The following is a 248,295-nucleotide window of genomic DNA, read 5'->3' on the forward strand; positions in this document are numbered from 1 at the left end:
GGTGCTATTGTTCTCTGGCATACTGACCTCTACCTCGCAGAAGCTGAACACCAACTCTCAGACACTTCTTCCTACCTCCCCTTGGACCATGACCATGACCCCACCACTGAACATCAAGCCATTATTTCCAGGACTATCACTGACCTCATCTCATCTCTGGAGATCTTCCCTCCACAGCTTCCATCCTCATACTCTCCCAACCCTGGACAGTCTGCTTCTACCTCCTTCCCAAAATCCACAAACAGGATTGTCCTGGTAGACTGATTGTATCAGCTTGTTCCTGCCCATGGAACACATTTCTTCTTATCTTGACTTCGTGTTCTCTCCCCTTGTCCAGTCTCTTCCCACCTACATCCGCAATTCCTCTGATGCCCTATGTGATATCAACAGTTTCCACTTCCCTGGCCCTAATCACCACCTCTTCACCATGGACGTCCAATCCCTCTGCACCTCCATCCCCTACCAGGATGGTCTGAGGGTTCTCCGCTTCTTCCTTGAACAGAGGCCCAGATAATCACCATCCAAGACGTCTCTGCTCTGCCTGGCTGAACTTGTTCTCTCACTGAACAATTTCTCCTTCAACTTGTCTCACTTCCTCCAAATAAAAGGTGTGGCTATGGGTACCTGCTTGGGCCCCAGTTATGCCTGTCACTTTAAGGGGTATGTGTAACATTCCTTGTTCCAGTCCTACCTAGGCCCCCCTCCCACAACTTTCTTTTTCGGTACATAGATGACTGTTTCAGTGCCGCTTCATGCTGTCATCTGGACCTGGAAAGATTTATCAATTTTGCTTCCAATTTCCAGCCCTATATCACCTTTACATGGTCCATCTCTGACACTTCCCTTCCATTCCTTTTATTTATTTTATTTATTTATACCCTTGGAGAGGGTGCAGAGGAGGTTTACCAGGATGCTGCCTGGTCTGGAGGTTATTAGCTATGAGGAGAGATTGGAGATACTCTGATTGTTCTCACTAAAGTGACGGAGATGAGGGGCGACTTGATAGAAGTTTACAAAATTATGAGTGGCATGGACAGAGTAGATAGTCAGAAGCTTTTTCCCAGGGTGGAAGAGTCAATTACTAGGGCACATAGATTTAAGGTGAGAGGAGAAAACTATAGAGGAGATGTGCGGGGCAAGTTTTTTACGCAAAGGGTAGTGAGTGTCTGGAATTCGCTGCCAGAGGAGGTGGTGGAAGCAGGTACGATAGTGGTGTTTAAGAGGCAGCTTGACAAGTACATGAATAGGATGGGAATAGAGGGATACGGACCCCGGAAGTGCAAAATGTTTTAGTTGACGGGCAATATGATCGGCGCAGGCTTGGAGGGCTGAAGGGCCTGTTCCTGTGCTGTACTTTTCTTTGTTCTTCCATGACCTCTCTGTCTCCATTTCTGGTGATAGACTGTCCACCAATATTCATTACAAGCCCACCGACTCCCACAGCTACCTTGACTATGGTTCCCCTCACCCTGCCTTCTGTAAGGACTCCACCCCATTCTCTCAGTTTCCTGTTCCAATGATGCCACTTTCCAAAACAGCGCTTCTGACTTGCCTTCCTTCTTCCTTAACTGAGGTTGCCTCTGCCCTCACACATTCCCCTCCTTCCCAGAACCATGATCAGGTCCCTCTTGTCCCCACTTTTCACCCCACCAGCCTCTGCATTCAAAAGATCATCCTCCGCCATTTCCGTCAACTCCAGCATGATGCCGCCACCAAACACATCTTCCCCTGCTCGCCCCTCCCCCAGTCAGCATTCCGTAAGGACTATTCCCTCCTGGGCACCCTGGTCCACTCCATCACCCCCAACACCTCATCCCCTTCCCATGGCACCTTTCTATGCAATCGCAGAAGGTGCAACACCTGCCCCTTTTCCTCCTCCCTCCTCAACATCCAAGGCCCCAGGCATTCCATTCAGGTGAAGCAGCGCTTCACTTGCACCTCCTTAAGTTTGGTCTACTGCATTCGCTGCTCCGAATGCAGTCTCCTCTACGTTGGGGAAACCAAACACAGACTGGGTGACCGCTTTGCAGAACACCTTTGATCTGTCCGCAAACATGACCCAGACCTTCCTGGTGCTTGCCATTTCAACACACCACCCTGCTGTCATGCCCGTCCTTGGCCTGCTGCAATGTTCCAGTGAAGCCCAACGCAAACTGGAGGAACCGCACCTCATCTTCCGATTAGGCACTTTACAGCCTTCCAGACTTAACATTAAGTTCAACAAGTTCAAACCATGAACTCTTTCCTCTATCCTCACCCCTTTTTAAATCTTTTATTTTTATTCATTTATTCATTGTTTCGTCCCCTTTTTTATCCCCCTTTTATCCTATTTTCTATCTTTTACCTTACCCCCACCCCCACAAGGGCCACCTGTTACTTGTTCCATGTTGTTCTTTCACAGAGTGCTTACCCTTATTCTACTATTATCACATTCTGCTTTCTTACCTTAATGCCACTGTCAGTGCCTTTTTTATCCCTTACCACTACCATTATCACACTTTGTTCTTTTGTTCATGACATCTTTGTCAATCTCTCCTTTGTCCCCACCTATCGCTGGCCTCCCATTTAGCTTCACCTGCTCCACCCCTCTTAAACAGTATAAATTTCATCACACTTCTACTTCTCTTTAGCTCTGAAGAAGGATCATACGGATTCAAAACGTTAACTCTGTTTCTCTCCACAGATGCCATTAGACCTGCTGAGTTTTTCCAGCATATTCTGTTTTTGCTTCTACCAATCAGGGGTCTACTTGCCAACCAGACAGCACTCTCTTCTCATACAGTATAAATTTGCTGTTTTCCTTACATTGTATTCTTGCGAATTGCCCTGATGAGTGCAAGCCAAAAAACTTTTACAAAAAATGTCTCTTTTTTTTCCCGCAGTACTCAGGTTCATTGGAAAGTGCATTTAATTCACTTTCTGTCCATTTGTAGATAAATCATAGGTGCAGATGATTTTTCAACAATGACATACATTTTAACAAATGGATGTGTTTTACTTAACAAGCCAAAAAAGAAGAGAAGAAAAGAAAGAAATCTTCATCATCCTCTTCAAGCGAATCTGAGAGCTCTACAGACTCAAACTCTTCCTCGGAGTCAGAAAGTGAAACAGATGAAGATTCTAAGAAAAGAAAAAAGAAGCGGCGTAGGAAAGAGTCCAAAAAGCGAAAGAAAGATAAGAAACGACGAAAGAAATTGGAAAAGAAAAGGTTGGTGGCAACTTGTATTCCTAAGAGAGTTATTTGTCCTTTATAAAAACAAAAAGCTAAAAGCTACTGCGGATGCTGGAAATCCAAAACAAAACAAAAACAGAATTACCTGGAAAAACTCAGCAAGTCTGGCAGCATCGGCGGAGAAGAAATCAGTCAACGTTTCGAGCCTTCATGGCCCTTCGGCAGAACTGCAGCATAGTTTCAACAAGGGAGAAATATAAATTGGTTTAAGGGGGGGGGGGGGGCGGAAGAGACACATTGAGGGTGTGGTGTGAGCAGATAATCAAAAGATGTCACAGACAAAAGGGTCAAAGAGGTGTTGAAGGTGGTGGTCTTTGTCTGAGAAAAGTGCTAATTAAGAATGGAAAACAGGATATTGAAAGTACAGCTCTAGTGGGGGTGGGGTGGGGTCTTTCCACCCCACCCCCACTAGAGCTGTACTTTGAATATCCTGTTTTCCATTCTTAATTAGCACTTTTCTCAGACAAAGACCACCACCTTCAACACCTCTTTGACCCTTTTGTCTCTGACATCTTTTGATTATTATCTGCTCACACCACACCCTCAATGTGTCTCTTCCCCCCCCCACCCACCTTAAACCAATTTATATTTCTCCCTTGTTGAAACTATGCTGCAGTTCTGCCGAAGGGCCATGAAGGCTCGAAACGTTGACTGATTTCTTCTCCGCCGATGCTGCCAGACTTGCTGAGTTTTTCCAGGTAATTCTGTATTTGTCCTTTATGTTGCCCTAGTCCCATAGCATTACTAAATTTGAGAATAAGCTCATGAATCATTTTAATAATTTTAAACTAACTGTTTTCTGTGCAGAAACCGATCTGATAGCAAAAAGATTCCTCAGTCATACATTTTAATTTATTATCTGACCATTTTCCCCTTTCCCACTTGACGATGCCTCATGTCATAAATCTTCCCAAACAAAGTGGATACATTGGAAGCCTGTTCCCACTGTTATTCTGTAACTGGCTGCTAGCTGGTATTTGTCCAAAGCAACTAATTCTCCATCCCACCCTCACTGCACTTTACATTCCTGGAAGAGTGAGCATCCTCAGTTCAATGCCTTCTCATATCTGTACAGCCAAGATTAGTAACTTGTATCCATCTTGGAAGTACAATCCCATGTCGTGCTACTACTCCACTTGGTACCTCCTTGGAAATACATATGTTCTGATGTGTATTTGTTAGTTACTCCATAATTCATTAAGTTGCTTATGCTTTGAAGGTACATAGAATTGGATGTAATTTCTGACTACTGCTCGCCTGAGTAAAATGTCTACATCAGAGGAGGTGGAGTTTGCTTGTCTTGAAGATCTGTGCAAATGTATACCAAAGAGCCTTTGGGATCCTGTACAGAGTTTGAATTCAGGTTCCCATTACTTAGCTCAAGCTGTGAATAGCAACACATGATTTAGGATTCATGTACCAAGGAGGCAACAGTGTTAAATCAGGATAAGCCAGAAAATAAGAAATATACTGGGGCTCTTCTATAACACAGTCCACGGGAACCATATCTTGAGACCATGTTCTCGGTGAGACAGCATTATGTTGTGCCAGTACTTGAATCTTTCTAAACATCCTTTGCTGGCTTCAAACTCTACTGCAACGCTGGTATTTTCATTCACAATCGTGCTGTAGTGGTAATGTCACTAGACTAGTAATCCAGAGACCCAGCTAATGCTCTGGGACGAGGGTTCAAACCCACCATGGCAGGTGGTGGAATTTGAATTCATTGAATAAAAGCTGGAATATAAAGCTAGTCTCAATAATGACCATGAAACTATCATCGGTTGTTTGTAAAAACCCATCTGGTTCACTAATTCACTTTAGGAAATCTGCCATCCTTACCTGGTCTACATGTGACTCCAGACATAGAAATGTGGTTGACTCTTAACTGCCTTCTGAAATGGCCTAGCAAGCCTCTCAGTTCAAGGGCAATTAGAGATGGGCAACAAATGCTGGCCTTGCCAGCAATGCCCACATCCCATGAAAGAATAAAGGAAAAGACAAACGTAGGTCCCTTATGGTCAGAACCGGGAAAATTATAATGGGGAACAAAGAAACGGCAGAAGAATTGAACACACGTTTTGCTTCTGTCTTCACAAAAGAGGACACAAATAATTTCCCAGAAATGTTAGGGAGCCAAGAGTTTAGTGAGAGGGAGGAATTGAAGAAAATCAGTATTAGTAAAAAAAAATGGTGCTAGAGAAATTAATGGGGTTAAAGGCTGAAAAATCTCCAGGGCCTGATAAATCTACACCCCAGAGTACTAAAGGAAGTGGCCCTGGAAATATTGGATGCATTGGTGGTCATCTTCCAAAATTCTATAGACTCTGGAGCAGTTCCTACAGATTGGAGGGTGGCAAATGTAACCCCACTATTTAAAAAAGGAGGGAGAGCAAAAACAGAGAATTACAGACCAGTTAGCCTAACATCAGTAGTGGGGAAAATGCTAGAGCCTATTACAAAAGACATGGTAACAGAACACTTGGAAAGCATTAACGGGATTAGACAAAGTCACCATGGGTTGATGAAAGGGAAATCATGCTAAACTAATCTACTGGAGTTTTTGAGGATGTAACTAGTATAATAGATACGGGAGAACCAGTGGATGTGGTGTATTTGGATTTCAAGAAGGTTTTTGATAAGATCCCACATAAGGGGCTAGTGGGCAAAATTAAAGCACATGGGATTGGGGGTAATATACTGGTGTGGATTGAGAATTGATTGACAGACCAGAAACAGAGTGGGAATAAATGGATCTTTTTCCGGGTGGCAGGCGATGACTAGTGGTGTACCGCAGGGATCAGTGCTTGGGCCCCAGCTATTCACGATATATATAAATATCTTGTATGAGGGAATCAAATGCAATATTTCCAAGTTTGCTGATGACATAAAACTGGGCGGGGTTGTGAGAAGGATGCAAGGAGACTTCAAGTTGTGTGTGTGTGTGGACAAACACATGGCAGATGCAGTATAACGTGGATAAATGTGAAGTTATATGCTTTCGGTGTGAAAAACAGAAAGGCAGAGTATTATTTAAATGGTGATATATTGGGAAATGTGGATGTACAAAGGGATCTGGGTGTCCCTGTACAACAATCAATGAAAGTAAATAGGCAGGTGCAGCAAGCAATTAGGAAGGCAAATGGTATGTTGGCCTTCATTGCAAGAGGATTTGAGTTCAGAAGTAGAGATGTCTTACTGCAGTTATACAGGGCTTGGGTAAGACCACACCTGGAGTATTGCATGCAGTGTTGGTCTCCCCACCTAAGAAAGGATATACTTGCTATAGAGTAGTGCAGCGAAGGTTCACTAGGTTGATACCAGGGATGGCAGGACTGTCGTATGAGGAGAGATTGGTTCGACTGGGCCTGCATTCACTAGAGCTTAAAAGAATGAGGGGGGATCTAATTGAAATGTATAAAATTCTAACAGGGCTAGACAGACTAGATGCAGGGAGGATGTTTCCTCTGGTTAGGGAGTCTAGAACCAGGGGTCAGAGTCTCAGGATATGGGGCAGGCCATTTAGGACTGAGATGAGGAAAAATTTCTTCAGTCAGAGGGTGGTCAACCTGTGGAATTCTCTACCACAGAAGGCTGTGGAGGCCGGGCCACAGAGTATATTCAAGAAAGAAATTGATAAATTTTTGGATATTAGGGGCATCAATGGAGAGAACGTGGGAATACAGCGTTGAGAAAGAGGATCAGCCATGATCATACTGAATGGCGGAGCAGGCTCGTAGGGCCGAATGGCCAACTCCTGCTCCTAGTTTCTATGTCTCTGTGAAAAAATTTGATGGATAAACCTCTTAGCCTGAGCTTGAATAACCGGACTGGATAAGGGTACTACTTCAGTTCTCTGCTGAGTGAACTACATGTATATGACCTTATTGAGAGTTGGCTTGTGAGCATTTCAGGCTTGCTTTCTTGCTTGGCCGCCTTCATCCATCTTGATTGGCATCCTTCTCAACTTCTGTTATTTTTAAGCCACCTACGAAGCATTGATGCAGCAACCACCATTCTTTTCAAAATGGATGCATGCAGAATGCCTTCTTGATCTGGTCGATGATTTTCAGCTGCTCGGTGATGGTATGGAATGTTCTCTTTCATGATTCAGTAGACATGATTTCACGTTGATTGTTGTATATATATCAATACATGTGCCATGGCCCTATCCTAAATTATACAGAGAAAAATGGCATTCAATTCCAATGGGAAAATTTCACTGGCTGAGCTTCTTAATTAGTCACGAGGCTGGCATCTCATTGACTGGTTTTAAATCTAATTAATAAATTTTTGATAAAATGCATATTGAAATAACAATGAAAGCATAATCTGTAATCCAGTTGTTAATAAAGAACACAGTTTTGTGAATATTAAATATGATCATTTAAATTCATATTTCCATTTAAAGTGCGACCTGACACAGTTTATTTTTATTAAATTATTTGTTAGGCACTGATAAATAATATCTGGCGGAGATTTGGCATTATGGAGCATTTACAATTTTAGTGTTCAATTTCTCATGAGAAAGATGTTCTGAAAGGATAAATTTAAAGGAAAATTTTAGGGTCCAAGAAGCACCCACACCATACCAAATTCCACACCATAGTGAGGCCCCAGTGTATTAGTGTAGTTGGATAAAAAATTGGCTTAAGGACAGAAAGCAGCAACTTGTGGTAGATGGTTGTTTTTTGGACTGGAGGGTGGTAGACAGTGATGTTCCCAAAGGGTCAGTGCTAGGATGACTGCTTTTCTTTTGCTATATGTAAATGACTTGGACCTTGGAATACAGAGTAAAATTTCCACATTTGCCAATGATACTAAACTTGGAGGAGTGACAGGATATATACTAGCAGAATGGGCAAATAAATGGCAGATGGAATTTTATATAGAGAAGTGTGAGGTGGTGCATTTTGGCAGAAGGGATGGGGAAAGGTAATATAGACCTAATGGCACAATTCTAAAAAGTGTGCAGGAACAGAGGGACCTGGGGGTGCATACACATTGATCTTTGAAGATGGCAGGATATTGTTGTTAGTAAAGCACATGGGACCTTGGGCTTTGAGGCATTGAGTACAAAAGCAGGGAAGGTAAGCTGAACGTATATAAAGTTCTGGTTAGGCCCCAACTAGAGTATTATGTCCATTCTGTTCACCGCAGTTTAGGAAAGATGTGAAGTTCCTTAAGAGGATGCAGAGGAGATTTACCAGAATGGTTCAATGATTTGGGGTATTAGTTATAACATTAGGTTGGAAAGGCTGGGGTTGTCCTCCTTGGAGCAGAGGAGATTGGGGGAAGATTTGATAGAGGTGTATGAGATTATGACAGGCTTAGATAAGGCAGACAAGGAAAAACTTTCCATTAGCTAATTGTACCAGGACTAGGGGATACAGATTAAAGACTTTGGGCAAGAGATGCAGGAGAAATGTGAGGAAGAACATTTTTATGCAGCGAGTGTTAAAGACCTGGAATTTGCTGGCCACAAGGTTGGTAGATGTAGAAACAATAAATAATTTGAAAAGGAAATTGGATGGGCACTTGAAAGAAATAAACTTGTAGGACTATGGGGACCGATCGAGGGAATGGGACTGACTGGATTGCTCCACAGGGAGCGGGCATGGACTTGATGGGTTGAATGGTGTCCTTCTGTGCCGTAATGACTCTATGATTCAACAGGCAATCTTGTCTTGCCTGGCCTTTGAGAGTCAGATTGCTGATTTAGGCTGCTTCTTCCTAATGCATCAAATTGTCTGTCAGACTGGGAATGAAGTATAAAGTCGAACTTTCTAGAATATGAAAACTTTCCAGCAGTAAAGACAGCTTCTTCACTGATCTGTCTGTAAACTCGTTCAGTGTTTACTTAACATTGGTTAGACTTTGTAACCTGTAAGGAACCATTTGACAAAGTAATACATTGTGTTTTACGTTATGTAATGGTTTCGTCTTCCTTAAACAGATCCCTGACTTACTATAAGCAGTGTCATAGGAAATTCACTATTAATATAATAAAAATCATACGCCTAGTAAAACTTTCCTGTCCATTATGCACAGTGTTATGATCCCCAGCTGAGGTTACCACTGGACAAGCCTGATGGAACCCAGTTTGATAGATCGTAACTTTTATTTGTTTGTTTAGATACGTGGAGAGGGACTACTGAACAGAGTCACCGGAGTCAGCTAATGAACTTCTAACAAAAGCGTAAAACATTTATTAAACAAGCAAAGATGAACAATACTACAATACTCCTTCACCCACAACTATATTTTTACAGATATATACAGATTTGTATGGGTAACACAAGTTACAAAAGCTATTTTATACTCTAATGTTCACAGTAAGTACAGTCCATGTAAACCAATTGGCAACCTGTGGTCAGACACACCACACTCTGAAACCAAGCAACAGATGCCACCCCAGATAGATGCTATGGATCTCCTCAACCATCGCCCCCGCCCCCCTGCCAGACGTTTGTTACACCGTGAGCCAACCAGTCTCACTGAACTCCGTCTTTCACATGAGGGTTTCCAATCTCTGCTTTACAAGACCTCCCCTTGGAATCTTCTCCCAAACCAACACTTTCTCTCAGATGCCTTCCGCAAGTGTTCACCTCCAGGGTTTCAAACTTTCCTTCTGATGTTCCTCTTCCCTGGGTCACAACATGCATTCAAGATGTCTTCCATGCACACTCTCTCACTGACTCTGCTGTCAACAGTACACCACTGCTTCACATGCCCATAGCAAAGAGTTACAGACCTTCAGCCATCTCTTTGGACCTTCTGACTTCTCACAAGCCTTTATCTCTTTATGCTTGAAATTTGGAGCCTTTCTCTGCTCCTTAGCCTTAACTCCACTTAACAGGACCTTTTTTAGGTTCCTGTCCTTTCTTTGACTTGAAGGTCTTCTTGGGTCTTTCTCCTGTTCCACTCCCCTCTATTTGGGTGCTTTCTTATTTAGCTTGGAACCTGCTATCTGTCCCTTTGCTCCATTCTCTTGTTGGCAGCTACTTTCAATTAACTTCAGCTTGGACTGGTTGTCTGCCCCTTCTAGGTTGCTTCTGCCTGACAGCTGTCTTCAAAATCAACTGAACTCAAACAGCTTCCATATGAAACTGCTGTTTCTAGTTTCTTCTGTGTGTGTGTGTGTCTGTGGGAGAGACCTGCCTCTTTGGACCCCTGCTGTTAGGCAACAGCCCAGTTTTCTACACTTGCGTTTGCTGAACTTCTCTTACAGTCGTAAACACTCATTAGAAATGCAGACACCTTTTAAAGTGAAACTAAAATTCAACTTGACCCTTTCTTAACACACATACAGAAATTCAAATCAAACTTAAATATCAAAGCTAAAACTCACCTCTAAAGCTCATCTCTAACACCCACAAATACCAATATATATTAGATAAACTATCTCTATTTCCTAACAACAGTTATTACGTGTAGCCAAAAAGCATACTTCATCCATGTTTGCTTAGCAGCAAGTAGACTGTTCAAGAGCTTGCATCTATATTGCATCGCTTATGTTCCCAAAGCCCTTGATAAGCAACTAATTGCTTTTGAAGTCTACTGTTGTATGGTGTGCATATTAAATGACTACATATCTACAAACACTTCAAATCTAGTTTTCATATTAAATTTCTGTGTCCACATTAGTAATGAAATTGCCTTTGTAAATTTGTCATGCTGTTATTGCACTCTCCCTCTAATGTCGCAACTAGTTGGAAGATATAATTAGAACAAGACTAGTTCACATAGGCAATGTCCCAAATCTATGTGGAAATAGGGATTTATAATGGAATTATAAGAATAAGAACAAAAAGAATGATTTTAAAATGGGATTTTAATTCCTGTTGCACACCCTGGTCAAATTATCTGCTCCTTAACCCCACTTCGCCTGAAGACTGCACTTAGTCCTGACTCCCTATGGACAACACCATAAGCAATTGATGTGTGTGTTGTATTTTTTAATATGTATATTGTGAAATCTTATATCTGATGCACAGCCATCACACCCCACTGTGCTACACTTGAAAGTGCATGCTTACTTGAACTAAATTGACCCAAATATAATTTTCATAAAACCCCGTATATCACGTCTAACATTCAACATGTAACAAGCAGGAACAAAAACTGACAAAGGATAGTTAATCAATTAACTACCAATTTTTAACAAAAGTGAAGCAGAACCAATGAAGTCCCTCAAAAGTTATTTAGCCACTATCTAATGTCACTAACTTGTATTTATAAAGTGCCTTTAACATAAAATGTACAAAAACACTTCACACGATATTATGAAGCAAAGTTTGCCACCAAGTTACATAAGGAGATATTAGGGCAGCTGACCAAAAGCTTGGTCAAAGAAGTAGGTTTTAAGGAGTGTCATAAAGGAGGAAAGATCGGTAGAGACAGAGGGATTTAGGGAGGCCATTCCTGATCTTTAGGGCCTTAGCAGCTGAAGGAACAGGTACTTGAAGGAAGATCACTAATGGTACAGTGATTAAAATTGGGGATGCTCAAGATGCCAGAATTAGAGGAGCGCAGACATCCTGAAGCATTGTAACGCTGGAGATTACAGAGACTATGAAGGATTTGAAAACAAGCATGGCAATTTTAAAATTAAGATGTTGTTTACCAGGAGGTCAGCAAGCAGTGGGGTGATGGGTGCGAGTAAGGACATGGGCAGCAGAGTTTGATCTTAAATTCAAGATTAAGTTTATAGAGGGTAAAATGTGGAAGGCTTGGCCAGGAGTGTGTTGGAAAAGTCAAAGACTAGAGGTAACAAACTCAGATGAGGGTTTCAACAACAGATAAACTGAAGCAGGGACAGAGTTGAGCAATGTTACAGAGGTGGAAATAGGTGGTCTTAGTGATGGCATGGATATATGGTTGGAAGTTCATCCCTGGGTCAAATATGATACCAAGGTTTTGAAACATCTGGTTCAGCCTCGGACAGTTGCCAGAGAGATGGATGGAGTCTGTGGATATGGAATTTGTAGAGGACAGTGGCTTTGGTCTCTAATTGGAGGAACTTTCTGCTCATCCAGCACTGGATGTTGAATAAGCAGTCTGATAATTTAGACACAGTGGAGGAGTTGAGAGGGGTAGTACTCAGTGTCATCAGCATACATGTAAAAGCTGATGTGTTTTTGGATGATGTCACCAGTGGGCATCATGTAGATGAGAACTAGGAGGGAACCAAGGATAGATCCTTGGGGGATACCAGAGGGAGGTGTGGGAGCAGGAAGAGAAACCATTGCAGATGATTCTCTGGCTGCGATTAGATAGATAAGAATGGAACCAGGCAAGTCAGTTCCACCCAGATGGACGACGAGGGAGAGGTGTTGGGCGAGGATGGTGTGGTCAGCCACATCAAAGATGTAAGTAGGTTGAGAAAGACGAGGAGGGATAATTTACCTTTGTCACTGCCACATAGGATACCATTTTTAACTTGGACAGCTGTTTCCATACGGTGACAAGGACGAAAAACTGATTGGAGGGATTCAGACTTTCAGTTCTAGGAAAGGTTTGGGAGGCAACAACATAGTCAAGGAGGTCTGGCAGTATCTGTGGAGAGAGAAACAGAGTTAATGTTTCGAGTCCATATGACTTCTTCAGAGCTCTTAAGAAGAGTCATACGGACTCGAAACGTTAACTCTGTTTCACTCTCCACAGATGCTGGCAGTCCTGCTGAGTTTTTCCAGCATTTTTTGTTTTTATTTCAGATTTCCAGCATCTGTAGTATTTTGCTTTCAACATATTCAAGGACTTAGAAATCGAACAGTAGTTTGGAGAGACAGTGGACTGAAAGGTACATTTTTTTTGAGGAATGGTGGAGGGATGACAGCAGATTTCAAGGAGAGAGGGACTATACCTGAAGAGAGAAAACAATTTACAATATCAGCTAATATGGGATCCAAGAAGGAAGGTTGCTTGGTCAGCAATTTGGTCAAGGGAGTAGGAGGAGAGTCTTGTGGACAAGGTGAGCTTGAAGAGAGAAAGAGGGGAAATCAAAAAAAACTATAGAATGATGTGAATTCAGTGTTCGGGCAGGGGGAGCTTTAGAGGAAGCTTGGCCTGGTGGGCTAGGGAAAGGGAGGGAAAGTGCCAGAGGCAGTTAGTCGGAGGGTCTCCATTTGAATAACAAAGAACTACATGACCTCCTTTTGTTTTATTCTTTTGTGGGATGTGGGCGTTGCTGGTTCGGCCAACATTTATTGCCAAACCCTAATTGCCCTTGAGAAGGTGGGGGTGAAACTCCTTTTTGAACTGAACTGCTGCAGTCCATGTGGTGTGAGTACACTCGCACTGCTGTTATGAAGGGAGTTCCAGGATTCTGATCTAGCGACAGTGAAGGAATGCCAATATAGTTCCAAGTCTGAATGTTGTGTGGCTTGGAGGGGAACTTGCAGATGGTGGTTTTCCCATGTGTCGGCTGCCCTTGTCCTTCTCAGTGGCAGAGATTGCAGGTTTAGAAGGTGCTGCCGGAGAGGCCTTGATGAGTTGCTGTAGTGCATCTTATATATGGTACACGCTGCTACCACTGTGCATTGGTGGCGGAGGGAATAAACGTTTAAGGTGTTGGATGAGGTGCCGATCAAGCTGGTTGCTTTGTCCTGGATGATGTCAAGCTTCTTGTTAGAGCCGCACTCATCCAGGCAAGTGGAGTGTGTTCACTCACACCCCTGATTTGTACCTTCTGAATGGTGGATAGGCTTTAGGGAGTTAGGAGATGAGCTACTTGTCTCAGAATTCCCAGCCTCTGACCTGCTCTGTAGCCACAGTACTTATATAGCTGGTCTAGTTCAGTTTCTGGTCAATGGTAACCCTCCAGGATGTTGATAGTGGGGAATTCAGCGATGGTAATGCCATTGAATGTCAAGGGGTGGTGGTTAGATTCTGTCTTTCGTTCAAGATGGTCATTGCCTGACACTTAAGTGGCAAGTGACGTTAATGCCACACATCAGCCCAAGCCTGAATGTTGCTGCATATGGACTCAGACTGCTTCAGTATTTGAGGTGCTGCGATGGCACTGAAAATGTACAATCATCTGCGAACATCCCCACTTCTGACCTTGTGGTGGAAGGAAGGTCATTGATGAAGCAGCTGAAGATGGTTGGACATAGGACACTACCATGAGAAACTCCTGTAGTGATGTCCTGGGACTGAGATGATTGACGTCCAACAACTGCAACTATGTTCTTGCTAGGTATGACTCCAACCAGGGGAGAGTTTTCCCTGATTCCCATTGACTTCAATTTTGCCAGAGCTCTAGATGCCACAGTCGGTAAAATACTGCCTTGATATCAAGGACAGTCATTCTCATCTCATCTCTGGAATTTGGGTCCTTTGGCCAGCTCCTCACACCCTGCTTCTTGTAAGAACTCCATTCCATTCTCTCAGTTCCTCAGCCTCTATCGCATCTGTTCAGACAATGCCTCCTTCCAAAACGGCGCTTCTGACATATCGTCCTTTTTCCTTAACAAAGGGTTCCCCCCCCTCCACCGCAAACTCTGGTTGACAGGGCCCATTTCCCACACTCCTGCCCTGACCCCTTGCCCTCCCTCCCAGAGGTCCCCCTTGTCCTCACTTTTCACCCCCCCCCCCCTCGCACCTCCAGCCTCCACATTCAAAGGATCATCCTCCGCCATTTCTGCCAACTCTAACATGATGCCAACACCAAACACACCTTCTCCTCACCCCTCCTGTCAGCATTCCATTGGGACTGTTCCCTCCGTGACACCCTGCTCCACTTCTCCATCACCTCTAACTCCACATCCCCTTCCTACAGCACCTTCCCATGCAATCACAGAAGGTGCAACACCTGCCCCTTTACCTCCTCCATCCTTACTGTCCAAGGCCCCAAGCATTCTTTTCGGGTGAAACAGTGCTTCACTTGCACCTCCTTCAATCTGGTATTCGCTGCTCCCAATGTGGTCTCCTCTATATTGGGCAGACTAAACGCAGACTGTGAGACCCGCTTTGCGGAACACCTTCGCTCAGTCTGCTTCCTGTCACTTGCCTTTTCAACATTTCATCTTGCTGTCATGCCCACATGTCCGTCCTTGGCCTCCATTTTTTTTTTGTTCTTTTAATTTTAATTTTTTATTTATTTTTCCTTTTTCCCTAACCACTCCCCACACACCCCGACACAGGGCCATCTGTTACTGGTTTCTATGTTGCACTTTCACAGAGCGCTGACCCTTGTTCTGGTTTTAACACATTCTACTCTTGCCTTTATGTCACAATCAGCACCATCTTTAGCCTTTACCACTAATGTTAACACTCCCTGTGTCCATGACACCTTTGTCAATCTCTCCTTAGCTTCCACCTACCCCTGACCTTCTGCTTGCTCCACCTGCTCCACTCCTACTTAAACAGTATAAAATCCATCACATTTCCACTTCTCTCTAACTCTGAAGAAGAGTCATACGGACTCAAAATGTTAACTCTGTTTCTCTCTCCACAGATGCTGTCAGACCTGCTGAGTTTTTCCAGCGTTTTCTGTTTTTGTTTCAGATGCCAGTGTTGCAGGTGTACTGGAACATCTTGGCTAGGGTCATAGCTAGTTCTGGAGCAGGAGTCTTCAGTACTATTGCAGAGATGTTGTCAGGGCCCTTAGCCTTTGCAGTGCCTTCAACCGTTACACATGGAGTGAATTAAATTGGCTGAAGATAGGCATCTGTAATGCTGGGGAACTCAGGAGGAGGCCGACATGAATCATCCACTCAGCACTTCTGGCTGAAGATGGCTGCAAATGCTTCAGCCTTATCTTTTGAACTGATGTGCTGGGCTCCATCATTATTGAAGATTGAGATATTGGTGGAGCCTCCTCCTCCTGTTAGATGTTTAATTGTCCATCACCATTCAGTACTGGATATGGCAGGATTGCAGAGCTCAGATATCATCCGTTTGTTGTAAATCACTTAGCTCTGTCTATCTCATGCTGCTTCCACTTTTTGCCATGTATTGTAGATTCACTAGAGTTAGCACCTCATTTTTAAATATGCTTAGTGCTGCTCCTGGAATGCTCTCCTGCACTTTTCATTGAACCAGGGTTGAGATCCCTTGGCTTGACGGTAATGGTAGAGTGAGGGATATGCTGAGCCATGAGGTCACAGATTGTGATTGAATACAATTCTGCTGCTGATGGCCCAGATTGCCTCAAGGGTGCCCAGTTTTGCACTGCTCGATCCTTGCACTTGGTGCTGGAGGTAAGGGTGGAGGAGACAGGGAAAGCGGTTTAAGAATACAGTTTGTAGTGGAGATAAGAAGCCGGGACCTATCTTTCCATTCGAAGATTATCTTGAAATAGTGAACGGTTTTGACCAAATGACTTAATACTGGAAGTGAGGTTTCTAACATAGGTCAAAAAAACTACAGAATTGTCAAGTATATTATTAAGCTTAGATCTTACATTTTCAGTCCAAAATTTATTAATACTGGAAGTGAGGTTTCTAACATAGGTCAAAGAAACTACAGAATTGTCAAGTATATTATTAAGCTTAGATCTTACATTTTCAGTCCAAAATTTATTTTCATAAAGGGTATTCATGAATCTCCCCCAAGTCAACATTTTATTAAATAGCTCGTGGAATGCATCATTGTCACTCTTGCAGCAGCCTGTGCATATGTCCCTGAATGTAAATTAAGACAACCTCTCTTCTAATTCTAATGACATGTTTTGTAGCTGAGGGAATGCAATGCATGCCAGGAATTTTTTAATGATTGACATCAGTACTGGCCATTCACATAGTATGCAATCATTGATGAGGACTAAAGGCACTAAAAGGTCAGAAACCATCAATAGGACTGTAAAGGTAACTAATTTTTATGCAAACAAAGTGAATTATAAACTTCACTTTGTCTGAAGTGATCAAAGGATGATTTATTCAACTACACAGCATTACGTGAGCAAATTTGTTTATGTTACTGGTATGTGAAGGACCAGTTTATCTGTTTGCAGTGGATGAATAGAAGCAATTTTAGATCCTTTGTTGACACCTTGGCATTGCATTCTTATCTTCTTGAAATAACTTCAAGTTCCTTCTGTCCATTGTAGCTTTGGATACAAATTCAATCTGTTTCACTAAATTTCTTACATGGTGTGCAGCGGGCTTTTGAGTTTCAAACCTTTTTTTAAAGTACTTTAAGAATTGTTTCTACTGCACAAAGCAAGTTGGAGAGGAATACCAGAGATTCATTTTGCAACTGTTGGTATTCTCTGATGATGAGCATTGGTCAACCTATTGGAACGGTCTACCTGTTGTAAACTTCTGCTACTTTTACAGTTCCTTTTTCAATAGTGTTTCACTTATTTGAAGATATATGTTTTATCCACAACTCAATTATTCTTTAACATTTTTTGTAAAGCCTAATGGTTTACTACTTTCAATCAGTGTTTCTTTAATTATCCTTCAATATTCCATTCAGTTGTGTTAATAGCAAAGTCCAGATCAATATTTCCTATTGATCTTGACAGATCAAACTGTCCTTTAGGGTTGTATGTAGCAACCCAATGCTGTTCATAGCCTGTAACATTAGCTGCCTGGTATTGGATAAAATCAGATTTATTGTAAAACATATCAAAAGTCCACGGCAGATTGATATAGATGGCATGTTGTGTAACATTTATTTTACAAGATGCACTACAACAACTCAAGGAGGCTCCTTTGACAGTACCTTCCAAACCCGTGACCTCGGCTACCTAGTGGAACAAGGGCAACAGGCATATGCCTACAAGTTGCTATCCAAATCATAAACCATCTTGACTTGGAAATATATCACAATTCCTACACTGTCACCTGGTCAAAATCCTAACAGCACTGTGGTTGTACACAGGACTACAGTTGTTCAAGAAGATGGCTCATCACCACCTTCCTGAGCAATTGCGGGTGTTTTTATTAATTTATTCATGGATGTGGGCGTCGTTGGCTGGGCCAGAATTTATTACACATCCCTAATTGCTCTTGAGAAGGTGGTGGTGAGCTGCCTTCTTGAACCGCTCCAATCCATTCTCCTTTCTGCTCCACCTTTTGAGGTACTGTTTTTGTACAATGAATGCTAGCCTTGCTGACAATGCCCATGGCATACAAACAAATAAAAGTAAAGGGGGAAAGGATGGAGGAATTGGGCGCAGAGTGGAAAACTGTGGACACGGAAAGAAGCCATTGAGTAGAAGTAGTGAGTCATGTAGTACCTGAAAAGTGGGCTATAAAGGAGAGTGGAGCAGCTGAGAATGTCTCTTAATTTTTCTGCTGTGCTTGGCAGTGTCCCATGACCATAATAACATTATTTATTACTTATTATCGGGGCAATCCCCATGCTCTGAGTGGATCATAAACCATATCAGAAGGACTTGAAAATTGCCTGTTGCAAAAGGTGGACATGGATTTAACTACTAGTAGTGCATTTGAGGATCTTAGAGATTGAGAGCAGGTTATAGTGCAGTAATTTCAGAAGTTGGATGAGTCAAAGATGATGGCTGAAGTTTTGAAAAGAGTGGGAACAGTATCAAGAGCATGTGAGAAATTGACCAATGCCCAAAAGCATGAAGTAAGAAGGAGTTGATTGGTCAGGACCTGGGTTAAAAGGAGTCAAGCAAACAGTTAATTGACAAGATGGGAAATGAGTTTGGGGGCAGATGGGAAGATGGGTGAGAAATTGTGAGGATTGGTGAGTGGAGCTCAGTTGACACGAGTTGCAGGCATAAAAGCAATAGCAAACAACACGGAAATTACTTATTAGGTCCTCATATTTTGTAGATTGGAAGATAAGGTCTGAGGAGGTGTCTGTGGAAGAGAAAGTGAATCTGGGAACTCTTGGCTTCCAGAATGCTCCTGCATTATTTAGGTTAAGAAAGAGTTGTTGTAGGTAGTCAAATCATCAGTGTTTTGGATACTCATTTTGAATAAATGGTTTTTGTAAATATGATTTTCTGGATACAACATGCCACTGAGGTTGGAAAAACTCAGCAGGTCTAGCAACATCTGTGGAGAGAGAAACAGAGTTAATGTTTCGAGTCCGTATGACCCTTCTTCATACGGACTCGAAACGTTAATTCTGTTTCTCTCTCCACAGATGCTGCTAGACCTGCTGAGTTTTTCCAGCATTTTCTGATTTTGTTTCAGATTTCCAGCATCTGCAATATTTTGCTTTTATGCTAATGAAGCTCCTTTGAGAGAGTATGAGACAGGCTTGTGGATTTGTAGTTCCTTTAAAATGAAGCCCGATTGTGGAATTTGATTTCAGGTTCAACTTTAAACTATTATTAATAATTCATTATTAAGTCGGTTTTATTTGAGAAAATGAAAATATGCTCGATGCTAAAATAATGGTCTTAGCTGGACCATCAAGCAAGTTGGCAGGTGATTATGGAATCATGTGGAGGATTAATATGTGTATTAGGCATTTACTCATATTGGTGATCAGTTGCCACTTTGTAATACTTATCCAAGTGAAATACATATATAAAGATAAGAAATTGCGGAATCAAGAGAAACTCTTCACCCTCCTACCACTGATCACACTGAACAAGTCTCCACCTCACAGACATCATCCCTTCCGCACTGAGCAAGATTTCAACCCCACTCCACCAGTTCCTTTCTCATTTCGACTGCCCTCCCCACTTGTTACAGTCATCCCTGATAGGTTATTCCACTTTTTATATTAAAGCTCCCACACACATGTATGACTGCATTTTCCATCCAGAGTGTGTGTGCATACATGACTGCCTTTTCCATCCAGAGTGTGCATGAACACAGCCTTTTCCATCCAAAGTGTGTACACGCCCATAACTGCATTTTCCATCCAGAGTATGTGCACACACATCCACCGACTGACTGAGGAGGTATATTTCTTCTTCATCAATGGCAGGCTGTTCCATGCCTCAATCTCACTAACCCTACTGATCTGAATTTCCCTTCCTCAGCACTGATTTGTCTCTCCCACTCCTTCCTCCACCCTTTCTCCACCATATCCCTGGTTTTCCCCCATTTTTACCTTTGCTTCCTCACCCGCCTCCTTGTTTCCCCAACTTAATTCTATAATCTGACTAACCCTCTGTCTTCACTACCCTGTGTATAACGCCATGGAGGATTAACTATCTATTTATGTAAGTAATACATATATATTGCCTTTTAGTAATTAGTGTTTTATTTGTTTAACTTTGTTTTGGAAGTTCATCAGATGAAAGTACAGAAAGCACCACACTGCAGACAGTTGCCACAGTCCGTGCTGAGGAAATTCCCCCTGTACCAGAGAACAGATTCTTAATGCGAAAGAGCCCTCACAAGACAGATGAAAAAGAGAAAGAGAAGAAAAAAGAGAGGTTAGTATGACTATTGGCTTTGGAACAATTTTCAGTATATTTTATGTAGGTGAAATTAATTCCCATCCACATTTAGGCCTGTGAGATGCTACATGACACTTGCTCTCATGGGCACACATTCATCATGCAGATCCTATATCCGTACTTTTTATTCTGCAAAAGGCTGATTAGTGCAGTTTTGTGGGTACTGTAGCCTACTGGACCAGAAACTCAAGGTTGTGCATGGAAATCCCACTGGCCGACATGTGACTCCAGTTCCACACTCTGTAATTGATTTTATAACAACTAGAAATGGCAAATAAATACTGTCTTGCCAGTGTTGCTTGCATCTGGAGAACAATTTTGTGTTCAGCAAAACTTCAAGGAGTATTTCCTAACTAGTGATCCCTAATACTTGGTTATGAAAAAAAGTGACAATACAAAAGTGTCAGTATTTAATTGTTTGCTTTTCAAGAAGTAAGTAATGTCTCCTGAAATTTGTACTGATAAAGCACTGTATGAATTTTAACATTTCAAAACAGTTAATAATTCCAGTGTTTTCCTGGCTGACCTCAGATTCTCCACCATTGTGAACTTGAGCTCATCCAGAACTCTACTGCAATATCTGCTCTGGCACAAAGCTCCGCTTGCCCAATATCCCTTTCCTCACTGACCTACTTTGGTTTCCAGTCTCGCAATTTTAAAATTCTCATTTTTGTGTTTAAATAACTCCATGGCCTCAGTGACCCCTATCTCAATAATTCTGCCAGCCCTACTCCAATGATAGTGTTGAAAGTGACCATTTTGAATCCGAGAGGTTAAATTAAGGTGGAGTATTAACTTTTGCCCATGCTTTTAGTTTCAGCCATGAGTAAATATTGTTGTGGAATAATTGTCTTTATTTTGAACAGCAATGTATCAAATTCTCAAATATCTACATATCAAAGACGACTCTTAGTAACCAGGTCAGGCCGAAAAATTAAAGGAAGAGGACCTCGGGTAAGTAACTCTTTTACATAAAGAACCTTTTTCTCCTAAAGCTGTTAATGGAAAGAAATTAGAAATTTAATTCAGAATAAGTATCAGGCTTGACTGAGTGAAAACATTCTCAATTCTCAGTTAAGTTCCAGAAGACACTTCAGAACTGGCTGACATTTCAGCCCAGTACAGAGGGAAGACATCCTTGGGATCAACTGTTAAATCGAGCCTTTGTCTGTCTGTCAAAATGGATGAAAAAAACTCCCATGGTAATGTTTGAATCAAAGAGGGGAGTTCTCCCAGTGTCCTGGTTGACTCTTAACCGTCACCATTACCAAAACAAATTAACCAGTTGTTTGTTTAATTGAGACCTTGCTATATGCAAATAGGCAGCCATGTTTTCCCACACTGCAACAATGATTGCACTTCAAAAGCTAATTCATTGGTTGTAAAGTGCTTTGAGACTTTGACATTGTGAATGGCGCTATGTAATACAAGTTTGCTCTTTTAAGATATAATTGGTAAACACACATTTATGTATTTTTAAAATTATCTTGCATAGCGCTATCGAACACCTTCACGATCAAGGTCTCGGTCAAGAGATCGATTTAGGCGTAGTGAAACTCCGCCACACTGGAGACAGGAGATGCAACGAGCACAAAGAATGAGGGTTTCAAGTGGAGAACGATGGATCAAAGGAGACAAGTAAGTGTTACAAAGCTACTGAAAGTGCTCTGTATTGTCTGCAGATAAGGATGTTTTAAATGTCTCATTTGATGTATAGGCTCACAGTATCTCATGAAAATTGTTAATATAATATATTAGCTGGTTGATGGACACTTTAAAATTCATATTATGTATTTTTATATGAAATGAGATATACTGATGACTTTAAAAAGATGACACAGTAGATGTACTCATTCATGTTCCGTTAATTTTGCGGGGAAAGAGATGATGCCCAAATGTAAGGATATCTATAATCCTCGGGATTAGATAGGATAGATAGTTTCCGAGAGGGAATTCCCTGCATCTGTTGTGTTAATTGCATCAAAAGTTCCTTTTTTGTTTTTCAGTTGTTAATACATGGAAATTATCAGAACCCAGTTGGCTCTTTGGGAAGGGAAAACTTTGATATGTAAGGCAGGTTTCAAAAACAAATGAAATCCAGCAAAAAGCTGGAGTTATGCTTTCATACTCTTATTGATTATAGTATGATTGCTTTCCCAAATGAGAATAAGCTTCTTTGTTCCAGTATTTGGATGTCTGCTTTAATAGTACATGTGCTGGAATTCCCTATTCCCCGTTTTGTGTTCCCTTGCCTGTTTCCAAATTGCAGTGGTAGGAGGAGCATTGTGAGGTTATCTGCATTGACCAGGTCTCAGTATAATGTTCCCCACTGAACTGATGAAATTCTAGATTCATTCATTTGTTTTGAAACCATTCAAGTATTGAACTGTTGGTCACACCTGGTCTTCCTTTGCTTTTGTGCAATTATTTTTCTTGCAAATAAGTTTGCTTTAATAGTTTTAGTTGGACACCACAGTCTGGTTTTGTAGTGTTTCTGCCATTCAGTGTTGACAGATGTACGTGGAGACCAACCCACATGGGACTGTGGGACTGTCCCATTCATGATATATGGAAGATTACAAGTTCTACATTATAGAAGATGCGGGTCTGCTTATGGATACTGCCTTCTATTGTGAATGCAAATTAGAGATTTGAGAGTGTTCTTATTTAGTGTATTATCTGCAAACCAAAAATTAAATTTCACATTAATTCAGACATTCATTGTTCTATAAAATTAATTTGCTTTAAACACAGTTGTGATTCTGAGGATTTCAGTGAAGATGGTATACTCCATTCTGCATTCAAGTAGGGTCGCTGTGAGCAGCTTATACTTACATTAAAGTTGAGCTGTGTTGGTGGTTCATGTTTCTGTACTGGAACCCCATTATTTTTGGCCTCAGGAGTATCTGGTGCAAAAACGTTGATTAACCTCTTTTGTTAAATAACTAGATCTGATAAATGAGTGATGGCACTCCTGGCCTTCTGTCAAAAATGTTTTACTCAAAACAAACTGAAAATAATTTTTCAGAAGTTTTTCTACCCACTTTTTTGTATCTAACTTGATTATTTCAGTTGTTGATTTATTATTTCTGCTTTCCTATTTTTATCACCTCATTTTAATTTCAATAATATTCTGTTCTTCCCCTCTTGTGCTCTTCTTATCACATGCACCACATTGAGCTCAGAGATGAAGTAGGTCTCTGTTAATTCAACTTAATAAGGTGTGCAAGAGTATCCCATAGTAATTTCCTCTTTTAGTGAAAAACACTTGCCTGTGATAGTACAATTTTGATCCATCACTTCAGTCCATTTGAGGCTCAAGAAATAATGCTGCCTGGTACTGCAAGGAGTATTTTTGAATTGCCTATTATTTTAATCTATGAGTCACATAGGCTATTAGTATCAGGAATAATGTCTTTTGAGACTATAGGTTGCACCAGTTGATTACGATTGACTGTTGAAGAGATGCAGGCCTATTATCAAAGAGAAATTGAACAGATCTAACAGGGGACCTGGATGTAATAAAAAAGCAAAATAAAGCTTCAAAGCAAAATGACAGAAGTAAAAATAAGACTTTTTTTAATAAAAATAACTCTTTACAATTTTCCCAGCATATCTTTGTCTTCCATTAACTTTCATTCTTGGTTAGCTATTGATTTTGAAATGCTTCCACTTCAGAAACAAAGTAAATCCTTCACTCTTTTTCACTGTTCTGTGAAATATTTAACATTGATCATTACAGATAAGGGAATCAATCCAGTCTATCTTAATTCATCCCAACAGACCCCACAATTCCACACACCACCTTTCTCAACACCTAATTATTTTTAAAATTATTCCAAGGTTTTCGCCTCAAATATGCCTCCAACTCATTCTGCAATTTCTGAGCTACCATCTCAATTTCACTGCCCCTACTAATTAATTGTTTTTGGCTCCTCATCATTTATGTTAATTAGACACAACCTTAGAAAACTCTCTATTCTGTATTTCACCCCAACAGAAGCACCTGCTGTTTTCTTTTCAGATTGTTTCTTATTTATTTTGAGGATTTAACCTTTGCCCCCACAACTTTGATCATAATTAACCCACAGCCCACTTGGATTGTCAGTTCTTCACAAAGAAGTCCAGGAGATCAGTCAGGCAGGATCTTCCCCTTCTAAAACTATGTTGGCTTTAGTTTACTAAGTTATTGTTGTATATTTAATTAAGTTTACACCTGATAATCAAATGTAGCTTTACACTTGAAGTGCTTCCATTATGAAGTACTTAAAAGGATACTAAGTGCAAGCATTTTGAAGTTGTTTAACAGAACTATTATTCTGATAAAAACAAAAAGCTAAAAGCTACTGCGGATGCTGGAAATCCAAAACAAAATAAAAACAGAATTACCTGGAAAAACTCAGCAAGTCTGGCAGCATCGGCGGAGAAGAAATCAGTCAACGTTTCGAGCCCTCATGGCCCTTCAGCAGAACTGAAGCATAGTTTCAACAAGGGAGAAATATAAATTGGTTTAAGGTGGGTGGGGGGGAAGAGACACATTGAGGGTGTGGTGTGAGCAGATAATCAAAAGATGTCAGAGACAAAAGGGTCAAAGAGGTGTTGAAGGTGGTGGTCTTTGTCTGAGAAAAGTGCTAATTAAGAATGCAAGACAGGATATTCAAAGTACAGCTCTAGTGGGGGTGGGGTGGAAAGACTAAAGGTTTTAGTTTTAGATTTAAAAATAATGGAAATAGGTGGGGAAGGAAGAATCTATATAAATTATTGAAAAAAAAGGCGGGTGGGGGGGGGAAAAGAAACGGGGTGGGGATGGGGGGAGGGGGGTTTAAGATCTAAAGTTGTTGAATTCAATATTCAGCCCAGAAGGCTGTAAAGTGCCTAGTCGGAAGATGAGGTGCTGTTCCTCCAGTTTGCGTTGGGCTTCACTGGAACAATGCAGCAAGCCAAGGACAGACATGTGGGCAAGAGAACAGGGTGGAGTGTTAAAATGGCAAGCGACAGGGAGGTTTGGGTCTTTCTTGCGGACAGACCGCAGGTGTTCCGCAAAACGGTCGCCCAGTTTGCGTTTGGTCTCTCCAATGTAGAGGAGACCGCATTGGGAGCAACGAATGCAGTAGACTAAGTTAGGGGAAATGCAAGTGAAATGCTGCTTCACTTGAAAGGAGTGTTTGGGCCCTTGGACGGTGAGGAGAGAGGAAGTGAAGGGGCAGGTGTTGCATCTTCTGCGTGGGCATGGGGAGGTGCCATAAGTGGGGGTTGAGGAGTAGGGGGTGATGGAGGAGTGGACCAGGGTGTCCCGGAGGGAACGATCCCTACGGAATGCCGTCAAGGGGGGTGAAGGGAAGATGTGTTTGGTGGTGGCATCATGCTGGAGTTGGCGGAAATGGCGGAGGATGATCCTTTGAATGCGGAGGCTGGTGGGGTGATAAGTGAGGACAAGGGGGACCCTATCATGTTTCTGGGAAGGAGGAGAAGGCGTGAGGGAGGATGCGCGGGATATGGGCCGGACACGGTTGAGGGCCCTGTCAACGACCGTGGATGGAAAACCTCGGTTAAGGAAGAAGGAGGACATGTCAGAGGAGCTGTTTTTGAAGGTAGCGTCATCAGAACAGATGCGACGGAGGCGAAGGAACTGAGAGAATGGGATGGAGTCTTTACAGGAAGCGGGGTGTGAGGAGCTGTAGTCGAGGTAGCTGTGGGAGTCGGTAGGCTTGTAATGGATATTGGTGGACAGTCTATCATCAGAAATTGAGACAGAGAGGTCAAGGAAGGGAAGAGAAGTGTCAGAGATGGACCATGTGAAGATGATGGAGGGGTGGAGATTGGAAGCAAAATTAATAAATTTTTCCAGGTCCCGACGAGAGCATGAAGCAGCACCGAAGTAATCATCGATGTACCGGAGAAAGAGTTGTGGGAGGGGGCCGGAGTAGGACTGGAACAAGGAATGTTCCACATACCCCATAAAGAGACAGGCATAGCTGGGGCCCATGCGGGTACCCATAGCCACACCTTTTATTTGGAGGAAGTGAGAGGAGTTAAAGGAGAAATTGTTCAGTGTGAGAACAAGTTCAGCCAAACGGAGGAGAGTAGTGGTGGATGGGGATTGTTGGGGCCTCTGTTCAAGGAAGAAGCTAAGGGCCCTCAGACCATCCTGGTGGGGGATGGAGGTGTAGAGGGATTGGACATCCATGGTGAAGAGGAAGCGGTTGGGGCCAGGGAACTGGAAATTGTTGATGTGACGTAAGGTGTCAGAGGAATCACGGATGTAGGTGGGAAGGGACTGGACAAGGGGAGAGAGAAGGGAGTCAAGATAACGAGAAATGAGTTCCGTGGGGCAGGAACAGGCTGACACGATCGGTCTGCCAGGACAGTTCTGTTTGTGGATTTTGGGTAGGAGGTAGAAGCGGGCCGTCCGAGGTTGGGCGACTATCAAGTTGGAAGCTGTGGGAGGAAGATCTCCAGAGGAGATGAGGTCAGTGACAGTCCTGGAAACAATGGCTTGATGTTCTGTGGTGGGGTCATGGTCCAGGGAGAGGTAGGAGGAAACGTCTGCGAGTTGACGCTCAGCCTCCGCGAGGTAGAGGTCAATGCGCCAGACAACAACAGTACCACCCTTGTCAGCGGGTTTGATGACAATGTTGGGGTTGGACCTGAGAGAACGGAGTGCAGTGAGTTCAGAGAGAGACAGATTAGAATGGGTGAGAGGAGCAGAGAAATTGAGACGGCTAATGTCACGCCGACAGTTCTCAATGAAAAGATCAAGAGAAGGTAAGAATCCAGAGGGAGGGGTCCAAGTGGAGGGAGAATATTGGAGGTGGGTAAAAGGATCCGTTGAACGGGGAGAGGACTCCTGCCCAAAGAAGTGAGCACGGAGACGAAGACGGCGGAAGAAGAGTTCAGCATCATGCCAAGCCCGAAATTCATTGAGATGAGGGCGTAAGGGTATGAAACTAAGTCCTTTGCTGAGCACTGAATGTTCAGCATCGGAGAGGGGAAGGTCAGGGGGTATAGTGAATACGCGGCTGGGGCTGGGATTGGAAGATGGGGTGAGGACGGAGGGACAAGCAGGGGTGGAGGGTCCCCGATGGGTGTTGGAGTCGATGAGTTGTTGGAGCTTGCGTTCCTTAGCACTTGAGAGAAAGAGAAAAAGTTTCTTGTTGAGGCGACGGATGAGGCGAAGAATAAAATGAAACTGGGGGCACGCGCAGCTTTGAAAAAGGGTGCGGCGGTGCTGCTGGAGGGAGAGGTCGAGTGTGTTCATATGGCGGCGCATGGCACTGAGTGTGGATCTCAGAATGCGACGGGAACAGCAGTCCGAGAAACGTTTTATGTCCCGGAGATACCTGTAATCCTGGGTGGGTTCGAAACAAGAGGGATGGAATTTCAGTTGAAATCCACGTGGGGTGAGTCGGAGACGGAGACAGTCACTGAGAAAGGAGATATGGCTGTGAAAGCGGGTTTTAGTAAACACCTTGTCAAACACCAGGAGAGAAATGGAAAGCAATGAAGGTGAGCAGGGCAGAAGAGACAGTCGGAAATCCTGTCGGAGGACAGAACCATACTTCTTCCAAGAGGGCATTATTAAACAAGAATTTGCTATAAGGCTTACGGTGTTTTAAACTAGAATTGAATCAAATAGGTGTTTTAAAGCAAATTATTAGATTTAACTTTCATGGTATTTTCGAGCCCCTTAATTTTTATACAGTATTATTTGAAATTACCCAAATGAAGATGCTATGTAAATTGCTGTGCCTAATGATGAACATGAAAGTATATTTCTGAATTTGTAAACATAAATAATAAACCTTATTTGGTGGTATGATAAAGAGCTCTGAAGCAGTTAACAAAAAGATGGACATCAGTAGGAATAGAAGTTTATCAAAAACTTGCGATTGTTTTATCCCCTTTTGACATGCACTGGTTTCCTTTGATAATTTTTTGTATAAACTTTGTTCATACAAGTTTACTGAATATATGATGTAACTTGGTCCACGCTGTTGTGTCTTCTATTTATTTTCCATCACCTGAACTCTCAGGAATTGCTTGCATTTGTCAAATCTTCAAATCCATTGAGACAATCTGAGCAGTTGATAGTACCCAGCTGTAAGTAATAGGAAATTTTAGTGCTCTCTGTTCCTTTCAAAAATACATTTCGTAGCAATATGTAATAGCAGCATCCATGCAGACTAGCTGTAGCTTGTACCGCCAAAGTCATTATTTTATTCTGGATAGTGTTTCACCCATCTTTACATTCTTAGGTTCTTTTTATTGCCAATTCGGGTAATAAAATTAAGTAAGTGTTCTTCTGTATGCAGTAAATATTAGATTTCAACTCCAGATTCAAAAATATTTTTTGTTTAAGTAAAAGCAGAAAATGCTGGAAATACTGAGGTCTGGCAACATCTGTTCAGAGAGAAAATAATGTTAATGTTTCACCAAAGCTGTTTTGGTGAAACATTAATTCTGTTTCTCTCTGGACAGATGCTACCCGACCTGAGTATTTCTAGCTTTTTTTCATTTTTATTTCAGATTTCTAGCATCCGTAGTATTTTGCTTTAATTTTTTAGTTTGATGGTTGCTAATTCCTTTTTCTCCCCCCTCCCCCCAACTGCTGTTTAAAGGGGTGAAGTGAATGAAAAGAGAGAAAACCACAACAATAGAAGCCCAGGCAGAGGGAGAGAGCGAATGACTTCGGACTACAAATCGGACATATTGGATAGTCCAAAAAGGAGCAGAGAGAGGGATAAGAAAACAGAACGAGAGACTGGAAGGAGCCATCGATCTAGAAGTAAAGAAAGAGAACAAAAGAAAACAAACAAAGATGACAAATCTGATAAAAACAAGTCTAAAAAGAGAAATAAATCAAGGAGTAAAGAAAGAAATCAAAGCCGAAGCAAAGATAGGGAAAAACACGCCAAAACCAGAAGCAAGGACAGAGAGCAGAAACCAAACAAAGAAAAGAGAGCAAATTCAAGAAGCAAGGATAGGGAGCATGCAAAAGACAAAGAGAGGGATAAACCTGCAAAATCAAATAAAGAGCAGGGAAAGCGTGAAAAATCTAAAAGCCGAGAACAGAGTAGAAGCAAAGAGAGAGGAAAACGTGCAACGTCAAAATCTAGCACTCGCGATCAAGAAAAGAGTAACAGTAAAGAGAGAGAGAAACGGTCCAAGTCCAAAAGTAGGGATCGAGAGCAGAGTAATAGTAAAGAATTGGAGAAACAAGTCAAGTCAAAATCCAGGAGTAGGGACCGAGAGCAGAGCAACGGTAAAGAATTAGAGAAACAAGTCAAGTCAAAATCCAGAAGTAGGGACCGAGAACAGAGTAACGGTAAAGAGTTGGAGAAACGAGCCAAGTCAAAATCTAGAAGTAGGGATCGAGATCAGACTAATGGAAAAGAATGGGAAAAACGAGCCGAGTCAAAATCCAGCACACGTGATCCAGAGCAGAGTAATAATAAAGAGTGGGAGAAACGAGCCAAGTCAAAGTCCAGAAGTAGGGATCGAGAACAGAGTAACAGCAAAGGGAGGGGTAAAGAGGCCAAATCAAGAAGTAGGGATCGAGATCAGAGTAACAGCAAAGGAAGGGGTAAAGAGGCTAAATCAAGAAGTAGGGATCGAGAACGGAGTAAAAATAGAGAGAGGAGAAAACGAGCCAGATCAAAATCCAGAAGTAGAGATCATAAACAGAGTAAAAGCAAAGAGAGAGCAAAACGGACCAAATCGAAATCTAAAAGTCGAGAACGAAGTAAAAGCAGAGAGCGAGAAAAAAGGGCCAAATCAAAATCTAGAAGCCGAGATAGAGAACAGAGTAAAGACAAAGATAGAGGGAAAAGGGCCAAATCTAGAAGCAAAGATCGTCAACAGAGTAGAAGTAAAGAAAGAGGAAGGCGAGACAAATCTAGAAGTAAAGATAGGGTAAAAGAAAAAAGTAAAGAAAGAGAAAAACATGCAAACTCAAGAAGCAGAGGCAGGGAACAAAAACACAAAGAAAACTGGGTTAAATCCAGTAGTAATGATGCAGAACCAGGCAAGAGTAAAGATCAAGAAAAAAGAGCAAAATCCAAAAGCAAGGAAAGGGATAGAAGTAGGAGCAAAGAAGGTCAAAGGAGCAGAGATAAAGAACAGAAAAAAACAGGGCGATCAAAGAGCAGAGACAAAAGAACTCCTGAAAAAGATAGGTATGACAATTCAAAGAAGGAACAAAAATCAAAAAGTTCAGGAGATAATCAAAATAAAGAGAAAGAGTTAAAGATTGATGAAAATCAAAGTTCAAATGGGAAAATAGTACATAACAGGGAGAATGAAAAACTGAAAAGCCATACTAGGAGCCAGGGAAGGGATCATAGCAGCAGCTCTGAGAGTCTGAAAGAGGATGAAGGCAGGAATAAGAAGGAACAAAGTAGCAGTCCCAGTTTACAGAGAAAAAGGGAGAGTAGTAAAAGCAAGATGTCTGAAGAAAAGTCTACGTCTAGAAGCAGATTGTGTGAACGTGATGACAAAATTAAGTCAAACAGCAGAATAAAAAATCGGAACCATGACAAAGAGCAGCACTCAAACTGTGATTCAGCCCCTAGTTCAGATGAAGATAGAAGTGAATAAATATGTTTTATGGACAAGCAATCAATTGCCAATAAATGTTTCTGTGATTTATTTTTTTTTCAGAGACATGTTTGGGACATGTCTTTTAAACCTGAATTTCAGTTGAGTTTGTTTTTTTTTGACAATCTGCAGCCTGGATTATTTGTACTACTGGACTTTTAATAAATTTGTAAAGTGGTGCAAAAGATGGTTTCATTTAATGTTTTAATTTTTGGAGCATTATGGTTTTTAACTTTTATTTTTTGACATTTCTGAAACAGACCAATAAATAACTTTTTATTGGAGTTTTATTTTAGTGTTTTCAATAGTGATAATTATCATTGACATTTTTCTGTTAGGATGGGAATAGTATATCTGAATAGACTGAAAGCTTTCTGGTAATTGCCATCCTGCTACTTTTTCACAAAAAAGTGGGTAGCAAAGATCCTGTGCGAAATGAGTTTATGCAGATTTGACCCAGTTCCTTGTGCATTGAATTCACAGCATAGAATAGGACACAATGCAACATTGCACTGAATTGGGAGTGTTACTCAGAGGTCTCTTCATTGAGATTGTTGGTATTGGGAGGTGGTGAATACTATGTTAGGCTCATTGAAACTGATTTTCTGCATTCAGCCTACATTGCACATGGCCTGGAAGTGATTCATGACACAGTAAAGACTTTTTCTCACCTTGATGAGTGCAAAACTTTACTAATATTGTATATTTTTATTTTCAGCTTGACGGTACATATAAATTTGATTTTCCTTTATCAGGCCAGGGTGTTGCTTATTTTAGTTTAGCTATGATGTCGTAAGTAACGACGCACAAGACAGAAATGGTTTCAAGTTTGAATTCTAATACAGTCCTTAAAATTTTCAGTTAATGTAGGGTCTTATTCAAAGATTTGATTTCATGTTTTCCGTTTACTTATGTTCAACTTGCATAAATTTTAGCACTACAAAATATTACCAATTCTTTAAACTGGACTGGACTGAGAATTACACGTGTTTGTGTGACACAATGCAGAGTAGCTATGGATCTTGGTCTTTAACCAAGGGGACTTCACCAAAATACTGCAACTCCTTCCAGAGTAAAAAAAATAGTATTTCTAAGACTCCTATGGAATTTATTCCTCTCTATGATTGTTTGTATACTCTGTACATTGCAACCACAGCATCAAACAAACATGCTTCATAAAGTGAAATGTCGCGCTATGACATGTCCTAAACTTGTATATTTGGGCAAACATTTCTTACCCTGGTAAAGCTCTTAATCTGGAGAAACAGATGCTCTGGTATCCTCTTCCCTTAGTAATTCTAACCTTTTTGGCAAAATGGAATTTCTTAACAGAGCTTCGCTAAATATTTTGTCTAAGACTTAACAAATGTTTCTAGTTGTGTACACCAATTGTGCAACCAGGCTTTGATTCCATAATTCTTTTTCAGGAGTCTTCATATTTGAGGCAGGCAACATTTAATATTTTATTTCATACTTTTTCCTTGAAATTGTTTAAAAATTGTCTGTTTCTCAGATTCTGTCTTGAAGGATCACCTGAATATTTCTGATTTAAATTTATTGGTATGAAAAGATAAAGCTTAAAATCTTTTTTTCTGAACTCATGGAAGCAGGTTTGTTTCTCCACATAATTAAATTCTGTAGTAAATTTACGGAAGAAGTTGTTTCTTCAACAGATGTATGGTTATTAGTGTACGGCCCTTGTGTTTTTTTTTACAAAGTTCTATCATGCAATAAAATCATATTGCAAACATTTTATTTGTAAAACGTATAACAAATTCTACCTTTCAATAAAATTATTAAAATCTTCAAACAGCATTTTATAAATGAGAATCATTTATTGGTACATTTAGTGATTATTTAAAGCAGCAGTACTCCATCCTAACCCTGTAAACTGAAGAGTTATGGAGCTCAAACAATATTGACATATGCTAATTATCAGCTACTAGTTCATCTGTGGCATTGTTCAATATTAGTCTGGAATCTGGACTGCCAAAGTGTTAACTGGTGAAGAAAAGAAACAGACTGCATAACAGGTACTGTCGTTACAGGCTAGAGTTTATACTCCAATTTGTGCTGACTCATAAGTTGTGAGACAGCCTGTTGGAATTGGTGTCTGGCTGCTTGTTTTTAGTGTTGCCGAGTCTGACTCCAAAATTCAATGTTACACTGCTACTTTTCTACCTTTGTGCATCCAGAGGCACTTTGCACATAAACCGTGTCAGAACAGATTTCTATTTTGTGTCCTACTTGTTTCCCTATTCTACATTTTTGGCTCTCTTTTTTATATTCCTGTTCCTATATGCAGCAAAGCTGAGAATTCATACTGTGGTACAGTTTCACAAACCTTATGGTGGGGCATGAGCTTTGAGCCTAACTGTCCTTATTCAGCATCTGTGGGAATCATTCCCAAGCCTGAAGTCAGTGAGATGAAATGTTGTGCTAACTTAGAACAGATCAGGGATCTTTCTGTTCTGCATAGTTCAAAGCCACAACATGGATTACACTTGCCATTAAGCCTGCTGTACAGATTGTAATCATTCTGGTCTTTCTAAAAGTAATGTTCCATATGGCGACATTATTAGAAGACCCAATTTTTAGAGAAATGAAGTATTTTAATTCTACTCAATAATACTAATTTACAACAATGTTGACCAATATATTAGCCACTTGCTACATGTGGCTAATTAATAATCAAGACGTGATTAATTGGATTTTTGACACGTAAATTAAAATATAAGTAATAAACACTGTCATTCAGCATATGATGTGAATGCTATGTTTGTATGGCATATGCATGTACAATTTACTATTTTACCAACAATTTTCTTTGTGTTTAAGACCAAAAACAGTCTATGGCTGGGATTTTCTGGCCCCGTTGCAGGAGGTACCCGCCACGGGTGAAGCCGTGCCCCAGCCTGAAGTCCATTGACTTGCTGGACCAGAAGATCCCTGCGGCGGGAGGGTGTGGAAAATCCCACCCTATGTTTTTTGATTCTTGAAATTGCTTTACTTCTTTGTTACCGTAAGTTGGTTATTTACTAAAATGGCATGTAACAAATGGTTGAAAATACCATGGAAGCACCATCAACATTGTATGGAAAGGAGGCTGTCATTATGGTCAGCTGAACCAATCGAAATAACCATTTCAGGCCAGAAAAAGAAAGTAAACTCAACCAACAACAAGCTGCTCCAACAGGGCATGTCAAGTGAGTCGGTAAGCAGCATCCAACAACGTCCTGGATGGAGAACATGGACAAGTCTGGTGCATCACTTTGACGAGTCAACGTTCTCTGCAAACACTCCAGTTAAGTCAAAAAGACTTCACAACTGCTGAACAAAAAGTTAGGATTTACTAGGTGTGAAAGATTTATACCATAATTTCAAACTTTGGTAAAGATAAACTCCCAACATGTCACACTGAATGGTGATACATGTTTTAAGTGACAGTAGTGGTGAATGGATGGTTTTCTGACTGTAGAGAAGTGCGCAAAGGAGTTTCCCAGGAGTTGATATTAGGACCATTGATTTCTTTGTTTATCTATAAATATATAGGACGTATGTATAAGGAGTACTACTTTCAAGTTTACGGATGGTTTAAAAACTTGGCTATATAGTAAATAGTGCTAGACTTCAGGAGGACAGACTGGTGAAATGGGCAGACACATAGCATATGCAATGTAGTGTGGATAAGTATGAAGTAATGCACTGGAGAGGCAGCATAATGCAAATGAAATAGCATTATTTTGAGGGGTTTGCAGGAGCAGAGGGATCTAGGGCTATGTATTACCAATTCCCTGAAGGTGGAAGGGCAGTTTAATAAGGTGCTTAAGAAAGCATATGGGAGACAAATTCATAAATATGAGAATGTTAAACCATTACAAATTACTGATTAGGTCTCAGCAAGCATATTGTGTACAATTCTGAGCACCACACTGAAGGAGTGATGACAATGCCATGGAGATGGTACAGATAAATTTTACAAGGATGATACTCAGGATGAGGCTTTTTAGTTATGCCAATAGATTGGAGAAGCTGAGATTGTTCTCCTTAGAGCAAAGAATGTTAAGGGGACACTTAAGAGGCATTCAAAATTCTGAAAGATTTTGGTAGAGCAAGTAGAGTTAAACTGTTTCCTCTTGACAGGAGAGTCAATGACCAGAGGTTACAGATTTAAAATGTCAATAGCAGCAGGAGTAGGCCATTCAGCCCTTCGAGCCCACTCCACCATTCAATGAGATCATAGCTGATCTACTTCAACACCGTTTTCCTGCATCATTTTGCTGTTTTTAATATGTAAAAATCTATTGATCTCAGTCTTGAACATATTCAACGACTGAGCCTCCACAGCCCTCTGGGGCAAAGAATTCCACAGATTCACCATCCTATGAGTGAAGAAATTCCTCTTCATCTCAGTCATAAATTTGCTTACCCCTTATTCTGAGACTGTGTCCTCTAGCTCCAGACACCCCAGCCAGGGGAAACATCCTATATATACCCTGTCTAGTCCTGTAAGAATTTTGTATGTTTGAATGAGATCACACCTCATGCTTCTAAAATGCAGAAAATGTATCTTTTTAGTCTTTCCTCATTGGACAATCCCTCCATCCCAAGAATTAGTTTGGTGAACCTTTGTTGCACTCCCTCTATGGCAAGTATATCTTTACGGAGGTAGAGACCAAAACTACTTACAACGCCAGGTGCGATCTCATCAAGGCTCTATATAATTGCAATAAGACATCTTTATTCCTGTACTCAAATGTTTTTGTAATAAAGGCCAACATACCATTGCCACCTTAATTGCTTGCTTGACCTGCATGTTAGCTTTCAGTGACTCATGAACAAGGACACCTGAGTCCCTTTGAAGTTCAATACTTCCCAGCCTCTCACCATTTAAGAAATACTCTGTATTTCAGTTTTTCCTACCAAAGTGGATAACCTCACATTTCTCCACATGGTATTCCAGCAGCCATATTTTTGCTCACTCCTTTAGCCTCTCCAAATCCCTTTTTAAGTGTCTTTGCATTCTCCTCCCAACTCATTTCCACCTAGTTTTGTGGCATCTGCAAACTTGGAAATATTACATTTAACCCCTACATCCAAATCATTTATATAGATTGTGAATAGCTGGGCACCAAGCACTGATCCTTGCAGTATGCCACTAGTCATAGCCTGCCAACCTGAAAATGACCCATTTATTCCTACTCTGTTTTCTGGCTGGTAACCAGTTCTCAACCCCATAAGCTCTAATTTTGTTTACTAACCTTTTGTGTAGGACCTTTGCAAAAGCTTTCTGAAAATCTAAATATACCACATCACCAGTTCCCTTTTATCTATTCTGCTAGTTACATCCTCAAAAAAACTCCAACAGGCTTGTTAAACATGATTTTCCTTTCATAAATCCATGTTGACTCTGCCTAACCCTCCATTATTTTCTATGTGTCCTGTTATCACATCCTCTAATATAGATTCTAGCACTTTTCCTACTACTGATGTCAGGCTAACAGGTCTGTAATTCCCTGTTTTTCTCCCTCCTTTCCTAAATAATGGAGTTACATTTGCCATTTTCCAATCTGCAGGATCTATTCCAGAGCCTATAGAATTTTGAAAGGTGATCACCAATGCATCTATTATCTCTACAACCACCTCTTTCAACACTCTGGGGTGTAGATCAACAGGTCCAGGGGATTCATTTACTTTAAGTCCCAATAATTTCTCTTTTTACTGATAATATCTTACAGTTCCTCATTTACACTAGTCCCTAGATTCTCTATTATTTCTGGGATGTTTTTAGTATTTTCCTCTGTGAAGACAGACACAAAGTATTTAGTTTTTCTGCCATTTCCTTATTCCCCATTATAAATTCTCTTGACTCTGTAATGGACCCACATTTGTTTTTGCTAATCTTATCCTTTTTACGCACCTATAGAAGCTTTTACAGTCCACTTTCGTTTCTCACTTGGTTTGCTCTCATTCTATTTTTCCCTTCTTAATCTTTTTGTTAGTCCTCCTTTGCAGAATTCTAAAATGCTCCCAATCCTCAAGCTTGCCTTTTTTTGGGCAATTTTATACACCCCTTCCCTTTATCTAATAAATCCTTGATTTCTTTTGTTAGACACGGTTGGAACACTTCCCTTGCTATGTTTTTGTGCATTAAAGGAATGTATTTTTGTTGTAACCTGTGTATTGATTCTTTTATATGTTAGCCATCGCCTGTCTACCTTTTAACATAGTTTCCCAGTTCTCCATAGGTAATTTGCCCCTCATACCTTCATAAAACAAAATAATTGGTAAAATGAGGAGAAACTTTTTCACACAGAGGATTATTCCAACCTGGAATGCAATACCTGAAAAGGCAATGGGAACTGATTCCATTGGGACTTTCAAAAAGGCAATTGGACATGTATTTGAGGAAGACTAATTTGCAGGGTAAGGCTGGTGTGTGGAACTAAACTGGACAGATCTTTCACTAATCTGAGCATGATGGGCAAATGGCCTCTTGTGATTTTGTGTATATGAAATATATACCTGAAATGTATTTGCTTGTATTCTGTGCCAGGTGTAGCCTGTGGCCAGTCAATTATTTGTATTGGGCAACACAAATGTATGGGATATTACTTAATATCAAACGTTGCAATAACTGCTAGATAAAACGTTTTAGTGAATGCATTATCACTGAAAACAGAGCTAGAATTTGCTGAAAAATAACTGCATGAATGACGTATGCTGTTATTAATGTGCAAATCAGCCCACTTAGTTCCTATTTACCACTACCCTCCTCCATCTGGCTGAACTTGTTTTTACATTGAGCAACTTTTCCTCTGACTCCATTCACTTCCTCCAAAGAAAAACATATGGGAACCTGTATGGAGTCCTAGTCTTGCCAATGTTTCAAGGGATACGTAAAACATTCTCTGTTCCAGTCCTATTCAGGTTCCCACCCTGCACCCCCAGTCACCTCTCTTCCTGGTACATTGATGAAAGTATCAGTACCGTCTCCTGCTTTCTCTCTCTTCCCAAGCTGGAAATTGTCCTCAACTTTGTTTCCAATTTCCATCCCTCCCTCACCTTCATATGGTCCTTCTCTTTTAGCTTTGCTTCCTCAACTTCTGTATCTGCAACTATCAACTAATAGCCAATGTTAAGTCCACTGACTCTCACAGCTACCTCAATTACACTTCCTCCTATCCTACTTCTGGTAAGGACTCTATTCGATTCTCCCAGTTTCTCAGTCCCAATGAAGCCACCTTGTAAATCATTGCTTCTGACATGCCTTTTTTCCTCAGCCAAGGATTCCTCTCCTCTGTGGTTGACATGGCCTTTGGCTGTGCTCGTTTCAGTTTTCATACTTCTCCTACCCCTTCCTCTATTTCCCAGTTCCCCCCTGTCCTCCTCATCTAGCCCATTAGTGTCCACATTCAATCAATCATCCTTGACTATTCCACCACCTCCAGCATGATGCAACCATCAAATACACCTTCCCCATCCCCTTTCAACACTCTAAAGTTCCCTCCACAATATCCTGATCTTCTCTTCCATCACCCACAATAGCAGCTCCCCTTCCCACAGAATCTTTCCATGGAAATGCAATACCTGCTCTTTCACTTACTCCATTTCTACTGTTCAATTATTCTTTCCAGGTGAAAGAATGATTTATTTGTACTTTCAATTTAGTATACTGCATTTACTACTTATAATCCAGTTCCCTCTATAATGGGGCAATTGGGTGATTACTTTTTTGAACACCTATTCAACCCACCAACATAACCCTGAACTTATGGTTGCTTGCCATTTTAATTCTACTGTTTTAAAAGATTTTCAATTGCTGAGGATAAAAATTGAGAACTTGTAAGAAAGTTGGAGTGATGCAATTTCATTCATCTGACGATTTTTCACCCTCCCTTCTTCTAAACTGCCATGAAGTTAGCCCTTTATGTTGACAGCTTTTTAAAAATTTTGTGTTACTAAATGTATATTTATGTATTGGCTTTTTTCTTAATTGACACATGATTTGACAAATTAACCCCTTGGGCTCCTAAGCAGAGCCACCAATGGTTTCTGATTTTCTTTAGAACAGATGGTTTCCAGGTACTAATGGCATAGCAAAAGATTCAGTAGTTTTAAGAATTTAGGACTTTGTCAGCCGACATCAAATATCACAGCATAGCGATAGTTTGAACTAAAGGCTTTGCCTTTCAAAGATGCGGCCTTCACCCATTCAGGCCATTTGTTGTCTTCTAAGACACTGGCTGGGACTTTCTGGTCCCACCCTTGCCGGGAAAGGTCACAGTTAAGATGGAAAATTTGGAGAGGTAACCAAAGGTCCATTGACTTTGTGAAGGAATTTCCGGTTCCACTGCATGTGGGACTGGAAAATCCCAGCCACTTGTTAGTGAGGGAGAGATATGGAAGTTACCGCCAAACTAATTGCAAGCACTTTTGTCTCAAAATTCCAGGTAAAACCACCAAGTCTGGGAATCATTTGTTTCTGAGATTGAAATTGATAAGTTGATATGAGTTGCTGTTTCGCACACTCAAGAAGAGAAAAGTCTGCCTGAAATTTAAGGGGATAATCAAATTTTCATTAAAAGAAACTGCTTGAAAGCTACCTAGTTGGTTTCTGAGTAAAACTGAACATTGACAAGACCTGTCAGTACAAAAGTGCTGGTATTTGAATTTGGGATGATTTTGAAATGATAAAATGCCAGGCACAATGTAATGGATTATTTTGGAAAATGAAAGGTCATCTAAAATAAACAGACAAACAAAATGTCTTAATAATTGGGACCAAGTGGGAATATTTGAGTTCTGTTTCAATGATATTGTTATGATCTCAGTAGAGACCAGTAACATTTTTATATTTTTAAAATCCAAAAACCAAGGTTTTACTAAAAGACTGAAACCACAAGGTTCATTGTTTAAATTGAAAGAACTTTACTACACAAAAATCAAAGAACACAAATACTAATAAATACACTATCTTAAATAGTAATTTCAGTTAAAGATATTAAAACTACAATGAACTCACTTATAGTCTAAACTGAACCCCTTAAATCACATTTCCTTCTACACCCATTAGACTTGTACACTCAAGCCAGATACTTATCAAAAATTGGAAGATTAACCTTTTGTTCTGAGTACTGTTTCATATGCAGACTGAGATTTCTTGGGCTGCTTTTTATTTCTGGCAAGGTTACCCCTTCAAATTCCCTCCAACTGCCCTACAATTTATTATAATGTTTTATGATAGAGGATTGGCTAACCAACTGAAAGCAGAGAGTCGGGATAAACGGGTCTTTTTCTGGATGGCAAGCTGTAACTAGTGGGGTGCCACAGGGTTCAATCCTTGGGCCCCAACTATTTACAATCCATATCAATGACTTGGATTCAGGGATAGAAGGTACTATAGCTAAATTTGCAGATGACACCAAAATAGGTGAGAAATTAAGTTGCAAGGAAGAAATAAGAAATTTACAAATGGATACGGACAGATTAGGGCCAAATTTGGCAGATGGAATTTAACGTGAATAAGTGTGAGGTTATCCATTTTGGTCGGAAGAATAAAAAGGCGACTTATTATTTAAATGGAGAGAAACTTCAGAATGCTTCAGGGCAGAGGGATTTGGGTGTCCTCCTGCATCAATCGCTGAAAACCAGTATGCAGATACAGCAGGTAATAAGGAAGGCAAATGGAATTTTGGCATTTATTGCTAAAGGAATAGAGTATAAAAATAGGCAAGTGTTGTTGCAACTATACAAGGCATTGGTGAGACCGCACCTGGCATATTGTGCACAATTTTGGTCCCCTTACTTGAGGAAGGATGTAGTTGCATTGGAGGCGGTTCAGAGGAGGTTCACTAGATTGATTCCAGAGATGCGGGGCTTGTCTTATGAGGAGAAATTGAGCAGTTTAGGCCTATACTCGCTAAAGTTTAGAAGGATGAGAAGAGATCTAATTGAGGTATATAAGATGCTAAAGGGGATAGACAAAGTAGACGTGGAGCAGATATTTCCCCTTGTGGGGCATTCTAGAATGAGAGACCATAGTTTTAGGCTAAAGGGTGGTAGATTTAAATCAGAGATGAGGAGGAATTACTTTACTCAAAGGGCCGTGAATCTCTGGAATTCACTACCTCAGAGTGCAGTGGATGCCGGGACACTGAATAAATTTGAGGAGGAGATAGACAGATTTTTAATTAGTAACGAGTTGAAAGGTTATGGGGAGAGGGCGGGAAATTGGAGTTGAGGCCGAAATGAGATCAGCCATGATTGTATTGAATGGCAGGGCAGGCTCGAGGGGTTGAATTGCCTACTCCTGCTCCTAGTTCTTATGTTCTCATATCAAAAATGAAAACCACTGAGTTCTAAAAGACTGAAGCAGCATTCCAGTGACAGCAGTTTCTAAGATGGCTGAATATTTGCATGACTGTACCTCAGAAATTCCAAAGCCATTGCAATGGAGTCAACCCATCCAGAAAACTCCATCAGAAACTATCACCTTGAATGAGTGCGAATGGGCCATCCACTAACCCATTCGCAAAGCATCCAGACAATCACCTGTGTATTCGACCAAAAAAAAAGGTAAGGTGGGGGGGGGTAGGTTAGGGGCAAGCATTATATGCAATTGCCTCAGACGATGAACTCTTGCTGAGAAAAGAATTCATCCAGCCATAATCTACTTATGTAAACAATGGACCTGGAATCCACTGGCCATGACCATGTTTGGATACTGGTCAGTTACTGAGAAAGAATCATGTGACAAGCCAACTAACCCTCTTTTGTGTTTAAGAATTTTTTTTCTCCAAGCCTCATGACAGAAGCGGAAGAGACACCAAACAAGCAGGGCCTCTGAGTGAGCCACTCTCTCTGTCCATCAAGCTTGCAAGGTTGAGCCTGTCTGTTGTTCAACTATCCACATGTCACAGGCAATGTTTTAAGAATCAGCCCAGCAGCTGCTGACTTTGGAAGAAAAGAAATAAATCATTCATCAACAAATTTAAATCATCTCAGTGCCGAATCCAGAGGGACCATTGAGCTCAGCCTGAAACCATCCAAGTCATCAGTCTAGAAGACCCTTTTACCTTTAACTTCTGGAATCTAAAGAGACTACTTAACCTATCATCCTATTCCATACCTTACACATGTGTGTGTGAACCTTGAGTATGTGCTTGCGTGAAAGTTAGAATATTATTATTTTATTTAGACTAGGTCAAGTACAATAAATGCTATCCTCTTTGTGTTTTAAAGGATTACAAGGAAACCTGTCTGTGTGTGTGTGTCTTACAGTCACAGCACGTAAACAGTTAAATACTGAACTGGCAAGCATGTCCTTTTAGAAAAAAACTTGTGGTCAAACGAGGAGTGGGAAAAGAGGGAAGTCATTCTACCCCATCTCACTTGATTGTAACAGGTTTCAGACTCCCCATTCAACACAGTCATCTAGTATTTTAAGCATAGCCATCTTGGGTGAGAACTTTCCTGGTTCTAATATTCTTTAACTCTGGAGTCTTGCATCTAAATCTCACTCTCTCTGTCTGTTTGTCTCTCTCTGTCTCTGGGGGTTAATCCTCATGGCTCGCTGCATCCATGTATGTATGGGCTGCCCAAGACACACAAAAGTGATGTCCCTTTAAGCTCTATCTTATTTATGACTGGTTTTTCACAGCATGAATTGGCCAAATGGTTGGACGAATTGTTACAAACAGCTTTGAGCAAGTTTTCCAGATACAGAGTGAAGGAATCCTGCACATTTGCATACAGGACTTGCGCATCGATAGCAATGCTGTGTCCATGTGCTCATTTGACATTGGTAGCCTATTCACCAATATTTCACTAAAGGAGGCCATATATATTTGCGCTGCAGCACTATATCATGGCGATGTAGACCTGCCACCATTGTGCAAATCAGTGTTCATTGAGCTTATGAACTCGGCAACTCTCACAGTTGAGTCCAGCTTTAACAACACCATGTATGCCCAAATAGATGGTGCTCTCATGGGATCCCCTAGGCCCAGCTCTTGCAAACATCTTTGTTGGGTTCCATGAGAAACGTCGTCAATGGAATGACATCCAACCCCCTGCCCGTTGCATATTTCTGATATGTGGATGATTAAATTTGCTATGTTTAAATCCACAGCTGCATGTAACAATTTCCTTGCATGTCTTAATTGGCTCCATCCTGTGCTCAGATTCACTTTTGAAATGGAGCAGTCACATGAATTCCCTCTTCTTGGTGTACTAGTTGAGAAATCTGCCAGGGGGCTCTCTACCACAGTCTACTGCAAGACTACCTTCACCGGTCAATACACGCATTGCGATTCTGACAGTTCCACGCGATGTAAGATCGGCCTTATCAGCAACCTCATAAATAGGGCCCAAGCCAGTTTCCCACCATGCAAGCTTGATGCTGAAATAGGGCACACCAAAGACATTCTGCAGGACAATGGCTGCCCTGATCAGATCATTTCACTGGAGCAGAATGTGTTAATAGCAGAACAAGAGTCAGAGCTCTGTGAAAGCACAACATAGAAACAAGTGACAGATGGCCCTGTGGTGGGACGGTTGGGCGGGGGAGGGGTTGGGGGCAAAGGATATAAAAGGAGGATTTAAAATAATAAATAGATAAATATAAAATCCAGTCATGAATGGTGGTGGATAATTAAACAATTTACTGGAGATAAGGCCCCACCAGTAACCCATCCTCAATGATGGAGCCCAGCACATCAGTGCAAAAGACAAAGCTGAAGTACTTGCAACCATCCTCAGCCAGAAGTGCCGAGTGGATGATCCATCCAGGCCTCCTCCTGAGGGCCCCAGCATCACAGATGCCAGTCTTCAGCCAATTGTATTCACTCCACGTGATATTGAGAAATGGCTGAATGCATTGAACACAGCAAAGATTATGGGCCCTGACAACATTCCGGCAGTACTGAAGACTTGAGCTTCAGAACTAGCTGTGTTCCTAGCCAAGCTACAGCTACAACATTGGCAACATGGAAAATTGCCCAGGCATATCCTGTCCACAAAAAACAGGGCAAATCCAACCTGGCCAATTATCGCCCTATCAGCCTATTCTCAATCATCAGCAAAATGATGAAAGGGGTTGTCAACGGTGCTAATAAATGGCTCTTACTCAACAATAACCCACTCACTGATGCTCAGTTTGGGTTCGGCCAGGGCCACTCAGCTCCTGACCTCTACAGCCTTGGCCCAAACATGGACAAAAGAGCTGAACCCAAGAGGTGAGCTGAAAGTGACTGTCCTTGACATCAAGGCAGCATTTGACTGAGTGTGGCATCAAGGGCCCTAGCAAAACTGAAGTCAACGAGGATCATGGGGAAAACTCTCCACTGGTTGGAGTCATACCTAGCACAAAGGAAGATGGTTGTGGTGTTGGAGGTCAATCATCTTAATCTCAGGGCATCACCGCAGCAGTTCCTCAGGGTAGTGCCCTCGGTCCAACCATCTTCAGCTGCTTCATCAATGACCTTCCCTCCAACATTAGTTCAGAAGTGGGAATGTTTGCTGATGATTGCACAATGTTCAGCACCTTTTGTGACTCTTCAGATACTGATGTGTGCACATGTATCAAGACCTGGAAAACATTCAGGTTTGGGCTGATGTGGTAAGTAATATTCGTGCCACACAAATGACAGACAATGGGCAGAATTTTCCATGCCCGCTGGCGTCAGGCAGTATGGCAGGCGTGAGTGGACAATATGGCAGAAGGCCAAAAATCGGTTTCACCAATTTGCAATCGTCCACGCCGCCCGTCAATGGCGGGCCACGTTTCCTGCCACTGGACATTGGGAACTTCATTGTAATGCACCTGCTTATCTCTATAAGCCCAGCTCACCAGGACCATCCCCACACGCTGGATCATCCAAGCACATTGGCGTGATTGCACACCGACATGTTTCGCAACAGCATTTATCAGGCGTGCACCTGGCGAGCTGCACTTCGAGGGGAACTCGGAGATGAGTGCACAGCAACATTGTGCAGCGCTCGCGAGGGCCACCTATTGGACCTCAAGATTGAGGCACCGTGCATTCAGGCGAGGGCACAGGCAAGTCGCATTTTCTCATCTGGCTGACAGTGTGGTGCCTGGGCTGCACTGCGGTTGAGTTGAGTTGGCAGGTGGGGGGGGGGCGCGCAATGGCTGCACTGCGGTTGAGGCAAGTTGGGGGCCAAGGGCTGCGCTGCAGTTGATGGTAGTACACAAGTGTGTGCAGGGGGTGGGGGAGGGAAGCGGCCATGCATTAGGGAAACCTGGCATAAAGTTGTCATTCCTCTGCAGCTGAGACAGTTCAGGCACAGCCACATTGACATGCATGGAGTTGGGCCTTTAGCTTCTCTGCCCGCTCAAGCAACGCAGAGGCATGAAAGTGCAACCAAGTGCTCCTGATCTTTTCACCCCTCGGGCACAGACTGCAAACTAATGAGCGTTTTAGTGGACTGCAGAACGATTGCACGGCTGCGCATGTTGTACAATCCCCTTGCGAAACCTGGCCATTGAGCAGTCACTGGTGGAGGCGCTCACAGCCTTTTATAATGTAATCATTCAGATTTGGACCATACTCTTTCATGGTTCATTTTAACAGTGCAGCCTTACAGTGTGGGTTAGGAGAATGCCTGTGCCTGAGCTAAGAGCACAGCATGCAGTCCAGCGGGCAAAGCTGCTGCCAATCAGTCAGGTGGAGTGGGGCAGCACACTAAAATGTGGACCTCCAAGTGGTAGCTAGCACTCTTTGGGATGTGTTAAGGGGCCTTCAGACTTAAACAGGACAGGTTTTTAGAACACCCAAAATAACCCAAACGTCTCTCTCTTTCATCCTGTAGGAGGAGTGCATCAGGACCATGGAGCCTGGTGAACTAACTGTATGCCTCATGGCTTACAGAGAGCGGAGATGAAGGAGAAGAGAGCGACGGAGGTGCCTGGCTGGGGGAAGAGGGAGGAGCAGCACCCTGAGGAAAAACGGGTGGCTGGGGCTCCTGCACACACCACTGAAGAGCCACAGCGAGCCATCGCTGGTCGGCACCTAACTAGACCCAGGGTCTGTAGACGACGCTTGTCATTCCTACAATGACCGAGAACCAGTGTTGCCAAATACTGCACAGGTCCAGGGAACTGGTCGCTCATATCTGCCACCTGCTGCAGGATTTGGCGCCATGGGGAGGGCATCTACTGCCTGTGGCCGTGAAAGTGGCACTCAATTTTTACATCAGTGCCTACTTTCAGAGCTCCACAGGCGAACTTTGTGGAATGTCTCAAGCCTCCACACACAAATGCATCCATGAGGTCAACGGATGCCATCTTCACGAAGGCACACAACTTTGTGCATATCACCCAGGTTCAGGAAAGCCAGGAAGCAAGAACACCGGGATTTGCCCAGATCTCAGGTTTCTCACAGGTACAGAATGCCATCGGCTGCACTCATATGGTGCTCAGATCTCCATGGCACAAACGGTCAAGTACATCAACCGCAAGGTCTTCTACTCACTGAATGTTCAGCTGGAGTGCAACCACCACAAACACACCTTGCAGGCCTGCGCACAGTTCCCAGGGAGTGTCCACAGCTCCTACATTCTCAGCAGGTCTCAGATCCCTGGTGTCTCCCAGGGTCCACAGAAGCTGCAGCGTTGGCACCTTTGGGACAAGGGCTACCCGCAGAGGACATGGCTGATGAAACCCATGCAGCGGCCTCAGGCTGCAGCAAAGAGAAGATACAGTGAGGTTCATGCTGCAACTCGCACCTTGGAGTAGCAAACCGTCGGAATGTTCAAAATGAAGTTCCGGTGCCTGGACTGGTCTGGTGGAGCCCTGCAATTCAGTCTGCAGAGGGCGTCATGCATTGTCGTCGTCTGCTGCGCCCTTTACAACCTGGTGCTGCAATGGGGGGAGGAGCTGGCTGAGGAGGAGATGGAGAAACTGCATGTCTCCAGTGAGGAGGACGTTGACAGGGATGAGGGTGAGGAGGTCCTTGAAGGTGAGCTGATGGCAATGAGGCCATTGCACTGGCCAAACGAGGCAGGCGTGCTCGGGAGGCCCCCATAGTTGCTAGATTTGTGGAGGATGATGACGACAGGCATTGAGGAGATCCTCACATTGCACCTGTGAACGTTTGATTCCTGTCTGGTTGATGGCACCTTGTTTGTGCTCTGTGAACAGGGTCATATCATGGAGATGCAGTGGGGAAACTTTAACTTCTCCTGGTCCTATGGCATCCTTTGTGAGCTGAACCTTCAGGATCACACTGTCACCGGATGATGCGATGGGGGGCCAGCCATACCTCAGAGGCGCTGGTAGCACACAGAGGGAATGATGGAACTCTGTTCCGTCGGCCCAGGACATTCTGGCAGCAATGATATGCCCCATAAAGGCACAGGCATGTCTGAAGGCGCAGTGTGCTGGGAAGGTTGCACAAAGCATCAGGAAGAGGCCCTGGACTGAGACACCTGCTTTTATCGTGTGCAGGGGCCAAGGTTTCACATCTGAGTGACACAAACACTACTCATCAGAATAAGGAGCCACAAGCAAGAAGACATTCTTGAAAGTTTATTAACAAAGTGAACATTATGTACAAGTGATTAACACCTGTGCGTAACTACATCTTCTTAACCTTCCTAACCCTGTCGTTATGTCTTGGTGTTCCCTGACATTCACTGCAGAGGTAGAGGCAGCCTGCTGACTGTTACACCCTATCTGTGATTACCTTTACGGGCGTCTTCTGGAGGGCCAAGACCTGGAGGGCCCCGGCCTGCTTTCGGGGTCCTGCTGTGTGGCAGTGGCACCCTCCTCGGCCTGTGGAGCTGGATTTGCTGGGTTCACAGGAAGAGGGGCTTTGGATGGACTGGACACTCCCGGAGTTACCTGGGTGGATGGCCCAGGAGTGTGCACCTGCTGATCCTCCTCCCTCTGGGTGTCCAAGGGCGCCTGGCTGACTCCTTGAGGAGAAGGGAAAGCTGGAGTGAGAACGAGCTGTCTCGCACCCCTCTCATGTTGACACTGTTGGAGGCCAACTATGGCATCAGCGATGGAGTTGAGCCTGCGCAGCAGTGCAGGACAAGATGTCCTGGACCAAGGTCTCCATGGTGGCTGCCATCCTACCAGAGTTGAGCTCGGTACATTGGCATGCCAGTGCTATCACCTCAGACTGAAGACGGACGGATCCCTCCATAGTGCCTTGCAATCTGAGGAGTGCAGTGGACACCCCTTCCTGATGTTCCTGAGCTGGCCTTTGCAGGTCCAGCAACTGAGGTATGACCAAGTCTAGAGGCTCATCATCTGACTCAGACTCAGCAGATTCCTGGTTACCAGCAGTTCTCCGAGTGCTAGAAACCTGGGAAGTCCCTGCCGCCGCCTGCTGTGGATCAGACAGTGCAATTTGCTCACCAAATTATGACCCCGGGGCTACTCTAAAGCCTGGTCCCACTGAGGTGTGTGCTGGTGAAGGGTGTGGGTGAGCACTGTGACGGGTGTTCAATGAGGGTTTCAGCAGATTCCTTTTCTGAGGTGTCTTCAGGACTTGAGTCGAGGACCTGGGTCGTGGACTCCTTTGGCTGTTTCCCAGATGTGCCTGCGAAAGCAAGGAGAGATAATTAGTGCATGGCAGTGGCCTGTGAAACAGGACATATCACTCACAGCATGGTTGTCTGATGGATGTTGCACTGCTGGATCCTCACTTGGTTGAGCACCGTCAACCTCATTGTCAGCACAGGAATAGTCCAGATCTTCACTAGCCAGCTGGAGGACTCTATTTTCAAAGTCCATGAGGACCTTGATTTCAGGCATTCCTCCACCAGTCTGCGACCTCTCCCTTTTGTTGTGTGCCAGCTTGTCCTGCATGGATACAGATAGAGAGAGTGTGTAAGCAGGATGCCTGCCAGGCCAGATGATAAGTATGCCTGGCATTTGTGGGTAGTGACTGGTGTCATGGACTGGTTGAGGACAATGAAGGTGTGTGTGAGAGAGTGAATGGTGATGCCCCTTGAACTGGCAGTGAGTGAGATCCCTGTGGATGTGTGATGGGTTTGTGAGTGTGTGAGTTGAGAGTGATGAGAAAAGTGACTTACCCTGGCGGAATGGAAGAGATCATTCGTCCTCTTGTGGCACTGGGTGGCTGTTCTCTTTTACAGGGCGTTGCACTGACCACCGCTGCCACCACCACCCAAGCCAGATTGGTGATTTTGCTGCCCCTCCTGCGGCCAGAGCGGGGATAAAGGACATTATGACGGGTCATCACTGCATCCAAAAGGCGTTCCAGGGACACGTCACTGAATTGGGAACTGCAGTCTTCTTGCATTTTGGGTCCATGTATTCTGTGCCGCAGTCCTAGGCTGGAAGCACTGAGAGGTGTGTACGTGGCTGCACTTTAAATATGGCGCCCGGCAGCTCCAACAACACTCAAGAAAGTTGACATCATCCAGGACAAAGCCGCCCATTTGAATGGCACCCCAACCACCACTTAAAATTCTGGAACTCCCTTCCTAACAGCACGGTGGGTGCACCTACATCACATGGACTGCAGCGGTTCAAGAAGGCAGCTCACCACCACCTTCTCAAGGGCAATTAGGGATGGGCAATACTGGCCAGCCACGCCCAGATCCCGTGAATGAATAAATTTTTTAAAACTTCCCAACAAAGGCCCTGGTTAATCGAATACTGAAATCATCCTCCCTTTCAGTTGATTCTGCTTCATCTTGCCTCGCCTTGTGAGCCTGAGACCTCGTTGCTATGCAACCTGGGAACAATCCAGGATGCTCCTCCAAAATCTCAGTTTCTCTCAATTCAAGTGGCTCTCGTGAATCTCTTGGAGATGCTAATACTATATTACCTGTCAAACCATTTCCCAATAAAAATTCTACCCCTTCAATAGGCAAACTAGAAACAACTCCTGTAGTAAGTACTCTGTGAACTAAGTCACTTTGTAACTTTATATAAGGAACAGGTTTATACCTCCCATGAATGCACCTATCAGTACCTTTTCTCACCAGACCATACAACCATACGAATTAGGAGCAGGAATAGGCCACTCGGCCCCTCAAACCTGCTCCGCCATTCAATAAGACCATGACTGATCTGATTCTAACCTCATATTCCTGCATACCTTCAATAACCTTTCACCCCTTGCTTATCAAGAATCCACCTACCTCTGCTTTAAAGATATTCAAGGGCTCTGCTTAAACCACCTTTTGAGGAAGAGAATTCCTAAGTCTCACAACTTTCTGAGAGAAAAAACTTTTCCTCATCTCTGTCCTAAATGGGCGACCCCTTATTTTGAAACATTGACCCCAAGTTTTAGATTCTCCCACAAGAGGAAATATCCTTTCTGCATTCACCCTGTCAAGTCCCCTCAGGATCTTATAGGTTTCAATCAAGTCGCCTCTTACTCTTCTACAGTTCAGTGGATACAAGCCTAGCCTGTATAGCCTTTCCCCATAAGATAACCCGCCCATTCCAGGTATCAATCTAGTAAACCTTCTCTGAACAGCTCCTAATGCATTTACACCTTTCCTTAAATAAGGAGACCAATACTGTACACAGTACTCCAGATGTAGTCTCACCAATGCCCTGTATAACTGAAGCATAACCTCGCTACTCTTGTATTCAATTCCCCTTGCAATAAACAACAACATTCTATTTGCTTTGCTAATTACTTAATGTACCTGCACAGTAACCTTTTGCAATTCATGCACTGGGACACCCAGATCCCTCTGCATCTCAGAGCTCTGCAATCTCTCATCGTTTAGATAATGTGCCTCTTTTTTGTTCGTCCTGCCAAAATGGACAACCTCACATTTTCCCTCATTATACTCCATTTGCCAGATCTCTGCCCACTCACCTAGCTTATCTATATCCTTTTGTAGCCTCCTTATGTCCTCTTCACAACTTACTTTCCTACAGACCTTTGTGTCATTAGCAAATTTAGCAACCATACCATTGGTCCCTTCATCCAAATCGCTTGTATAAACTGTAGAGTTGAGGCCCCAGCACTGATCTCTGTGGGACAGCACTCACCACATCCTACCAACCAGAAAATGAGCCATTTATTTATGCCTACTCTCTGCTTCTTGTTAGGTAGCCAATCTTCTATGCATGCCAATATGTTACCCCCTACAACATGGCCAGAATTTTTACCTCACCAGGCGGGCGCACACCCGACCCGAAAGAGCGTAAAATGATGCGCAATGACATTGAGCGAGTGTCATGAGGTCATCACGCACTTGCGCAACATTTCAGTCAGCGGGCACGCATAGGAGTTGGCAGCGTGCCCGCCGACAATTAACAGATCCCTTAAGGCCGTTAAAGCACCAATTAATTGTAATTTTTCACTGCCCGTCCAACTTTGCGGTTGGCGGGCAGGTGAAAAGGCCAAACGGCCTTTACACTTTTTAGGAAACCTCATCCACGGGCGGGATGAGGTTTCCAACAGTAAATAAAAATAAAATAAAAATTTCAACTTTGCATTAATAACATGTCCCTGCTCATGTGACAGAGTCACATGAGGGGACATGTTTTTTAATATTTTTACATTCTTTATTTTTGATTTTTTATATCTTCAGCTCCCTAAGGCAGCTCTGTGCCTCAGGGAGCTTTTCCTGCGTGCACATGCTGAAACTTGCGTGCTCGCCCTCCTCCCCCACCCACATATGGAGCACTGCGGCACACGTTTCATGCTGAGCGGGCCTTAATTGGCCCGCCAGCGTGAAATTGTGGTTGGGCCCAAATCGTGGCCGGCATTTGGCTTCCCAACTGCTCCCACCCACCCCCATCAAGCCCACCCAACAAGGGCAAAATTCTGCCCCATGAGTTTTTATTTTCCACAATAACCTTTGATGAGGCACCTTATCAAATGCCTTCTGGAAATCTAAGTGCAGCACATCCACTGGTTCCCCTTTGTCCACAGAACCGGTTACTTCTTCAAAGAACACCAATATATTGGTTAAACATGATTTCCTTTTCACAAAGCCATGTTGTCTCTGCCTGATTACCTTGAATTTATCCAAGTGCCCTGCTATAACATCTTGAAAAATAACTTCTAACATCTTTCCTATGATGTTAAGCTAACTGACTTGTAGTTTTCTGCTTTCTGTCTCCCTCCCTTTTTGAATAAAGGAGTTATGTTTCCAATTCCAAAGCTATTTTTCAATCTAATGGAACCTTCCCCAAATCTAGTGAATTTTAGAAAATTAAAACCAACACATCAACTATCTCACCAGCCACTTCTTTTAAGACCCTAGAATGAAATCCATCAGGGTCTGTGGATTTGCCAACCCGCAGTTCCAATAATTTGCTAAGTACCACTTCCTGAGTTCCTCCCTCCCTTCCATTTCCTGATTTACAGCTATTTCAGGGATGTTACTTGGATCCTCTATAATGAAGACCAATGCAAAATACATATTTTCCATTATTCATTCCCCAGACTTACTTTCTATAGGAACAACACTCACTTTAACTATTTTCTTTTAAAAATATCTATAGTAACTCTTATTGTCTGTCTTGATATTTCTAGCTAACTTTCTCTCATACTTTCCCTCCTTATTAATCTTTTGGTCAATGTTGCTGTTTTTCATATTCTGTCCAATCTTCTGACCTGCCACCCAAGTTTGCACAATTATATGCCTTTTGTTTAAGTTTGATATTATCTTTAACTCTTTTAGTTAACCACGGATGGTGGATCCTCCCCTTGGAGTTTTTCTTTCTTGTTGGAATGTACCTATTCAGTGTATTCTGAAATATCTCCTTAAATGTCTGCCACTGGATCTCTATTGACCTATCCCCTAACCTAAATTGCCAGCTCTGTTTCATGCCCTCGTAATTGCCCTTATTTAAGTTTAAAAACATAGTCTTGGACCCACTCCTCTCTCCCTCAAACTGAATGTAAAATTCAATTATATTATGATCACTGCTACCTACCACTGCACCTTCACTATAAGGTCATTAATTAATCCTATCTCATTACATAATACTAGGCCCAGTGTAGCCTGCTCCCTGGTGGGCTCCAGAATGTGCTGATGTAAGAAATTACCCCATAAACATTCTATGAATTCATCATCTTTGCAACCTTTGTCCATCTGGTTATTCCAGTCTATATGTAGATTAAAATCCTCCATAATCGCCATACCTTTCTGACAAGCTCCTATTATTTCTTCTTTGATGCCCCGTCCTACCGTGTGATTATTGTTAGGGGGGCCTGTACACCACTCCCATAAGCAAATTCTTGCCTTTATCATTCCTCATCTCTACCCAAAATGTTTCTATATCCTGATTTCCTGCACTTGGGCTATCCCTCTCTACTGTGTTAATGCCATCTTTAATTAACAGAGCCATACCTCCACCTTTTCCTAACTTCCTGTCCTTCCTAAAAGTCACATACCCTTCATGTCTCTGTAATGACTGTTAGATCGTGCTTATTTATTTCTATTTGCACTATTAGTTCATCTGCTTTGTTTCAAATGCTATGTGCATTCAGATACAGAGCCTTAAGTTTTGTCCTTTTATTATTTTTGTATCCTCTAGCCTTGTCTATTGCTTTACTCTTCAGCCTGTAATTTCCACGGTCCCCAGCATTGGATTTGGGGGGGTACCCCAAAGAGGCACTAGGGAATCCCTCTGGCATGTTCCCAGGTAAGGGTTTGCACAGTGATTGCCCAGAAGTGCAAACTTCCTCAGGACAATTGCGCTCTGCTGGGAACTTTAGGAAAATGCAGTTTAAATTGCAAACTTCGGATGGTTCCGCCGGGGTTATATCAATTGTTGCACAGAAAAAGTTAGAAGAAAAAATTAAAACTTCTTCTAACTTCTGAGTAACTGTTGTAAAGACACAGACCAACCCCACGGGACTCCCCCAGACCCCCGACCCCAATCATGGGACTGTCCCCCCCCTCCCCCCCGATCTCTGAACCCTCCTCGGCCTCAGACCCCCCCGAGCTAGGATCCCCAACTCCCATGACCTTGGACACCCAACATCGGAACCCCAACTCCCCCCCAACCTTGGACCCCCAACTCCACCCCACCCCAACCTCGGATCCCCGTTCTGGAGACAACCAGAGAGCAGGCTACACTAGACCTAGTAATATGCAATGAGATAGGATTAATTAATGACCTCATAGGTCATGTGCTGTACTTAGATTTCCAGAAGGCATTTGGTAAGGTGCCATCAAAGGTTATTGTGGAAAATAAAAACTCATAGGGCAGAATTTTGTCCTCATCAGGCGGGCTTGGTGGAGGTGAGCGGGAATGGTCGGGAAGCTAGCCGCTGCCCGCGATCAGGGCCTGACCGTGATTTCACGCTAGCGGGCCAATTAAGGCCCACCCAGTGTGAAACGCATGCTGCAGTGCTCCCTGTGTGGTTGGGGGAGGAGGGCGAGCACATAAGTTCTTGCATGCTTGTGCAGGTAAAGCTCCCTGAGGCACAGAGCTGCCTCAGGGAGCTGAAGATATAAAAAATCAGAAATAAAGAATGTAAAAATGTCCCCTCATCTGTCACATGAGCAGGGACATGTTATTAATGCAAAGTTACATTTTTTATTCCATTTTTAATTGCTGTTGGAAACCTCATCCCGCCCGTAGATGAGGTTTCCTAAAAAGTGCAAAGGCCGCTTGGTCTTTTCGCCTGCCCGCCCTCCGCAAGGTTGGATGGACAGCGAAAAATTACATTTAATTGGTACTTTAATGGCCTCAAGAGGCCTTTTAATTGTCAGCGGGCGCGCTGCCAACACCTGCACGCGCCCGCTGACCAAGAAATCGCACGGGTGCGCGACCTCGAACCCCCAACTCCGCCCCTGACCTCAAACCCCCAACTCCACTCCTGACCTCAGACCCCCAACTCCGCCCCCGACCTCAGACCCCCAACTCCACCCCCAACCTCAGACCCCCCCAACTCCGCCCCCGACCTCAGACTCCCAACTTCTCCCCACTGACCTCGGACCCCCAACTTCTCCCCACTGACCTCGGACCCCCAACTCTGCCCCCCAACCCCAGACCTCCAACTCCCTCCCACCAGACCTTGGACACCCTCAACCCCCCAACCTCAGACATCCTCAGCCCTCAGACAGTCCCAACTCCCAGACACACCCAACCCCCCAAAACCTATACACTTACCTTAGAAACTTACCTTCCCCTGGCTGGTCAATTTCCCTGGCCCTTTAAACTTATCTGCTTTACGGCAGCTAGTACTGTAAAAACGGGGGCATGGCCTCCTTGAATACACTGCAGCTGTAATTTGCTGGGGTCTGCAAGGAGTCTTTTGATGCAGGCCCCAAGCAGCTCCGGCAATCGGAAGCATCAGCATAATTTTCACGACCAGGAATGTAGGTATTTATTTCTTCTAACCAACACTTTCTGACACTAGTGATCCCTTGTCCCCATGATTTAGTTTGAAACCCTTTCTACTTCCCGAGTTATGTAATTCACAAGAACATTCGTCTCAGCACGGTTCATGTTTGGACCATCCCAATGGTACAGCCCCCACTTTCCCCAGTGCTGATGCCACAAACCGGAACCCACTTCTCCCACATCAGTCTTTGAGCCACACACTCATCTCTCTAATCTTATTTGCCCTATGCCAATTTGCACGTGGCTCAGGTGATAATCCAGAAATTATTACCTATGAGGTTCTGCTTCTTAATTTGGTGCCTAGCTCCTCATACTGACTGTGCAGAACCTCTTTCTTTGTCCTACCAATGTCATCAGTACCTACATGGGCCATGACAACTCGATCCACCCCCTCTCACTGCAAGTTCCCCACCAGCCCTGAGCAGATGCCCTGAACCCTGGCACTGGGCAGGTAACACAGCCTGCTGGACTCTCGCTCTTTGCTGCAGAGAACAGTGTCAATCCCCCTTGCTATACTGTTCCCTACTACTACATTCCTGTTTGCTCTCCCTGCTTGAATGGCTTCCTGAACCATGGTGCCATGGCCAGCCTGCTCAACGATCTTGTAGACCTCGCTTTCATCTACACAGGTTGTGAGCATTTCAAGCCTGTTTGACAATTGCAAAGTCGGAGGCTCCTCCACTACTGTCTGTTCAGTCCCTTTACCTGCCTCACTCACAGTTACATCCTCCTGTCACTCACTGCTGACCAATTCAGACGACTCTATTCTGAGAGGTGTGACCACCTTCTAGAACAAAATGTCCAGGTATTTCTTGCCCTCTCTTATGTTACGCAATGTCTGCAGTTTGGCTTCCAGAATAATAATCCTGATCTGAAATTCCTCCAGCTGCATACACTTTCTGCAGATGTGTTTGTCCCGGATTGCCTTGGCATCTAAAAGTTCCCATTTTCCTTGGTTCAAACATGGGCAAAAGAGCAGAACTCCAGAGATAAGGTGAGAGTGACTGCCCTTGACATCAAGGCCGCATTTGTCCAAGCGTGGCAGCAAGGAGCCCTAGCAAAACTGGAGTCAATTGGAATCAGGGGGAAAACTCTCCACTGGTTGGAGTCATACCTAGCATAAAGGAGGATGGTTGTGGTTGTTGGAGGTCAGTCATCTCAGCTCCAGGACATGCAGGGGTTCCTCAGGGTAGTGCCCTCGCCCCAACCATCTTCAGTTGCTTCATCAATGACCTCCCTTCAATCATACAGGTCCCTGACCATACAGGTCAGAAGTAGGGATGTTTGCTGATGATTGCACAATGTTCAGCACCATTCATGACTCCTCAGATACTGAAGCAGTCCATGTCCAAATGCAGCAAGACCTGGACAATATCCAGACTTGGACTGACAAGTGGAAAGTAACACTCATGCCACACAAGTGTCAGGCAACGACCATCTCCAACAAAAGAGAGTCCAGCCATCACCCCTCGATGTTCAATGGCATTACCATCACTGAATCCCCCACTATCAACATCCTGGAGGTTACCATTGACCAGAAACTGAACTGGACTAGCCATATAAATACTGTGGCTACAAGAGCAAGTCAGAGGCTAGGAATCGCGTGACGAGTAACTCACCTCCTGATTCCCCAAAGCCTGTCCACAATCTAGAAGGCACAAGTCAGGAGTGTGATGGAATACTCCCCACTTGCCTGGATGAGTGCATCTCCCACAACACTGAAGAAGCTTGACACCATCCAGGCCAAAGCAGCCCGCTTGACTGGCACCACATCCACAAACATTCACTCCCTCCACCACCGATGCACAGTCACAACAGTGTGTACCACCTACAAGATGCACTGCAGGAATTCACCAAGGCTCCTTCAACAGCACCTTCCAAACCCATGACCACTACCATCTAGAAGGACAAGGCTGCAGATAGATGGGAACCCCACCACCTGGAAGTTCCCCTTCAAGTCACTCACCATCCTGACTTGGAAATATATCGCCATTCCTTCACTGTTGCTGGGTCAAAATCCTGGAACTCCCTTCCTAACAGCACTGTGGGTGTACCTACACCACATGGACTGCAACGGTTCAAGAAGGCAGCTCACCACCACTACCTTCTCAAGAGCAACGAGGGATGGGCAATAAATGCTGGCCCAGCCAGCGAAGCCCACATCCCGTGAATGAATTTTTAAAAAGCTGCAACATAACACCTGTCCTGCCATTGTTATTTAGTTAATTTAATTTAATTACTTTCCTAATTAACTTAGAGTAATTCCTATGTATGCTAGCATTTAGTGTGCTTATTAAATGCTAGTACCACTGACAACTAAAAGTTACACGTTTCTTAACACAGATGTATGTGTTTTAGGTGTTTAATTTAACTATTTTTATTTAATTTTAAAGTTTTAGTTCTATTTTGTTGATAGATCTACCTTAAGTCCTGTGTCCTAAGATGGATATTAAAACACTGTCTGTAACACTAAGCACTTACCGGTCAATCAACTTACAAAAGTACAGTGCCTATACATTTCAAACCCTAGGAACAGAATAAACCTTAACTACTTACTGGATACTCACCAAACAGCTAGCTTCTTCTCCAACCAATCAAGTTTCTTTGCTGTGTCATGAAGATATTAATGTATGTAATGTTATTGGAAATTATTTTAAATTGGACTTATAGTAGGGTTGGTGTCTATGGGTGTGAGTCTGTGTGTCTTAATTGGATTAAAGCCAGCTAGTCTGGGTGCTTTGATGTATAATAGTTTTGAGATGTTAAATAGTGAGGAAGTTAAGGTAAAGAGTACATTTGCATTTTGTTGAATAAACCATTCAAAGACCTGGGAGTGAAATCTTGCACCTAGCTAGAAGATACCAAGCAATATGTTTATATTACTAATAAAATTGGTACTATGAAAAGGGGTACTTTGTTAGAAGAGGTGGAGTTCAAAGGACCTGGTGATACAATGAGAATTTGCATTCAAAGGGCAGGCTAGGTATATGCAGAAAAGAGTTTTGTGTGTTGGTCAGAGGCATGCTGCCTTTAAGCCTGCAACTGTGTGAAGGACCCAAATTAAAAGGGACCTCATTTTGAATTTGTAACATCTGTGATGTCACGATTTGTTTTCTAGCACTGTTTTAATCCCCCAACTGCCTCTCCACTCTTGCTGTTTTCAGACTACAGACTGGCTCTCCGCTCGCTCTGTTTTCAATCTCCCAACTGCCTCTCCACTCGCTCTGTTTTCAGTCTCCTGACTGCCTCTCCACTCGTGCTGTTTTCAATCTCTCGACTGCCTCTCCACTCGCTCTTTTTTCAATCTCCCGATTGCCTCTCCACTCGCTAGGTTTTCAATCTCCCGACTACCTCTCCACTCGCTCTGTTTTCAATCTCCTGACTACCTCTCCACTCACTCTGTTTTCAATCTCCCTACTGTCTCTCCTCTCGCGCTGTTTTCAATCTCCCCTATCTGGAAGACACATCATATCATCAGCCACCATCAATGACTGAACTGCTCCAGTATCTCTCAAAATATTAACTTCTTTACTTATTTCATTAGAAGAGTAAGGGAATACTTCTCCCTTAGAAACAAAATCTTGATAACCTCCAGTAACCTAACTCACTATGTCAGTATATAAGGCAATATCTCCCTGACTATCCTAAGCAATTATGTCCACAACTGTAGTAGGTTCTGAGGGAACACCTCGCAACTGTACTATTGCTGTGGTTTAATTACTCATTTCTTTTACTGATGTAGCCTTTCCTGAATACTGTTTAGATATTCCTACTACTGCAACTGGCTTTCCTTGAAGCTTCCAACAATTTGCTTTAACTTACCCCAGCTTACTACAACGAAAACAAATGGATTTCTTTGCATCACTTTAATCTACGATATTACATCCTAATTAATGGTAACAGCCTCAGCTTTCCCCTTAAAGCCAGAATCTTGTCCAAATTTCCAAATCCTCCGGCTTCCTTATGGATTCATAAATGGAGATTAAATGCTCCCCACCTGTTTGTGTGAGATAACATATCCATTAGCTAAAACTGCAGCTTCTATGAACTTAGTCACTCTCCAAATGAGACGTAATGGCCACTGGAATGTTGTTTCTAAATTCTTCTAGGATTATGACTTCCCTCATAATTTCAAAAGTTTCAGCTAATCCCATTAAATGGCACCACCATTACCACAACATCTCTTTCTCTCTAGCATATTCCACAAATGTCTGGTTGGGATTTTTCCTGACTGTCCAAAATCTTAACTGATTTGCCTTGGGAATCAGATCATACACATCAAATAGCGCATTTTTAACTGTTTCATAATTTGAAGATTGTTCTTCCAAAAGACTTGAATAAACATCCATTGCCTTACCCACCAAAATACTTTGCAAAATATTTTCGCCCCTTAATTTAAGCTTTCTTTAGCCAGTTCATATTGTCTGACTTCTTTCTCTCTTTGAAACTCTCTGCCCCTGTGTCTTTTTCCCCTTGTTGAGCCTCTATCTCAAGTTTTTTAAAGTTCCATTGTTGCGCTCTTTCTTTTTATTCACTTTCTGGTTCAAGCTTTTTCAGTTCTCTTTTTTCATTTCAAGCTGCTTCATCTGCAACTGAATCCTAGCCAAACCAGTCTGTACTGGATTAGTACAACCTTTTCTTCTTCCGAATGCATCAAACATCTCTGCTTTTTTAGCACTTGCTTTTATCTCTAACCTGAACTTTCCAGCTAATTCTATTAACCTCACCTTGGTTAATTGTTGCCAATCACTCAGGAATAAATATTCCTTCTCCAGAAAAGTCTTAGCAACTGACATAGCTATCCTGCTGTTCACTCCAAATAGCAAAATTCACCGTGAACTCTGATTTGTCTAAACCTCAGCCAAATTCCCAGGTCATCCGTCACAATCTGTGAATTCACAATCCCACAAGAGCCCCCAATTGTTATGATCTCATATTTTATAGAATCCAAAAGCCTAGGTATCTACTAAAAGAATTAAGCCACAAAGTTCTTGGTTTAAATCAAAAGATTTTTGCTACACAAAATTCAGAGAATGTGAATATTAATAAATATGCTGTATTTAAATAGTTACCTATGTCAAAGATATTAAAAGTACAATCAACTCACTTGCTTATAATCTAAACTGAACTCTTTAAATCACATTTCCTTCTGCAATCATTAGACCTACACCCCAGCAAATTCAAGTCAGATAGTTATCAAAAATTGGAAGATTAGCTGCTTGGCCTGAGTACTGCTTCAAAGATTTTTATATGGACTGAGATTTCTTGAGCATTCTGTTTACTTCCAGCAAGGTTGTCCCTTCAAATCTCCTCCACAGTATTTATATGGCTAGTCCAGTTCAGTTTCTGGTCAATGGTAACCCCCAGGATGTTGATAGTGGGGGATTCAGTGATGGTAATGCCACTGAACATCAAGGGGCGATGGTTAGATTCTCTCTTGTTGGAGATGGTCATTGCCTGACATTTGTGTGGTGCGAATGTTACTTTCCACTTGTCAGCCAAAGCCTGGATATTGTCGAGGTCTAGCTGCATTTGGAAATAGACTGCTTCAGTACCTGAGGAGTTGCGAATGGTGCTGAGCATTGCGCAATCATCAGCAAACATCCCCACTTCTGACCTTATGATGGAAGGCAGGTCATTGATGAAGCAGCTGAAGATGCTTGGGCCAAGGACACTGCACGGAGGAACTCCTGCAGCAATGTCCTGGAGCTGAGATGACAGACCTCCAACAACCACAACCATCTTCCTTGATGCCACACTCATACCCCAGTTGCCAATTGTGGTCTTGATGTCAAAGGCAGTAACTCTCACCTCACCTCGGGAGTTCAGCACTTTTGTCCATGTTTGAACCAAGGCTGTAGTGAGGTCAGGAGCTGAGTGGCCCTGGCAGAACCCAAACTGGGCATCAGTGAGCAGGTTAGTGCTAAGCAAGTGCCGTTTGATAGCACTGTTGATGAGCACTTTCTGATGATGGAGAGTAAACTGATGGAGCGGTAATTGGCCGAGTTGGATTTGTCCTGCTTTTTGTGTACAGGACATATCTGTGCAATTTTCCACATAGCCGGGTAGATGCCAATGTTGTACCTGCACTGAAGCAGCTTGGCCAGGGGTGCAGCAAGTTCTGGAGCACAAGTCTTCAGTACTATTGTTGGAATATTGTCAGGGCCCATAGCCTTTGCACTATCCAGAGCATTCAGTCGTTTCTTTATCTCACGTGAGGTGAATGGAATTGGCTGAAAACTGGAGACCTCTGGAGGAGGCCAATATGGATCATGCACTCGGCACTTGTGGCTGAAGATTGTGCGAATGCTTCAGCCTTATCTTTTGCACTGATATGCTGGGCTCCCCATTATTGAGGTTGGGGATATTTGTGGACTCTTGTCACGCAAGTAATCCTGCGTTATGGCTTCACCAGGTTGACACCTAATTTTTAGATATGCCTGGTGCTGCTCCTGGCATGCCCTCCTGCACTCTTCATTGAACCAGGGTTGATCCCCTGACTTGATAGTAATGGTAGAGTAGGAGATATGCCAGGCCATGAGGTTACAGATTGTGTTCAAGTACAATTCTGCTGCTGCTGATGGCCCACAGAGCCTCATGCATGCCCAGTCTGGAGCTGCTAGATCTGTTCAAAATCTATCCCATTTAGCACGGTGGTAGTGCCACACAACATGATGGAGGGTATCCTCAATGTGTAGCCGGTACTTTGTCTCCACAAGGACTGTAAGATGGTCACTCCTACCAATACTGTCATGGACAGATGCATCTGCGGTAGGCAGGTTGGTGAAGATGAGGTCAAGTATGTTTTTCCCTCTTGTTGGTTCCCTCAGCACCTGCCACAGACCCAGTCTAGCAGCTATGTCATTTAGGTTTCGGCCAACTCGGTCAGTAGTGGTGCTACTGAGCCACTCTTGGTGACAGACATTGAAATTCCCCACCCAGAGTACGTTCTGCACCCTTGCCAACTCAGCGCTTCCTCCAAGTGGTGTTCAACATGGAGTACTGATTCATCAGCTGAGGGAGGGCAATACGTGGTAATCAGCAGAAGCTTTCCTTCCCAATTTTGAGCTGATGCCATGAGACTTCATGGGGTCTGCAGTTGATGTTGAGGACTCCCAGGGCAACCCCTTCCCGACCATATACACTGTGCCGCCACCTCTGTTGGGTCTGTTCTGCCAGTGAGACAGGATATACCCAGGGATGGTGATGGTGGTGTCTGGGACATTATCTGTAAGGTATGATTCTGTGAGGATGACTATGTCAGGCTATTGCTTGAATAGTCTGTGAGACAGCTCTTCCAATTTTGGTACTAACCCACAGATGTTAGTAAGGAGAACTTTGCAGGGTCGACAGGGCTGAGATTGCCGTTGTCGTGTCCAGTGCCTAGGTTGATGCTGGGTGGTCCATCTGATTTCATTCCTTTTTTGTAACTTTACAGCAGTTTGATATAGTTGAGTGGCTTGCTAGGCCATTTCAGAGGGCATTTCAGAGACATTGCTGTGGGTCTGGAGTCACATGTAGGCCAGACCAGGTAAGGATGATAGATTTCCTTCCCTAAAGGACATTAGTGAACCAGATGGGTTTTTACAACAATCGACAATGGTTTCATGGCCATCATTAGACTCTTATTTCCAAATTTTTATTGAATTCAAATTCCGCTAGCTGACATGGTGTCAAGAAGATATAATAATGTTGATAATGTTATTGGAAATGATTTTAAAATAGAGTTTAATGGTGTCTGTGTCTATGTATATATAATGTGTGTGTGTGTCTTAATTGGATTAAAGCCAACTGGTCTAGAGGTTTTGATGTGTAGAAAAGAAGTACATTTGAAATGTTAATTAGGTAAACATGGAGGCAATTTGCAATTTTGTTTGAACAAACTAGTGTAGCTTGGATTCAAAGAGAGGGAGTGAAATATTACACCTAACCAGGTGAAGCTCAGAAACAGTGTGTTTGTTTGTTTTTCCCAAGGATTACTAATAAAGTGAGTATTATGCAAGGGTCTTATTATTAGAAGAGGTAAATTTCAAAAGACATAGTAATCCAATGAAAATCTGCACTCAAATAGGAAAATATGTATAAAGGAAGAGAAGGCTGTTGGTAAAAAAGAGAGGGATTCTAAGATCTAAAGTCTCCAGCCTGTAAGCCTCAAGTCACTTGTCTGCAAGGACCCAGAGCTAAAAGAGCCTAATTTTGAATGTGAATATCCAGAGTGTGCTTTGCCAGGGGCCTGTTTAAATCCATGGGCAGAATCTTGCCCTTGTTGGGCGGGCTTGGTGGGGGCTGGCAGGGGCGGTCGGGAAGCCGACTGCCACCCGTGATAAAGGCCGGAAGGCGATTTCATGTTGGCGGGCCAATTAAGGCCTGCCCAGCATGAAACGCGAGCGGCAGCACTCAGCACTGCATGTGTGGGGGGTGGAGGGGGGGGGGGTGGGTAAGGAGTGCAAGTGGGGCGAGCATGAACTTGGTGCGTGCACGCGATTGCGTGCTTCAGAATCTCCATGAGGCACAGAGCTGCCTCAGTGAGGTGAAGCATTTACAAAAAAAAAGAAATAATTTAATAAAACATGCCCCCACATGTGATTCTGTCACATGAGCAGGGACTTGTTATTAATTAAGGTTTCAAATTTTTATCATATTTTTATTTGCTTTAGGAAACGTCATCCCGCCTGTGGATGAAGTTACCTAAAAAATGCAAAGGCCACTTTGCCTTCACCCCTGCCTGACAACTGTTAGATTGGACGGGCAGTGAAAAATTTAAGTTAATTGATTATTTAATGGCCTTAACAGGCCTTTACATTAATGGCGGGCGTCCTGCCGACTCTGGCATGCAGCTGCCTACCGAACTATCACGTGACTGCGAATTGATGTCGGCACGCTTGGTCGACATCAACATTCGTCATTTCACGCTCGAGCAGATCGGGCACAGGCCCGCCCACCAAGCAAAAAATTCTGCGCTATGTGTTTTACTGTTGCCTTAACAGAGGTGTAACTAGGAGTCAGATTAATTAGGGGATTTTTGTAGTTATTATAGTAGTAATTTTATAGACATATTTATGTGCTTACGATCTTTCTTGTACTAATAAATGTTTAATTTTGTTTTATAAAAACCTCTTGAGACTCAGTGGTCCTTTTATAACTGAATTCAAAACCTGCATCTCAAAACACACAAATTGCAAAAATTGGTTATGACAGTTGTTTCAAGTTTCCCTCTAAGATTTGAAGAACTCAGCATTTACCATTGGCTATGCCATAATAATTGGGGGCTCATCCGGGATATATTTGAAATTCCTTGACTGGTTTGGAATTGGTGAATCTTAAGGTTATGAGTACGTGAAGCACTTTGAATTCAGGAGTTGGTGTGAGGTATTGTTGAAGTGGTGTGACTGCAAAAATGGCTGTATCTATGGCTAAATCTTTTTTGGAAATAAAAGATATAACTCTGATTGGGTTACAGAAAGTATCCAAGAATAAGTTAACAGAGTTGGCAAATAAGTGACAATTAGGATGTATCTGCAGGGGTGAGGAAATCAGATGTAGTTGAAGTGATAGCACAGCATTTGAAATTGGAAGGAATGCCTGAGAGACAGGGTTCTCCAAAGGGTGGTTCATTGGAATAGGCTCAAATTCAATTGCAAATGAAAATGATTGAATTGGAGGAAAAGGAAAGAAAAAAGGGCATTCCAAAGGGAACTGGCAGAAAGGCAAGAGAGAGAAATAAAACAGGAAAGGGAATTAGAAGTTGTGAAGATAGAAAAGGAGGAAAGAGAAAAAGAGAGAGAATTACAACTAAAATGCTGGCAGTTAAAAAAGAGACACGAGGAGGAGTTTGAGGAAAAAGATGTTGAAGCATTCCTTATTTCATTTGAGAAGATAGATAAACAGATAAAATGGCCACAGGAGAACTGGACATTGTTGTTACAATCCAGGTTGGTGGGTAGAGTACATGAGGTACATGTTTTGCTGTCTGAAGAGGTATTGATGAATTATAATGTGGTAGAAAAAAGGCTATTTTGAGCGCATATGAATTGGTTCCAGAGGCATACAGTCAGAAATTTAGGAATATGAGAAAACAGCCTGGGCAAACTTATGTTCAGTTTGAAAGAGTAAAACAAGGTAATTTTGACAGGTGGATATGGGCATTAAAGATAGAGATAACACATGCAGCTTTTAGAGAAGTTATTTTTTTCGAAGAATTTAAAGACTCAATTCTTTTGGTAGTGAGAACTCATGTGGAGGAACAGAGGGTAGAATCTGTAAGACAAGCAGCAGAGATACCTGATGACTATGAGCTAGTTCATAGAGATAAACCTTTTTTTGTCACCCTTTGAAATCAGAAAAGGATAGAAAGTGGGAAGGTGAAAGGAAGGTGGGTAGTCAGAGAAAGAGTAGGTGGAAATTCCCAGGAAATTTTTTATTCAGAATGAAAAGAAAGGTGCTGAGGGTAGAAGTGACTTTCGGAAGGTGAGGTGTTTTCATTGTAATAAAGTAGGACACATGAAGTCAGTGTGCTGGAAATTGCAGTGAAAATCTGTTGGAATTATAGTGGGGGGGAGAAAAGTTTTGGCTGTAAAAGTATTGTGGGTTCTGAGGTTCAGGTACATGAAAAACCAGTGGTTTGTGTACAAGTAAAACGAGGAGAATCAGTGATAGGTAAAGAAGTGGGAATGTGTTCACAGTTCACCCAAGGGAGTTCTGAGGAGCAGGTTGCAGAAATGTTTAAAGATTTTGTGTGTGAAGGAAAAGTTTTTCCATGTATACAGGGTGGAGTAGATAAAGATGTTAAAATTTTAAGTGACACAGGGGCTAGTCAATCCTTAATGTTGTGGGATAGTGACATTTGTTGTTTAGAAGGAGTATTGCAGGAGCAGGTGATAATAAGTGAGGTTCATGGAGATGCTAAACATATTCCCTTGTGGAAGATAAATTTAAAGAGTAAGTAGAAGACAGGTGAAGTGACTGTCAGAGTGGTGGAAACATTGCCCATTGCAGAGGTTCAATTTTTTCTGGGTCACAGATTTGGGTGATGCCTATGGTAATTGAGCAGCCTGTAGAAGTGTTTTCAACAGAGGTGTTGCAAAAGGAGCATCTTGGATTGTTTCCAGATTGTGTGATAATGAGGTCATGGGCTAATAGGTTGAAGCAAGAAAAACAAGGAGGACAGGCAATTCAAAGGTAGGAAGAAGGTATTGAAATCCAATTAGAAGGCACTGTGTTTGATAACATTGTTCAGAAAGACTCAGCAGAGGAAAAGGCAGTTGAGGTGTTTAGTTCAAGGCAGTTAATTGAGTTGCAGCAAAAGGACTTGCAATTAAAACAATTATATCAGACAGCTTACTCAGAAACAGAGGCAAAATGTATTCCATAATGATACTACCTTAAGGGTGATATTTTAATAAAAAAGTGGGGGCCAGCTCATGTCTCAGCAAATGCAAATTGGAGGGAGGTATATCATATTGTTATCCCAGTTGGGTATAGAAGTGAGATTCTGAGGATTGCTCATGAAATCCCAGTGAGGGACATTTGGGAATTAGAAAGACACAGTCAAAGGTACAAAGATATTTTTTTTGGTAAAGATTGCATAAGGATATAGTCAAATTCTGTTGAACATGTCAGCTGATAGGGAAACCACAAGCAGTGATTAAGCCGTCTCCTTTAATCACAATACCAGTATTTGAAGAGCCTTTCACTAGGGTCATCATTGATTGTGTAGGATCCCTACCTATGACTAAAAGTGGAAATCAGTACTTACTGACAATAATGGATGTGTCTACCAGGTTTCCTGAAGCAGTACCTTTAAGAAACATTACAACAAAGAAGATTGTGGAAGAGTTAACTAAATTTTTTACAAGATATGGTTTACCTAAAGAAATATAATCAGATATGGGGTCAAATTTCATGTCACAGCTGATTAAGGAAGTAATGAACAGTTTGGGTATAAAACAGTTTAAGTCAACAGCTTATCATCCAGACTCACAAGGGTCTTTGAAAAGATGGCATCAAACTTTAAAAACTATGATGAGCGCGTACTGTCAGGATTATCCACAGGATTGGGGTAGGGGAATTCCATTCTTGTTATTTGCTATTAGAGACGCTCCTAATGCATCGACTGGCTTTAGCCCTTTTGAACTAGTTTACGGTTATGAGGTAAGAGGACCACTGAAATTGATTTATGAGAAATTATTAGGTCAAAATTCAGAAACTACTCCCCTGGATTACGTATCAAACTTCAAAGAGAGATTAGACAGAGCATGTGAGTTGGCTAGGGAACATTTAAAGATATCACAGCAAGTGATGAAAGTGAAAGCAGACAGGAAGGCTACATCTCAGAATTTTGTTGCTGGAGAGAGAGTGCTAGTTCTGTTTTATGTACTTCACAGGAACAAGATAAAACAAAGTATGACACCGAGCCACATATGGATATATTAGGTCAGATGACCAAAAGCTCAGGAGTGCCCTAAAGGAGCAAAGTGAGCCACAGAGACAGAGAGTAATAGGGAGGGATTTTCAGACCTTTGGGGCCTAGGCAACTGAGGACACAACCACCATTGATAAAGCAGTTATAATTGGGAATGCACAAGAGGCCAGAATTAGAGGAATGCAGATATCTCAGAGGGTTGTGGGGCTGGAGAAGAATACGGAGATAGAGTGGGTCAAGGTGATGAAGGGATTTTGAGAATTTTGAAGTCAAGATGTTGCTTGATGAGGAAACAATGTAGTCAGCGAGCATAGGAGTGATAGGAGAACGGGACTTACTGTGAGTTAAGACACAGGCAGCAGAGCTTTGGATGACCTCAGGTTATGAAGAGGGTACAATTTGGGAGACCCGCCTGCAGTGTGTTAGAGTAGTCGAGTCTAAAGGTAACAAAAGCATGAATGAGGGCGGTAGCAGCAAATAAGCTGAGGCAGGTGAAGTCAGGCGATGTTACAGAGGTGGAAATAGGTGGTCTAAGATTTAAGATTATAAGGAGTAAGATTGAGTGAGGGGTTGGAGAGAAAGAGTTCCTCCCCTTCAGGAGGACTGGTTTCCTGATTCAAGACTATAGTTGGAACATCAGACCATCAAGGCCAGTATAAAAGATGTCCTTTTGGATTGCCACAACTGCTCTGATAACTTCAGCAGTCAGAAAACAAGTGATTCATGGGATTGGACTGAAATCTGAGCAAAGCCACGGCTTGTGTATGTAATATCCCTATAATGGGACAATAAGTTGTTAGCTATTAGTCAATGAGTGGCCTAGTGTAATTTAGCAATATTGTTTTATAAAGGGGCATAAAATTACATCTGAACAGAGAGAAGGTCTGGAAGATGTCAGGAGACACTTAAAGGACAGGCTAGTGGGTGCTGCCAAGATACTTAGAGGATGAGCCAGAAGTTCAAATCAGGGTTGGAGGCAATTCTTACCACAACTTTCATTCGAGGCACTAATAGGGTAATATATCATTCAATTATACATTGTAAACTACTGTTTAGATACTGTAACGTATAAAGTCTTGCTTGCACTGAATAAAATGTAATTACTGCCACTTATATGGGTTAATGACAAGCCATTGGCAAGGTTTATCAAAAGGAAACCCTAACTGTGTTCCTCTCCGCAGATGCTGCCAGACCTGCTGAGTTTTTCCAGGTATTTTTATTTTTGTTTTGGATTTCCAGCATCCGAAGTTTTTTGCTTTTATCCTAACAAAGACCATCTGCATTCCAGGTAAAATGCTACCTGCAGTGAAAATTAAGTGTCATGCAACATTGCCATCTATTGCCATAGTAGCATATGACACACAAAGATCACATGACAATTATCACAGAATTGGTTCAGAGCAAGTCTTTTGGCATTGTTGAGAAACTGTTTTCACAGTGTATTTGTAAGATAGTTCGTAGTTATTTGATATTTTGCACTGAGAACTCGCCCAGATTAGTTGTTTGAAGTTATCTTCGGATATCCTACTTGTAAGTATATAGCTGTATAGACTTACTTGTAATTTGTTATTACTAATAAAATCAACAAGTTGATATATCCTGGTCTCTAAACTTATATAATTTGAATTAATCAACTTAATTAAACTAACAATTCCATTTTAAACTCCTTAGCCAGGCTACTTACTGTGCACTTACATCAAAATAGCTCTGGCATCCTTGTTATGCACCATAGAGCCAGAATCTTCCACCTCCTTCTCTCTCTTCCCCATTTGCAAATAGTTGCCCATTCCTGTTCCTGAGGAGCCCTAATGGGGGCTAGGGGTGAGGAGACCAAAAATTTACCTTTTGAGGAGCAATCCAACGCAAGTGTAGGTCTCTGTTAGATGAATCATTTCCTACTCTCAGAAACCTGAATTTTAAGATCTCTAGCCTCTTCTGTTTCAGGAACTGCTCACTTTTGTCTTCAGCATCTGATCCTGACAGCTGCTGCACTTTACCCACCATAACTTTGGCCACAGCAGGATTCCTTCACCATTGGCTCTCACTTTAAGATAGCGAAAACTGCAGAAATGTGAGAAAACTGAAGAAAATTCATTTAAATGTGAAAATCAGATGGAAAAGACTTCTAAATGATTTTTCTTGCAGAAAGGTTTCCTTTACAACTTGAGCACAGTGAGTGTACTGGAGCGGTGAGGAAATTCATCCTAACTGTGTTTCGCTATGATTTTATGATTTTCTATTTTAGAGCATTGACATCTGAGGAAAGAAGTTGGAGGCAGAGCCAAGAGGTAAAAATGCTGGTGCCAGCTGATGAGATATTTCAAAGTGTTGGAGGTGAAACACAGCTGAAACTCCCACTTGATACACAAAAATATTGGTAGTCTGGCACTGCACAACATGAGAGTTAATAGGCTGGATCAGTATTTATACAAGATCTGATTTCCTCAACATGGAATAGAATATATTAGGCATGTTTTAAAAACATATAATACTGAGCAGTATTTTCAAGTAGGGCAGGAAAAACTATGGACCCTTACAGTCTCCAAATGTGTCATCTTCTGAGCTTCGTTTTCTTCCCCCTTGAATCATTAATGTCTTCAATGTTTCCTTTCACAGAGAAGGCAAAAGCAGATATGGATCCAGGGCTCAATGCTGCCTTTGTCAGGGTCCAAATGCAATGGAGGAGGCAAAGGAGGGAGAGGCCACTCCTCACGCAGCTCCAGCAGGTGGGACATAGTCAAGCGGAGCCAAAGCATGAAGAGGGGGGTCAGGAGAAGAGACCCAGACAACGGGGGCAACTCGCCAGCCCTAGGGTTTATCGTCCAAGAGTCTCCTATTTACAAATGAGTGAGAGGCAATGCCATGCATGTCTGCGCTTGTCCCGAGATCTGGTACATCACCTATGCCACATTCTTTGTGAAGACCTAACGTCATGTGGAGCTGCGGGGTATCCCCTGCCAATAGCTTTGAAGGTGACCTCAATTTCTTGGCCTCTGGTTCTTTCCAAGGATCAACAGGCAACCTGTGTGGCATCTCTCAGTCCGCAACATATCGACGCATAAAAGAGGTCACAGATGCCCTTTACAGGAAGACCCATCACTATGTCAGGTTTGCTCTGGACAAAGATAGCCGGGCTGCAAGATTTACCGGCTCCACTGCCACCTCAGGCTTCCCAAGTGTGCAGGATGCAATAGATTGCACTTGTGGCTATACGGGCTCCATAGCAGCAGGCCCTAATGTTTATAAACCACAAGGCATTCATTCCATCAATGCACAACTGGTGTGTGATCGCCAGAAGCACATACTGCACATTTGTGTACAGTACCCTGGGAGTTGCCATGACTTCTACATCCTGAGTCACTCCCAGGTGCCTGAGTTTTTTGGGGGGCCATTACGTCTGCAAGGATGGCTGCCTGGGAATAAGGGGAACCCACTGAAAAGCTGGCTGATGACAGTGGTGCATCACGCTCAGAGTCGTTCCGAGGCGAGGTACAACGCTGCTCACAGCTCCACATGCTCCCTTATAGAGCAGACCATAAGGCTTCTGAAGGTGTGTTTCAGGTGCTTAGACCGCTCAGGTGGTTCATTCCAGTTCACTCCCGACAGGATTTCCCACATCATCGCAGTGTGTTGCGCCCTTCACAATCTGGCTATGCAAAGAGGTGACCCCTTGCCAGAGAATGACCTGGAGGAGGATGAGAGCTCATCAGAGGATGAAGATCCGGACACCCAAGAACCTCTGGAGGCTGCTGAGGGTCAGTATGAGCGCGATCACACTATAGCAGAAGGAAGTCATGGGAGACGTGTCCGTGATATGTTAATCACCGACAGGTTCCGGGAACAATAAAGTCGTGAGGGAAATGGCCACATCTTTCCAAGCCGTCAATGCCATTTTCTTTCAACTCAGGGGATGTCTACCCTCTTGCAGTGAGAACGAGTCCTGCGCTCACACTTGCCTCATGAATCGCCAGACCATGATCTTTGCTTTGGTCCGTGGGCCCTGTGAGTGAACTGACTCTGGGAACTGAGAACTCACTTTGGAATAAGAGTAATGCAAGAGAAGACTTGAAGCCTTCGCTGCCAACCACTGATCCAAACACTGCTGTGGCTGCGATGTGGAAATACTTAGGGATCTCCTCCTCCCGTGCATGTCTTTTCTTCTACCACTACCACTGAGGAGACACAAATGCCACTAGATTATTAATGTTAATGAGCTTTTTTTTAATTCATTCACCGGATGAGGGCTTCGTTGGCTGGGCCAGAATTTATTGCCCATCCCTAGTTGCCCTTGAGAAGGTGGTGGTGAACTGCCTTCTTGAACCACTGCATTCCATGTGGTGTAGGTACACCCATAGTGCTGTTAGGAAGGAAGTTCCAGGATTTTGACACAGCGGCAGTGAAGGAACGGCAGTATATTTCCAAGTCAGGATGCTGAGTGACTTGGAGGGGAACTTCCAGGTGTTGGTGTTCCCATTTGTCTGCTGCCCGTGTCCTTTTAGATGGTAGTGGTCGTGGGTTTGGAAGGTGCTGTCAAAGGACCCTTGGTGAATTCTTGAAGTGCATCTTGTAGATGGTACACACTGCTGCTGCTGTGCATCGGTGGTGGAGGAAGTGAATGTTTGTGGATGTGGTGCCAATCAAGTGGGCTGCTTTGTCCTGGATGGTGTCAAGCTTCTTGAGTGTTGTCGGAGCTGCACTCATCCAGGAAAGCGGGGAGTATTCCATCACACTCCTGACGTGCCCTGTAGATGATGGACAGGCTTTGGGGAGTCAAAAGGTGAGTTACTCATCGCACAATTCCTAGCCTCTAACTTGCTCTTGTAGTCACAGTATTTGTATGGCTAGTCCAGTTCAGTTCCTGGTCAATGGTAACCCCCAGGATGTTGATAGTGGGGGATTCAGTGATGGCAAAACCATTGAACATCAAGGGGCAATGGTTGGATTCTCTCTCGTTGGAGATGGTCATTGCCTGACACTTGTGTGGCGCGAATGTTACTTGCCACTTGTCAGCCCAAGCCTGGATATTGTCCAGGTCTTCCTGCATTTGGACATGAACTGCTTCAGTATCTGAGGAGTTGCGAATGGTTCTGCACATTGTGCAATCATCAGCGAACATCCCCACTTTTGAACGTAAGATGGAACAAAAATCATTGATGAAGCAGCTAAAGGTGGTTAGGTTTGGGACACTACTCTGAGGAACCTCTGCAGCGATGTACTGAGACTGAGATGACTGACTTCCAACAACCACAACCATCATCCTTTGTGCTTGGTATGACTCCAACTAGTTTAGAGGTTTCCCACCGATTACCATTGACTCCAATTTTGCCAGGGTCCCTTGAGGCTACACTCATTCAAATGCTGCCTTGAAATCAAGGGCAGTCACTCTCACTTCACCTCTTGAGTTCAGCTCTTCTGTCCATGTTTAGACTGAGCTGTAATGAGGTCAGAAGCTGAGTGAATCTGGCGGAACCCAAACTGTGTGTCAGTGAGCAGGTTATTGCTGTGTAAGTGCTGCTTGATAGCACTGTCGACAACCCCTTCCATCGCTTTGCTGATGGTTGAGAGTAGACTAATGGAGCAGTAATTGGCCGTGTTGGATTTGTCCTGCTTTTTGTGGACATGACATGCCTGGGCAATTTTGCACATTGCTGGGTAGATGCCAGTGTTTTAATTGCACTGGAACAGCTTGGCTGGGGGCAAAGCTAGTTCTGGGATAAAAGTCTTCAGTACTATCGCTGAAATGTTGTCAGGGCCCATAGCCTTTGCAGTACCCGGTACCTCCAGCCATTTCTTGATGTCACATGGAGTGAACTGAATTGGCTGAAGACTGGCATCTGTGATGCTGAGGACCTCAGGAAGGAGGCCAAGGTGGGTCATCCACCTGGCTGTTCTGGCTGAAAATGGTTGCAAATGCTTCAGCCTTGCCATTTGTACTAATGTGCTGGGCTCCCCTATCATTAAGGATGGGAGTATTTGTGGAGCTTCTTCTTTGGTTAGTTGTTTAATTCACAACTGGATGTGGCAGGACTGCAGAGCTTTGAGCCCAAAAAGCAGTGCAAGGTTCAAAGAGAGAGAGAGAGAGGCCATAAAGCAGTGCAGAGTTCAGAGAACGAGAGCGCATAAAGCAGTGTGGAGTTTGGAGAGAGTCCATAAAGCAGCCTGGAGTTCAGAGAGAGAGAGAGAGAGAGAGACCATAAAGCAGCGTGGAATTCTTAGAGAGAGAGCCCATAAAGCAGCACAGAGTTCAGAGAGAGAGAGAGCCCATAAAGCAGCACAGAGTTCAGAGAGAGAGCCCATAAAGCAGCACAGAGTTCAGAGAGAGAGACACCATAAAGCAGCACAGAGTTCAGAGAGAGAGAGAGACACCATAAAGCAGCACAGAGTTCAGAGAGAGAGACACCATAAAGCAGCACAGAGTTCAGAGAGAGAGAGAGACACCATAAAGCAGCACAGAGTTCAGAGAGAGAGACACCATAAAGCAGCACAGAGTTCAGAGAGAGAGAGAGACACCATAAAGCAGCACAGAGTTCAGAGAGAGAGAGACCATAAAGCAGCACAGAGTTCAGAGAGAGAGGGAGACCATAAGGCAGCACAGAGTTCAGAGAGAGAGAGAGACACCATAAAGCAGCAGAGTTCAGAGAGAGAGAGAGACCATAAAACAGCACAGAATTCAGAGAGAGAGAGACACCATAAAGCAGCAGAATTCAGAGAGAGAGAGAGACCATAAAGCAGCGTGTACTCAGCTTGAAGAAACGGAGTGAAAAAACATCACGGAAAACTAGTAAGTTGATTGGCCAGTAAGTACTTGGTGTAAGGGATAGTGTATTGGCCAGACAATAGGACACCAGAGTTAAGGTACATCTATAAGTAAAAAGAATTAAAACATTAAAATAAAATAAATAAAAAATAATTAAAATAATTACCTAAAACACACACCTGTGTAATTAAGAAACGTATAACTTTTAGTTGTAGGTGATACTAGCATTTAATAAGCAAAGTAAATTGTAATGTACATAGGAATTATTCTAAGTTAATTCAGAAAGTAATTAAATTAAATTAACTAAATAATTGCCATAGCCTTCCCCAGATTCTGATTTCTAGCATTTGCTGTATTTTGCTGTTATATTATACAGATGAGTTGCTTTGGAATAAATCTGAGGTCATTCCAAACTTCTTTTATACACGTCTTGTTTAATTTTGATTCTAGAGGACTAGCATCAGTGAGCCAGCCCCATGCACTTACATAATAAATTTGGCTTCCTTAAAAGACAGCAGAATATAGGCCCATAAACAAAAAGCTCAGTCTATGTTTCTGCCATTAGGATAAAAGAGCTGGAATTAGTTGCCTAAATGAGAAAAACTGGCTCACAGACAACACATTCCTGGAATCCACACTGATTGAGGGTTAGTAAAAAAAGGCTTAATTTCTCACAGTAAAAACAACCATTTTTGCTCTGTACTCTTATCCAACCTATATTTTTGGAATTTAAAATGATAATCAAAATTATGTTTACAATCATATTGATTATTAAAGTTGGGTGTGTCATGTAAATAAGCATAAAATCTGTAAAAAAAACAAATGTCAAGTTTAACTTCTAACTATGCTCTAGAATTTAAGGATGTGCAAAATTGAAGTTGATGCATCCACTTTTTAAGATTGTCCTGAAGATATTCTATCACTGTATCTTTAATGTAAATTTGTTTTAAATGTCAGTGATAACATCCTCACCCCTTGTCAGAATATTGTAGGTTCAAACTCCATTTAGAGCTGACATGTTAATGCATTAAGGAGGATGTTCTATATAATCCGAGACATCAGCTTTCAGATGAGGCAATAAACTGAGGCCCCATCTCACTGTGCCTACTGAGGTAAAAACAAACAATCTTATACCACTAGTTGAAGGAGTTGAAGCTTTTCTGATATATTGGCCAATTTCATTTCTAAATTAATACTATCTTGTTTGCTGTTTGTGGGAAATTGATTTATCTGAATTTGCTTGAGTTTACTTTAGATAAATTTACCCAATCAAAACGATTGTTGAAAATCAGCTGTACACTGAAATTTTTCAGAGAATGACCCTCATTTGTGTGTTGTAGTGTAACTGGTCTCTCTGTACCCTGTCTGTCTCTTGTATGCAAAGGTGTCAGATATGAAAAAGCAAAAAATAATTAGTACAGATATTGAATATGTGCGTCTTTCAATCTGTTTTTACTTATAAGGACTGGTATGATAATGATGTCAATGTTAAAAATGTTTAAAAAATTAATAATACTATTGGCCCTATAACTATATGTATAGTGTAAGAACAATACCTGATGAACTGCATCAAAATTTAATCTCTTTTGACTTATTATTTCATTCAGTTACCATACATTCTTTGTTAATACTTTTGTATTATAGTCCAGAATTTATTTGTACTGAAGCAGAGAATTAAACGTTGTTTCAGATGGAGTTTATTAATCTTTTCCAACTTGCTATTATACTTCAATCATTGTTTGATATTTTACTTAATTCTCTCTGTGAAACACACTACTGGAATGGGTACTCAAACATTTTGTTAGTTTCAAATGCATGCAATAGAATAATTATATTAAATCTGTGCAGATGATCATACAGAAAGATTAATTATAGTTTTCATTAATATTTGTAAAAATGAAAATCAATTTGTAATTAGTAATTTTCAAAGCTTTTACCATATAAAACCTAGCGATTTCTTGGATCTCTCAATGTCACATTTATCATGTATGTTCTTAACTGCCTCAGTTGTACTACGTTTATAATTTGGAAGTTGAATTCCAGAGGTGTCCTTGACTTGGTAACTAGGTCTAATTCCACCTTTTTCAGTAAGCACAGGACCATGTCCACCACCAATGCCTTGGTAAGCAGCTTTAAGAAGTGGATAGATATTTCGGCCTTTTTTTCCAGCTGCATCAATAATTTGCTGTGCATACTCTTCAAATTGCTTCTTTTCGATTTCAAGTAAAGCCATGTGTTTTTGTTCATGTTCCAACTCAGCAGCACGATTACGTAAAGTCTTAGCTTTTTTTTCAGCCTGGAAATCGGTAAAGGAAAATCAAACCTTTAAAGATTTTACCGATGCCTCTTGATCATATTATAGTTTATTAAATAGAGAGTATATCGTTGTCAGTTACACAAATAAGAGAAAAATAAAAATTAAACAACAAGAATTATCAATTTCAAGCAGCTATGGAGCAATCATGTTAACCCTGATCATTTCAGTTGCTCTAAAATATCTTCAAATAATGTGTTTATTCTATCATATCTTTCCTGCAATGTTTGGCACTCCCAACAGAATTTCAAGGACTGAAGATTGACCACAGTCAGAATGTGTTTTGTGCAATGAAGATATATCATATTCCTAACTTTCAAAATATAGACTTTATTCAATGTGGACTCAATGAAATTGACTTTTCCTTTAAAAAGTGGACAATGTGCTGCAAAGATGGCCGTTGGAGGTCAAATGGCTTTATGCGATTTCTAAACGGACAAAGATTAACTCGTGTCCAAATACGCTTCTGGAAAGTGATTAAAATATAAAGGGCTGTGGGTGGAGTGCCCTCCAACGAATAGGCATGATGGTGCCGGTGCAGACATGATGGGCCAAATGGCTGTTAAAATTCTGTGATTCTGTGTAACATTCATCAAAGAGACATTCATGATACAAAATCCCGTGAATTTATACCTCTTATTGTCTGGGCATTTACCAAAACTCAAATTCAATGGAACCGCCCCCCCACCCCCTCCCACCACCAGACTCAGTATCTACGAGCTCGAAACTTAACAAAGAGAGGTGTGGGGAAACCAGTTTATCATAAGCAGGTGTGAACAGCCACCATTTATCCCTTATTGTGTAGCAGTGGCTTATAGCTTTGAATCATTTGTGTGGACAATAGAAGTATTGATCATGTGGTCACATGATCAAAACTGATTTCAGATAACAAATCTTAATACTCCAAGAACCAGCCAGAGATGGGTCAGTCTGGAGACCAACAGGACACAAGAGGGACCATTCCTCCAGCAAGAATAAAGAAACGCTGCCTAATACAACTAGTCAATCCAGGCAGTGAGAGAGGGGCTAATTTGCCTTCACCTGCAAGGATTCGTCTCTACAGAAATTCAGCCACAACTTCGCCTGGAAACTCAGAGACATTCAACTTCCATTTGTAGCTAAAGAACCATGAGAGAGAATCCATCCTGGCCTACAATGCTGCATCTCGAAAAAGGACTGATTCAAACATGTGATTTTTTTTGCTTCATGTTATTTCATTAATAACCTAAGTGAATGATTTGTCTTCTAATCTTCAGAGAATATGGGCCCAATTTACTCAGCCTTTCTTCAAAGGACAACCCCCTCATCCCAGGGACCAATTTAGTGAACTTTGGCTGTACTGAACTTTGCCTCCAATGCAAGTGTAACCTTCCAAGAATATATACAAGAAAACAAGAAATAAGAGCAGGAGTAGACCATATGGTCTGTTGTGCCTGCTCCATTACTCAATATGATCATGGCTGAACTTGGGCTTTAATTCCACTTTCCTGCCCTCTCCCCATATCCCTTGATTCCCCAATAAACCAAAAATCTGTCTATCCCAGCTATTCAGCGATGGAGCATCAACAAACCTCTGGGATAGAGAATTCAAAAAGATTCACAAATCTTTGAGGGAAGAAATTTCTCCTCATTTCAGTCCTAAATGATTGGCCCCTTATTCTGAGACTTCGCCCCCTTGTTTTAGATACCCTGATAAACTAAAACAATGGGGAGAATTTTCTCCCCGTCAGGTGGGCTGGTCAGGAACGGGCGCAGAGCCGATCGCCGCCCATGATCGGCTGTACGCCGCCATTTTACATGAGCGGTCTAATTAGGGCCCAGCCAGCATGGCATGCACCCAGACGCACTCAGTGCTACCTGTGCGGCGGGGGGAGGAGGGAGAGTCGGGGCCTGTGCTCTTTCGCACATGTGCACGAAAGAGCGCAGAAATCTCCCTGAGGCACCGAGCTGCCTCAGGGGCATTAATTTCATTATGAAAAATTGAAAAGAAAATTTAAAAAATTATTCAGACATGTTCCCTCATGTAACAGTGTCACATGAGCTGGAACATGTTTATGAATTTTGATTAAAAAATTTTATTTCATTAATAAATCCTTCATGAAACCTCATCCCACCCATGGATGAGGTTCCATGAAAAATGCGAAGGCCGCCTGGGCTCTTTGCCTGGCCGCCAACCTTAAGGCTGGACGGGCAGCCCTGACAATTACTTAAATTAGTTCATCAATGGCCTTAACAGGCCTTTGACAGTTCGGTGGGCGTGCAGCCCACTCTGGTGCGCGTCCGCCAAACTGAAGATCGGAATGACGCCAGGACGCACGCCTGACGTCACCGCGCGCCAAACAGAAGATTCTGCTCAACCTCTCAGTATCTACCCTATCAAACCCCTTCAGAATTTTGTATGTTTCAATAAGATTGCCTCCCATTCTTCTAAACTCCAGAGAATATGGGGACCAATTTATTAAACCTCTCAGCATAAGACAACCCCCTCATCTCAGGGACCAATTTAGTGAACTTTGGCTATACTGCCTCCAATGCAAGAATAGCCTTCCTTAATTATGGAGAACAAAACTGCACGCAGTATTCCAGATGTGGTATCACCAAAACCCTGTACAAGTGTAGCAAGACTTTACTCCAATCCATTTCCGTAATAGGCCGAAATGCCATTTGCCTTCTTAAGTGCGAATTCCTAATTATGATAGATATAACTGAGATAACATTGTGCACATCGAGGCAATATTCACTTTGTGATGATTCAATTACACTCTCATTTTCATGAAAGATAAAAACCAATTTGTGACATGTGACATTTAAAAATGAGCTTCAGTGTAATTAAGATAATTCATTAAAAGGCAGTTGAAACAAGCAAACTGGTAGAAAAACAACGTGATCAGGGAGTAGCCAATAACACTGAAAAAAGATATGGATGTGTCACAAGATACAATCCTAGCAAAGCCATGGTAACAGTTGTTGCTGCTGGTATCCTAGCACATAACGATCATTATCAGGATCGAATAGAAGTGAAAATGAATTCCCAAGGGTTCCTTTTTATCTCCATTTTTAAGTAGAGTGGCTGGTCATCCATTCGATAGCATTTTCATTCAGATGATTACAATGGGATATCATTAAAGTTTAGTTCATTTCGTATTTTTTGCATGGTGTCCTGAATGTCTCTTTGATGAATGCTACACAGAATCACAGAATTTTAACGGCACAGAAGGAGGCCATTCAGCCCATTGTGTCTGCACCGGCCCTCCAAATGAACATTATGACCTAGTGCCATTCCCTGCCTTTTCCTCATACCCCTTATCATTGTTTCTATTCAAATAATCATCTAATGCCCTCTTCAATGCTGTCATGAAGCTATTAATGTATATATTACCGGAAAATATTTTTCTTTTAAAATAGATGCTTAGTCTGTGGGTGTGTCTTAATTGGATTAAAGCCAGCTAATCTGGGTGCTTTGATGTGTACTAGTTTTGAGATGTAAGAGAGAAAGAGTGCATTTACATTTTTTGAATAGCGCATTCAAGAAGGCGAGTGAAATCTGGCACCTAGCTGGCAGAGACCAAGAAATATGTTTATATTACTAATAAAATTGGTACTACGAAAGGGGTTTTAATGTTAGAAGAGATGAGTCCAAAGAGACTGGTGATACAATGAGAGTTTACATTCAATGAGCTGCGCTAGGTATAACTTAAGCAGTTTTGTGTGTGCGGGGCAGAGGCAATGTAAGATCAAAGTAGCTGTAAGCCTACACCTATATCCACAGGAACCAAAGTGAAAGCAACATCATTTTGAATTTGGAAGGTGAAAATGCTTTGCCTGGTGTCTGCTGAAAGTTTATGGGTTGCTGTTGCCTTAATGGAGATTAGTCTGGGAATTTGTTAAAAGTTATGATGGTAGTAATTTGTAGCCATGGGGAGAATTTTCTCTCCATCAGGGAGGTTGTACGGGGGCGGGCACGGGCAGGCGCGCAGCCTATTAGCACATCCAATCAGCTGGGCGCTGCCATTTTACGTGGGTGGGCCAATTAAAGCCCGCCCAGTATGATGCGCGCCCGGGAGTGCTGAGCGCTCCCTGGGCAGGGGGGTGGGGGGGTGCAGGGGGAAAGAGCTCAGAAATCTCCCTGAGACACAGAGGTGCCACAGCGAGATTAGTTTTAAGTTTAATAAAGTGTTGAAAAAATGTTATGACATGTCCCCTCATGTGAAACTGTCACATGAGCTGGGACATGTGCATTAATTTTAATTAAAGATTTTCTGAAAATTTTAGCTCATTCATAAAACCTCATCCTGCCCGTGGATGAGGTTCCATGAAAAATGCGAAGGCTGCCTGGGCTCTTCGCCTGCCCACCAGCCTTAAGGCTGGACGGGCAGCTCAGCTGATTGCCTTAATTGCTTTTTATTAGGCCTTTGACAGCACAGCTGACTTGGTTGTGCGCCCGCCAAACTGAAAATCTAAATGACGCGCAGTGATATTGGGACGCACGGCCGACGTCACCCCACGTCATTTTATGCCTCGGCGAGCGGGCCCCGCCCCTACTCACCAAGCCAAAGATTCTGCCCCATGTGTATGTGTTTAATGTGTTGTAGCTTAATAAAATGTTTCATTTAGTTTAATATTAAAAACCTCTCGAGAATTGATGGTCTGATTCCTGAATTTAGACTTGCATCTCAAACATACCACTTAAAATATAGGTTATGACAGCTGTTTAAAGTTTCTTTCTGGGATTTTTAAATACCTCAGCTTTACCGAAAGGTTGTCTCAAACCTGTAACAAATACCTCGAAGGAACCTGTCTCCAACACACTTCCAGGCAGTGAATTCCAAACCTGAACCACTCTTTGTGTGAAAAAGTATTTTCCCTCGTCACATCGTCACATGCTTCTTTTGCAAATCACTTTAAACCTGTGCCATCTTGTTCTTGATCCTTTTACAAACGGGAATAGCTTCTCCCTATCTACTCTGTCCAGCTCCCTCATGATTTTGAACATCTCTATCAAATCTCCTCTTAGCCTTCTTTTCTCCAAGGAGAACAGTCCTAACCTCTCCAATCTATCTTCGTAACTGAAGTTTCTCATCCCTGGATCCATTCTTGTAAACCTCTTCTGCACTCTCTTCAGGATGTGTTTACATCCTTCCTATAAAGTGGCACCCAGAACTGCACACAATACGCCAGCTGCAGTCTAACGAGTGTCTTATGTAAATTCAGCATAGCCTCCTTGCTCTTGTACACTATGCACCTACTAATAAAGCCCAGGATACTATATGCTTTATTAACTGCTCTCTCCACCTGTCCTGCCACCTTCAAGATCTATGTACATATAGACCCAGGTCTTTCTGCTCCTGTACCCCCTTTAAAATTTCACTCCTTATTTTATATTGTCTATCCATGTTCTTCCTACCGAAATGCATCACCTCACGCTCCTCCGCATTGAACATCATCTGCCACCTACCTGTCCACTCCACGAACTTGTCTATGTCCTTTTTAAGTTTTACACTGTCCTCTTCGCATCACTCCCAAGCTTTGTATCATCTGCAAACTTTGAAATTGTCCCCTGCACAACAAGATCTAGGTCACTAATATATATCAGGAAAAGCAAGGGCCCCAATACTGACTCCTGGGAAACTCCACTACAAACCTTCCTCCAGCCCAAAAAATATCCATTGACTATTACTCTCTGCTTCCTATTTTTCAGCTAATTTTGTATCCACGTTGCTACTGTTCATTTTATTCCATGAGCAATAACTTTTCTCACAAGTCTGGTGTGTGGCACTGTATCAAATGCCTTTTGATGTTTAAATTTGGTGGTATTTTATCAGATAATGATGCCAACCCTTCTAAAACCTGAGACAAAGAAAGCTGTTTGAAAGGTGAAGCATAATGATTCCCAACTAATGACCACAAAGTAGGTATATACTTGATGTCTCCATCACTGGAGTAATGAGTGCCACAGTGTCCATATTTAGATGTTCACTTAACATGACAAAATTATATGAAGGAAAGTTTGATTATGCAACTCACTCTATGGTTCCAAAGGGCAATATCAGCCTACAGGGCTATTAGAAAAATGATTATTTGTAAGATCTTTGGAGGACACCAAGTAATGGATGTTACATAATGCAGAGTGTAACAATACAGTTTTTGTAAACTTGCCATTGAAAAAATATCTTTTTGCAGTTCTCTGTTATTATGAGGCTGTTGAAGAATTTTAACTGAATTTTGATTTTTTATGTCATATTACTGCATACCAATATTGTGAAAGTGCTCATATGTAAAGGTTTCAGATGTGATAGATTTTTAAAAAAAAATTCCTTATTATAACATTGCAGAGCGTCTGGGCCAATTATCTTCAAATATGAATTTGCAATTAACCTAATCTCAATCTTTAACAGCAGAAGCATTAGGTTATATGATCAATGTAAAGTGCCCCTCATCTCTCAAGATGTTCATTATTTCAATAACATAACATCCATCCCCATTAAAATCCCAGGGCAGAATTTCACCCATTGCAGGCGGGCTTGGCGGGGGCGGCAGGGGCAGTCAGGAAGCCGCCTACTGCCTGCGATCAAGGCCGGAAGGCGATTTCACGCTGGTGGGCCAATTAAGGCTCAGCGCTGCCTGTGCAGGCAGTGGGGCGGCGGGGGGGGGCGGGCGGCTAGTGCGAGTGGGGAGAGCACGAACTTCATGCATGCACAAAATGCATGCTTCATAATCTCCCTGAGGCGCAGAGCTGCCTCAGGGAGATGAAGAGTTATATAAGAATATAATAAAGAAAATAAAAAATGTAATTAAACATGTCTCCTCATGTGACTCTGTCACATGAGCAGGCACATGTTATTAATTAAGTTTTAAATTTTTTATTTTATTTTCATTTGCTTTAGGAAACCTCATCCCACCCATCGATGAGGTTTCCTATAACATGCAAAGACCGCTTAGCCTTTTCGCCTGCCCGCTAACCATAAGGTTGGACAGGCAGTGAAAAATTCAACTTAATTGGTAATTTAATGGCCTTAACAGGCCTTTTAATTGTCAGCGGGCACACTGTTGACTCTGACGCGCGCCCGCCAAATGAAATATCGCACAACTGCGGGTTGACATCTGGATGCTCGCCCGATGTCAACACGTGTCATTTAATGCTTGAGTGGATCGAACTAAAACTTTTGCCCCCAGTATTTGTACTTTTAAAATAGCTTATAATTACTAAAATCTATCACGTTTGTTTAGTTGTCAATTAAGCATTTCGATTGATAGTTATTTAAATTTGGTAGTCAACTATTCAAATGATTGTAATTTAAAATTAGACTGAAAAACCAAAACAAGTAGTAATTGATATTATTTAATTTCCTACAGTTTGCAGCAAATTAATAATTATTTGTTTACAGTTATGATAAATACATATTTGTCATAAGTATCAAGCAGCTGCTATTTAACAATAAAACAAATCAGGAAAGTGGAGCTTTTTAAAAAATATCAACCTTCCATTTTTACATACCCAATCTGAGGTCTTTCCAACTCTATTTTCTTCATTGCTGCTATTAATGTCACTCCATATTAATCACTACAAGTAAGACAGGTTTCCCATTTCCTGCCAATTTCTTCACCTTCAAAATGGGGTATTCTACCACCATGTGTTGCATAATCTAGTATACTGGTTGAGAACTAACAAAGCTTAACTACAGATAACTAATTCAAAGGTCCTGGTTTAGTTAACTGATTGTGGAGTGGTGGGGGGTGGAATGTGGTGAGAAAGGTGCAGGATATCAAAAGAGGTTCCCCACCTAAAATCCAACCTGACTGACAGATTGGCTTCCAGTCAGACAAGGAACAGGTTAGTGGAGGACAAGATAGGTCCATGCCTGGGGGGTGGGAGGGGTGATCTTGGAGGGAGGGGATCAATCTCAGGGGGGCAGTAAGGGGAATCAATTTGTGAGGAAGGAGGGGAGTTGGTCCAGGGTAGGAGGGGTAGGGGGAAATGGGGGAATCTGATCAATCTCAAGGGTTGGGTTGCGGGGGGGGGGAGGGGGGTGATGTGGGTGGACCTCGGGGAGACTGGTGGGACGGTTGAGTGGAGTACAATCTTGGTGGGATTGGCTGCTGCCAGTAACAGGGTCCCAGTTGGGGAGATTGATGCTGATGCCTTAGGGTGGGATGGGGTGATGCAATGTGGAGATCTGTGCCTGTGGAGGAGAATCAGAGGCCCAGGAAGGAGATTGGAATCATCGGGCATGATGAGGAATCAGAGGCCTGGAGGGGTGGATTGGCAAGCTGGGACAGGGATTGGGAGCCTGGGCAAGGGAGGGAGTTGGCCTTGTGGACAAGCTGGCTAATCACAGGGCCTGCCCAGGCAAGCAGTAATGTACTGTACTCATGTATCTAATGTACTCATCTCCTGAATCCGACAGCTCTTGCCTGGATGCAGTTGCCGGATCCCAACAGGATCCCACAATTAAACTGAAAAGCTGAATAATAATGAGGATCACAGCTTCAGATTTAAAGTGTGAACCTGCCTCCGAGGGGGTGAGCTAGTTACCCAACTGTCTCCAGTTAAAGCCTGAAGTGGATGAGTTGGAGGTGGGTTGGGTAGGGATTCTGATTTTCAAAGTTTTAACTCCCCAGATGGCCCAGGCCGCCCATTTTGTTTGTTTAAAAATCCCCCTAAGCAGCAGTGGGAAACAGCATGCAAACCTGTGTATGCTGTCAATAGATTAAAAAATTTGATTTACACTGCCAATTATTAGTAGGTATAATTTTAGTTCTTCTTTGTTGTGCTGTCTGGCTATCTAAATTAATATTTATAATTAATGTTTTAATCAGTAGAGAACCACATTGCTCCATGTGTTTCTATCAAATGGAAGCAATGCCTTAAGCATACTTTTACTCAATATTTTGCTGCTTGCTGATCTTAGTCAGGACACTGATGGAAGCACTACAAAAAGGAAAGGGAAAAATCTTAGCCAGGGATCCTTCTGTTTACTATCCAAGCTCACAGGTGCAGAATGGTCACTTGATAAAGAAGTGGAGGGCTACCAGCTCTGATCAAGCTGTACCCGATAATGAACTCTACTTTCAGGAGGGGAAGAAAAGCAAATAGGAAGTTTCATAGAAGAGTAAAATTTACCATTTGTTCAATGAGGAAGGATTGCACTCTCCCACTCTCTCCTAGGGCTTTTAGCTTTTTTTTCCTTTCTTGCTCCAGGTGTAAATAATCTGCTTCTATCTTGGCACGAAGAATTTCCTTTGCTTGTATTTTTTCTTCCTTTTCCTTCTCCTCGTGTCCTTTCATCTGAATGCACATTATTTAATTCAGATACTTTACACAAAGTAGGTTCATAAAAGATCACAAATTTGATTAACTGTTGTTTTTGATGAGTTATATTTTAATATCATCACCATACTCTCCAATGTAACTCAAAACATTTTTAAATTGCCCTCATTTCTATTTTTTCCATATTCACATGTAATGTTCAAATTTCTGAAGATATTTTGCAACATTTGTGAATCAATAAAGACCTAAAATAGTTATGTGGTTAATTTAATAGTTCATGGCAAACATATCAAGGTACATTTTGATAAATTAATAATGAATAGGCATGGAATGAAGTTCAGATGAGGAAAGGTCAACAAATGGTTCAGAGTGGTGAACATTTGAAATGAACTGCTCAAGAAGGCGATGGACGCTAATAACTTCAGTAATTTTAAGACGGAGCTGGACAGGCATTTGGTTAGAAAGTCAGTATAGCTAATCAAACGTGTACTCTTTTCTTGAACTCTACAGCCAGGAAAAACCATTTTTTTTTCTGGTCCTGTACATCCCAATATTCCTTCTAGAGAATGAATGGTCTTGGTGTGCAGAATAGTCTTCTGTTCTATGTTTCTTTATAACCTTAAGGTACACAATGCCTCGTCCTCTCTGGCCATATTATCTGTTCCATAAAACTGCCACATAAAATCCTTTGAGTTTTATTAAGGCTATTGGGGTGAACTTCAGCTTCAGTAGGGGCTGTATAACAGAAACATGTTGGATGTCCATTATACAACATCCATAATCTTACTTATATTGTAACTCCTGCCACCATCAAACAGAAAAAGGAAATGAGGAAGTTGCATTGCATTCTGGCCAACGGCACATGCATGGTTTCTCCAACTGCTTACATCACTATTGTGCGTCCGCCGACAGCTATCTGTTTCCCACCACTGCCTGCTCCCTTCGCTGCCACCCCGCTGCTCCCTCCCCCCTCCTCACACCACATCACTCCCCCACCAAGGTCCCTCACAGCTCCTTTCACAGCACCCTCGATCCTCCCGCTCCCTCTCGCTTCACCCACCACCCCACCTGACCCGCTACAAATCTCTCACATTCCCCACTCCCTCCTGCTTGCCACCCATGATTACTCGCAGTTTCCTTCACCGCTGTCTCATTTACCCTGTTACCTCACGCTTCCCCTTGTTCCCTCCCACTTCCCTTCACTGCTCCCAAATGGATGGTGCGAAGGGGAAGGGACAAACAAAGGCAGCGGAAAGAGATGCAGGAGGGAGCATAGGGAGAAACAGTGAAGGGAACAAGTGTGAAATGGGAGGGGGTAGAAGCAAGTGAGCCAGCTGTGAAGGGCCACGGACGAAATGGAGGGGAGTGGTGAGGGAAGCTGGAGGGGGAAACAACGGAAAATGGGAGGGGGCAAGCGAGCCAGCAAGATAGGGAGCATTGAGAGGGCATGAGGGAAGCGGGTGGGAGTGGGGGGGAGGCAGAAAAGGGTGCAGGACGGAAGCAGCAAAGGAAACAGAGGTAAGTGAACTAGCGGCGAAGGGAGAGGCAAGGGGCGCAAGGAAATAGCAGGAGGGAACAGGTTGATGCAAAGAAATGACAAAGGAAGTGGGGAATGGTCGTGGGTGGGAGGTGGCAAGGGAAATGAAGGGAAGAAGGAAGTGATGGGACCACTGAGGAAAGTGCCAAAAGGAGCAAGGGAAAGCGGCAAAGAGAGTGGGGGTGAGAGTAGGAAATGGGTGGAAGTGGGAAGGGAACTGCTGTAAAAACTACACCATCTGTAACATCAAATCATACAAGCAGGTTACCATCATAATTCTGTGTTCTTTAATTGCCTTCAAATCTGCCATTCTTTTTTCTTCCTTTTCCTTTATTTCCATTTCTCTTTTAGCTTCCATCTCTTCTGCAGCCTTGGTAATGCGGTGCATTTCATCCTGTACTTCCTCTTTCATCTGTTCACTTATTTTCTTTATCATCAGTTTTCTATGATCCTCTTTCTCCCTCGAGTGATCAGATAAGTACAAAAAAGCCACATTATTCCATTATAGCAGATCTTTTATAGTTTTGCCATATAACGAAAAGCTTTAAATAAATAAATAAATATGTATAAAGTATGGAGTACCTAATGGTTATGAAAAAGCCATAATTTTTATAATGGCAATAAAAGTTTGTATGTACTCATTTATTTTTATTGAACAAAACTTGTGAATATGAAGGCAAGGCAGGTGGATGGAGTTAATGATCTCACTGATTGGTGGGATAGGCTCAAGGCATTGAATGTCCTATTCATGTAGGATGACATTATATCAAACAAAAACAGATAGTGTTATATCTCAGATTTCACATAAATTCCCTACTGTTGAAATGAATCAGTCAAGAGAATAGTTAGTTCCTTGGATAGGGCTTTGTTAACTCAAAAGCCTCTGAAATGATTGTTTTCCACAGTCCATACTTTTGAAGATATTTCCTTGTCTCTGATTTTGATTGGATTGATTGGATCATGGCACTTCTGTGTGACTTCTAGTAGCTGATTTCAGATAACTTTTTGGTTAATATGTTGTTTAACAATTTCATGTTATCCCCAAAGGCATACCACTCAATTTCACTCTTCACAAAGAGAAGAATACTAAGATTTGATGCTGAAAACATATTAAAACTTTCCATTATTGTTCAAAGCCTTTATCCTCACAATGAAGGAAAAAACCTATCCCACTCATGGAATCTTGCACAGGTCCCAGTTAAAAATATAAAAAGCAGAAACAGAATGGATTCAATGAACTTCCTGTGCATTTTTACTCTCGACAAACTTTCGAGGTCCATTTCACTTGTTCACAACATTTCCAATCCCACTAAGCTGCAGCAACCCAGAAGATCCAGTCCAGACATTGGAGAGAGTGCCGAAAAGATTCACGAGAATGGATCTAGAGATTAGGAACTTCAGTTATGAAGATTGATTGGAGAAGCTGGGACTGTTTGCCTCGGAGGAAAGAAGGCTAAGAGGAGATTTGATAGAGGTATTCAAAATCATAAAGAGTCGAGGCAGAGTAGATAGGAGAATCTGTTCCCACTCATGCAAGGATCGAGAACAAGAAGGCACAAATTTAAATGAATTTGCAAAAGAAGGAAAAGAGACATGAGGAAAAACTTCTTTCACACAGCAAGTGATTGGGTCTGGAATGCACTGCCTGGGAGTACTCAGGTGCAGGCAGGTTCAATCGAGTCATTCAATAGGGAATTAGACTGTTATCTGTAAATTAATGTGCAGGGCTACGGGGAGAAGTTTGGGGAATGGCACTAGGTGAATTGCTCATTTGGAGAGCTGGTGCAGGCACGATGGGCCAAATGGACTCCTTCTGCACTGTAACAATTTTGTGATTCAGACCGTGTACAAGTTAGTCTTACTAAATTACTGCACCTGCACAAGCGCACAGAAAGATTTAAAGGACCTGCACACTTCAGCAAATCACCCAAGCACTACAAGAAAATAGAGGGCACATTGCTTACTTGTCAATTTCTGCTTGTTTTTTTTTCCTAAGCTTTAAGATTTTTTGTTTTGCTGAAACAAATAACCTGATATCTTCATCCTGCAATTCTTCCTTTTGCTTTTCCAGTGCTTTAATGATGTTCATATTCGCAACATGTGCCTGAAATGGAGTACATTTACAGTAATATATTAAAATCAACATTTCTCCAGAGTTCCAGCGATTCATTTAGTTGAGCTTAGTTGTTCAGAGAAGGTCAAAAGTGCAAGTCAATATAAATCAAAGGACATAATTTTGACACGACATAGGTTGCTGGTCAGACAGCATCTAGAGTACTGTGTCCAGTTTTGATCCACACATATGGTGGTATAATGACCTTGGAAAAGGTCCAGAGGAGAGCTATAGAAATGATCCCTAGTTTAAAGAGCCTCAGCTACAAAGGCTGGTTCAATAGAGCAGTATAGGCTTGCAGGTAACCTACTAGAGATCTATAACACAATAAAAACGTTGGGTAGAGTTCCTACTAATTGATTGTTCCAATCTAATATGAGGGGAGGACTAAGGGACATTACTTTAAACGTTGTAAGAGTAGGAATAGACTAGATGTTAGGTGGTTATTCTTTTCCCAAGGAATTGTGAGCCTCTGGAATATGTTACCAGCTGGTCTTGTGGGTAATGGCTGTCTGCAAGCCCACAAGAGGAAGCTGGACTGGATCTTAACTGGGGCAGAATCATCATAAAGAAGGTAAGAGACTTTATAGGTAACACTTGGTTCATTTGATCTTCTGGGTCGTTTTGAATGTCTGAAAGAGAGAGGTGGGCAAGAATCTTAAAGTTTTTTTTTTCTCTTATTGGTCCTGGGCGTTTTTTTGCCTCTCTCAGGAGATTATGTAGCTGCAAGGGTGGGTGGGAGCTGGGAGGAGGGAAGATGTGTTTAGTCATGATGGACTGGTCATCATAATGTGGGACAGGCTTGGTGGATAGCTAGACTTCATATGCCAGTCAATTTTGTACGTTTTTAACAATCTAATTGTTTGTAGCAATATTTTTTATAGGGAGGTGAATTTCATCTCCATTTTTGGAATGTTAATTACACTAGAATGGTGATGGAGTGATTTTTAGCACAAAAACTCAGGTTTAAGTAATTCACACTACTTGTACGCCTTTAAATCACATCATCCAAATGTCCTTTTTTAAGCCCTTCCTGTAATCCATTTGCTGAAACACAAGAACATAAGAAATAAGAGCAGGAGTAGGCCATACAACCTCTCAAGCCAGCTCCTCATTTATTAAGATCATAGCTAACCTTCTGCCTCAATTCCATTTTCCCACCATTTCCCCATATCCCTTGATACCCTTAGCATCCAAAAATCTATTAATCTCCTTAAATAGACTCAATGACTGAGCATCCACAGGTCTCTGGGGTAGAGACTTGTGAAGATTTCCAACCCTCTGAGTGAAGAAATTTCTCCTCATCTCAGTCCTAAATGACTGACCTTTATCCTGAGACTATGACCCCTGGTTCTAGTTTCTTCAGCCATGTGGAACAGCCTCTCAGCATCTACCACATCGAGCCCTCTAAGAATTTCATGAAAATTTTCAATGAAATTACTTCTCGTTCTCCTAAATTCCGGATAATACAGGACCATTCGATTCCTTATAAGTCTACCCTCTCAACCCAGGAATCAGTCCATTGACCCTTCATTGCAGCCCATCTAAGGCAGAACCATACACAGAACTCCAGATGTAGCCTCGCCTAAGCAATAATTCCAGAAAGAGTTCCCCACCTTGCACTCTTGCAAAAAAGGTTAACTACCATTGGTCTTCCTAATTGCTTGCTATTAACTTTCTATGATTTATGTAAAGGACCCCAAGTCCTTCTTAAAAAAAGAAATCTACTAGTCTCTCAGCTTCTAAAAGATATTCTGCTTTTCTATTCTTCCTACTAAAGTGCATGGTTTCACATTTCACCACATTATACTCCATCTGCCAACTTCTTGCTCACTCACTTAACCTATCTATATCCCTTTGCAGCCTCTTTGCATCTTCCTCACAGCGTACATTCCCACCTAACTTCAGCAAACATGGATATATTACACTCACTCCTCTCATTTCAATCACTGATATAGCTTATAAAAAACTACAGCCCAAGCACTGATCCTTACGACACCCTATTCATTGTAACCTGTCAACCCAAAACTGACCTGTTTATTCCAATTCTGTTTTTTGTCCATCAACCATCCTCAATCCATGCTAATATATTTCTCCCAATTCCACGAGCCCGAATCTTGTATAACAACTTCCTGTGTGAACCCGCTGGGCTCATTTGTATTTAGCCGCCTGTCAGTCAGCGGCAACAGTGTAGACGTGAGTTACTTTGATTTACCCCTCTATTGGACTCTGGATAAGTTAAATCCAACAATATATGAGATGCAGTAGCTGCCTGTATCATCTAATTAAGGAAGAAAGGAGTACATGAGCTTTAAACAGTCCACAAACATTGCTTACTAACTTTTTGGAAATGTTTTTCAACCCATTTTTTTGCTTTTTCTTCCTACTGAGACCTGCACTTGCTTTTCACTGCTTGCTGTCAAATCTCGCAAATACTTGTAGACCACCAGCCTCTTACCGCAACTACTAGGATCAAATATTGCTTCCTTCTGGATATTTCACTGTATACCACTGTTGTAGAAGAGCAAGTAGAGATACAGAGGTTGGAGGGAATGACAGTTTTGCAGCATGGCAGAAAATACAGCCTGCCAGGGTGAGTGGGGTAGGTGAGAAGCCAAGTGTTGAGGTGAAGCCTGTTGCAGGGCGACTCATGTCGCCTGGACTGTCACTGTTATCAGAGGAGAGCTGTAACTCCTTTACTCTCTTCCTCCTCTCACTGAGTGAAATAATGTGCCCTCATTTGTTACAAAATTATTATATTTTCATTACAAATCTTAACTAAATATGATAGGGAGAAGGAGGTGCATATTCTGGAATCAACTATTACTATGATGTAGGCGCCCTTTCACTGGATATGCTTGGGACTCCATGCAATTGCATGGATTGCACATCTTAAAGCTGCACTGTTCCCATCCTCTCTGAACAAGCTCTCTCACTATTCACCTGCTCCACCAGCTTTTAGAATATCCACTCCCTTACAACTAAGGTTCTCAATGTCCATGACCGCTTCCCAACTAAGGTTATTGACTCACAGATAGTGACCCCTTCCCCCTCATTGAGGTGAGGCCAGCCCTCCTAAATAGACATTTCACATATTCCTACTCTTAACAGAAACTCCCTCTCAAACGCACTCTCCAGCCCCCAACTTTCTCTCTGCTGGCCCTTTACTTGCCATCACATTGCTGTTGCTATTGACCTGCTCAACAGTTACTTTGTCTCTCACTTCAATGTGTTTAACCCCTACAAGTCCCTTACTGTCTTTCACCACCAGTACAATTCTCACTACTGCATCCTTAAATCTAATTTGGCTCTAGAAGTCCACCCTGAAGAATTCTGTGTCCAAATCCTTCTACTATCCTAGGATTATCTTGAAGGATAGGACAACTCTAGGTTTTGAATGTGTCCAAGATTCCATCTTGTATACATGCTGCCACTCAATGGCATCATTGATAGACATGGGGTCAGATTTCATATCCATGACAACGACATCCAACTCGATTCTCACCACCACTGGGTCCATAATCACCACTGTGCTGTATGACTGCTTAGCCAACATCAAGTCATTGATGAGCAACAATTTCAACTTTGTCTTATTGCCTTATTCTATCCTTTCCCTTGACTACATGCTCAGGTTACACCAAAGGGGTTCAGTTCTACCCTTCATCAATTGCAATTCACCCAAAATTCTACTGCTTGCATTCCATAATAAGTCCCGGGCCTCTTATCATCACATCCTCACCAACCTCAATGAGCTTCAATACATTAAATCTAAAATCCTGCAATTATCCAGAAGATTCACAATCGCTTTTCATATCCAAGGCTCTGCAACATCCTGAAGCCCTATGCACTCCATTCTTCCCAATGTGACCGCCTTTGCCCCTGCATTTTCCCTACTCCACTTTCAACTTGTGTACAGGTGTACAGGTACATTCACAATGAACTTCCAACGACCTTGAACCTGCACCCTACTAGAAATTATAGGCCAGTCAAGGCACAAGGGAATTTAGCAAGGTTGAATGGTATTTATTTTAATGCAAGGAGTCTGACAATTAAGGCAGATGAGTTGAAGGCACAAATTAACGGAAGTATGATGTCATTGCTGTCACAGAGACATGGTTGAAAAAGGGGCAGGATTGGCAGCTCAATATTCCAGGATATAGGGTCTTCAGGCAAAACAGGGAAGCAGGTAAAAGAGGAGGGGGTATCACAATATTGATCAAGGATCAATTACAGCAGTAAGGAGGGATGACATCTTAGAAGGCTCCTCAAATGAAGCCATAAGGGTAGAACTTAAAAACAAAAAAGGAGCAATCACATTGCTGGGAGTGTACTATAGGCCCCAAAACAGTCAGAGAGAAATAGAAGAGCAGATATGTAGGCAAATTTCAGAGAAGTGTGAAAATAATAAAGTAGTAATAGTGGAGGATTTCAACTTCCCCAGCACTAACTGGGTTAGTCATAGTGTAATAGGTTTAGAGGGAGTGGAATTCTTAAAATGCATCCAGGAGAGCTTTCTAAGCCAGTACGTAGAAGGTCCTACAAGAGAGGGGGCGGTCCTGGACTTAATTTTAGGGAATGAAACCGGGCAAGTGGTAGAGGTATCACTGGGGGAGCACTTTGCAGATAGTGATCATAACTCCGTTAGATTCAAGGTTGTTATGGAAAAGGACAAGGATGGGCCAGAAATCAGAGTTCTAAATTGGGGGAAGGCCGATTTTAATAAGATCAGATATGATTTGGCCAGAATGGACTGGGAGCAGCTACTTTTAGGTAAATCTGCGTCAGAGCAGTGGGACTCATTCAAGAAGGAAATAGGGAGACTACAGGGCCAACATATTTCAGTAAAGATAAAGTGTGGGACCAACAAATCCAGGGAATCCTGGATGTTGAGGGATAGACAGGATTGGATAAAGAGAAAAAGGCTTATGGCAGATACCGAGGGCTCAAAACAGTAGAAGCCCTAGAGGAGTATAGAATGTGTAGGGAGGAACTTAAAAAGGAAATTAGGAGAGCAAAAAGGGGGCATGAAAAAACATTGGCAGGTAAAATAAAGGAAAATCCAAAGTTATTTTACAAGTACATTAAGACTAGGGAAAGAGTAGGGCCCATTAAGGACCATTGTGGTAATTTATGTGTGGAGCCAGAAGACGTAAGTAGGGTTCTAAATGAATACTTTGTGTCGGTGTTCACAAGTGAGAGGGACAATGTGGGTCTGGAAGTCAGGCAGAAGGATTGTGATATAATTAAAGAAATTAGCATAGACAGGGACGTCTGGCATGCTTAAAAGTAGATAAATCTCCAGGCCCGGATGAAATGTATCCCAGGCTGTTGAGTGAGGCAAGGGAGGAGATAGCAGGGGTGCTGGCAATAATTTTCAATACCTCTCTGGCCAGGAGAGGTGCCAGAGGACTGGAGGACAGCCAATGTGGTACCGTTATTCAAGAAGGAAGGAAGGGATAAACCAGAGAACTACAGACCAGTCAGTCCATCCTCAGTGGTGGGGAAACTATTAGAAGCAATTCTGAGGGACAGAATTAATCTACACTTGGAGAGGCAGGGATTAATCGAGGACAGTCAGCATGATTTTGTTAAAGGGAGGTCATGTCTGACCAATTTGATTGAATTTTTTGAAGAGGTGACCAGGTGTATAGATGAGGGCAATGCATTTGACATTGTCTACTTGGGCTTCAGCAAGGCTTTTGATAAGGTCCCGCATGGGAGACTGATAACGAAGATAAGAGCCCATGGGATCCAAGGCAATTTGGCAAATTGGATCCAGAATTGGCTGAGTGGCAGGAAGCAGAGGGTGATGGTCGAGGGGTGTTTTTGTGACTCGATGCCTGTCTCCAGTGGGGTTCCATAGGGATCGGTATTGGGTCCATTGCTGTTTGTGATATATATAAATGATTTAGACTTGAATGTAGGAGGGTTGATCAGTAAGTTCACAGATGACATGAAAATTGGTGGTGTGGTAAATAGTGAGGAGGATAGTCTTAGATTACAGAAGGATATAGACAGGCTGGTCAGATGGGCTGATCAGTGGCAAATGGAATTTCATCCGGATAAGTGTGAGGTGATGCACTTGGGCAGGACTTAAACAAGGCACGGGAATACATGATGAATGGTAGGACCCTGGGGAGTACCAAGGATCAGAGGGAGCTTAGTGTGCATGTCCACCGGTCTCTGAAGGAAGCGGGACAGGTAGATAAGTTGGTTAAGAAGCCATATGGGATACTTGCCTTTATTAGCCAAGGCATAGAATATAAGAACAGGGAGGTTATGCTGGAACTGTATAAAACGCTGGTTAGGCCACAGCTAGAGTATAGCGTGCAGTTCTGGAATCCGCATTATAGGAAGGATGTGATTGCACTAGAGAGAGTGCAGAGGAGATTTACCAGGATGCTGCCTGGGTTGGAGAGTTTTAGTTATGAGGAGAGATTGGATAGACTGGGGTTATTTTCCCTGGAGCAGAGGAGATTGAGGGAGGACATGATTGAGGTGTATAAAATGATGATGAGCATAGAAAGGGTAGACAGGAAGGAATTTTTCCCCTTGGTGGAGGGATCAATAACCAGGGGGCATAGATTTAAGGTAAGAGGCAGGAGGTTTAGAGGGGATGTGAGGAAGAATTTTTTCACCCAGAGAGTGGTGGGAATCTGGAACTCACTGCCTGAAAGGGTGGTAGAGGCAGAAACCCTCATAACATTTAAGAAGTATTTTGATGTGCATTTGCGATGCCATGGCAAACAAGGCTATGGGCCTAGCGCTGGAAAATGAGATTAGAATAGTTAGGTACTTGTTTGACTGGAGCAGACTCAATGGGCAGAAGGGCCTTTTTCTGTTGACCTCTATGACTCTCTGACTTTCCTAAAGCTTTGCCACCTCTCTCACCTCTTTCAAAAGCTTCAACAAAATTCAATTTGGGCATTGCTTCAGTCACCTCCTCTAACATTTCCCCCATTGGTGTTGGATTGTCATCTTTGTAAAGCACTTTGGGATGTTTTATTATATTGAAGTGCTATAGAAATTGAAGTTGTTGATTTATCTATTCTCCCTCTCTGAATCTCTGTTCTCTAAGTAATTCACCATCACTTATCACAGAGTTATGGAAGATATACTGCACTGTGGAAAAAGAAACATCCTACAAAAACAGCATCACCATATTCTGAGCACCAATCATTACAGATATCAACAGCCTGCTCATAATTGAATGCTGGTGATGTTGGGATGCAGTGTCATCTGCAGAGTATGCATTACAAAGGTACTGCATAATGAAGGAAGATAGAATTATTTGGAAGTTTCATGGAAGCCCCAGTCACACTGATGGACAAGCAACTTACATATAACACACAAATAAGACCTCAGCCTACACTCTCAGACTTACCTTTCAGGATCAAATAATAAAAAGAGGCACAGTTGCCTGGGAAATGAACATTGATTTATGTGATACAGTGCTGATGATTGCAAAGAAGCTATACTATGGGTGTGGGAACTTTTCCTATTCACATCAGTATTAGCCTTGTGCAAGGAACATGTAGGGTCCAATGGATGCCATCTACAACCCCTAATGCAACCATGCTGCTGTAAGCTGCACAGAGAAAGATGAAGTTGTTTGCTTAGGTCACATTGGTTATTATTGGTTACACAACCAGGGGCAGATGTTTGTCTTATGCCACTAATATCTATGATGATACCCTGAAATGTTAAAGCATCTTGTGCATGTGAGCAGAGTGTTTGGTTTCATTGTTCTCTCCTTTGCTGAGTGAGTGATGAATAGGTTTTTAAACAAAACCCTGTACCTCTTCTGGATGCCATCTCAGTGGCAGGAATATGTGAATTTTCTGGCTGCTGCAAACCTCTTACGATTGAGTGTGGCCCTCTGCTCCCATGAGCTGAGTCCAGAGACAGATCTGCCAAAGACCACACTGCTCCAACCAGTGCAAGGCAGCCTAGTCCTGCTGCTTCCTGACACAAGCAGACAACTTTGGGTGGTGGTAGGGAGATCCAGACATGTTAAAATCCTGAGAGACAACACCATGGTGTGCACTCATTTTAGCCATGCTGCTGCTGCTTGGTCTTGCTTTGGTATGGATATTAATGGCATCAACGAATTCCGTAAGGCCTTGCCTCTGACTAATCTTCCAGCCTGTCAAATAAAAGAAATAGACCCTTCAAATCTGGAACCCCAACCGTTATGGCAGTAGTCAAGAAACCTTAGGAGAAGCAGCAATTTCTCTTAGGATGTATGATGTGAAAAAGTATGTTGCTGCAGATAACCCTGTCACAAACTGAATCATGGGGCTGAATTTTCTGTTTGGTTGGCCGGGGGGTGTGGGTGTGTGTGTGTGTGTGTGTGTGGTGGTGGTGGTGGTGGTGGTGGCGGCAGCGGCGGAGTGGGAGCGGGTACAGGCGGGTGCAGACCCGATCGCCGCCCGCATAATGCCCGACTCCTGAGGATAGCGGGATGCAGGGTAATTTGATAAAGTGGATTCAAAATTGGCTTAGTTGTAGGAGACAGATGATGATGACAGAAGGCTGCTTTAGTGACTGGAAGCCAGTGTCCAGTGGCGTACCACAGGGATCTGTGCTGGGTCCCCTATTATTCGTCATTTATATAAACGACATAGATGACTATGTGAGGGGTAGGATTAGTAAGTTTGTGGATGACACAAAGATTGGCCAGGTGGTTAACAGTGAGGTTGAGTGTCTTGGGCTACAGGAAGATATAGATGGGATGGTCAAATGGGCAGATAAGTGGCAGATGGAATTTAACCTTGAAAAGTGTGAAGTGATACACTTTGGAAGGAGTAATTTGACAAGGAAGTATTCAATGAACGGCATGACACTAGGAAGTTCTGAGGAACAAAGGGACCTTGGCGTGTGTGTCCATAGATCTCTGAAGGCAGAGGGGCAAAACAGTGGGATGGTGAAAAAGGCATATGGGACACTTGCCTTTATCAATCGAGGCATAGATTACAAAAGTAGGGAGGTCATGTTGGAGTTGTATAGAACCTTGATGAGGCCTCAGCTGGAGGACTGTGTGCAGTTCTGGTCGCCACATTATAGGAAGGATGTGATTGCACTGGAGGGGTTGCAGAGGAGATTCACCAGGATGTTGCCTGGGATGAAACATCTAAGTTATGAAGAGAGGTTGGATAGACTTGGGTTGTTTTCATTGGAGCAGAGAAGACTGAGGGGCGACCTGATTGAGGTGGACAAGATTATGAGGGGCATGGACAGGGTGGATAGGGAGCAGCTGTTCCCCTTAGTTGAAGGGTCAGTCACGAGGGGACACAAGTTCAAGGTGAGGGGCAGGAGGTTTAGTGGGGATGTGAGGAAAAACGTTTTTACCCAGAGGGTGGTGACGGTCTGCTACCTTCAAAAACAGTTCCTCTGACATGTCCTCCTTCTTCCTTAACCGAGGTTTTCCACCCACGGTAGTTGACAGGGCCCTCAACCGTGTCCGGCCCATCTCCCGTGCATCCGCCCTCACGCCTTCTCCTCCCTCCCAGAAACATGATAGGGTCCCCCTTGTCCTCACTTAGCACCCCACCAGCCTCCGCATTCAAAGGATCATCCTCCGCCATTCCGCCAACTCCAGCATGATGCCACCACCAAACACATCTTCCCTTCACCCCCCCCCCGGCGGTATTCCGTAGGGATCGTTCCCTCCGTGACAACCTGGTCCACTCCTCCATCACCCACTACTCCTCAACCCCCACCTACGGCACCTCCCCATGCAAACGCAAAATATGCAACACCTGCCCCTTCACTTCCTCTCTCCTCACCGTCCAAGGGCCCAAACACTCCTTTCAAGTGAAGCAGCATTTCACTTGCATTTCCCCCAACTTAGTCTACTGCATTCGTTGCTCCCAATGCAGTTTCCTCTACATTGGAGAGACCAAACGCAGACTGGGTGACCGCTTTGCAGAACACCTTCGGTCTGTCCGCAAGCATTACCCAGACCTCCCTGTCGCTTGCCATTTTAACACTCCACCCTGCTCTCTTGCCCACATGTCTGTCCTTGGCTTGCTGCATTGTTCCAGTGAAGCTCAACGCAAACTGGAGGAACAGCACCTCATTTTCCGACTAGGCACTCTACAGCCTTCCGGACTGAATATTGAGTTCAACAACTTTAGATCTTAAACTCCCTCCTCCATCCCCATGCCCTTTCCGTTTCTTCCTCCTCCCTTTTGTTTTTTCCAATAATTTATATAGATTTTTCTTTTCCCACCTATTTCCATTATTTTTAAATGTATTCCACCCATCGTTTATTTCACCCCACCCCCACTAGAGCTACCTTGCTTGTCCTGATCTCCACTCTTAATTAGCACATTCTTTTATATAATATCACCACCTTCAACACCTCTTTGTTATTTTGTCTGTGACATCTTTTGGTTATCTCCTCCTATCACCGCTTGCTTGTCCCAACAACCCCCTCCCTCCTCCCCCACCCCCCCAACCCCGCCCTTAAATCAGCTTATATTTCACCCCTTTCCCATTTCTACTTAGTTCTGTTGAAGGGTCATAAGGACTCGAAACGTCAACTTTGCTCTTCTCCGCCGATGCTGCCAGACCTGCTGAGTTTTTCCAGGTATTTCTATTTTTGTTTTGGATTTCCAGCATCCGCAGTTTTTTGTTTTTATTTTTTTTTTCACCACTAGTGAATCAGTACAATTCTTGCACCACCTCATTTCCCTTGGACTTACACCTGATCAGAAAATCCAGGCCTATATTTGGTGAAAATATTCGACTAAGTGTGATATGCAGGAATTTTCTTCTCAAGTTGAACCATTGTTTTCAAGTACAATTAAAATAGCTACAATAACCAAGGTGTTTATAATCTTACCCCATACAAGAACAGTTTCATCAAACAAAACTTGAGGCAAAGGCAGAAAGGAGAAAATTCATATCATAAATCAAGGATAAAGTGTACCACAATAACAAGCCACCCAGATGTTGTTCAACTCCTTTGGTTAAAGTATATTATACCTACCTTATGATTCATCATATTGTTATTTTTCTCTTGCCTCTTTAGTTGTTCAATTTTATTGAGCTCCCATTGATACAGGTTTGCTAATTTCTTGATTTCTTCTCCTTCCTTTATATATTGTTGTTTCTCCTGTTCTTTTAGATGCTCATTTTCCTTTATCCTAGCATCAAAAAAATTTTCTGGGCACCATCATTTTTAAATTAAATTACAAGTGTGAACAGCTTTTACAGACATCTCTTCACAAAAGGTACTGCTCAGAAAAATTATGAATGGTTGGTATCAAATGTGTTCACATATTTCAATGGAAACATCCATGAAGATATTTTTAATGACCCAGATTCTCAAATCTGTGGCAAGGTGGCAGGTCGGAATTATAACTGCTGCCAGTTTGTGGTGCCAGAAGACAGATCATTTAACTGTGATACCACTCTTGGACACCTGCACCATCATTCCCATGGCGCCCATGGCATTTTATGGCCCCCCACCCCCTATCTTGTAAACCCATCACCAGTGGGGGCATAAAATCCAGCCCCCTGCCTCACCATTCTTAAATAGTGGGGTGAAATCCATGGTTTTCCAATCTAAAGGAATGGTTCCTGAATCGAGAGAACTTTAATGATTATAGTTAGGGTGCCTGCAATGTTCTCACCTACTTTCTTTAAAACCATGGGATGGAAACCATCTGGTGCTGGGGACTTGTCATTCCTTAGTGTCACTACTTTCTTCATGGCAGATATTCTGCTTACGTTAATTTTGGTGAGCCCGTCACAGATTCAATATTAGTTTCCTTGGGATGTTTGACATGCTAACCTCTTCCTCTACTGTAAATACTAAGAGAATATAGTTATTCATATAGAATCATAGAATGGTTAGAGCACAGAAGGAGGTTGTTTGTCCCACTGTGTCCATGCCAGCTCTCTACAAGAGCAAATCGATTAGTTCCACTTCCCTGCCCTTACCCCATAGCCTTGCAAGCTTTTTCTCTTCAGTTACTTATCCACATCCCTTTTGAATTCACGGTTGAATCTACCTTCCATTGCATTCCAGATCCTAACCTCTTGCCATGTAAAAAGGTTTTTGTTCATGTCACTCCTGGTTCTTTTGCCAATCACTTTAAATCGATGTCCTCTGGTTTTCGACCCTTCAGCCAATGGGAATAGATTCTATCCAGATCCGTCATGATTTTGAATACCTCTATCAAATCTCCTCTCAACCTTCTTTTCCCTAAGGAGAACAACACCAGCTTCTCCAATCTATCCATGTAACTAAAGTGGCTCATCCCTGGTACATTCTCATAAATCTTTTCTGCACCCTCTCTAAGGCCTTCACAGCCTTCCTAAAGTGCGGTGCTTAGAATTGGACACAACACTCCAGTTGAGGTTGAACCAGTGTTTCATAAAGGTTCATTTTAACCTCCGTGCTTTTATAATCTCTGCCTCTGTTTATAAAGCCTCGGATCCCAAATGTTTTTTTTAACCACTTTCTCAATCTACCCTGAATATCTTCAATGGTATGTGCACAGATACCCCACCCCCCCGCCCCACCAACCGACCCCCGCCACGGTCTCTCTGTTCTTGCACTCTTTTAGGAGTATACCTTTTATTTTACATTGCATTTCCTCATTCTTCCTACCAAATCATATCATTTTTCACTCCTCTACAGTAAATTTCATCTGATATATGTCTGCCCATTCCATCTGCCTGTCTATATCATCTTCATGTCCATCTCCTCACAGTTCATAACCATTTACCACCACCTCCTGTTTCCTGTCATTCAGCTAACTTGGTATCCATGCTACCACAATCCTTTTTATTCTTAGGGCTCCAATTTTTCTGACAAGCCTATTATAGGACACTTTATTGAACATCTTTTGGACATCATATCAACTGCATTACCTTCATCAAGTCTCTCTGTTACACCAAAAAAACTCAATCAAGTTGGTCAAATGTTATTTTATTTTAACAGCTCAGTGCTGGCTTTCCTTAATTAATCATCACTTGTCCAAGCGACTGTCACCTTTGTCCCAGACTATCTTCTCTGAAAGCTTTCCTACCACCGAGATTATACTGACTGGTCTGTAATTGCTGGATTTATCCTTACAACCTTCTTTGAATAAGGGTGTTACGTTTGCAATTTTCCAGTCTTCTGGCACCAACCTGGTATCTAAGGAAGATTGGAAGATTATATCCAGTGCCTCTGTGATTTCAACCTTACTTACCTCAGCATCATTGGATGAATCCCATCCGATCCTGGTAACTTATCAACTTTAAGTACAAACAGCCTTTCTAATATCTCCTCTTTAACAATTTTTAACCCATCCTGTATCTCAACTACCTTTTCTTTCACTATGACTTTGGTAGCATCTTCTTCTTTGGTAAAGACAGATGCAAAGTACTTATTTAGTCCCTTAGACATGTTCTCTGTACTTTTTGATCTCTAATCAGCCCCACTCCTCCTCTTTCTACCCTTTTACCATTTATAATGCCTATAGAAAACTTTTGGATTGTCTTTTATGTTAACTGCCTGTCTCTTCTCATACTCTCTCTCTTTGCCTCTTATTTTCTTTTTCATTTCCCGCCTGAGCTTTCTATTTTCAGCCTGGTACTCATTTGAATGATCAAAGTGACATTTGTCATACATACCCTTTTTCTGCTTCATCTTATTCTCTATCTATTTTGTCTTCCAGGAAGCTCTGTCTTTGGTTGCTCATTCTTTCCCCCTCCTGGGAATGTAGCTCGGGTGTACCTGAACCATCTCCTCTTTAAAGGCAGTTCACTATTCCTTTAAAGTTTTGTATGTTAATCTTTCATTCCACTCACCTGGGACAAATTTGTTCTCATCCCACAAAAATGGGCCCTTCTTCAATTAAGTATTTTTACACCAGATTGCTCATTGTTTTTTTCCATAGCTAACCTAAACCTTATGGCACTATGATCACTGTTTCCTAAATGTTCTCCCACTGGGACTTGATCCAGTTGACCTACCTCAGTCCCCAGAACCAGACCTAGCAATGCCTCCTTTCTCATTGAGCCAGAAACATACTGAACGTTTGAGGACTCTGGGTCTATACTTGATGGAGTTTAGAAGGATAAGGGAGGATCTGATTGAAACTTACAGAATACTGAAAGGCCTGGATAGAGTGGACGTGGGGAAGATGTTTCCATTAGTAGGAGAGACTAGGACCTGAGGGCACAGCCTCAGAGTAAAGGGAAGACCTTTTAGAACAGAGATGAGGAGAAACTTCTTTAGCCAGAGAGAATTCATTGCCACAGAAGGCTGTGGAGGCCAGGTCATTGAGTGTATTTAAGAGCGAGATAGATAACTTCTTTACTGGTAAGGGGAGCAAAGATTATGGGGAGAAGGCGGGAGAATGGGGTTGAGAAACTTATCAGCCATGATTGAATGGTGGAGCAGACTCGATGGGCCAAATGGCCTAATTTCTGCTCCTATGTCTTATGGTCTATCAAGAAAATTCCAAACATACTTCAGAAACTCTTCCCCCTCTTTGTTCTTTACAATATTACTGCCTCAATCTATATTAGGGTAATTGAAGTCCTTCATTATCCCTACTCTATCAATGTTGCGCCGCAATGGAATTGCCCTGCAAACATGTATATCTGTATTTTTCCTGCTTTTTGGTGGTCTATTGAATACAACCAGTAGTGCAATGGTACGCATTGTTTCTTATATCTAATCAAATAGATTCTATCATTGACATCCAGTTTTTCCAGCACTAAAATATTCCCCTTTACAATACTGCCATCCTTCCTCCTTTCTTTCCTGAATACATTTACCATTTCCTTACTTTCATTGACAATATCACCATTATCAGTTTTCAAGGGGTGCACATTGCTCTTCATCATTCTTTTTTCCCTAATATAACTGTAAAATTTTTGTATTGATTTTGATATCCCTTGCAAGTTTCTTTTCATACTTCCTTTTTGCATACAACTTTTCCTGAATGAGGCTTCATTTTGTTTGAGGAAAGAGATTTATTTCAATAATGTAACAGAAATTTATGTTATACTCACTGTTGTTGCTGAAAGTCAGCAAGGGCCTTTCTCTTTTCTTTTTGTTTTATTATTTTTTGATACTCTTCATCCTCACCCAAGTTAATTCGACGTTGCAATTCCTCCATTTGGGTTTTTTCTTCTCTTTTGAGAAGATTTGTTCTTTTTCTCTTTAGTTCAATCTGTGCTTCTTGTTCTTTCAGGGCTTCTGTGAGCATTAGTGCAGCCTACATAAAAATATGTGTATACAATATGTAGAGTAATGGATGCTTAGAGTGGATTGGTGTTATAAATTGCAAACACAAATAGGGTTCTAATCAATAGGCAAAAATTCAAGGAATTTATTCACATCTGCTGAATCCCAACACTGAATTACAGCTTTCAAATCCCACTTCATAATTTCTAATAAATTATGAGCAGATCGCCCATGTTTTTAGTGCATGGCAATATGGATATTCAGTGGTTCTAGCTCAGTAGTGTTATATTTCACAACATGTAGTATATTATTCTGCTCCTGAGATGGAGTTGTGATAAAGATAACCCGTCCCTTTTAGATCACCAAATCCAATTCCTGTAAATATGCACAAGCCTGCAGCCAATTAAGCTTGCAGACAGCCAGGTACTTGTAAATTTTCAGTTCTGGGCTTAGTTGTATATTTCTCTTAAAAATATCACAATTAATCATGCTATTATGAAATGTATCAGTTGAATCTTATAACATTAACATTTTTACTCAAACACTTCAGCCTTCCCAAAAGCTTGGGTTCAGAGTGGATATTTATACTCAGAGTTTTGACAAATACTGGATTTGGATTGTGTAGGTTGATCGTGTACAATGTACCTAATTTCAAACAATGGATCGGCTTTTTTCCAGTAGTTTTTATTCAGCTTAAATTATTTTTTAAATTAATATTAGAAACATAGGGCAAAATGCCCAGGGCAATGCTCTTGTTAGCCGGGTTCAAATCTCACCACGGCAGATGGTGAAATTTGAATTCAATAAAAAATCTGGAATTAAAAGTCTAATGATGGCCATGAAACCATTGTCGATTGTCGTAAAAACCCATCTGGTTCACTAATGCCTTTTAGGGAAGGGAATCTGCCATCCTTACCTGGTCTGGCCTACATGTGACTCCAGACCCATGGCAATGTGGTTGACTCTTAAATGCCCTCTGAAATGGCCTAGCAAGCCATCTAGTTCTCAAGGGCAATTAGGGATGGGCAATAAATGCTGGCCGAGTCAGCAACACCCACATCCCATGAATGAATTTTTAAAAATTTCTGCTTTTGAAACTAAGTGCAGTGGCGGGCGGGTTCCATAGTGCCTTTCCCGCTGGTTGGAATTCCGTGTTCGGAAGCTTATTAATTATGCACAGGCGAGTATCTCACAGGATCACCTGGCGGTTTGAGAACTGACTCGCCCGCCCTGCCGTTACCTAACAGGCTCGAAGGTCCGGGTGCCATATTTAAACACCTGAGCGCACATATTTCACTCTCACCAGCCCAGCTGTCTCTAGCAGACCTTTGGAGATGTCTGTGCAGCAGAAGAAGGTGGCTGGAAACCAGAAGAAGGAGGCTGCACCCGGCTACTGCCACGACACCCTCCAGGCCTTGATCAGAGGAGTAGGGCAACATAGGGATGCCCTTTATCCCAGGGATGGCTCCAAAAAGCACACTAGCCTCACCTCTCGGCCTGAAAGGCCATAGCAGAGCAGGTCAGCGTGGCTGGCCACTGCTGCCACAACGCAATTCAGTGCAGGAAGAGGGTGAATGATCTCATCCGCTCCGTCAAGTTAACCTTCAGTTCCTTTCAATATCAAACTCTCATCATGGCATCATGTACTCAAAGGGCTACTCTCTTCTGGGATCTCACACAACCATTAGCAGGGGACACATATCACCACTGATTGTCTCACGGATACTTTCACATCACCACCATCTCATCTATCATGGTACTCACACTCCATCCTCAGCCCCTTCTGGGGAGGGCTCACCACACACACGGGATAGGCATGTTTCCCAATCTCTGCTCAATTTCTTCTCACTACATTCCTTTATTTTGTCTTCACAGAGTCCAAGTTGGCCCAAAACAGAAGGGAAAAATCTCAAACCAGACAAGGGATGGCCAACATCATACCCCTCACCAAATCAGAGGAGGATGCCGCCGAGCTGGCTGGGGAGGGCAGGGATCGCACCTGTGGGGAAGGAAAAATTGGCTTACCCCAACAACCTAGTTTGGATGAAACCTCCATGAGTTCATCACGTCCTGACATTCACAGTGAGTGACAGGCAATTTTGTAATCTGCCTGCTCATGAACTAAAATTATCTTCTCTCTTATAGGTACCAGCAGATCTCGGCACACGAGGAGGGCCAACCTAAGCCCTAGCTCCCAAACCACCTTGGAGGCGGAAACCTGAGGAAGCCACTGAAGAACCATCATTGCGCTCACCCGCACCCTCCACCAGCACAGAGACACACATCTCGGTGGCTCATAGTTCTAGATTAGGCTCGGGGTCACCTACTGGAGAACATCTCGCTGACAGGTCCTTGCAGCAGTTGGAAGCAGGGACAGCCAAGGTCTCTGGCACTCGGAGGGCTGCTGGAGATCAGCCACCTGATGAGTTCGAGTCAGAAGATGTGCTTCTGTGAGCGGCTGCCAGTACAATGCTGGAGATGCAATGACAGGCGTGGCGGAACATCAGGCAAAGATGCAACAGTCACTCAGCAGACTGGAGCGAAGGATGGAACAGTCCGTCTGTGTTCTGTCTGATTCATGGCTCCAAAATGCGAGCACCTCAAGGTCACCATGGGAAGGTTGCCAATCCCCATGGGGACCTTGGTCCAGCATTTTTTGCCGGATTTGTGCTCGGTCCCGGACTCCATGGCCACACACATTGGTGGAAACCATCAGTGTCTAGGCGAGGGGGGAGAGGGGCACCTTGACTCCCCTTCCAGGTGCCCCTTCTCCTCAAGGAGGGGCCCTCAGGCACCCACAGGGAGGATGAGCATCAGCCGGACATCCCGGGGCCTCCACTCAGGACACTCCAAAGGTGTCAAAATGCTCAGAATCCCCTCTGCCTATGAACCCATCCACTCCAGCTGTTCAGGATGAGGAGGGTGCATCTGCCCCTAAGCAGGTGACCCTTATCATGCTGGGGCCCTCCAGGCCTCGGGCCATCAGAGGATGTTCACCAAGGTCATCATAGACAACAGGACGTAGCAGTCAGCAGGCTACCTCCACCTCTGCTGCGGATGTTGGGGCTGCACTCAGGCGTAGTAGTAGGGTTAGGAAAATTAGGAAATATTGAAATCATTTTTGGGTCACAAGTGTGCAACCACTGTATAAATATTGCACTTCTGTTAATACATTTGATGTTTATGTGAATGGCTTGGTCAACTGAAGGCATTGTATTATTTACATATGTATCCTCTTATTGCGAGGTTTAGCCATCCTCCCACTCAGTGACAGTCTCCCTTTGTGAGCTTCACATTCATATGATGTGAACCTCACCGAAAATAATTTCCGGACCCTTGTGTGATGTCATGGAGATGTGTTAAAAGCTTTATTGGCAGTGTATGCTTAATGCTTTTGTAATTCTTTTTCCTCACAAACATCATTGTGTTAGGGCAACTCAACAGTCTTGAAGGATTAGCGACAGTTGTGTTTCCTCAGTAGTAGTGCCAAAGGACAAGACCTAGATGGGAGGAGGATATCCCTAACCACGTCCTCATCTCACTGGCCGCTGTGGTTTCTCAATAATGTGGCGACAGGTAAGTTGACACAGTGTTCTCACTGTTGTGTTGACTTTCACTTCACAGAACGAGTGCATACTTTGAACTTCTTAGAGATGATGACCTGGTGAATCATGAGGCTAGAAGGTGCAAATCTGAATGCTGAGCTTGCTCTCAATGTGACTGGTTGGGCATCACTTTCAATGCAGTGGAATGGCATTAAAGGACAGGAGAAATGTGGTCATCTCCCATTGCCTTCACTTTACTCCTCCTGGCATCTGGTGATAATTAAAGTGACATAGGCATGTCTTCCACATCATGTTTCCTCAATGGCATCTTTCTGTAGAAGCTGACGCTCATTTCCCTCTTCAGGTTCCTGGCTCTCCTGCTCTTCGAGGAGCTCTCATCTTCTTCCATTTCTCCCTCTGGCAAGAGATCACCCCTTTGTGGCACCAGGTTGCAAAGGACAAAACACACAACGATGATGCGGGAGACCCTATCTGGAGTATACTGCAGTGCCCCACCTGGGCGATCTAAACATCGGAGGCGCATCTTCAGGATGTCAATGGTCAGCTCGATTATAGACTATGAGGAGCTGTGAGCTGCGTTGTACCTCTCCTCCGAGGCTCTCTGAGGCCGACACACGAGTGTCATGAGCCTGCATTCCAGTGGGTACCCCTTATCCCCAAGCAGCCATCCCTGTAGATGCTCAGGCCCTTCAAATATCTGAGACACCTGGGAGTGACTCAGGATGTATGAGTCATGGGTACTCCCAGGGTACCTGGCACAAACCTGCACTATGTGCTTCGTGATGATTGCACTCCAATTGAACATTGATGGAATGAAACCCTTTACAGTTGATAAACATTAAGCGCTGATGACATGGAGCTTTCAAAGCCACATGGGTGCAGTCGATTCACCCTGCACTCTAGGGAAGCCTGAGATAGCTGCAAACTCAATGAATCTCGCAGCCTGACTGTCTTCATCAGATGTAAACCTCACATATTGATATGCTTTGTTGTAGAGGGCCTCTGTGGCTTCTTTAATGCAGCTATGTGTGGTGGACTTCGAGATGCTGCACAGGTCCCCTGTAGATCCCTGGAACAATCCGCAGGCAAAGAAATTGAACGCAACAGTGACTTTCAAGGCCACTGGCAGGTGATAGCCTCCCACTCCACGGGATGTTAGATCCTCCCGAAGAATGGCAAATGTGATCCACCAGAGTTCTGGACAAGCGCAGATGTGTGCGGCATTGTCTCTCACTAATATGCAGATAGGAATCTTCTTCGGTAGGCCCTTGGTTTAGCGAGTGGCCTCCATGGTCTGGGTCTATCCTCCTGATCCTCATGCTCTTGTTGTGGCTCCCTTGCACCCTGGACCTTAGGTGGGGCCTTCTCCTGAAGCTGTGCTCAGCGTCACTTGACCTGCCCCCTCCTCATTCTATTACAACTCTCAAGAAAACAGCATTTAGCCCAGGATCCATTATTGTTTTGTCCTTCTCTCTGAAATGATAGATTCAAGGCATTAATGAATAATGCGTAAAAACAGTGATGCTCAGAATCTTGAACCAAAAGCAACTGTAATGGTCTAGCGCATCTAACTCTAATGCTTCTGCCCTACTAGCCTTGTTGCTGATGCAGCTTTGTATCTGAGGTGCAAACAGATGCATCGAGGTGACCAAAAAGTCATTCCTGAGACTTAACACCTCAATCTCTGTGTGTTTGGAGAAGGTTTAAATGCACAACCTGACCTATATCTGTGCTCCAATCTCAGATCTGTCATACTGATTAACATGATTAATGACTGGATGCCCTTTGGCCCATTATGCATGCCAATTGTGGAAAGCAGATGAAAGTCTTCCATTGATGAGATGCCACATATGCAGCACCTGCGCCTCCTTAACAGTTGCCTGCATTCCCAAATTTCACATTTATTTGTGTTAATGTTGAAATGGAACAATTGTGATTTTTAAGTCATTGACTCCTACATTTCCCTGTTACTGCGTGGCAATAAACAAGGATTCCAATGGCTAGCTTTTCAAGGAAGTCTTCTTACTTTCTCTTAGCTTTGACTCAATTTTAATCTTGTGGCACTAACAAGTAAGAGGCTGCCCCCAGAGAGGGCCTCTTAGTCCAGCAGTGCACTCCTCCCAGACTGCCTCAGACCCCTCCTGTGCAGATTCGTGTCTACTTTTGATTTTAAACTGCGCCATTACTTCGTGTATGCAACTTGATGATTCTACACTATTATTTCTAGACCAACTTTGATGCTTCTCCTCTCACTGTCCACAAATTGACCTGGAACCTCACAATGTGCAGGTAGAGCTCCCTCCTGTTATCCTACAGCCTCACCCAGCAATACTGGATCCCATTGTTGTCGTGGTCAACATTTCTACCCTCACCCCTGAGCCCATCATCGTTGACATGCACATGCCCATGTAGACCTCATTCCTCCCCATCTCGAGGCTGTGTGCATGGTCACCTTCAGAGGAGACCCCCTGCAAGAGTTCTTCACATACCCCGCCACCCCTTGATTATGTTTTTCCCAAATACAGGCTGCAGATGCCTCCCATAACCATTACCATCCCACCTGCAGACCAGTACAAATCCAGAAAAGTCAATGGACATGGACTGTGAAAACGGCCTGCATCCCAAGCTGTGTATTATCCCAAGTGAGCACAAAGCCCTTGCCCCACTCTGGAGCGGGAGTACAATGTGCATGCTATGCATAGATTTGAGGCATGGCCTGCTGCACTCCTACTCTCTCACTACTGACTGTGAAGTACACAGAGCCCAAGGACTGTTTCTTCTTTTTCACTCCTGACTGCGTTCCCCAGGACCTTCTCTACTCTCTCCCTCTGTGAGCCCAAGGACTGTCTCTACTCTCTCACTCCTGACTGTGAGCCTAAGGAATGACTCTACTCTCTGACTCCGACCTGCTGGCCCCAGACCAAGGACTTTGGCTTTCAATGAGTTCCCCATTGCTCTCATGACTGATCACTATACTGTCTCCCTTTCCACCCCCTCCCACTTCATGATTCTCTGTGCGATCCATCCCTCTTGTGCCACACTAACACTCCAATTCCGGAGTCTGTGTGCATCCCCTCCCATTCATACATGTGGTATCCCATCCACCCTTTGCGTCTCAGTGTTTCAGTTTCCCTTGTCCAGCTCCAGCTTCCCACACCTTGATCTCCCCTCTGCCTGCCATCATTCCCCCTCCCCCACCTTGCAACGCATTCCTGCCCCTTTGCATATCTTGTGTTCCCCCTCCTCCCCACTCCCTTGCAATGCCATCCTGCTCCTTTGCTTCCCATGTGTTTGTTATGCTTTCCAACCCCCCCATCCCAGTTGCAATGCTGGTCTCTGTTTATGTGTTCAGCCCTGCCTGAGTACTGCTGCACAGTGGTGTCCTTCAGGGCTACAGAGGCACCCTCTGTGAGCAGACCAACCTATACGCCTAGCAGCGTGGTGTTCCACTGGCATCGCAACAAGATTGGCGCAGGACTATGGCAGATAAGCTATGAATGTTGCACTCACCTCGAAGTCACGAGCGAAGTGAGGTCTCACCGCTGCACATCACTCTTTTTCAAACATGATTCAGACTGGCGTGATTTCCCACTGGCATGACGCAAGATTGGAAGGTGCCATGTAATTTCAGCGAGAAGCATATTTAATGAGCGTTCATGAGATGGTAATGAATGCAAGCGGTGTTCATCTCACTAGTCAGCAGGATACACAACCCACCACTGGGAGAATTGCAAACTGTTTTTACGCCGGCAGGAATCTGATTATTTGCCTCTCTCCAGATACTCTGCTCCCGCCAGCCATGAAACCCGCCGTGGGCAGGATGGGAAAATTCCACCCATAGGAACAGGAGAAAGCCATTATTCCCTCATGCCTGTTCTGCCATTCAATAAGATCATGGTTGATCTGTGACCTCATAATTCCTTGCCCCATGTCCCTTAATACCTGTGGTTAATAAGAATCTATCAATCTCAGATTTAAAATTAACAATTGATCAAGCATCCTTTGCCATCTGTGGAAGAGAGTTCCAAACTTCGCCACCCCTGGCATGTAGAAGTGTTTCATAAATTGTAATTTTTGGATTATGCCCCCTAGTCCTAGACTCCAACCAACAGAGCTAGTTTCTCTCTATATACCCCAACTATTTCCCTTAATATTTTGAAAATTTCAATCAAATCATCCTTTACATTCTAAATTGCATTGAATACAAATCTAGTTTAGAGTTTATATAGTTTATGGTAAAATCACTCTCAGCTGCAGGAGCTGAGTAGTTAATTAACTAACTGATTGAATCTGGTTACTGTTGCCCCAGTTCAGTTTACTATAAATTCAGGGTTCTTTAGTGCAGCCTTGGCAAATGGAGTGCAGCTAACTGAGAGAAGACTTGGGGCAGAATTTTGCTCTTGATGGGCAGGCGGGCCCGACCGACGCCATCGCCGAAACGGGCCCCGCCGCCATTTTACGTGGGCGGGCCAATTAAGGCCCGCCCAGTGTGTCGCCCGATGGAAAGCGCTATGCGCTTCCTGTGCAGGCGGCGGCGGCGGCCGGGGGGGGGGGGATTCCCCAACTGCCAGAGTGCGCTCTTTCGCACATGCACGCGAAAGAGCACACATCTCCCTGAGGCAACGTGCTGCCTCAGGGAAATCGCTGAAAGGCAGTGAAACATGAAAAATAGAAAAATTTAAAAACCATTAACATGCCCCCCCTCATGTGAAAATGTCACACGAGATGGGACATGTTAATGAAATACACAAAAACTTTATAACAATTTTTTAATTCCGATATCAAACCTCATCCCGCCACTGGATGAGGTTTGTAAAAAAATCATTTACCCGCCCGCCCGTTGGGCCCGTGCGCCAACCCAAAGTTCGCACGGGCCCCTCAAAATCCTGGTCGATTGGAGAGTTAATGGCCTTAACAAGGCCTTTAATTAATGGCGGGCACGCCCGCTGACCGAAATATCGCGATGCCACGCACATTTTAAGCACTGGCGTGCAGACTCCGCCACCCGCACGCCAGCCAGAAGATTCAGCCCTTGGAGTTTGGTGAGAGAGGAGTTGGGGGGGGATGTTTGTTTCCTCTTTCTATCTTTCTCACCCCATAGAAATTGGTTCTTGCTCTACGACAGGGAAATGAGCTAGGTGTTTGGTGAGTATCTGGTAAGTGGGTAAGTTCTATTCTATCCCTAAGGTTTAAAATAGTACACAATTTGGTGGTAAAGTTAATAAAATATATAAGAAAGCAACATAAATAAATTATTAATATAATTAAATAATTATTTAAAACACAGGACAGGTGATGTGTCAAGTCTACAACATGTGGGAGCTCCTGAATAACATTGTGATCCAGGCAAACACATTTGTAGTAAGTGTTTGTGGCCTGAGTCATTGAGCTGGAAGCTGAGCTTCAGATTCTGCGACATATCAGGGAGAGGGAAAGTTACCTGGATGCTTTATACCAGGAAGCAGTCCCACCACTTAGGATAGGGACTTCTGATTTGGTCAATGGCCAGGGACAGGAGGGTGTGACTGTGAGTGAGGCAAGTAAGAAGACCCAGAGGAGTACAGGAGTGTGAGCCTCTGCAATTGTCCAACAGGTTTGTGGTTCTCTCCACTTGTTTGGATGAGAGTGGGGGTTGCGAGGTGGATAAACATGGCACTGTGGTATAGGATGCCATCTAAGTGGGAGGAGCAAAAAGGAATGTAGTGGTAGTAGGGGTCAGTATAGTAAGGGGGATTGACACTGTCTCTGTAGCAAAGAGAGAGACTCCAGATGGTATTCTTGCCTGTCCAGTGCCAGGGTTCAGGATATCTACTCAGGGCTGGAGAGGAACTTGCAGTGGGAGGGGGAAGATCCAGTGGTTGTGGTCCATTCAGATACCAACAACATAGGCAGGATGAGGAAGGAGGCTTTGCATCGTCAGTGTGACGAGCTAGGCACCAAATTAAGAAGCAGAACCTCAAAGGTAATAATTTCTGGATTATTACCTGAGCCATGTGCAAATTGGCAGAGGACAAATAAGATGAGGGAAATTAATGCATGGCTCAAAGACTAGTGTGGGAGAAGTGGGTTCCGGTTTGTGAGGCACTGGTATTGGGGAAAGTGGAATCTACACTGTTGGGACAGTCTACACCTAAACCATGCTGGGACTGGTGTCCTTGCGAGCCGCCTAACTAGGGAAGTAGAGAGGGTTTTAAACTGAATAGTGGGGGCAAGGGATCAAATTTGGGAAGATGTGGTTTACCAAAGAGTAGAGACAAGGCAAGACAGACAGGTATTAATAGGGGAAATGATAAACAGACTGTGACAGGAAGGGGTACAAATCTAAGCATAAATCAGCAGATAAGGCTAGAAACTACAAAAATAATAAAAGGACAAAACGAAAGGCTCTGTATCTAAATGCACATAGCTTTTGAAATAAAAAGAAGAACTGATAGTGTAAATAGAAACAAATAAGTATGATCTGATAGACATTACAGAGACACGGCTACAGGATGACATAGATTGGGGCCTGAATATTGAAGGGTATGTGACATTTAGGAAGAGGTGGAGGGGTGGCTCTGTTAATTAATGATGGTATGAGCACATTAGAGAGGGATGACCTAAGTTCAGAAAACCAGGATGTAGAAGCGATTTGGGTTGAGATAAGGAATGATAAAGGCAAGAAGTCACATGTGGGAGTGCTGTACAGGCCCCCTAATTGTAACTATACAGTAGGACAGAGTATAAAAGAAGAGATAATGGAAGCTTGCCAGAAAGGTATAGCAATAATCATGGTGGGGTGTTAAACTACATATGGACGGGAAAAATCAGATGGGCAAAGGTAGCATAGATGAGGAGTTCATAGAATGTTTTTGGGATAGTTTCTTAGAACAGCACATTCTGGAGCCAACCAGACAGCAGGCTATACTAGACCCGGTATTGAGCAACGAGATAGGATTAATTGATAACCTCCTAGTGAATGCACCCCTAGGTACCAGCAATCATAATATGATTGAATTTTATATTAATTTTGAGGGAGAAGCGAGTGTGTCCAAGACTAGTATTTTAAACTTAAATAAGGGCAATTATGAGGGCATGAAAGCAGAGCTAGCTATAACGAACTGGCAAATGAGGTTAAGGGATAGGTCAATAGAAGTTCGGTGGCAGATATTTAAAGGGATATATCAGAATACATAGAATATATACATTCCAATAGAAAGAAAAATTCCATCCGTGGTTAACTAAAGAAAGTTAAAGATAGTATCAAACTTAAAGAAAAAGCATATACTTACGCAAAGATGGCTGGCAGGTCAGAAGATTGGAAAGAATATAAAGAGCAGCAAAGAATGACAAAAAGATTAATAAGGAGGGAAAAATTAGAGTATGAGAGAAAGCTAGCTAGTAAAGATGGATAGTAAGAGTTTCTATAGATATTTAAATAAGAAAAGAGTTAACAAAGTGAGCGTTGGTCCGATAGAAAATGTGTTTGGGGAATTGATAATGTAAAGTAGGGAGATGACGGATGAATTGAACAGGTATTTTGCTTTGGTCTTCACTATAAAGGGCATACACAGGTGTCTGCCACACAGGAGGTTAGTAAATAAAATTAGAGCGCATGGAATTGGGGGAAATATACTAGTATGAATTGTGAATTGGTTAACAGACAGAAAGCAGAGAGTAGGAATAAACGGATCATTCTCAGAATGACAGGCTGTTACTAGCAGGGTATCGCAAGGATCAGTACTAGGTCCACAGCTGTTAACAATCTATCTAAATGATTTGGATGTGGGCACCTAATGTAATATTTACAAATTTGCTGATGACACCAAAGAGTATCCAGGGATAAGGACTAAAGGTGGGTAAATGAAGTTGAGGTAGAAATTAGCCATAGGAACAGGAGTACACTATTCAGCCCATTAAGCCTGCTCCGCCATTCAATTAGATCATGGCGGATCATCTACCTCAATGCCACTGGGAAAGTAAATTGTGAGAAGGATGCAAGGAGGCTTCAAGAGGACGTTGACAGGCTAAGTGAATGGGCTAGAACATGGCAGATGAAATATAATGTGAATAAGTGTGAAGTTATTTACTTTGGTAGAAAAAAACAGAAGGACAGAATATTTCTTAAATCAGAGATTGGGAAGTGCAGGTGTCTAAAAGGACTAAGTGTCATTGTTCATGAGTCACTAAAAGTTAGCATGTCGGTACAGCATGCAATTAGAAAGGCAAATGTTATGGCCTTCATCGCAAGGGGATTTGAGTACAGGAGTAAAGATGTCTAGCTGCAGTTGTATAGAGCCTTTGTGAGACCACACCTGGAGTATTGTGTACAGTTTTGGTTCCCTTATCTAAGGAGGGATAAACTTGCCATAGAGGAAGTGCAACAGAGGTTCACTAGATTAATCCCTGGGATAGTGGGATTGTCTTATGAGGAGGGATTGAGGAGACTGGGTTTGAATTCCCTAGAGTTTCGAAGAACGAGGGGTGGCCTCATTGAAACACAAAATTCTTACAGGGAGTGACAGAGTGGATGTAGATAATATGTTTGCCCTAGCTGGTGAGTCCAAAACCAGGGGACGTAATCTCAGGATAAGGAGTATGCCATTTAAGACTGAGATAAGGAGGAATTTCTTCACTCATAGGGTGATGAATCTTTGGAATTCTCTACCCCACAGGGCTGTGGAAGCTCAATCATTAAGCATATTCAAGACAGAAATCAATAGATTTCTGGAGACTCATGACATCAAGGGATATGGAAATAGTGCAGGAATGTGGCATTGAGGTAGATGATCCACCACAATCTAATTGAATGGCGGAGCAGGCTCGACAGGCTGAAAGGCCTACTCCTGTTCCTATGGCTGATCTGTACCTCAACTCCATTTACCTTTCTTTAGTCCTTATCCCTGGATACCCTTACTAACAAAAATATATCAATCACAGTCTTGGAAATTTCAGTTGACCCAGCATCCACAGCTTTTAGTGAGTGAGAAAAAGAAGTACTTCCTGACATCACCTATGGGCAGTCCAACTCTAATTTTAAGGTCATGCACCCTTGTTCTGGACCTCCCTAGAGAAAAGTTGTTTCTCTATATTTACCTTATTGTCTCCCTTAATCATATTAAAAGCCTCGATTAGATCATCCTTTATCCTTATAAATGCGGGAATTCAGCTAAGTTTATGCAGCCTGTCCTCATAATTTAACCCTTTAAGGTCTTCTGGTGAATCGCTGCTGTATTCTTTCCAGAGGTTTTATGCCCAACAAACATCTGTACCACACAAACATCTCCTGTGGTGTTATTCATAACGATTCAGAAGTTACACCCCAGCACCTCCCTTTGCAACTGTGTAGAAGTTGGGAAAGCTTTAAGACACTGAGGATGAAATTAAACATGGCCAGGGATGTGAAACAGGTAGAATTGCTCTGTACACCAGTTATACAACCATGCCTGATATTCAGTTCTACTGAAATCATGTCCTTAATTGAATGGCAGGCTCATAGACGGCCAATTAGGAAGTCACCTATAGTAAGATTGCCAAGCAGGTCTCCCTGCCAGCAAGCGTGGCCTCAAAACCCGCATTTGGTTCCAACGTCAGGGTCCTCACTCAGCTGATAAAATGCAGCCTAAAGTATGTGGCATAGATTGTGACATAGGAAGAATTACATACACAGCCCAGCAGCTTTGACTGTGTGGGCTGCTGTTGGGCAGGAAGTGGGTGGTACCTCCTTTTGGGGGTCCCCTCAGCCCATCTGAGACACACCCCAGAGCTTCCTCCCTCTCTATCCCTCGCCCCGCTGGCCTCTCTAATCTGACACTCCTACCCCCGCCCCCCACCCCCCTGGATTCTCTCAGCCGGGCCTGCCTAAAATTCCCAGATCTTACCTCAAGTCTGGGAGACATCTTCTCTTCTTCTTTGGGACTGCTTGTGGTCCCAGCAGTGGCTGCTTCTCTCTTCTGGCATTGTTGGGACTAAGAGCTGCAAGCCAATAAGATTGGCTGGCAGCTCTCTAGGGTGGGACTTCCTCCCTGCTGGGGGCAGAAGTCCCACTCCAAACCAATTACACCGGCATCTAGTGCAATATTGTGATCATGGTTGATGAGAAGAAAGCGCAGGTTTCCAAGAAGGGTGCCAAGAAAGCGCAGAAAAAGTTGCCCGCGAAGGGCGGCAAGAAGAGGAAAAGATCCAGGAAAGAAAGTTACTCCATCTACATCTATAAAGTGATGAAGCAGGTTTACCCCGACACCAGCATCTCCTCCAAGGCCATGAGCATCATGAACTCGTTCGTGAACGATATTTTCGAGCGTATCGCGGGTGAGGCTTCCCGCCTGGCCCATTACAACAAGCGCAGCACCATCAGCTCCCGGGAGATCCAGACCGCCGTGCGCCTGCTGCTGCCCGGGGAACTGGCCAAGCACGCCGTGTCGGAAGGGACAAAGGCGGTCACCAAGTACACCAGCTCCAAGTAAACGGACTGAAAAACATTCAAAATCACCGCAGGGCAGCTGGATTTCTGGTTGGCAAGGTACCAACTGACTTTTAGGTCAGGGGGGCGCAGGTAATATGTACCCCCCATAAAATCCATCCATGATTTTTGGGGCCAAAAAATGGTCTTGGGGTCTTAGGGTCGACTTATATGTCACAATCTACAGTATGAACTTTTGAAAGGCATTTGACAAGTGTCACACAAGAGGCTTATTAAGAAGATGGAATCCCATGCAAGTAAGGGGAAGTGGAGATGTGGATATGAAATTAATTCGGAGACAGAAGGAAAAGGGTAGTGGTGGATGGATGTTTTTCAGAGTAGAATGTGGTTTGCAGTCATATTCCTTGAAGACTATAGTTTTGACTCAATTAGTATCTTCAGTTTTTATAAACAACCTAGACTTGAATGCAGGGAGCCGCATTATAAAGTTTGCAGGTGACATGAAAGTGTTGCACTTTGGGATGACTAATATGGAAAGATAGCATACTATAAATAGTAATATAAAAGCAAAATACTGCGGATGCTGGAAGTCTGAAATAAAAACAGGAAATGCTAGAAATGCTCAGTAGGTCTGGCAGCTTCTGTGGAGAGAGAAAGAGAGCTAATGAAAGGCCATGACCTGAAATTTTAAGAAGGAAATGCCAAGCCAGGAGTGCTCAAGGTTTCCTTGTGGAGCCAGAAGAGCACCCTGCACCTCATGGCTCATAAGGAAACCTGAAATAATTACCATGTGACTCTGCTAGTCCTCAAAGCAGTTCCCAACAGATTCAATCTGGCAGGCGAGGCACCACTGTTCCTCAATGCTAAGGCCTCAGTCTGAATTTACAGTCAGACTCAAGGACATCACGGGGGGCCCAACCTGCAATTAAAGCAGGACGCTGCTGCCATCTCATAGGTGTCCCAGCCAGATGCTGAAAATGGAAGGTTAACATTCTATTCTGCATTTAGGCAGTAGAATCCCAGGGGGCAGTAAGCTGTTACCCTCATTTTAAATTTCCCCCAATTAATCAACCAAGAATTACACCTTTGTATGTCACAAGAAGGAAATATCATGGCCCGTAACTTCGGTAGAGTGGCAAGTGACTTGGATTGCCACTCTGCTCGTAGTTACTTACCCCAAAATGCAGCCATTCCTATCTTGCCCAAGCTTCCAACTCAAGCCGGGTGAGATCTGCGTAATGCAGCACGCTCCCAAGGCCTACAGTCGAGGGCAGCTCAGTCGCAGGTAAGCCACGCCCCCTTTTTTACAGCAGCTAAGTTTAAAGGACTCTGACAAGCCAAGGAAAAGGTAAGTAGGTCAGAGTTGGGTGAGTCGGGTCAGGCCTGGGGGTGGGGAGTTGGCTGAAGGGTATTGGTGGGGTGGGGGTTGGGAACCCCATGGGGGTTCGGATCGGAGGGGAGCTGGCGGGGGTGTAGTCCCATGGGAGGCCAAGGAATTGGGGGGGGAGGGGGTGTAGTGAGGTGGCCTGGGGGTGGTAGTGGGGGAAGTCCCGTCAGGGTGGGAAGGATGTGGGGAGTACTGTGGGACAGGGAGAGTCCTGCGGGTTGGGGTGAGTCAGTGCTATAGTTACCCAGAAGCTAGAAGTAGTTGTAATTTTTCTAACTGTCTCTGGGTAAGTATTGCTGTAACACAGTCAGAACCATCTGAAGTTTGCGATTTAAATTGCATTTTCAGAGGGTTCCCAGTGCAGGGTAATTGCCTCTCAGAAGTTTGAACTTCCCGGGCAATTGCCATGTAATCGTTACCTGAGAACTTCCGGGGATGGTTCCCCTGCGTATCTTTGGGGTACCCTCCAGACACACTGCCCTGGAGCTCAGAAGTTACGGCCCATGTCCCAGCTTCATGACATCTAAAAACACCTAAGGGATCAAACCATGTTTGTGCTCATCCTTGACAGCTTGTGCGTTACATGGGGGATACCCGATATCAAGTTGAGAAATACTGCACAAGGTATGTAACTTATTGCTTCCCTAAATAAATGAAAATGATACATATGACAGTTAAGTGATGTTGAAATCAAATCAATTGAAGACTGCGAGCAGTTACTACAGATTAATACTGTTGTGACAGACTATTAGAAGAGGATCATATTACAATTGTGAAGCAAAATTTCAAGAACATAAAATAAATCCATTATATTTATATTATCTTTAGTGATAACATTTCTATTAATTAAAAAAAAATTTTAATTAAAAAGAATTAAATAAAATTTAAACAAAAAAATTCATACTGTACATTAAATCCTTTCACTCTATCAGTCTGATAGAAAAGCAGGGTTCTAGCTTGTTCCAGGCTCTCTTTTCTCTTCTGTGCCATATACTTTGCTTCCTCTATATCAATTTGTTGCCTCGCTGCTTCTTCCCTTTCTTTACGTAGTTTTCCTGCATCAAGCCTTTTTTGTCTTTGACCCTAGGGTACAGATTTTTTACTTAGTATGTGGTACAGATTGTAACATTGCTAACATAACATATTATTAACCTTTGAAATACAGTACACTCCATCTACCTTCTATGTAATGCGGTCCTGAGCAGCCAATTCTGTGCTACAATATTCTAGGATGATGGTCTAGTAATTTTGCATAAAATGTAAAATGACTTCTATAGCAATTCCAAGAGTCCAATATTGAGCATGAGTATTCTACAATTGAGTAAAACAGAATTTCAAGCAACATTTTAATTGAAGATTAAGTTCCATCTCATGACTGATCAATAATATTCACGAATTGAAAATATTTGGTAGACTTGTTTTTGTCTGGGGAGAAAGAACAGCCAGTGTGTATGTATCGTTTTTATCACAATGATGCTGGTTACTTAAAAAAACAATTTATATAAAAATGCTCATTTTGTTGTCTTTGCCATTGAGATAAAAAAATACAAATAGTGGTCCATTCAACTTATCCAGAACCTGTAACAGTGAAATAATCTGATAAATTGCAAATCAATTTACTATAAAATTTTGTGGAAAATATGATCAAAATACTAAAAACCAATATCATCAATGTGGGCTATATTCAAGATATAACCTGTTATCAAATATGTGCAAATATAGATTATTAAATAGAATAAACTAGTTGGCATTATATTGAATTATACAATATTGAGCTAGAGTAGTGTAGAGTTGTTCAATTAAACACACTTCAGATAGACGTACAAATGTACCAAACAGGCTTTTTCAGCACAACAGCAGCTAGTGCAAGAATGAAATGTTAAGTTTCTGCATGGACTCTATATTATGGATATAGAGAATAATTTCCTTCTGCAATAGTGATTTGGAAGAGATAAGGAACTAAAAGCTACAGAGAATCATGCATGTGAAACATCCAGAATGCAGTAAACATTTAGGAAATTGACGTGTGGACTGAATGATAGCAGCTGATTTAACCATTAAACAAGGTGACCACTGAGCAGCTAACCAATCAATACAAGGTAATGATATTTTGATTCCAATAGTTAATTATATAACTGCATTGGTGTACTTTAGGAACTCTATACTATCTGACCAGGATGACTGTGGCCGGCGAAAGTAGGCAGCTCACTAGCTGAATTCTATGCTTCTGGGATCTTGATGTCGATCTCATAGACACTGCATGTAATGGATTGTATTAGTTTGGTTATTAATAAAAGCTCTTAATCACACTTTTCACAATTTCCTAATCCACGAACCCACCTTGAGGTGAAGGTTAACATAAGAACATAAGAAATAGGGGCAGGAGTAGGCCACTTAACCACTCCAGCCTGCTCTGCCATTAAATAAGATCATGGCTGATCTGATTGTGACCTTATCTGTCTGCCCCATAATCCATGACTCCCTTGTTGATCAAAAATCTGTCTAAACCAGCCTTGAATATACTCAATGATCCAGCCTCCACTCCTCTCTGTGGAAGAGAATTCCAAACACTCAGAGAAGAAATTTCTCTTCATCTCAGTCTTAAATGGGAGACCCCTGAGTTTTAAACTGTGTCCCCTAGTTCCAGATTCCCCCACAAGGGGAAACATCCTCTCAGCATCTACCCTGTCAAGTCCCTTAAAGTTATATTTTAACAAGATCACCTCTCATTCTTCTACACTCCAATAGGTATAGGCCCAACCTGCTCAACCTTTCCTCAACCCCTTCATCCCAGGAATAAACCTAGTGAAACTTCTCTGAACCACTTCCAATGCAAGTTTATCCCTCCGTAAGTAAGGGGATCCAAACTGCACATAATATTGCAGGGGCAGAATATTGCACTCGTCGGGCGGGTACGTGCCTGACCTGAACGAGCATGCGATGATGTTGGGCGAGCGTCCCGACGTCATGGCACACTCGCCCAATATGTTAGCGGGCATGTGCCAACAATTAACAGGCCTATTAAGGCCATTAAAGTAATAATTAAATTAATTTTTTTGCTGCCCATCCAACCTTATGGTTGGCAGGCAGACAAAAAGGCCAAGCAGCCTTTGGATTTTTTAGGAATCCTCATCCACAGGCGGGATGAAGTTTCCAACAGCAAATAAAAAGCTTTTAAATTTCATTCATGACATGTCCCTGCTTATGTGACAGAGTTACATGAGGGGACATGTTTTTAACATTGCTTAAGTTTTTAATTTTAAAAATCTTCAGATGCACAGAGCTGCCTCAGGGAGCTTTAACTGCGTGCACCCGTGCGCATGCACGAATTTCAGCGCTCGCACTCCTCCCGCTCCCACCCCGGCAGCGCTGAGCACTGCACTGCGTGTTTCATGCTGGCTGGCCGTTAATTGGCTAGCCAGCATGAAATCGCGGTCGGTGCCCAATAGTGGGTGGCGGTTGGGTTCCCAACTGCTCCCAGGGCTGTCCGCCGAGCCCACCTGACCACCGGAAAATCCTGGCCTAGGTGTGGTCTCACCAATGCCCTGTACAGACTTCCCTACTATGATACTCCATTCCCCCTTGCAATAAAGGCCAACAATTCATTTTCCTTCTGTTACGGAAGGAGAGAGGCAAACTGAACTTCTTCATCCTTTCACCATCGGTCCATAAGCAGAGGTGTTTTAAAATTATTTTAAAGTAGGCTGTGGCGTGTTTTCCCAAACCCTCAGTTTCTGTGATCCAATTTCATAACTAATACACAGCAAACGCTCTTTATGATTAACTCATGAGGTTAGTTTATTTCACATTCAAACCCTGAGAGGGATGATGTTCGCAATATTGCACACACACACATACTACAGTAAGGGAAGATAGAAAAGAGGGGTCTTTTACAACTATGGACAACAACAGTAAGAGAACTACAGAAATGAATATTAGTTCACTTGGTTTCCGGTGTCCAGAAAGTTAAAGTCCAGAGGGCAGAATTTAGTTCAGATGAGTCCCTGGTTGGAAAGAACAGCATGAAAGTCCTTGAAATGATGTATACAATGGGATTCCTGTGCTTAGACCAGTTGGCAAGCAATGACCAGAGACTTTTAAAATCAAATAGGCTTCGAGAAGTTGTAACATGGTGGCCAGCTGCTTGGTCAGCTGGGAGATCTTTTCGGTTATTGTTAATTTAGCAGACTGAGCTGTGAGGTTAGAAATGTAACAGTAAAATGGTCCAAAAGGCTAGAAACATTGGGGGGGGGGGGTCATGTGATGTGGCACATTAATGAGTTAATTGTAGCCTCACAAGCAGTTTCTGTGCTTCTGGCCAAAATCCATTGTTTCCCTTAGGAGTGAAATGGTGGCGTTAACACCTCTTCAGGAATAATGAGTTTTGGCGTATCTGTCTTTATTATCATTCCAAATGGGGAGCCAATTAGTCTGTTAGCCTTCTAGTTTCATGACTATAATATGATCTTGCAATGGGGTGTGAGATTCCACAAGGATGAAAGTGGAATTGTTTTGTTCTTGTAATCTGTTTTAGAAGCTTCCAGAACAGATGGCCAATCTTGAGTCATGTAGCTCGTAGCAGCCATCTTTGCCTCAGCAAAAGTTCATTTTAAAATAGCAAAAAATGAATAAAGCTTTGATGTACACAGTTTTGATTTCTTTTCAAGTCTTATTGACAGAATACATCCTAAGTATTTGCTGTACCTGAATAGTGTATATCTGAAAAACCTGACAATATGGAGCTCAATTTTATCTTTACCTTTGGTATACAAACAAATACTATGATATTTCACAGTGTGGTGCATAATGGCTAAAAAAATTAGAATGAACTCAACAATGTGAAGGTAACATTTTACTGTCTTGTGTTTAGGGATCAACTACAAAGAACCACGATACAGTGCTTCACAGAGCTGCTGTGACAATACCAATGAGCGAGTGCCTCTTGAGCAACCTCAGCTCTCTAGGATCCTTGGATTGGGTTTTCTTCTCCTTCCTGCCACTTCTCCACTTCCACTGGCTTAAAAACTCTTACATTTCTTTCTTCAGTTCTGATGAAAGGTCATCTTGTCCTGAAATGTTAACTCTGTTTCTCTCCATAAATGTTGCCAGATCTACTGAGTATTTCCAGCATTTTTTGTTTTTATTTTATACTAGGTTATATTATCAGGATGATTAAATGCTAAGCAACTAGCCTAGTTCAACGCTTACATAGCTTGTATGTATCCCCACTTGCCATCCTAACTTACCGAATTGAAATAGCCTGCCCACTTCCTCTCCCCCACCCTCCCCACTGCTGCTGCTGATGGCCCACAGTGCCTCATGGATGCCCAGTCTTGAGTTGCTAGATCTATTCGAAATCCATCCAATTTAGCACGGTGGTAGTACCACACAACATGATGAAGGGTATCCTCAATGTGCAGCCAGGGCTTCATCTCCACAACGACTGTGTGCAGTGGTCACTCCTACCGATACTGACATGGACAGATGCATCTGCGGCAGGCAGGTTGGTGAGGATGAGATCAAGTATGGTTTTCCCTCTTGTTGGTTCCTTCACCATCTGCCGCAGACCCAGTCTAGCAGTTATGTCCTTTAGGGCTTGGTCAGTTGTGGTGCTACCGAGCCACTCTTTGTGGTGGACACTGAAGTCCCCCGCAGAGTACATTCTGCACCCTTGCCACCCTCAGTGCTTCCTCCAAGTGATGTTCAACATGGAGGAGCACTGATTCATCAGCTGAGGGAGGGCAGTACGTGCTAATCAGCAAGAGGTTTCCTTGCCCATGTTTGACCTGATACCATGGGACTTCATGGGGTCCAGAGTCGATGTTGAGGACTCCCAGGGCAACTCCCTCCTGACTGTATACCACTGTTCCACCACTGCTGCTGAGTCTGTCCTGCCGGTGGGACAGGACATACCCAGGGATAGTGATGGTGGTGTCTGGGACATTATCTGTAAGGTATGATTCCGTGAGGATGACTATGTCAGGCTCCGACTAGTCTGTGAGACAACTCTCCCAATTTTAGCACTGGTCCCCAGATGTTAGTAAGGAGGACTTTGCAGGGGGTCGACAGGGCTGAGATTGCCGTTGTCGTTTCCGGTGCCTAGGTCGATGCTGGGTGGTCAGACCACTTTCATTCCTTTTTTGTGACTTTGTAGTGGTTTGTTGCAACTGAGTGGCTTGCCAGACCATTTAAGAGGGCATTTAAGAGTCAACCACATTGCTGTGGGTCTGGAGTCACTCGTAGGCCAGGCCAGGTAAGGATGACAGGTTTCCTTCCCTAAAGGACATGAGTGAACCAAATGAGTTTTTACAACAATCAACAATGGTTTCATGGTCATTGGTCAGATTTTTTATTGAATTCAAATTCCACTATTTGAATCTGGGTCCCGAGAGCATTACCCCTCAGCCTCTAGTCACTAGTCCAGCGACAATACCACTGTGCCATTGCCTCCCCAATAACACTATCCTTCCTCTATATAAAGTTACATCCATCTGCCAAATACAGATGTATTTCCCATCACATCTAGCCTGTAATCTACTTTTCTTCTAATATTCTCATCTAATCACAGATCTTTCTTTGCATGATCTACTGAAAAGTACTCCAACACTCTTGCACCCAAACTCCCACCACCCCACCTCCTCACCCCAGCTATGTTTTCATCAAGGTCATTAATAAAGCTGGTGAAGCACAATGATCTTAATATCAATTCCTGCAGAACTCCATTAGTAACTGATTTCTACACAGAACTACTGCAGTTAAGAACAATCTTTCACCTATAATTTGCAACTAACTTCTTATCCAGCCCAAAATCTGCCTTCTAATACCACTAGTCTGTATCTTATTAAGTAATTTATTATGCGCTACTTTGGCAAAAGGTTTTAGAAATTGCAAATATACCGTCTCAACCAGGCTAATCACATCCACCAACATGGTAACTTCCTCAAAAATGGGGTTAAATGTTGAAAGTCTCCAATAATCTCTTCTTTGTCAAGGTGGCATATAGTGGGTTTGACTTCAACTTTCTGGTCTGCCAGAAACCAAGTGGAGGGCATTTAAAATGGAATGGGTTCCACTCCTTTCTGACCAATTAGATAAATGCTTGAAAATTGCGTGCACAGCTCAGTGATGTCATATGGATTGCTTGGCATAGGTCCAGCATCAAATTAGAAGGCGATACTCAAGGTTGTCACTAGGAAATTAGATGTAGTCTTAGACTTCCCACCCTCCCCTCTGCACTTCAGATTAGTCATAACGGACTGGATAAACAATCCAACTATACTTTGGAACACAGTAAAAATGCAGTGCTGCAGTACTGTAAGCACAGTAACATTCTGAGAATATAAGTACTTGTTTTTTTTTCTACTTTAACTGATGGATAAATACAAGCAAACAATAAAGTGATATAATGTTGTATAATAATAGAAAAAAGGTGGAGGATATTTGAAATGTGCTTACTGCAATGGTGTTCGTCCAGTGTTTAGTCACTTCTTTAGATTTTAAGTGTAAGGCTACTCTTTCTTCATTTTGGGCATGTAAAAATTCTGCCTCTCTATTTATGCCATTCAGATCATCCTGGATTCGTTGCCATTCCGCTTTTGGAAGTACTGTAACTTGTCGAAGGTCCACCAAATTTGGAAAATGTAATTCACCAGAGTCACTGGGTTTGTCATAAGTCAGTGCTGAAATTCCCAAAATATCAATTATGTCATAAAAATATTCATAAAAGCTAAGTACCTGCTATAAGTGATGGATGGTAAAACCAATCTCCAATTTATTCTATAAGAACTGATCATCAGTGTCTTATACGTGAGGCCAGGAGCAGAATATATACAGTTTAAACCAAGTAAGCTTAAAACTCAAATGTATGTTCATTCAACTTCACACATCTTATTGCCAGTTCAAGTAATTTCAGGATATGTGCTCCCAGCAACAAATACATTTTGTAATGCATAAGATTCCAATGATTTTTTTTAAAAGTTATTTTAATCCCCATATCTTTGTTTCTGCAACTGTACATCTTTAACGCAAAATAATTTGCCACAGAAATCTCCAGTGCATAAAAAATGAACATTGTGCAGATAAGAGAGTATTGTGAGGCACTATATAGGTAGAATTAAGGAATAAAAAAGGATTTAGTACTTTAGTGGGAGTTGTGTATAGGCCACCTGTTAACAGCCGTGAAGTGGTATAAATACAGAGATTAGAGAAGCACACAGCAAAGGCAGAGTGGTTCTAGAGAGTGATTTTAACTTTCATACAGATTGGAATAAGCAGGCTAGCATAAGAACATAAGAAATAGGGACAGGAGTAGTTAAAAAGGTAGTGAATTTTTGAGTGTGTCTTGGATAATTTTCTGTAACACTATATCCTAGAACCAACAAGGAGGGGGGCCATATTAGATACAGTAATGAGTAACGAGCCAGATTTAGTTAACAGCCTAATGATGCATTATTTAGCGATCATAATATGATCAAGTTCAATGTAGTGTAGTGTTAGGAAGAGAGAAACACAAAATCTACTAAAATTCTAGATTTAAGTAAGGCTGACTTCAATGAAATGGGATAGAGACTGTCTACAGTAAACTAGGCAAATTTGTTAATGGATAAAACAACAGGAGATTAGTGGGAGATGTTAAAAACATAATATAATGGGATACAGACCAATTTATACCCATAAGGGACAAGAGCTCTATTTGCCATGGACAACTAAAGAGGTAAGAGAAAACATAAAGCTAAAATAAAAAGCATATAAAAATACCAAAGGAACACAGATCCTGGCGACAGGGGAAAAGATATAAAGAACAGCAACGGTTGACAAAAGAGATAGCAATAGCTACAAAAAGAGAATATTAAAAGAAACAAGGATTTCAAAATCAACAAAATCAATTATATAGGAAAAAGGGGTGGTGAGGAGCGACGTGGACCTCTTGGAAACTGATAATAGTGATATTGTCAATGAAAATGAGGAAATGTTGGACATGCTGAATAATTACATTGCCTCCTCTACTGTAAATACTATTGCAATCAGCATTTCCAAGGAAACTAATATTGAATTAGGGACAGAAACTCAACTAAATGAACCTAAGCAAAATAACAGTAAGGAAGAGAATAAGGCATAAAAGAGTGTCAAATCCCCAGGACAAGACAGTTTACATCCCAGGGTTTTAAAGGAAATAGAGCAACTGCAATGTTTACACCTAACTGGACTCTTCCAAAGTTCTCTTGATTCAGGAACCCTTCCTTTAGATTGGAAAACTAGGCATCACACTCTGCTATTTAAGAAAGGTGATAAAGGAACACCAGACAATCATAGACCAACTTGTCTAACATCTGTTGCTGGGAAATTGCTAGAGTCTATTATTAGCAACTGAACACCTTGAAAATTTTCAGCTAATCAGAGAGAACCAGTATGGATTTCTATGAAATAGGTCATGCCTGGGATGACCATATACCCTGTTTTTAAAAGAACAGTCCCATATTTAAGTCCTATTGCAGGTGTCCCAACTTTTACTTAAAAAGTAGCAAATTGTCCCATATTTTCTGCCTCCTGATGTCAATTGTATTTCATAACACCCAATGGCTACTGTTCCTGAAAATGAAGGGTACACATAGGGTAGATATTGTTATATTATTCGAAAATAAAGAAAAACCCTATGAGAAGGATGCACCCATCAGTCGCTAACTAAGGAAATTAAGGACGGCATCTAATTGAAGAAAAGGTGTATAATGCTGCAAAGATTAGTGGTAGGCCAGAAGATTAGGAAAATTTTAGAAACCTACAAAGGATGACTAAAAAATTAATAAAGAGGGAAAATTTAGAATATGAAAGAAAACTAGCAAGAAACACGAAAATAGGCAGTAAGAACTTCTACAAGTATATAAAAAGGAAGACAGTAAGTAAATGAAATGTTGGTCCTTTAGAGGATGAGACAGGGGAATTAATAATGGGAAACAAGGAAATGGTAGAGGCTTTGAACAAGTATTTTGTATCTGTCTACATGGTAAAAGACATCTCAAGAATAGAAGAAAATCAGGGGGAAAAGGGAGGGATGAACTTAAAACAAATACTATCACATGATCTTAATTTGTTTGTGGAGCATATTCTGATTGATTGCCATTGAACTCGCATGAATACAAGTAATTTTACCAGGCGGCCCTTATTCAACACAGGGAAATATGAGTCATATTTCTTAGTCATACCTTATTTCCTGAACAAATTTGTTTGACAAGTGACTAAAGTAGTGGACAGAGGATATAGATGCCTATGTTCCTCAACAGTGTGTAAGTTGTTAAGTACAGGAAATTAACAATGTGCAAAAAACTTATTGAACTGCCCAAAATAGCTGGATCGTTTAATATGTTTTAAGTTACACCTACGTTATTAGCTCTGAGGTCAAATGGTGACCCTATTCTAGTAATGGGTCCTGTTCAAATATTTATACACTGAAAAACAGCACCGAAACAGATTAGTTGGTCATTAAGGCATCGCTGCTTGTGCTGTGCACAAATTGGCTGCAGTATCTTCTACATCACGACAGTGATCACACTTCACAAAATGCTTCATTGGCTGTAAAGCACTTGGAGCCATCCTGCGGTTGTAAAAGGCGCCATATATATGCATGACTTCCTTTTATTTGCTTATTATAGATGGCTGCCCGTGAGTAGTGTGGATGGTATAAGTGGCGAAGACTATACTTTTAACGCCTCCTAGTCTACTAAATCTGGAATTTACCTATTTTTGAAAATTCAGACATGATCCAAAATCAGTGAATTACATTGTACTGGGTAGCTTGAATTGACAATTCAACGTGTTACTCATTAATTGGCACTTAACTTGTGTTTTCTAATTTTATGATCACCTAAAATCAGTTTTAGTGTTACATCTTGTTTAACAATTTAGAACTTATTCTGTAATTTAGCAGATATGCATTACCATATACTTCTCAGTATTAAGTGCAACTTACCATCCACTTTCCCAAGATCGCTCTCCTCATGACACCTTGGCACACACTCATTGATGTTCTGAACTGAAGATATTCTACCTACAATGCATATGTAGTAGATATAAACAGCAGGACAACACTATTCAAAATTGCATAATTATAATAACTACCATTGATTAACACCTTCGGGCTCCCATCAGTGATCCAAATACTAATTTAATCCTGCAAGCTATCATTTTAGTCATGCCTCTTGTGAGAAATTTTATCAAACACTTTACGGTTTTAGTGGAAAAGACCACGCTATACTTTTTATATCTGTGGTTTTGTATATGATATCTTTGAGGTCTTGAATTGTCCAATATTATAGACCATCTCAGGAGATGAAGGTCTGCACCCAGATTATATGGTATTTCTACATTGAACATTGTCTGTTATGGCTTTAGAGGCTGATTCATGAGTGGCAGTCCCTTCTGCAGCTGGCACAGATGAAAAGCATTGGCCCAAGGTTGCCTGATGTTTTTTCCTTCCAGCAGGCTCTCTTTTTCACCATCTGGTCATTTCTTCTGTCCTCTATTTTTCCAAGCCCTTCCTGACCTTGTCCCCAGGTACTCCAGTCAGTAGTGAGGACTTCCTAGACCTTGACTCTGATCCCAGCCAACTTGAAATCTCACTTGCAGACACCTTTGTATCGCAGACTTGAGTGACCTGTTGGTCTCATGCCAATAGCAAGTTCACCATAGAGCATGTCTTTGGGTAGGCAACTGTCATCCATTGGACTCTCACAACCCAGCCAACAGAGTCGCTCCTGACTCAAGAGGGCAAACATGCTGGGGATCCCTGCGCACTGGTGTACTTACATATTCAGCACTTTTGTCTTATCAGAATGTGCCCAATATTGATCTGAGGCAGCGGAAGCAGAAGCTGTTCAGCCACTTTTCTTGGCTTGCATAAGTTGTCCTTGCCTCGCTACTGTAAAGGAGTTTGTTGAGGACACAAGCCTGGTAGACATAGAGCTTTGTATTTTCAGTTAGTTTGCAATTGGCCCATACTCAACTTCTCAACTTTGACATTACAGCTGTGGCATTGGCAATGCTGTTGCTGATTTCAGCATCAAGGGACAGTTTGCTGGTAATTGTTTATCCAAGATATGTGAAGCTATCGAGATCTCCAGAGCGAGGTTGTCAATGTTGATGGAAGATGGGACTCTCTATGGCCTAGTCCGTAACTTTGGTCTTCCAGATGCTGATTGTCAGTCCAAGCTGGGAGAACCGATCTACAAGCCGTTGCAAGTGAATTTCAGTGTGGGATGCCAGTGCAGCATCACCAGCAAGCAACAGCTCACAAACTAGGGCATTCTGCACTTTGGTCTTGGCGCACAGTCTTGCCAAGTTGAACATCTTGTGACCGGCTCTGGCATACAGATAAACACCCTGATTTGAGTTGCCAAAAGCGTGCAATAGCAGCATGGAGAGAAGAGAGTTGTCACCAGGACACAGCCCTGCTTTACCCCTGCTGATCTTGAAAGCCTCTGGTGATGCTCCATTGTAACTGATGAAACTGCAGGTTCTCACGGAAAGGAGAAATAACGGCCAGGAGTCCAGGCGAGCAGCCTATTTTCCACAACAGTTTAAAAAGTATGCCTCTGCTGACAAGGTTGAACGCTTTGGTGAGGATTATGGAAGCAATGTAGAATCGTCTGTGCTGTTTGCAGTACTTCTCCTATAACTGTCAAAGTGAGAAAATCATGTTAACTGTTGATCGGCCAGCTCTGAAACTGCACTGAGTCTCGGTGGCGGCGGTTCCTCTGAATCGAGGATTACGTCCATCAGGCTTGGTGAGACTTCAGATGACTGAGGAGCTCAATTCTGTTCTTCTGCAGTGGCGACACACTGTTGCGCAGGGGAGTGGATATCACAGCCCTGGGCTGACTTCCTTCTCCTTTCTCTGCTGGCGCTGTTCCACCTCGCTGTCGAGTCACTGAGCCTCGAAGTGGCTTAGACCTTGATGGACGAGGTGGTGCCATCCTGAGTGATCAGCAGCATTCTCTTCCCAGTCAGTGGTGTTAATACCTCTGTGCTTTAGGGTGACCTTGAGTGTATCCTTATACCTTTTCCTTTGGCTGCCCTTTGAGCTTTGGCCAATGGAGAGCTGGGAGAAGAGAACCTGCTGAGGGAGGTGGTTTTCAGGCATCCGGACGCAATGTTAAACGTGGGATGCCAGGATCTGCAGTCTGGTCAGAGCAACGCGAGCAAAGACCTTCCCCACAATACTTAACAAGGAGATGCCTACGGAATTGTTGCAGTCACTGTGATCCCCTTTGTCTTTGCACAGGGTGTCTATTTTGCATCACACATATCTTGAGGCACTAATCTCCTTCCAGCAGAAACACAAAAGTTCATGGAGATGCTGTAGCAGTGCTGGTTTTCCACTTTTGATGATTCCAGGTGAAATGTCATAGTTTCCTGGAGCTTTACTGGCAAGATAGTCAATGGCCTTGTTGAGCTCTACTATGGTAGGCTCACTGTCCAGTTCCTCAATAACAGGAAAGTTTGGAATGGCACTGAGAACTTCTTCAGGGACAATGTTCTCTGGTGCGTAGAGTTCAAGATAGCACTCCACCCACCTTTTGCATCTGTTTACTAGGTTCAGTGATGATTATCCCTGTCTTTATCTTCAAGGAAGTTGATTTGGTTGCTGCCAAGTCTGTTGCTTTCTGGATTTTTTCATACGTTCCTCTAGCATCCCTGCAATCAGCAGCAGATTGTATGATGTTGCAGAGTTTCAACCAGTATTATTTGGCACAGTGCCAAGCAGTCTGCTGAGATTTGATTCCGGCAGCTCTGAGAAGATTTTGTTTGCTAGGGACCTGCTTGTAGTTCATGGGGGCTCTCCTCTTGGCTGTAATAACTGGCTCCATTTCAATCCAATGAGCCTCATCTTCCCTCTGATCTTTTTACATGTACGCATTGAGTGCAGAGTTATAGGTGGTGCTGTGCAGATGATCCCACTTTGACACTACACTCTGGCCTTGGGTGTTCTTGTCCAAAAGAGCCTGATCGAGGATGTTGAGGAACTCCTGGGTCCTTTCTGGGTAAGTGGTACAGCAAGAGTTAATCCAAGGAAGACCTTTCTTGGAGTGGTATAGTTTTCTTGGCTGAAGCCAGGCCTTGCTAAACACCAGGAAGTGGTCAGTGTCACAGTCAGTGCTGTGATAGCTTTGAGTGATGAGGACTCTGAGGATGGTACATATGGTGATGACGAGATCCAGCTGGTGTCAGTGGCATGATCTCGGATGTCTCCAGGACACCTTGTGGCATGGCTTAGTTTGGAAGTAGCTGTTCATCACAGAGTCCATGGTAACATAGCATAGCTCCAGCAGCCTCTGTCCATTCTTGTTCATTTTGTCGATTCCCCGGTGCCCCATGCATATTGGCCAAGCTGTGTAGTCGGGTACCCACCCTTGCACTGAAGACCCTCGAAGGTACAGTCCTCAATGCTCTCAATTCTGCTGATGGCAGTGTCATGTGCCTTAAAGAATTGCTCCTTAACACCTGGGGTGGAGGTAAGTGTCGGGGTAGGTGCACATGAGGTTAACTGGCCCCTCGCTTGTTGACAAGCGAAGTGTAATAAGTCTCTCTGCACCATCTGAGCGGGGAAGGGGGAGGGGTTCAATCATTGTGAGTAGTGTTTTTTTTAACTGGGAAACCCACTCCATACACACGTGTTACCTCTTGTGTATTCCCCTGCCAGAAGAGCGTGTAGTGTTTCTCTTTAAGGGATCCACTTTGAACCAGCCCAACTTCTTGAAGGGCAGCAATGTCTACATTGAGCCTTGTAAGTTCTTTGTCGATCACAGCTGTCCTGCATGCATCAACAACCTGCAGAAGGTCGTCAGTAAGGCCAGGAAAAATGGTCCTAATGTACCAGCTTGTGTTGCAAAATACAGGTGTCTTCTTTGTTGAGTTTGTCTTGTCTGGGGCATAGGTTAGCAACCTGCCTGTTGAGAGATGACTCTTTACATTCCAAGCACCCATTGAAGCAAGCAGGCCGTGGCGGGACAGCACCTAACTGACTGGGGACTGCCCAGCTTGAGGCAGGTAGTAGCTATCCAATGAGGGCGATGATCACTCCCACCAAAGGAATTAAGCCCTAGCGCTCATGCTCTATGCCAATCGAGTGAGAGCTTATAACCAGTAACTGTTTTTTCCCATTTCCCCAGCTGAGGTTACCACTGGACAAGCCTGATCGCATGTTGAAACCCAGCTTGATAGATCTTAACTTTTATTTGTTTGTTTAGATATGTGGAGAGGGGCTACTGAACAGAGTTACCGGGGTCAGCTAATGATTTTTTAACAAAAACATAAAACATTTACTAAATAAGAAAAGATGAACAATATTACAATACTTCTCCACCCACAACTATACCTTAATAGATATATACAGATTTGTAAGGATAACACAAGTTACAAAAGCTATCTTATACTTTAATGTCCACTGTAAGTACACAGTCCATGTAACCCAATTGGCAACCAAGTGACAGATGCCACCTCAACCAGATGCTATGGATCTCCCCCCAGACGCTTGTCACACCGTGAGCCAACCAGTCTCACTGAACGCTGTCTTTCACACAAGGGTTCCCAATCTCCTCTTTCTAAGAACTTGCCTCGGAATCTTTACCCAAACCAATGCTTTCTCTCAGACACCTTCCGCAGGGGTTCACCTCCAGGGTTTCAAACTCTCCTTCAAATATTCCTCTCCCCTGGGTCACAACATGCATTCAAGCTGTCTTCCATGCACTCTCTCTCTCACTGACTCAGCCATCAACAGTACACCACTGCTTCACATGCCCATAGCAAAGTGTTACAGATCTTCAGCCGTCTCTATGGACCTTCTGGCCTCTTGCAAGCTGTTTTCACTTTAAATAAATCTGCTTTCTGCAGCTTATGTCTCTTTAAATCTGAAGCTTGGAGCCTTTCTCTCTGCCCCTCACTCTTACCTTCACTTAACAGGACCTTTTCCAGGTTCCTGTCCTTCCCTTTTGACTAGAAGGTCTTCTTGGGACTTTCCCCTGTTCCACTCCCCTGAATTTTAGGGTCTTTTCTTTAGATTGGGACTGGCTATCTGTCCCCTCTGCTCCAGTCTCTCCTGGCAGCTGTCGTCAAAATAACTGAACTCAAACAGCTTCCATATCAAGCTGCTGTTTCTAGCTTCTTGTGTGTGTGTCTATGGGGGGACCTGCCTCTCCGGACCCCTGTTGCTAAGGAACAGCCCAGTTTCTCTACTCTTGTTTGTTTAACTTAGCTACAACAGTTGTAAAACTCTCATTAGAAATGCAGGCACCTTTTAAAGTGAAACTAAAACTCAATTTGACCCTTTCTAAACACACAAATACAGAAATACAAACAAACTTAAACTTTAGAGCTAAAACTAATTCCTAACATCCACAAATACAAATAAACCTACTTAAACTATCTATATTTTCTAACTGTTTTGTGCCAATGTAAATCACAAAGCTGGAGTGTTCTCTCCAGGACTTGCCTAAGCATCAGGTCCGCCATCTCAGCATTACTAGTATTGTTGAAAGGAAAGGATGAAACCAGTACTGTTTGGTACCAGCTCCACTGAAGGAGTTGTCGGAAAGCTGCCTGATAGATGTCAGATGACCACGTATGGGACTCCATTCCAACATAGATCAACTTAAAATAAAAGACCAAGCCAAATTTTGATCATCAGCTGGAAAGCCATGTGATATGAGCTGAAATAGCATTTAAATTGAGCTCACCTTCAAAAACATAAAAATCTGACAAGGTTTAAAGGTTTTAAATCCCAGTAAAAAGCTTCTTCCTGCATCTTCAGAAGTGAGCTTTCCATGGTGATTCCTGTGCAGTTCACTGCTATACAGGGAGAACGGGAAAACTGCATCTGAATGTAAGCCCCAAGATTGCGGACACTCTCAGAGGAGGTTATTTCCATGATGAATATAGAGTGCTCCTGCCAATTGGAGGACAGGTTCTGCAGGGTCTCAGTAGCCACACCTTCATCAATATCCCCCACTGCCACTGATAACTGTTTTATTTAACAATGTAAATTACAATAAACTTTGGTATCAGCATTTACAGTTAATAAAGATAAAAAAGGTGATTAAGCATGAATTAATAAAATCTAACTAATTAGAAGAACAAAAATATACTTGATTTTTCAATATCGCCATCCCTTTGCAGCATAGCATAATTACATTCAACTTCCAATTGATACCAATATGAGGTTTATAAGATGGATATGTTTTGGGACTGTTTCTTTAATTTAGGGTAAAATGCAGTAGTAAAAAGGATCATGTGACCTGTTCCAAATCCTGCTTGACAACAAGCCTAGATAGCTTGGTTGGGAAATCGTATTTGGCAAATTTATTAGAATTCTTTGAGGATACAACAAGCAGGGTGGATAAAGGGGGATCAGTAGATGTATTTTGATTTCCAAAAAGCATTTGGTAAGATGCCACATAAAAGGTTGCAGAAGATAAGAGTGCATGGTGTTGGGGGCGATATATTAGCATGTTTAGAGGGTTAACTAACTAACAGGAAACAGAAAGTTGGGATAAATGGGTTATTTTCAGGTTGGCAAACTGTAACTAGTGGAGTGCCACAGGAATCAGTAGTGGTGCCTCAACTATTTACAATCTATATCAATGACTTGGATGAAGAGACAGACTGTTTTGCAGCCAAATTTGCTGATGATACAAAAAAATGTAGGAAAACAAGTCGTGAAGAGGATACAAAGAGTCTGCAAAATGCTATGGATAGACTAAGTGAGTGGGAAAAACTTTGACAGATAGAGCATAATATGAGAAATTGTGAAGTTGTCCACTTTGGCATGAAGAATGGAAAAGTAGAATGTTATTTAAATGGAAAGAGACTGCAGAATGCTACTGTGCTGAGGGATCTGGGTGTACTTATACATGAATCTCAAAAGGTCAGCATGCATGCACAGCAAGTAATTAGGAAAGCAAATGGAATGTTGGCCTTTATTGCAATTGGGATGGAGTATCAAAGTAGGGAAGTCTTGCTACAGTTGTACAGGGCATTAGGAGTACTGTGTACAGTTTTGGTCTCATTACTTAAAGAAGGATATACTAGCATTGGAAGCAGTACAGAGAAGGTTCATTAGGGTGATTCCGGGAATGAAAGGGTTGTCTTTAAGTATATTTAAGTATATTCAAGGCTGAGATAGACAAATTTTTAATCAGTAAGGGAATCAAGGGTTATGGGGAAAAGGCAGGAAAGTGGGGTTAAGGATTATCAAATCAGCCATGATCTTATTGAATGGCAGGGCAGACTTGGTGGGCCGAATAGCCTACTTCTGCTCCTACGTCTTATGGTCTTATGAAGAAAGGTTGAGCAAGTTGGGCCAATACTCATTGGAGTTTAGAAGAATGAAAGGTGATATTATTGAAACATACAAAGATCCTGAGAGGGCTTGACAGGGTAGATGTTTAGAGGATGTTTCTTCCTGTGGGGGAATCTAGAACTAGGGGGCACAGTTTAAAAATAAAGGGTCCCCATTTAAGGCAGAGATGAGGAGGAATTTCTTCTTTCAGAGGGTCATTAGTCATTCTCTTCCACAGAGAGCAGTGGAGACTGGGTCATTGAATATATTCAAGGCTAAATTAGAAAGATTTTTGATTGACAAGGGAGTTGAGAGTTATGGAGGGCAGGCAGGAAAGTGGAGTTAAGGCCACATTCTGAACTACCTTGATCTTATTGAATGGCGCAGCAGGCTCGATAAGCCGATAGGTCTACTCCTGCTCCTATTTCTTATGATTTATATGGACAGTGAGGCCCATATTGATTGACTGGGAAGAAGGTGCAAGATACTCACATCTATAAACAATGACTAGAGCAGCTGTGCTGACCATGGATATACTGTTAGTCTTCAAGTCTCTTAGGGAGGTGTTATGGATGTCAGGTTTATAAATGGTTATATTTTAAATTGTCTATTTAATTTCAAAGGTAACATGGAGTTGGGGTTCTAAAGAATAGCTAATTAGCATTTCTACCTGGATACAAGACCCATATGATTTGCATGAGATGAGCTTTGAGAGGGGAAGAGTCCATAGCAAGCCATTGCAGTATCAGCTCACAGGGTTTATTAAGATATCTGAACCTCAAAGACAAAAAGTCAGTCTGCAAGAATCTGACAGAGAGCAAGGGAAAGAGCAAGAGAGAGCGCATGAGAGTGAGAGAGCATGAAAGTGAGAGAGAGTAAGAGCAGAGAAATAAAGGCAGCCTCTCTCTGTTATTCCACATGCAGAATGTGAGTGGGAGCAAATGCTCGGATTGAAGAAATGAAATTTCTGAGGATTTAAATGAGGCTGGAATATTTGCCTAGCTTAGGCTAGAGGGAGAAATCCCCAGGGTAACCCTCACTGCGAAAGTTAGTTCAAGGATTAGACATTACCTGGCTGGAAAAAGAAAAAGGAAGTAAGCCATCGGGAACTAAGAATAGCTTTGGACTGGTCACTGGAGAATGAAGTGTCCACTTAAGGGACAGAGCAAAGTATAACCATGGAGGGGATTTTTAGTAATTTTAAGAGTTAAATGGAGAAACTTTTCTGTAGTTTAGAGTATAAGTTGCCTACTGAAATAGTGTTTAGTCAATGTTGATTTTAGTTTGTTTGTTACAGTAATAGTCTTAAAATTTGAAATCTTCTTGTGTGATCCTTCCAGTCAGTCATTGAATATTCAAATATCTTTTTAAAGGTCATCAGTCTCTATGAGGATCATAAACTAATATATAGTATGCAATTGCAAAGGTTAACTTCTGGCATAAGGTAAAACAGGTAGACTTTCAGGGTTAAGTCTGTAACTACTGTTCATAAAATCTCTATCATTTCTTCATTTAGGTAAGTGGTTTAACTGCTGCAATGAAATAGTTCAAACTTCTTTGCTGATTACAGTCTCCAGAATCTTTGGCAAGTTGTCTGCAGTCATCTTTTTTCCCAGATTAGAGCAATTTCTTATTTTATAAACATACACCTAACACTGTATACTGTTATACTGAGGCCTAAATCTTGATGGGAGAAATTGGTGTGTTCACAATGCACACTGTTATTAATATGTAAATTATCCAGCATGTTCAGCTAAAGACAAGATACACCATGAGTTGCAGATCGCCATAACTTTGAGGTCCATTTGTGCCTTGCAAAAGTGAGAGCTGGCCCTTAACTTCTGTGTTATTTGAAAAAATCTGTTGCATTTACACATTTATTGTTCATTAAACCTACCGGAGAAAGTTAGGGCTCATACTTAACAGCATATGTACACTTTTAACAACGTGATAATTGTTAATTATCCCAGGAGTGTTTGATGGAGTGGGATATGGCCTTAGACAGAGACATTGTCCAGATCTGCCACTATGATCAGTCTGTGACCCTCTTTATCTGTGGGTAGTACAATTTAAAATAAAAATAACAATCATTAACCAACCCTCTGGTCACACACGAGGCGCTTCCAGAGCCGCCTTGCTGTTAGAACCTGGTCCAAGACACCCTTTATGATGAAAAAGGTTGTGTGGAATGTTGTTGATTTTATAGAAGACTGATGTCCTGCCATTAAAGTTAATGTGTAAAGATATGCCCCTACACTTCTCGTCCGAATCTCACTGGCATAGCCAAAGGTAAAAGTTGCTCAGAGGTAATGTTACAAGGCTGAAAAAGACCTTGGAACTGATTGCATTTTGTAAGTCATGAGCTATTTTTAAAAAATTAAATTGGACCAGATATAACTATTTCATAAAATTCTACAGTACAGAAGGAGTTATCCAATTAGTTCTAGTCCCCTGTTCTTTTCTATACATCTTTTCTGTAAATGTTTTCTCCTTCAAAAATATTTATCCCATACCCTTTTGACGGTTTCTATTGAATCTGCTTCCAAGTGCATGAGGAATGAATGATTTAATTACAATAATATTGTATAATACAAACTATACATACACATATATACACAGTCTTTGGTATTTGTGCTATCCTATTTATCTAAAGAAAAATATCCTAAAAAAAAATCAACACAAATTCAGGAGGTAATCTTACGACATGACTGCATCACCTAATAGAGGAGTTAGTCTGAATGGAAAAAGTGAATGGAAAAACTGAAAATCAAAAAGTAGCCCTTGATAAAATCCCAAAAAGAGACCTCGAAGAAAAATTATTTTGACCCTGGTACATCTTCTGAAATCATCTAAATGGCCACAAACTATGTCTAATACCAGCAAAATATCTCTCAAACCTTTGCAGCGTTTTATCCGAGAGCAAGTATCCATTTAAGTAGTGCTGAAAATGGCCATCTCCTGAACTGTACTTTAATTATTTCAAGTAAGTTACCTGTTAATCTTCTATATTCAAAGGAATCAAAGCCTAACCTATGCAAACTCTCCTCATAATTTAACCCACTGTTGGCCCTGGTATCATTCTGGTAAACCTACGCTTCACCCACTCTAACGCCAATAAAGCCTTTCTCCGGTCCTGTACCCAGAACTGAATGCAATACTTCAGATAGCTTCATAATTCCCTTGTAATGTTGTTATATTATTCGAAGAGTTAGGAACTATATCACTCACTACTGCACTATTTACAACTTATATCAATGACTTGGATGGAGGGACCGATTGTATGGTAGCTAAGTTTGCTGATGACAGAAAAATAGGTAGGAAATTAAGTTGTGAAGAGGACATAAATAACCTAAAAAGGGATATAAATAGGTTAAGTGAGTGGGCAAAAAATTGGCAGATTGAGTATAATGTGGGAAAATATGAACTTGTCCATTTTGGGAGAAAGAATAGAAAAGCAGTATAATTTTCAAATGGAGAGAGATTACAGAGGGATCTGGGTGTCCTGGTACGTGAATCACAAAAAGTTTGTATGCAGGTACAGCAAATGATCAAGAAGGCAAATAGATGTTGACGTTTATTGCAAGGGGAACCAAGTATATAAAAGTAGGGAAATGTTGCTACAGCTGTATAAGGCCTTAGATCACATTTGGAGTACTGTGTACAGTTTTGGTCTCCTTACTTAAGAAAGGATATAATTGCATTAGAAGCAATTCAGAGAATGTTCACTCAACTGATTCCTGATGAAGGGGTCATCTTATGAGGAGAGGTTGAGCAGGTTGGAGTTTAGAAGAATGAGACATGATCTTATTGAAACACATAAGATCCTAAGGGGACTTGACAGGGTGGATGCTGAGAGGATGTTCCCCCTTGTGGGGAAGTCTAGAACTAGGGGACACAGTTTAAAAATAAGGGGTTTCCCATTTAATACTGCGATGAGGAGAAATTTTTATTTCAGAGGATTGTTGGTCTATGGAATTTACTTCCCCAGAGAGCAGTGGAGGCTGGATCATTGAATATATTCAAGGATGAGTTAGATAGATTTTTGCTTGACAAGGGAGTCAAATATTATGGGGGCAGTCAGGAAAGTGAAGCTGTGGCCACAATCAGATCAGCCATGAGTTTAACAAATGGCAGAGCATGCTTGAGGGCCAAATGGCCTACTCCTGCTCCTAATTCTTGTGTTCACTATAGCCTATATAGTACCCAACCAACAATGTATCATTCCACAGCACATGGTGAGATCTGAGAAATACATTCAATGTCAGTTCCTTTATCTCTGTAAAACAGTTGTGATTATTTCAAACTTCTGGGAACCACAGGACATAATACACCTGTGACATAACTTCCACTCTTTTATATTTCTGTCCTCCTGAGATAAAGGTCAATATTCTATTAGTCTTTTAACTATGAGGAGATTGAAGAAGTAGCAGTTGTAAATTGGGTTAAGATGAAAATAGTGTAAGAATGGTATCCTTTCCACCCTCTACAAGGCACAAATAAGATTAAATACTTACCACTTAAATGAATGCAGTTCCATCAATACTCAACAAGTTCAACACCATTGGTGTAGTATAATGGGTTAATAGAATAGTAATGTAAATCATAATGTAACCTTGACATCAGCAGTCATGTGCTAGACACTCGGGAGAGAGGATGGAACAGCGTGTACTCATGAGACAAACCTACTCTATAACCTATCTTGTACATAGTGTTAATAAATCAGTTTGAAGTAACTACTTGGGTCAGACTACAGTCTCTCCAGATAAGATAGGCCATGCAACCAGTATACAAAACACGGAAACAGTGATGGTGACACCAATCTAATGAAGGGTTGGTGCCATTGATGAGACACCATGGCGAGAAAGTGCAAGAAAACCTGGCAGAAGTGAGAATCTACAAACGTTCTTAAGAAGGAGGCAAACTGGAAAGCAGTCACGATGTCCGTACCCAGTGAGCAATCATTGCCCCTACCCCGCCCGTTCAAAAGTCTAGAGCACCCACACAGAGGCCAAAAGCAGGAGTTATAGAAGAAACATTTCCTCCGGTATCGTGTAGCATTGGGCCTCCAAGCTAAAGAGCAGATGCACCAGGTCAGTTCATTTGTTTACGCAGTTGGACCGGTTGCCGACGATGTTCTCTTGAGACAGGGTGTGAAAGAGACCTCTGCAGATTTTGAGGCTGTCCTAAAGCCTTCAACACATATTTTAGCCCGAAACAAAACATCATGATTGAGTGAGTGCAGTTTAATCAAAGATCCCAAAAACCAAGGGAATCTGTTGAATTATTACTTACTGACCTATATCACCCAGCTAGGTCTTACGGATACGGTGCATTGAGAATTGAACTTATTCGCGACCGCATTGTCATTGGAGTCTGTGATGAAAGGCTCTCGGATTTTTTACAGACCAAAGATGACCTCACTCTTGATCAAGCAGTTAAGTACGCGAGGCAGGCTGAACTCAGAGAGATAAATCAGGCTAAATTTGTCATGGCTTTAGATGACTCTGTTAGCTGAGTGGCCCAAGGGCAGGGCCCCCACCCATTCAAAGGTCTGCCAAAACAGGCGAAAGGGCAGGAAACCCCACAACAGCCTTCTTGAGATGCTTACGCTGAGGTATAAAGAAACAGCACAGATGCCAAAATTGCCCAACAGGGGGCGCAGAGCATTTCCAGTGTGGGAAGCACTTCTGTAAGTCCAACAACTTGAATAAAGGAAGAAGACAGGAAAATATTTATGAAATGCACACCATCCAAGAAATTGGAAATAATGACAGAGACAAAATTATGGAGTTTCTAGGGGAAGTAAATAGTCTTGATCAAGACCATTGGTCAGTTGGAAGTTAAAGATTTTGACACTGATTTCAAAATTGACACTGGAGCTGGTGTTACAATCCTAACTAATCATCTGGACTGTCTCCAGTCAACAACCCTCTATCCATCAGATATTAAATTGCAAGGTCAGGTGGCACAAACCTTCCAACAAAAGGTCGGCTAATTACCACTCTTCGCTACAAGAAGCAACAGATCATTGGCTCCCTCTATGTTGTTTACAATCATCACATATCCTTAATGATTGGAGATGTCAGTACACTACTGGTACATTCTGGAGAAAGCAGATGACAACCTGCAACTGGACAACTGGGTGTCTTTCATGGAAGAATTTCTGAAGTCATTTGTAGAGCCAGTGTATTATCATCCTACGGCATGAGTGAGGTGAGGTTTATTCATTGAGCAGTAGTTCACTCTCCATCACACCTTCGTTCTGTCCGCAAGCATTACCCAGACCTCCCTGTCGCTTGCCATTTCAACACTCCACCCTGCTCTCATGCCCACATATCCATCCTTGGCTTGCTGCATTGTTCCAGTGAAACTCAACGCAAACTGGAGGAACAGCACCTCATCTTCCGACTCGGCACTTAACAGCCTTTCGGACTGAATATTGAGTTCAACAATTTTAGATCATGAACTCTCTCCTCCATCCCCATCCCCTTTCTGATTTTTCCCCCTCCTTTTTGGTTTTTCCAATAATTTATATAGATTTTTCTTTTCCCACCTATTTCCATTATTTTTACATGTATTTCCATCCATTGTTTTATCTCTACCTTTTAGCCTTTTTCGATTCTTTCACCCCACCCCACCCACACTAGGGCTATCTGTACCTTGCTTGTCCTGCTTTCTACCCTTAATTAGCACATTCCTTTAGATAATATCACCACCTTCAACACCTCTTTGTCCTTTTGTCTGTGACATCTTTCGGTTATCTCCACCTATCACTGGCCCTCTATCCAGCTCTCTTGTCCCAAACACGCACCACCCCACCACCCCCCGCCCCCCCCCACCTTTAAACCAGCTTATATTTCACCCCTTTTCTATTTTTCCTTAGTTCTGTTGAAGAGTCATGCGGACTCGAAACGTTAACTATGCTCCCTTCCACAGATGCTGCCAGACCTGCTGAGTTTTTCCAGGTATTTTTGTTTTTGTTTTCGATTTCCAGCATCCGCAGTTGTTTGCTTTTTGTTTTTATGTTGGTAGAGCCTATTGGCTTGGGTGAAAGTAGATTGCTCCCCACCCTTCATCCTCATCTGAAAAACCTCTTCCCACTAAAGCTGCCATTCAGCACAGAAGCTGAAGCCAAATCTTCAGAGCTTCTACAACCGAGGAGTCCTGCACAGGAATTTCATCTTCATATTGTTTTATAAATTCGTCCCATTGTTGAAAATAGTGTTGTCTTATCTACTTATCCTCAAAATCTTTCCATTGCCCACAGTGGAGCAGCCTCGCACTGAGGAAAGTGTGTCTATGTTACCACTGCCTACAGAAAGTGAATATAATTTCCAAAATATCATTGGGAAATCATTTCTTCTTCGTTTCCTGCAATGCCCACAAGAATTTTGTTGTTCTTCTTCTCGTTGTCTAGATTCATTTGGATCTCAGATCTTCAATCCATTTCATTCTCAATGCAGCAGTGAATAATATGGCTGTGAACATCTTCATTGGAATTGAAGATCTTTTGTCTTTTCAGGTCTTTCCCCAGTTGTTATGAGGGAGCAGAAGATTCCTGAGCGTGTCTCAATTTCTCTTCTTATGTTCAAGAGAGTTTAGGTGTCAATGCCCTTCAGTCTTCTCTTTTGGATCAATCTTTCCTTGAAAAGGTTCCACAGTCCTTCCAGTTCTGCAGTCCTGGCATTTACATTCTGATTACCCGCAGTCCTGGAAAGCTGCTGTTCCATTTTGCTGATCATAATGTCCTCTACGGGCCAGAGGAACACCCGCATGTCTCCAAGATGTCTTGAAGAAGTTGATAGTATACTTGGGGGGAGGTATAGTATAATTGAATATATTTCAATTTATTAATTTAATTGAATAGTTATGATAATGTGATGTTGATCATGATGTAATTGTGACATCACTAGTTATGTGCTAGACACTCGGGAGAGAGGATGGAACATGACAGACATTCTCACTCTGTAACCTATCCTATGTATAGTGTTAATAAACCAATTTGAAGTAATTACCTGGGTCAGACTACAATCCCTCCAGAGAAGATAGGCCACGCAACCAGTATACAAAACAGTCGATACCCCAATCACCATGTTGAACAGTCACTACCTTCACAATGACATACCGTGCCAGCAGTAACTCACCAAGACTTCCATGACAGCCCCTCCCAAACCCACAACATCAACCACCTAGAAGGGCAAGTGCAGAGGGTACATGGAAAAACCACCACCTTCAAGTTCCCCTCCTACTCACACACTATCCTAACATATATTCATCATTGTTGAGCCAAAACCCTGGAACTCCCTACCTAACAGCACTGTAGGAGTTCCTTCATCATACAGATAGCAGCTGTTCAAAAAGGCTTCTCAAGGACAACTAAGTAATAAATGTTGGCCTTGCCAGTGCTGCTCACATCTCATGATTGAATGAATAATGTCCTAATAGTGATAGCTGATTCCTTTTTGTCCCTCTTCCCTCTGTTTCCAGCAGGAATGCTGGTCGCCCAAATTGAGTTCTGCCTGGAAATCACAACAGGTAAGTCTTTAGTGGTAGGTTTTTTTTTTAGTTGTTTTTGCAATTTTCATTCCACTAATGCCTTGTTTATAGGCTACAAATTCAGCACAAGAAATCTACAAATACAAATTCCATCTGGTTTGCAGTTCCTCAAATGCTCATTCAGGCTCTGTTCACTGACCATAAAATTATTCATTTAAAGTACAATTCCTGTTTCACTCATATCATCAACTAACATGGTGAAGTCTACTGAACATTGTTGGATTGATAACATTCACTCAAAAGAAGTTACTTTCGTTACTGGTTGAAAGCATTTTGTAAAAATTGCATCATCCTTTACCCTTGGATGACTGTATGCAAACAAAAATATTGTCTGCCGTCTTTAACCATTAAAACATGATGCAATTAAGATAAATAATTTGCAGGGCCTTAAGGAGGCCCCTGGAACGATGGAGACACAGTGAGCAAAGCCTCAGATCTCAGCGCCCCACGCCCAATGCCTCAGACACTGACTCCTGGATTTATAGGATCGGTGCCGAGTGAAACTGCCTGGCAACAACGAGTATAAATGCACCATGGCAGTGCGCGTCCTTGGATCCTTTCCATAAAAACTCACTGGAACTGCCGCTACTGTTACTCATCGGTCTTCTGTTTGGAGGCGTGAGGTTTGTAGCTGTCGCCATTTGCTTAAGGAACGGAAAACATGCATCAGAAGTTAATGTCCAAGCGCGGACACGGATCACTTATTTCATTCAACTCACAACAACCCTTGGGTGTGTTCCCTTTCGCCAGTTGCTCAGCAACAGCGCCGGAAGTGTGAAGAAGACGCTCCACCCCCTGCCTCAGGAGTATGTTCCCGGCTACCAGGCAACCAGCCGGTGGGTGGAGCTACACTCCGTCAATGGCGGCGGCGGCGGCGGGGGCAGCAGGAGCCCAGTGGGCCAGGCCGCTCGTGAGCGCCACCGCTGGGCGGTGTGTGGGAGTGAAGCGAAGCGGGGACTTCCGACAGCCCGGCAACTTAGGTGCTGTGACTTTGAGTGAAGGATTCCTGTTCATGAAGGTCTTCAAGACATTACAAAGGTATTTCATGCTTGAACTGTCGTTCCTTTAAGCAGTGATGATCCCTCCCAGGTACAACAATTAAAATAGTTCGGAAAACTGAAGCTTGCTGCAGACGGTAGGGTATCGGTCGGGTTATTAATAATTTACCCTCCGTACTGCAGGTTTATTTTTACACTTAGTCCCTTCAGTAAATCTGTACGAGGAAAACTGAGACTTCTTGTTGCGGCCTACCCAGAGTCAGCAGCTCGAAGAGAGCTGTGCATGACCAAATCTAAAGTCAAATCTTTGTGGAAATTATTAGGGTGTTATACATTATTCATAACAACTAGGAACTAATTTTAATGTGAATGTATCCCGGAGTGCCATATTATTGCTGCACTGCAGTCATGTATGGGGTAACAATGTATCAGTCTACCAGCCACATGGAGAGATTCAAAATCCAACATAAGAAATAGGAGTGGGAATAAGCCATTCAATCTATTCAGACTGCTCCGCCATTCAACAAGATCATGGTTGATCTAATTATGGCCTCTAGTCCACTTTTCCCCCCACCCCAACCCTTGACCGTTGACTCCCTTGCCAATCAAAAATCTGTCTAACTCAGCCTTGAATATATCAATGACCCAGCCTCCACTGCTCAAGGAACTCCTCCTCATCTCCTTAAATGAGAGACCCCTTATTTTTAAACTGTGCCTTCTAGTTCGAGATTCCGCCTCTCAGCATAGGAACAGGAGAAGGCCATTCAGCCCATCAAGCTTGCTCTGCCAACAAGAGGGAAAAACATGCTTGACCTCATCCTCACCAATCTGCCTGCCACAGATGCATCTGTCCATGACAGTATCAGTAGGAGTGACCACCACACGATCCTTGTGGAAACGAAGCCCCGCCTTCAACATTGAGGATACCCTCCATCGCATTGTGTGGCACTACCACCGTGCTAAATGGGATAGATTTCGAACAGATCTTGCAACTCAAGACTGGGCGTCCATGAGGCACTGTGGGCCATCAGCCACAGCAGAATTGTACTCAAAGACAATCTGTAACCTCATGGCCCGGCATATCCCCCACTCTACCATTACCATCAGGCAGGGGATCAACCCTGGTTCAATGAAGAGTGCAGGAGGGCATGCCAGGAGCAGCACCAGGCATACCTAAAAATGAGGTGTCAACCTGGTAAAGCTATAACACAGGTATATTTGCATGTCAAACAGCATAAGCAGCAAGTAATAGACAGGGCTAAGCCATCCCACAACCAATGGATCAGATCTAAGCTTTGCAGTCCTGCCACATCCAGTCATGAATGGTGGTGGACAATTAAACAACTCACTGGATGAGGAGCAAATATCCCCATCCTCAATGATGGAGGAGCCCAGCACATCAGTGCAAAAGATAAGGCTGAAGCATTTGCAACAATCTTCAGTAGAAGTGCCGAGTGGATGATCCATCTCGGCCTCCTCCAGAGATCCCCAGCATCATAGATTCTAGTCTTCAGCCAATTTGATTCACTCCACTTGATATCAAGAAATGGTTAAAGGCACTGGATACTGCAAAGGCTATGGGCCCTGACAATATTTCGGCAATAGTACTGAAGACTTGTGCTCCAGAACTTGCCGCGTCCCTAGCAAAGCTTTTCCAGTACAGCTACAACATTGGTATCTACCCGGCTATATGGAAAATTGTCCTGTACACAAAAAGCAGAACAGATCCAACCCAGCCAATTCCTGCCCCATCAGTCTACTCTCGATCATCAGCAAAGTATTGCAAAGTCATCAACAGTGCTATCAAACGGCACTTGCTTAGTAATTAACTGCTTGCTGATGCTCAATTTGGGTTCTGCCAGGGCCACTCAGCTCCTGACCTCGTTGTAGCCTTGGTTCAAACATGGACAAAAGAGCTGACCTCCAGAATTGAGGTGAGAGTGACTGCCCTTGACATCAAGGACGCATTTGACAGAGTGTGGCATCAAGGAGCCCTAGCAAAACTGGAGTCAATAGAAATCAGGGGGAAAACTCTCCACTGGTTGGAGTCATACCTAGCACAAAGGAAGATGGTTGTGGTTGTTGGAGTTCAATCATCTCAGCTCCAGGATATCACCGCAGGAGTTCCTCAGGGTAGTGTCCTCAGCTCAACCATCTTCAGCTGCTTCATCGATGACCTTCCTTCCATCATAAGGTCAGAAGTGGGGATGTTCAGCACCATTCATGACTCCTCAGATACTGAAGCAGTCCATGTCCAAATGCAACAAGACCTGGACAATATCCAGGCTTGGGCTGACAAATGGCAAGTAACATTCATGCCACATAAGTGTCAGGCAATGACCATCTCCACAAAGAGAGAATCCTACCATCACCCCTCGATGTTCAATGGCATTACTATCACTGAATCCCCCTCTATCAACATCCTGGGGTTACCATTGACCAGAAACTGAACTGAACTAACCATATAAATACTGAGGCTACAAGAGCAGGTCAGACGCCAGGATTCATGCGATGAGTAACCCACCTCCTGACTCCCCAAAGCCTGTCCACCATCTACAAGGCACATGTCAGGAGTATGATGGTATATTCCCCACTTGCCTGAATGAGTGCAGCTCGAACAACACTCAAGAAGCTTGACACTGTCCAGGACAAAGCAGCTCGCTTGATTGGCACCATACCCACAAATATTCACTCCTTCCACCACCAACGCACTGTGGCAGCAGTGTGTACCATCTACAAGATGCACTGCAGGAATTCACCAAAGCTCCTTCGACAGCACCTTCCAAACCCACAACCACTACCATCTAGAAGGACAAGGGCAGCAGATGGATGGGAACACCACCACCTCCAAGAAATTCCCCTCCAAGTCACTCACCATCCTGACCTGGAAATGTATCGCCATTTCTTCACCGTCGCTGGGTCAAAATCTTGGAACTCCCTTCCTAACAGCACTGTGGGTCTACCTACACCACATGGACTGCAGTGGTTCAAGGAGGCAGTTCGCCACCACCTTCTCAAGGGCAACTAGGGATGGGCAATAAATGCTGGCCCAGTCAGCGAAGCCCATATCCCATGAATGAATTTTTTAAAAATCCAATACGATCATGGCTGATCGAACACTTCAATGCCTTTTACCCACACTATCCCCATAACCCTTTATTTTATTGCTAATTAGAGATCTATCAATCTCTACCTTAGAGACACGCAATGACTGAGCTTCCACCGCCCTCTGGGGTAGAGATTTCCAAAGATTCACAACCCTCTGAGTAAAGAAATTTCTCCTCACCTTGGCCCTAAGTTGCTTCCCCCTTATTTTGAAATTGTGTCCCCTGGTTCTAGACTCCCCAACCAGGGGAAACACCTTATCTGCATCTCCCCTGTCTATTCCTTTAAGTATTTTGTAGGTTTCAATGAGATCACCTCTCATTCTTCGAAACTCTAGAGAATAAAGGCCCAGTTTCTCCAATCTCTCTTCAGACAGTCCCGCCATCACCGGAAGAAGTCTGGTGAACCCGTCAAACCGCATCAGAATCTTATATGTTTCAATAAGATCACCTCTCATCCTTCTAAACTCCAACCTGCTCAATCTTTTGTCGTAAAACAACCCCTAATCCAAGGAATCAGCCTAATGAACCTTCTCTGAACATCTTCCAATGGAAGTATATCCCACCTTAAGTAAGGAGACCAAAACTGTATACAGTAGTTGGGTGCGGTCTCATCGATGTCCTGTACAGTTACAGCAAGACTTCTCTACTATAATACTCCACCCCTCTTGCAACAAAGGCCAACATTCAATATTATTTGCTGTACCTGAATGCTAACTTTTTTTGATTCGTATACAAAGACACCCAGATCCCTCTGTACCGCAGCATTCTGCAGTCTCTCTCCATTTAAATAATATTCTGCTTTTCTGTTCTTCCTGCCAAAGTGGACAACCTCATATTTTCCAACATTATACTGCATCTACTAAATTTTTACACCATCACTTAACTTATCTATATCCCTTTAAAAACTCTTTGTGTCCTTATCACAGCTTGCTTTCTCACCAATCTTTGTATCATCATCAATTTTGGCTACAATAAACTCGGTCCCTTCATACAAATCATTAATATAAGGCATGAATAGTCAAGGTCGGAGCACTGATTCCAGTGTCATCCCACTTGTTACTGTCTGCCGACCTGAAAATGACTAATTTATCTCGACTCCCTGTTTCCTGTTAGTTCCCCAGTCCTCTATCCATGCTAATAAATCACCCCCAACACCATAAGCTATTATCTTGTGTAGTAACCTTATATGTGGCACCTTATCAAATGCTTTGTGTAAATCCAAATACACTACATCTAATGGTTCCCCTCTATCCATCCTGCTTGTTACATCTCCAAAGAACTCTAACAAATTTGTCAAACATTATTTCCCTTTCACAAAACAAGTTGACACTGTCTGAATTACTATTTTCTATTACTGATTTTCTAAATGTCCTGCTACTACCTGCTTAACAATGGATTTTAGCATTTTCCCAATGACAGACATTGGGCTAACTGGCCTAGAGTTTCCTGGAATACAGTTGATGAAGCTCCAGAATTTTGAGTCCAAAGTGCAATTATTTCTAACTTATAGGAACCAGAAGACATAACATGGTGGCAGTGGGGTGTCTCTCAGTAAAAACCAAAACATTTTAAACAAATTTAATGCTTAATTTGGTTGAAAGATCATTCCGAAATAGAGAAAGAGAAAAACTGAGTGAATCCTTCAAAAATGGAATGGCTACCGCTGCAGCAATAGACACACAGCTCCAGCTATGATATGAATTAGGAGGCTGATGGTGTCATAGAGGCACCTGAGAAGTTTAAACATAAGTGCCGACTGACATTTGATAGCTTTCTAAAAGGCACTAGTGAAGAAGGAAAGGATCAGCTACATCCTTTTGTGGGCAGGAGAGAAAGGGTCAAATTTGTTTAATACCTGGGAGCTGAGTGAAGACAACTGCAAAAATCCAAATAAAATTTTGAAAAATTTAGCACACAGCTCCAGCCAAAGTCAAATCATATCAACCGATATGAATTTCAAAGCCTGGGGTAGAAATCAGGTGTACTGGTTGAAAATTTCATAACAAGATTGAAAAATGCAGCCTAAAAATGTAAATTTAGTGATACATATGAAAGGCTGCTAAATCAGCGCATTTGGGGCTCTGCACATCCTGAAGTACAAAAATAATTGATTGAAAAAGACAAGCTCACAATATTGCAGGCTGTAGGCACTGCCAGAGCACATGAAGCCACAGGTAAACATAAATACACTGACTACCCAAACGGCTAGCTTTCAGTTAATTCAAGAGAAAGGCAACAGGGTTTACGCAATGTAACAGCAACAAAAGAATGCACACCAGACAGAGAGAAAGATGTGCAAGAACATAGGATGACCACTCGAGTTCACAGACAGAGGTAAAGCTGGATTTCGTCAGCATATATATGAAAGTTAACAAATTGCTTTTCGATGATGTCACCAGGGGCAGCATGTAGATGAGAAATAGTGGGGGCCCTTGAAGCTGCTCCACCATTCAACAAGATCATGGCTGATCTAACTGTGGCCTCAACGCCACTATACTGCCTATCCCCAATACCCTTTGATTCCCTTGTTAGTCAAGAATCTATATACATATGCCTTAAAATATTCAATAACCCTGCCCCTATCACACTCTTGGGAATAAAGTTCCACAGATTAATGATGCTCTGAGAGAAAAAAAATTTTCCTCATCTCTATTTTAAATGGGAGACCTCTTTATTTTTAAGCTCTGCCCCCTAGTTCTGATCTCTCCCACAAGGGGAAACACCCTTTCAGCATCCATCCTGTCAAGCCCCCTCAGGACCTTATATGTTTCAATAAGATCACCTCTCATTCTTCTAAACTCCAGTGGATTCAGGCCCAGGCTGTCCTCATAAGATAACCCCCTCATCTCAGGTATCAGTCGAGTGAATCTTTTCTGGACTGCTTCTAATGCAATTATATCCTTCCTTAAATAAGGAGACCAAAACTATATGCAGTACTCCAGATGTGGTCTCACCGATGCCCTGTAAAACTGTAGCAAAACACCCCTACTTTTATATTCCATTCCCCTTGCAATAAATGTCAACATTCAATTTGTCTTCCTAATCACTTGTACCTACATACTAACTTTTCGTGATTCATGCACCAGGATACTCAGATCCCTCTGTACTGCAGAGTTCTGCAATCTCTCCCCATTTAAACAATTTGCTGCTTTTCTATTCTTCCTGCCAAACTGGACAAGTTCACATTTTCCCACATCCTTCGCTATTGCCAATTTTTTGCCCAAATATTTGTTCTTTGGATATTTAGTGATCTTAAGACATTTTTTTAAGTAGTGTGATTTGGTTGTAGTCAAAGTGTGTCATAATTTTATTTTGGAAAGTTAGCTTTGTTTAAAAATTTTCTTTTAATTTTTGATTTATTAGTCCTGATAGGAAATACTAATGAATTAAAAATATAAATATACTCTAGCTTGTTACAATTTGGGCCCTATTAAACAAACCATCTTGACCTGATTGAGGCCTGATAGCAAGTAATATAAACGAACACCATCTATTTCCCTTGAAACTGGCACCTGCACTCCCGTATCTGTATTTTTGAATTATTGGCAGGCCCTCAGGCCTAAAAAACAAAGAAAAACCTAACCAAAATGCATGATCCCATCTTAAAAATTGCAATTTCCCAGTTTCACTATAATTACACACATAGGTATAATGGAGATTTCTTAATTTGAAGCACAACAGACCTATGATTCTATCATACACAATAATTTATTAGTTTACTTGTGGAGTACTCAAAAGAAAAGTAGGATATGGGTTTGCCCTCAGCTTTATATTTCTAGTGTGAGCTTGTTCACAGAATAAAAATACTGGGGCTGCATCAAGTTACTTATCTTCTCTATTATGGAATTTCCCAGCATCATAACTAACGATGTAGGGGACCAACTAATCGTAACTAACGATGTAGGGAATGTAGTAGGGGACTTGCCCATAATTTTCTATTATAGTCAACATGAGAGTTTCAGCCATGCCAAACCATTCACTTCTTCTTGTTTTTTTTAAACAGAATAAAGTATCCAGAGAATGAAGAGTTTACTTGTTTTTGATTTTGATCACACAATTGTAGATGGGAACAGTGACACTTGGGTTGTGAAATGTATACCTGAAAAGAAGCTTCCAGACTGGCTCCGCAAAACATATGATGGAAAACACTGGAATGAATACATGCAAAAGGTCTTTGCCTACATTGGAGACCAAGGAATCAAGGAATCTGTAATGAAACAGGTTATGCAATCCATGCCATATACTCCAGGGATGGATGATCTCCTGAAGTTCATTTGCCAAAACAAAGATCAAGTTGACTGCATAATAATTTCTGATTCAAATACATTTTTCATCAATTGGATCTTAGAAGTAACAAATAGCAGTTTAGCATTTAATAGCATTCTTACAAATCCAGCAAATTTTGATGAACAAAATCATCTTACAATTGAGAAATTTCATTCTCACAACTGTCTGCAATGCCCTGATAATCTTTGCAAAAAAAAAGCATTGGATGACTTTGTTGCTAATCAACTTAAAGCAGGGATACAATATAAAAAAACTATTTATACTGGTGATGGAGGGAATGACTTGTGCCCCATTAGAGGTTTGAAAGAGTGTGATGTTGCTATGGTCAGAAAAGGGTACAAGTTAGAAAAACTGATTCATGAATTGGTTGATAGATGCTCTGGTTCTATGCAGCCATCAATTGTGATATGGTCATCAGGTGAAGAAATCTTGTCTTATCTGAAAACATGTTTGAAGACTTAAGGAAATCTCTTTTGTAGATTTGTTTGTAAACAAAAACAAAATTTATTTTCATTTTATTATAATTCAAAAATGTTTAATTAATTATCAGCAAAATTGTAGAATTAAAAACACTTTTCTTGGGCACTCTAATTTCAGCAAGTTATCAGCAGCTAATAATGAAGCTGTGGATTGACAGTTTGTTCCACACTGTGGCTATTGAACCCTTTGGTCTGACCTTAAAACTATTAAAGAGTTAACAAAGGAATTTGAATTGGTCAAGTTTGCTATTTAAATTTTACCTCATGACATTTCCCCTGAATATCCTGGAATGGTGTTTAAATTGAATACATATCAATGTGTAATGAGATTGTACTTTATAATAAAATTACTTGTTGCTTACATTAGGAATGATCTTGCAGGTAGAGAATGGTGCATTACTCCAGACTCAATATAAATGTACATTAAGCTTGTTTCATAATTCTACTAAATTTCAACTACTTCAATCAACATTGTCGAACAAAGCACAGTTTGCTATCATTGTGAAACAAATAGTTACATATTTCAATGGGCTGTTTGTCTACTGCACTGTTGTTTTTCATATTAAGAATAGTCACTCACAGCTGTTCATATATGTATACTTAATAATACCAAAATATTCTGTTATTAGTTAGTTAAGCATGGGAGGCTATTGCATAATGGCTGAGGAATTGCAGCAGAATTTCTAATTGACAAAGCAATTTGTAGGAACTTTTTACATTGAGTCTTCTGTTAGTTTGTTTTATGTTGTGTTTCTACGACAAGCAGAAATTTGCAAACTGTATACTTAAGAGAAGAACCTCTTAATCCCCAAATGAATTTGCGTATTAGTGATTTTTTTTAAACACCTTCCTACTCCTGAATTACTATATCCATTGAATTCAAAGAGGAACTACAGCTATAATCAGCCGATGCAGAAATAAAACATTCATTCTTTTTGTGGGTGTTCAACACCTTTGTCCTTGAAACTTCAAATTTGAACCTACAAATGTTTTATTTCAAAAATTGGGTAGCACAGTTTAATGAAATATTTCAGTAATGTTTACTATTTAAATATGATGCACTGGATTTTAGAAAATGGTCCATAGCGTGAGAAACCATTAATACATTTTTAAATTATACCAATGGATTTTTAGTTTTTGCTTCTGAAATAACAGATTTTGACTGTGTTGCAGTTTCAAGTTACATGCTAATTCTATCGTGTACATTGTAACAAGACATTATAACATTTTGGTTCTTTGTTTTTAAGTGAAATCACACACCTTTGTAACTAGATGGCTTGACAACATTCTTGGAAGCAGACTATATCTTCTATGATGGAAACCACACTGAACATAGCCCAGATCTGACAATTAGCTGCAAGATTGGTAAATTCCTCACTGGAGAATATGCGTTTCCTATTATTTCAAGCTAATAAAAAAAAGCAGAACACTAGACCAAATTTTGCAGGCTAAACTAATCAAATATATTTACAATTCCCACTTGCGCCCCACATGTGGAACAGTGATTTTTGTGAGTAGGCTTAAACTGTGCCTTCCAACCTCTGTACCAGATGTGGGCTGCCCAAGGAAAACAGCAATTGAGAAACCATAGATGGCAAGTCATGTATCATGGCGTGTCATGCGCATGGCAAGATCCGTAAAATAGCAATTGGATCAATGACAGATACTCTATTTTACTGAACATACGAACAAGGAACAGGAGTAGGCCATTCAGCCCCTCAAGCCTGCTCTGTCATTTAATAAGATCATGACTGATCTGACAGTAACCTGAAATCTCCATCCCACCTACCCCCAATAACCTATCACCCCCTTGCTTACCAATCTATCCACCTCTGTCTTAAAAATATTCAAAGACTCTGCTTCCACCACCTTTTCAGGAAGTTCCAAAGACTCACGATCCTCTGAGTGAAAAAATTTCACCTCATCTCTGTTTTAAATGGCGACGCCTTATTTTTAAACAGTGACCCCTAGTTCTAGATTATTCCACAAGAGGAAACATCCTCTCCACATGCACCCTGTCAAGACTCCTCAGGATCTTATATGTTTCAATCAAGTCACTTCTAACTCTTCTAAACTCCAGTGGACACAAGCCTAGTCTGCCCAACCTTTTCTCATAAGACAACCCACCCATTCCAGGTATTAGTCCGGTAAACCTTCTCTGAACTGCTTCCAACGTGTTTACATGCCGATGCTGGGTGAGAGAAAAATGTTCGCCAAGACATCAGGGGAACCTCCCTTGCCTTCTTTGAATACTGCCATGTGTTTTTATATATTCATGGAGGAAGTAGGTAGGGTCTCAGGTTAATATGTTATTTAAAGGAGAGCACCTCCAGCAGCGCAGCACTCGTGCAGTAATGTACTGACATCTTAGATTGTGTGATTGGGTCATCAGTGGTCATGATTAGGGCTTGAATCCACACCTACTAATTCTCAGAGACATGAATTCTACTCACTAGGCCAAGCTAGACCCTCAGCTATAACTATATTTCCTCTAAGTAATCACAACTCCCCCAAGTGAAGAGCTGCCAAAAAAGGTACATGAGCTGGAATTTTATGTCCACCCCAGGGTGCAGGTTGGCAGATGGGCATAAAATTGGGCACCATGGTGGCAGCACTGTGCCTATTGTCTACTTTCCTCTGATGGGATTCTACCCGTAACAGGGGAGGTGCCAGGCCTGGGTCTGGCCTCCATATGCCAATTAATGGCCACTTACAGGCCTCCTCCTGACACTGCTGGGATTTTACCTCTTGCCCTGACGAACCTGGCACACCACATTTCCTCAGTGGGGCCTGCCAGCCTGGCCTCGGTGAAACCTCATACTTTAAGTCCGGGTTCCATGGCGTCTCTTCTTGGGGGAGTTGGCTGCAGTCTCAGCAATAGCCACCACCCCTGGTGATGCTGCTGGAACTAGAGAGCTGCCAACCATTTGATTGGCAGGCAGCTCTTGAAAACAACTTGCTCCCAGATGGAGTTGGAAGTACTGCCCTGAGCCAATTTATGGCCCAATGGCTGCTGAGTGACCCGCCCAAAAGGAAGTGGGCTCATGACCTACTTTTCAGTATGGGCCAGGGCATAGAATTCCAACAAAAGGACCATAGGATACTTGCCCTCCATCTCGCCCTCACAAACCAACCACTGCACTTTTAATATTGGCAACTGAACCCCACACTCTTAGAAAGCAATGTCCTGTAATTACAACTCACCTACGTAATGCCTAAGAAAAGGAAATCCTATATCTCCCAACTTATCTGGGAACTAACACAGCAACCTTATTGCCTTTTCATGTGCCAAGAGGTTCAGAATGCTGCAAGCCCAGAAAGACTTGGAGTGAAAGATAGTGAAACTAGAGGTCGACAAGTGAGCCCTGATACAATAGAGGTGAATTGAACAGCCTCCTTTCAGCAGAAGCTGAAAAGTTATTTTGCATTCCAGTGCTAAATACTTTGAATAGAGCAATACGGTGCAGAAATTCCTTATGTACTCATTGCAAAACAAGTACAGAACAATTGCATCAATTAGGAAAGTAGAGGCCAAGCCACATTTTGTCCCAACATGATCAATAGGAAATTTGTAGAATTTGATGCCTCATGAGTACACTTTAGAGACCCAGGCTACACTGCAAGAGGAAGCATCCCACATTCCTCTTCACTTCAACCAAAAAGAAAGTCAGGTACTGGACTCACTGAGCCCAACCAAGGATCTTGTTTATTCTTTCATGGGATGTCAGAGTTGCTGGCAAGGTCAGCATTTGTTGTTTATCCTTAACTGCCTTTAAGGAGGCGGTGGTGAGCTGCCTTCATGAACAGCTGCAGTCCATCGTCGTAGGTAAAGAGCTCCACCAGGTTTTATTCAGAGACCTAAAGTGGGGCTTGAGATATCCTACTCTCTTATCAATTAGATACCTTGGTCTGGATTTTCACCAAATCTGAATGACGGGCAGGTCCTGATTCCAGGATTGCCGACCCCATTCCCGGGCTGTCCAATTTTCAGCAGTGCCTTTAAAGGATTTGAACTCAAAAGCCCGTACCCAGCACTCCTGATCTGGCTGGCTCCATTGCGGCGATAGGCATGTCCTATTCCTCCGCAATTGTGATGGAGTCAGGCCAGGTTTTTAAACAGTCGTGGTTCACAGCCCCTCAGAAGAGCGTGAATCCTAGTCCGCATGAGACAACCTTTTAAAAGGTGAGTTCAAATGGTCCTTCACATGCCTCCCATGCTAGCTAAGGGCCCTAAACCAGCCCCTATGACCCCTCATGACCACCCCCCCTCCCCCCCAGGCCAAGCTATGGCATTTCCATGCCAATTTACCCACAAAGTCCTTACTAACATCTGGGGGCTAGTGCCAAAATTGGGAGAGCTGTCTCACAGACTAGTCCAGAAACAGCCTGACATAGTCATCCTCATGGAATCATGCCTCACAGACAATGTCCCAGACACCACCATCACCATCCCTGGGTATGTCCTGTCCCACCGGCAGGACAGACCCAGCAGAGGTGGCAGCACAGTGGTGTACAGTTGGGAGGGAGTTGCCCTGGGAGTCCTCAACATCGACTCCAGACCCCATGAAGTCTCATGGCATCAGGTCAAACATGGGCAAGGAAACCTTCTGCTGATTACCACGTACCACCCTCCCTCAGCTGATGAATCAGTGCTCCTCCATGTTGAACAACACTTGGAGGAAGTACTGAGGGTGGCAAGGGTGCAGAATGTACTCTGGGTGGGGGACTTCAATGTCTATCACCAAGAGTGGCTCAATAGCACCACAACTGACCGAGCTGGCAGAGTCCTAAATGACATAGCTGCTAGATTGGGTCTGCAGCAGGTGGTGAGGGAACCAACACGAAGGAAATACATACTTGACCTCGCCCTCACCAACCTGCCTGCCGCAGATGCATCTGTCCATGACAGTATCGGTAGGAGTGACCACCGCACAGTCCTTGTGGAGACGAAGTCCCACCTTCACATTGAGGATACCCTCCATCGTGTTGTGTGGCACTATCAACGTGCTAAATGGGATAGATTTCAAACAGACCTAGCAACTCAAGACTGGAAATCCATGAGGCGCTGTGGGCCATCAGCAGCAGCAGAATTGTAATTGAACACAATCTGTAACCTCATGGCCTGGCATATCTCCCACTCTACCACTACCATCAAGCCAGGGGATTAACCCTGGTTCAATGAAGAGTGCAGGAGGGCACGCCAGAAGCAGCAGCAGGCATACCTAAAAATGAGGTGTCAACCTGGTGAAGCTATAACACAGGACTACTTGCATGCCAAAAAGCATAAGCAGCAAGTGATAGACAGAGCTAAGCAATTCCACAACCAATGGATCAGATCTAAGCTCTTCAGTCCTGCCACATCCAGTCGTGAATGGTGGTGGACGATTAAACAACTCACTGGAGGAGGAGGCCCCACAAATATCCCCATCCTCAATGATGGAGGAACCCAGCACAGCAGTGCAAAAGATAAGGCTGAAGCATTTGCAGCAATCTTCAGCCAGAAGTGCCGAATGAATGATCCATCCGGAGGTCCCCAGCATCACAGATGCCAGTCTTCAGCCTATTCGATTCACTCCACGTGATATCAAGAAATGGCTGAAGGCAAGGAATACTGCAAAGGCTATGGGGCCTGACAATATTCCGGCAATAGTACTGAAGACTTGTGCTCCAGAACTTGCCGCGCCCCTAGCCAAGCTGCTCCGGTGCAGCTACAAGACTGGCATCTACCCGGCTATGTGGAAAATTGCCCAGGTATATCCTGTACACAAGAAGAGGACAAGTACAACCTGGCCAATTACCGTCCCATCAGTCTACTCTCCATCATCAGTAAAGAAATGGAAGGGGTCATCAACAGTGCTATCAAGTGGCACTTGCTTAGCATTAAACTGCTCACTGAGCCCTGTTTGGGTTCCGCCAGGGCCACTCAGCTCCTGACCTCATTACAGCCTTGGTTCAGACATGGACAAAATAGCTGAACTCCAGAGGTGAGGTGAGAGTGACTGCCCTTGACATCAAGGCAGCATTTGACCAAGTGTGGCATTAAGGAGCCCTAGCAAAACTGGAGTCAATGGGAATCAGGGGGAACACTGTCCACTGGTTGGAGTCATACCTAGCACAAAGGAAGATGGTTTTGGTTGTTGGAGGTCAGTCATCTCAGCTCCAGGACATCAACACCGGACAGACCAGCCGTGTTGAGGATTGTAAGTGTTTTCAGCCATATCGTGGTGATACTGGCCTGAAGGTTTTGGGCTGCAGTTGGAAGAAGGGTCGAGTTTGGTCAGCTTGACTCAGGCCCACAGTGAACACCAGACAGACCAGACGTGTTTCAGCCACATTGTAGTGATATTGATCTGTGGGTTTTGTGAAGGTTTGGGGTGAAAACTTGGTGTTTTTTGCCTGTACCTTATAACTTGTTTCAGCCATATTTTGGTGATATTGGTCTGAGGGGTTTTTTTTTCTTAAGGTTTCAGGACAGGACGTGGTATTTTGCCTGTGTTTTTGTAAGTTTTAGCTGAGTCATGATGACTGTGTGTCAGGTACTGGGAATAGGTTGATTTAAATTTTGGGTTTTGTACTGTGGGGTTGTGCGTGATTCAATAAAGCAATTGTGAATTATCAGAAGAAACTTTTCTCGCTGGTCATTCTGTTTAAGCCATACACTTGCAAATCTGGTGTCATGAACTTGAGCATGGGGAGGGTCTCTGAGGGAAAAAGGGAACCCCTACACTGGCAAGAAGTTTCACAGGAATCTGAAACATTCACAGAATTAAGTTTCGGCACTTGGTAGTAGAGAACTTGAATATTGCTGAGAAAAGAGACATGCTGTCAAAGCTTTTTGTTTTGCACTCATCAGGACAGACACAAGAATTCTACATTTCAAAGAAATAAATAATTTATACTGCTTGAGAAAAAGAATGCTGATTGGTTGGCAAGTCAGCTATGATTGGTTGAGACATTGCCATGGCGAATTCAGTTTGGGGGGACTCAGTACAAAATATTGTTGATGTGATGAAATCTTACTTCATATCATTTAATTCACCCAATTTCCAAGTATTTTTCAGAAGATCAAGGAGTTGGCTGACTATCATGATATACATTGAAATATTGCAAAACATAGGGCAGAATTTTCTGCCTGTCAGACAGGCGGTGCGGGAGCGGGCAGGCGCGAACCCAATCACCGCCTGTGATCAGGTCAGCACTGCCGTGTTATGTGGGCGGGCCAATTAAGGCCCACCCAGCGTGAATCGTGGCTCCTGAGGACAGCGGGAGTGGGCGGGCGGCAACGGGACTGCAATGACTGCCGGGTCCAATGGTGCCCGGCAGCCTGTTTTATAAGGCTGCTGCAGCCTTTCAAAGGCTGTGAATCATGGCCAGTGGGAGGGCTCCCCAGAGCGCTGCTGCTGAACAGGTCAGGCAGGAGGGTAGGACAGGGGGGGCACTGTGCCCCTCGTTTTTCTGACAATTGCTTTGCTGCCCTCCTCCAGTAGGTGGCAGCACGGCGGGAGGTGCTCGTACTCCAGGACGGGAGGAGGAAGACCCCACCCACATGACCAAACGTGCCTGGGAGGAGGTGGCAGAGATAGTGAGCTCCCACGACATGGTGCATCTGGATCCAGTGTCACAAGCGCTTCAACGACCTGTTGCACACGGGAAGGGTGAGTACCATGTTGGCATTGGTCATTTAACCCAGCAATTAGGCTTTCCCCCCTGGCGCACCCCCCCCCGCCCCCAAGTCTGAGTGCAGTGACTGCATTGAATCATTGACGGCATGTGTCCTTTGCTGGGTGGGCCAGCAGATATTGCCCATGCCGAGGTCACCATGAGAGGGTGGTGAGAGATGGGTTCTGCACCCGCAACATGTGGTACACTGAGACCCACATTACTGTTTTGGGGGCAACCTGGAGGAGCTTCACCTAGGCACAGTGTTGGAACTCCAGGACATGTCAAATTCAGGGTGATGACATGCTGGGAGGGGAGCTTCAAGGTGGCTTGTCCTCTGTGCTCCATGTGCTTGGGCCTCTTTGCTATGGAAGGTTAGATCGTGTGGTGCCTAATGTGATGTAGGCAGCATTTGGCCAAGGGGGTTAGTGGGGGGGGACAGGCCTAACATCTTTGTGTGAGAGTTCGGCAGCAGCGGGGTGAGGAGGCACAGGAGCCCTGCAATGTCCCATTCTGGTTGGGGTGGGCCATCCATGAAGAGAATCCAGGTACAAGTAGCACTAATCAGTTCTCTTCTCTCCTTTTCAGGAGAAGAATGCACATAATGCCGCTGAGCGGGTGAGGACCAGTTGGCGATTCTCAGCCGCTTCGAGCATGAGGCCCTAGATTTGGAGAGGCGCCATGCGCCCAGGTCCACCGGTGTCAGTAAGGCTGGGGTGCCACAGGCAGGGATGTGTGCCCAGCAGTGAGGTCTCCCAATAGCCATGGCAGTGCTGAATGTTCAGTGATTGAAGTTTGCAACATGGCTTGACCATTGCTTATGGAAGGATGAGCGCATAATGATCCGGGGGACAGGGATGCAGATTGACATTGTCTCCACGGTAACTGATCCAATGCCATTGTTCTTCCTTTCAGCATCAGCGGGGTAGGGCCAGAAGGAGGAGCAGCAGGGGCTCCTTTCACACCTGAGGGCCCTGAAGTCACAGACTCACCAGTGTCACACCATCTCTTCCAGGCAGGCACCAGCGCAGACACTAGCACCTCGGTGGGAATTAGAACATTGGCTAGTGTCCCAGGGGCACAGTGGAGAGGGCACTTCACAGTCACTGGAGGAGCTGGCAGAGGCAGAGAGTGCCCTTGGTACCAGCAGTCGGAGGACTGCAGGGGACCAGGCACATGCTCATTTGGTGGCTGATGTTGTGCCTCTGGAGTTGTCCACAATGCAGCAAACACCGGAAATGCGGCAGGGTGTGCAGGAGCATCTGGTAGAGATACAAGAGGCTATGCTTGGCTTGGTGTCCATGGTGGAGGAGTCTATGCGAACTATCGCTGATGCAATGAGCCTCATGGCCAAGCGCCATCCATCCTCCATGGAAAGAGTGGCGACTCTCGTGGAGAGGCTCCTCCAGGAGACCAATCAGGGCTTCCTGGGGATGCGCTCGGACCTGCAAGCCCTCACATCAGCATTTACCTCAGCTGGTCATTGCCAGTGTGGGAGATGATCTGGGCACCAAGTTTCCCAGCTCGGTGCCCATCCATCCATGGTGAGCAGGGAGTTCCAAAGCGGCCTGTCGTCTCTGTGGGCGCCTCTCAGGGCGCTCTGGATGAGGGTGGCAGCTCCTCCGCACCTCTGCCAGTGACCGTTGCATCCGATTAGGCTGCGACGACTGGGGAGATGCCAGCTGTGGAACTGGCAGCTCCCTCCCAGGCGGGGCCAGCACAGGCTCCATGGGCCAGAGGACGGCCGCCTAGGTTATCGTGGCCAACAGGACAGCAGAGTGAGCAGGCTGTCTCAGATGCCACTCCGAGCAAGGGGGCAGCACCAAGGCGTAGCATCCAAAAACGTAAACATAAGGCACCTTAGGCACACCATGGGTTTATCACTGGTGCTTTTGTGTTGGCCTGCAATGAGGTCTTTATAGTTGGTGTGATTTTTAACACCTTTGTCATTTTGTTTTCTTAAGTTCCTTTGGTTGTAATATTAAATTCAGACATGTCACCATGGCTGAGTATGCCTCTTTTCTTCTGCAGGTGGATGGTTACCAATAATGTTATGAGTGATTTGTGGGACATTCAGCTTTATTAACAAGGCCCTTAGTTAATGCTCCTATCCAGGTAGATTTTGCACCTAGGTATCAAGTCTGGAGCCTGCAGCCCAGGCTTATCCTGGTGATCCATATGTGTTGTGCTAGCTGAAGGTTCATTGGATTAAAGCCTCTCAGGTGTCCCTGCCTCCCTGGATTATGCCCAGGTCAGCGTCTACCCCCTCAGCATTTCCCTGTGCATGCTCATCCTCGAACTCAATGCTGGACTCATTGTATGCAGCCACAGCAACTGCGTCCACTGCGTCACCCCTTTCCAGCGCAAAATTGTGGAGAGTGCAGCATGCAACTACTATCACCGAGACATGATCTGGGGGGTACTGGAGTGCGCCCCCTGAGCGGTCCAGGCATCGGAAGCGCATCTTGAGAAGATTGATGGCTCTCTCCACCACAGCCCTTGTGAAGCCATGGCTCCAATTATACTGCTGCTCAGCTTCTGTTCTTGGATGGCAAAGAGGTGTCATGAACCACCTTCTGAGGGGATAACCCTTGTCACCCAGCAGCCATCCATCCAGCCGAGCCGGAGCACTGAAGAGCCCCGTCACCTGGGAGTGTCTGAGGATGTAGGCGAGGGAGCTGCCTGGGTACCTTGCACAGACTTGTAGAATCAGCATCCTGTGATCACACACTATCTGCACGTTCATGGAGTGGAAGCCCTTCCTGTTGACGAAGGCACCGGGTTCACCTGCTGGCGCCTTGATGGCCATATGTGTACAGTCTATTGCACCCTGGACATGGGGGAAGCCAGCAATAGCTGCGAAGCCTTTGGCTCGCTGTGTCTGGCTTGCCTGGTCCGAACAGTAGTGGATGAAGGTCAATGCACTCCTGAACAGAGCATCTGTAACCTGCTTGACACAAGTGTGGACAGCTGATTGGGAGATACTGCAAAGATCACCCACCAGCATCTGGAAGGACCCAGGAGCATAGAAATTGAGGGCAGCTGTGAGCTTTCGAGCCACTGGCATGGAGTGTCCACCCACACAGTTAGTGGAGATCTTAGGCCCAATCATCTGACAGATATAGTTGACTGTCTCCCTTGAGAGACGGAGCTTCCTTTGGCACTGCACCTCAAACATATTGACCTGGCAGCAGGATAGTGGGTCTTCTGCGGCCCCTTCCGCCTTGGACTACCTTTTGGCCCTGCACCCCTTGTGCCTGCACCTGTCCTCCCAAAGGTGGCGCCCCGGAGGCTGAATGTACAGTCCTGGCCTACCCCACCTTCTAGCCCTCCCTTCCTCCTCAGTGGAGGTGCCTCCAGTGGAGAGTTCAGCTCCCATTCCCAGGCTAAGGGAAGGCTTCCTGATACCTGCAGGCCTAAAAAAGATTCCTCACTGCAGAGTGCTGACGTGAAGGTTGTGAGTCCAGACCAAGCTGCTGGTATGCGTTTTGAAGTATTGCAGATCGCACAGGCAAGTATCAGTAACTTTGAAAAATCAATATGTGACAGAGCACACTCGCGACCCCACTGAGCTCTCTTATCCCGCTCATGGATGAGGTTTATACAAATGTGTCCTACCTCCCTGCCCGTTGCGCCCATACGCCAACCCAAAGATCACATGGGTGCCGAAAAATCACCATTGATTGGCGCCTCAAGAGTCTTAAGTGGCCCATTAATTAATGGCTGGTGCGTATCGGATATCATCACGCGCCCGCCCAATGAAATATCACGATGGCACGTGGTGACATCTGGACCCTTGCCTGACATCACTGCTTGTCATTTTACATGTCGGCGCGCAGATCCCGCCCCCGCATGCCAACGGGAAAATTCTGCCCAAAGGGCACGTCCCTTACACAGAAATCCCTCATGCACTACTGTACTTTGAAAGAAAGAAAAACTTATATTTTACAGTGCCTTTCACAGCCTCAGGACGTCCCAAGGCACTGCCAATGAAGAACATTTTGAAGTGTAGTCACTGTTGTAATGCAAGAAATCCAGTTGCCAATTTACACCTGGATCAAGACAACAGCAGTAACTTGCATTTATATTACATATCTAATGCTACAAATAGGCATGTGAAAGCCATAGGACCATAAGACGTAGGAGCAGAAGTAGGCCATTCAGCCCATCGAGTCTCCTCCACCATTCAATGAGATCATGGTTGATCGGATAATCCTTACCTCCACTTTCCTGCCTTTTCCCCTTAACCCTTGATTCTCTTACTGATTAAAAATCTGTCTATCTCAGCCTTGAATATTTTTATACTCCATTCCCTTTGAAATAAAGGCCAACATTCCATTTGCCTTCCCTATTACCTGCTGAACCTGTATGTTAAGTTTTTGTGGTTCATGCGCGAGGACTCCCAAATCCCTCTGTGCTGCTGCTTTCTGCAGTCTTTCTCTATTTAAATAATATTCAGCTCCTTTATTCTTCCTGCCAAAGTGCATAACCTCACATTTTCCCACATTATATTCCATCTGCCACTCACTTAACCTATCTATATCTCTCTGTAGACTCTGTGTCACCCTCTCTACTTGCCTTCTCACCTATTTTTGTGTGATTTTGTGAACTTGGCAATTGTACATTCACTTCCCTCATCTAAGTCATTAATATATATTGTAAATAATTGTGGCCTCAGCACTGATCCCTATCCCAGTTGTTACAGGTTGCCATCTTGAAAATGTCCCCTTTATCCCAACTCTCTGCCTTCTATTAATTAGCCAATCACCTATCCATGCTAATATACTACAACCAAGACCATCTTATTAAGTAGCCTTATGTGCGGCACCTTATCGAATGCCTTTTGGAAAGCCAAATATATTACATCTATTGGTTCCCCTTTATCTATCCTACTTGTTACCTCCTCAAAGGATTCTAATAAATTTGTCAGGCATGGTTTCCCCTTCATGAAGCCATTGCTAACTCTGCTTGATTATAATAAGCATTTCTAAATGCTCTGCTACTACATCCTTTATAATAGACTCTAACATTCTCCCAATGATGGATGTTAAGCTAACTGACCCATACTTGTTTTTTGTTTCCCTCTCTTTTTGAATAAGGGCATTACGTTGGCAGTTTTCCTATCTTCTGGGACTTTTCCAGAATCTAAGGATTTTTGGAAGATTACTACCAGTGCATCCACTATTTGTGCAGCTACTTCCTTTAATATCCTAGAATGCAACCCGTCAGGTCCAGGGGATTTAACGGCCTTTAGCTCCCATTAGTTTCCCTAGTACTTTTTAGTATTTTTGGAATGCTATTAGTGTCTTCCACCGTGAAGCCTGATGCCAAGTATTTATTCAACTCCTCTATCATTTCCTGGTTCCCCATTATTATTTCCCCAGCCTCATTCTCTAAGGGTCCAATGTTCACTTTGGTCTCTCTCTTTCTTTTTGTATATTTACAGAAGCTCTGACTGACCGTTTTTATATTATTTGCTAGTTTACTTGCTACTTTATTTTCTCCCTCTTTATTACTTTTTTGGTCATCTTTTGTTGGCTTTTAAAACTTTCCCAATCCTCTGGCCCAATCTTTGCCACATTGTATGTTTTTTCTTTCAATTTGATACTATCCTTAAATTCCTTGATTAACCATGATTGGTTTATCCCCTTCCTAGAATCCTTCCTGCTCACTGGGATATATCTTTGTTGTGAGTTTTGAAACATTTTTTTAAACGTCTGCCATTGTTCATCAACCATCTTTTCTGATAAACTCCTTTCTCAGTCTACTCTAGCCAACTCTGCCCTCATTCCTTTGTAATTACCCTTATTTAAGTTTAGTACAGTAAGTGTTGTGGTCACTTTGACAAACTGACCACAGGAGTCTCAGGTACAGGTCACAATTGTTTATTTGAGCAATTGCAAGGGGAGAACCATCTCAATGCAGCTTGAGATAGCACTCTACTAAATTACAAGTATTCAATATATTTATACATTACTGGTCACGTACAAGAACAGTTTCCAGATTCTGATCTCGTCAACATATAGGTTTACATTAAACAAACATCTCTGGTAACAAGTACATGCACCGTATGTCCCTATTTGTTTTCACCCAGGCAGAGCCCTCCTACCTAAACTAGGACCATCTGTTCTTCCCCTATCTGTTGAAGAGCACATTTAATCTATGTTATTGCCATCCTCTGACTCCAGTCTAACTCCCAGGGCCTTACTGGTAATTGCAAACCCTGAGAGTGTACAAAGTTTGAGAGTGTATAAGGTTCATCTGGTTGAACTGTTTAATTGTTGATTTACTGATTTGCGCTGGCCTGCCTATAGATTCTAATTTAAGTAATTCATTCCCTTATAATGAATTCTCCCTTACCATAAATTCTCATTTACTTTCTTCCTCCTAACAGTCCTCCCTTTTGGCCCTTGGCCTAGCCCAAGGTAGCCAACTATAGTGGTACTGTCCATCCCTTTACGCACCATCGCCCATTGATGCTGGCCAGTCATCCAGCTTTGGGTTGTAAAGGGTACCGTCAGACCATCTGTATCATCTGGCCATTCAATTCAGGCCTCAGACTTACTAAATTCCTCCTCCTCCTACTAAAACTCCCCCAGCGCCACTTTTTTGTGACTTCCGGGTGCGATGAATCAAGTATGTTAGATATATAATCAATAACAATTGAAGTATAACTAGGGAATGGGAGATAATCCGAATCCAGGAGTTTTTCTGTACATTTGAGCCCCAATTCCACCACCACCTTGTGGAGGACCCTATTTGCTCGATATCCTCTTTAAGGCTCTAACCAATTAATGCTCGGGTAATAAGGGAATTTCATAGGACAACTGATTCAAATACTGTGTCAGGTTATCCTCTCTTGTATATTTTGACCAGTTCCACTTTCCCTGCCCTTGCTGGCGCCTGTGGGTGTAGGCACACTGAATGATTGTGGATGGGGCATATCCGGTTGTTCCTGTATTGGATCTTCTGCTGCCATGTGGTAATACAATATCTCCCATTCCCTGTATATGCAACATGGGTCGGTTCTTTTGCAGCCCATATAGTTTCCATTGTACAGTTTGCTGCTGTTTTAAATCCACACGTCGCTTCCCCCGTCTCATATACCGGATGTGCACATACTACTGCGGTGGCTTCTATGCTACACCCTTCTAATGTGGTGCTAACTGTGTTTCCTTCTATGTCTACTGTGTATGATGGAATATCGTGGTATTTAATATAATAATCCCCCCCGTATAACCCCAATATTTTCTACTCTATATAATGTCCTGCTGGGTGTTGACATGGGTATCACAGGTATTACTAATACAATGCCTATTAGCATATTACTATTCACTATACATTCAACATTCATTCTATATATGCGTGTTAAACCTCTGAACTGGCAACCGGTCAAGTCATGATCCTTGTGTCATGAAAGATTAAATAAATGCTCATTAGTTACCCATAAAGGAACTACCCCTTCATTAATCTGTCTTAAATTCTCTCAGACTTGTTCCAGTTCCCAAGATCCATAGGTGCTGCAAACATTATTTCTGCTTGCTTCATCTGAAATATTTTTTTAATCCCAATCAGTTTATTGATAGTCCCCGCATGACTTTCGAGCTTGGTAGCCAGGCTTTGGATTAACCGTGTCATGTCCTGGTCTGTATTTAATTGGGTGTTATGAATTCCCACTCCTACGATGATTCCCTCAGGTAACTGCATTGCTCTCCTTGTCAGTATTTCAAATGGGGTGAACACGGCGGTCCTGCTTGGGGTAGCCCTAAGGCGCATTGGAATATTGGGATATTCCCTGTCTCTTGAATTGCTTTTGTTATTGATTTTTTTTTGAGTTCTGTTCATCCTTTCCACCATCCCTGAGCTCTGTGGCTGGTAGGGAATGTGGAATTTCTGTTTATATTTAAATCTATACATTTCTTTAATGACCCTTCCTGTGAAATGAGTTCCTTGGTCTGAATCCATCTGGATAGGCACCCTCCACTCCTTCCAATCTACTGTCTCCTGCTGCTGTCCCACGACGGACCTCAATTCCTTAAAACTGCCAACACAACTCTAGAGTGCACCTTCTTATCCTATCTTTCAATGGCTCAGTGTCTTCACTTCCAGTGATGGTTCTCTCTGCGAGCTGCTTAACTCTGTCTGTCATCATAGTGTTAATCCTGTGGCCTTACTTTTTGTAGCTCGCAGGCACATTAATACAATCAGTAATACATCTATTTAGCCTTTTGCCAGCTTTCCCTTTATCTGTATCCATCTTGTGGTAAATTGTTAAGTATTATTTCTCCTTACATTTCAATTTCTGAACTACAGATTCCACATAGTTTTACCTCTAAGTTTTTTTCCCCTGACCATGATCATCCTAAGATTCTCTTGATTTCAGTTTCTCTATTGTCTTGATCGTTTATAATGTTTCCTTGCTCTTTAGGCCATATTAACTATTCCGTGTCAATGAGGATCTCTGTCTCTAGATCTTTGCTTATCTCCCGCTGTGCGTTTCCAATGTCTCAGTTGATGGCCAGATTATCAAATTCACTTCCCTTAAAAAAGTTTGTATATTGTGTCCTCTTTCTCTAACTCTTTCTCCTACTTGCCTCATACCATTTTACACATGCAACAGCTACCATCTTATCTTGTTCAGGTTGCCTGGAGAGACTTTAAAATAAATAAAATATTATCATAACAGTTTTAAAAACAGAAATCAGGCATTGACATGTTCCTTATCTTCTTCTCAAACAACATTTTATTGTCTCAAAAGTAACCCACTAAATTGTGTCTGACCCATTTCTTAGAATTCATTAGATTCAGATTCATTAACTCGGCAAAAATTGGATTTCTGCCAAACTTTGTCAAGGTCTTGAGCTTAGCTTCATATTTTGGGAACAGACTTACAAATACAAAAGCTTGCAGCATTTGAATTAGTGCCAATTGTTGTCAAACCTTTTAAAATGAAAATTCCCTTTTGAGAACTTTATCACGAACTAAACCTCAAAATTTTAAACTTTGTAAGAAATGTAATTTACACAATCAAAATTAAAACTACCTCTTTCTTATGTGCATTGATTTGTATCCAAGTTATAATTCCCATATGTTTAACAACACATTCTTTATCTTAGATAGCATCCTAGTTATTTGAAAGTAATCTTCTAATCTACACTGCACTTTACACCTCAAGCCTTGTCCCAACTTCAAATAACAGTGCTGTTGGGATGCAGATTTCCTTTCATATTTAATTCATCTCTTCAAAAGAAACCCCTTTTATCCATTGGAACCACCTAGACCTTGTGTTTATGCCTTTTGGTTTTCCTACAATCCCTTGAACTTCAGGTAATTTTTTCCCTCAGAATTTTAGAAAACTAACTCGTATGAGTTAATGCAACTCGAATGTATCAATCCCAATCAGCTTGGAAACTGGTGATACTATGCTGCACGGGGGTGGCACAAAGGTCGGTTCATCTAACCCTATTTAACGACTTAAAACTCTCATATTCCAAACGAAACTTCAAATAGCAGTGGGGGAAATAAAGGGATCTTGAAGGCTCCACCTATAGGGACAATCAAACTGACGAAAGCTCACATTTCCCCTGCTACTGCCTGTCAGTGCTTAATAACGCCCCTAGGGGTACCCCCCTTCTCTGTCTCTCTCTCTCTCTCTCAGCACAAGCAGCTCCTGTAGCGGACCTTTCGGGTCCCAGTCAATCCTCCCACATTGTCAGGAAAATCTCGTCATCCCGCATGGGACATTATACACCCCCAATTCATCTCTCCCTCCCTCAAGGCTTCCTTAACTGCCTCCTCAAAGTCTCTGTGCAGGGTTGTCGCCTTCTCTCAATCAGGTAGGTCCCTAGGTTTTGCCCAGTCACCACTTCTAGACTGCAGGGGTAATCTTCCCCAGATATCCCCTGGGCATCTAGCCTTCACCAGTATGCGGGTATCAAGGGGGTGCATTGCATGGAAATCTTGCATTTCCCGCAGTTGGGTCCAAAAGTCTGGGTTGTTATGCTGAGTTTTAAGTCTCAGCAGTTCTTTAAGCAAAACCTGCTTCTCCCCCCGGGCTGAATGGTACATGCTTAACTTTCTCCGTAACCCTCTCAATCTCCTCATCCTCCCCCAATTCCTCAGCCCCCCTTCTCCCTTCGGTTTTTAATTCGCCTTTCCTGACTTTACTTTTCCTAACAGCTACTGCCATAGGGGCCATGGGATTCAACGGGCACAGTGGGGCGGTTGGTTCGTATGAGGGCGGTTTTGCCCCAACTCCATCATAGGTTTCTCCTTCAGAGCACTCCTCCTCGATCAGTATCACTGCAAGCTGCTGCCACTGTTCTGATCTGTCCTGAATCTGACTTTGTTTTTCTCTCTCTAATTGACTGGAATTTAGTATTAATCCGTCTGCACAACTGTAGGTACAGTGTGATAATAACCATCATCCCCTTCTTTTCCTTATCTTTTTCTGCTCTATCCACCACTGTTTTCGTTCTCCGGGGGTTCCCTGTGGGTTCCACCCATCCTTCTGCATTTTTAGTGATTAGTTTTGACTGCTGTTCCGCTCTGAACCTCATAATGGAGTCCGCGGTTCCCCTGTCGAGATCCATAGCACTATTCTGTTTCCCTGATGGCATTCTGTTCCTATTTTCCGTCTATCTCTGCGTGGCACGTTCACACGGTCCTAACAACTTAATTATCTGAGGTATGTGCAGTTTCACTGGGGCCTGTCCTGCGCGGCTTCGGCTAAGGTTATATTTCAAACCGTAACCCGCCAGCACGGCTCCGTCCTCCTCTTCCTGGGTCCTGGCCTCCCTGCGCAGCTTTGGCTAAGGTTATATCACAAACTGTAGCCTGCCATCACGGCTCCACCCTCCTCTTAACTGGGGTCTGACCTGCGCGGCTTCGGCTAAGGTTATATTTCAAACCATAACCCGCCAGCACGGCTCTGCCTCTTATCTCTGGTAATGGTCCGGCCCTCCCTGCGCGGCTTTGGCACCACTAGCCCACCTGCATGGCTCCGCCTCTTACCCCTGGCGCCTCCTATCTCCTGTCCTGAGTCCTCCTCCTGATTCTTTGATATCTGACCTGTTCTCGGGTAGGCTTACTGCACTAACTATGGGTGGTAAATAAATATACTCACCCATTTTGCAGAGCCGTCCCGAGGATCCAATCCGAGTATCCTGCCGACTACGCCAAACTGTTGTGGTCACTTTGACAAACGGACCACAGGAGTCTCAGGGACAGGTCACAATCGTTTATTCGAGCAATTGCAAGGGGAGAACCATCTCAATGCAGCTTGAGATAGCACTCTGCTAAATTACAAGTATTCAACATATTTATACATTATTGGTCATGTACAAGAACAGTTTCCAGATTCTGATCTCGTCAATGTATAGGTTTACATTAAACAGACATCTCTGGTAACAAGTACATGCACCGTATGTCCCTATTTGCTTTCGCCCAGGCAGAGATCTCCTAGCTAAACTAGGACCATCTGTTCTTCCCCTATCTGTTGGAGAGCACACTTAATCTATGTTATTGCCATCCTCTGACTCCAGTCTAACTCCCAGGACCTTGCTGGTGATTGCAAACCCTGAGGGTGTACAAAGTTTGAGAGTGTATAAGGTTCATCTGGTTGAACTGTTTAATTGTTGATTTATTGATTTGCGCTGGCCTGCCTATAGATTCTAATTTAAGTAATTCATTCCCTTAGAATGAGTTCTCCCTTACCATAAATTCTCATTTACTTTCTTCCCCATAACAGTTTCCAACCCAAGTTTCTCACTCTCAAACTGAATGCTAAATTCTACCATGTTAGGGTCACTAGAGGCTTTTTTATTCTGAGATCATTTATTAAACCTGCCTCATTACACATTACCATATCAAAAATAGGCTGACCCCTGGTTGGGTCCACAACATATTGTTCTAGGAAACTGTCCCAAATACACTCTATGAATTCTTCCTCGTGGCTACCTCTGCCAATTTTATTTTCCCAATCTACATGAAGATTAAAGTCACAGATGATTAATGTACTGTATTTTTTACATGCCCTTATTATCTCCTGATTAATTCTCTGTCCTGCAGTATAGCTACTGTTAGGGGGCCTATAGATTACTCCCACCAGTGTCTTCTTCCCCTTGCTATTTCTTACCTCAACCCATATGGATTCTACATTTTCCGATCCAAGATCATTTCTTACTATCGTACTTATTCCATCTTGTACTAACAAAGCTACCCCACCACCCTTTATTTCCTTCCTGTCCTTTCAAAAAGTTAAATATCCCAGAACATTTAGTTTCCAACTTAGATCTCCTTGTAACCATGTCTCCATAATGGCTATAAGATAAAATCCATTAACCTCTAGTTGTGCTGTTAATTCATTTATTTTGTTCCGAATACTACGTGCATTCACGTAAAGAACCATTAATTTTGTCTTTTACCATTTTTTCCCTCTTTGACCCTATTTGCTGCTGCTTTTTTATGTTTGTACACTCTGTCCCTTCCTGTCATACCTTGGGTATCATTGCCTAAATAGCTGCCTTGCACTGCTGCCATATCCTTTTGCTTTGCAAGCCTACGTATCCCCTCCCCCACTCTATTTAGCTTAGAGCCCTCTCTACAGCCCAATTATTCAATTCGCCAGGACACTGGTCCCAGCACAATTCAGATGAAGCCCGTCCCCCCGGAACAGGTCCCCTCTACCCTAGTACTAGTGCCGGTGGCCCATGAACTGAAAACCATTCTTCCCACACCAATCTTTGAGCTTTACATTTAACTCCTTGACTTTATTTACCCTATGCCAGTTTGCCCATGGCTCAGGTAATAATGCCAAGATTATTACCTTTGAGGTTCTGTTTTTAATTTAGCTCCTAACTGTTCAAATTCTTTCAGCAGAACCTCCTTCCTAGTCCTATAAATCTCATTGGTACCAACATGGATGATGACAACTGGATCCCCCCTCCCAATCCAAGTTGCTCTCCAACCCTGAGGAGATGTCCTTAATCCTGGCACCGGGCAGGCAACACAGCCTTCAGGACTCACGCTTATGGCTGCAGAGAACACTATCTAGCTCCCTAATTATACTGACCCCTACTGCTACTACATTCCTAATTCCTCTCCCACTTGAATGGCTCCATGTACCGCGGTGCCGTGGTCAGTTCACTCATCCTCCCTGCAGTCCCCGCTCTTGTCCACACAGCTTGCAAGAACCTCATAGCTGTTGGACAGTTGCAGGGGCCAAGGCTCCTCGCACGCTACCCCCTGGTCCTCATATCTGCTTCACCTGCAGTCACACCCTCTTACCCCTGATCACAGACCAAATTTGAATTACCTAATCTGAGGGGTGTGACTGCCTCCTGGAGCAAAGTGTCCAGGTAACTTTCCCCCTCCCTGATGTGGCACAATGTCTGCAGCTCAGACTCCAGCTCCTTAACTCAGATCCAAAGTTCCTCGAGCTACAAACACTTACTACAGATGTGTTCGCTCTGGATCACCTTGATGTCCAGCAGTTCCCACATGCTGCAGCAGCAACACACCACCCGTCCTGCCATCGCTATCATATTTTGTTTAATTAATTAATTAATTATTCTACTATACCTGTTCTTTACACTTGAAGAATCCCCCACTCTTTACACTTTATTGGAATTTTTTTTACACATCAGTATTGATCTTATACTTAACAAGCTACTTTTAAGAAAAAAAACTAGACACCTAAACACAAACTAAAGACGTTACTTTTAGCTTAAAGACTAGAAATACTCACCAATCCTACTATCAATCAGCTGCTTTCCCTGCACTTACCCCTGTCTCTCTCCACACTCTTTAATAGCCTCTTGTCTCTCTCTCTCTCCGTGCTTTTTAATAGTCTCTCATCTCTTGTTACGCTCTTTAATGGTCTCTTGCCTCTCTCTCCGCACTCTTTAATGGACTCTCGTCTCTCTCAGCGCTTTTTAATGAACTCTCGTCTCTCTCTCCATGCTCTTTAATGAACTATCGTCTCTCTCTCTCCATGCTCTTTAATGGTCTCTCACCTCTAAAATTGACATCAAGCCAGGAAGAGAAAATTAAAAGAGATGTTGGAAAGCTTGGTCAAAGATGGGCTTTGAAAAGGTTTTTAAATACTTAATGAGTGGTTTGTATCGGTATTTACCAAGAAGGGGGATGTTGGCAAAATATTGGTAGAAGTGGAGGTGGTAAAGATAATGGAAGGGGTGAAACTAATAGGCAGGATGTACTGGAAATGCTTAGAATAGATAAGTTGCCTCATCTAGATAGCTTGCATCCCAGCTTGCTAAAGAAAGTGGGGGTGGGGTAAGAGCAACGGCTTGCTATAAATTTCCCTAGATATGAGGGAGATACCTAAGAATTGAGAGTAGTAAATGAGGCACTGTTGTTAATGAAAGGGTGTAAGAACATTCCCAGTAGCTACAGGCTGGTCAGTTTAACAACAGTGGTAGGTAAGGTTTAGGAAACAATTATCAGGGGAAAAAATCAAAAGGCACTTGGAGAGGTTTGAGTTAATTAGGAAAGCCAAGATCGATTTGACTAATTTGATTAATGTGACTCATCTAATTGAACTTTTTGATGAAGTAACAGAGAAGATTGATGAATGGAATGCAGTGGATGTTGTCTATGTGAATTTTAAGGAAGTATTTGACAAGATATCACATAAAAAGCTGGTTCACACAATTGAGACTCATGAAATAGGAAGGTCAGTGTCAGCTTGACAGAAAACAGCAAGTATTGGTAATTATTTTTCAGACTGGAGTGGTCCTATGCTGACGGTGAGGTCAGTGGTGCTCTACCAAGTGAGGGTCCAGCAGTGCAACATCCATCAGACAACCATGCTGTGAGTGATGTGTCCTGTTTCACAAGCCATTGCCATGCACTAATTATTTCCCCTTGCTACCACAGGTACCTCTGGGAAACAGCTGACAGGGTCCACGACCCAGGGCCTCCAATAAAGCCCTGAAGAAACCTCTGAAGAGGAATCTGGAAGCACCCTCATTGAAGTCCCGTCACTGTGCTCATTCACGCCCTCCACCAGCGCAGAGACACACACCTCGGTGGCACCTAGATTTAGAATAGCCTCGGGATCACAATTTGGTAAGCACATCGCACTGTCTGATCGACAGCAGGTGGCAGCAGGGACTTCCCAAGTCTCCGGCACTTGGAGAACTGCTGGAGGCCAGAAATTTGCTGAGTCCGAGTCAGATGACGAGCCTCTGGACTCGGTCATGTCACAGTTGCTGCAGTTGCAAAGGCAAGCTCGGGAACATCAGGAAGAGATGTCTGCTGCACTGCTCAGATTGCAAGACATGATGGAGGAGTCCATCCACCTTCAGGCTGAGGTGATAGCGCTGGCAGGCCAATGCACTGAGGACAACACTGGTAGGATAGCAGCCGCCATGGGGACCTTAGTCCAAGATGTTGCTCTTGCACTGCTGCGCGGGCTCGACTTCATCACTGATGCCATAGTTGGCCTCCAACAGTGTGTATGCGAGAGGGGTGCGGGACAGCTCGATCTCATTCCAGCTACCCCTTCTCCCCAGGGAGTCAGCCAGGGGCCCATAGGGAGGAGGATCAGCAGGTGTACCCCTCGGGGTTATCCATCCAGGTGATTCCGGGAATGTCCGGCCCATCCAAATCCCTCTTCCTGTGACCTCAGCAGCTCCAGCTCCACAGGCCGAGGAGAGTGCCACTGCCACATAGCAGGACCCCAAAAGCAGGCCGGGGCCCTCCAAGTCTCAGCCCTCCAGGGGACGCCCACCAAAGTCATCGTAGACAGAGCATTGCAGTCAGCGGGCTGCCTCCACCTCCGCTGTGGATGTCCGGAGAGCACCAAGAAGTAGCGGCAAGATTAGGAAGGTTAAGAAGATGGAGTTTTACAGTCTGGGCACGGGTGTTGATCACGTGTACACACTGTTCACTATTGTCAATAATCTCCCAAGAATGTGTTCCTGCCTATGGCTTCTTGTTCTGATGAGCAGTGTCTGTGTCATTCACATGAGACCTTTCAGCACAAGATAAAGGCAAGTGCCTCAGTCCAGGGCTTCTTCCCTGTGCTTTGTGCAGCCTTCAGACCAAAGTGATGGTCCAGCCTCACACTCCCTAAACACATTACTAATGTCTGCACCTCGACGGGCAGGTGTCACAGAGTTCCGTCATTCTCTGTGTGCTCTCAACACCTTGAATGTGGGGCTGGCCCCCATCTCTTCAGCATCTGTGACCAGTGACACTGTGCTCCTGAAGGGGTCAGGTGTTGAAGGCTGTGTCTCCATGATATGACCCTGATCACAGAGCACAAGTGAGCTGCCCTCAGTCAGACAGGAGTCAGACATTCTCAGAGGCTATGTGAAGATCTATGGAGTGTTCTCACTGCATGACATCATCATCCTTCTGCAATCAAGTGACTACTGCACCTCCATGACAGGAGCATTTTCACAGACAGTGTGCGCGCTGCCATAAGCCAGACTGGAGTCAAGCAGTCATAGATGCAATGTGAGGATCTATGGGGTCTCCTCACTGCATGTCGTCATCATCCTCTATAAACCTAGCAGCCATGGGGGCCTCCCAAGCACGTCTGCCTCATCTGGCCAGTGCGAGGGCCTCATCCCCATCATCGCCGCCTTCGAGGACCTCCTCACCCTCCTCCCCGTCAGTATCTTCCTCATCGGAGGAGACCTCCGTCTCCTCCTCAGCCAGCTCCTCTCCCAATTGCAGCGCCAGGTTGTAAAGGCTGCAGCAGATGATGACGATGCGTGACATCCTCTCTGGACTATATTGCAGGGCTCCACCAGACCGGTCCAGGCACCAGAACCTCATTTTCAGCAACCTGATGGTTTGCTCCACCAAGTTGCGAATTGCAGCATGAGCCTCATTATACCTTCATTCTGCTGCAGTCTGAGGCCGCCGCATGGGTGTCACCAGCTACATCCTCTGCGGGTAACCCTTGTCCCCGATGAGCTATCCCTGCAGCTTCTGTTGACCCTGGAAAGGTCAGGGATCTGTGACTGACTAAGAATGTAGGAGTCATATACACTCCCTGGAAATGTGTGTAGACCTGCAGGATGCATTTGTGGTGGTCGCACACAAGCTGCACATTGAACTGAAAGGAGCCACTTGCATAGAAATTGAGCTAGTTGACTGTGTGCTGTGATGGAGATCTGAGCACCATGTGAGTGCAGTCAATGGCACCCTGCACCTGTGGGAAACCTGAGATCTGGGCAAATCCAATCGCTCTTGCATCCTGGCTGTCCTGGTCCTGGGCAAAATGCACAAAGTTGTGTGCCGTTGCGAAGATGGCATCTGATGAATTTGTGGGTGGAGGCCTGTGTTATCCCACAGAGGTCCCCTGTGGAGCCCTGAAAGGAACCACCAGTGTAGAACTTGAGCGCCAACCGGTCACTTTCATGGCCACTGGCAGTGGAAGCCCTCTATGTCCCCATGGCACCAAATCCTGCAGTAGTTGACAGATGTGACCGACCAGTTCCCTAGACTTGTGCAGTCTTCGGCGACACTGGTTCTAGGTCAACTGCAGGAATGAAAGGCAGCATCTATAGATCCTGGGACACATTGAGCGCTGACCGGCGATGGCTCGCAGTGGCTCTTCAGCGGCGTGTGCGGGAGCCTCAGCTGCCCCTTCTTCGTGAGGGTACTGCTCCTCCCTTTGTGCAGCCAGGTGCCTCAGTTGCTCTCTTCTCTGTCATCTTTGCTCTCTGTGCTTCACAAGGAATTCAGCTGGTTCACCAGGCTCTATGCTGGTGATCTACTCCTCCTGCAGGATGAAAGAGAGAGACATTGCAGGATGAAAGAGAGAGACATATGGGTTAACATGGGTATAATAAGAACCAGATCCAGCATGATGCCACCACCAAACACATCTTCCCTTCACCCCCCTTGACGGCATTCCGTAGGGATCGTTCCCTCCGGGACACCCTGGTCCACTCCTCCATCACCCCCTACTCCTCAACCCCCACTTATGGCACCTCCCCATGCCCACGCAGAAGATGCAACACCTGCCCCTTCACTTCCTCTCTCCTCACCGTCCAAGGGCCCAAACACTCCTTTCAAGTGAAGCAGCATTTCACTTGCATTTCCCCTAACTTAGTCTACTGCATTCGTTGCTCCCAATGCGGTCTCCTCTACATTGGAGAGACCAAACGCAAACTGGGCGACCGTTTTGCGGAACATCTGCGGTCTGTCCGCAAGAAAGACCCAAACCTCCCTGTCGCTTGCCATTTTAACACTCCACCCTGTTCTCTTGCCAACATGTCTGTCCTTGGCTTGCTGCATTGTTCCAGTGAAGCCCAACGCAAACTGGAGGAACAGCACCTCATCTTCCGACTAGGCACTTTACAGCCCTCTGGGCTGAATATTGAATTCAACAACTTTAGATCTTAAACTCCCCCTCCCCCCATCCCCACCTCGTTTCTTTTCCCCCCCACCCGCTTTTTTTTTTCAATAATTTATATAGATTCTTCTTTCCCCACCTATTTCCATTATTTTTAAATCTAAAACTAAAACCTTTAGTCTTTCCACCCCACCCCCACTAGAGCTGTACTTTGAATATCCTGTTTTCCATTCTTAATTAGCACTTTTCTCAGACAAAGACCACCACCTTCAACACCTCTTTGACCCTTTTGTCTGTGACATCTTTTGATTATTATCTGCTCACACCACACCCTCAATGTCTCTCTCCCACCTCCCCCCCCCCACCCACCTTAAACCAATTTATATTTATCCCTTGTTGAAACTATGCTGCAGTTCTGCCGAAGGGCCATGAAGGCTCGAAACGTTGACTGATTTCTTCTCCGCCGATGCTGCCAGACTTGCTGAGTTTTTCCAGGTAATTCTGTTTTTGTTTTGTTTTATAATAAGAACCCTTCCTGGTTAAGTGTGAAGGCACCTTAATTCATCCCGGGGAGTGCTGGCCACCGCTTGGATGGCCAGAGATTAGTGTGCTGCATGGCTGCCCGAAACCCCACTCACCTCCACCCCACTCCACCTGACCGATTAGCAGTAGCTCTGCCCATTGGACTGCATGCTGTGCTCTCAGCTCAGGTGCAGGCATTCTCCTAACCTGCACTGCAAAGCTGCACTGTTAGCTTGAACCATGGGACACTGGTCCAAACCAGAATGCAGACATTGAAAGGGGCTGTGAGCACCTCCATTAGTGACTGGTCCATGGCCAGCTTTAGCAAGGAGATTATACAACGTGTGCAGTTATCCAATTGTTCTGCAGTCCACTAAAACACTCATTACTTTACAGTCTGTGCTCGACGGTTGAAAAGCTCTGGAGCACTTGGTGGCACTTTGATGCCCTTTGCATTGCTTGAGTGGGCAGATAAGCTAGAAGCCCAACTCCAATCATATCAATGGCTGTGCCTGAACTCTCTCAGTTACAGAGGAATGGTCACTTTATATAAGGTGCACCTAATGCGTGACCGCTTCCCTCACCCACCCTACTCCACCCCACCCCCCAACCCCGAAGGCTGGTGCGCTACATTCAACTGCAAGGCAGCCCTTGAACCCCCAAGTCACCTCAACCGCAAGACAGCCCATGCCCCCCACAAGTCACTCAATTGCAAGGTGGCCATTGACCCCACCCACCCGCCCGGTCACCTCAACCACAAGGCAGCCCTTGACCACCCACCCCAAATGCGAATCAAGCTTGAATTCCAACAGGTGACCCTGGCAAGCGCTGCACATCATTGCTGTGTACTCACCTCCCAGTTCCCCTCAAAGTGCAGCCCGCCAAGTGCACACCTTTTATGTGCTGTTGCAAAACATGTCAGCGTGCTTTCTCACCGTCGTGAGACTGATCGCACCATATTATCCACTCACGCCACTGAATACGCCGGACACCGGCAGGCACAGAAAATCCCAACCTTTGTTTTCCGTTCTCCAGTTCAAACATCCAACTTGTAGGCCAAGCAGTTCCACTGAAATAAAGTCACGCAGTTTACACAGCTAAGGCACACCCTGTTGGTCATTAGTCTCAAAACATGTCTCTGTTCACATGAGTTCTTTGTCAATACAGAAATGATGCACTATTCTTGAGTTGAGGAGTGCAGCCCCTTTACCACAATTTTAGTTTTTGGTACTATTTTAAAGACTTTAAATTAAGTATTCGTTGTAGGTGAAATGAAACAGTACTCCAGAAAAATACGTTTGCATCACCACCTAAAGTTTATGTGAGGATTCCGCAGCCAGCCACTATAATTTTAGCGAAAGATCCGGATAAATGGCCTGCAGGAATTTCCAGGTCATTTAGGGTTTTTGTGTAAAACTGCTTCACACCGATGGAACTGTTGCAGTGTAAATGTAGCCTATCCCGGCACAAACATTTAAACGAAGCAGAGTAAGATTCCCTGTGAGGTTATTCTGCATTTATACGTTTGGTATTCCTTCGTGGATCTGCTTTATTCCGACAGAGCCTGCAGTGCAAATACATCCCAAACACAAGGTTTTTTCGAACAATAAAGCACAGAAACACCAATTATTTTAGCACCACTTTCCCAAAATGTTGGTGGGTGGAAATATTGTAACCGGAGAAGTATTTAACTTTCGTTACCCAATAGTTGGATATTTATTCTGGAATTTGCCAACTCTGTTTACAGTCAAAACAGTTTGCAGTTGACAACAATCAACCCATTGTCAAGTTCAAGATCGGCATATTCGGTTACGATTTGCTGATTTACATGTATGTGCTTGTTTTTTAAGGGGAAGATATGTTGCATAAATTGCCATAGGGCGGGGTTAGGCAGTTTTTAAAAGCCAGGAACGGTGACCACGTGCTCAGTTTTGCTCCGGCGAACTCGAAGTTAGGAGGAAAAAAAGTCGCTAAGGAAGATGGCTTTCTCCGTCCGGAATCTCCTCATCAGCGAGCGCGTAGACGCCAGCTGCAAGAAGATTCTCGAAGAAAATGGCATTAAAGTGGTCCAGAGGGAAAGCATGACCAAGGGCGAACTCCTGGCTGAAATTAAGGTATTATTCAAAGACCTAAAATCTTATAGTTGAAGTAATCCCTGCGGGTCTTTATGATGAAGTTTCTCCAAGGTGTTTGTGTGTGTAAGCGATGCGATTTTATTTGCGGTGGCCGGGGGGAGGAGAGGATAGACTTCACTTTGTGTTGCTAAATTAATCCAAAGACAGAACAGTTCAGAAAAAACATTTTCTTCATCCTCCATTTGTGGGCGCAACCGTCAGACCTGGGGTCGGATGTGGGAGCAGCCAGCATGTCGAATCATTGGCACCGCGTACCAAGACTTGGTTTTGAGATACATTTATTGTGTTTATCTGTATCTTGTGGCTGTACCTGATGGCGCGGCTCCGTCTCCACCATCACACTCTTTTCTGATGCAACAGCGCCCAGAGGTTTCTGAGCACAAGCCGACAGAGTGCAGTCGGATGGCGTCCGTCCAACCATATCGATCGATCGATGTATACATAAACTTACTACAATGTGCATTACTTTAAAATAAATCATTGCGAATTAAAGCTAAATTCAACCTCCTCCCCAAGATTGCTGCCGGTAATTTTGACAGGGCTTTATCGCTGAGGGCTCTAACATGAACAGTCGAGGTTTTGAAAGTCTTTGAGCTTAATCATTCTTGTCTATGAGTGGAATCCAAATCAAAGCGCAGTGAACCGAAACATTTGTAGCCTATGTTTCAAACTTCTAGAATTATAATTGCAAGTTGATTTAGTATAGAATTTCTAACCCCCTCCCCCCCCCTATCTTTTTGCAGTGAAGATTACATCTCTGAAGTCTGTTTGCATGCATTTCTCATTTTGAATTTCCAAGAAAATGGAGACCGATCGCAACGCCCTATAATTTACAGTACTGTCAATCTCGCGAAGAAATATGCCTTCCTTCTTTCATGTTTCATTCCTTGATCTTTATATACACTCTCATTCGCTATTCATTTTTCTAATGCGATTTTATCATTGCCTACGCTATTCCTCGGTAAGGTGAGTTGATGAATTATGCCCAGAATATTGCTCATGTTTTCATGACTGTTAGATTCGAAAAACGTCGACTTGCTTTTCCCTTCCGCCGGAAAGTACACAAGTTCTCCCCTCCCTGGCAGAAGCAGTTGAAAAATCAACCTCCTGTGTCTCATTTTTCTTCCCTGTTTTTCTTTTTTTATTTCCTTTTAGTTTCCACGTGTTTTTTCTTTCCAATCTCATTTGACTTCTGGTTTTCCCTGCCAATGAATAAGCATGGTGTTGCAAGGTCATAAGCACTTCATAAATAAAAGCAAAAAACTGTGGATGCTGGAAATCCAAAACAATAACAGAAATACCTGGAAAAACTCAGCAGGTCTGGCAGCATCGGCGGAGAAGAGCACAGTTGACGTTTCGAGTCCTCATGACCCTTCAACAGAACTAAGTAAAAATAGGAAAGGGGTGAAATATAGAGGGGGGGTTTGTTAGGATAAGCAGCCAGTAATAAGTGGAGATAACCAAAAGATGTCACAGACAAAAGGACAAAGAGGTGTTGAAGGTGGTGATATTATCTAAAGGAATGTGCTAATCAGAAAGGAGGACAGACAAGGTACAGATAGCTCTAGTGGGGGTGGGGTGAAATAATACTAAAAGGGCATAAAAAGTAGAGATAAACAATGGGTGGAAATATATTTAAAAATAATGGAAATAGGTGGGAAAAGAAAAATCTATATAAATTATTGGAAAAAACAAAAAGGAGGGGGGAAGAAACGGAAAGGGGGTGGGGATGGAGGAGAGAGTTCAAGATCTAAAATTGTTGAACTCAATATTCAGTCCGGAAGGCTGTAAAGTGCCTAGTCGGAAGTTGAGGCGCTGTTCCTCCGGTTTGCGTTGAGCTTCACTGGAACAATGCAGCAAGCCAAGGACAGACATGTGGGCAAGAGAGCAGGGTGAAGTGTTGAAATGGCAAGCAACAGGGAGGTCTGGGTAATGCTTGCGGACAGACTGAAGGTGTTCTGCAAAGCGGTCACCCAGTCTGCGTTTGGTGTCTCCAATGTAGAGGAAACCGCATTGGGAGCAATGAATGCAGTAGACTAAGTTGAGGGAAGTGCAATTGAAATGCTGCTTCACTTGAAAGGAGTGTTTGGGCCCTTGGACGGTGAGGAGAGAGGAAGTGAAGGGGCAGGTGTTGCATCTTCTGCGGTTGCATGGGAAGGTGCCATGGGAGGGGGTTGAGGTGTAGGGGGTGACGGAGGAGTGGACCAGGGTGTCATGGAGGGAACGATCCCTACGGAATGCTGCCGGGGGGGTGAAGGGAAGATGTGTTTGGTGGTGGCATCATGCTGGAGTTGGCGGAAATGGCGGAGGTTGGTGGGGTGATAAGTGAAGACAAGGGGGACCCTATCATGTTTCTGGGAGGGAGGAGAAGGCGTGAAGGCGGATGCGCGGGAGATGGGCCTTACACAGTTGAGGGCCCTGTCAACTACTGTGGATGGAAAACCTTGGTTAAGGAAGAAGGAGGACCTGTCAGAGGAACTGTTTTTGAAAGTGGCATCATCAGAACAGATGCGACGGAGGCGAAGGAACTGAGAGAATGGGTTGGAGTCCTTACAGGAAGCGGGGTGTGAGGAGCTGTAGTCGAGGTAGCTGTGGGAGTCGGTAGGCTTGTAATGGATATTGGTGGACAGTCTATCACCAGAAATTGAGACAGAGAGGTCAAGGAAGGGAAGGGAAGTGTCAGAGATGGACCATGTGAAAATGATGGAGGGGTGGAGATTGGAAGCAAAAGTAATAAATTTTTCCAGGTCCCGACGAGAGCATGAAGCAGCGCTGAAGTAATCATCGATGTACTGGAGAAAAAATTGTGGGAGGGGGCCGGAGTAGGACTGGAACAAGGAATGTTCCACATACCCCATAAAGAGACAGGCATAGCTGGGGCCCATGCGGGTACCCATAGCCACACATTTTATTTGGAGGAAGTGAGAGGAGTTAAAGGAGAAATTGTTCAGTGTGAGAACAAGTTCAGCCAGACGGAGGAGAGTAGTGGTGGATGGGGATTGTTCGGGCCTCTGTTCGAGGAAGAAGCGGAGAGCCCTCAGACCATCCCAGTGGGGGATTGAGGTGTAGAGGGATTGGACGTTCATGGTGAAGAGGAGGCGGTTGGGGCCAGGGAACTGGAAATTGTTGATGTGACGTAAGGTGTCAGAGGAATCACGGATGTAGGTGGGAAGGGACTGGACAAAGGGAGAGAGAAGAGAGTCAAGATAGCGAGAAATGAGTTCCGTGGGGCAAGAACAGGCTGACACGATTGGTCTGCCGGGACAGTCCTGTTTGTGGATTTTGGGTAGGAGGTAGAAGCGGGCCGTCCGAGGTTGGGCGACTATCAGGTTGGAAGCTGTGGAAGGAAGATCTCCAGAGGAGATGAGGTCACTGACAGTCCTGGAAACAATGGCTTGATGTTCAGTGGTGGGGTCATGGTCCAGGGGGAGGTAGGAGGAAGTGTCTGCGAGTTGATGCTCAGCCTCCACGAGGTAGAGGTCAGTGTGCCAGACAACAACAGCACCACCCTTGTCACCGGGTTTGATTACAATGTTAGGGTTGGGCCTGAGAGAACGGAATGCAGTAAGTTCAGAGAGAGACAGGTTAGAATGGGTGAGAGGAGCAGAGAAATTGAGACGACTAATGTCACGCCGACAGTTCTCAATGAAAAGATCAAGAGAAGGTAAGAATCCAGAGGGAGGGGTCCAGGTGGAGGGAGAATATTGGAGGTGGGTAAAGGGATCCGTTGAATAGGGAGAGGACTCCTGCCCAAAGAAATGAACACGGAGACGAAGGCGGTGGAAGAAGAGTTCAGCATCATGCCGAGCCCGAAATTCATTGAGATGAGGGCGTAAGGGTATGAAACTAAGTCCTTTGCTGAGCATTGAACGTTCAGCGTCGGAGAGGGGAAGGTCAGGGGGTATAGTGAATACGCGGCCGGGGCTGGGATTGGAAGACGGGATGGGGACAGAGGGACAGGCAGGGGTGGAGGGTCCTGGATGGGTGTTGGTGTCGATGAGTTGTTGGAGCTTGCATTCCTTAGCACATGAGAGAAAGAGAAAAAGTTTCTTGTTGAGGCGTCGGATGAGACGAAGAATAAAATGAAACTGGGGGCACGCGCAGCTTTGAAAAAGGGTGCGGCGGTGCTGCTGGAGGGAGAGGTCGAGTGTGTTCATATGGCGGTGCATGGCACTGAGTGTGGATCTCAGAATGCGACGGGAACAGCAGTCCGAGGAACGTTGTATGTCCCGGAGATACTTGTAATCCTGGGTGGGATCAAAACATGAGGGATGGAATTTCAGTTGAAATCCACGTTGGGTAAGTAGGAGACGGAGACAGTCACTGAGAAAGGAAATATGGCTGTGAAAGCGGGTTTTAGTAAACACCTTGTCAAACACCAGGAGAGAAATGGAAAGCAATGAAGGTGAACGAGGCAAAAGAGAGATACGAAAATCCTGACGGAGAGTAGAACAAAACTTCTTCAAGGTAGGCATTTCTTGAAGAGAAGTGGCAGTCAATAAGCACTTCATGGTGCCTCAACATTTAATTATCACTTGAATATATGAACAATGACTGGGAACAGCTGCTTAACATCACCAAACTTTAATCTTGCATTTGCTGTTTTGAAGTGAGTCCAACTGTTTAAATGATAGTCTAATTTATTATAGAATATCTGGAAAAGTAAAACTGCATTAGAAGCAGTTCGGAGAAGATTTGCTCGACTGATACCTGGGGTGGGGGTGGGGGGTGGTGCTGAATTATCTTATAAAGAAAGGTTGAACAGGTTGCGCCTGTATCCTTTGGAGTTTAGAAGATTGAGAGGTGATCTTATTGAAACATGTAAGATCCTGAGGGGACTTGACAGGGTAGATGCTGAAAGGATGTTTCCCCTTGTGGGAGAGACTGGAACTAGGGGACACATTTTAAAAGGGGTCTCCCATTCAAGACAGAGATGAGAAGAAATGTTTTCTCTCTGAGGGTGGAGGCAGGATCAATAAATATTGTTAATTCTTTTGAGTCAACCAAGTAAACTAAATTAACAAAATTAGGGATAAAGTAAAAAAAACAGCCCCTTAAAGGGAAAATAAATATTTTTGAGGCAGAGATAGATAGATTCTTGACTAGCAAGGGAGTCAAAGGTTATCAGGGTAGGTGGAATGTGGAGTGAGGCCACAATCAGATCAGTCATGATCTTATTGAATGTTGGAGCAGGTTTGAGGGGCCAAATGGCCTACTCCTAATTTGTATGTTCATATGTAATAGTTTAAAATATTATAGAAATGTGAAAATTTTGCTCAGCGATGCTCTTTGGTAAATTTGCAGTAAAAATACAGATGCTGATAAGTGTTCAAATGAACTTCTGTTATTATTAGGACTATGATGGACTTATTATCCGTTCTGGAACAAAGGTTACTGCTGATGTTATAGATGCTGCAAAGAATCTGAAGATAATAGGTAGAGCTGGAACTGGAGTGGATAATGTGGACGTGGAAGCATCAACAAGGAACGGAATCATTGTGATGAAGTAGGAATAATTAAATCGAGTCTAATACTGAAAATATGCTGAGGAAGTTACAAATTTGCATAACATCTGTCTGAAAAATAACTAGTTTTGCTATAATAGATTTTTTAAAAATCATTTTGTTTATAGCATCTAATCACATCCTTATTTATGGAATATTTGAAGAATTGCTTGCATATTTATTTTACTGCTTTGCCATGTCATAACTAAAACAATTAGTTACATTTTATTGTAATTCTGCTAAACAAGATTTCTATGAATAGGAACTCACTGAAGCATATTAAATCTATCAGTCTTGTATTCTAGGTGCTACATATGAATTAGAATGGTGTTATTCTATATAACAAAGACTGATTAAAACTTTTACTGAAAAGTCACTAGGAGATTAAATTAAACAGGAGTTCCTTTTTAAAAAAAATTGCTTGTAGATCCACATGTAAGTCCTAGGAGTATTGAAAAACATTGCAACTTACTAAATACACACTAGTATTCCAGCACACATGTACTGTTGATATGTTGTAGAAAACCTCTTTTAAAATTTTTTTTTGACTTAGCTGTCACTTCGGGACCAGATGTCCAAGAACGCAGGGTTCTGTTTTCAGGTCCAAATGAACAAATTCTGGAGCCTGTTTTTCCATCATAGTATTTGATTTTGTTGTATTTTGAAATTAAATAAATACAACTGATGAAGGATTATTTGTAACAAATTGCCATTATAGAGCAATATTTCACAATACTAAAGTACTAAAACTAATGATGTAGAAACAGAGGAATGCATTTTTAATTTGTATTATTTTCTGAACAAGCTAATCCACGCTTTTCTTACATGAAAGCCTACTGCTGCAATCCTCAAAAGATTAACAACTGAATTAATATTAATCCTATTTTTTTCTTCAAAGCACACCAAATGGAAACACTATCAGTGCTGCAGAAATGACTTGTGCGATGATCATGTGCCTGGCGAGGTAAGGTTTTGTGACTAGTTGTATATTCTAACAAAATTAAATTATTGAACCAAGGCATTGATAAGTTACAAAAAATACAAATTAGAAAAATAAAATGTGTTCTTACGATTTATGTATTGAAGACCATAGACTACAAATCAGTTTATAATGTGTATGTGTGGTCTAATGATAGTATCTTTAATATTCATCTGAGTTCAGTTATCTGGAATGGTAACAGTAGTAAAGCTAGAATGGGAATGTAAAGTGTTATTTAGTTTGATTGGAATGCTAAACACAATTATACTTTTGAAATGTTAATTATATTAGTTAAAAAGTTAGTCATCGTTTCTTACTTTCATCTGATTATTTTTCTAGAAAAATGATCTCCAACTGAGGATGCAATGTTTAGATTTATATATTTTTAAAATTTGTTCATGTGATGTGGGCATTGCTGGCTAGGCTGGCATTTGTTGCCCACCCCTAATTCAGAGGGCAGTCAAGAGTCAATCACATTGCTGTGGGTCTGGAGTCACATATAGGCCAGACCAGGTAAGGATGGCAGATTTCCTTCTCTAAAGAGCATTAGTGAACCAGATGGATTTTTATGACAATTGGCAATGGTGTCATGGTCATCATCAGACTTTTTAAATTCTGGATTTTTATTGAATTCAAATTTCACTATCTGCTGTAGCGGGATTCGAACCTGGGTCCCCAGAGCATTACCCTGGGTCTCTGGAATACTAGTCCAGTGAAAATACCACTGCCACCTACCTTCTTGGAAAAAAAATGAAAATAATATTGTTTCCTTAATGGATCTCCAATGGCAACATAGGAGTAGGCCATCCGGCCCCTCGAGCCTGCTCCACCATTCAATTAGATCATGGCTGATCATCTACCTCCAGTGCCATTTTCCTGCACTGTACCCATAGCCTTTGACATCTTTTAATATCTAGAAATCTATCAATCCCTGTCTTGAACATACTGAATGAGTCAGCCTTCACAGCCCTCTGGGGTAGAGAATTCCAGAGATTCACCGCCCTCTGAATGAAGAAATTCCTCCTCGTCTCAGTCCTAAATGGCCAACTCCAGGGGATTTATGAACTTTCAGTCCCATTAATTTCTCCAGTACCAGTTTTTGACCAATACTAATTTCTTTCAGGTCCTTAATCTCACTAGTCCCTTTGTTCTCTAGTATTTCAGAGAGGTTTTTTGTCTCTTCTTTCGTGAAGATAGACACAAGATATTTGTTTAGATTTTCCTTATTTCTTTATTCCCCATTATAAATTCTCCTGTCTCTGCTTATAGTGGGCCCACATTTGTCTTTGCTAATCTTTTCCTTTCCTTGCTAGTTTACTTTCATATTCTATTCTCTCTTTCTTTATCAGTGTCTTTGTCTTCCTTTGAATTCTAAAATGCTCCTAATCTTCAGCCTTACTACTTTTTTGGCAACTTTATATGCCTCTTCCTTTGATCTAATACATTCCTTAACGTCTCTTGTTAGACATGGTTGGACCACTTTTCCTGCTAGGTTTTTGTGCCTCAAAGGAATGTAAATTGGTTGTAAACCATATATTAATTCTTTAAATGCTAGCCATTTGCTGTCTACTGTCATATCTTTCGATATAGTTTCCTAATCTACCACAGCCAACTTGACCCTCGTACCCTTGTAGTTTCCTTTGTTTAGATTTAAGACCCTCGTTTTTTCCTTTGTTTAGATTTAAGACCGTCGTTTTGGATTGAACTTCATTACTTTGAAATGTTATGTAAAATTCTACCATATTATGGCCACTCTACCCTAAAAGCTCCTTATGGGGAGACAGTTGTGTAGTAGTAATGTCACTGAACTAGTAATCCAGGAGCCCAGGCTAATGATCCACGACAGCTGGCGGAATTTTAATTCAATTAATAAATCTGGAATTAAAAAGCTAGCCTCAGTACTGGTGCCCATGAAACGATCATTGGTTGTTGTAAAAACCCATCTGGTTCATTAATGTCCTTTAGGGAAGAAAATTTGCCATCCTTACCTGGTCTGGCCTACATATGACTTTAGACCCACAGAAATGTGGTTCACTCTTAATTGTCCTCTGAATGGCCTAGCAATTGCCATTCAGTTCAAAGGTAATTGGGGATGGGCAAAAATATTTCCAATGACGCACTAATCCCCTGAAAGAATAAATTTTTAAAAACGAGATTATTAATTAGCCCCTTTCTCATTGCACAATACTAAATCTAAAATAGCCCATTCTCTTGTTGGTTCCTCAACACACTGTTGTAGAAAACTATCTCGTACACATTCTAGGAATTCATCCTCCACAGCATTAGTGCTAATTAGGTTTACCCAGTCTCTCTATAAATGGAAGTCCCCCATGATTACTATGTTACCCTTGTTACATGCACCTCTAATTTCCTGATTTACACTGTGCTCCACATTACTGTTTGGTGGCCAATAAACAACTATCATTGTTTGCTGCCCCTTGCTGTTTCTTAGCTCCACCTAAACTGATTCAACACCTTGACCTTCTGATCTAAGATCCTCGCTCAATAATGTACTGATCTCATCCTTTTGTTAACAGCACCGCACCACTTCCTTTTCCATTTTGTCTGTCCTTCCTAAATGTCAAATACCCTTAAACATAAGTCCCTAGCCTTGGACACCATGCAGCCACGACTCCATAATGGCAATTGGGTCATAATCAGTTTACTTCTATTTGTGCTGTCAATTCATCGACCTTGTCGCAAATGCCTTGTGCATTTGGAGAATCACTTTAATTCTGTCTTTTTATTATTTTCCCAACCTCTAGTCTTATCTACTGGCGCGCTCTTGTATGCTCTGTCCCTTCCTGCCACACACTGATTACCATTTCCCTTATGGCTACCTTGCTCTCTTGCCCTCTCCTGTCCCTTTCGTTTATCACCTCTTCCTCACATGATCCCTCACCCTCACTATTTAGTTTAAAGCCCCCTCTACCACCCTAGTTATGACTTGTCAGGACACTAGTCCCAGGACGGTTCAGGTGAAGACTGTCCCAACGGTACAGCTCCCACTTTCCCCAGTACTGGTGCCAGTGCCCCAGGTATCAATACCCATTTCTCCTGTCTTTGAGACACCTGTCTTTGAGCTACACATTTAACTCTGATCTTATTTAACTTACACCAATTTGCTCGTGGCTCAGGTAATAATCCTTATTACCTTCGAAGTTCTGCTTTTTAATTTAGCCCCTAACTGCTCGATCTCCCTATGCAGAACCTCTTTCCCAGTCCTACCAATGTCGTCATTACCCACGTAGACCACAATAAGTGGATCCTCCCCGCTCCCACTGTAAGTTCCTCTCCAGCCCAGAGCAGATGTCCTGAACCCAGGCACTAGGCAGGCAACACAAGTCTTTTGGACTCTCGTTATCAGCTGCAGAAAACTATGTCTATACCCTGACTATACTCTCCTCTACTACCACGGCATTCCTATTAAACCCCCCATTCAAATGACCTCCTGTACCACAGTGCCATGGTCAGTTCACACATCCATCCTGCAGCCCCTGCTTTTATCTGTACAGGCTGGATGAATCTCGAACTTGTTGGACAATTGCAAAGGCTGAGGCTCTTCCAATTCTACCTTCTCAATCCACTTACCTGCCTTGCTCGCAGCCACATCCACTTGTCCCTGACCGTGGTCCAAATCAGGTGGCCCTATCCTAAGGGGTGTGACCACCTCCTTGAACAAAGTGTCCAAGAAATGTTCTCCTTCCCTGATGCATCACAGTGTCTGTAGCTTGGCCTCCAGCTCAATGACTCTGAGCCAAAGTTCCTCGAGCTGCAGACATTTACTGCAGATGTTTGCCTTGGATCACACAGATGTTCACGAGCTCCCACATTCTGCAGCCGCCATACATCACCTGCCCTGCCATTTTTATAGTGTTTAATAATTAAATAATTATTTTTACTGATTAAATTTACTTAATGTCTTAAGTCCTGCCTGTGCTTATATTATTATTTCAGTAAATATTCTATTTACTCAGATTGAAATTCCCCAGTTAAGGTAAATAAGAAATACTCACCAGCCAATCTAATAAACTTTACTACTAATAGTAGACCTTCTACTGCTAATAAAACCTTACAATTACTAAAATTACCTGAGTTTTGAAAGGTAAATGAGAAAAGTGCCCAACCAATGAACTACCAGTTTTCCTCTGACATCCTATTTGATTTTCCCAAACATGACCGGTCCTTTCTGGAGTCATGGACTGAGCCAGCTCTTTTATGAAGTCTCCTGGCTCCTTATACTTAAGTAAACCGTACCTCCTCCCTCATTGTACTGAATTCCCTCACTCACCAAATGTTCAAGCTCACACTCAATGTCCACCTGCACTCAGTAACGAGCTGCTGTCTTTGTGTTTGCTTAGTTTGTGCTTTTAGAAGGTCATCTGTACTTATACTAGCTGAAATTCTACAGAGATGAGTCAGCACTGCTGGCTAGAGAAATCATTTCAAACTGGCTACCTAATTAACTGACTGTAGCTCTCTCTCCAATAGGGAGCTTGTTTATCCCTGACTAAGACTGAAAGAAACTTAACTGCAATTTACTGTTACAGTTAAGTGCTAAATGCAAACCTGCCTAGATTTTGATATTTTAAACTTCAAACTTATTGTTTTAAACTTATTGTCCCCCTAAAATTCCCTCATTCACCCAATTGGGCAGAATTTTATGTTCCCCCACCAGTGGTTTTGTAGGCAGGGGGTGGCTGTCAAATTCTTAAGATGGCCTTCCCACTGACTCTCGCCTGCCCCAACCTCTCTGCAATTTTGTGGTGGTACAGGTAAGGCCAGGGCTACCCTCCTGCGCCCTGTCCTTGCCCTGATTGAGGTCCTTAACTGACCAATTAATGACCACTTTAGGACCATTTCCCACCCAACCTAATTTTTTAGGGGCAGGTGGGGATTCCTGGAAAGTGACCCTGCTCAGGCCACAGTCAGGAAGGGTACGGGGGGTGCCTGCATCAACTGCTTCCCCTTTTAACATCACCCCCCCCCCAACCAAAAAAAAAGGTCGGCCCACTGCACGTACTTTCTCCTCCCCTCCAGCCACTCCACTAACACCCCTACTCCACTCTGGCGTCGTCCCCCTCCCCCCCCCCCAGCCACTGCACCCCCAGGCCTTATCTCCCATCCCTGCTCTGAGACCCCTAAACCTGTCTGCTCTGGACTGCCGGGACTTGGACTTTGGGGACTATTTGCAGGTTGGCTGCAGTAGCTCTCTGAGGCAAGACTTCTTCCTGAGTTTGGGGTGGAAATTGTGCCTCCAGTCAATGTTCCTTGGAGCATGAAATGGCTGCAGGGCAGCCAGTATCGGCGGTGATTTGTTTGTCACCATCTCCTTGACAGTAAGGGAGACTCCAACATCTGAAAAATCCTGGCCTCTGTCTGGCTGCACTCATTGATGAGCTGCTGTCTTTGTGCTTGCTTACCTTGCATCAAACTGTTGGCTGCTGAAGAAGGCATCTACTCCACAGTCTCTGTCTTTGCTGCAAAGCAGCCAGCTATAGTGAATCATATAGGCTGACATGAGTCAAGCACGAATTGTTTTCCTTTTTTCTGAACAATGAAAGATCTGTCGCTTGGTGATATAGGACTTGAATATTGCTTGAAAAGAGAGACATCATGTCGAAGCTTTTCATCTTGCACTTATCAGGACAAATGCAGAAATGCCAAATTTCAAACAATCACAACAATTTATACCACGGGAAATGGGGTGCTGATTGGTTGGCAAGTCAACTCTGAGACATTAACACGAAGAAAGCAATGGGGAATTATAGGCTCCCCATGCTTCCGGATAATTCAAAAAAGGTACAAGGTTTGAACATATTCCTTTTGTTTGCAGAGAATGGGTTCCTGCAGATGAACGTATGTCACTTCTAGCAAGCGTATATGAGCCACATCATGAGCTTCACTGATTATCTTAAGTTGGTTGTTAGTGTAGCTATTAGCACACTTAGGATTGTTCAGCAAGTGCTGCCCAATGGCAGAATCACATCTAACATGTTTTGTCTGGGTTTTATAAGTGTGGGCTGGTTGTGTACAGTCAGTACTCTGCCTATTAGAACAGCCAAGGGAACACCTTGTTTGATTCGATCAGTCAATGGGGACGTACAGCCTATGTAACTGGCATCAATCAGTCACTTGCCAAAGTTTGTGAAGCCTGTAGTTCCCATTTGCTTTGGGCAAGGCATTGCCATGGAGATTCAGAGTTGACTTGCCAGCAAACCAACATCTGGTTTCTCCTGTTGTATAAGTTATGAGTATTTGAAATTTGGCATCCCTGCATTTGTCCTGATGAGTGCAAGATGAAAAGCTTCAGCAACATGTCTCTCTTTTCAGGAATGAAAGATCTATTCCTGTAGTTATCTGAGCTCAAAATCTCCCATGATAAGGTAGTTGAAATTAAAACTTTTAATTGTTGGTTCAAATTTTATATCAGGAACTTAGTATGCAAGTGGTAAAATGCATTCTGCACCACCCCTCCCCTGCTGTGCTGTTATGCTTTCAAAAATTTAGAAATAATTTTTAATTGAACTTTGAAAGATATACATATATGGTTTGTACTTTGGTCACATTTGTCTAGTTTTAGTTGACCCTATTGAGCTGGATACCCAAATATTCTTGGCAGGCAGACTGAGGTAATTACTATGGTAATGATGTTGGATAGGTTTTATATGGACTGTTTTTCTTTGTAGAATTTGGGTTAGGGTATGAAGTGTCATGCTATTTCTCAGTCCACCGTCAGAACAGTCCAACCTCTTTGTTATTTGGGGGTGGGGAGAGGAAAGGATGAGGGTAAGGTCCAATTCTCCTGCAGTTCCAAATGAATTCAAATATTAGCTTTTCAAATCAATATTTATTCCACAGTTTTATCCATGTTTATTGAGAGCGATAATAGATGTGCTACAGAAGGGAATATATCTTCTCTTTGACAGTTGTGAGAATTGTTCTAATGAGAGCTGCTAGAACCTGATAGATGGTAGTTCACACAGACACAAGAGGGGGACTAAAAGTTCACTTTTCATGTTCTTAACATCAGTTTTTAGTAGGGTCAATGCAGAACATATGAACAGGAGTGGGGCCTGAAGCCCAATTTGTGATTTAATGAGATCATGTCTGATCTTTATCCCTGCTCAATCTAGCCACCTTGGCTCCATATTTCTTAATACCTTTAGCTAATTAGGTTCCTTGAAATGCAAGTTATATTCACCTTTTCCTCTATTATGAAGACAGACGCACAGTAATTATTCAACAAGTCTGTCATTTCTTTATTTTCATTTGCAATATTACCTGCATGTGTTTTTAAAAGACTGCCCTTTTCCTTCTAAGATAATTAGAAAAACTGTGTTAATCTTTATAAGTTCTTACAAGTTTAATTTTCTATTTGCTTTTGCAGTTAGTATATTTTTTGTCTCTGTTCTTTATATCTTTCCCAATCCTCTGTATCTATACTATTCTTTGCACGTTTGTTTGCTCTTTTCTTTAGTTTTATCTCTCACCATTCTTGTTAACCAAGGCTGCTTTATTTCGTTTAAGGTATTGTCCCTGAATGGATATATTATGGTCCTGTATTAAGCTAAATTCTTTTTTGAACACTTCCCACTGTCACCTGCAGTTGTCAGTCTCTTTCATCCTGTCAAAAGTAAGTCTTAATCTGGAAACTTGGGCCAGGATTTTACATGGGTCGGGCGGGCTTGGCGGGAGCGGGCGGGGGTGGTCGCAGAACCGACTGCCGCCCACGACCTGCTCCGCACCGCGATTTCATGGGGGTGGGAAAATTGAGGCCCGCCCAGCGTGGATCGCAAGCGGTAGCGCTCAGTGCTGCCTGTGCGGATGGGAGGAGGAGGGAGAGCCGCACTCGTGGGAAAGAGCGCCTTAATCTCCCTGAGGCACGGAGCTGCCTCAGGGAGATTGAAGCGCTTTTTAAAAAAATTAAAGACATTAAAAATTTAATGAAACAAGTCCCCTCATGTGACTGTGTCACATGAAATGGGACATGTTTTTAATGTCAAAAGAAAGTTTTTATTTAATTTGTAATAGCTTTAGGAAACCTCATCCCACTTGTGGATAATATTTCCTAAAAAATCTAACGGCCGTTTGGCCTTTTCGCCTGCCCACCAACCGTTGGGTTGGATGGGCAGTGTAAATTTGAAGCTGATTAGTTTGTTAATGGCTTTAATAGGCTTTTAAATTATTGGCGTGCGTGCAGCTGGCTCTGGTGCACACCCACCAAACGAAATATCGTGAGATAGCACGATGACGTCGGGATGCATGCCCGACGTCATTGCGCGTCATATTACGTTCTGGCGTGTCGGGTGCACGCCAAATATAAAATTCTGCCCTTGATAAATGTTGTATTTTCTCCTTTTCAAACCTAACATTGAATCTGATCATATTATTATCATTGTTGAATAAATTTTTCCCTCATTGCTGAAAAAAGAGAAATACTTTCGAAGCTTTTTTACCTTGCACTCATCAGGACAGATGCAAGAATGCCAAATTTCAAAGGCAGAAACAATTTGCATCAGAAAAGGTGCTGATTGGTGTTCAAGTCAACTCTGATGGAATATATCAAGGCATTGCGCCTTTTTTTTGAATGAAACAAAAGCATGGGGTCATTTCCCTGTGCATTCTCCATGACAATGCCTCGCCCAATCAGAGTTAACTTGCCCACCAACCAGCTTCCTTTTCTCATGCAATTTAAATTGTTGCTCCCTTTGAAATGTTGCAGTCTTACGTCTGTCCTGATGAATGCAAGACAAAAAGCTTCGACAGCGTGTCTTTTTTTTTCAGCAATACTCATTACTAATTATTAAATCCAGTATGACTTGCCCTCTTGTTGGTTCTAGAGCACGCTGGTCCAGCAAACTCTTGAACACACTCAATAAATTCATTGACTTGAATTACTGTTCCAATCTACATGAAAATTAAAGCCTCACATCTTATGTTCATGGCAGTATCTTTGTCCTTCTGGCATAGCAACTTTCACAAGGAGTGTGAAATTTGTAGTGATTGTTCTATCTTTACTGTATGATTTTGCAAAGGGTTTTCATGCTGATTTTATGAGGACAACTTCCAAATCTCACTTCTGTCTTGATCTCTAATGTCTCTTAAGTTTCGTGTTTTTTGCTGGATAACTGTGTTCAGTTTTGTTTGCCTCAAATGCTGGGAACAAAAAAAGGTTCTGGAAGAAGGTCAGAAAAGGGCTCTTACTTTCAGGACAAGTTTAGAGAGCTGGGAGTTTTAATTCTGAGGAACAAAGATTTCAATTATATTAGATTCTATCCATGTGGAAACTACTTTATTTAAATAGGCAGTGGAGAATTAGGAACACCAGTACTAGTTATGAAAGAAAAGAGATTAGATATTAAATATTAGGAAATATTAATTTTCAGAGTGATCAACCGCGAGTGTGGATTCACTGCACCTTGCAAAGGGAACCAGACAAATGTCTGAGAGTGGAAGATATCATCATGAGTTATAGGAGATAGGTTGGTTTATAGCGTTGGCTCCAGTCACCTTGATCTCTTAGAGCTTGGTTGGTTGCCTGGGGAATTGAGGGGCATTTACCAGCATTTTTGCCTATATTAACCTAAAGATTTTCTATCCTTTTGCCTTTCCCAGAAGATTCCAGAACTGTAGGCATGGGGGTGGGATGTGTTGAATGATGTGTGTGGGTTGCATCATGCAGGGTGGCACAGGCTTGGTAAACATGTTGGTCTTATCCTGTCTGCCATTTTTGTATGTTCATACTATTTTTAAGCCTTTTTTCAACAGTGGATATCAATCCCATGCATCTTGATCCAATTCCGTTGTCATATCCTGATTTGCTGCAGACTGCAGTTTGATTTCTGTAAAGATTAACAGCAGAGTGTTTGGTTTTGCAGCTGTGATTAATTGAAATAAGATTTAAATTGTTATTGCAGGCAAATTCCACAGGGTGTTGCTTCCATGAGAGGAGGAAACTGGGAGAGAAAGAAGGTAAGGTGGAGGTATGGATAGTGCAAACACACAAGGAAATGAAGGAAAAATTTACAAAGTATACAACAACAACATAAAACATTCCAGGGTACTTAACAGGGGCATGATAAAGCAAGTTTTGAAACCACGTCTCAAAGGGCAACATTAGGGCAGATGGTCAGGAGCTTGGTCAAAGCAGCAGGTTTTAAGGAGTTTCTTCAAGGAGGAAAGAAAGGCAGAGAGGTTTAGGGTGGGAATTCCAGATATTACAGCTTAGGCAGCTGAAAACATAGCCACCAATAGTGGAGAAATTAAAACCAGGGATGCTCACGAGGCCAGAATTGGAGGAATGCAGATATCTTGGAGGTTATGGGGCTGGAGGAGATGACAGAGATAGGGAGGGGAGCGAGGCCATGGAGGGACTTGAAATCAAGAATGAGAATTTTAAGATTTTACCTGGAGGCCGGCAAGCACAGGGATGAAAGGTAAATGGAACATTATGAATGGTCTGAAGTTTAGGGAAGGTAGAATGTGGAGGACAGCAAGGAGTGTGTTGCAATAGCCAAGTCTAGAGGTAACAGAGTCATGGATGAGCGTTTCGGCAGCTGATGAGCAGGAGCGAAATCGGGCAATTTTTAAATTCTTTTATAGGTGTCGCTGGCAAGACCAGGATTCGTTGTCCATCCCTACTTTCCCTTGAGAAGGTAGTGCTGAGCTACCTCCTTGAACTGCTGCAGTCCATGGGCAGGATATTGAGTGCGGGGGGCGGGGCCCATTCGCCAATGTGTAAAATGACTGGGATGACGTTGGGCGGAACTCCCGATGTCACCCCACGTCATTTAAATTTTCAGGCCGGCGGGGGCGCAACCGAATCAGCTGTGCACCTGCCGACCTGTCAATGGCCAATTGAGGCCATTTAAAAACTAATTGAAATAGTTAAAGGACCTGCCCGTCCAACCTTAAGGTTGGCAGGCAGGCCGGGAACCCTGGTGGGCTTCAGAAAAAGCATGAAACCTCATCCAGGGGCGGGATGAGGTTTCATGTAGGTTTTTAAAAATTTTATATAAGTTGAATTAAAAGTGATGGACATGTCCCAACTCATGTGACAATGTCACATGAGGAGACATGTCAGGGAAATTTTATTTGTCTATGTTTCACATTTTTGGATTTGGCGCCGATCTCCCTGAGGCAGCACTTAACCTCAAGGAGATGAGTGCGCTCTTTTGTGCGCATGCATGAAAGAGTGCACTCTCAGCTTAGTGAATCCCCCCTCCGCCCACACAGGGAGCGCATAGCGCTTCCTGGCGGACGTCACGCTGGGCGGGCCTTAATTGGCCTACCCATTTAAAATGGCGGCGCACCCTTGATTGGGGGCGCCGATCAGAGATGCGCTTGCACACGCCTGCTCCTGAACTCCGCCGCCCCCCCCCCCCCCCACCACCACCACCACCACCACCACCACCCAAATGGGGAAATTTCTTCCCCATGTGTAGATACTCACTCACTCAGTGCTGTTAGGAAGGAAGTTGCACAAGTAGTCATAGTGATTGTGCTGATATATGGTCAGAAGTTCATCTTGAGGTCAAACATGGAGCCACTGCCCATATATTTGATGTAATTTTATCAAATATAATTGTTGTAATTTTGCCACTTTGCTAATAGTCGCCTGGAAATCTCTTGTGATGTACAGAATGTGTTCCGTTGATGTTTTTGTTGTTAAATCTATAATTTTAACTATTTTCATCTGGACTGGCAAAAGGGCTGGTATAATGAAAAAATGGGTGGTCAATAAATTCGTATGGCTGAATTTTTATCTCATCAGGCGGGCACGTGACCAAGCGTAAAATGACACATGATAATGTCAGGCGAGCGTCCTGATGTCATCGTGCACTCGCATGATATTTCGGTTGGCGGGTGCGCTGCTGACCCCGGCGTGCCCGCCGACAGTTAAAAGGCCTATTAAGGTCTAAAAAGGCCTTATGGTTGGCGGGCAGGCGAAAAGGCCAAGTGGCCTTTGCATTTTTTGGAAACCTCATCCATGAGTGGGATGGGGTTTCCAACAGCAAATGAAAATTAAAATTTTTTAAAATTTAAAAATTTAATTAATAACATGTCCCTGCTCATGTGACAGAATTACATGAGGGGCCATATTTTATAACATTTTTAACATCTTTATTTTTTATTTTGAAGACTGTTCATCACCCTGAGGCAGCTCTGTGCCTCAGGGAGATTTTCAAGCATGCACCGGTGTGCAGATGCGAAGTTCGTGCTCAACCTCCTTCACCCCCGCCCACCCCCAACACAGGCAGCACTGAGCAGTGCCACTCGCGTTTCGTGCTGGATGGGCCTTAATTGGCCCACTAGTGTGAAATCGCAGTCTGGCCCTGATCATGGGCAGTGGGTGGCTTCCTGACCGCCCCCACCGAGCCTGCCGGACTAAGGCAAAATTCTGCCCCATGTCTGCTTTGTGCTATATGGACTAGGTATGTCTAAGTTTGATAGTCAATCTGTGCTGTTAGTTGTTCTCAGCTGTGCTGTACTGGGGCATTGCAGTTTGTCACGGTCGTTTGGGTGGAGCTGGGAATAAAGCCACATTCACTATTCAGCCATCTTGCTGAAATGTGCACACACATTGGTGTCAGATGAGAATTGTACCAGGCTCAGCTGTAATGTCCCCTGCACCGCACAGTCTAATAGCATGCTGTGACCCATTGCAATGTATGTAGAATTCCCCATTGGCTGCTGGTGAAGCATTTCCCATGTGATTCATTTTCTTAGGAAAGAAAGATAGAACATGGTTAGGAAAGAAAGATAGAACATAGGAGAAAACACAAATGGCAGGAGATGTATTCGTCATTTTACCCCTGTTCTAAAGTTTAATCTAAAATTTAAAGTTTGTGACTTAAACAGATTATCTTGATCTTCATTTTTTTATAGTTCATGGGCATGGAGCTGTTTGGGAAAACCCTTGGAATTGTGGGACTTGGAAGAATTGGCAAGGAAGTAGCAACTAGAATGCAATCATTTGGAATGAAGGTAATGCCACTGTGTGGTAAGTCACAAGTTTAATTAACTTTCAAATCCTCATTCATAAATGACTAGCACATAAAGATTGCAGGGTGAAAATATATACTGTGAAATGGAAAGCATAATAAAATTACCTGTTGCTAAGAGACGGTTTGCTTTCCTGTGCCACAAGATACTTCGAGGTGAGGGGTTTTGTGATAGAAGATTAAATATTCAAATTGATATGACCTGATTGATCTTCCAATGCTTTACTACTCTATATGAAATATGAGGAAGTTAAAATTTATTTGAAATGAGCAACTGATGTCACAAGATGTCACAAAAATTGGTGGGGTGGTAAATATTGAGTAGGATAGCCTTCGATTACAGGTGTATATAGACGGGCTGGTCAGATGGGCTGATCAGTGGCAAATGGAATTTAATCCAGATAAATGTGATGTGATGCACTTGGGCAGGACAAACAAGGCACAGGAATACATGATGAATGGTAGGACTCTGGGAAGTACTGAGAATCAGCAGGACCTTGGTGTGCATATCCACCGGTCCCTTAAGGTAGCGGGACAGGTAGATAAGGTGGTTAAGAAGGCACATGGGATACTTGCCTTTATTAGCCAAGACATAGAATATACGAGCAGGGAGGCTATGCTGGAACTGTATAAAATGCTGGTTAGGCCACAGCTAGAGTATTGCGTGCAGTTCTGGAATCCAGCTTATAGGAAGGATGTGATTGCACTAGAGAGAGTGCAGAGGAGATTTACCAGGACGTTGCCTGGGCTAGAGAGTTTTAGTTATGAGGAGAGATTGGATAGACTGGGGTTATTTTCCCTGAAGCAGAGGAGATTGAGGTGTATAAAATTATGAAAGGGTAGACAGGAAGGAATTTTTCCCCTTGGTGGAGGGATCAATAACCAGGGGGCATGGATTTAAGTTAAGGGGCAGGAGGTTTAGCCCTTGAGGAAGAATTTTTTCACTCAGAGGGTGGTGGGAATCTGGAACTCTCTGCCTGAAAGGGTGGTAGAGGCAGAAACCCTCATAACATTTAAGAAGTATTTGGATGTGCACTTGCGATGCCATGGCAAACAAGGATATGGGCCTAGTGCTGGAAAATGGGATTAGAATAGTTTGGTACTTGTTTAACTGGCGCAGACTCGATGGGTCGAAGGACCTTTTTCTGTGCTGTGGACCCCTACGACTCTGATTCTATGATAGAATATCAAACATTGCCGGCCATTAAAACTGAATTTACGTAGACCAATGTATTGAATTTTAATCCCTGCTCTGCAAATAAAAATATTCCTTTTCAGTCATGCTGTAGTAAGAGTGTAACCAGTATCAATAAGGGAGCATTGCTAAATCAAGGGCTGAAATTCATTGGGGGGGCGGCGTATTACCCAATCAGATTGACTAGCAGCTCTAACAGTCCCAGCAGCGCTAGAACTCAGTAGTGAGTGCTGTTGAGACTGCAAGGAGGCACCAGAATAAAGAAGATATGGCCACCAGACTCTTGTAAGTCTGTGGTTTTGAATGGGGAGGGATTGAGGAGCCTAGGAAGAGGGTTAGTGAGTGGGACTTGGAGACCAGGCGGGGAAGAACAAAGTGGGTGGAACATTTTGAGGGTGGGAGTGTGTCTGATGTGTGCAGGGCATCACCCGCTTCCGCCCCAAATGATGTGTCCCCTTCCCACCTTTTCCACAAAGTTGTTTTAAAGGCGGCCTTCTCTCTCCCACCTGCCTACCCACGCCAACTGCATTATGGTGCCGGCAGCATAATATTTGGGTCAGTTTGCTTGTTAACAAACTCAATTGCCCATCAATTAATTTTGAAAAATATGGCGGGCGGGCTGCCAATTTCAGCACCTGCCTGCCAACTGCTTCATGGGGACTGGGTTGGGAGTGGGCAGGAAGGTGATGGGCTCGCCCCCTGTCATATATTATGTGCCCCCATGCCGCAAACACAGCTGGTGGGGCGGGGGGCGTAAAATCCAGCTCCCTGTTAAATTAGGTGATCAATCTGACTCAAATGCACTGATCATAACTATTAACTTTCACAATTATCATAAGCGTCTGGAATACTTCCAAGATATCTGGAGAAAAGCTGGAAATAAAGTTGTTGTTCTGAGGATCTTGTTGACTGTTTGATTTGTGTAAATAGCATACAATGATTGACTAATGCAATACAGGACTTATGACATCTTCCCAAAGTTACGTGGAGGGTGTAATAACTTGGTAAGATCTATACGATGCAGATCATTTAAACATACATGGAGGCTGAATTTTGTTTCTCTTTCATTGCAAAACAGAATGCATCTTCCATGATGTTGTACTAAAATTTCCTGTGTCACCAATGCCCTGCTATCACATAGTACTACAGTTAAAAGACAAATAAGAAGTACTTTATGTGTAATTAATCACATTTCGTGGAAATCTTGATTTGAAATATGTGGCTTTTAGAATGTCAATTGAGTCCTGAGCTTAGCAGAAATATTGGCCTACCATAGATTCTCAGCTTTCTTCAAAGACGAACCCAAATTTGGTTTATAAATAGAGCGTTAAGTTTGAAAAGACCAGTACCTGAATTTTTACACATACAAATTTTATATGTCTGAAGGTTTTAGGAGTTTGATTTAATCACTCAAGCTGTGCTATTATTCAAACTGCAGCTGGAATTTTCTGAAGTCTGATTTCTATAATGCTGTGATCAGTCTTTGTTTTCCCAGTGAAGTGTGAACAATACTACCATTGAAACGTTATGAAAGTAAGCATCCAGTAATGCTTTTAATCAGTGGGGTGATAAAAAGTAGGACTGAATGATATCAAAACAATTATTCTATTATTTTGGATGAATACTGCAATGAGCTAAGAGTTCTCCAAAACAGTGAAATATAATTCAGTAACCTTTTTCTACATCCCTCTATCTTCTATATAGTTGTTGATACATGAAGATTCCCAGTTATTGAACTTAACAAAAAACTGAAGTTCTATTTGCACCACCAAATACCTACTCAGTAATCTAGCATTCAAAAACTAGTGAAAGGAAAAAAACAGACTTGCATTAATATAGCATCTTTCACCACTTCAGAGCATTCCAAAATGCCAGAGTCACATTCAGAGCAAGGAGGTGAATAGGCAAGATTGATGATTCTAGCTACACAAAAATTAAGGTGGATAAAAGCCAGAGGTAGTTGGAACAATTGTCTCAGCCATGGCTCAATTGTTAGTGTTCTCCCCTCTGAGTCAGGCAGAGTTGTGAGTTCTAGTCCCACTCCAGAGACTTGATCGCATAATCCAGGCCAGCACCCACTGAGTGCCTTACTGAATCCTGCACTGTCAGAGGTGCGATGATTTGGATGAATTGTTAAACTGAGGCCCGTAGGTGGATGTAAAAGGACTAAATGAACCACAGAGTAATGTGAGTGCAGGGAAAGCAGCTGATTGGTGCATATTTCTGGTCTTAAAAGTAAGGTCATTGGTTTGTGTTTAGGTCTCTAGTATTTTTTCTCTCTTTCTTAAAAATACCTTGTTACGTATAAGATCGATACTGGTGTGTTTTTAAAAAAAAAACTTCCAATGAAGTGTAAAGAGCAGAGATACTAGGGTATTTAAGTAATAAATAAAATACAATAGTGATGGCAGGATGGGTGATATGTTGCTGCTGCAGCATGTGGGAGCTGCTGGACACCAAGATGATCCAGAGCGAACACATCTGTAGTAAGTGTTTGCAGCTCGAGGAACTTCGGATCTGAGTTGAGTAACTGAAGTCCGAGCTGCAGACAATGTGCCACAACGGGAGGGTAAAGTTACCTGGATTCTTTGCTCCAGGAGATGGTCACACCCCTCAGATTAGGAAATTCAAATTTGGTCTGTGATCAGGGACAGAAGGGTGTGACTGCAGATGAGGCAGGTATGGGGACCCGGGGATAGCGTTCGAGGAGCTTCAGCCCCTGCAGTTGTCCAACAGTTACTGAGGTTTTTGCAAGCTGCATGGACAAGAGCAAGGACTGCAGGGAGGATGAACGAACTGACCATGGCACCATGGTACAGGGAGCCATTCAAGTAAGGGGAGGAAATAGGAATGTAGTAGTGGTAGGAGACAGTATAATCAGGGGGATAGATACTGTTCTCTGCAGCCGTGATCATGAATCCCAAAGGCTGTGGTGCTAGGGTTAAGGACATCTCCTCAGGGCTGGAGAGGAACTTGGAGTGAGAGGGAAGGGATCCAGTTGTCGTTGTGCATGTTGGTGCCAATGACATTGATCGGACTAGAAAGGAAGTTCTGCTGAAAGAATTTGAACAGTTAGAAGCTAAATTAAAAAGCAGAATCTCCCACAGAATCTCGGGATTACAACCTGAGCCACGGGCAAACTGGCATAGGGTAAGTAAAGTTAAGGAGTTAAATGCATGGCTCAGAGATTGATGTGGGAGGAATAGGTTTCAGTTCATGGGGCACTGGCACCAGTACTGGGATAGAAGGGAGCTTTTCCGGTGGGATGGGCTTCACTTGAACCGTGCTGGGGCCAGTGCCTGGTGAATTGAATAACTAGGCTGTAGAGAGGGCTTTAAAGTAAATAGAGGGTGGGGTTCTGGAGAGGGGATATGTAGGCTTTCAAAGCAAAAGGATATAGCAGCATTGCAGGGCAGCTATTTTGGTGATGATACCAATGTGTGACAGGAAGGGACAGAGTGTACAAACATTAAAAAAAACCGCAGCAAATAAGGTTAAAGGGGTGGCAGAAATGATAAAAAGGTAAAAGTAATGGCTCTTTATTTAAATGCAAATGGTATTTGGAACAAAATAAATTAATTTATGGCACGAATAGAGGTTAATGGGTATGATCTTATAGCCATTACAAGGAGATCAAAGCTGGGAACTAAATATTCAAGTGTATGTGATTTTTCAAAAGGACAGGCAGGAAGAAAAGGGTGGTAGGGTAGCTTTGTTAGTACAATATGGAATAAGTACAATAGCAAGAAATGATTTTGAATCGAAAGATATAGAATCCATATGGGTGGAGGTAAGAAATAACAAGGGGAAGAAGACACTGGTGTGAGTAGTCTATAGAGCCCCCTAACAGTAGCTATACTCTAGGGGACCGAGAATAAATCAGGAGATAATGAGGGCATGTTTAAAAAAAAAGGCAGTACATTAATCATGGTCGACTTTAATCTTCATGTAGACTGGGAAAATCACATTGGCAGAGGTAGCCATGAGCAAGAATTCATAGAGTGTATTGGGAAGAGTTTCCTAGAACAGAAAGGCAGAGTATTATTTAAATGGTGATATATTGGGAAATGTGGATGTACACGGGGATCTGGGTGTCCTTGTACAGTAGCCAATGAAAGTAAATAAGGAGGTGCAGCAAGCAATTAATAAGGCAAGTGGTATGTTGGCCTTCATTGCAAGAAGATTTGAGTTCAGAAGTAGGGATGTCTTACTGCAGTTATACAGGGTCTTGGTGAGACCACACCTGGAGTACTGCATGCAGTTTTGGTCTCCCTTCCCAAGAAAGGATATACTTGCCATAAAGGGAGTGCATTGAAGGTTCACTAGGCTGATACCGGGGATGGCAGGACTGTCGTATGAGGAGAGATTGCTTTGACTGGGCCTGCATTCACTGGAGTTTAGAAGAATGAGAGGGGATCTGATTGAAACGTATAAAATTCTAACAGGGCTAGACAGACTAGATGCAGGGAGGATGTTTCCCCTGGTTGGGGATCTAGAACCAGGGGCCACAGTCTCAGGATCTGGGGTAGGCCATTTAAGACTGAAATGAGGAAACATTTCTTCATTGAGGGTGGTCAACCTGTGGAATTCTCTACCACAGAAGACTTTGGAGGCCGGGTCACTGAGTATTTTCAAGAAAGAAATTGATACATTTTTGGGTATTAGGGGCAACAAGGTGTATGGAGAGAAAGCAGGAATATGACGTTGAGATAAAGGATCAGCCATGGTCATATTGAATGGTGGAACAGGCTTGAAGGACTGAATGGCCTACTTCTGCTTCTAGTTTCTATATAACAATATGTTGTGGATCCAACCAGGGATCAGGCTATTTTGGATCTGGTAATGTGTAATGAGGCAGGTTTAATAAATGACCTCAGAGTAAAAGATCCCCTAGGAAACAGTGACCATAACATGATAGAATTTAGCATTAAGCTGAGAGTGAGAAACTTGGGTCTGAAACAACTGTGCTAAACTTAAATAAGGATAATTACAAAGGAATATGAGGGCAGAGTTGGCTGGAGTGGACTGGGAAAGGAGTTCAGCAGAAAAGATGGATGTTGAACAATGACATGTTAAAATAGTTCATGACTCACAACAAAGATATATCCCAGTGAGGAAGAAGGATTCTAGGAAGGGGATAAACCAACCATGGTTAACCAAGGATGTTAAGGATAGTATCAAATTGAAAGAAAAACATACAATGTGGCAAAGATTAGTGGTAAGCCAGAGGATTGGGAAAGTTGCATCCTGGGATATTAAAGTAAGTAGCTACAGAGATAGTGGACGCAGTAGTAGTAATCTTCCAAGAGTCCTTAGATTCTCTCACTGCAGAAAGCTGTGTGTTACCACCTCAACGAATTCGAATAAGTCAGGCATGATTTCCCCTTCATGAAGCCATGCAGACTCTGCTTGATTAGATTATGTAATTCTAAATGTTCTGCTATTACTTCATTTATAATAGACTGCAACATTTTCTCAATGACAGATGTTAAGCTAACTGGCCTATGGTTACCTGTTTTTTGTCTCCCTCCCTTTTTAAATAAAGACATTACATTGGCAGTTTTCCAATCCTCTGGGACTTTTCCAAAATCTAAGGATTCTTGGAAGATTACTACCAGTGCATCCACTACTCTGTAGCTACTTCTTTTAATATCCTAGGATGCAACCCATCAGGTCCAGGGACTTATCGGCCTTTAGCTACATTAGTTTCCCTAGTTCTTTTCTCTAGTGATTGTTATTGTATTTATTTCCTTTCCCTGTTTTGCCCCTTGATTGTTTAACATGGGAATGCTATTAGTGTCTTCTACCGTGAAGAACGAAGCAAATTGTTTATTCAACTCCTCTGCCATTTCCTGGATCCCCATTATTAGAACAAAGAACAAAGAAAAGTACAGCACAGGAACAGGCCCTTCGGCCCTCCAAGCCTGCGCCAATCATATTGCCCGTCAACTAAAACATTTTGCACTTCCAGGGTTCATATCCCTCTATTCCCATCCTATTCGTATTTGTCAAGATGCCTCTTAAACATCACTATTGTACCTGCTTCCACCACCTCCTCTGGCAGCGAATTCCAGACACTCAATACCCTCTGCGTAAAAAACTTGCCCCACACATAACCTTTATAGTTTTCTCCTCTCACCTTAAATCTATGTCCCCTAGTAATTGACTCTTCCACCCTGGGAAAAAGCTTCTGACTATCTACTCTGTCCATGCCACTCATAATTTTGTAAACTTCTATCAAGTCGCCCCTCAATCTCCGTCGCTCTAGTGAGAACAATCCGAGTTTCTCCAACCTCTCCTCATAGCTAATAACCTCCAGACCAGGCAGCATCCTGGTAAACCTCCTCTGCACCCTCTCCAACGCCTCCATATCCTTCTGGTAATGTGGTGACCAGAATTGCACGCAATATTCCAAGTGTGGCCTAACCAAGGTTCTATACAGCTGTAGCATGACTTCCCAGCTTTTATACTCAATACCCCTGCTAATGAAGGCAAGCATGCCATATGCCTTCCTGACTACCTTATCCACCTGCATTGCCACTTTCAGTGACCTGTGGACCTGTACACCCAGATCCCTCTGCCTGTTGATGCACTTAAGGGTTCTGCCACTTACTGTGTAATTCCTGCCTGTATTAGACCTTCCAAAATGCATTACCTCGCGTTTGTCCGGATTAAACTCCATCTGCCATTTCTCCGTCCAAGTCTCCAACCGATCTATATCCCATTGTATCCTTTGACAATCCTCTTCACTATCTGCAACTCCTCCAACCTTGGTGTCGTCTGCAAACTTACTAATTAGCCCAGTTACATTTTCCTCCAAATCATTTATGTATACCACAAACAGTAAAGGTCTCAGCACTGATCCCCGAGGAACTCCACTAGTCACAGCTCTCCATTCAGAAAAGCACCCTTCCACTTCTACCCACTGTCTTCTATGACCAAGCCAATTCTGTATCCATCCTGCCAGCTCACCTCTGATCCCGTGCGATTTTACCTCCTGTACCAGTCTGCCATGAGGGACCTTGTCAAAGGCCTTACTGAAATCCATGCATATAACATCCACTGCCCTTCCATCGTCGATCATCTTTGTCACTTCCTCGAAAAACTCGATCAAGTTAGTGAGACACGACCTCCCCTTCACAAAACCATGCTGCCTCTCACTAATACGCCCATTTGCTTCCAAATGGTAGTAAATCCTGTCACGAAGGATCTTCTCCAATAATTTCCCTACCACTGACGTAAGGCTCACCGGCCTGTAATTTCCTGGATTATCCCTGCTATCCTTCTTAAACAATGGAACAACATTGGCCATTCTCCAGTCCTCTGGGACCTCACTCGTAGCCAGTGAGGATACAAAGATTTCTGTCAAGGCCCAGCAAACTCCTCCCTTGCCTCCCTCAGTACTCTGGAGTAGATCCCATCTGGCCCTGGGGACTTATCCACCTTAATATTCTTCAAGACGCCTAACACCTCTTTTTTGATCTCAACATGATCCAGGCTATCTACACACTCTTCCCTAGACAAATCGACCGCTAGGTCCTTCTCTTTGGTGAATACTGATGAGAAGTATTCATTCAGTATCTCTCCCATTTCTTCTGGCTCCACACACAGATTTCCACCTCTGTCCCTGAGTGGACCCACCCTTTCCCTGGCTACCCTCTTGCCCTTTACATATGTATAAAAAGCCTAGGGATTTTCCTTAATCCTGGTTGCCAGTGACTTTTCATAACCCCTTTTAGCCCTCCTGACTCCTTGCTTAATTTTCTTCCTACTTTCTTTGTATTCTCCACGGGCTTCATCTGTTCCCAGCCTTCTAGCCCTTACGAATGCTTCCCTTTTCTTTTTGACTATTATTTCCCCGGCCTCATTCTGTAAGGGGCCTATGTTCACTTTGGTCTCTCTCTTCCTTTCTATATATTTAAAGAAGCTCTTACTGTCCGTTTTTATATTACTAGTTTACCCTTGAATTTTATTTTCTCCCTCATTTTCTGTTCATCTTTTGTTGGTTTTTAAAACTTACCCAATCCTATAGCTTACCACTATTCTTTGCCGCAACAGTATGTCTTTTCTTTTAATTTGATATTATCTTTAACTTCCTTGGTTGGTTTATCCCCTTTCTTGAATCCTTCTTCCTCACTGGGATATATCTTTGTTGTGAGCCATGAACTATTTTCTTAAATGTCTGCCATTGTTCATCAACCGTCTTTTCTGCTAAACTCCTTTCCCAGACCACTCGAGCCAACTTTGCTCTCATTCCTTTGTAATTACCCTTATTTAGGTTTAGTACAGTTGTTTCAGACCCAAGTTTCTCACTCTCAAACTTAATGTTAATTTCCTGGGTTTGAAGGGATTTTCTTACGAGGAGAGGTTGAGTAGGTTGGGCCTGTACTCATTGGAGTTTAGTGGAATGAGAGGTGACCTTGTTGAAACGTATAAGATCCTTCAGGGGCTTGACAGGGTAGATGCTAAGAGGTTGTTTCCCTTTGTGGGAGAGTCTAGGACCAGAGGGCGTAATCTTGGAGTAAGGGGTCGTCCATTTAAAGCAGAGATGAGGGGGAAATTTCTTCTCTGATGGTAGTTAATCTGTCTAATTCTTTACTTCAGAAGGCTGTAGAGGCTGGGTCCTTAAGTATATTCAAGGCTGAGATAGACAGATTTTTAATCAGTAAGGGAATAGAGGGTTATGGGGAAAAGGCAGGAAAGTGGAGTTGAGGATCATCAGATCAACTATGATCTCATTGAATGGTGGAGCAGACTTGATGGGCCGAATGGCCTACTCCTGCTCCTATGTCTTATGATCTTATTCCATGGCACCATCTTGAATAAGATCATGGGAGATCATCCTGTTATTTGGCCAATATTTATACCCCAACCAACATCATTAAAGCAGATTATCTGGTTGTTATCACATTGCTGTTTGTGGAACCTTGGTCATCTATACAACAGTATGGCTGTTGTATTTGCTGCATTGCAACAGTGATTGCATTTCAAAGGTACATCACTGGCTGTAAAGCACCTTAGGGTGTCCTGAGGTCATGAAAGGCGCTATATAAATGCAAGTCTCTCTGCGTATATTCCTGTTCTTCCCTTTCTCGCTCTTGATTTTCCACTCCGTATCATGCTCCCTTTCTTTCTGTCTTGCCCTCTCACTCTCTCTGTCCCCCTCTCCCCCTTTCTCTGTCTTGCCCCTTCCCTCTGTCTTGGTTTCATTACATCCCACCCTCTGTCATGGCCTCTCTCCCTCCCTCTCTGTCATGGCCTCCCTCCCTCTCTGTCATGGCCTCCCTCCCTCCCTCCCTCTCTGTCATGGCCTCCCTCCCTCCCTCTCTCATGGCCTCCCCCACCTCTCTGTCAATCATGGCCACCCTCCCCCCTCACTGTCTGTCATGGCCTGCTCCCCTCTTCCCCCCCCTCCTCTGTCAGTCATGGCCTCCCTCTCCCCCGTTCTCTGTCTGTCATGGCCTCCCTCCCTCCCCCTCTCTCTCTCTTTGTCACGGCCTCTCTCTCTCTCTCTGTCTGTCATGGCCTCCCTCCCTCTCTGTCTGTCATGGCCACCCTCCCTCTCTGTCTGTCGTGCCCTCCCTCCCCCCGTCTGTCTGTCATGGCCTCTCTCTCTCCCTCTCTTTCCGTCTCACTCTCTGAGTAGAAGTTTACATCCTGCGGCGGGTGTGCGCCCGACCTGTTCGCCAGCGAAAGTCACCTTGCGCAAGTGTCCCAATATCATCGCACACTTATGCGATATCTCGCTTGGCAGGTGCACTTCAGACTGTCATGCATCCCGCCCGGGCGCCCCGGCCTCGGGCGCCCCGCCTCCGCCCCGGCCTCGGGCGCCCCGCCTCTGCCCAGGCCTCGGGCGCCCCACCCCTTTCAGTCTGTCTCGCGCTTGCGCTCCATCCTATGCGTCTGTTCTGCCTGTCTCACTCAGTATCTCTCTGTCTTTCGCTCCTTCTCTCTGATGGTTTTTGAGTGCTATGTTATTGAATAGTGCAGTGTTCATATTAAAAGCATTTCTCTAATCCAGTTTACTGTAAAGCATTCTTGCATTCCTAATGTAAATAACAGACAAGCAGACTATGTTTATAACAGTGCTTTCTTTGTATTTCTGCATGCCAGAGTCACATTCGGGACTATTAATTAATTAGTCAGACAGCTAGTATTTTTAACATATGGTTTCAAATTTAGTTTATTGAGCATTTCATAAATGGAGTATTCATGAAGCTGATTCATGAATCTCGTGAATTGTTATGTCTTGTCAATTGAGACCATCTAGTCATTTCCTTCTCCCTCCCTCACATATCTCTGTCCTGACTCTGACTGGAATTTCACCCCTTTTGTTGGGGGTAGCGGTAAAAAATTGGGTGCCATGGCAGCAACACCCTAGCCTGCCTCTAATGGAAATTACCTGCGGTGGGAAGGGTGTTGGCCTGCAAACCTGACCATGTGCTGCCTCCTGCCACTGTTGGCGTTTTCCCATGGCAATGGGTGCCAGGGCCAAGTGTCCAGGCTGTCGGGTAAAACCTGGTGGTCTCGTTGCTGGTTGGGGGGGTAGTGTGCCTCCTGTCACCCCACAACTCCCTAACCTTCGTGGGGATTTGCCAACCTGGACACCTTGAAATCTGAGTGCATGCACTGTTACTGGTGGCACTGCAGGGACAAGAGAGCTGCCATCATATGCTTGGCCAACAGCTCTCTGTCTTCCGATAGTCATTAAATGTCTGTGGGCGACTCGGTCAAGCGGTGGTGGGCTTGCCCCTGACTTTCTAGCTAGGGTGTGGGGCTACTGCATCCACGTAAAATTCCAGCATATCTCTCTCATTTTACCCAATAGGGCCTTAACAAGCTCATCTCCTGCATGAGGCCAACTCCTGTGTCCTTGCCCTTCTCACCACACAACAATCACTTTTGGCCCAATATTTAATGACCTGGCAATGCTTCACTCTGCCTGAGTTCTGACACCCATCATTCCTCCTCACTATTCTACCCTATCTTCGGTCACAAAACCTTCAGCTTTCTCAGTCATGCACTTTGGATTGCTCTCCCTAAACTCCTCTGCATTTCTGTCTCTAGACTCACCTCAAAAATTCAAGCAATTTGATCTTGCCTTTGGTCACTATCCATAACCCTTCAACACTCCATGGTATCTGATTATTTTCATCTTTATGAAGCACATTTGGAATGTTTTATTACCTTAAATATATCATGTTAAGCTGTTGTCAGTTAGCCGTCAAAAGACATTTATCTGCTGAACCCAATACAAATTTTGAATCTGAGAGAAATCAAAAAGCTTCTTATGAAGTAAAAGCAAACACATTTTGAAATTATTATTTCAGACCATAGGATATGATCCAATCATTCCTGCTGAAGTGGCAGCTACCTTTGGAGTAGAATTCCTGGCTCTGGAACACCTCTGGCCGCAATGTGACTTCATCACTGTCCACACTCCATTAACACCATCTACCAGAGGTAAGTCTGTGTTTGTTGTCTGTTGCATGTGATTTTAAAGGAACATGTTCATTTTTGTGTGGCCTTGAAGTATAATAGTTGATGCAGGTGATATATAATTTATTTCAAATGTTGAACTACTCACCTCAGTGGAGACCTACCTTTTCAGCCACTGCAGTAACACCCCTGGCACTAGGGAGATCTCTGAGTAACTATTTTTTAATGCAATTAAAGTTGTGAACAGTAAATTATCTGGTTGGATATATTACTACCTTTTTAAACACCATCAAATTCTAAGTGATCTGGAAACATAAGTTCTAAAACTGAAGTAAGATTAGAAAATTCTGGATGTGCGCAGTAAGTTAGTCAGCATCTGCAAAAGGTAAAAAGCAGATTAATGGTTTGGCGAAGGCTGTACTGTCAAATCATTAACTCATCTTTTTATAAGTTGTTGACCAACAAGATATGTATTGTTAGTACTTTTCACCTGAATAACCTGCTTGTAGCATGTTGACTCTAATTTCCCTTTATAATTGGGTAAGTAAAGGTTAGGGGCCAATACACATGGTGCAGTTACACCAAGTTTGGAAACAATAAAGAAAAAGGACAAGACAAATCAAGAAACAGTGACAAAATTTGACAAAAATCTATGATTTTAAGAGATTGAAGATAGTCATGAAGGCAAGACTGAGTGAAGTAGAGAGAAGTCCAAAACAATCAAATAGAAATTAAATGGTGGTAAGTCTTGCTTCTAACATTGTGAGGATATAGGGTGAAAGAAGATTGTTTAAAATGGTGCATCTGGAATTTAGAAAAGAAGTAAGCTCAAAGGCATATTGTTCATATTAGCATCATTAAATACAGATGAAGCATAATGGTTGTGACAGAGGAAATGAGAGCAAGAAGTTGAAGACTAGAAAGAGATTGAAATTGCTTATCAGACTAGAAGCTTTTCCTCGTATCTTGGCCATGAGTGCAAGTGAACCATAAAAAAAAGATTCTCCAAATATGAGGGCAGTATTTACATCTTGGAAAGGCTTCCATTTTATAAAAATTGAAGAGTTGTTGAAGGGAAAGAAGTATTTTCAGGAAACAGAACGTGAGGCAATTTAGAGTAAAATACAGCAACAGAGAAGTTCTATTTGAATTAGAGGAAATAGTGAGATCAAGGCTGAGAGTAGCAAAAAGTTGAATTTGTATAGCACCTTTAAGATAGAGCAATATTCCAAAGCACCTCAAAAGCAGAAGGAAAAATGAATCTGGAGCCAAAGGAAATACTAGTGGAAGTGACCCAAATTCTGTTGAGAGATTCTTCCTTAAAAAAACATTTTGTAAGAGGAGAGAAAGTTGAAAGGGTTTTGGAATGGAGAGGTGGTGGGCAGTTTAGGGGGTGGTATTGGACAAATTGAGGGGAGGATGAACAGAGAAATTGGGTTCTGGGATCTTGTAGATCTAGGAGAGATTAAAGATGTAAGGACAGGATTTAAACATAAGAATGACAATTTTAAATTTGAGGCTTTGGGTGAACCAAGAACGATTGTCACAAGGATAGGAGTGATAGGTGAGTGGGACTTGGTGCAATAAAGATTTAGTTCTATTAGTCTTGCAAGGGCACTTTGGGGCACAACTTTCGAGTTTTGTTATTGTCAAATGTTTTATTTAAACAATACCAATTTAATCTTCCAGTTGTACTCATCATATGTAATTTTCTGCTCCTTTCTGAATTCATTAAAGTTAAAGATGGTTGCATGCATTATTTCTTGAAATCTTACACGAACTTTAATAATCTCCACACAAACCACTTTATATGCTAATTTGCTATGGAATATGCACTTCTAATCATGCTGACCCTGAATACATTTGTCCACTAAGATAAAACACTACTACTACAAGCTGTTCATTTGCCCAAGAACTGGTGCTATTTGTTCAATCAGGGTAATTGCATTTGAACGTTCAGCAGAGGAGAAGAATGATTAGCAGAGAAGAAAGAATCCAACTTATACCAGCAGAATTGCCCAGTTAATGTGTATGAAAACATTTTAAATAATTTAAAACTTCATGAAATTGAAAACAATGGTAGCTGAAAGACTTACGATGTAGAACTGTTAATTGTTTCCTATATTCCTCCCATTTAACTGCAAGGTCTGGGTAATTTCTTGGGGTAATTGTCAATTTTGCAAATGTTTTTCTAAATTGGATAATTAAAAGAAATTATGTAATGTTTTCATATTTATCTGTATACTTGGATCATTTAATAACGTAAGAAATTGTCTCAGTTTAAATAATACAATATACCTTTTCTATTTCGTATTGCATTTTGGCAATGTCTGAATGACTTGTGTAATTAAGTTGTATTTTTTTCTCTCTGCCTTGTCAATTTGCTCTCTTGAAGGCATTAACATCTTGTCTGACGTATTGTCCATGGATATGCTCTAATACCTCATCCAAGGGGCAGCTTTGACAGTAAATGTCAGGAGAGTATTAGGCTGTGGAGATCCAGATTCTGTCCTCACCTCACATCCATTCATGTACCACCAACATGGGTCACTGGATAATAATCCTTTTCAGGAGCCCAGGCTGAATTTTCCCTCCCTAAAATGGAGACTTTAGGCCAATTAGTGTCAGACCCTATTAGTGAAAGTCCCTAGGAGAAGAATGCACCATCCATGGCTAACGAAGGAAGTTCAGGATAGCAGCAAATTGAAAGAAATAGTGTTCAACTGTGCAAAGATTAGTGGTAGGGCAGAAAATTGGACAGAATTTAAAACTAAGCAAAGAATTACTTAACATAAAAAAGAGGGAGAAATTAGAGCTTGAGAGAAAGCTAGCTAGAAAGATAAAAACAGTAAGAGTTTTTACAAGTATTTAAAAAGAAGAGTATTTAAAAGAAGCGTTGGTCTTCTAGAGAGCGAGTCTGGGGAATTAATAATGGGAAATAAGGAAATGTCAGAAGCATTGATCAGATACTTTGTGTCGCGTCTGCTGTAGAAGACACAAATAACATCCCTGAAATATTTGTAAATCAAGAAGTGTAACGGAGGGAGGAACCTAAAACAATTACAATTACCAGGGAAAGGGTACTGAGAAAACTTAGAACTAAAAGCTATCAAGTCCCCAGGAGATGATGGCCTGTATCCGAGGGTCTTAAAAAAAGTGGCTGCTGAGATAGTGGATGCAAAACTCCCTGGATTCTGGAAAGGTCCCTTCAGATTGGAAAATAGCAGACGTAACTCCTCTCTATTTAAGAAAGGAGGGAGACAGAAAGCAGGAAGCTACAGGCCAGTTAGCCTAACATTGTCATAGGGAAAATGCTAGAAGCTACTAAGGAGGTTATAGCAGGATGCTTAGAAAATCTTATTGCAATCAGGCAAATCAACATGGTTTTGTGAAAGGGAGATCATGTTTGACTAATTTATTAGTTCTTTGAGGGAGTAACAAGCAACATGGAGAATGGGGAACTTGTAAATGTGGTATACTTGGATTTCCAAAAGGCATCTGATAAGGTGCCACATCAGAGGTTACTACACAAAATAAGAACTTATGGCGTAGGGAGTAACATATTAGCATGAATAGGGGATTGGTTAGCTATCAGGAAGCCAAGAGTAGTGATAAATGGGTTATTCTCAGGTTGGCAAGCTGTAACGACTGGAGTGCCACAGGAATTAGTGCTGGGCCTCAACCATTTACAATTTATATTAGTGACAGGGTTGAATGGACCAAATATGATTGCTAAATTTGATGATGACACACAGGCAGGAGAGTAAGTTGTAAAGAGCTCATAGGGAGGCTGCAGAGGGATCGGTTAAGTGAGTCGGCAAAAAACTGACAGATGGAGTATAATGTGGAAAAATGTGAGGTTGTCAACATGGGCAAGAAGAATAGAAAAGCAGTATGTTATTTAAATGTAGAGAGATTGCAGAACACAGTGGTACAGAGGGATCTGGATGTCCTCGTAAATGAATCACATTAAGTTAGTATCCAGCAAGTGATTAGGAAGGCAAATGGAATATTGGTGTTCATTGCAAGGGGACTAGAATATAAGAGTTTGGAAATTTTGCAACAGTTGTACGGGGCATTGGTGAGACCACATGTACAGTTTTGGTCTCCTTTCTTAAAAGATATAATTGCATTAGAAGCAGTTCAGAATAGGATCTCTTGACTGATTGCTGGAATGAAGGAGTTATCTTATGAGGAAAGGTTGGACCTGGTATATGAGAGGTTATCTTATTTAAACATGTAAATTCCTGAGGGGACGTGACGGTGAATGCTGAGAGGATGTTTCCCCTATGGAAGAGACTAGAACTAAGGGACAGAGTTTAAAAATACGGGGTCTCCCATTTAAGACAGAGCTGAGGATTTTTTTTCCTTGGAGGGTTATTAGTCTATGGAATTCTCTTCCCCAGAGAGTAGTGGAGGCAGGGTCATTTTTAAAAATTCATTCATGGGATGAGGGCGTCGCTGGCTAGGCCAGCATTTATTGCCCTCGAGAAGGTGGTGGTGAGCTGCTGCCTTGAGCCGCTGCAGTCCATGAGGTGTAGGTACACCCACAGTGCTGTTAGGGAGGGATTCCAGGATTTTGACCCAGCGACAGTGAAGGAATGGTGATATATTCCCAAGTCAGGATGGTGAGTGGTTTGGAGAGGAACTTCCAGGTGGTGGTGGTCCCAACTGTCTGTTGTTCTTGTCCTTCTCAATGGTAACAGTTGTGGGTTTGGAAGGTGTTGTCTAAGAGCCTTGGTGAGTTCCAATGGAAGAGACTAGAACTTTGGTACACCGTTTAAAAATAAGGGGTCTCCCATTTAAGACGAAGATCAGGAGAATTTTTTTCCTTAGAGAATCATTAAGCTGAATTAGATTCTTGATTAGCAAGAGAGTCAAAGGGTATAGGGGATAGACAGGAAAGGAGAGTTGAGGTCACAAGCAGATCAGCCATGATCTAATCAAATGTGGAGCAGGCTCAAGGGGCCGAATGACCTACTCCTAATTCATTTGTATGTTCCTATGTCCCTGCTTCTGCTTCAGCTGATATCAGCTTATTCAGCTTAGCCCTGGGATGATCTTGGCCTGTATGGCTTGGTGACATATTGGATAAACTTATTGAGTCTTTGGTGGAATTAAGTTGTATTGTGCTAAAATAAATAAAATAAAGCTTTTCAATGAATCTAAATGATCTAATAATTCGGTTTAATTCAATAGTTTGGAAGCACGTTCTTCAAGTCTGACAAAATTATCTTATCTTTCTTTGTACCTTTTTTAATATTTAGGATTGTTGAATGATGAAACCTTTGCCAAATGTAAAAAAGGAGTCAAGGTTATTAATTGTGCTCGAGGAGGTATTATTGATGAGGAAGCATTGCTTCAGGCAATTGAATCTGGACAATGTGGTGGTGCAGGACTTGATGTATTTGAAGAGGTATGAAGAAATTGTATATTGCATTGCCTTTCATTAGAGTTGCTGGTTTTTCTCCCCTACAATCTGCAATTTGTAACAGTTTTCTAACGTATAATAATTTATGGTAATTACATTCATATTGCACTATATCAAGCTGAAACAACTCAAAATGCTTCAGTGAATTTCTGTTGGAGAGCAGTGACACTTATGTGGGTCTACTTAATGTATTAGTATGCTTTTCTTACAGGTAAATTTTTGGATACTAAGGACGGAATTTTCCATTCTGTGACGAATGTCTCGTGGAGTGGGTGGGAAATGGGGATGTTTCCTGCCGCAGAGGCTGGTCGGAATTTGCGCGATGCTGGCCTAATTAATTATGCAGTCGGAGATTTCCTAATGTTTTGTGCAGTGGGGCGGGCTGGATGGCATGTACCCTGCCGTCATATCCAGGCAGCATATTTAAAAGGCGCCTGGAAATTAACTTGCCCACCATTGAAGGAGGAGATGGCCCGCCGATCACAGGGAGCTCTGGCCTCCAAATTCAGTGACGCATCCCTGGAAGTCTTGCTCAATGCAGTGGAGGCCAGGAGGGGCATTCTCTACCTAGAGGATGGAAAGAAGAGGCTGAGCTGTCAGACCAACTCTGCATGGGAGGAAGTCTCCAGGGTGGTCAGTACCTCCACCAGGGGACTGCGCTACAGCGCAGGAAACAGATGAATGACCTCATCCGCTCCACCAGGGTAACTGAACCTTCACCTGCTCTCACTCACCTCGCTGAATGGTAGAGGTGACATGAGCCTCAGTGGCAAGGGCACCATCCATGCAGCTCGTGCATAAAAGAGCTACGCAACATGATAAGGTGATGCCTCATAGCTCCCATACTGAAGTCCATCTAGTCTGCAGGTGGAGAGGCCACTGCGGGTCCTTGACTCTTCCACACAGTGAGCTCAGATGCTGACTGGGAGGTTGGGGGAAGAAGCGGGTTAGGTGTTGAGGGCACCAGCAAGCACTGCTAATAACATGACTCCGTGAGCCTTATCTTTCTATCTGCATGGGCTCTCTGCTCTGGAAGGTGTTACCCCAGAACCCTTGTGGACAATCTGCAGTGCATCAATCACATGGCACACAATTCAGTGGGTTATTTGTGAGACTGGAAGCATGAGAAAGATACCTGAAACCCAGTTGCTGTCAACCCCATCTTCTCCCTTTGCACAGGAAAAGATGAGGCACGAAATAGAGAGAAAAGACTGAAGGGGGGCCGCCCTGACCTCAGAACCTCCCTGACTGAGGAACGGGCAGCCCAGCTGGCAGGGGGGAAACCTGACCGAGCCTACGGAGATGGAGAGGTCGGCGTGTGGCCTCCATCTAGTAAGGGTCCATGCATGTCACATAGAAACCTAAGAGTCATACATTCCTCCATGTTGGGGGCAGCTCATGCAGTCACTTGCTGTCTCCTCTCTCACTTACAGGTGCCAGCAGGAAGGGGGCAAGGAAAGAAGAGGAAGCCCTGTCCAGCAGTACCTCCAGGCCACAGAGGACTGGAGGACATTGGGGAGGAGGAAGAAAGTGCACCTGTAGAGACGTCACTGCAGTCACCTGCACCCTCCACCAGTGCAGAGACACACACCTCGGTGGGTACTAGATGTAGTTCATACAGGGGGTCTCATTCTAGTGGTAACTGCATGAACACATGTCTGCAGCAGGAGGAGGCAGGATCAGCCAAGTTGACTGGCACTCAAAGTACCACTGGGGAACAGGCATCTGCAACGTCCAAGTTGGATGACGAGCCTCTGGGATGGACCCTGCATGAGATGCTGGGGAAGCTGCAAGAGGTGGGGGAACATGAGGCAGAGGAGTCTGTCCGCCTGCTCTCTGATGAAGTGGTGCTGACATGTTCTGCAATTGAGGTCTCCATGGAGAGGTTGGCAGATGCCATGGAGAACCTGATCGAGCTGAAAGCCCAATTTCTGCCAGAGATGTACACAGACCTGCACTCCATCGCTGTAGCCATGGGTGAGCTTTTGCAGTGGCTACGCGAGAGGGGGATGGGGCATCTCGATTTCCCTCCAGGTGCCCCTTCCCCTTGAGAAGTCAGGCAGGGGCACTCGGGCACCCAAAGGGAGGAGGAGCGGCTGTTGGATACCCCTGGAGCCTCCACTTGGGACTCTGAGGGTGTCTGGCCCTTCGGAATCCCCCTTGCATGTGACCCCTTCAGCTTCATCCTCTGTGACCTCAGAGGGAGCAGCTGCCCCACAGCAGGACAGCCAAAGTAAGCCAGGACCCTCCAGGCCTCAGGTTTTCAAAGGACAGTCACCAAGGTCACCCAAGGCAACAGGGAAAACTGGTCAGCAGGCTGCCTCCACCCCTGCTGCGGATGTCGGGGAAGCACCTAGAAGAAGTGGTAGGGAACGGAAAATTAAGAAGTTTTGATTTCACAATTGGTTGTACGAGTGCACTGTGATTGTTTGTGTTATGACACTTGTACATAGGGTACACTTGCAAGTACTACATGCTGGAAAGTTCTCCTTCAGTTGTCCAGCTGAGATGACCTGCATCTCCATCCTTCCCTGATGACCCAACTCCCATGCAGCACCTTGAAACCTGCACCACGAGGATGTGCATTGTTGTGAGCAGCCATGGTTGTTGTTACCTTCGACGTGTAGTGCAATACCTACCCCTAGGTGTAACGTTTGGCCTTCCCATGGTTACCCTTCAACCCTCCCCCACCACCCTTCACCCTATGCAGGAGAATGTCCAGGCCCCTACTTTCCTGAGAAGCCCGCCCCAGGGACAGTAGATATGTGCCCCCCCGCATTCTGCAGACCCCCAGAATCCGCTTCTCCTTCCATATCCCCTCCTACATCCCTCAGTGCCCCTTCACCTGCCATCGCCGAACCCTCACCATCCCATCCTACTGTCTCCCATTGCCCCCTTAATCCTCACCATCCCTCCTTATCACCAATTCCCTCAATATGCCCCCCCAGGACTCATCAATTGACATCACAGACCCCTCCCTCTGAACCTCTTTCCCCTCTTCCCATTCACAGCTGTACATTCTCCCCATGCCTGTTCACAACTGCAGCCCCCCACAGCACTTCCCACCCTCCCGCTCCATACCACCTCACACATTCAATGATCCCCACAGCATATCTCTCTTTTCACGACCACCCCTGACCTCCCCCTGCCCTTCTCTAGGCCTCCACACCCGCCCCACACCTTCATTCCTCTCCTCCCTGTCTAAACCCTCCCAGTGCATCGCCACCCAACAGTACCCCTACAGCCGTCCACCTGCAGCTTGAAGATCCACCTCCCAGAAGCACCTGCAGCTTGAAGATCCACCTCCCTGAAGCTCCAACAGTGAGAGGATCCACGTGGTTGACACTGCACCCACCCACTGCTGCACATGGTGTTCCAGGGTCCATGGTCACGGGAGGCCTCCATCTTCTGATCTCCGCAAGCTGTCCTAAGTCTCCTTGCAGGTAAGTCCGATATGTGCATGCCACAATAGTCCGGACATGTTCTGGACTCACCATATCCTGCTGGCAGTGCAGAAAATTGGATGGGGGGGGGACGAATCCAATCGGGCTTTCATTGCACCTCATTAATGGGTTGCAAAACGGTTTTACGCCGGACTCTGGCGGGACTGGCAACCCACCATGATGGGCAAAAGTGCACATTCCCACCAGCATTTCACGCCAGTGGGAAACCAATTTTTCAGCTGCCGCCCCATTGTGTGTCCTCCCCACCTACCATCCTGCCTCAGGGTAGACTGGAAAATTCCACCCTGAGGGAATTGAGGGATATGGGGATAATGCAGAAAGTAAGTGGTGGTAAAGGATCAGCTATGATCTTACTGAATGGCAGAGCAGACTCAAATGGCCTACTCAAGCTCCTTTTTCCTTATGTTATTACATAAGGTTTTACCATGACAGACTTGGGGCTGGATTTTCCTCCTCTGACCATCAGCCTGTCTGCTTGCATCCACGATGACCTTGACCCATTTTTCTGAGTAAGTGCTGATTACATATGCAGAGAATCCTGTAACAAGGAGGATGCCACTGCTGGGGTTTGGGAAATGCAAGAGGTGCCTCAGCAGGACCACTGCTGCAGCACTTAGAAGATGATGAAAGTGAATTCAAGGAGTGGCAGGGGTCAAAGTGCCCAATGACTTGACAGCAGCCTTAATGTTAGGCCTCAGTCAACTGAGGCACAAAAAGTCAATATTAAGGGCTTAAGGAGAATTGTTCACCTTTGGGGCCTTTCTCTCCAAATGGGACACCAGCCACTAACCACTGAAAACAACCAAAACAAAAACAGAATTAACTGGACAAACTCAGCAGGTCTGGCAGCATCAGCGGAGAAGAAAAGAGTTGACGTTTCAAGAACTGTTGAAGGGTCATGAGGACTCGAAACGTCAACTCTTTTCTTCTCCGCCGATGCTGCCAGACCTGCTGAGTTTTTCCAGGTAATTCTGTTTTTGTTTTGGATTTCCAGTTTTTTGTTTTTAGCACTGAAAACAACCTGGTCAGTGCAGATCAATAATTATACCTGGAACTCTTAACTGTGTGGTTCAGCTCTTCACTAGGCAAACCTGCCAGCAAGTACTCTTTAAAAATTGATACATTTTTATTTTAAAAAATTGTACATAGGATAGGCAGCAATCTGTGAATATAGTAGGAAATGATTTGGTAAACATAGTCAAAATTAATGAAATCTTGCTACATGAACATCATTAAGTGTTTGCTTTATCTCACATTATGTTTGAGATTTCAAATGTAAGATGTGAACTTTTAGCCTTTGTCAGAATTACAGTGAAATGGACAATATAACCAAGCTATTATAACTTGTGGGAATCTGGAGCCTAACCAAACAGATTTGATCTGTTGTACCCAGTGTAGAAGGGGCTTCTATGACATTTACAGGCTTGTCACAAGGTAATTGGTAAACCATTGTAACTACTGATCTGGAGACCACCTTCCCACGATGAAGTTATTCTCAGAGTCCAGGATATGTATCCTTTGGAAAACTGAAATTTATTTATAGAATCATGAAAAGGTGGGGTTAAATGTTTTGTCAAAACTGGTGCATTTTCAGGTCTATTTTTGAAAATCTAAGGCTGCAAAATTTGGTTCATTAAGGGTTTTTTGGCATGACAAGTGCTTTTTTGCCTCCAAAAGGGTCACTGTAGCATGCACACATACTTCTGGTGTGAGCTGCTTCGGATGCTATTATGGTGAGGGCATCAGTGCATGCTCTGTGAGCATCTGCTGAAAGCATACAGGGTTGACAGATTATGATACCAATCTGCATGTAATACTGATTTGATACTAGTGCTGCCACTTTGGAGCTCAGCGCACCAGCTGATGCCCTCCCTCAACCTTGCATAGCTGAACAGGCACTCAGCAGCAGGATGGAACACCCAGCAGTGCTAATTAAAGGGATCATCAGGTTTGTTCCTGTTTGATTTCTGGATTCCCAGCGATAGCCAATATAAGTATCTGGAAGTTTCCAGAGTTGTGGTAAGGAACGCAATTAGGAAGGCAATGGTATGTTATTGCAAGGGGATTTGAATACTGAGGTAAGGAGGTCTTGCTGCAGTTGAGCCTTGGTGAGAACATACCTGGAGTTTCGTATGCAGTTTTGGTCTCCTTACCTAAGGAAGGATATACTGGTCATAGAGGGAGTACAACGAAGGTTCACTAGACTAACACCAGGGATGGCGGGATTGTCCAATAAGGAAAGATTGAGGAGATTGGGCCTGTATTCTCTAGAGTTTAGAAGACAATTAGCGGTGATTTCACTAAAGTTTATAAAATTCCAACAGGTTCAACAGGGTAGATGATGGAAGGATGTTTCCTTGGTTTGGGGGGCATCTAAAATCAGGGGGGGACAGTCTCTGGACAAGAGGTAGGCCACTTAGGACCGAGATGAGGAGGAATTTCTTCAGAGGGTGGTGAATTCTCAGAGGTTGTCATTGAGTATGTTCAAAGCGGAGGTCAATAGATTTCTAGATACATATGACATCAATGGATATGGGGATAGTGTGAGAAATGGCATTGAGGTAGAAGATCAGCCATGATCTAGTTAAATGGCGGAGCAGGCTTGAGGGGCCAAATGGCCTACTCTTCATATGTTCCCATGAAAGGTTAGAGGACCAGCTGCCTGAAGTCCCTGGAGGATCCTCTTAAGGCACTTATGTCCTGGACGGTGGGTCTTTAACCCTTCTGATCCTGACACTCGAGATTCATGGGGCTGCAAAGACAGAGGTGGCTCCTGTACAGTTTTCAGAGGCCCACTTCTAGATCTCGGGCAACCAGAGGACGACCGCCACAGTAATTTAAAGCAATGGGGTAGAAATGTAAGCAACCTCCCTCCACATTAGCTGCATGCGCAGGGGGAGCACAATGTGGGACTACCCACAAGCACATACTTAAATTCACCGAGTTACACTTGGGTATCATTGGATGATATTTTATTGCATATGTCACATTGTTTCCTATATTTGTGAAATGAAATGTAATCTGTTGCATCACAGAATGATTGATTCCTGTATTCATTTCTGCACTGTTGGGCCCTTAACAAATGGAGTGCTTTAGAGAAGAATGTGATGGAAAAACCCAAACTGCCTGAAGTCACGACGAACCCAATGAGATCTTAAGGGCATTCAAGGAAAAGGCAACAGGGCGATAGGAGGGAGAAGGCTTTATTTTTTTACATGGCCAGCTAGGGAACACTTATGTAAAACCCCTTGGTATTAGTGACTTGTGAGCCTGCCTGGTGTGTATGTCAAAGTAACTTGTCTGTCGTCCCTTGATATATTGTCGTTGCCTGTCTGGTCTGGGGCGCCTCAAATCATCTTTTTTGGAGGGGAAGCCATCACACAATGGAACGTCCTCACTTTCCAAAGGATTACCCCTTTGTTGCACCAAGTTGTCCAGAGCACAGCACAACAATATGTGAAGTCCTTAATGGGACATATTAAAGGACTCCACCAGATCTATCTAGACATCCGAATCTCATTTTCCGAAGTCATGTAGCCTGCTCAACGGTATCCCTTGTTGTCACATGGTAGCTGTTGTATGTTTCCTCTGCATCTGTTGGGGAACACCACTGTCTACCATTCTCTAGTATGAAAAACAACCATTTACCATGACTCGAAGTTTCCTGTCCTTAATTCAATTTTTAAAATTAAAGCTGATACTGATCTTCCTATTCCACAAGCCTCAGATTTTTTTACCAGCTTTTTAGGTGATTCTTTGTCACTTTCTTAAAATCCATATAGACAACATCCACTGCATTCCCTTCATCAACCTTCTCTGTTACTTCATCAAAAATTTCAATTAGATTAGTCAAACATGATCTGACTCTCTTTAATTAACTTGAATCTCTCCAGGTGCCTGTTAAATTTTTTCCCTGATTATTTTTTTGAGAATCTAACCTACCACTGATGCTAAACTGACTGGCTTGTAGTTACTAGTAATGTAATTACACCCTTCCTTGAACAAGGGTATCACAATTGCTACTTTCCAATTCTCTGTCATCTCCCCCATATCTAGGGAAGATTGGAAGATTATGGCATTATCTCTACCCCAATTTTCCTTAGCAACCTGAAATGCAACTTATCCACTCTAAGCATAGCCAGCTTTTCCAGTGCATTCTTCATATCAATTTTCACCCTGTCCATTACCTCTATTATCTTCGCTTCTACAGGTACTTTGTCGGTATCCTCCTTCTTAGTAAACACTGATGCAAAGCACTCATTTAATATTCTAGCCTTGCCCTACGACTGTAAGCATATATCACATTTGTTCCTAATAGACCCACCTTAGCTCTTAATATACATTTACTATTGGCATGCCTATGGAAGGTTTTTAGGTTATCTTTTATGTTAACTGCTATTCTATTTTCTTTCTCTCTTTTGTCAGTCTTATTTTCCTCTTCACTTTCCCTCTTAACTTATTGTATTTGGCCTGATTCTCGCTTGAAATATTATACACCCTTTTTTTCTCATTTCATCATTTCCTTATCTCTCTCATCATCCAAGGAGCTCTGACTTTGGTTCCCCTACCTTTCAGCATGTACCTGGCCTGTACCTGAAACAACAACTCCTAAAAGATCGCCCATCTGTTACAGTTTTTCCTGCCAAACCTTGCTTCCATCTTACCCTGGCTAGGTCCCCTCTCATCCCAGTCAGGATAGCTCTCTTCCAATTTAAAAGTCCCACTTTAGATTGTTCCTTGCTCTTCTCAATTACTCATCTAAACGTTATATGATAAATGTTTCCCCACAGACACTTGGCCCATCTCACTCCCCAGCTCCAGGTCCAGCAATGCCTCCTTCCTAATTGGACTGAGAAATACTGGTCAAGGAAGTTCTCCTGCATACATTTCCAAATTCCTCCCCCTCTCTCTTTACTCTAGTTACCCAAATACTGATTAAGGTAATGTTAAAGTCCCTCAATATCACCATTCTATAGTTCTTGCAAATCAATGTGATTTCCCTGCAAGTTTGCTCCTCTCTCTCTCAGTATTTTGATGGATATAGAATTACCCCAATTGTCAGATCATACTCTTTTTTGCTTCCCAACTCCAAGCAAATGCATTCTGTCCTTGCCCCCTCAAGGACATTTTCTCTTTCCCACACTACAATGTCTTACCTCATCACTACTGGCAGCCCACCTCCATTTATTCCTCCCCTTTATGGATATTCTGAGAATAGAATTATCCAGACTTCTTTGTATCCATAAATGTTAAGTGCAAAGTCCTCACCATTTTAAGCCATGTTTCTTAACAGCCATTGCACCATTTTCTTACACAGCTATTTGTGCTTTTAACTCACCAACCTTACTCGCCACACATAGTGCATTTACTTACATACATGCATTCTAAGCAAGTAGAGGATTGATGTCTGATTATAATCACTTAGTCATGAACTGCTCCACAATGTTACAAAAGTGGTCTGTCAAGGCGATAGAGCCTAGTTTGTTCAGTTTTGCTAGATGTTGCTTCGGCGCTGGGGCAGCAATTGCTTAACATGAAACTACTCTCTTGGCAAAGAAGCTTTCAAGACATTGTGTAATGGAACACTAAACTCAAAGGCCAACGGTTGGATAAGCTTGACTGGAACTCCGGATCAGCTGACTTTCCAGGTTTAACTCTCAAGATCTCTTGGAAGGCTTCTCATGGTTAAATCACAGGAGGTTTTCTTGCCGGTAGAAATGTCAGTAAAGTGTAATTGGGAAAAGTACAATATCACCTAACTCAATTACTCACATTTCCTACATTGATAACTTCCATCTTGCTCATTACCCTTTCACCTTCCAATTATCTCCTCCCTTTCCTACCACCTTTTCACTTCTATTACTATCTCTACTTGTACTTTGAACTACCTACCAATCCCCTGTCATCTCCATTTTCCATGACTCTACTGTTATTCATCTACCATCTTCCAATTAATCATGCCATACCTTCACAGCCATTTTCTCACAGAAGCTTTCTTTGCATTTAAAATTCAATTTGTTGTTCTAATTAAATGATACATTTGCCATTGGGTGTTTTGATTTATGTCATGTATTTGTGTTCTTGCGTATTCATGAGTTGGTTGTTCCAATTTGTTTGTCATACATTATTGTCACTGGGAAAGAGTGCACATAATAGACAGAATCCTGTGCCCTCCCCTGTGATGGGTTTGGCTGCTGGGAGGCGAGTGCATTTAATCGGGTGGGAGGGTGGCAGTTGGGGACTCACGCCACCTTCCTACCTCGACCCCAATTAAGTCTGGGACAAGAAGGCTCACAGACGGCCTTCCATCCCACCGCCAATTTGAGGCCCTTAGGTGGGAAATTAATGCAGCTGGCAGCAATGCAGCCAGCAGAGGCTCAGGTTCATTGTGAGACCTCAGGCCAAAGGTGAGTGAGGGCAGGGTGGGGAAGGGGATTGGAGGCAAGGGCAGAAGGGTACAATCGGGCACAGAGTATCTGACTATAAAGAACTGCCCCGCCCCTAAGGAAGACCACTGGCAAGCTCATTAGGGTTTGCTGGGTGGCCTTCCAAGGGTGTGGAAAACCATGCAGTCCCTATTTAATCCCTGAGCCACCACTAAATTGTGGGGGGCTTGGGGATAATAGTGTCATTTGGCTCATTATGAATCTAATTGACATGCCACTGCTAGTGGCTGGGATCCCACGTTAGCCCCTTCCATCCTCGCACTTAATTGGGAAAGGTTTTGCCGCTGCCGGGAGACTGGGAAGCAGGAGGTCTCCCACAATTAAGTAGGCCCAACCACCATGTTTCCGTCATGACAGGCTGCATTAAATCCAGCGCAACATTTCAGGTCGATGACCTTTCATGAGAATAGTAATGCCATATGCTGAAGCTGTGAGACATACTGACAATACTCACTGAATCTTGATCTATGCTATGCATTTCCGTTGTTAGATTAAGCTTGTAAGCATTGATGTTTTCTAATAGAGTGCACAGTGCCTTTTTATCTACACTACAGAGTGCAACTTTCATTGTACTTCATCAAAAATGGAAACAAATTATTCTGCAGTTCTGTTTTAAATGACTTGTATTTTATATTACTGTTCTCAGGAACCACCCAAGAATGTTCCTCTAGTGAAGCATCCAAATGTAGTCAGTTGTCCACATCTAGGTGCCAGCACCCATGAAGCCCAGGGACGTTGTGGAAAGGACATTGCAACTCAAATTGTGGACATGGTGAAGGGCAGGTCACTAGTTGGAGTGGTATGTACTACTGTTGTGGTGTTAAAGCACTTTAAACAGGAACTCTATCATCGAGTAAAAATTAGAGCAAAACAGAAAAAAACCTCATATAACATGAAATGGCCATGCAAGAAAATTTGTTCAGTATGAAAGTCAAGAGTAGAATAAAAGCTAAGAGGCCTAGTTTATCTGTAATCAAAGCAACTACTTAAGGAGAATGTTGTGTCAGACTTTTGCAATGTTATAAAATATTTGAGAGAACATTACTGTAAAACTTATTGCATTTAGCCCCAGACTTTGTAAAGGTTGGAGGGTAGGGGATTCATTGTGTGATTTGATATTACTTTTTATTTATTTTTAATGGTGAAGTTGACTAACTGATATTTTTTCTTGTCCTTTGTTAGATTAATGCCCAAGCTCTTAGCCATGCCATGGCCCCTGAAACCAAACCCTGGATCCAGCTTGGAGAAGCACTGGGTTCAGTGGCAAAAGCATGTGCTGGACAAGAAAATGGTGAAATCAAAGCACAAGTTACAACACTAGGTAAGTGACATAATTTGGACAAGCATTGACGGCACCCCTTTTTTTTTCTGGATGAGTTCCGCACAATTTTGGAGGAGCAGGCCACTCATTGTTGAGATGGGTGCAGTGGTGTGGTGAGGGGAATGGCTATCGGGGAATGTGGCGTGGTCTAGTAGTCTAAGGTAGTTAATCTCAAGTCTTAGCTTGTATTTTCTGGGTCCTGATCTGAAACCAGATTTTAAGCACAATGTCCGTTCTTAGTACTTTTTTGCTAACGGTGTGCATGTCATAGTGTTAGCTTGTTTTAAGATGCCAGAATTTGTGTTACTCTACACTATTGCACTGGTTATAGCTGGCCATGGATTTCACTATATTTGAGGTAGTCAGTTATAATTAAATTTGTCCAATAAAAAGTTTTCAGCTATGAAATAGAGCAAATTCGTGGATGATTGGTTTTCCAATCTGAATTGTGTGGAATAATCCAGTACATTTTCCATAACTTTTTGCTGTACTTTTGATTGATTGAGCTTCTAGGACTTAGAAAATAAAGCAGTTTAATGTCTTGAAAAAATATCTAAATCTAAAACACAGATCCTAAAACTAATCATGTTGGAATATAAGAAGAATTGGCTGTACTGACATTGTGATTCACAGCTGAAGGTATGAAAACAAAGGGATAAAGATCTGTAAAGGAGTATGATTATGACTTAAAGTATGAAGGTTTTTTTTGTAATCTTTAAGGTACATCCTTGAAAAATGCTGGGAATTGTATTGCCACAGCTGTGGTGGTGGGGCTGCTTAAAGGAGACTTGGAGAATCATGTCAATCTCATCAATGCACCCCTGTTTGCAAAAGAAGCAGGACTCATTGTAAGTTAGTTATTTTGTCATTTTTCATGAAAATTAGGCACATTGTTTTTACCTTCCATATTAGCCGTCCACCTGGTGATGAATTGTGTGTTCATGATCAAGAAAGCTGTTCTCCAAACAGAATAAATGTGTTAATACATCTATTGTTAAATACATTTTTGGAGTGCATTTTCAGCGATAGAAGAACACTTATTAAGTAGTAGATGCTGCATGGAGATTCAGTTCATGCACATAATGCAAGGTCAGCCTATTTGCTTGAATTCACAGTTATCCAGCCCATGATGCAGAGTAAAAGAGCAGACTATCCTATACCAGTAACTTTTCAAGACTAGCTGGTTGTCCTTATTGTTGCCTGCTTCTGATGAGGGGGAGAAATGACTGCAATTAGCATATGAAACAGAACAGCTTCATTTAATGAGGCAGCTCAAAGGTGGAAGACTGTGGTCATTTTTGGAGTTGATGCTTCCCTCCAGTAATGGAAATTGCCCAAGCGGTTTGAATGGAGGAGGTTGGAAGAGTGAATGATGTCTCTCCTGCGCACTGAATTTGGGGGAAGGTGAAGAGGAAATTTCCTGGTAGCTGCTAAGGTAAATTTTTGTGTACATTTAGCTTCATTTTCTAATATTGTTGTAGAAGGCATGTTAACAGCAGTTCAATTTGTATTTGAGTTAGAACCACAAAAGGAAAATATGCAGCGCTCTGACAGCTAGCCAAATACACAGGCTCCACATGTTTTACCAGAGCGCTATGTATTGCTGCTACAGTAATGGAGCTGCTGCATGTGGCAAAAAACATTGAACACACTGCAAACAGAAATGTCTGCATACTATATGTACACAGACTAACCTGCCGCCTATTGGCTTGGATATTTGGCTTGACAGATTCCTCTTTCCAATATGTGTCCCTTTCTACCTGCTTGCAGGAGAAGCAGCAAGATTTGCAGCTCAGGGAGGAGGTGGGTCACCTAATATTAAGCATCTCTCCATACAAGCTCTTATTCAAAGTGTGTTATCATATGATTTATTCTAAACCTGTTCTTTTGTTGCTATAGGTTCCCAGGAGAGGTAAATGGCAGAGACCAACCTGTAGATTCAATTGAGCACCTTGCAGCTTTCTGCATCACCCACTCATACAGTAGAAAGCACATGCACCAAAACATCCACTGCAATGTCAGTTAGTGAAGCAGAGAGGATAACTTAAAAGAACCACATGCTGGTGAATTGGAGGAGGTGCAATCCATTGGCTAGAGGGTCAATTTGAGAGCTCCATCAACTCATTCATCAAAAATTAGACCCCTCAGGGCCAGGCTGCAAATGTGATTTAATATCTCAGCATCAGCAGATCCCTCAGCCATTTTGGAGCGTGTTTGCAACATACACAGTTTGGGGGCATCTATAGAGGAGTCCAGAACCCACAAGCGTGCGTTACTGCATTATTACCTGTCTACTTTGCAAACCACCATGGAGTGTTTGTCCATTCTAGAGCCTTATGCAGCAGAGCTCTCCTTTGCTCGTTCCTACATTTAGCCATAACGTATGTAATCAATGCTGTTTTGGGGGCTTTAGAGACCTTGAGCAGTCTATCTTTGCATTTACCATGACAGACAATAAATTATGTAGCAGGCTTCAGCGCCTCATCAATACCTATTGATTTGATGACATTCCGATCCCTGTACATATTGAGGGAGTACCCGGCAGCATCTGCTTGGCAGGAGATGATTGAGATGATGTTTTCTGCCAGAACAAAGCTACATCTGTACCCTATAACTGCCCCGATTTCAAATGGTTGCAGATGTGTTGCATAGCACATAGGTCCATATAGGCACTACATAATTGTCTGTGGCAAAGCTATTTAGTGACCAGATCCAAGGAGCTCACCTTTGTTCCTTGGTGCTGATTGACTGGCAGCAGCCATCCACCTCACTTCCTCCTACTGGAAGAAAACAGATGGGAAATACACTTAGAAAGCAGGAGACACATACCGTACACACAAAGGGAAGGAGCAGTGTAAAACACACTGAACACAATTGTACAACTATGTAAATATGAAAAGAAATTGGGATGATGCAGTAATATACCCCAATAGGTCTCTGATAAGAGGCAGTTTAAGAGAAAGAAATGCTGTTGTATTAATGATGAAGGTATTAGGTATATCTGCAGATAATGGTTGTGTTTAAGGTAAAGAAATGCATTGTTCATTGTAGTCTGCCTTACAACTCTGGCTGAGTGATTATTTCTTTGAGCAAAAATAACATATTTATGTAGCACCTTTAACATAATAAAATGCCCCAAGTTTCTTCACAGGAGCGTTATGGAGCAAAATTGGACACCAAGCCACATCATGAGATATTAGGACAGGTGGCCAAAAAACTTGGTCAAAGAGGTAGGTTTTAAGGAGTGTCTTATGGAGGAAAGAGAGGTAGAGAAGCAGAGGGGTTTAGAATGGGAATTCCAGAGCTTGGAACCCAGGCAGCTGAAGGCATGGCCACCAATGGTGGAGCAAACAAGACTTTGGTTTCTTGGTCCAAGTTGTCCTCTGCCTCTCATTTGATCTGCTTGCCTTCTCTTGCATGTTTCATGGCAATGTTCCTTACAGGATAAAGTAAAGTCTACAATGCAATAAATAATATTGGATATTTTAACAAAGCTTCACTGTATTACTTCTGATTGGGTAGATGAGCACCTGAAGGAGGGTAGTGGGAAACGATGGAAAAAATAAGGATGAACTGAACCTTGGATTAGCCAACAGCATCCACAACCTGCAAGCCGTGACACGGTTATAGTGCATTATAAGTTAATGAAAGAGCCACCACATCTTCAATTATGATGATTTTGAAAAGTATAACTTATAACACTTAATTACCACAATGGGTTGGTCAGGTGATTTGTTGCATTGTAACTTATCACTAGAGCCAGTTCACAAACCAACATTTTCACTGCCTTTGCAAAATTTGTAGCAGTCAGGCATCAAATTTCGCCATCTGCGTTAAATATCAAAATTTGTGGTACTTGTTATGGGTGTTTCACTGCATAAAAATTGTTTGCTCCACACATGGAGATGTTTATAATTCTACTATTGTTTTAAAATCCATCAAATCAGAAGCATTCTGAAGAGAAAATAATTTGAAATTTTTAAATCTTTCTCTAGTTCTTTGCTTATTTGAAGTTTCTGCACATCTTACATTATGCCAAACTTATCTGCATTAGGTTCAAATCCTGAACTGGATGCTAATTCTAGGGTGACATTAAAGAGCTGCTGCATTGTTTGAGGTGTCATCTTTTGAATGCGATACTGAAAGGAGGGCTCCATTTGTCTGCAGCATGTAAAAGATAGTGTGGCACAATTTGAGTGAGAACATTGTGTTCTGGTGCCCTGGCCAACCTTTCTCCCTTAGCCAGCAGCACCAAAAAGACTTTATCTGGTAATTTATACATTTGCTGCTTGAGGGGCCTTGCTAATTGGCTCCTACATTTGCCTACATAATACCAGTAATCATTAGTCATGGTATTAAGATGCTATATAAGTGTACATTCTCTTCCTTGTAGATAACTGTCAAACACAGCGACTCAACTCCAGGATCTCCCACAAACATGTGCGCACTGGAGATCTCGACTTCTGGTGTCTCCCATAAACTTATGGGTTCTGTGCAAGCAGGTATTCCTGTACTACTGGAACTTGATGGGGCAACGTTTGGACAGGTAGTTCCTCTCAAGGGAAACCTTTTGATTTACAAGGCTGTGCAAAATCCTCAAATGTTACCATCTGTTATAGGTAAGTAATGCGGCTATATCTTCTCATCATTTGGAATCTATCTTGCCTTTTTTAACTTTTTAGTGTTAGTGTTTATCTGTAATTGTTTTCATTTTTTCCTCTTGATGTGGTTAAATTTAAACCAATTAATAAGAGATGCATCTTTGCACAGTATATGTGCCTTGTCTAATCTTAAACCTTAATTTTACTATTTAAGGTTTTTGTCAATTTGTTTAAGGCCTATTATTTTATATTGGTACTGAAGTTAAATCCAGAAACTTTTCTAAATTATAGGCTTCAAACTACCTATCTATAATATAAAACATCAGTCAACAAGTCAGATGGACTTAGTGTGTAAACGCATCAGGTAGTACATTACTGAACCAAAAGTCGATAGGTTTGGTCCCTGTTCTGCATTAATTTGGCCCATCACAACAAGAACTGCAATTAGACTCATTCCTACATATTTGGATTGTGGAATTCTCATTCCTAATCACTATCCTTTAAGCCCTGAAGGAATTGCACATGAATGTACAGGTTTGATCCCAGCTGTTACATTTCCTATAGCTTAATAGCATGGCCTTGTATGTATGTTTTATAAAATGTATTTTGTTTGTAACAGTTATGAAATGATGTGATTATAACACGTACATTATTGTAATAAGAGCATTTGCTCCATTAAAGTTCTATCCAAAGTCTATTATCCTCCTTAAATAGAAACAAAGAATACTGGAAATATTTGGCAGATCTGGCAGCATCTGTGCAGAGAAAAACGGGTTAATATTTTAGCCTAATAACATTTTGTCCTTTCATCCATTCTGACCTGAAACATGAACCCAGTTTTTCTCTTGTTGGGTGCTGCCTGACCTTCTGAGTGTTACCAGTATTATTTCAGAATCCTGAAGATGCTAGAAATTTGCTTTTCCTTTATCCTCCTCGGAATTGCAAGAGGATTATGTTAGGGGTTGAATTGGTGTCAAGATGTCATGCTTAGTGGTTGGAGATTTGAACAGACACTGGCATGTTGTGTTGGTTATGGAATTCTTTTGCATAAACAATTTAACATTTTTTTAGCATATGTTGATTCAGGGCTGCTTTCAGATTCATAATTGGTCTGCTGAGTGTGGTACTATATAATATCCCTCTTGAAAGCCAGAAAGCTTTTCCCTATTTCAGTGCCTGAACTGCCCTTCTAACCAAAATAACAACCCTTGTTGCCCTTCTAACCAGTCCGGTCAACAGATATACATCTTGCAAATTTCCAGCAGTTCCAATTGAAGCTATTAGGACTTGATTAAGTTCAATTTCTGCTCTCTCAGGTAGAAAGTCTAATGATGCCTTGACAGGGCTTCAGTTGGTATCACATTGTCATTCTCCATTCCATGGATTATAGAATTTTATTTTGTTAAAACTCAATTTTGGTAAGCAAAACCATTAAGACTGACATTTCCCCTAAAGAGAGGTGCCTGCTATGTGCTGCTACCCCTCCCCTCCAAATAAATGAATTTATTGGTAATTGAACTATGAATGGTTCACTGGTAGCATCTATGCTTCTAAGTCAGAAGGTCATGAATTTAGGCTTTGCTCCAGGACTTGAGCACGTTATCTAGGCTACCAATTCAATGCATTACTGTATTTTTGGAAATGCCATAGCTCAGTTGAGATGTTAAACTGAGCCTCTATCGTCTCTATTCAGAGGGATATAAAATATAAAATCGACATATTTCAAAGGACAGATTTCTCTGTCCTGGTCAACACACATCTCTCAATTAACACTACCAAAATAGATCAACTGATCATTCATTACTGTGCTACACTGCCTTTTAGGTGAGATGTTAAAGTGATGCAATGTCTGCACTCTCAGCTGGACATAAAAGATTGCATGACATTGTGTTGAAGAAAAGCAGAAAAGTTGTCTTGGTGTCCTGGCCATTATTTTTCCATCAGCCAACACCACTAAATAGTTTAATTGAACATTTAGTTCATTGTTGTTTGTGGGACCTTGCTGTGAGCAAATTGGCTGATGCATTTCCTGCATTAGAATAGTGACTGCAATGTACAGTGGCCATGCACTGCATTATTCGTTACAATGTCCAAATGCAGCAAGACCTGGACAATATCCAGGCTTGGGCTGACAAGTGACAAATAACATTCGCACCACACAAGTGTCAGGCAATGACCATCTCCAACAAGTGAGAATTGAACCATCGCCCCTTGATGTTCAATGGTATTACCATCACTGAATCCCCGACTATCAACATCCTGGTTCTTACCATTGACCAGAAACTGAACTGGACTAGCTATATAGATACTGTGGCTAAAAGAGCAGGTCAGAGGCTAGGAATCTTGCGACGAATAACTCGCCTCCTGACTCCCCAAAGCCTGTTCAGCATCTACAAGGCACAAGTCAAGAGTGTGATGGACTACTCCCCACTTGCCTGGATGAGTGCAGTTCCTACAACACTGAAGAAACTGGACACCATCCAGGACAAAGCAGCCTGCTTGATTTGCAGCACATCCACAAATATTCACTCCCTCCACCACCGATACACAGTAGCAGCAGTGTGTACCATCTACAAGGTGCACTGTAGGAATTCACCAAGGCTCCTTAGCACATTCCAAACCCACAACCACTACCACCTAGAAGGACAAGGGCAACAGATAGATGGGAAGTTCCCCTCCAAGTCACTAACCATCCTGACTTGGAAATATATCGCTGTTCCTTCACTGTCGCTGGGTCAAAATCCTGGAACTCCCTTCCTAACAGCACTGGGTGTACCTACACCACATGGACTGCAGTGGTTCAAGAAGGCAGTTCACCACCACCTTCTCAAGGGCAACTAGGGATGGGCAATAAATACTGGCCCGGCCAGCGAAGCCCACATCCCATGAATGAATTATAAAAAAATAATCCTGTAATTGCTTCATAAAGATATGACTGCAACTGTCTCGAGTGGGAAATCTGAAATAGTTGCCTTCAAAACCCAGACCTGTGTTAAGCAAGGCTGTATGATAGACCCCATGCTATTTTACAATCTACCTGACAGTGGCTATTCACCTTATCAAAGATTAACTGCCCTCTGGGTACTAAATACCACCTCAACAGAAAACTCTTTAACCTCAGCCGCCTCCTTGTGTAACTAAACTGACCACCATAGACGTACATGATCTACAGTCTGCAGCTGACTGAAGTGTTATTGCCCACTCTGCACCAGATTTGCAAGCCACTCTTGATCTCTTCAATTCTGCATACTAGAAACTCAGGCTGTCCTTGAATGTCACCAAAACAAAACTCAAGTATCACCTGAATAGCCTTATGTGTTGAAGGAGAAAATTGGGAATTTGTTGTACGCTTCCATACCTTGGCAGCTACCTTTCTCAAAAGGCCACCATTGACAAGGAGATCCAACATTGGATCAGCTGTGCCAGCTCAGCCTTCTACAAACTGCAACAGTGAATGTTTTTGACAATGAAGATTCCCGCAAGTCAACAAAAGTCCCAGTTTTTAATAGAGCAGTTGTCATCACCAGACTCTGTCCTGCAATGAGACCTAAACTATGTATCAGCGACACGTAAGAGCACTAGAGAAGTGCCTCTGCTGCAGCCTCTGGATTCATTGAGAGAACCAATGAACAAACGCTAGTGTCCCTCTTGAAGCCAGCTCCACAGGCATCCAGGCAAAACTCCTGCAAAATCAACTTCCATCGATTGGACACTATGGATGATATGAAGCAGCCCCCCTGCCAGGTCCTGTTTTCTCAACTCTCAAATGGCCAGTGTTCTAGGGGAAGACAAAGAAAACACTTCAAAGACACTCAGAAGCTCCCCTTGAAGTGTGGCAGCTTCAACATTAATGACTGGGAGCTTGCTACCAATCATTCAAAATGACAACAACTTGTTCATCCAGCTACATCATGCATTGAGTCCAAACACGTTAATGATGAAGCAGAGCGGCAACAGAGAAGGAAAGGATACAAATCCTGCACTCTGGATCTCACTACCTCGTGGGACATCCTGACTGCTGTGCGCAAAGATCTGAGGGTTGAGTATCAGCCTGTTCAGTCACTTGAAGACTGATGGCAGAAACTTGCAACTCTTGAATAGGCATCATCTTTGAATCGAGAGGCAGTCAACAGCAATGTTGTAAAGTGCTTTCGGACATCCTAAGAATATGAAAGGCATTATGTGAATGAAAATTCTTTCATTGAACAGTTATTTTCCTAGACAGAACAGTTTCCAGTTATCCATCACAACCTGTTTTCTGTACCCATGAGCCTTAATTTTTGTTACTACCTCACACGAGAAACTCTGTTGAACCGTTTAAAAATCAAAGCAAGCTACATAACTGGATTACCTTCATCTAGCAGCTTAGTTGCCTTCTCAAAGAGTTCCAGTAGGTTGGTAGGGCATGATCTAGTATTTCTAAACCAGCCTGGCTGCTTTCCAATCCTCTTTTTATCACACCCTATAGTCCTGGAGCATTTTTCTAATGTATTAGTGAATGCTATTCTATCATACAAATACATGTTGATTCCTATCTAAAATATCTCTGTCATACGTCTTTTTCAAAATTCTCAGTATATTTTCCTTCTTTTAAACAAATGCTTAATATATTGTATGCCTATAGTTCCACTAAATTCATCTTGTATGATCTCTTGTCTATCCATAGAATGATTGGTATTGATTTAAAGAGTTTAAAGATCCAGTTAAAACAACCGTTTCAATTTGAATAATCTTGGCATTGTGATATAGCTGGTGACTGCTTCAGGTGAAAATAAAAATACTGCCTTTTTTTATTCAGGTGTGCTTGCTTCAGCTGGAATTCAGATCGAATCGTACAATGTCTCGGCTGCTTTGGATGGAGAACAGTGGAGTATTATGAGCATTGCTTCATTATTAGTCGATCTGAATCCTCTTAAACCATATGCGAAAATGGTGATGCAGCTGGCAATATGAATAACTATATTCCATTCTTAAAAACCTGCAGCACAATTTAGAAGTAGGTCTGATCAAAAAGTGGTGGATGATTTGAATTTATTGTAAGAAAATACAGGATTGCACTTCAACCTCAATGCCTTTCCTTTCAATCTTATCAAAAAATTATTGTCATTACCTTGTCTACCAAATCTAGTAGCAATTGAGATGATACAATGTTAAAAAGCTAACATAAACAGAAACCATTGTATAAAGTGCACATTGTTTATTCACCTATTTGTCTGTTTTTTAGCTCCACCATGAATTTAGTTTTTGTTGCAAAATCTCATTGTTGCAGTAATAAATACCATTTCAAAGCAAGTTTGAGGGATATTATTGGACTGTTGAAACTTTTCAATCCTAATCATTATTGCCCACACCCACCAGCATGCAACGTTTTAGCAAATAATTTTTCTGCCCTGCCTACTGGATCATTTCTGGAGGAGTGAACAGGCAGTCATCAGCTTGACCAATTCTAATCATGTGAAGGCATCAGATGAATTTGTTTAAGGTAATGAATCATTAGTCATTTGGTGTTGCATTTCACACTCTTTCCCAATACTGTTCATGGCAAAAGACAGCTTCCATGGATGGGCCTGAACCTCCTTTCGTTCAACGCTTTAGGGAACAATAATGTGAAGGTGAAGGAGACTTGTATTATCAGACACAAAAGGCTTGGTGGTGAGTCATGTTATGGATTAAAGTCCCATTCTGAATTTGAACACAGTCTTGGTTTGTGCCCCTATGCTGCACTGTTGGAGACGCTGTCTGTTGGTTGAGGTGTAAAAGATCCCATCATGCAAGAGTGGCAGAGTGGCAGTGGTGGGAGGGCTTGATAGCACTGTACATGATGTGTCGTAGAGAAGACTAGGTGGAGGAGGACAAAGAAGTTCATGATTCATCTTTGAATGAGGAGAATTATGAAGGAGGAAGAGGAGCAGAAGGATGAAGATGCGGCACCCATTACCAGACCAGATATTTACATTGCTGCCCGGGATGCCCCAATAACATTGAAGGTTCATCTAGAATGAAACGCACAAATTAAACCCTGTGGTCACTTCCACCACTGAATCCTGTCACACTAAATGATCCTCAACCACTTGCACACGTTGCATATCTGCCCAATGAGTCCTGTGCTATTGTTCAGCATGAAACAAATTTGAAAGGACATTATCTTTCCCATTATTGCATAATGAGTGCTATGGACATGGTGCTAATCATTAAACTTAGTGGTAATAGAAAAAAAAAGGAAACATAACGTTAGGTCAAACACCGATGTGCATACACTTGGTGAATCACAATTTTTCAACTTATGCTTCCAACCACCTGTACATGTTGCATTCCATTTGGCTTCAGCAGAAATTGAGGTTGTCCTAGTGCTATACAGATGTGATGCTTTTGGCCTATCCCCTCCAGGGTTATACAACAGATTACCAGGATTGCTAACATGCTACATCAGGGGAGTTGCTATGGCTCTCTGGAGCACAAACCTGCTGTCCTCCTACAGAATAAATAGCATTTGCCCTCCTACCACTGACACTCTGCTACTCTATCTTCCTGTGGATAGATCACATCTCTCCCTCTCCACCTCCTGCAGCAAGGCCTCCAGTGCAGCATTGGGAAGTCTTGGAGCCCACTGTCAGCCAGTATCTCTGCTGTTGCCTGTCAGCCAGTCTGTCCAGATCGCTGCAACCCATACTGTGATGTACTAAGAAGCTGAGCCTTACTAAGGCCAGAGTTGCTCAAAGCCATCTGCAGTTACGACCACTGAAAGTCATTGGTGTAGCACTAGGAAAGGCCAAGGCACACAGAAGGCAGGCACTAAGGGAATGTACAATGGTGATGTTTGTATTCAATATGATTCATGAATTTGATTTGAAAGATTTATTTCGTGGCTTTTAGCATTGTGGCCAAGCAGATAGTGTGATGGTTAGTAACAGATGGAAGGTGAGGTATGGGACTGCTGATGAATGGGGAATTGGAGTTGCATTTACTGGTAGTCAGGTGAGTCAATCAGGGACAGCCAGAATGTACTCAGGGTAGGTACACAGGGATGGAGCAGTGGTCTCAAAAATTACTATCTATGTTGCAGGCTTTACAGACAAGGACTTATCTCCTTGATCTCCGGGAGTAGTGCTTCTACAGACTGAGGTTGTCATGTCAGGTGGTGGCAGACATCTGTAGCCTCCTTAGGAGGATCAGTTCCCATTTGGTGGCCTTACATTATCAGTGGCTGTCAAAGTGACCACTCCCCTCAACTTATTCACCTCCAGGATCCTTCCAGAGGTGCTAACAGTGACATAACCAGGATCTCGAAATCAGTTGTACATAAATCCATAAGGCAAGTTACAGATGGTTTGTTACCAGGGCTGACAAATAGGTAAATTTCCTGTGTAGATGATACCCAGAAGGAGTAGGCACAGAGATACACTCTGTCACGCCTCTTATCTGCAAACTCGCTACCTCTCCTCTGACTGAGCGGAGCACAAATATGCCACTTGCCTCCAGGACATCCTCCTCTGCATCACTGAGCTGTCTTTTTTTCACGGTCCATCTCCGATCATGCCCCTTTTGCATTTTACGCTCTTCTGCAAGGGTGAGAAAATAGACCTCTGAGTAGTGCTTGCCCACTGTCAGTTTAGGTGCTGCTGCCTTTGGTTATTCACCACCTTATCCTTCAATTTTGAGGGGTGTCAGTCAGTGAGTTTAGTGCAATGTGTTTGATGTGGCTGGATGGTTGAATAGCTGACAGTACGTACAAGCTGTAAGGTGTGGGTATGAGAGAATGTGAAATGAATCTAAGAATGTTAGGTATGAGTGGCGATTGATGGTATGAGTGATAGGTGCATTGAGCAGTGTGTCACGAAAATATAATTCTCATAATATTGTGATTTATTGTAAAAGTAGGTTAATAGTGAGGTTTGGATAGTTTGTGTGTGTGTGTGTAGGATTTAATTGAATTGGAGACAGCTGGTCTGGGGGCTTTGACTCATTAAAAGAAGATAGGTTTGAAATGCTAAATACATAAATGTGGCTGATGTTTTGAATGTGAGGTGAGGAGATTTGCATTTTTAGATAAATCAAGGTAGTTTGAATTTCAAAGAGATGGTAGGATATTACACCTATCCAGAAAAGCTAAGCCAAGCAGTGTGTTTATTTTTCCCAAAGGTTACTGATAGTATAAGCACCAGGAAAAGATTTACCTTACTTGTAATATAAAGTTCCAAAGACAAATGGGAACAATGGAATTTGCACTAAAAGGGAGAAACTTGTATAAAGGTGAAGAGGCTATGTGTCAGAGAAGAGGCATTGTAAGATCTACCAGAATTGTGAAAACCTTCCAGTATTTGTGCATTAAGCTGCTGTCTACAGAAACTGAAGTTGGGAAAAGCCACTTTGAATTCTACTGTCCAGGGTACTGTGTTGACTTGCCTGGATCTGTTTGAATCTATTTTTTTACCATCGCCTTAAGGGGGGTGTAACTGGAAGCCAGATTAATTAGGGGTTTTAGGAGTTATTATAGCAGTAATTTGTAGACCTATGGATGTGCTTGAAATCTTTTCTTTTGTTAATAAATATTTAGTTTTGTTAAAAAATCTTTCGAGTCTTGGTGGACTTATTACTACTGAATTCAGGCCACGCATCTCAAAATAAAATACAAATTGCAAAATTGTTGTGACCGCATGATCAAATTTCCCTCGTGGATTTGATCTGCCTGGCACACATCATCTGCCGCATCATAACAAGTGTGTGAGCCTCGTAGTGCAGTTGGTAGAATATGGTATTTAAAAATGCATTCATTGACCCTTACGTGTAAGGACATTGAACTGTTTGTTTGTGGCATTGCATTCACGCCCTTGGGTCTAGTCTCCTGGCATTGAATGTCCTGAATATCTAACTCCAGTCTTTGCAAATTTTGTCTAGAGGGCATCCTGGCATCCTGTGGATAGATCACATCTCTCCCTCTCCACCTCCTACAGCAAGGCCTCCAGTGCAGCATTGGGAAGCCTTGGAGCCCACTGTCTGTCATTTGTGCCATTATTGAATGTTTCTCATGTCAAAATCAAATCTAGAATGACTTCCAGCATCTGCTGCAACCTTAACATTCCTCCCCTTTAAGAGGTGCAGGCTAGCTTTAACGTGTGCCAACACTGCACCCTCTGCTCAGACGTGCAGCCACTGAACAGCGGGATTGAACGTCCATCCCTTCCATCCACAGCACACTGTGGCTGCAGTACGTATGATCAATAGGATGTATTTCAACAACTCTCAACGGTTTCTTCAAGGGCAGGAAATGTCATGAGAACACCAAGTTTCCTGTCAAGTTATACACCATACTAACTTGGATGTATATCAGCATTCCTTCATTGTCACTGGACAATATCCTGGATTTCCCTACCTATCACCATTTTAAAAAATGTATTAGTTCAAGGTATGTGTGGGCGTCACTGACAAGGCATTCATTTGTTGCCCATCCCTAATAGCCCTTGAGCCAAGTGGCTTGCTCGGACATTTCAGAGGGCAACTACGAGTGAACCACATTGCTGTGGGTCTGGAGTCACATGTGGACCAGACCAGGTAAGGACAGCAAATTTCCTTCCCTGAAGGACATTAGTTAACCAGATGGGTTTTTACAATAATTGATAGTTTCATGGTCACCATTACTAAGACTAGCTTCCACTACCATGCTGGGAGCTCCTATATCACAGGGACTGCAGCATTTCAAAGAGATGGTCTCCAGTCACTTTTCCAGGGATCAGCAATGAATATAGCCTTACCTGCATTGCCAAAATACTGAGAATTATTTTATGAATTTTTCAAATGACATGAAGTGATGCTAAGCCTCCAAACTGAATTTATATGAAGTCCTGTAAAAATCCAAATAACTCAGCAGCTGAAGAAACATGTGAAGCGCATGATTCAGTTGCGGGTTGTGACTCTTTCAATTTCACCTGCACCTGATCCTATTCACATATGCTTTGTGCATCATGAGGTGCTTCTTCCTGCAAGTCATTGATCCCCAGAGTGGATGCATCAGTGCTGCTGCCTGCTAATGTAGAAG

The 248,295-nt window shown here is 43.0% G+C and overlaps 5 protein-coding genes across 11 annotated transcripts in view; 4 read left to right on the forward strand and 1 right to left on the reverse strand.

Annotated features, from left to right (window-relative positions):
• Positions 1–32,982, forward strand: part of ppig (peptidylprolyl isomerase G (cyclophilin G)) — a 51,129-nt gene extending 18,147 nt beyond the window's left edge. For all 5 annotated transcript variants that reach the window (XM_078552117.1, XM_078552115.1, XM_078552116.1 and 2 more), the window contains 5 exons: positions 3,007–3,208; positions 20,403–20,552; positions 21,443–21,530; positions 22,072–22,214; positions 29,195–32,982. In XM_078552117.1, coding sequence (XP_078408243.1) covers positions 3,007–3,208; positions 20,403–20,552; positions 21,443–21,530; positions 22,072–22,214; positions 29,195–31,172 — 2,561 coding nt within the window. In that variant the 3' untranslated portion in view covers positions 31,173–32,982. The remainder of the gene's footprint in view (positions 1–3,006; positions 3,209–20,402; positions 20,553–21,442; positions 21,531–22,071; positions 22,215–29,194) is intronic.
• A 43,264-nt stretch (positions 32,983–76,246) lies between these two features.
• Positions 76,247–185,416, reverse strand: cfap210 (cilia and flagella associated protein 210). Of its 2 annotated transcripts, XM_078552120.1 has the most exons (11): positions 185,186–185,416; positions 147,926–147,995; positions 131,434–131,511; positions 127,926–128,149; positions 121,380–121,553; positions 104,941–105,146; positions 100,913–101,069; positions 89,768–89,907; positions 88,072–88,264; positions 86,120–86,284; positions 76,247–76,980 (listed from the first exon to the last, which is right to left on the reverse strand). In XM_078552120.1, exons 1-11 carry the CDS (start codon positions 185,354–185,356, stop codon positions 76,618–76,620), a joined length of 1,941 nt encoding a protein of 646 aa, XP_078408246.1. In that variant the 5' UTR covers positions 185,357–185,416; the 3' UTR covers positions 76,247–76,617. The 2 variants fall into 2 exon arrangements, with proteins under 2 accessions (XP_078408246.1, XP_078408247.1); XM_078552121.1 differs by lacking the exon at positions 121,380–121,553.
• On the forward strand, positions 118,749–119,126 carry LOC144686284 (histone H2B type 1-M-like). The gene has a single exon (XM_078551370.1). The coding sequence runs from the start codon at positions 118,749–118,751 to the stop codon at positions 119,124–119,126; it is 378 nt and encodes a 125-aa protein (XP_078407496.1).
• Positions 148,252–156,583, forward strand: phospho2 (phosphatase, orphan 2). 2 transcript variants are annotated; one of them, XM_078552124.1, is made up of 2 exons: positions 148,252–148,389; positions 155,460–156,583. In XM_078552124.1, the coding sequence occupies exon 2, from the start codon at positions 155,477–155,479 to the stop codon at positions 156,203–156,205; it is 729 nt and encodes a 242-aa protein (XP_078408250.1). In that variant the 5' UTR covers positions 148,252–148,389; positions 155,460–155,476; the 3' UTR covers positions 156,206–156,583. The 2 variants fall into 2 exon arrangements, with proteins under 2 accessions (XP_078408250.1, XP_078408251.1); XM_078552125.1 differs by having other exon boundaries at positions 148,364–148,440.
• phgdh (phosphoglycerate dehydrogenase) lies at positions 184,655–243,554 on the forward strand. The gene is made up of 12 exons (XM_078552122.1): positions 184,655–184,854; positions 190,230–190,381; positions 191,278–191,343; positions 201,279–201,333; positions 204,250–204,348; positions 216,891–217,023; positions 222,267–222,415; positions 232,987–233,139; positions 233,523–233,661; positions 234,382–234,509; positions 238,055–238,280; positions 243,061–243,554. The coding sequence occupies exons 1-12, from the start codon at positions 184,720–184,722 to the stop codon at positions 243,213–243,215; spliced, it is 1,590 nt and encodes a 529-aa protein (XP_078408248.1). The 5' UTR covers positions 184,655–184,719; the 3' UTR covers positions 243,216–243,554.
• Positions 243,555–248,295: the final 4,741 nt, after the last annotated feature.

Source organism: Cetorhinus maximus, chromosome 11 (genome assembly GCF_964194155.1).
Source record: "Cetorhinus maximus chromosome 11, sCetMax3.hap1.1, whole genome shotgun sequence".
Taxonomy (NCBI): domain Eukaryota; kingdom Metazoa; phylum Chordata; class Chondrichthyes; order Lamniformes; family Cetorhinidae; genus Cetorhinus; species Cetorhinus maximus.

Coding starts and splice junctions, on each gene's coding strand:
- LOC144686284 (XM_078551370.1), top strand. CDS start 118,749: ATGGTTGATGAGAAGAAAGCGCAGGTTTCCAAGAAGGGTGCCAAGAAA.
- cfap210 (XM_078552120.1), bottom strand. CDS start 185,356: ATGATTTATTTTAAAGTAATGCACATTGTAGTAAGTTTATGTATACAT. Junction 89,908..100,912: donor ACAATATGATGAATCATAAG/GTAGGTATAATA, acceptor ACTCCATTTCAG/GCACATGTTGCGAATATGAA. Junction 88,265..89,767: donor AAACAAGCAGAAATTGACAA/GTAAGCAATGTG, acceptor TGATCACTCGAG/GGAGAAAGAGGATCATAGAA.
- phgdh (XM_078552122.1), top strand. CDS start 184,720: ATGGCTTTCTCCGTCCGGAATCTCCTCATCAGCGAGCGCGTAGACGCC. Junction 201,334..204,249: donor GAAACTGGGAGAGAAAGAAG/GTAAGGTGGAGG, acceptor ATTTTTTTATAG/TTCATGGGCATGGAGCTGTT. Junction 204,349..216,890: donor TGCAATCATTTGGAATGAAG/GTAATGCCACTG, acceptor TTATTATTTCAG/ACCATAGGATATGATCCAAT.
- phospho2 (XM_078552124.1), top strand. CDS start 155,477: ATGAAGAGTTTACTTGTTTTTGATTTTGATCACACAATTGTAGATGGG.